At 43.8% G+C, this 245,514-nt stretch overlaps 7 protein-coding genes across 15 annotated transcripts in view; 3 read left to right on the top strand and 4 right to left on the bottom strand.

Moving 5' to 3' along the window:
- Positions 1-51,396, top strand: part of sh3glb2b (SH3-domain GRB2-like endophilin B2b) — a 58,909-nt gene extending 7,513 nt beyond the window's left edge. The window contains exons 3-12 of one of the 6 annotated variants that reach the window (XM_064943291.1): positions 1,072-1,200; positions 8,701-8,834; positions 16,958-17,050; positions 19,121-19,183; positions 23,984-24,007; positions 30,794-30,883; positions 31,256-31,356; positions 31,467-31,481; positions 39,694-39,949; positions 49,806-51,396. In XM_064943291.1, the coding sequence (XP_064799363.1) occupies positions 1,072-1,200; positions 8,701-8,834; positions 16,958-17,050; positions 19,121-19,183; positions 23,984-24,007; positions 30,794-30,883; positions 31,256-31,356; positions 31,467-31,481; positions 39,694-39,949; positions 49,806-49,913 (1,013 nt within the window). In that variant the 3' untranslated portion in view covers positions 49,914-51,396. The remainder of the gene's footprint in view (positions 1-1,071; positions 1,201-8,700; positions 8,835-16,957; positions 17,051-19,120; positions 19,184-23,983; positions 24,008-30,793; positions 30,884-31,255; positions 31,357-31,466; positions 31,482-39,693; positions 39,950-49,805) is intronic. The other 5 variants (XM_064943294.1, XM_064943293.1, XM_064943292.1 and 2 more) reach the window with 5 other exon arrangements.
- A 13,133-nt stretch (positions 51,397-64,529) lies between these two features.
- On the bottom strand, positions 64,530-67,181 carry LOC135516919 (tumor necrosis factor ligand superfamily member 15). Its single transcript, XM_064940987.1, has 4 exons — positions 66,666-67,181; positions 66,494-66,536; positions 66,302-66,361; positions 64,530-65,859 (listed from the first exon to the last, which is right to left on the bottom strand). Exons 1-4 carry the CDS (start codon positions 66,870-66,872, stop codon positions 65,429-65,431), a joined length of 741 nt encoding a protein of 246 aa, XP_064797059.1. The 5' UTR covers positions 66,873-67,181; the 3' UTR covers positions 64,530-65,428.
- Positions 67,182-111,686: 44,505 nt separating this feature from the next.
- On the top strand, positions 111,687-182,765 carry cdk5rap2 (CDK5 regulatory subunit associated protein 2). Of its 2 annotated transcripts, XM_064943285.1 has the most exons (50): positions 111,687-111,862; positions 118,089-118,153; positions 119,367-119,431; positions 120,581-120,691; positions 124,211-124,287; positions 125,217-125,340; positions 125,646-125,818; positions 126,208-126,415; positions 131,413-131,547; positions 137,299-137,418; positions 137,617-137,709; positions 138,037-138,255; positions 139,151-139,321; positions 140,257-140,367; positions 140,624-140,761; positions 141,045-141,224; positions 141,511-141,705; positions 141,853-142,044; positions 142,349-142,481; positions 142,633-142,775; positions 143,279-143,395; positions 143,758-143,901; positions 144,353-144,465; positions 144,882-145,024; positions 148,948-149,097; positions 149,334-149,440; positions 149,694-149,813; positions 151,456-151,560; positions 151,778-152,001; positions 152,117-152,558; positions 152,657-154,298; positions 154,866-154,979; positions 155,707-155,855; positions 156,046-156,440; positions 156,774-157,006; positions 158,754-158,805; positions 160,801-160,997; positions 162,380-162,775; positions 162,912-163,037; positions 163,172-163,285; positions 163,498-163,687; positions 172,415-172,536; positions 172,615-172,827; positions 174,058-174,120; positions 177,219-177,493; positions 177,699-177,842; positions 178,340-178,478; positions 180,037-180,083; positions 180,220-180,274; positions 180,737-182,765. In XM_064943285.1, exons 1-50 carry the CDS (start codon positions 111,810-111,812, stop codon positions 180,871-180,873), a joined length of 9,174 nt encoding a protein of 3,057 aa, XP_064799357.1. In that variant the 5' UTR covers positions 111,687-111,809; the 3' UTR covers positions 180,874-182,765. The 2 variants fall into 2 exon arrangements, with proteins under 2 accessions (XP_064799357.1, XP_064799356.1); XM_064943284.1 differs by having other exon boundaries at positions 172,415-172,827.
- nup188 (nucleoporin 188) lies at positions 181,298-204,980 on the bottom strand. Of its 2 annotated transcripts, none has more exons than XM_064943286.1 (42): positions 204,886-204,980; positions 203,970-204,024; positions 203,785-203,858; positions 203,606-203,690; positions 201,761-201,841; positions 201,390-201,434; positions 201,172-201,264; positions 196,946-197,065; positions 194,617-194,828; positions 194,118-194,232; positions 193,728-193,928; positions 193,267-193,356; positions 193,018-193,083; positions 192,786-192,905; positions 192,569-192,695; positions 192,276-192,431; positions 191,949-192,075; positions 191,683-191,770; positions 190,875-190,951; positions 190,660-190,774; positions 190,223-190,343; positions 189,950-190,016; positions 189,569-189,694; positions 188,964-189,204; positions 188,436-188,642; positions 188,088-188,257; positions 187,576-187,713; positions 186,306-186,504; positions 186,023-186,100; positions 185,847-185,932; positions 185,502-185,647; positions 185,202-185,380; positions 184,575-184,775; positions 184,336-184,428; positions 183,928-184,080; positions 183,698-183,835; positions 183,470-183,544; positions 183,125-183,340; positions 182,801-182,932; positions 182,612-182,682; positions 182,402-182,531; positions 181,298-182,224 (listed from the first exon to the last, which is right to left on the bottom strand). In XM_064943286.1, exons 1-42 carry the CDS (start codon positions 204,909-204,911, stop codon positions 182,057-182,059), a joined length of 5,208 nt encoding a protein of 1,735 aa, XP_064799358.1. In that variant the 5' UTR covers positions 204,912-204,980; the 3' UTR covers positions 181,298-182,056. The 2 variants fall into 2 exon arrangements, with proteins under 2 accessions (XP_064799358.1, XP_064799359.1); XM_064943287.1 differs by having other exon boundaries at positions 204,895-204,935.
- Positions 204,981-205,124: 144 nt separating this feature from the next.
- On the top strand, positions 205,125-210,338 carry dolk (dolichol kinase). Its single transcript, XM_064943288.1, has 2 exons — positions 205,125-205,227; positions 206,061-210,338. The coding sequence occupies exon 2, from the start codon at positions 206,222-206,224 to the stop codon at positions 207,791-207,793; it is 1,572 nt and encodes a 523-aa protein (XP_064799360.1). The 5' UTR covers positions 205,125-205,227; positions 206,061-206,221; the 3' UTR covers positions 207,794-210,338.
- phyhd1 (phytanoyl-CoA dioxygenase domain containing 1) lies at positions 208,740-218,483 on the bottom strand. 2 transcript variants are annotated; one of them, XM_064943289.1, is made up of 11 exons: positions 218,290-218,483; positions 217,653-217,865; positions 215,823-215,898; positions 215,659-215,706; positions 215,473-215,528; positions 215,193-215,255; positions 215,076-215,097; positions 214,845-214,973; positions 214,497-214,613; positions 213,941-214,067; positions 208,740-210,793 (listed from the first exon to the last, which is right to left on the bottom strand). In XM_064943289.1, the coding sequence occupies exons 1-11, from the start codon at positions 218,320-218,322 to the stop codon at positions 210,745-210,747; spliced, it is 933 nt and encodes a 310-aa protein (XP_064799361.1). In that variant the 5' UTR covers positions 218,323-218,483; the 3' UTR covers positions 208,740-210,744. The 2 variants fall into 2 exon arrangements, with proteins under 2 accessions (XP_064799361.1, XP_064799362.1); XM_064943290.1 differs by having other exon boundaries at positions 217,653-217,811; positions 218,290-218,481.
- Positions 218,484-218,903: 420 nt separating this feature from the next.
- On the bottom strand, positions 218,904-245,170 carry LOC135518256 (volume-regulated anion channel subunit LRRC8A-like). Its single transcript, XM_064943283.1, has 3 exons — positions 245,030-245,170; positions 228,699-230,820; positions 218,904-224,631 (listed from the first exon to the last, which is right to left on the bottom strand). The coding sequence occupies exons 2-3, from the start codon at positions 230,808-230,810 to the stop codon at positions 224,356-224,358; spliced, it is 2,388 nt and encodes a 795-aa protein (XP_064799355.1). The 5' UTR covers positions 230,811-230,820; positions 245,030-245,170; the 3' UTR covers positions 218,904-224,355.
- Between the last annotated feature and the right edge of the window lie 344 nt (positions 245,171-245,514).

Below are 245,514 nucleotides of genomic sequence, written 5' to 3'. Positions count from 1 at the left end.
GCAGCGTTGCAGCTCTTGACACACTCAAACCGGTGCGCCTGGCACCTACTACCATTACCCCATTCAAAGGTACTTAGATATTTTGTCTTGCCCATTAACCCTCTGAATGGCAGACATACAAAATACATGTCTCAATTGTCTCAAGGCTTAAAAATGGATTTAACAAGTGACATCAATAAGGGATCATAGCTTTCACCTGGATTGATCTGGTCAGTCCATGTCGGGGAAGAGCAGGTGTTCCTAATGTTTTGTACAGTCAGTGTATAGGGAATATGGTGCCATTTGGGACAAATCTGTGAAGGAACCACCAACCTCTCCCCTACCCTTATTCTCATCAAGAAGCACATACACAAAGGAGTGTGTGTCATCGTGTGTCTGTACTTGTTGATGTGCTTTTCCCGTTGTGTGTGTGTGTGTATATCTTGTAAAAGTGTTTGGAGGGGGTAAAAATAAGCCTTTGTTTAATTGCTAAATGTTGTGTGCAGAAAGCTGGATAGGTTCCAGAGAGAACTGCCACCCCCTCCATTTCACTCCCATGCTGTGTCTTCTGTAGTGCATTGATCAATGTTGCCTTTCACTTTCCAACGTCAAGCAGTATAACATTGTAGATAGGAATTGTCAACTGTTAAGTCTTGTTATTCATTGTCTGTCCATATGTACGTTATTACGTTCATAATCAATAACTCGTACATTATTGCTCAGTAGAGTTGTTTTGGTGTATGGTTTTAAAACTCATCGCTTTGAAAATGGAAGAGACATTTAGGTCATTTCATTGTACCTGAAGGACTTTTCTCTTGTGATAAATTATGTAGGCTAATTAATGAATGCCTCTGAAAGGGAATAGATAAAGACTGAGAAGACAGGTGATTCATGTTTTTCCAGGGGGTTGGGTTGAGGTGTTACATCATTATATTACTTGTGCTTATTTGTACCTTGAAATTGGTAGTTTTTTTTTCTAGCATCTTTTTTTATTTATTGGGTTTTTGGCACAAAGGAAAAGCACTACATTTACTGATTGAGGTACCTAATTGCTATCTGGTGTGAACTATCTTATTCTTTACTTTTACACAGGTGCGCGTATAGAGGAGTTTTTCTATGAGAAGTTAGATAAGAAGATTCCATCCAGGACAACCAATGGAGAGCTGCTGGGACAGTATATGCTGGATGCTGCTAAAGACTTTGGCCCAGGGACCCCATATGGTAGGTGGAACTAGTGGAGGTCTGGGTCTTCTGCCGTTTTGTCACCAACATGCGTTTGACAGTCGCAGGAGGTGCCGTAACACTCTATTCTGCTATTTGTTCTGCAACACCCTCTTGTTCCTGAAAGTCATTGTTCCTGAACCTTAGTATTCATTGAAATCTACATAATGTATTGATGCCAATGTGTCTGGGTGGGCTGGCAATGCTGCCCACACTGTACCAGGTGCTCAGCTGTCTGTGTGTGGTTGGCACAAAAACAAACAACATGGCAGTACCCAGTGTTCTAAATGCCATCAGCCTCCATCAGCTGCCCAGGCCTCCATTTTATTCAGAACATAATGGCCGCGTTCCAGGCCGACTATATTGCAGTCGCTTACCAGATCTCATAACGCCCGAATAGGTGTTTAGTATATCAGATATCCTCATCTGTGACATAGTAATCTGATGCCCAACTGCAATGTATGATGTGGACCATGGCCAAAGTGACTCAAGTTGTCCAGATGGGGATGCCCAAGTCTATTAGAAAATGTGTTCAACCTGAACACGACATGCGCATTCTTGCACTGAAGTGGAATCTCTTAATGGTTCTCTTTCTAGGCACATTTTTAATGGATTTTCTCTCAACTATCTAAGTAATGGTTGGAGACATTGTACTGTATGTTAGAGTAGGGTTTCTTAAACTCTGCTCTAGGCATGTGAAATGTGGGTTGCGAGTTATGAGAATACAATATAATCACACACTATTTCTTCTTCATTTGGGTCTTTGGAGTAGAGGTTGACCAATCATTATTTTTCAACGCCGATACCGATGATTGGAGGACCAAAAAAAGGCGATACTGATAAATCAGCCGAATTAAAAAAATATATATATATGTGTTTGTAATAATGACAATTACAACAAACTTAATATAATACATCAAAATCAATTTAGCCTCAAATAAAATGAAACATGTTCAATTTGGTTTAAATAATGCAAAAACAAAGTGTTGGAGATGAAAGTAAACATGTGCCATGTAAAAAGGCTAACGTTTCAGTTCCTTGCTCAAAACATGAGAACATATGAAAGCTGGTGGTTCCTTTTAACATGAGTCTTCAATATTCCCAGGTAAGAAGTGTTCGGTTGTAGTTATTATAGGAATTATAGGACAACTTCTCTCTGTACAATGTGTATTTCATATACCTTTGACTATTGGATGTTCTTATAGGCACTTTAGTATTGCCAGTGTAACAGTATAGCTTCCGTCCCTCCTCGCCCCTACCTGGGCTCGAACCAGGAACACATCGACAACAGCCACCCTTCGAAGCAGCGTTACCCATGCAGAGCAAGGGGAACAACTACTCCAAGTCTGAGAGAGTGGTGTTTGAAACGCTATTAGCGCGCACCCCGCTAACTAGCTAGCCATTTCACATCGGTTACACCAGCCTAATCTCGGGAGTTGATAGGCTTGAAGTCATAAACGGCTCAATGCTTGAAGCACAGTGACGAGCTGCTGGCAAAACGCACTAAAGTGCTGTTTGAATGAATGCTTACGAGCCTGCTGGTGCCTACCATTGCTCAGTCAGACTGCTCTATCAAATCATAGACTTAGTTATAACATAATAACACACAGAAATACGAGCCTTAGGTCACTAATATGGTCGAATCCGGAAACTATAATCTCGAAAACAAGACGTTTATTCTTTCAGTGAAATACGGAACCGTTCCGTATTTTATCTAAAGGGTGGCATCCAGTCTAAATATTCCTGTTACATTGCACAACCTTCAATGTTATGTCATAATTATGTACAATTCTGGCAAATTAGGCAGCCCAAACTGTTGCATATACACTGACTCTGCGTGCAATGAATGCAAGAGAAGTGACACAATTTCACCTGGTTAATATTGCCTGCTAACCTGGATTTCTTTCAGCAAAATATGCAGGTTTAAAAATATATACTTCTGTGTATTGATTTTAAGAAAGGCATTGGTGTTTATGGTTAGGTACAGTCGTGCAACAATTGTGCTTTTTTCGCAAATGCGCTTTTCTTAAATCATCCCCCATTTGGCGAAGTTGGCTGTCTTTGTTTGCAACGAGCCAGGTTTGCAGGCAATGTTAACTAAATATGCAGGTTTAAACAATATATACTTATGTATTGATATTAAGAAAGGCATTGATGTTTATGGTTAGGTACACATTGGAGTAAGACTGTCTTTTTTCACGAATACGCACTGCATCGATTATATGCAACGCAGGACACGCCAGATAAACTAGTAATATCATCAACCATGTGTAGTTAACTAGTGATTATGATTGATTGTTTTTTATAAGATAAGTTTAATGCTAGCTAGCAACTACCCTTGGCTTCTTACTGCATTCACGTAGCAGATAGTCTCCTCGTGGAGTGCAATGTAATCAGGTGGTTAGAGCGTTGGACTAGTTAACTGTAAGGTTGCAAGATTGAATCCCCGAGCTGACAAGGTAAAAATCTGTCATTCTGCCCCTGAACAAGGCAGTTCACTGTTCCTAGGCCGTCATTGAAAATAAGAATGTGTTCTTAACTGACTTGCGTAGTTAAAGAAAGGTGAATTTTAAAATAAAATAAATACAGATTTCCGATTGTTATGAAAACTTGAAATCGGCCCTAATTAATCGGCCGTTCCGATTAATCGGTCGACCTCTACTTTGGAGGAGGAATTTGGTCACAGAAGGACGCTCATTTTGTAATTTGTCTCTTGAGCTGAAAAGGTTTAAAAACCCCTGACAGAGCATTGTGGGCCAGGATATCAATTATTATCTTTGGGTGCTGCAGCCCAGGAGTAATCCAACTTGAATGAAAAGGATGGCCAACACTCGCCAGTTATGATATAAATTCCCAAGAAATGCAGCTTGCGACTGTTTTGTCTCCCATAGACTGTGAGCCAGTGTGATAATGGATAGTTGTGTCTAGGAGTTATAGCTCTGATGCTGACTTTGATTACCTTGGAAGCTGGCGGGATACCCACTCCTCTCACAACCAATCTGACCCTTTCCACAGCGGTTTGATGATACCATGCCTCAAAACTTAGCAGCTTGGCTTCGCACGCTGTGTGTGCGCGTCGTCTCAAGAAACTCCCTCCAGCAGCAGTTTCTTACTGAACATCATTGTCTCTCAAACGATTATATGTCTATCTATCCATCCATCCATCCTTTATAACAGCAGTAAAGAGTGGTTAATGCAGTGAAGCACAGAGATGCTGAGTTGAGGGTGATGAGTTTGGACTTATATACTTAATCAAGTCACTAAGGGAGAGAGGGTAATGCAGAACGTTTACATTCTGTCAGAACATGTTATTGTTAGACATCAGGTATCCTTAGGAAAGGAGAAGGGCCACAGTCTTGCTTCAGTTGTTGGGTTGTAATTTGAAATAATTGCTATGCCAGAAGTTAATGGCTTTTTGTAGGTATAATGTATACAGTGGGGCAAAAAAGTATTTAGTCAACCACCAATTGTGCAAGTTCTCCCACTTAAAAAGACGAGAGGCCTGTAATTTTCATCATAGGTACACTTCAACTATGACAGACAAAATGAGAAAAAAAATCCAGAAAATCACAATGTAGGATTTTTTATGAATTTATTTGCAAATTATGGTGGAAAATAAGTATTTGGTCAATAACAAAAGTTTATCTCAATACAATGTTATATACCCTTTGTTGGCAATGAGAGGTCAAACGTTTTCTGTAAGTCTTTTCACACATTGTTGCTGGTATTTTGGCCCATTCCTCCATGCAAATCTCCTCTAGAGCAGTGATGTTTTGGGGCTGTTGCTGGGCAACACATACTTTCAACTCCCCCCAAAGATTTTCTATGGGGTTGAGATCTGGAGACTGGCTAGGCCACTCCAGGACCTTGAAATGCTTCTTACGAAGCCACTCCTTCGTTGCCCGGCCAGTGTGTTTGGGATCATTGTCATGCTGATAGACCCAGCCACGTTTCCTCTTCAATGCCCTTGCTGATGGAAGGAGGTTTTCACTCAACATCTCACGATACATGACCCCATTCATACTTTCCTTTATACGGATCAGTCGTCCTGGTCCCTTTGCAGAAAAACACCCCCAAAGCATGATGTTTCCACCCCCATGCTTCACAGTAGGTATGGTGTTCTTTGGATGCAACTCAGCATTCTTTGTCCTCCAAACACGACGAGTTGAGTTTTTATCAAAAAGTTCTATTTTGGTTTCATCTGACCATATGACATTCTCCCAATCTTCTTCTGGATCATCCAAATGCTCTCAAGCAAACTTCAGATGGGCCTGGACATGTACTGGCTTAAGCAGGGGGACACGTCTGGCACTGCAGGATTTGAGTCCCTGGCCATGTAGTGTGTTACTGATGGTAGGTTTTGTTACATTGGTCCCAGCTCTCTGCAGGTCATTCACTAGGTCCCCCCGTGTGGTTCTGGGATTTTTGCTCACCGTTCTTGTGATCATTTTGACCCCACGGGGTGAGATCTTGCGTGGAGCCCCAGATCGAGGGAGATTATCAGTGGTCTTGTATGTCTTCCATTTCCTAATAATTGTAGCCATAGTTGATTTCTTCAAACCAAGCTGCTTACCTATTGCAGATTCAGTCTTCCCAGCCTGGTGCAGGTCTACAATTTTGTTTCTGTTGTCCTTTGACAGCTCTTTGGTCTTGGCCATAGTGGAGTTTGGAGTGTGACTGTTTGAGGTTGTGGACAGGTGTCTTTTATAGTGATAACAAGTTCAAACAGGTGCCATTAATACAGGTAACGAGTGGAGGACAGAGGAGCCTCTTAAAGAAGTTACAGGTCTGTGAGAGCCAGAAATCTTGCTTGTTTGTAGGTGACGAAATACTTATTTTCCACCATAATTTGCAAATAAATTCATAAAAAATCCTACATTGTGATTTTCTGGATTTTTTTTCTAATTTTGTCTGTCATAGTTGAAGTGTACCTATGATGAAAATTACAGGCCTCTCATCTTTTTAAGTGTGAGAACTTGCACAATTGATGGTCAGTTAAGGTTGCATATGAGCCAGGGGCTTGGAATATTACTGAGTAAGGCAGAGGCAATCAGATGGTTGCGTTCACTGATAAGGGTGGATAGCTGTGGATTAGTGAGGAATTGGGGCCGAGGTCAGGTCACATTAAGGGAGAAGGAACAATTTATTACTACTTCCTGCCTAGCACTAAAAATGTCATGTTTAGAGAAAAGGAGGAGACTTGTTCTTAAGTGGGGTGTATATATACACTGCTCAAAAAAATAAAGCGAACACTTAAACAACACAATGTAACTCCAAGTCAATCACACTTCTGTGAAATCAAACTGTCCACTTAGGAAGCAACACTGATTGACAATAAATTTCACATGCTGTTGTGCAAATGGAGTAGACAACAGGTGGAAATTATAGGCAATTAGCAAGACACCCCCAATAAAGGAGTGGTTCTGCAGGTGGGGACCACAGACCACTTCTCAGTTCCTATGCTTCCTGGCTAATGTTTTGGTCACTTTTGAATGCTGGCGGTGCTTTCACTCTAGTGGGAGCATGAGACGGAGTCTACAACCCACACAAGTGGCTCAGGTAGTGCAGCTCATCCAGGATGACAGACACATCAATGCGAGCTGTGGCAAGAAGGTTTGCTGTGTCTGTCAGCGTAGTGTCCAGAGCATGGAGGCGCTACCAGGAGACAGGCCAGTACATCAAGAGACGTGGAGGAGGCCGTAGGAGGGCAACAACCCACCAGCAGGGCCGCTACCTCCGCCTTTGTGCAAGGAGGAGCAGGAGGAGCACTGCCAGAGCCCTGCAAAATCACCTCCAGCAGGCCACAAATGTGCATGTGTCTGCTAAAATGGTCAGAAACAGACTCCACGAGGGTGGTATGAGGGCCCGACGTCCACAGGTGGGGGTTGTGCTTACAGCCCAACACCGTGCAGGACGTTTGGCATTTGTCAGAGAACACCAAGATTGGCAAATTCGCCACTGGCGCCCTGTGCTCTTCACAGATGACAGCAGGTTCACACTGAGCACATGTGACAGAGTCTGGAGATGCCGTGGAGAACGTTCTGCTGCCTGCAACATCCTCCAGCATGACCGGTTTGGCGGTGGGTCAGTTATGGTGTGGGGTGGGGTGGCATTTCTTTGGGGGACTGCACAGCCCTCCATGTGCTCGCCAGAGGTAGCCTGACTGCCATTAGGTACCGAGATGAGATCCTCAGACCCCTTGTGAGACCATATGCCGGTGCGGTTGGCCCTGGGTTCCTCCTAATGCAAGACAATGTTAGACTTCATGTGGCTAGAGTGTGTCAGTAGTTCCTGCAAGAGGAAGACATTGATGCTATGGACTGGCCCGCCCGTTCCCCAGACCTGAATCCAATTGAGCACATCTGGGACATCATGTCTCGCTCCATCCACCAACGCCACGTTGCACCACAGACTGTCCAGGAGTTGGCGGATGCTTTAGTCCAGGTATAGGAGGAGATCCCTCAGGAGACCATCCGCAACCTCATCAGGAGCATGCCCAGGCGTTGTAGAGAGGTCATACAGGCACGTGGAGGCCACACACACTACTGAGCCTCATTTTGACTTGTTTTAAGGACGTTAGATCAAAGTTGGATCAGCCTGTAGTGTGGTTTTCCACTTTAATTTTGAGTGTCACTCCAAATCCAGACCTCCATAGGTTGATAAATTTGATTTCCATTGATAATTTTTGTGTGATTTTGTTGTCAGCACATTCAACTATGTAAAGAAAAAAGTATTCAATAAGAATATTTCATTCATTCAGATCTAGGATGTGTTATTTTAGTGTTCCCTTTATTTTTTGAGCAGTGTACTTGTGATGGTGAGATCATGTCTTTGTCTGTTCAGCTGTCTGACCCATTGGGTGAATAAACTTGATTTGAGCTTGTCCTAGTTGTCCGGTAGTTTATACTCTGTTTATTTAGAACTTAACAAGGGGGAGGGTTGATATAATGCATGGCTATAATGATTTATGTTTATCATTGTTGAATAATGTTTCCGATTGGCTTCAAGGGCATTCTAGAGTGAACATTTCATCCCTATAATGTACAGTATATCAGCAGGGTAGAATTCAATGGCTATTGTTCATTCTTACATGTTCTATGTTTGTGCTGCTTTTGAAAGCAAAAGTTGAATTGAAAACGTTGTTATTGACATTGTTGAATTCGACTATTGTACTGGAAGGTTTTTTTCACTGGGAGTGGAGTGGACGGAGTCTCTGACCTGGCTCGCTCCTCCTTCCACTGGGTCAATGGCTGGGCAGTTCTGATCTGATGAATTGGGCTCAGTTTCATTCTAACTCCCTGGTAATTTAGGAAACTGAACGAATGTCATGGAATTAAATGTCCTGGTCCGGTATGTCCCTTTGTCTCCTGAATGGACTGGAACTAAAAAGGAATTGGCCATATTATTAATGCCCAGTCATGTATATACACTGTCATCAACGTACTCATCCACTTCTGTCATCAACCTGTGTGTGTGTGTGTGTGTGTGTGTGTGTGACAGGCAGTACCCTGATCACAGTGGGGGAGTACCAGAGTAGACTGGGCGGGGCGGAGCGGGAGTTCCTCCAGACCTCGGCTATCAACTTCCTCACTCCTCTCCGCAACTTCCTGGAAGGAGACTGGAGAACCATATCTGTGAGTATACTGTGAAACTCCTAGCCCCTCATCCCTAGACTCTACCCCTTAGGCACTTCAAGCTGAAGATAAGTGTAAGTGTTCACGTAGTTAAGAACGTACCTTAGCCTACAGTGGTTGTCCCCCGCGGAAAACTAATTAACATAATAATAAAAAATCTCACTCACGAACACGATTGTGTTTTACGTTTTGCTTTAGGACGCTCACAAGACTCATCTGAGGGTTCCTGGTAGCAGTTTTAAAAATGAATGGAAGTATGTAAGGAGATAGTTTAATGCCTAAAATAAGGGGATAAATACATGTGAAAAAATACATATTTTACTGATCTTTCGTATATCTCTCAGATATAGGACAGACACTTCAGACAAACTTTCTTTAGATTTTTTGGGGGACAAAATCTGTTATTCAATGCATTTCTGTTGGCTAATAGCAGTAAGGGGTCTTAAAATTCAAAGTCAAATAGCTAAATAATCCTTGGTATGTGATCATCTTAAACAATTCCATATGTTAGCAACCCCCCCATTCCATATGTTAGCCCACCCCCCTGGCTTAGACAGGGCTTAGAGATGGTTAAGCTCACGCCACAGCTAGCTTGAAACATTGAGGATGGACAGTGGCGTGTATTCAAGGAAGCCAGGCTTCCCCAAATATTTGACCAATAAAAAAATTATAATATATAAAATCATTTAGCTTTCGTCTCTCTGTGTTTTCGTACTTTTCTGTCAATTCGCAATGGGCTGAATCTCACCAGAGAAGAAATCCGAGCGAGAGAAACAGCGCCCCTCTGTCTCAGTATATGGAGCCCATGTATCTGATGCTGTCTGGAACAAAAGAGTATTGCATGTTGCGGCCGTAGCATTTGATTGATTGATGCCAGCAAGCATTTCAAATCAGATTTTATTTGTCACATGTGCCTAATTCAACAGGTATTACACCTTACAGTGAAATGCTTACTTACAAGCCCTTAACCAACAATGCAGTTTAAAAAAATACCCCCCAAAAAGTAAACAATAAGGATAACAAATAATTAGTGAGCAGCAGTAAATAACAATAGCGGGGCTATATACAAGGGTTACCTGTACAGAGTCAATGTGTGGGGGCACCGGTGTCGAGGTAATTGAGGTAATATGTACATGTAGACAGAGTTATTAAGGTGACGACACAGACAATAACAGAGTAGTAGCAGCGTTGAAGAGGGGGGTGGGGGTAGCAATGCAAATAGTCTGGGTAGCCATTTGATTAGAGAGAACAGTCTATGACTGGGGTGGCTGGAGTCTCTGACAATTTTTAGGGCCTTCCCCTGACACCGCCTGGTATCGAGGTCCTGGATGGCAGGAGGCTTGGCTCCGGTGATGTACTGGGCCGTACGCACTACCCTCTGTAGTGCCTTGCGGTCGGAGGCCGAGCAGTTGCCATACCGGGCAGTGATGCAACCCGTCAGGATGCTCTCGATGGTGCAGTTGTAAAACCTTTTGAGGACCCATGCCAAATCTTTTCAGTCTCCTGAGGGGGAATAGGTTTTGTCGTGCCCTCTTCACGACTGTCTTGGTGTGCTTGGACCATGTTAGTTTGATGGTGATGTGGACGCCAAGGAACTTGAAGCTCTCAACCTGCTCCATTACAGCCCATCGATGAGAATGGGCCCGTGCTCAGTTCTACTTTTCCTGTAGTCCACAATCTTTGTCTTTATCACGTTGAGGGAGATGTTGTCCTTGCACCACACTGCCAGGTGTCTGACCTCCTCCCTATAGGCTGTCTCATTGTTGTCGGTGATCAAACATACCACTGTTGTGTTATCGGTAAACTTTGTGACGGTGTTGGAGTCGTGCCTGGCCGTGCAGTCATGAGTGAACAGGGAGTACAGGAGGGGACCGAGAACGCACCCCCAAGGGGCCCCCGTGTTGTTACCTACCCTTACCACCTGGGGTTGGCCCATCAGGAAGTTGAGGAGCCAGTTGCAGAGGGTCCTTAGCTTAGTGATGACCTTTGAGGGCACTAAGGTGTTGAATGCTGAGCTGTAGTCAATGAATACCACTCTCACGTAGGTGTTCCTTTTGTCCAGGTGGGAAAGGGCAGTGTGGAGTGGAATAGAGATGGCATCATCTGTAGATCTGTTTGGGCGGTATGCAAATTGGAGTGGGTCTAGGGTTTCTGGGATAATTGTGTTGATCTGAGCCATGACCAGCCTTTCAAAGCAATTCATGGCTACAGACTTGAGTGCTATGGATCGGTAGTCATTTAGGCAGGTGTGGCTGTGAATGCGCAAGGAATGAGTCTACACTTTCTGTCATTTCCCCAAGGTGTTTGCCGCATTGTGACGTATTTGTAGGCATATCATTGGAAAATTGACCATAAGAGACTACATTTACCAGGTGTCCGCTGGGTGTCCTCCGTTGAAACTATTGCGTCATCTCCAGGTGCATGCACGTTTCCATTTGGTTCAGAAGAGAAAGTCAACTGCCCCGAATGATTTATCATCGAAAGATATGTGAAAGACACCCTGAGGATTGATTCTAAACAACGTTTGCCATGTTTCTGTCAATATTATGGAGTTAATTTGGGAAACATTTCGTGTTTTCATGACTGAATTTTCTGGGGTTTTTCTTAGCCAAACGTGATGAACAAAACGGAGCGATTTCTCCTACACAAATAATGTTTTTGGAAAAACTGAACATTTGCTATCTGAGAGTCTCCTCATTGAAAACATCCAAAGTTCTTCAAAGGTAAATTATTTTATTTGAATGCTTTTCTTGTTTTTGTGAAAATGTTGCCTGCTGAATGCTAGGCTTAATGCTATGCTAGCTATCAATACTCTTACACAAATGCTTGTGTAGCTATGGTTGAAAAGCATTTTTTGAAAATCTGAGATGACAGTGTTGTTAACCTCTCTGGGCAACCCGACGTGCTAGCGTCCCACCTTGCCAACAATAAATGCAAATGCGCTATGCCAAATGCTAATAGCACTCGTTAAAACTCAAACGTTCATTAAAACACACATGCATGGTTCTCAATTCAAGCTACACTCGTTATGAATCTAGCCAACAAGTCAGATTTTTAAAATGTTTTTCGGCGAAAGCATGAGAAGCTATTATCTGATAGCATGCAACACCCCGAAATACCTGAAGGGGACGTAAACAAAAGAATTAGCGTAGCCGGCGCTACACAAAACGCAGAAATAAAATATAAAACATTTATTACCTTTGACGAGCTTCTTTGTTGGCACTCCTATATGTCCCATAAACATCACAATTGGGTCTTTTTTTCGATTAAATCGGTCCTTGTATACCCAAAATGTCCATTTATGAAGACTGTGTGATCCAGGAAAAACACCATTTCTAAACGCAACGTTATTTTTTAAAATTAAAAAAGTTGCCAAAAACTTTGACAAAACACTTCAAACTACTTCTGTAATCCAACTTTAGGTATTAGTAAACGTTAATAAACGATCAAATTGATCACGGAGCGATCTGTATTCAATAGGAGCAAGTTTGGAAAACACAGTCCACTTTCCCCCTTTCATTTCTTCCTGCTGTGTACCCGACGAGAGGATGTGCCTATTACTCATATGACCAAGGATTTAGCTGCATAGATTGGCGGACCTTATAGTTGACGTCACATACCCGCTCAACGATGTCGTAGGGCCCATGCCACGTAGCCAGGAATTTACTCTACGTGGTAGGGATCAGCACCAAGACCTTCTCACCGGGTTGGAACTCTCGTGGTTGGGCCCCCCGGTTGTAGACACGCTCCTGGGCACGTTGCGCCTGGGCCATGCGCTCTCTCTCACCACTGGCCAAATCGCCGCCATCCTCTCCCTCATCTCCTCCACATGTTCTACTACCCTGCAAAGGGGGGTCAGCTGCTCTTCCCAGACCTCCTTGGCTAGGTCCAGCAGCCTGCGGGGCTGACGGCCATACAGGAGCTCAAAGGGGGAGAACCCTGTGGATGCTTGGGGTACCTCGCGCACTGAAAACATTTGGTGGGGCAGCAGCTGGTCCCAGTTCCTCCCAGCTCTCTCGATGACCTTCTTCAGCATCTGTTTCAAGGTCTTATTGAAGCGTTCCGACAGCCCGTCGGTTTGTGGATGGTACACACTGGTCTTCACCTGTTTGATTCATAACAGATTGCAGACATCCTTCATCACCCGAGACATGAACGTGGTGCCCTGGTCCATCAGGATTTCCCATGGAATACCCAGCCGGCTAAATAAATGGAAGAGCTCCCGTGCTATACCTTTTTGCTTCCGCCGTGCGTAGCTGGATTGTCTCAGGATACAGGGTAGTGTAATCCATGATTACCAGGATGTATTGGTGTCCCCTTGCGGTCTTCATCAACGGACCCACCAGATCCATTGCCACCCGCTTGAATGGCACTCCTATAATGGGCAAGGGAACCAAAGGGTTTCGATACTGCACCCTCGGAGCTGTGATCTGGCACTCCGGGCAACTACGACAGTAGTCCTCCACGGCACGCTTGACTCCAGCCCAATGGAATCGGTTCTGGGCCTTCCTAGAGAGGTAGGGTGCCAACAGGCTGGCCCACTGGGGTTGGGCCATCCTTCCCGCTGTGCCGTCCTCTCGAAGGTGCACAGATACTACTCCACGTCATCTTCCTCCCTTAACTGAACCAACAACTGATTCGGGCCAGACTCCTGAGCCCTCCCAACCTTCAACTGGGCTACCTCCGCTACCAGTCTACGGTTTTGTTGCGGCTGCTCCTCCAGCGCTTGCTCCTGGAGAGCCTGTTGCTTCTACTGGCTAAGGATGAACTGAGCCACTAGCTCCTCCATGGTAATCTCCGCACACTCGACCCCATGGCACCCAAATCTATTGAGTTGCCTGCATTCTCCCACATATGTGGTAAACTGTGGGGTGTTGGGTTGAGCGTGCAGAGATTAACACAGAGACAGGGAGGCTTTAGTACGAAAACAACTTTACTTATTAAGACAGAAAATAAATATATCAAAGAAATAACTTTTGCTCTGTCTTCCTTCTCTCTCTTAACTGGTATCCATCTCTCTCCCTTCTCTCCCGCGGTGTGCCATCGAGCTCCTTTTATTTAGCCTCCACCGCTGGTTGGCACTTTCCTCTAATTTACCTCCACTTAGCTGTCCGTGTCGGGGTGCCCAGCTCCCGTATTCCCAACAGAGGGAGCCAACGTCGCCTCACGTACCTCCCCTCTATTACCATCCCCCAGGGTAGACCTCCTGGGATACCACACAGGTTACATGGTGTTCTTGGGCACAGGGACGGTGGTCTGCTTGAATCATGTTGGTATTACAGACTCAATCAGGGACATGATGAAAATATCAGTGAAGACACTTGCCAGTTGGACAGCGCATGCTCGGAGTACACTTCCTGGTAATCCGGCTGGCCCTGCGGCCTTGTGAATGTTGACAGGTTTCAAGGTCTTACTCACATCGGCGGAGTGGAGCGTGATCACACAGTCGTCCTGAACAGCTGATGCATGTTTCAGTGTTACTTGCCCTGAAGCGAGCATAGAAGGGATTTAGCTTGACTGGTAGGCTCGTGTCACTGGGCAGCTCTCGGCTGTGCTTCCCGTTGTAGTCTGTAATTGTTTGTATGCCCTGCCACATCCGACGAGCGTCAGAGCCGGTGTAGTATGATTCGATCTTAGTCCTGTATTGACGCTTTGCCTGTTTGATGGTTCGTCGGAGGGCATAGCGGGATTTCTTATTAGCTTCCGGGTTAGAGTCCCGCTCCTTGAAAGTGGCAGCTCTACCCTTTAGCTCAGTGCGAATGTTGCCTGTAATCCATGGCTGCTGGTTGGGGAATGTACGTACAGTCACTGTGGGGACAATGTCATCGATGCACTTATTGATGAAGCCAGTGACTGATGTGGTGTACTCCTCAATGCCATCGGAAGAATCCCGGAACATATTCCAGTCTGTGTTAGCAAAACAGTGTTATGCTGTGCCACTGGCCTCAGATGATTTGAAGTTCAGTATGTAGCCTAGTAAGCTCACATTAACTAACGTTAGCTAGCTAGCGAACTCAGCTGGTTCATTGTTGCCCATATGAGGAAGTTAGGCTAGCAAGCATTTTAGCTAGGGAGCCTATGAAAACAAAAACTAAAAGCGTACTGTATGACAGGGCCATATACTGTTTTGCCAACATGAAAGAGTGGAGGATGGCATTGACGTTCAACAAGTCTACAGTTATTCTCTAAAATAACGTTGGGAGGTGGCTTATGGTAGAGAAATGAAGATGTCTCAACTTGAGACATCTGTGTCATTGTGTTGTGACAAAACTGTACATTTTAGGGTGGCCTTTTATTGTCCCCAGCACAAAGTGTGCCTGTGTAATGATCATGCTGTTTAATCAGCTTCTTGATATGCCACACCTGCCAGGTGGATGGATTATCTTGGCAAAGGAGAAATGCTCACTAACAGCGATGTAACATTTGAGAGAAATAAGCTTTTTGTGCGTATGAAACATTTCTGACATCTTTTATTTCAGATCATAAAACATGGGACCAACACTTTACATATTGCATTTATATTATTGTTCAGAATCAATAGTTGTTAAGTAAACTGTCAAATATTAACTTGCTTGATCATGCTGCATGTCATATAACTATTTGCTTTGAGGTTTTCACGGGACAGATGTTGCTCTCGGGTTTGTGATGATACAAACGTATGTGTAGTTAAATTTATTCCACCGCTGTTACTGTCTTTTTGTTGTGACGGCCTTAATGTACAGTACCAGTCAAAGGTTTGGATACACCTACTCTCATTCAAGGGATTTTCTTAATGTTTTACTTTTTTCTACATTGTAGAATAATAGTGAAGACATCAAAACTATGAAATAACACATGGAATCATGTAGTAACCAACAAAGTGTCAAACAAATCAAAATATATTTGAGATTCTTCAAAGTAGCCACCCTTTGCCTTGATAACAGCTTTGCACACTCTTGGCATTCTCTCAACCAGATTTATGAGGTAGTCACCTGGAATGCATTTCAATTAACAGGTGTGCCTTGTTAAAAGTTAATTTGTTGAATTGCAGCACAAATTGCAGCACAAATAAATGTCAGACTTCAAGTAACAGACACATCTTGACATCAACTGTTCGGAGGAGACAACATAAATCAGGCCTTCATGGTCGAACTGCTGCAAAGAAACCACTACTTAAGGACTCCAATAAGAAGAAGAGACTTGCTTGGGCAAAGAAACACGAGCAATGGACATTAGACTGGTGGAAATCTGTTCTTTGGTCTGATGAGTCCAAATTTGAGGTTGTTGGTTCCAACCGCCGTGTCTATATGAGATGCAGAGTAAGTGAACGGATGATCTCTGCATGTGTGGAGGAGGGGGTGTGATATGGGGCTGCTTTGCTGGTGACACTGATTTATTTAGAATTCAAGACACACTTAACCAGCATAGCTACCACAGAATTCTGCAGCGATACGCCATCCCATCTGGTTTGCGCTTGTGGGACTATCGTTTGTTTTTCAACAGCACCCAAAACACACCTCCAGGCTGTGTAAGGGCTATTTGACCAAGAAGGAGAGTTAAGGAGTGCTGTATCAGATAGCCTGGCCTCCACAATCACCCGACCTCAACCCAATTGAGATGGTTTGGGATGAGTTGGACCGCAGAGTGAAGGAAAAGCAGCCAACAAGTGCTCAGCATATGTGGGAACTCCTTCAAGACTCTTGGAAAAGCATTCCAGGTGAAGCTGGTTAAGAGAATGCCAAGAGCATGCAAAGGTGTCATCAAGGTAAAGAAGGGTGGCAACTTTGAAGAATCTAAAATGTATTTTGATTTAACACTTTTTTGGTTAATGTATGATTCCATTTGTGTTATTTTATAGGCTCAACCAGTTGGAACGTTGTCAAGGAGGGCGGTCACGTGCTGAGTTCAAGCCAGGCATGAGCCCAATTGGGGGGGGGGGGTACTCGCTAAGCAAGCAACATGACGTCCGTAATATAAGCAACATGGCAAAAAATGCCACCCAGCAATATCAGAGGGCAATGTGGAGCTGTTATGGAAGTGGATACAAGTGGCTCTGGGGTAGCACAGAGGAGAAGTAGTGGGAGGAGTGGTGGTGGTCTGGTTTTGTGTCACTCACTTCCTCCTTGTCTTCCTCCCCTGTGCAGAAAGAGAGACGTCTCCTAGAGAACCGGCGGTTGGACCTGGACATCTGTAAAGCACGTGTCAAGAAAGCCAAGCAAGCCGAGGCTAAAGCGGCAGTGAGTCTTCCTCATCCTCAGACACCCCTTCCCTTATGACTGGCGGTCCCAGTTTGATTGATTTCAGGCCTGACATGGAACATACAATTCCTGACATACAGTTCTAGAGTTGATGAGAATGATTTGAGTTCTCTTGGCTCTGGTTACTTCCCTGTCTATCTATTGACTCTATTACTGGGGGGGGGGGGGTACTTTGACTCAAAGGTGATTGTAAAGCAGTTTAGTTATTCAACAGCTGCTACCTCCAATCACTGTATGCTTTTGATTAGATGCTCTGGTCTATAAGTGGAGAATGAACACAACACAGTTTAACTCACATAATACGAGCGCACTGCTTGTCCTTCCCCCAAGCTTTCTTAAATGTGTTGTCAACTTAGATCAACACCAACTGGGACATCAACAGAAATCCATAGACCATTAAGCCAGCTACACCAATAGAAATGGCCATAGGGGTGGGCAGGGGTGGAGGATTTTCATCAATGTCTAGGGGTCTACCTTTGACTCACCTTCTCTGCAAACCTTACATGGGGCATGACAATTGTCTCTCCCAAACTAGAATCCCCCTTCACCCTCTCTCATTCTCTTCAGTTTTGCACGTGGAGACCAACGGTGCCCTCTGTTGACTAACTTTGGACTAACATGTTTCTCTGTTATCATTTGCGCAGTGTGAGGGAGATGTAAGTATTGACGAGTGTTGTATTTTCAGCGATCTCGCTTGCCTCTTTTCCTCCCATTTTATTTTTTTCATTGAGTGCTGTTTGGGGCATCCTCCCTCTCTTCTTTCAGACCATCCATGCACCACAACTATACAGTAGTATAGTCCCAAAGAGAAGTTGAATGGGATTGTTTCAGTAATGACACCTAGACATGGTCATATGAGAGGTGGAAAAAAAAAAAATCTTTTTTTTTCTAGTTGACTTCACCGAACAAAATGTTTTGGATGGTACACTGGCGCAACAAATTTGATGATGTGGAACTGAGACTGTACATTTTTAGACTTTTGTTTTATGTGGCCTCAGTGTTTCCACTACCATCTCCAAGGTCTACCCGCCTCATTGTCTGGGGCCCTGAAAGCTGATTCAGGGGCCTCTGGACCCTTTGAACAATACTCCATTGTCCCCTCAGTTGGAAAGCCCTGCTCATTCCCACACTCACACATCCTGAAGACTGATGGGAGTGATGGGGGGGGTATCCAGCCAGTCTGCTGTCCATTCCACAGGTACAATGGTCAGGTTTGAACAGAAGACAATGCAAAACCAAGATGTCTGCCACCATTATAATGATACCTGAAAATTGGACCTTGACTTTGAAAATGTGCATGGCGCTTGATACAAATAAATATTTGTGTAAGCTCTTCTAATCCATTCATGCCTCATGGTGTGGAGGTAGTATTTAATTCTCATCACTGGCTCTGCGTGAAAAAAGACAAGTTACTCATGCCATCCAAGTTCTTCTTAACATCACAAAACACAAATAGGCTGCGCACCGCACTGCTACTTGCACTGCACAGTCCTGGGCCAATATCCACAAAGCATCTCAGAGTAGAAGTGATGATCTAGGATCTGTCCATATAATCATATTCATTATGATCTAAAGGGATAAACTGATCCTAGATCAGCACTCCTACTCTGAGACACTTTATGAATATAGGCCCTGAGCTGAGGCCTTCTGTATGGGAGAATGCTCATGCCCTTGAGTCGCTGCTACTGTCAGAGCCAGGTCTGTAGAACTCTGGGAGCAGCTGTATATTGCCATAATTAGCTTAGCATTATAAGGCTGCTACTGTCAACCAGGTCTGTAGAACTCTGAGCCTCTATATGTATCCATAATTAGCTTAGCATGCTAAGGCAGCTTCTGTCTGTATAGAGGACACATTGGAGCCCCCCATATTCCATGAACTGCAGCTTTGCTATTCCATCCCAGACTCCTGTGGGAACTGACCGTTTGCTTCTTCTTCTCATTTCTTCTCCCTTTCATTCTTCTTCTTCCTCAGTGTGCTGTTTGTTGGAGCTGCTTGTTTTGATGCGATGCATGACTGTATGACTTTGTTACCCCCTCCTCTGCCTGTAGGCCGAGCCCGATTTTCAGGAGACTAGGCCTCGAAATTATGTTCTGTCTGCGAGCGCATCTGCGGTAAGACGCCCACAGACGGAGACTCATGTTGAGAGATGCATACACACAAAAACACACAGGCTATACTCCATAGAATATGTACAATGGCGCACGCACACAAACACACGGCATTAGATGTACCAATTCTGGTTTATTTGAGTCTTTCAACACAAGTTTAGTGCACTTCATGGCCTATGTCACAGGTTAGCTTTTCTGAATATAACTAGTCTTTGTGGATAATAACTTGGGTGAGACTGTTAGGGAAGAGACAGACATGTAGAAGGAGACAGAGACTAAGCTATCCTCAACCTAATTCTCTATCAGATACAGAGGTACCATACTCTGGAATTCTTATCTTCACATTGCCCAAACCCCATCGTCCCTCAATAACTTCAAGCCTGGGGATTAGCCTGATGAACCAAACTATTCAGTAATCTCCTCCATATAGTTAAATAAAGGTTATATATATATATATATATATATATACACTGCTGTAAAAAAATAAAGGGAACACTTAAATAACACATCCTAGATCTGAATGAATGAAATATTCTTATTAAATACTTTTTTCTTTATATAGTTGAATGTGCTGACAACAAAATCACACAAAAATGATCAATGGAAATCAAATTTATCAACCCATGGAGGTATGGATTTGGAGTGACACTCAAAAGTAGTGGAAAACCACACTACAGGCTGATCCAACTTTTTTATTTTTATTTTATTTTATTTTTTTAACCCCTTTTTCTCCCCAATTTCATGGTATCCAATTGTTGTAGTAGCTACTATCTTGTCTCATCACTACAACTCCCGTACGGGCTCGGGGGAGACGAAGGTTGAAAGTCATGCGTCCTCCGATACACAACCCAGCCAGCCGTACTGCTTCTTAACACAGCGCGCATCCAACCCGGAAGCCAGCCGCACCAATGTGTCGGAGGGTACACCGTGCACCTGGCAACCGTGGTTAGCGCTCACTGCGCCTGGCCCGCCACAGGAGTCGCTGGTGCGCGATGAGGCAAGGACATCCCTACCGACCAAGCCCTCCCTAACCCGGACGACGCTAGGCCAATTGTGCGTCGCCCCACGGACCTCCCGGTCGCGGCCAGTTACGACAGGGCCTGGGCGCGAACCCAGGGACTCTGATGGCACAGCTGGCGCTGCAGTACAGCGCCCTTAACCACTGCGCCACCCGGGAGGCCTGGGCTGATCCAACGTTGATGTAATGTCCTTAAAACAAGTCAAAATGAGGCTGAGTAGTGTGTGTGGCCTCCACGTGCCTGTATGACCTCCCTACAACGCCTGGGCATGCTCCTGATGAGGTTGCGGATGGTCTCCTGAGGGATCTCCTTCCATACCTGGACTAAAGCATCCGCCAACTCCTGGACAGTTTGTGGATGGAGCGAGACCTGATGTCCCAGATGTACTCAATTGGATTCAGGTCTGGGGAACTGGTGGGCCAGTCCATAGCATCAATGCCTTCCTCTTGCAGGAACTGCTGACACACTCCAGGTCAAGCATTGTCTTGCATTAGGAGGAACCCAGGGCCAACCGCACCAGCATATGGTCTCACAAGGGAGTCTGAGGATCTCATCTCGGGAACCTAATGGCAGTCAGGCTACCTCTGGCGAGCACATGGAGGGCTGTGCGGCCCTCCAAAGAAATGCCACCCCACACCATGACTGACCCACCACCAAACCTGTCATGCTGGAGGATGTTGCAGGCAGCAGAACGTTCTCCACGGCGTCTCCAGACTCTGTCACGTCTGTCACATGTGCTCAGTGTGAACCTGCTTTCATCTGTGAAGAGCACAGGGCGCCAGTGGCGAATTTGCCAATCTTGGTGTTCTCTGACAAATGCCAAACGTCCTGCACGGTGTTGGGCTGTAAGCACAACCCCCACCTGTGGACGTCGGGCCCTCATACCACCCTCGTGGAGTCTGTTTCTGACCATTTTAGCAGACACATGCACATTTGTGGCCTGCTGGAGGTAATTTTGCAGGGCTCTGGCAGTGCTCCTCCTGCTCCTCCTTGCACAAAGGCGGAGGTAGCGGTCCTGCTACTGGGTTGTTGACCTCCTACGGCCTCCTCCACGTCTCCTGATGTACTGGCCTGTTTCCTGGTAGCACCTCCATGCTCTGGACACTACGCTGACAGACACAGCAAACCTTCTTGCCACAGCTCGCAATGTGCCATCCTGGATGAGCTGCACTACCTGAGCCACTTGTGTGGGTTGTAGACTCCGTCTCATGCTCCCACTAGAGTGAAAGCACCGCCAGCATTCAAAAGTGACCAAAACATCAGCCAGGAAGCATAGGAACTGAGAAGTGGTCTGTGGTCCCCACCTGCAGAACCACTCCTTTTATTGGGGGTGTCTTGCTAATTGCCTATAATTTCCACCTGTTGTCTATTCCATTTGCACAGCAGCATGTAAAATGTATTGCCAATCAGTGTTGCTTCCTAAGTGGACAGTTTGATTTCACAGAAGTGTGATTGACTTGGAGTTACATTGTGTTGTTTGTGTTCCCTTTATTCTTTTGAGCGGTGTGTATATATATATATTTTTTTAAATATAGCCCATCTCTCTCACTCACATCCACACAAAACATATACTGTTTATTACTTTTTTGTCATTTCTGACCAGTTAATTTGTAAATTTTTGGTTAGAAGGTTTTGTCTGTTTTAACAAACTTAAAACATTTTTTTTATACTTGTATATATTTTTTTTGTGATATTGTTTTTATCTGTATTGTTGTCTATCACTTATTTTCTTTGGTGCAAATAAATTAAACCTTAAATTTAAACTTAAAAGCAGCAAAGCAGTGGTGGCTGGGATAGTTGGGATCTGGAAGATTCCAAAGAGTCGGCCAATGTGATGGATCAGAGGAAGGTATATATAAATAGGTTTACACTGTTCATAGCATTTTATCAACAATACTAGATGGGATGCAACCCCCGCCCTACACTGCTAGAAGAAATGGTGCTATACAGAACCAACAAGCGTTCCATGGCTTGCATCATACAGATCAATGTGGTTCAGTTGGCATAGCTTGGCACTTGCAACACCAAGGATATTGGGTTTAATCCCTGCTGGAGCCACCCATACATAAAATGTATGTACGCATGACTGTAAGTCACTTTAGATAAAAGCGTCTGCTAAATGGCTTATTATATATGGCTATATAAAATTGCAATGAAGCACCTTTTTATTTTCAGCAGTGTAGGTACTAGCTCAATGGTACTGTGGTATAGTAGGGTATTACTTTCCCCATCGCCTGTTCTCGAGGCCCTTAGAGGGTGTGTATGTATTGGAGCCCCCCCCCTTCCACAATGTGACCCCCATCCCACCCCCCCATCGCCTCAATGCTCTGATGGAATCCAGCCAAAGTTCAGCACCTGATTTGACTGACCACAGACTTGATGAATTAGTTCAATCATGGGGAGAGCTACCTGAATGGACAATAGACTGAATGCAAATACGAAGGTTTATTAAATTATAATTGGGGGATGACCCCCGGAGACAGATATCGGGATAGCAGATAGCCCTTTGGTGGACAACTGGCCAGAAGATTGCAGGTGTTAGGATCTCTTATCGAGCTCATTTTTGCCACCATGCAGTTAGCCAGACAAACATGGTCCTACGTTCCACTTTCATATATCTGTTTTGCTCCTGATGTTGTCACCGTCTTTGCTATCGCTACTGGTTAGGTAACTCTGTCACATTCGTCAGTCTGTATTGGAGGAGAAGGGTTTGTTCGTGGTCGTCGTGTTTATGATGAATGCCAGTGACGAAGACGTGCCTGGCCATTTTCTTTTCAGTCCAACGCGTTGGACTATATTATTTGTTTTGTCAGTTGTTGTGTCACGGTGTTGTGTGTCTTTGTCTATAATGAGAGATTCTGTCGTTGTAATTGTCAAACAGATGGCTGTGTATAGCAGGCCGTTGTTGAAAAAGCAAAAAATTTGAATCCCCTTCGTGACCAAAACACTGTGTGTGTTCACATCCTCCCACGTTTGCCCTTATTTTAAAATGTTACCTTTTTATTTAACTAGGCAAGTCAGTTAAGAACAAATTCTTATTTTCAATGAGGTTGTATTTCTCCTTCGAGAATCAATTCCTTAGCTGCTTAGAATTCCAGGGGCATGTTTCTTATAGAAATATAATGTAATAAATGATATTCCTATGATGGTTCAGCCACACTGATGGGAAACCTCAATAGAGCACTTCCCTGGGCTCCCTGGGCTTTGTCGTGCCGTCTGTGTACTGTCCACACAAACTACGTGTCCTCCTGTCATTTTAATTCTGCTAGTCCCACAGAAATGTCATTTGGCTATACGTATCGTATAGTAGAGTAAGGAGCGGTCTAATAACATGTGTAATAAATACCTTGTAACAGGGTTATTACAGTTGATAAGTACATGCAGTTATGGAATAGCTAATTACTAACGCCTGTGTCCAGTGTGAACTGCTGCCCTACATTTAAAAGTGACTCTTTACTTGCATCACATACCTAACAATGGTAATAATAATGGTAACAAAATAATCTGATTACTTACTCATGTTTTCAAATCATTGGCCTCTTCCAGACATGACTTGACTTTTATTGTTATAGGGGGATTCCTCCCATCTTACTACACAGCTAGTCTTTCAACATATTAATGAGTCAGAAAGGGAATGGGGCCATTGCTACTGAGACAAACTCATGAGACTGCTCTGGGGAGAAATTATTATGTGGATGTAGAACCCCACAAGGTCTGTTGTGTGCTATCATTGTTGGTCTGAGAATTGCTCTTATCTCCCTTGTTGTCATGCTGCTTATTCTAGCTGTGGAGTGAGGAAGTGGACAAAGTAAGTATCACTTAGTAAGATTGGTGTTCAACAACACAGACTAAAAAGGTCATAGACTGCTTTAGAGGTGTGTGTGTGTGTCCGTGTCCCCAGTGACCTCAAAGTATTTGGACAGTGGTTTGTTTTGGCTCTGTCAACTAAAACACTTTGGATTTGAAATGATACAATGACTGAGTTTAAAGTACAGACTGTCAGCTTAAATTTGAGGGTATTATCATCCATATAGGTTTAAATGAATGGTAAATAATGTATTTGGTCATTTTGGAGTCACTTTTATTGTAAATCAGAATAGAGTGTTTAGAAACATTTATATTTTTATTTACAATAAAAGTGACTCCAATGCATTATCTACCATTTAATTAATATTGGGCACAAAATCTGAAACACAACCAAAACAAACAGCAAATGCATCCAACAAATTTGTGGAGTCACAAGCTTGATGTAGTCATTGCGTGCTATGAATATGGGACCAAATGCATAACTTTTTACTACTTTAATACACATTAGTGAACTTGTCCCAATGCTTTTCGTGTAACGCCCGTCGGAAGAAGTGGACCAAGTTGCAGCGTGGTACGTGTTCATGATTCTTTATTTAATCTGAACACCAAACAAAACAACAAAAGGACAATGAACGTCACGTTCTGAAGGCTACACAGAGCTAACAAAAACAACATCCCACAACCTAAGGTGGCAAAACAGCCTGCCTAAGTATGATTCCCAATGAGAGACAGTGATAGACAGCTGTCCCTGATTGAGAAACATACCCGGCCAAAACATAGAAACACAAAACCTAGAAATAAAGAACATAGAATGCCCACCCAAATCACACCCAGACCAAACCAAATAGAGACATAAAAAGGCTCTCTAAGGTCAGGGTGTGACATTTGGTCCCCTAAAATGGGGGGACTATGTACAAAAAGTGCTGTAATTTCTAAACGGTTCACCTGATATGGATGAAAATGCCCTCAAATTAAAGCTGGAGTACAACCCCAAAAACTAAATACATGTAATTGTTCCAATACTTTTGGAGCTCACTGTACATGCATGTGTGCATATACACTGAGTGTACAAAACATTAAGAACATCTGCTCTTTTCATGTCATAGACTGAATCCAGGTAAAAAACTATGGTCCCTTATTGAAATATCTTGTTAAATCCACTTCAATCAGTAGATGAAGGGTAGGAGACATGTTAAAGAAGGATTTTAAGCCTTGAGACAATTGATATATGGATTGTGTATGTGTGCCATTCAGAGGGTGAATGGGTAAGACAAAAGATGTTAAGTGCCTTTGAACGGGTAATGATATTAGGTCAAATTTATTTCAATCAATCAAATGTATTTATGAAGCCCTTCTTACATCGGCTGATGTCACAAAGTGCTGTACAGAAACCCAGCCTAAAACCCCAAACAGCAAGTAATGCAGGTGTAGAAGCATGGTGGCTAGGGAAAACTCCCTTGAATGGCCAGAACCTAGGAAGAAACCTAGAGAGGAACCAGGTTATGAGGGGTGGCCAGTCCTCTTCTGGCTGTGCCGGGTGGAGATTATAACAGAACATGGCCAAGATGTTCAAATGTTCATAGATGACCAGCAGGGTCAAATAATAATAATTACAGTGGTTGTCGAGGGTTCAACAGGTCAGCGCCTCAGGAGTAAATGTCAGTTCATAGCTGATCATTCAGAGTATCTCTACCGCTCCTGCTGTCTCTAGAGAGTTGAAAACAGCAGGTCCGGGACAGGTAGCGCATCCGGTGAACAGGTCAGAGTTCCATAGCCGCAGGCAGAACAGTTGAAACTGGAGCAGCAGCACGGCCAGGTGGACTGGGAACAGCAAGGAGTCATCAGGCCATGTAGTCCTGAGGTATTTTCCTAGGGCTCAGGTCCTCCGAGAGAGAGAGAAAGAAAGAGAATTAGAGAGAGCGTACTTAAATTCACACAGGACACCCGATAAGACAGGAGAAATACTCCAGATATAACAGACTGACCCTAGTCCTCCGACACAACCTACTGCAGCATAAATACTGGAGGTTGAGACAGGAGGGGTCGGGAGACACTGTGGCTCCATCTGACGATACCCCCGGACAGGGCCAAACAGGCAGGATATAACCCCACCCACTTTGCCAAAGCACAGCCCCACACCACTAGAGGGATATCTTCAACCACCAACTTACCATCCTGAGACAAGGCCGAGTATAGCCCACACAGATCTCCGCCATGGCACAACCCAAGGGGGGGCACCAACCCGGACAGGAATATCACGTCAATGACTCAACCCACTCAAGTGATGCACCCCTCCTAGGGACGGCATGGAAGAGCACCAGTAAGCCAGTGACTCATCCCCTGTAATAGGGTCCGAGGCAGAGAATCCCAGTGGAGAGAGGGGAACCGGCCAGGCAGAGACAGCAAGGGCGGTTCGTTGCTCCAGAGCCTTTCCGTTCACCGTCACACTCCTGGGCTAGACTATACTCAATCATAGGACCTATTGAAGAGATGAGTCTTCAATAAAGACTTAAAGGTTGAGACCGAGTCTGCGTCTCTCACATGGGTAGGCAGACCATTCCATAAAAATGGAGCTCTATAGGAGAAAGCCCTGCCTCCAGCTGTTTGCTTAGAAATTCTAGGGACAGTAAGGAGGCCTGCGTCTTGTGACCGTAGCGTACATGTAGGTATGTACGGCAGGACCAAATTGGAAAGATGGGTAAGAGCAAGCCCATTTAATGCTTTGTAGGTTAGCAGTAAAAACTTGAAATCAGCCCTTTCCTTAACAGGAAGCCAGTGTAGAGAGGCTAGCAACTGGAGTAATATGATCACATTTTTTTGGTTCTAGTCAAGATTCTAGCAGCCGTGTTTATTTAGTGCTTTATCCGGGTAGACAGAAAGTAGAGCATTACAGTAGTCTAACCTAGAAGTGACAAAAGCATGGATTCATTTTTCTGCATCATTTTTGCACAGAAAGTTTCTGATTTTTGCAATGTTACGTAGATGGAAAAAAGCTGTCCTTGAAACAGTCTTGATATGTTTGTCAAAAGAGAGATCAGGGTCCAGAGTAATGCAGAGGTCCTTCAGTTTCATTTGAGACGACTGTACAACCACCAAGATTAATTGTCAGATTCAACAGAAGATCTTTTTGTTTCTTGGGACCTAGAACAAGCATCTCTGTTTTGACGAGTTTAAAAGTAGAGAATTTGCAGCCATCTACTTCCTTATGTCTGAAACACTTACAGGGAAGGCAATTTTGGGGCTTCACCATGTTTCATCGAAATGTACAGCTGTGTGTCATCCACATAGCAGTGAAAGTTAACATTATGTTCCCAAATGACATCACCAAGAGGTAAAATATATAGTGAAAACAATAGTGGTCCTAAAATGGAACCTTGAGGAACACCGAAATGTACAGTTGATTTGTCAGAGGGCAAACCATCCACAGAGACAAACGGATATCTTTCCGACAGATAAGATCTAAACCAGGCCAGAACTTGTCCGTTTCGACCAATTTGGGTTTCCAATCTCTCCAAAAGAATGTGGTCATCGATGGTATCAAAAGCAGCACTAAGGTCTAGGAGCATGAGGACAGATGCAGACCCTCAGACTGACGTTATTAAAAGGTAATTTAACCTCTTGATACTCCCCATCCGGGATCGTGAATAATGCCTCAGGCTCATTAGCATAACGCAACGTTAACGATTTCTGAAAATCGCAAATAAAATGAAAATAATGTGCCTGCTCTCAAGCTTAGCCTTTTCTTAACAACACTGTCATCTTAGATTTTCAAAATATGCTTTTGAACCATAGCAAATCACTAATTTGTGTAAGAGTATGCTAAGCTAGCTTAGCATTTTGAGTAGCATTTAGCACACAACATTTTCACAAAAACTAGATAACCAAATAAATAAAATCATTTACCTTTGAAGAGCTTCGGATGTTTTCAATGAGGAGACTCTCAGTTACAAAGCAAATGTTCAGTTTTTCCTGAAAGAATCTTTGTGTAGGAGAAATCGCTCCGTTTTGTACATCACATTTGGCTACCGAAACGAACCGAAAATTCAGTCACCAAAACGTCAAACTTTTTCCGAATTAACTCCATAATATCGACCGAAACATGGCAAACGTTGTTTGGAATCAATCCTCAAGGTGTTTTTTCACATATCTCTTCATTGATATGCAGATCGTGGAAGCCTGCTTTCCCCTCAGAATCGCATGGAAAAATACCAGCAGCTGAAAAAGACGCACCAATTTCGACGGAGGACACCGGGCGGACACCTGGAAAATGTAGTCTCTTATGGTCAATCTTCCAATGATATGCCTACAAATACGTCACAATGCTGCAGACACCTTGGGGAAACGACAGAAAGGGCAGGCTCATTCCTCTCGCATTCACAGCCATATAAGGAGACAATGGAAAACGGAGCCTCAAAAATCCTGCTGGTTTCCTGGTTGCCGTTTCATCTTGGTTTTGCCTGTAGCTCCCGTTCTAGGGCACCCACAGACAATATCTTTGCAGTTCTGGAAAATTCAGAGTGTTTTCTTTCCAAAGCTATCAATTATATGCATAGTCGAGCATCTTTTTGTGACAAAATATCTTGTTTAAAACGGGAACGTTTTTCATCCAAAAATGAAATTGCGCCCCTAGAGTTTCAAGAGGTTTTAAGTCTCAGTGCTATGATGGGGTCTAAAACCAGACTGAAGCATTTCGTATACGTTTTTTGTCTTCAGGAAGGCAGTGAGTTGCTGCGCAACAGCCTTTTCTAACCTATTTGTAGAAGAATGGGAGATTCGATATAGGCTGATAGTTTTTTTAAATATTTTCTGCGTCAAGGTTTGGCTTTTTCAAGAGAGGCTTTATTACATCCACTTTTGGTGAGTTTGGTACACATCCGGTGGATAGAGAGACGTTTATTATGTTCAACATAGGAGGGCCAAGCACAGGAAGCAGCTCTTAAAGTAGTTTAGTTGGAATAGGGTCCAGTATGCAGCTTGAAGGTTTAGAAGCCATAATTATTTTCATCGATGTGTCAAGAGATATAGTACTAAAACACTTGAGTGTCTCTCTTGATCCTAGGTCCTGGCAGAGTTGTACAGACTCAGGACAACTGAGCTTTGGAAGAATACGCAGATTTAAAGAGTTGTCCGTAATTTGCTTTCTAATGATCATGATCTTTTCCTCAAAGAAGTTCATGAATTTATTTATTAATGCATTTTGGATTGTTCTTATTTTCCTCAATTAAGTTGGAAAAATAGGATGATTGAGCAGCAGTGAGGGCTCTTCGATACTGCACGGTATTGTCTTTCCAAGCTAGTCGGAAGACTTCCAGTTTGGTGTGGCGCCATTGCCGTTCCAATTTTCTGGAAGCTTGCTTCAGAGCTTGGGTATTTTCTGTATACCAGGGAGCTAGGTTCTTATGACAAATGTTTTTTTTGTTTTTAGCAGTGCGACTACATCTAGGGTATTGCGCAAGGTTAAATTGAGTTGCTCAGTTAGGTGGTTAACTGATTTTTGTCCTGACATCCTTGGGTAGACAGAGGGTGTCTGGAAGGGCATCTTGGAATCTTTGGGTTGTCCGAGAATTTATATCACGACTTTTGATGATCCTTGGTGGGGGTATGAGCAGATTATTTGTTGTGATTGCAAACGTAATAAAATGGTGGTCCGATAGTCCAGGATTATGAGGAAAAACATTAAGATCCACAACATTTACTCCATGGGACAAAACTAGGTTCAGAGTATGACTGTGGCAGTGAGTAGGTCCGGAGACATGTTGGACAAAACCCACTGAGTCGATGATGGCTCCGAAAGTCTTTTGGAGTGGGACTGTGGACTTTTCCATGTGTATATTAAAGTCACCAAAAATTTGAATGTCTGTCATGACTACAAGGTCCAATAAGAATTCAGGGAACTCAGTGAGGAACACGGCAGCATAGCCTAGTGGTTAGAGCGTTGGACTAGTAACCAAAAGGTTGCAAGTTCAAATCCCCGAGCTGACAGATCTGTCGTTCTGCCCCTGAACAAGGCAGTTACCCCACTGTTTCTAGGCTGTCATTGAAAATAAGAATTTGTTCTTAACTGACTTGCCTAGTTAAATAAAGCTAAAATAAACACTGTATATGGCCCAGGAGGCCTGTAAACAGTAGCTATAAAAAGGTGATTGAGTAGGCTGCATACATTTCATGACTCGAAGCTCAAAAGACACAAATGGCTTTTTGGGGGGGGGGGAATTGAAATTTGCTAGCAACACCTCTGTGTTAGCAACACCTTTGCGTGAGGCGCGGGGATATGGTCACTAGTGTAACTAGGAGGTGAGGCCTCATTTAACACAGTAAATTCATCAGGCTTAAGCCATGTTTTAGTCAGGCCAATCACATCAAGATTATGATCAGTGATTAGTTCATTGACTATAACTGCCTTGGAAGTGAGGGATCTAACATTAAGTAGCCTTATCTTGAGATCACAATACCTCCTTTGCACAGATGGGCACTCAACACAATTAGCCCTCCTACCCCAGTTTACCTTGCCTAAATCAGTCCGTCCCATATCTGATTTGAGATGTGCAAGAGATTAGTCTCTTCAACTAATCTTGGTTACCCAGAAGTAAAATTATTGTAAAAAAGTTGTCACTTCCAGTTTAATCTGTCCACGAGAGATTACTCAATTAACTTTTGTGCAACACCTCAATTGAATTTGACATCAATGACACTATTTATGCTGATAGGGGGGGGGGATGTGTCTTTAATGTTTTGTACCGTCAGTGTATGTGGGTGTTCATGTGGTCTCTCCCGTCTTCTCCTATAGGCGGAGCAGGAGCTGCGTGTGGCTCAGACAGAGTTTGACAGACAGGCCGAGGTCACCCGGCTGCTACTGGAGGGCATCAGCAGTACACACGTGAGTCCAGAGACACCACACACACACTAGTCACGGAAAGCCCAGACCTAGGGAAACAGCACTAGGTCTGGGGAGGATGTTGGATCAGGGCTAGAGATCAGGGGTAGCTCTACTCCATTAAAGCAGTCAAACAAACAAAAAAGCAGGTTCTAACCAGTTCTCACAACCTATGTCTAAGATGGGTGAGTGATTAGATCTTTAGAGCCTAAACAGATGGGAAAAGTATTCAGCCAATTTTGCTCCAGCAAATATAAACTGTAACGTTGCGGTTTAGTAACAATCATTGTGAAAACCATTGAATGTGTGAAACCAGGCTTTTGGAAGTACAACTTGTTTCTTGTTTTTCACCATGTCCCCCCCTTTCCCTGATAGGTCAACCACCTGCGCTGCCTGCATGAGTTTGTGGAGGCCCAGGCTACATACTATGCCCAGTGCCACCAGTACATGCAGGAGCTGCAGAAAGAACTGAGCAGGTGAGGACTTTACTTCGTACGGAGGTATAGTTGGATGAGTGGGTTGAAGTGGCTTTGTTTACATACACGGGAAATTCTTCAACATTTCCCTTTTTTCTCTCTGCTGGCAGTGCTAACAGCGATACGTAAGTAACTAGTGTTGTTGTTGATGATAGTGTTGTTTGTAGTGTTGCATTTGTGTTTTAAGAGTGATTTGTGCGTATTTGTAAATACATTGTCTTCAGAAAGTATTCACACCCCTTGATTTTTTTTCTACAAATTTGTTGTTACAGCCTGAATTTAAAATAGATTTTTTTTTTTTTTTTTTTTTTTTTTTTATGTGTCACTGGCCTACATACAATACCCCCATAATGTCAAAGTGGAATTATATTTTTTCAACATTTTTCCAAATTAATTAAAAATGAAAAGTTGAAATGTCTTTAGTCTAAGTATTCAACCCCTTTGTTATAGCAAGCGTAAATAAGTTCAGCAGTAAAAATGTCACATAATAAATTGCATGGACACACTCTGTGTGCAATAATAGTGTTTAATATGATTTTGACTTCCTCATCTCTGTACACCACACATACAATTGTCTGGAAGGTCCCCAAGGTCCAGCAGTGAATTTCAAACACAGATTTAGCCACAAAGATCAGGGAGGTTTTCCAAAGCCTCTCAATGAAGGGCACCTTTTGGTAGATTGGGGGGGGGAATAATACAAAAATAAACAGACATTGAATATCCCTCTGAGCATGGTGTTATTAATTACACTTTGGCTGGTGTATCAACACATCCAGTCACTACCAAGATTTGTATTTATTTATTTCACCTTTATTTAACCAGGTAGGCAAGTTGAGAACAAGTTCTCATTTACAATTGCGACCTGGCCAAGATAAAGCAAAGCAGTTCGACACATACAACAACACAGAGTTACACATGGAGTAAAACAAACATACAGTCAATAATACAGTATAAACAAGTCTATATACGATGTGAGCAAATGAGGTGAGATAAGGGAGGTAAAGGCAAAAAAAGACCATGGTGGCGAAGTAAATACAATATAGCAAGTAAAACACTTGAATGGTAGATTTGCAGTGGAAGAATGTGCAAAGTAGAGAGAAATAATGGGGTGCAAAGGAGAAAAATAAATAAATACAGTAGGGGGAGAGGTAGTTTGGGCTAAATTATAGATGGGTTATGTACAGGTGCAGTAATCTGTGAGCTGCTCTGACAGCAGGTGCTTAAAGCTAGTGAGGGAGATAAGTGTTTCCAGTTTCAGAGATTTTTGTCCGATAGACCAATTCAGATATTAGCCGATAAGACAGCTAACGATTAGCGGCCGCAGATGGGCGTTCAGGAAACGTCGCAACGGAGGGGCCAGTTGGATAACACCCTCGGGCAGTTAACCTGTTGATACTCCCATCCCGTATCCGGGATCGTGAATAAAGCCTCAGGCTCATTAGCATAACGCAACGTTAACGATTTCTGAAAATCGCAAATAAAATGAGAATAATGCGCCTGCTCTCAAGCTTAGCCTTTTCTTAACAACACTGTCATCTCAGATTTTCAAAATATGCTTTTGAACCATAGCAATTCACTAATTTGTGTAAGAGTATGCTAAGCTAGCTTAGCATTTTGAGTAGCATTTAGCACGCAACATTTACACAAAAAACAGATAACCAAATAAATAAAATAATTTACCTTTGAAGAGCTTCGGATGTTTTCAATGAGGAGACTCAGTTACATAGCAAATGTTCAGTTTTTCCTGAAAGAATCTTTGTGTAGGAGAAATCGCTACGTTTTGTACATCACATTTGGCTACCGAAACGAACCGAAAATTCAGTCACCAACAACGTCAATCTTTTTCCGAATTAACTCCATAATATCGACCGAAACATGGCAAACGTTGTTTGGAATCAATCCTCAAGGTGTTTTTTCACATATCTCTTCATTGATATATCGTTCGTGGAAGCCTGCTTTCTTCTCTGAATTCCATGGAAAAATACTTGCAGCTGAGGTTTGCGCACCAATTTCGGCGCAGGACACCGGGCGGACACCTGGTAAATGTGGTCTCTTATGGTCAATCTTCCAATGATATGCCTACAAATACGTCACAATGCTGCAGACACCTTGGGGAAACGACAGAAAGGGCAGGCTCATTCCTCTCGCATTCACAGCCATATAAGGAGACAATGGAATACGGAGCCTCAAAAATCCTGCTGATTTCCTGGATGCCGTTTCATCTTGGTTTTGCCTGTAGCTCACGTTCTAGGGCACGCACAGAAAATATCTTTGCAGTTCTGGAAACGTCAGTGTTTTCTTTCCAAAGCTATCAATTATATGCATAGTCGAGCATCTTTTTGTGACAAAATATTGCGCTTAAAACGGGCACGTCTTTTTATCCAAAAATGAAATAGCGCCCCCAGAGTTTCAACAGGTTAACGTCGGTAGTCCAGTCGTGAAGGCCCAGTGGGGCTCTTCATCGGCAGTAAAACGGGTTTGGATAGGTGATTGTAGCCCAGGAGTGGCTGATGGAACTCTTCAGCTGGCGAGTTCCGGAATAATTTATGTTTGCTCCGGGATCGACGTAAGCCAATAGTCACACGGATAGCAGCTAGCTAGCTGCGAGATCCAGGTGTAAATGTCCAGAGCTTGGGGTTGAAATCCGGGGATATGGAGAGAAAAATAGGTCCGGTATGTTCTGGTCTGAGTTGCGTTGTACAAAACTGCCAATTAGCTTTTCGAGCTAAAGGATAGCTGATGACCACAAACCGTGGTTAGCTTAATACTAACGTTAGCCAGTAAACTGGCTAGCTTCTGGCTAGAAAAAGATACAGCCGTCTTTCCTATCTCCGTTGCCGGAGAGGAAGGAAACTGCTCAGGAATTTACCCATGAGGACAATGGTGACTTTAAAACAGTTAGTGTTCAATAGCTGTGATAGGAGAAAACTGAGGATGGCTCAACACCATTGTAGTTACTCCACAATACTAACCTAATTAACAGAGGTAAAAGAAAGAAGCCTATTCAGAATAAAAATATTCCAAAACATGCATCCTGTTTGCAACAAGGCACTAAAGTAATAATGCAAAAATGTGGCAAATCAATTAACTTTTTGTCCTGAATACAAGGTGTTATGTTTCGGGCAAATCCAATACAACACTCTACTAAGTACCAGTGGCGGTCAGTGCCGTTTAAGATGAGGGAGAACAATATTTTTTTTTAATGAGCATGGCCTTATTTCTATTACAGCATATTGAATCATGGTCATTCATATTCCATTCACCCAGATCAATGTAACATCTATAGGTTTAGGATACTACCTGTAAAAATTGGTGCCGGGAAGAAATGGCCACAGTTTTATGGGCGCCTAACCAATTGTGATATTTGGTGTATTTTTTTTTGCGTTATTTGTAACTTATTTTGTACAAAATGTTTCTGCCACCGTATCTTATGGCAAAAAAGAGCTTCTGGATATCAGGACAGCTATCACTCACCTCGGATTAGACACAGAGCTTCTGGATATCAGGACAGCGATCACTCACCTCGGATTAGACACAGAGCTTCTGGATATCAGGACAGCGATCACTCACCTCGGATTAGACACAGAGCTTCTGGATATCAGGACAGTGATCACTCACCTAGGATTAGACAGATTTTTTTTCTTCAACAAGCAGGACACACAGGATGTACTTCAAACACCCGACAAGGCCAACATCCCTGTCATTGGCAAGAGTTAGAGACGCAAATACAGAGGACACAGAGCGGGTGCCTCGTAAGGATCCGCAGACGGCTAGTGGGAAAGCTGCCATTACCGTCATTATTACTTGGACAATAAATGAGACGAGGTACAATCACGAATATCCTACCAACGCGACATCAGAAACTGTAACATCTTATGTTTCATGGAATCGTGACTGAATGATGACATGAATATTCAGCTAGTGGGATATACGCTGCACCGGCAAGATGGAACAGCACACTCCAGTAAGACGAGGGGGGCGGTCTGTGCATATTTGTGAATAACAGTTGGTGCACGAAATCTAAGGAAGTCTCTAGATTTTGCTCGCCTGAAGTAGAGTATATATGATAAGTTGTAGACCACACTATTTGCCAAGAGTTTTCATCTGTACTTTTCATGGCTGTTTATTTACCACCACTGACGGATGCTGGCACTAAGACCGCACTCAGCTGTATATGGAAATAAGCAAACAGGAACCCACTTACCCAGAGGCGGCGCTCGTAGTGGCCGGGTATTTTTAATTCAGTTTTACCTAACCTTCTATCAACATGTTAAATGTGCAACCAGAGGGAAAAATATTCTTGATCACCAGTAATCCACACACAGAGACGCATACAAAGCTCTCCCTCGCCCTCCATTTGGTACATCTGACCACAATTATATCCTCCTGATTCCTGCTTACAAGCAAAAGTTAAAGCAGTAAGCACCAGTGACTCGGTCTATAAAAAAGTGGTCTGATGAAGCAGAAGCTAAACTACAGGACTGTTTTGCTAGCACAGACTGGAACATGTTCTGGGATTCTTCCCATGGCATTGAGGAGTACACCACATCAGTCACTGGCTTTATCAATAAGTGCATCGAGGACGTCGTCCCCACAGTGACTGTACATACATACCCCAACCAGAAACCATGGATTACAGGCAACATTCGCACTGAGCTAAAGGGTAGAGCTGCTGCTTTCAAAGTGCGGGACTCTAACCCGGAAGCTAATAAGAAATCCTGCTTATGCCCTCTGACAAACCATCAAACAGGCAAAGCGGCAATACCGGGCTATGATTGAATCGTACTACATCGGCTCTGACGCTCGTCGGATGTGGCTGTGCTTGCAAACTATTACAGAATACAAAGGGAAGCACAGCGTGAGTTGCCCAGTGACACGAGCCAACCAGAGGAGCTAAATCACTTTTATGCTTGCTTCGAGGCAAGTAACACTGAAACATGCATGAGAGCATCAGCTGCGCTGGATGACTGTGGGATCACACTCTCCGTAGCTGACGTGAGTAAGACCTTTTAAACTGGTCAACAGGCACAAGGCCGCGGAGCCAGACAGATTACCAGGACATGTGCTCCTGGCATGTGCTGACCAACTGGCAGGTGTCTTCACTGACATTTTCAACATGTCCCTGATTGAGTCTGTAATACCAACATGTTTCAAGCAGACCACCATAGTCCCTATGCCCAAGAACACTAAGGTAACCTGCCTAAATCACTACCAACCCATAGCACTCATGTTTGTAGGCATGAAGTGCCACTCCAATTTGCATACCGCCCAAACAGATCCACAGATGATGCAATCTCTATTGCACTCCACACTGCCCTTACCCACCTGGACAAAAATAACACCTACGTGAGAATGCTTTTCATTGACTACAGCTCTGCGTTCAACACCATAGTGCCCTCAAAGATAATCACTAAGCTAAGGATCCTGGGACTCAACACCTCCCTTTGCAACTGGATCCTGAACTTCTTGAAAGACCGCCCCCAGGTGGTAAGGGTAGGTTGCAACACATCCTCCACGCAGATCGACAACACTGGAGCCACTCGGGTGCGTGCTCAGTCCCCTCCTGTACTCCTTCTTCACCCACGACTGCGTGGCCAGGCACGACTCCAACACCATCGTTAAGTTTGCAGACGAGACAGCATGTAGGGAGGTCCGAGACCTGGCCGGGTGGTTCCAGAATAACAACCTATCCCTCAACGTAATCAAGACAAAGGAGATGATTGTGGAATACAGGAAAAGGAGGACCTTGCATGCCCCCATTCTCATCTACGGGGCTGCAGTGGAGCAGGTTGATGTCCACATCACCAACAAACTAGAATGGTCCAAACACACCAAGACAGTCGTGAATAGTGCACGACAAAGCCTATTTCCCCCTCAGGAAACTAAAATGGGTCCTCAGATCCTCAAATGGTTCGACAGCTGCAACATCGAGAGCATCTGGTTGCATCACTGCCTGGAATGGCAACTGCTCGGCCTCCGACTGCAAGGCACTACAGAGGGTAGTGAGTACGGCTCAGTACATCACTGGGGCTAAGCTGCCTGCCATCCAGGACCTCTACACCAGGTGGTGTCAGAGGAAGGCCCTAAAAATTGTCAGACCCCAGCCATCCCAGTCATAGACTGTTCTCTCTACTACCGCATGGCAAGCGGTACCGGAGCTCCAAGTCTAAGACCAAAAGGCTTCTCAACAGCTTTTACCCCCAAGCCATAAGACTCCTGAACAGGTAATCAAGTGTTTACCCGGACTATTTGCATTGTCCTGCCCCCCCATCCCCTCTCTTACGCTGCTGCTACTCTGTTTATCATATATGCATAGTCACTTTAACCATACCTACATGTACATACTACGTCAATTAGCCTGACTAACCGGTGCCCCCACACTTTGGCTACCCGGATTATCTACATTGTGTCCCGCCACCTGCCAACCCCTCTTTTACGCTACTGCTACTCTGTTTATCATATATGCATAGTCACTTTAACCATACCTACATGTACATACTACCTCAAATAGGCCGACTAACCAGTGCCTGTATATAGCCTTGCTACTGTTATAGCCTCGCTACTGTATATAGCCTCGCTACTGTTATTTTTCACTGTCTTTTTACTATTGTTTTTATTTCTTTACTTATCTATTGTTCACCTAATATACCTTTTTTTTACTTAAAAATTGAACTGTTGGTTAGGGCCTGTAAGTAAGCATTTCACTGTATGGTCTACGTCGTATTCGGCGCACGGGAAAAAAAACTTTTGATTTGATATACATGATACAAAAAATGTTCCCTAAACCCATCATGAGGTTGCTGAAACCTAGCCTATAAATGAAAGTTTACAACGTAGATGCACAAGTCGAGAGACATTTTTGTAATCAAGGTGACAGACATTGACACATTCAATACCGCCTTGCACAATATTGCCTGCATCTAGCTGATCTAGTGTGTAATCATTAGTCCAACAGTTGCAAATGAGAGTTTCTATTGGACACATTCAGTTATGTTTGCTTCCATTTTAGAAAGGTTTTTCAACAGAATCGGGGGAGTGAATACACCCCTGATCACACGCAAACACTGTTCACTTTCATAGCAGCCACATACAAACAGCATGATCCCTTTGATCATTGGATAATTCCTACTCGCATCGACATGCTCTCCTCTCACCTTTTCCCCTCACTTGTGAACTTCAGTGCACAACACATAAACTGTCTGTGGCCAAACTTTCATATTATAATGGCTAACTGCTACACACAGCCTACATCGTTGCAATATTAGCTAAGGTTAAGTCAACATAGCTACTAGAACTAACATGTTAGTAAACCTGTTACAATCATGCAGTACAGTGTATAGTTAGTAAGCAGTTTAGCAGTTACACTGGCGGGCCCCGGTGGCAATAAATTAATCAAACCAAAAGGTTACCTTGACTTGGAAGAGTTCCAGTGTTGAATAATCATAGCCAGCTAGGCAACATAACATGACCTTCCTTCGTGTTTTAATCAATTATTTGGTGATGTGAAAATATTTAGCATAGTTTTATCTAAAATGCATAATTTCTTTTAATGTTTTTATGAAATTCACTGAGGAGGAGCCTCCACTCCTGAGTACCACTCTCCTTATTTTCAAGCATAGTGGTGGCTGCATCATGTAATGGGTATGCTTGTAATCGTTTCAGGTTAAAAAATAAATTGAATGGAGCTAAGCACAGGCAAAATCCTAGAGGAAAACCTGGATCAGTCTGCTTACCACCAGACACTGGGAGATGAATTGACCTTTCAGCAGGCCAATAATCTAAAACACAAGGACAAATCTACACTGGAGTTTCTTACTAAGAAGATAGTGAATGTTCCCGAGTAGCTGAGTTACAATTTTGACTTAAATCTACTTGAAAATCTATAGCAATACCTGAAAATGGTTGACTGGCAACCATCTACAACCAATTTGACAAAGCTTGAATAATTTGTTTAAGAATAATGGCAAATGTTGCACAATCCAGGTTTGGAAAGCTCTTAGAGATTTACCCAGAAAGACTCACAGCTGTAATCGCTGAAAAAGGTGCTTCTACAAAGTATTTACACAGGGGGGTGAATACTTACGTAAATTAGATATTTCTGTATTTCAACAACAATTTTTTTGTACTTTGCAATTATGGGGTATTGTGTATAGATGGGTAAAACAAAAAATCCTTAATCCAATTTCAATTCAGGCTCTAAAACAACAAATTGTGGAATAAGTGAAGGGGTATTGTACATTCTAAATATGTACTTGCTTGGGAAATATTATTCCTTTAGCAACCTAATTTATCACTTATGACCCCCTCTTCTTCCCCTCTCCCGTAACCTGACCCCAGGTACCCAAACTCTTTTGCCTCGAACGCCAACCCCTCCACCTCTGCCACATGCCCCTCCCCCGTCTCCTCTGCCACCCTGCCAGGGGTCTCACCCCCATGCCTGGCCTCCACCTCCACCCCTGGCATCGCTCGGGAGCCTTCTGGCCCGTTGAAAATCCAGGATGTGCAGCAGCCTTCCACAGGCCACCGCAAGGCCAAGGTCCTGTATGACTACGATGCCCACGACACTAGTGAGCTCTCCTTACTGGCCGACGAGGTAGGAGCAGCCATGGTTCACCACATCTGCTATGGGGAACCATTTGGAACATGCTGTATTATGTAAAAAATATCAATTCCGTGCCACAAAATACAAACATTGCAATCTTTTGTCTACAAAATGACAATTGGTAATGGCATGTTACAAACTGCATCCCATAATCTGGGACATTTAAACAAGTTAGCCTCTGTCTCTCTTTTAGGGCTGACCCATTTAGTTGGCTGGGCGATTGTTTGTTCGATAGGCTGTTGGTCGAACGACATTTCTTTAGTCGAGCAGTAGCAAAAAAACTAAAGTTTCTGATTCGCGCCTGTCTGAGTGGACTAATCCATTGTGGAGGTCTTGGGGATGGCACAGTCCATCACTCTAAGATGTGCAACTGAAATTGTATATGGTTATAAACTCTTCATGGACTGCACCATATTGGCCAGTTCTTGCTGTGAGATGTTACCCCACTTTTCTACCAAGGCACCTTCAAGTTCCCGGACATTTCTGGGGGGAATGGCCCTAGCCCTCACCCTCCGGTCCAGCAGGTCCCAGACGTGCTCAATAGGATTGCGATCCGGGCTCTTCGCTGGCCACGGCAGAACACTGACATTCCTGTCTTGCAGGAAATCACACACAGAACAAGGAGTATGGCTGGTGGCATTGTCATGCTGGAGGGTCATGTCAGGATGAGCCTGCAGGAAGGGTACCACATGAGGGAGGAGGATGTCTTCCCTGTAACGTACAGCGTTGAGATTGCCTGCAATGACAACAAGTTCAGTCCGATGATGCTGTGACACACCGCCCCAGACCATGGCGGACCCTCCACCTCCAAATCGATCCCGCTCCAGAGTACAGGCCTCGGTGTAATGCTCATTCCTTCGACAATAAACGCGAATCCGACCATCACGGCTGGTGAGACAAAGCCGCAACTCGTCAGTGAAGAGCACTTTTTACCAGTCCTGTCTGGTCCAGTGACAGTGGGTTTGAGCCCATAGGCAACGTTGTTCAAATCAAATCAAATTTATTTATATAGCCTTTCGTACATCAGCTGATATCTCAAAGTGCTGTACAGAAACCCAGCCTAAAACCCCAAACAGCAAGCAATGCAGGTGTAGAAGCACGATGGCTAGGAAAAACTCCCTAGAAAGGCCAAAACCTAGAAAGAAACCTAGAGGAACCAGGCTATGTGGGGTGGCCAGTCCTCTTCTGGCTGTGCCGGGTGGAGATTATTACAGAACATGGCCAAGATGTTCAAATGTTCATAAATGACTAGCATGGCCAAATAATAATAATCACAGGCAGAACAGTTGAAACTGGAGCAGCAGCACGGCCAGGTGGACTGGGGACAGCAAGGGGACAGCAAAGAGAGAGAGAGAGAGAAAAAACAGGACACTGGATAGGACAGGAGAAGTACTCCAGATATAACAAACTGACCCTAGCCCCCCGACACATAAACTGCTGCAGCATAAATACTGGAGGCTGAGACCGGAGTGGTCAGGAGACACTGTGGCCCCATCCATTGACACCCCCGGACAGGGCCAAACAGGAAGGATATAACCCCACCCACTTTGCCAAAGCACAGCCCCCACACCCAAGGGGGGGTGCCAACCCAGACAGGAAGATCACATCAGTGACTCAACCCACTCAAGTGATGCACCCCTCCCAGGGACGGTATGAGAGAGCCCCAGTAAGCCAGTTACTCAGCCCCTGTAATAGGGTTAGAGGCAGAGAATCCCAGTGGAAAGAGGGGAACCAGCCAGGCAGAGGCAGCAAGGGCGGTTCGTTGCTCCAGAGCCTTTCCTTTCACCTTCACACTCCTGGGCCAGATTCCACTCAATCCTATGACCCACTGAAGAGATGAGTCTTCAGTAAAGACTTAAAAGTTGAGACCGAGTCTGCGTCTCTCACATGGATAGGCAGACCATTCCATAAAAATGGAGCTCTATAGGAGAAAGCCCTGCCTCCAGCTGTTTGCTTAGAAATTTTTGGGACAATTAGGAGGCCTGTGTCTTGTGACCGTAGCGTACGTGTAGGTATGTACGGCAGGACCAAATCAGAGAGATAGGTAGGAGCAAGCCCATGTAATGCTTTGTAGGTTAGCAGTAAAACCTTGAAATCAGCCCTTGCCTTGACAGGAAGCCAGGGTCGGGAGGCTAGCACTGGAGTAATATGATCATTTTTTTTGGTTCTCGTCAGGATTCTAGCAGTTGTTGCCAGTGATGTCTGGTGAGGACCTGCCTTACAACAAGGCCTACAAGCCCTCAGTCCAGCCTCTCTCAGCCTATTGCGAACAGTCTGAGCACTGATGGAGTGATTGTGCATTCCTGGTGTAACTCAGGCAGTTGTTGTTGCCATCCTGTACCTGTCCTGCAGGTGTGATGTTCGGATTTACCGATCCTGTGCAGGTGTTGTTACACGTAGTTTGCCACTGCGAGGACGATCAGCTGTCCGTCCTGTCTCCCTGTAGCTCTGTCTTAGGCGTCTCACTGTACAGACATTGCAATTTATTGCCTTGGGCACATCTGCAGTCCTCATGTCTCCTTGCAGCATGCCTAAGGCATGTTCACGCAGATGAGCAGGGACCCTGGGCATCTTTCTTTTGGTGTTTTTCAGAGTCATTAGAAAGGCCTCTTTAGTGTCCTAAGTTTTCATAACTGTGACCTTAATTGCCTACCATCTGTAAGCTGTTAGTGTCTTAACGACCATTCCACAGCTGCATGTTCATTAATTGTTTATGGTTCTTTGAACAAGCATGGGAAACAGTGTTTAAACCCTTTACAATTAAATTATTTGGATTTTTACGAATTATCTTTGAAAGACAGTGTCCTGAAAAAGGAACGTTTCTTTTTTTTGCTGAGTTTATTACATTGTGCAATACTAATAAAAATGTTTTGATTTTACAACAAATGTGCTTTCTCGCGTGTTGGATAGTGGTTGCTGTCCGCGGATCTGAAATACATAAGTGCTTTTTGGCACCTTTTTCTAGACTACGTTGCTATGTGTATAATAGTAAAGTTAACCAGCATATTGGTGTTAAGAACAATGCAGTGGAGGCAGCAGCAGAATGAGGAGATGAGAAAACTGCCCTTGCTTTATTGTCTAAGAAAGGTGAGGAGAAAGGAAACTCCAATTTTAATTAGGTCTATAATCAATAGCTTAACTGTTAAATGTTCTTGGCTTTATAAATCATTCATATACAGTACTGTGCAAAAGTTTTAGGCAGGTGTGAAAAAATGCTGTAAAGTAGGAATGCTTTCAAAAATAGACATGATAATTGATAATATTTAAAAATTAACTAAATGCAAAGTGAGTTCTTAATGACTTTCGCTGTATGTTTGGGGTCGTTGTCATGCTGCAGAATAAATTTGAGGCCACTCAGATGCCTCCCTGATGGCATTGCATGATGAATAAGTATCTGCCTGTACTTCTCAGCATTGAGGAGACCATTAATTCTGACTAAATCCCCAACTCCATTTGCAGAAATGCAGCCCCAAACTTTCAAGGAACCTCCACCATGCTTCACTGTTGAACCTCCACCATGCTTCACTGTTGCCCGCAGACACTCATTTGTGTACCGCTCTCCAGACCTTCGGCGAACAAACTGCCTTCTGCTACAGCCAAATAATTCAATTTTGACTCATTAGTCCAGAGCACCTGCTTCCATTTTTCTGCACCCCAGTTCCTGTTTTTTTGTGCATAGTTGAGTCGCTTGGCCTCGTTGACATATAGGAGGTATGGCTTTTTGGCCGCGAGTCTTCCATTAAGGCCACTACTGACCAGACTTCTCCGGACAGTAGATGGGTGTACCAGGGTCCCACTGTTTTCTGCCAATTCTGAGCTGATGGCACTGCTGGACATCTTCCGATTGAAAAGGCCTTTGAGCATGATGTGTCTTTCATCTGCTGCAGTAAGTTTCCTTGGCCGACCACTGTGACTACGGTCACAAAGGTTAACTGTTTCTTTGGGATTCTTCAAAAGAGCTTGGAGTGCACATCAGGAAATCCCTGTCTGCCTTGAAATTTCTGCCTGGGAGAGACCTTGCTGATACAGTATAACGACCTTGTGTCTTGTTGCTGTGCTCAGTCTTGCCATGGTGTATGACTTTTGACAGTTTACTGTCTTCATCAACCTCACCTTGCATGCTGAGTCTGGCTGTTCCTCATCTAGTATTTCATCACATACATTCATATTTCATATATTTACACACACATACATGGAGCTCTGCATGTTCTGTCTTTTATACAAATGTCTAAATCGGCTCTAACATACCAGCCCCTAATTGTTAACTTCAGTGAAATGCATAACAATTACTTAATATTCAAAAATACAGCCAATACACAAGACATACTATACCAGAGCAGTATTACAGTTCATAGCTATAAACAAATATACATGGTCCCATATAGGACATGTGTTCTCAGTCCCAGATTTGAAGTGTTCAAGTGTTGTGTCAATGTCAAGAGTTTGACGTCTCAAAATGTTAGAGTACGACATCTGACAATCTGAGGTGCACGTGATTCAAAGGTGGAGCTCTGTGTGTGTGTTTCACTCAGCTTCCTCCTGGAGCAGATAGAGTTTATTGATAGGTCTCTGTAAGATGTTGGTCTTGGTCTTATCCATGACGCTTGGGACAAGACCTTTGGCCCCTGGCAAAACTTCCACCGCACGCACCATCAGCCAAGAGTTCCTTGGGACCATGTCATCCACAATGAGAACAAGTTTCTCTTAGTTTTGTTCCACTTGTTCCGCTCCTGCATAAGTGGAAGATTCTCCCTTATCCATCTCTTCCAGAAGAGGTCAGTGATATATTGTACTTGTTTCCATCTCCTCAGTAAGTATAAGTCTCCTTTCTGGAATAGTCCTTGTGGCAGGACTGGCTTTGCATTCAGATGAAGCAGATGGTTCGGAGTCAGGAGTTCTAGATCATTAGGGTCATTTGTTACAGTTGTGATTGGTCTGTCGTTCATGATTGCCTCAACGTCACACAAGGCTGTCTGCAAAGCCTCATCATCCAGTACTTGCTTTTTAAGGACTAGTGGATATTGTTTTTGAATAGAGGATATTTTTCACCAGTCGGAACAACCTCTCCCATACTCCCCCATGGTGGGCTACAGAGGGGAGGGTTGAATGAACATTTCATTCAGTAATGCATTTTGAATATTGTTGTGATCCAGCTCTTTCAACATTTCTCCTAGCTCTCTGTTGATGTTCTGCGGTGGTCGCTACAGCAGGGCATGACTGGCCCAGCATGCATTTCTAGTCTACTTCTGTGCTGTTCTAGCCCCTTATTCCCGCACACTGACTCGGTACTGGTGCCCCCTGTATATAGCCTAGTTATTCTTATTATGTTACTTTTATGATTACTTTTTATTTTAGCCTACTTGGTAAATATTTTCTTCTTCTTGAACTGCAATGTTGGTTAAGGGTTTGTGAGTAAGCATTTCACGGTAAAGTCTACACTTGTTGTATTCGGTGCATGTCACAAATAAAATTTGATTTGATTTGTCATGGAGTTTCGCTAAATATTTTCATATAGAAACTGATAAAACACAAAGGTGCAAAATCAAGGTAACTTACGAAGATGAGGACCAAGGGCAAGAGAGGGTTTGCGGTGTGGAATCATTGTAGAATCTGAAAAGACACATCCCAGAGCATGATGGTGTACTAGGTGCATATGCTAACAGAAAGGAACAAGGTACAGTGCCTTGCGAAAGTATTCGGCCCCCTTGAACTTTGCGACCTTTTGCCACATTTCAGGCTTCAAACATAAAGATATAAAACTGTATTTTTTTTGTGAAGAATCAACAACAAGTGGGACACAATCATGAAGTGGAACGACATTTATTGGATATTTCAAACTTTTTTAACAAATCAAAAACTGAAATATTGGGCGTGCAAAATTATTCAGCCCCTTTACTTTCAATGCAGCAAACTCTCTCCAGAAGTTCAGTGAGGATCTCTGAATGATCCAATGTTGACCTAAATGACTAATGATGATAAATACAATCCACCTGTGTGTAATCAAGTCTCCGTATAAATGCACCTGCACTGTGATAGTCTCAGAGGTCCGTTAAAAGCGCAGAGAGCATCATGAAGAACAAGGAACACACCAGGCAGGTCCGAGATACTGTTGTGAAGAAGTTTAAAGCCGGATTTGGATACAGAAAGATTTCCCAAGCTTTAAACATCCCAAGGAGCACTGTGCAAGCGATAATATTGAAATGGAAGGAGTATCAGACCACTGCAAATCTACCAAGACCTGGCCGTCCCTCTAAACTTTCAGCTCATACAAGGAGAAGACTGATCAGAGATGCAGCCAAGAGGCCCATGATCACTCTGGATGAACTGCAGAGAGATCTACAGCTGAGAGAATTGGGAGACTCTGTCCATAGGACAACAATCAGTCGTGATATTGCACAAATCTGGGAGACTCTGTCCATAGGACAACAATCAGTCGTATATTGCACAAATCTGGCCTTTATGGAAGAGTGGCAAGAAGAAAGCCATTTCTTAAAGATATCCATAAAAAGTGTCATTTAAAGTTTGCCACAAGCCAACTGGGAGATACACCAAACATGTGGAAGAAGGTGCTCTGGTCAGATGAAACCAAAATTGAACTCTCTGTAGTGCAGTGGTTTTCAACCGGTGTGACTTGAGGAATCTCTCAGCTGTGTCACTAAACTTTTCCTAATATTGATGAAAAAAAATACACTCACTAATAAACATGACCTGTGGAATGCTCATGGAGGTTTGATTTGAGAGCATACGTGCCGCTCAGATGATAGAGTTGAAGTCGGCTGTTTGCATACACCTTAGCCAAATACATTTAAACTCCATTTTTCACAATTCCTGACATTTAATCCCAGTAAAAATTCCCTATCTTAGGTCAGTTAGGATCACCACTTTATTTTAAGAATGTGAAATGTCAGAATAATAGCAGAGATCGAGTTATTTCAGCTTGCATTTCTTTCATCACATTCCCAGTGGGTCAGAAGTTTACATACACTCAATTAGTATTTGGTAGCATTGCCTTTAAATTGTTTAACTTGGGTCAAATGTGTTGGGTAGCCTTCCACAAGCTTCCCACAATAAGTTGGGTGAATTTTGGCCCATTCCTCCAGACAGAGCTGGTGTAACGGAGTCAGATTTGTAGGCCTCTTTGCTCACACATGCTTTTTCAGGTCTGCCCACACATTTTCTATATGATTGAGGTCAGGGCTTTGTCATGGCCAGTCCAGTAGCTTGACTTTGTTGTCCTTAAGCCATTTTGCCACAACTTTGGAAGTATGCTAGGGGTTATTGTCCATTTGGAAGACCCATTTGCGACCAAGCTTTAACTTCCTGACAGATGTCTTGAGATGTTGCTTCAATATATCCACGTAATTTTCCTCCCTCATGAAGTATCTATTTTGTGAAGTGCACCAGTCCCTCCTGCAGCAAAGCACCCCCACGACATGATGCTGCCACCCCTGTGCTTCACAGTTGGGATGGTGTTCTTCGGCTTGCAAGCCTCCCCTTTTTCCTCCAAACATAACAATGGTCATTATGTCCAAACAGTTCTATTTTTGTTTCATCAGACCAGAGGACATTTCTCCAAAAAGTACGATCTTTGTCCCCATGTGCAGTTGCAAACCATAGTCTGGATTTTTTTATGGCGGTTTTGGAGCAGTGGCTTCTTCCTTGCTGAGTGGCCTTTCAGGTTATGTCGATATAGGACTCGTTTTACTGTGGATATAGATACCTTTGTACCTGTTTCCTCCTGCATCTTCACAAGGTCCTTTGCTGTTTTTCTGGGATTGATTTGCACTTTTCGCACCAAAGTACGTTCATCTCTAGGAGACCGAATGAGTCTCTTTCTTGAGTGCTATGACGGCTGCGTGGTCCCATGGTGTTTATACTAGCGTACTATTGTTTGTACAGATGAACGTGGTACCTTCAGGCGTTTGGAAATTTCTCTCAAGGATGAACGAGAACTGTGGAGGTCTACAATTTTTTTATGAGGTCTTGGCTGATTTATTTTGATTTTCCCATGATGCCGAGCAAAGATGCACTGAGTTTGAAGGTAGGCCTTGAAATACATCCACAGGTACACCTCCAATTGACTCAAATTATGTCAATTAGCCTATCAAAAGCTTCTAATGCCATGATATTATTTTCTGGAATTTTCCAAGCTGTTTATTAAAGGCACAGTCAACTTAGTGTATGTAAACTTCTGACCCACTGGAATTGTGATACAGTGAATTGTAAGTGAAATAATTTGTCTGTAAACAATTGTTGGAAAAATTACTTGTCATGCACAAAGTAGATGTCCTAACCGACTTGCCAAAACTGTAGTTTAACAAGACATTTTTGGAATGGTTGAAAAATTAGTTTTAATGACTCCAACCTTAGTGTATGTAAACTTCCGACTTCAACTGTACATTGGCACATGGTTACAGTGCATCTGTATCGTTCAGTGCACTCAAACTGTTGTTAAAAATTGGCATCGGTTCAGCTAAACCCTGGGGTATGGCAAAGTGGGGTGTGTAGAAATGTTGCCACTAGTTATAGCTCACTGTTGAAGCTCACTGTTGAAGCTCACTGTAAACAAACACAATGCCAAGAGTGCAAAGCTGTCATCAAGGCAAAGGGTGGCTACTTTGAAGAATCTCAAATATAAAATATATTTTGATTTAACTATTTTTTTAGTTACTACATGATTCCATGTGTTATTTCATAGTTTTGATCAACTCACTATTATTCTACAATGTAGAAAATAGTACAAATAAAGAAAAACCCAGGAATGAGTGTGTCCACACTTTTGACTGGTACTCTATACCCATTGATTCTTGAAGAATATCACTTATCGATGCCTAATGAGCCTGCTCATCATAACCTAAAATATAAGCTTGTTTTACTATTTTGTAAACAAACACTATAGCCTTAAATCCTCGTTAAAACTATAATTGTTATATCATGGATGGTCTGTCCTTGTATCTATAGCTCTGTCCATGAGTTTGGGAGTGGTTACATTTCTCCAGCCCCATCCCTCAGCTGTTTACCAAATCAGTGGTGGGGTGTTCACTTTATTGTTCGAACTGCTGATTGCCTTTTTAATGGAAATTGAATTGTTTCAGAAAACAAATGAATGTGATTTAAATTCTATAAGAACATATGAAAACCCTGAACTCGTTACAGCCCTGTCGATCTCTGTAGCATATGATATCTAAGGAGTTGTGTGTTGGTGGGTGATTTGTTGTAAGTGTGTGCACATGAGGCCTTGCCCAGGCCTGAGGGTTATACTACAAAGCAGCTTCACACAGTGGCCTATGGCACTGCATCGCAGTGCTAGCTGTGCCACCAGAGATTCTGGGTTCGAGCCCAGGCTCTGTCGCAGCCGGCTGCGACCGGGAGGCCCATGGGGTGACGCACAATTGGCCCAGCATTGTTAGGGAGGGTTTGGCCGGTAGGGATATCCTTGTCCTGTGGTGGGCTGGGTGCAGTGCACGCTGACCAGGTCGCCAGGTGTACGGTGTTTCCTCCGACACATTGGTGTGGCTGGCTTCCGGGTTGTGTTTCAGAGGACGCATGGCTCTCGACCTTCGCCTCTCCCGAATCCATATGGGAGTTGCAGCGATGAGACAAGACTGTAACTACTACTAATTGGGGAGAAAAAAGGGGTAAAAATAAATAAATAATAATAATATAAATAAATAAAGGCCTAAACGGGTGTTTTTGGTTTGTGAGTCAATTAGACCATGCCATTTTCAAGCTTATCAAGCGAGGTAATAAAAAAGTTATTTCAGAATATTTAGGCAAGTTAGCTGGCTAACTACTTGATTCTACTTTGTAGTATTACCCCTCTGATGTGATGCCCGCTCTGTTTCAGCTCATCACTGTCTACACAGTGCCAGGCATGGATCCAGACTGGCTCGTGGGAGAGCGGGGCAACCAGAAGGGCAAGGTGCCCGTCACCTACCTGGAGTTGCTGAGCTAGATGGACCCACGTAGGGACACACACACGTACACACACGTCCTCAAACGCACACTCGCACACACACACGCACACACGCACACATGCCTCTACTCTATGGTCTCATGGCACAGGAGGTTGGTGGCACCTTAACTGAGGAGGACGGGCTTGTGGTAATGGCTGGAGTGGAATAAGTAGAATGGTATCAAACACGGAAAGATGCCATTCCATTGACTCCATTCCAACCATTTTTATGAGCCGTCTTCCCCTCAGCAGCCTCTGCTGTCTCATGGTGCGCAACACACTTACTTTGGTCTCTGGCCAATTCAAACGCATATGCAAAAGGATTCAAAAGCTAAATGAGTGGATATATAGCGTACCAGAAGGGGAACAGTCGTAAAAATAGTGAATAGTCTATATTCTAGCTCTATATTTGCTCTTTTCCCACTAGCTATTTGGAATCCATCCACCTTGCACGCTCTATCTTTCTTTCTCATTGAGAAATGACAGGAGCCGCTCGAATAAGGTGGCATATCTGGGTATATAGTGTATATAATAGACCGGGTTTGAACTTGTTTTATTTCGTTTTTCAACCAAGCTAATTTAGTCATAGTTTGTCACCATTACTTTGACATTTCAAAGCCATGGGGGAAAAGGTAAAACCGCCTGTAAAATCCCCCATCTGTCGGCCTGTAATGCAAACATCATCCAGAGTGACGCAAATATTTATCTCTCCAAGGTGTTATTAGCCATTGGCTATCACAACATAAAACATGAATCTTGAAAAAAAGAGACTGCTGTACAGTATGCTAACAGAAGGTGACTCATATTGGCTGCGTCATAAACAGGTGATGAAAGACTAGAGGAATAGTTGAATTTCAGTTCTTGTTTTCTGACTGGTTGCATTCTGTTTATGTACGTACTGTATTTACGTGGCTTTTATTTCTTAGGTGTCACTGTTTTACTTTTTTACGAGTGTTCCCCCATCTGGCCCTGTTTGTGAGGAAAAGGACAAAACCATGGTAACTTTATTAAACTAACATAGGTTTATGCAAATCAAAGTATTGAGTTGCTCTCTGTGGGTTGATCCGTTGTTGATGTTTGCGTGTCATTGTTGTTTTTGTTTATCCACTCTGGTTGCTGATGTTTGTCGAGTTTCGGGTGTGTTTTACTAGCTATCAGGTCTTAATGTTTGTCTTTTTGAATTTGTAGATGTTTTGAAATGGGTGTAGTTGTATGTAATAAGTTCAGACCTGTGGTTTCCTTTACCCCTGTGTGGGTCGCCATCTCTCTCTGAACCCCTCAACATTTCCTCCTGTCAGTGTTACCAATATGCTGTTGTATGATTATTGTATGAATGGAACTTGAAGAAAATTAACAACCGCTTGTTTAAACTGATAAAAAATAAGCACTGGATAATCTGACACATTAAAACAAAACAACTTTTCATTTATAACATTGTACAACTGAATAAAATGTTACATTTCAACATTGTTTTTTTGTGATGATGCAGTTCCACTCCTCTCATATTTTGTCTTTATTGGATAGATGTAGGAACGAGTGTACTGAAATAGCAGTGGACCAGAGTCCAACTCATGTTGCAGCGGAGTCAGGGGCTTAGACCGCTAGACCAACCTAGGTCACATGTAATGTTTTTGAAAGACAGAGTGGGATGATCTGTGACTCACTGGAACCTTTCCCGGTTTGAGGAATGAATGCAGCCACAGAGTTACACACAGACAGCGTAATACATAGGGATAGACTGATGTGGTTTTCTGAAGGCACTCTGTGTAGCTACCTCACCAAATATGGATTGTAGCTTTAAGACAACATAATTTAAAGCTTCCCTTATTTGGCCTTAAGATAATTCCAAATCAAATCAAATTTTATTTGTCACATACACATGGTTAGCAGATGTTAATACGAGTGTAGCGAAATGCTTGTGCTTCTAGTTCCGACAATGCAGTAATAACCAACAAGTAATCTAACTAACAATTCCAAAACTACTGTTTTATACACACAAGTGTAAGGGGATAAAGAATATGTACATAAAGATATATGAATGAGTGATGGTACAGAGCAGCATAGGCAAGATACAGTAGATGGTATCGAGTACAGTATATACATATGAGATGAGTTTGTAAACAAAGTGGCATAGTTAGTGGCTAGTGATACATGTATTACATAAAGATGCAGTAGATGATATAGAGTACAGTATATACGTATACATATGAGATGAATAATGTAGGGTATGTAAACATATTAGGTAGCATTGTTTAAAGTGGCTAGTGATATATTTTACATTTCCCATCAATTCCCATTATTAAAGTGGCTGGAGTTGAGTCAGGGTCAGTGTGTTGGCAGCAGCCACTCAATGTTAGTGGTGGCTGTTTAACAGCCTGATGGCCTTGAGATAGAAGCTGTTTTTCAGTCTCTCGGTCCCAGCTTTGATGCACCTGTACTGACCTCGCCTTCTGGATGATAGCGGGGTGAACAGGCAGTGGCTCGGGTGGTTGTTGTCCTTGATGATCTTTATGGCCTTCATGTAACATCGGGTGGTGTAGGTGTCCTGGAGGGCAGGTAGTTTGCCCCCGGTGATGCGTTGTGCAGACCTCACTACCCTCTGGAGAGCCTTACGGTTGTGGGCGGAGCAGTTGATGTACCAGGCGGTGATACAGCCCACCAGGATGCTCTCGATTGTGCATCTGTAGAAGTTTGTGAGTGCTTTTGGTGACAAGCCAAATTTCTTCAGCCTCCTGAGGTTGAAGAGGCGCTGCTGCGCCTTCTTCACGATGCTGTCTGTGTGGGTGGACCAATTCAGTTTGTCTGTGATGTGTACGCCGAGGAACTTAAATCTTACTACCCTCTCCACTACTGTTCCATCGATGTGGATAGGGGGGTGTTCCCTCTGCTGTTTCCTGAAGACCACAATCATCTCCTTAGTTTTGTTGACGTTGAGTGTGAGGTTATTTTCCTGACACCACACTCCGAGGGCCCTCATCTCCTCCCTGTAGGCCGTCTCGTCGTTGTTGGTAATCAAGCCTACCACTGTTGTGTCGTCCGCAAACGTGATAATTGAGTTGGAGGCGTGCGTGGCCACGCAGTCGTGGGTGAACAGGGAGTACAGGAGAGGGCTCAGAACGCACCCTTGTGGGGCCCCGGTGTTGAGGATCAGCGGGGTGGAGATGTTGTTGCCTACCCTCACCACCTGGGGGCGGCCCGTCAGGAAGTCCAGTACCCAGTTGCACAGGGCGGGGTCGAGACCCAGGGTCTCGAGCTTGATGACGAGCTTGGAGGGTACTATGGTGTTAAATGCCGAGCTGTAGTCGATGAACAGCATTCTCACATAGGTATTCCTCTTGTCCAGATGGGTTAGGGCAGTGTGCAGTGTGGTTGAGATTGCATCGTCTGTGGACCTATTTGGGCGGTAAGCAAATTTGAGTGGGTCTAGGGTGTCAGGTAGGGTGGAGGTGATATGGTCCTTGACTAGTCTCTCAAAGCACTTCATGATGACTGAGGTGAGTGCCATCAGCCAGTGCATCACTGGCTGATGGTGTTAAAACTTGTTTGTTTTTCTGCCAGGTTTCCTCTCTTTACGTCACTCAAAACCAATGGATTTCTATTTCAGAGCCACGTGTCATACCCTAGAGAGAATCCCTCTCACTCAAACTCTTTCAACATAAACATCCCACAGTCTTTCCTCAAGATTCCAAAAAGGTCAGAGCAATTTCACTTCGCCCCCACATTACTCATGTCTGGGCTAGTCCTGCCAACTGTTGTGCAAACAAGCTAATGTACAAGCAAGAACTTCCCTGCATTCCCTTGTGGAATACTGGGGATTGAGAGAAAAAAATGTTGGCTGTAGTTCATGTGCTACAGACATGTTTTAGATTGTGTTTGGTATTTTTATTTTTATTTTATTTGGATCCCCATAAGCTGTTGCAAAAGCAGCAGCTACTCTTCCTGGGGTCCACACAAAACATGAAACATGACATAATACAGAACATTAATATACAAGAACAGCTCAAGGACAGAACTACATATAATAAAAAACAACCACTGACCCCATAACTACTGACCACAACCACACAACTTCTGACCACAACCACACAACTATTGACCACACAACTAGTGACCACACACAACTACTGACCACAATTACTGACCACAACCACACAACTACACTACCGTTCAAAAGTTTGGGGTCACTTAGAAATGTCCTTGTTTTTGAAAGAAAAGCAATTTTTTTTGTCCATTCAAATAACATCAAATTGATCGGAAATACAGTGTAGACATTGTTGATGTTGTAAATGACTGTTGTAGCTGGAAACGGCTGATGTTTAATGGAATATCTACATATGCGTACGGAGGCCCATTATCAGCAACCATCACTCCTGTGTTCCAATGGCACGTTGTGTTAGCTAATTCAAGTTTATCCATTTAAAAGGCTAATTGATCATTAGAAAACCCTTTTGCAATTATGTTAGTACAGCTAAAAACTGTTGTCCTGATTAAAGAAGCAATAAAACTGTCCTTCTTTAGACTAGTTGAGTATCTGGAGCATCAGCATTTGTGGGTTCGATTACAAGTTCAAAATGGCCAGAAACAAAGAAATTTCTTCTGAAACTCATCAGTCTATTCTTGTTCTGAGAAATGAAGGGGGGGACACCTCACACCCATTGTAAATCTTAAGGCAGCAGACGAATCCTTTGTCCTCTCAGTGTGGAGGATTGGAATGTTTGTGTGGGCCTATGGAGAATCTACCTCAGAACAGTAACATGCACTAAATGGACTTTGAGACAATAGATTTCATTAGCTAAAATGGTGGTAATAACGATAGATGTAATAAGAACATTTTTGTTATGTTATTAAATGTTAAATGACAATGTTAAAATGAAAACATTGTAACTTGAAGAGTTTTCATAAAATGTACATGATGTTTGCATACCGAGCATTGTGTGGAAAATGTCCATATCAAAGAGAATGTTTTTGTATAAGTGAACTGTGAAATTGAGTTGTCTAATGAGATCAAAGTACATTGTGATACCTTGCCTCGTAACTAGATACACCCCAGAGAACTTGCCATGAAGACAGAAACATCCCTTTCTGACCCGACGGTATAAAACTTGTGAGTTAAGAATTTACAATTCAGACTAGATGACCACGCGCTGCAGGCAAGGTCTACGATTAGTCGCAACCCCAAAACGCAACACGAGGTTGAAGAAGACAAAGGAACCTCTTAACAATCAATGCTACGGTTGAGTAGCTGTATCTGTATCTAAGAAGGTGAATTCAAGCAGGACCACCCCGTTATTCTCTCCAAGGAATCTTGTGTCTACACTGCTTTCATTCCCACACTGGAACAATTTACATGGCTGATTAGCCTTCCTCAGAAGACCCCTCTTACAGAACGAGGGCGAGGAAACAGACCACGAAGAGAAAGGACACTGACATTGTGTGAACAATCAAAGACTTACACCCGGTGACAAAAGAGGTGCCGCCATTAGAGGAGAAGGCGGGACCTCAGTCCACGAAGAGAGACCCCAACGGAGACCTTCGATAAGTAATTATTTCATTATATTCTGACCCATAAGAGCGACAGTTCGGGGCAAGGTGTTAGGGCTAAACTAAGCAAAGTTAATAAATGTATCCAAGTGTGCTTTTCTCTCGTACACTCTCTCTTTCTAAATTCCCATTTTGTTTAACAGGTATCATATTGTGTTGGCCCACTAGGGACCTGTTTCATTGTACTAAGTTCTAATCAATAGCCTAGACTGTGTGTTTGTGTATCTTATATTATCATTTAGCTTGTTAGTAAATAAGTAACCAACTCAGTTGGTGTGGTATGGAATGATTTAGTGAGACCCGAGTTTGTGCAGATTTACGAATTATGCAACGTTCAGGATGAGACTGTAGAGGAAATAACTTAATTAGTGACTGCTGTAAAATCGATATTCTGATATTCTTTGAGTTAATTTGGGAAATGGTAACTTATTAAAACAAACTTTACCCATGGTGCCCCAGGCTACTGAGTTAATTTAATCACGTAATTATAAACATGGTTCATTATTTGATTAACAGCAGTCGTCACATTAATGATACCAACATTAGGTAAATAGGAAGCTTGTGTAGTAGAGCTTTGTACCAACATTACGACAGTGGTCAAGACTAAATATATGTTGTTTTCTAATTCTGGCAAAATTGTTGATGGACTACCTATTTATTCATTGAATGGTTCTCCAATCGATTGGGTTCCAGTCTATGAATATCTGGGCTTTTGCATTGACAAGGATTTAACTTTAAAAAAACATACTGATGAGCTACTTAATAAAAAGCTATGATTTAAAGTGGGTTTCTTTGAACAGCAGGAAGCAGATTGTACAGTCAACTTTCCTGCCAGTTCTTGACTATGGTGACACAATTTACCAGAATGCAGCAGCCACTACTCTTAAACCTTTGGATGCCGTCTACCATAGCGCCCTTCGCTTTATCACAGGTGACAGTTTTAATACTCATTACTGCATCCTGTATCAAAAGTTTGGTTAGTCCTCATTAAAGTCCTGTAGATCACGTCACTATTCCCTTTTTGTTTACAAAGCTCTACTACACAAGCTTCCTATTTACCTATCTTCATTGTTGAAGTATAAAAATAGTGTTGGTTAACTCTTGAGGTTCCTCAGGTCCCCAACGAATTAGGTAAATCCGTATGTAGTTTTAATGCCCCTCACTGCTGGAACAATTTGCAGCACTCATTACAATTAAATGTTCTGGTGCCACTCTGGCAGTTAAGGGTGTTAATTGAGGACCTAGTAGCTGTGGACTGTAAATGTTTTTCATAAATAATGTTATTTTGTTTTACATTGTATTGTTGTTATCAGGACACCCTTTGGAATAAGATCATGCTCTCAATGTTGTTGTCCCCTGAATACATAAAGAATAATAAAAAAGAGCAACAATAAGACACTGCCCGGCCACTGAGGTTCAGAGGAATAGGAGGACGCCAAAGGGCGGTTAATGTAGTGGAGGTGAAACAATAGAGTGTTGACTAGAGTACATCAGTGATATCACCTTCCCTGAGATCTTAAGCCAACTGTCGTTCACCGCATTGAGTTGCAGTGTTATTGCAGAAAGTTGTTGGTCTAGCTTTCTCTATAGACTAATAGTCACAAGGTGCTGCTGACATTCTTAACTATCCATATATCAAACCGTTACGTCAGCAATGATTGATGAGAATTAAGAGATGACGTTGTCTGTAGCGACCTAGTGTGCTGTACACCAGAGGGGAACACCCTTTTCCATGCTGGAGTAGAGACACAGGCAGACATTATAGATACAGGCAGACATACATACCCACCAGCGTGTCTTCACCCACGCAACACTATTATAGCCATACTGGGTTATTTTTAATAACAAGGCTCTGCATTTGCCTTTCACGTTAATTGTTTAACACTGGGAAAGGTATGATGGTCAGATGTGAGCCAACTGTCACTTCCTTTGGACAACTGTGGCTAAGTTAATTAAACAGTATTTTTCCATCACTCTACGACCATTAATAACAATCACCTCTGACGTTGTCCACTTCAACTGTTCCTTAGGGTGTAGTTAAGATTCACGTTTGGAACGGCAAGTGCTGTTTGTATTTCCATTGTACAAGGGATGTCATTAGTTCAAATTCCCTTTGGACATACAGAGTTATTATTAAAGTGAAATATACAGATAGATAGAGTGGGGAGAAATACTATTTGATACACTGCCGATTTTGCAGGTTTTCCCACTTACAATGCATGTAGAGGTCTGTAATTTTTATCATAGGTACACTTCAACTGTGAGAGACGGAATCTAAAACAAAAATCCAGAAAATCACATTGTATGATTTTTAAGTAATTAATTTGCATTTTATTGCATGACATAAGTATTTGATCAACTACCAACCAGTAAGAATTCCGGCTCTCACAGACTTGTTCGTTTTTCTTTAAGAAGCCCTCCTATTCTCCACTCGTTACCTGTATAAAATACACCTGTCCACACACTCAATCAAACAGACTCCAACCTCTCCACAATGGCCAAGACCAGAGAGCTGTGTAAGGACATCAGGGATAACATTGTAGACCTGCACAAGGCTGGGATGGGCTACAGGACAATAGGCAAGCAGCTTGGTGAGAAGGCAACAACTGTTGGCGCAATTATTAGAAAATGGAAGAAGGTCAAGATGATGGTCAATCACCCTCGGTCTGGGGCTCCATGCAAGATCTCACCTTGTGGGGCATCAATGATCATGAAGAAGGTGAGGGTTCAGCCCAGAACTACACGACAGGACCTGGTCAATGACCTGAAGAGAGCTGGGACCACAGTCTCAAAGAAAACCATTAGTAACACACTACGCCGTCATGGATTAAAATCCTGCAGCGCATGCAAGGTCCCCCTGCTCAAGCCAGCGCATGTCCAGGCCCGTCTGAAGTTTGCCAATGACCATTGGATGATCCAGAGGAGGAATGGGAGAAGGTCATGTGGTCTGATGAGACAAAAATAGAGCTTTTTGGTCTAAACTCCACTCACCGTGTTTGGAGGAAGAAGAAGGATGAGTACAGCCCCAAGAACACCATCCCAACCGTGAAGCATGGAGGTGGAAACATCATTCTTTGGGGATGCTTTTCTGCAAAGGGGACAGGACGACTGCACCGTATTGAGGGGAGGATGGATGGGGCCATGTATCGCGAGATCTTGGCCAACAACGTCCTTCCCTCAGTAAGAGCATTGAAGATGGGTCGTGGCTGGGTCTTCCAGCATGACAACGACTCGAAACACACAGCCAGGGCAACTAAGGAGTGGCTCCGTTAGAAGCATCTCAAGGTCCTGGAGTGGCCTAGCCAGTCTCCAGACCTGAACCCAATACAAAATCTTTGGAAGGAGCTGAAAGTCCGTATTGCCCAGCGACAGCCCGAAACCTGAAGGATCTGGAGAAGGTCTATATGGAGGAGTGGGCCAAAATCCCTGTGGCAGTGTTTAAAAAAAACACCTTTATTTAACTAGGTAGGCTAGTTGAGAACAAGTTTGAGAACAAATTTGCAACTGCGACCTGGTCAAAATAAAGCATAGCAATTCGACACATACAACAACACAGAGTTACACATGGAACAAACAAAACATAGTCAATAAAACAGTAGAACAAAAGAAAACAAAAAGTCTATATACAGTGAGTGCAAATGAGGTAAGATAAGGGAGTTAAGGCAATAAATAGGCCATGGTGGCAAAGTAATTACAATATAGCAATTAAACATTTACATTACATTTAAGTCATTTAGCAGACGCTCTTATCCAGAGCGACTTACAAATTGGTGAATTCACCTTCTGACATCCAGTGGAACAGCCACTTTACAATAGTGCATCTAAATCATTAAGGGGGGTGAGAAGGATTACTTATCCTATCCTAGGTATTCCTTGAAGAGGTGGGGTTTCAGGTGTCTCCGGAAGGTGGTGATTGAGCAGGCCAGAGGTGGATGAACGCAGTGCCCTTGTTTGGGTGTAGGGCCTGATCAGAGCCTGGAGGTACTGCGGTGCCGTTCCCCTCACAGCTCCGTAGGCAAGCACCATGGTCTTGTAGCGGATGCGAGCTTCAACTGGAAGCCAGTGGAGAGAGCGGAGGAGCGGGGTGACGTGAGAGAACTTGGGAAGGTTGAACACCAGACGGGCTGCGGCGTTCTGGATGAGTTGTAGGGGTTTAATGGCACAGGCAGGGAGCCCAGCCAACAGCGAGTTGCAGTAATCCAGACGGAGATGACAAGTGCCTGGATTAGGACCTGCGCCGCTTCCTGTGTGAGGCAGGGTCGTACTCTGCGGATGTTGTAGAGCATGAACCTACAGGAACGGGCCACCGCCATGATGTTGGTTGAGAACGACAGGGTGTTGTCCAGGATCACGCCAAGGTTCTTAGCGCTCTGGGAGGAGGACACAATGGAGTTGTCAACCGTGATGGCGAGATCATGGAACGGGCAGTCCTTCCCCGGGAGGAAGAGCAGCTCCGTCTTGCCGAGGTTCAGCTTGAGGTGGTGATCCGTCATCCACACTGATATGTCTGCCAGACATGCAGAGATGCGATTCGCCACCTGGTCATCAGAAGGGGGAAAGGAGAAGATTAATTGTGTGTCGTCTGCATAGCAATGATAGGAGAGACCATGTGAGGTTATGACAGAGCCAAGTGACTTGGTGTATAGCGAGAATAGGAGAGGGCCTAGAACAGAGCCCTGGGGGACACCAGTGGTGAGAGCGCGTGGCGAGGAGACAGATTCTCGCCACGCCACCTGGTAGGAGCGACCTGTCAGGTAGGACGCAATCCAAGCGTGGGCCGCGCCGGAGATGCCCAACTCGGAGAGGGTGGAGAGGAGGATCTGATGGTTCACAGTATCGAAGGCAGCCGATAGGTCTAGAAGGATGAGAGCAGAGGAGAGAGAGTTAGCTTTAGCAGTGCGGAGCGCCTCCGTGATGCAGAGAAGAGCAGTCTCAGTTGAATGACTAGTCTTGAAACCTGACTGATTTGGATCAAGAAGGTCATTCTGAGAGAGATAGCGGGAGAGCTGGCCAAGGACGGCACGTTCAAGAGTTTTGGAGAGAAAAGAAAGAAGGGATACTGGTCTGTAGTTGTTGACATCGGAGGGATCGAGTGTAGGTTTTTTCAGAAGGGGTGCAACTCTCGCTCTCTTGAAGACGGAAGGGACGTAGCCAGCGGTCAGGGATGAGTTGATGAGCGAGGTGAGGTAAGGGAGAAGGTCCCCGGAAATGGTCTGGAGAAGAGAGGAGGGGATAGGGTCAGCGGGCAGGTTGTTGGGCGGCCGGCCGTCACAAGAAGCGAGATTTCATCTGGAGAGAGAGGGGAGAAAGAGGTCAGAGCACAGGGTAGGGCAGTGTGAGCAGAACCAGCGGTGTCGTTTGACTTAGCAAACGAGGATCGGATGTCGTCGACCTTCTTTTCAAAATGGTTGACGAAGTCATCTGCAGAGAGGGAGGAGGGGGGAGGGGGAGGAGGATTCAGGAGGGAGGAGAAGGTGGCAAAGAGCTTCCTAGGGTTAGAGGCAGATGCTTGGAATTTAGAGTGGTAGAAAGTGGCTTTAGCAGCAGAGACAGAGGAGGAAAATGTAGAGAGGAGGGAGTGAAAGGATGCCAGGTCCGCAGGGAGGCGAGTTTTCCTCCATTTCCGCTCGGCTGCCCGGAGCTCTGTTCTGTGAGCTCGCAATGAGTCATCGAGCCACGGAGCGGGAGGGGAGGACCGAGCCGGCCTGGAGGATAGGGGACATAGAGAGTCAAAGGATGCAGAAAGGGAAGAGAGGAGGGTTGAGGAGGCAGAATCAGGAGAAAGGTTGGAGAAGGTATGAGCAGAGGGAAGAGATGATAGGATGGAAGAGGAAAGAGTAGCGGGGGAGAGAGAGCGAAGGTTGGGACGGCGCGATACCATCCGAGTAGGGGCAGTGTGGGAAGTGTTGGATGAGAGCGAGAGGGAAAAGGATACAAGGTAGTGGTCGGAGACTTGGAGGGGAGTTGCAATGAGGTTAGTGGAAGAACAGCATCTAGTAAAGATGAGGTCGAGCGTATTGCCTGCCTTGTGAGTAGGGGGAAGGTGAGAGGGTGAGGTCAAAAGAGGAGAGGAGTGGAAAGAAGGAGGCAGAGAGGAATGAGTCAAAGGTAGACGTGGGGAGGTTAAAGTCGCCCAGGACTGTGAGAGGTGAGCCGTCCTCAGGAAAGGAGCTTATCAAGGCATCAAGCTCATTGATGAACTCTCCGAGGGAACCTGGAGGGCGATAAATGATAAGGATGTTAAGCTTGAAAGGGCTGGTAACTGTGACAGCATGGAATTCAAAGGAGGCGATAGATAGATGGGTAAGGGGAGAGAGAGAGAATGACCACTTGGGAGAGATGAGGATCCCGGTGCCACCACCCCGCTGACCAGAAGCTCTCGGGGTGTGCGAGAACACGTGGGCGGACGAAGAGAGAGCAGTAGGAGTAGCAGTGTTATCTGTGGTGATCCATGTTTCCGTCAGTGCCAGGAAGTCGAGGGACTGGAGGGAGGCATAGGCTGAGATGAACTCTGCCTTGTTGGCCGCAGATCGGCAGTTCCAGAGGCTACCGGAGACCAGGAACTCCACGTGGGTCGTGCGCGCTGGGACCACCAGATTAGGTGGCCGCGGCCACGCGGTGTGGAGCGTTTGTATGGTCTGTGCAGAGAGGAGAGAACAGGGATAGATAGACACATAGTTAACAGGGTACAGAAGAGGCTACGCTAATGCAAAGGAGATTGAATGACAAGTGGACTACACGTCTCGAATGTTCAGAAAGTTAAGCTTACGTAGCAAGAATCTTATTGACTAAAATGATTGAAATGATACAGTACTGCTGGAGTAGGCTAGCTGGTAGGCTGCGATGTTGACACTACACTAATCAAGTCGTTCCGTCGAGTGTAATAGTTTCTACAGTGCTGCTATTCGGGGCTAGCTGGCTAGCTAGCAGGTTGATTGCATTACGTTACTTTAAAAGAACAACAATAGCTGGCTAGCTAACCTAGAAAATCGCTCTAGGCTACACAATTGTCTTAGATACAAAGACGGCTATGTAGCTAGCTAGCTACGATCAAACAAAACAAACCGTTGTACTGTAATAGTTACTACAGTGCTGCTATTCGGGGGCTAGCTGGCTAGCTACGTTAAAAGAACGACAATAGCTGGCCAGCTAACCTAGAAAATCGCTCTAGGCTACACAATTGTCTTAGATACAAAGACGGCTATGTAGCTAGCTAGCTACGATCAAACAAAACAAACCGTTGTACTGTAATAGTTACTACAGTGCTGCTATTCGGGGGCTAGCTGGCTAGCTACGTTAGAAGAACGACAATAGCTGGCCAGCTAACCTAGAAGACTACACAATTGTCTTAGATACAAAGACGGCTATGTAGCTGGCTAGCTACGATCAAACAAATCAAACCATTGTACTGTAATGAAGTGAAATGAAAATGTGATACTACCTGTGGAGCGACGAATGTTGACCGGGTAGTTGGAGTTCAATTCGGTAGAGGTTGGCTAGCTGTTGGCTAGCTAGCTAGCAGCATTTCCTACGTAAGGACGACAAATAGCTGGCTAGCTAACCTCGGTAAATTAAGATAATCACTCTAAGTCTACACACTCTAAACTGCACAATTATCTTGGATACGAAGACAGCGAAGACAACTATGTAGCTAGCTGACACTACGCTAATCGAGTCGTTCAGTTGAGTGTAATAGTTTCTACAGTGCTAGTGGACAGTGGATGTTAGCTAGCTGCTTAGCTAGCTGCTGGGCAGATACGTTAGGACGACGAAATACGATGATTATGCAATTGTCGTTGATACAAAGACGGCTATGTAGCTGGCTAAGAAGAAATTGCTAAGATTAGACAAATCAAACCGTTGTACTATAACGAAATGTAATGAAAAGTTATACTACCTGCGGACCGAAGTGTAGATGCGACCGCTCGCTCCAACCGGAACCGGAAATAATGGAATAGTAAATGTGCCGAAGATGAATGTGTAAATAGAGATACTGGAGTGCAAAGGAGCAAGATAAATAAATACTGTATGGGGATGAGGTAGGTAGATAGATGGGCTATGTATAGGTGCAGTGATCTGTGAGCTGCTCTGATAGCTGGTGCTTAAAGCTAGTGAGGGAGATATGAGTCTCCAGCTTCAGGGATTTTTGCAGTTCGTTCCAGTCATTGGCATAACATAGTAAACATAAATCCGGGACACTCCAATTAGTATGTGTTATGTTTGGTAAGCTATGCATTCATTTGTGGATGTCCATCATCCATTTCATATGATATGTTATGAATTACATTTCATACATTACGTTATGAACTTGCAAAGCATATGATATGTTATGAATTCCAATCTAACGTTAGTTAGATTAAGGTTAGGCTTAGGAGATAGGTTAAGGGTTAAGGTTAGAGTTGGGGAAAGGTTTAGCTAACATGTTAAGTAGTTGCAAAGTAACTAAAAAGTAGTAAGTAGTTGTTAATTAGCTAAAATGATAAGGTTGTCCGTGATGAGATTCGAACACTCAACCGTTATATTCAATGGGTATATATCACTAATTTAAAAGTCCAAAAATGGATGTAGCAATAGCTTATCATGAAGGGGAGACCAGAGGTGTATTCTACAAAGCAGGATAAAGGAGTTTGCCAGCTAACTTGCCTAAATATTCTGATATAACTTTAAAGATAAGCTTGAAATGGGCATAGTCAAATTGTTTCAACAAACAAAAACACATACCGAAGTTTAGCTGTTTCAATTAACTGGTTGCTTATCAAAGTTAGCTGGCTAACTTGTTGATCATGCTTTGTAATATACCCCTCAGTAGTTAGGTAAACCATGTGGAGTGATTCATTATGTTTAAGATCAGAGGGGAAAGAGTCATCAATTTAACTGCAGTGTAGAAACATCTTTCCATTACACGCATCCACTGACTAAGAAATGGAAAACTTTCAGGGATGATGACACAACCTTTTCAGGCCAGGTTCACACTTAGGAACCCACGCACAGGAAGAGTTTAATTGTCATCTATCCAACTTTCACTGCTATGCCTCAGGTTTCTCTTTCATTCAAGGAAGAATCCCAAAGTAGAAATTTGTTATTTACAGAAATTAAATACTTTATTCACAGAAAGGTCAATATAAAGTGTTTACTTGGTAACATATTTAAAAGGATAATTCACCCAAATTACAAAATTACATTCTGCTTCCAGTCAGAATAACATACAGTAAAGGGAGTTTAATACCTTTCCCTAGGGCTACGGCCACACAAAGATTTTGTGTTAGAAAATTGCTAATTGAGCCAATGGGTTTGTATGGGAGTAATCCATTTACAGGTGATGGACAACAGAGATTTGTATGCAACTCGTCTGAAAATTTTTAACTTGAGTTTTTGAGGGACACAAAAATGAAAACGTCATATGTCTGTAGCGGCTGTAGTCCAAGGGTCAAATCCTACATTGACTCTTGCACAAAACAACGCAACATTTTGAGTTAGGAATTGACCCCACTTTATAAAATCATAATAAGTTATTTCATTTAACAACACTTATTGATTAATCAAGAAAGGAAATGTGTAGCAAACAGTACATACTATGAAATGAATGTATGAATACATTTATACCTTTATTTAACACAGCAAGTCAGCTTAGCAAATTCTTATTTACAATGATGGCCTAGGAACAGTGGGTTTAACTGCCTTGTTCAGGGGCAGAACAACAGATTTTTACCTTGACAGCTTGGGGATTTGATCTAGCAACCTTCCAGTTACTAGTCCAATGCCCTACCACTAGGCTACCTGCCACCCTGAAATAAGGTCAGCTTTATCAGAAGGAAAGCTTTAACGAATACCTGCATGTTACAGGACCATTGTATCCACAAGGATTTTAAAATGTGCCTTGAAACATGCACTGGTCCTACTAAAAGTAAGCATGGAAATAAATAATATAAATCCACACAGACTGCATATTTTTGGAATAGACATGTTCTCCTTGTCTAGATGAGAAAAGCACCAATATACATGGCAGTCTCTGCTGAACAGTCAATCAATTCATAATTGTCTTCATTAATGGACACCCTCAGGAGGTCCCCTTCCTCCAGAGCAACCACCTGTCCCGTGTACACAGTCCTCGCTCCTCTCCTATTATCTGGTATGCTATCCTTGACTTCCATGATAGGGAAATTATCTGGGTATCTATTGGAGAATTTCAGGACTTTCAGGCTAAGAAAATGGATCTTGCCAGATACCTTGTCTTTATCCGGCATTCGAAAGTTGACCCCTACGTAGACAAAGTATCGGCCTCCCTGAGGGACAACCAGAGCATGCTTCTTCTCATCATAGGTGAAATTTTGCATGTGCACCAAGCCAGTTTCCCGGTGTTCCCATTGGATGTAATCGTCAGGCACGGAGTTGCACCTTGATGATGCTGGAGGTAGGAGAAGATGGAGAGGATCAGAGGAAATATATAAACGATTGTGATTCTGGAAATATATCCACTTGATATTCAACACACAAAAAGCCAACATTCCTGACTGCTGCCCTTGCACAATATTACCACAGCTCAATGTGCACACTATAGCCTAATTGCAAACTAAACAGTAAATTTGATTAGGCATGTGAATAACACCATACCCATACACTAGGGATTTCTCAGTGATATCCAAAAAGCATGTGGTTCCTAAAAGAGAATCATAAAGGCATATCTAGGCTACATGAGATAATACAATTGTATAACAAGAAGAATTGGTATAAATCAGCAAACTTTTTTTTACAAAGTTGCAAACCCACACATCCGGTCCATTCACATGCATGCATATATGTATATATATATATATATATATATATAAACACGCTTTACTAAGACATACTTGTCAGGTGAGCGTTTGGCTTCAGGTGAGCGTTTGGCTTCAGGTTCTGTCCTTGACGATCTGGTAGGAAAAAGAAAACAATGATCAGCGCATGCTTGCTTTACGCTGCTGATAGACGCGCCTCTCGAGGCTTAAATCATCAAATCAAAGTAATGTACTATGGAAGACATATCATACGAAATAGTTACATACCTATAGCTTGCTGTGGTGAGTATTCTGCATGTTTGAATGAATCCTACAAACACAAGTTAATTATTAATGGTCACCCACAGTAATGAAAGTTAAAGCTCCATTAAAATCCAACGCTAAAGCTCTCCGGCATCTCTGTGCCCCGTTAAAAACATATGGATGTCGCATTGCTTACCTTCTCATTACAGTCTCTATTCACACGCTGCGTAAAGACAAATACAGCTGCACAACCCAGAACCAAGAATAACGTGACAAGACGCAAGCGACTCTCCTGTCGCTTCATTTCTTGACAGTGTTTGAGCAAAAGAACAACAGACTCTTGCTGCGCCATTGAAATCAACGTATCGTGAGGAATCTCGCTGTTCCTTGCGCACTTATCCATATCAAACCACCACTACGAAGTCTAAAGTAACGTTTTATCTTCTTATTGAAATACATCCGATTTTATAGTTCTGCTACCGCCTACGCGACTCGGCTGTCAGTGCCTTTCCCTGCACATGTGCCCCGGGAAAATCCCCAAAGTCATGCATTATTGACAGATTATCCCTCATGCTGCTATAAATGACCACTCTCAAATTCATCGACAGAGCTGTGGGTGTAAAGGTAGTTTATCATGCACAAATTAAGGCAGTTCGATGTAGACCAAATATTAATTACGCTCTTTTATATTCTATTAATGTAGTTTCCTGATAAAAAATATCTGTATGCCTATGGATGCGTAGCTGCTATGTAGCCGATCTGTCTATGGATCCTAAGCGTTTGATATATATACATATTAGTTCAGAGCCCAGCTATGAACCTCAGCTATCATAACCAGTTGTATCAACTTCAAAACAGTCTGAATGACATTAATGAAGCCTATGGATTGAGTCTAATGTAATATAACTTTGTGCCAAGTATGCAAGTCCTTTATACACAAGAGGTGTGGACTCGAGTCACAAATATGATGACTTGCAACTCAACTTTGACTTTAGCATCAGTAACTTGTGACTTAACTTGGACTTGAGCCTTTTGCCTCGAACTGACTTGCCGATATAAAAAATGATGCTATTAAAAAAGGGTGAATTCAGATGGAGTCCTTGGAAAGATGATACCCAAAATTATTATTTTCGGATATAAAGACGACTCTGTATCAACAAAAAAACGGATTGCAACTTGCAAAACATGCGCAAAGAAAATTACAGACGGAGGCGCAACAACTTCCAACTTTGGTCGACATTTGAAGCTGCACAAAGAACGGTAAGTCATGACTAATACAGCCGACAGCTATATAATTGATATTGTAGCGACCCGCACAGACAGCGGTGTGTTATGTGTTAGGCTAGGAGGTTGTTGTGTTGTACTGACCAGTACCCGGTGTTCGCGGGGTCCGACATGTCAATCAACCTGCTATCTGCCAATCACGGGAATGCCTGGAATGTTCTGATGCCGGGCATCCTGGTGGTTGGCGGAGTGGCGTGGAGGGGGGGTGGAGCATTGGAAGTTAAGACCAGGTTCAGCTTTTTGTTCTCTCTCTCTTACGTCTGGGCTTCCCAAGAGAAGGTCACGATTGGCTTGTGGGTTATCTGTTATCTTTTTGGCGTGTGCTACGGCCCAAACAGTAGCCTGTGTAAAGTTGGTTTAATAAACCGTCAATTCGCAAACTCAAGCCTCTGTCTGGACAATTGTTCATTTATGATCTAGTCAGGTCATTACAATATCTTTGCTAGTGTAGCATGTAGGCTAACGTAACGTTCCACACCGTCAGTCAGTGCGAGAACGTGAACATTGCACCCAAGATTGAGCCACAACTGGCTAGGCAGTTGATAGCCTAAATCCTGGCTGATGTTATTGCTGTTCCTATAATTACGTACGTTGGCCTCCTGTAACAACACACATAGGGTGTGTGTGTGTTAAGGTTTGGCGATTGTTTCTGGGTTGGCGCCCCCCCTAGGTTTCTTCCTAGGTTTTGGCCTTTCTAGGTTTCCCCCTAGGTTTCTTCCTAGGTTGTGTACAAGCCCACATCGTCCGATTGCGCCTCTTAGCGATCCTCAATAGTCAATCGCTATGGGGGTCTTTCTCATGGCTACACATGTATTTCCATGGAAATATAAAGTTTATTTGGAAAGTAATAAATATATTTTTAAAAGCATTCATGATTTGCGTAAATGTAATATACAATTACTCTTTTGTTAAAAATGTGAAATGGTATTACATTTGGTGAAGAGCACATTATGACTTGTTTCGGACTCAAAACTCCCAAGTTTAGGACTTGAGACTTGTCGGTCTTGACTTGACTCGGACTTGCCTGTCTTGATTTGGGGCTTCACTTGATTTGGGACTTGTGTGCTAACACTTGAGACTTACTTGTGACTTGTAAAACGATGACTTGGTCCCACCTCTGTATATACATGTATGGGATCCCCACATTGTAGCCTGTACATTTAGTATATTTACTGATCATGTATTCTACCTTCACAAATAAAGGTGCAGTTCAGTTATGAATGTCTTTGAGATAATTTTTCAGTCATATCCAATACCAGGAGTATCAAATTCCAGTCTTTGAATGATGCTGTGTCTGCATGTACAGTGCCTTGCGAAAGTATTCGGCCCCCTTGAACTTTGCGACCATTTGCCACATTTCAGGCTTCAAACGTAAAGATATAACTGTATTTTTTGTGAAGAATCAACAACAAGTGAGACACAATCATGAAGTGGAAAGACATTTATTGGATATTTCAAACTTTTTTAACAAATCAAAAACTGAAAAATTGGGCGTGCTAAATTATTCAGCCCCCTTAAGTTAATACTTTGTAGCGCCACCTTTTGCTGCGATTACAGCTGTAAGTTGCTTGGGGTATGTCTCTATCAGTGTTGCACATCGAGAGACTAAATTTTTTTTCCCATTCCTCCTTGCAAAACAGCTCAGGCTCAGTGAGGTTAGATGGAGAGCATTTGTGAACAGCAGTTTTCAGTTCTTTCCACAGATTCTCGATTGGATTCAGGTCTGGACTTTGACTTGGCCATTCTAACACCTGGATATGTTTATTTTTAAACCATTCCATTGTAGATTTTGCTTTATGTTTTGGATCATTGTCTTGTTGGAAGACAAATCTCCGTCCCAGTCTCAGGTCTTTTGCAGACTCCATCAGGTTTTCTTCCAGAATGGTCCTGTATTTGGCTCCATCCATCTTCCCATCAATTTTAACCATCTTCCCTGTCCCTGCTGAAGAAAACCAGGCCCAAACCATGATGCTGCCACCACCATGTTTGACAGTGGGGATAGTGTGTTCAGGGTGATGGGCTGTGTTGCTTTTACGCCAAACATAACGTTTTGCATTGTTGCCAAAAAGTTCAACTTTGGTTTCATCTGACCAGAGCACCTTCTTCCACATGTTTGGTGTGTCTCCCAGGTGGCTTGTGGCAAACTTTAAACGACACTTTTTATGGATATCTTTAAGAAATGGCTTTCTTCTTGCCACTCTTCCATAAAGGCCAGACTTGTGCAATATACGACTGATTGTTGTCCTTTGGACAGTCTCCCACCTCAGCTGTAGATCTCTGCAGTTCATCCAGAGTGATCATGGGCCTCTTGGCTGCATCTCTGATCAGTTTTCTCCTTGTATGAGCTGAAAGTTTAGAGGGACGGCCAGGTCTTGGTAGATTTGCAGTGGTCTGATACTCCTTCCATTTCAATATTATCGCTTGCACAGTGCTCCTTGGGATGTTTAAAGCTTGGGAAATCTTTCTGTATCCAAATCCGGCTTTAAACTTCTTCACAACAGTATCTTGGACCTGCCTGATGTGTTCCTTGTTCTTCATGATGCTCTCTGCGCTTTTAACGGACCTCTGAGACTATCACAGTGCAGGTGCATTTATACGGAGACTTGATTACACACAGGTGGATTGTATTTATCATCATTAGTCATTTAGGTCAACATTGGATCATTCAGAGATCCTCACTGAACTTCTGGAGAGAGTTTGCTGCACTGAAAGTAAAGGGGCTGAATAATTTTGCACACCCAATTTTTCAGTTTTTGATTTGTTAAAAAAGTTTGAAATATCCAATAAATGTCGTTCCACTTCATGATTGTGTCCCACTTGTTGTTGATTCTTCACAAAAAAATACAGTTTTATATCTTTATGTTTGAGGCCTGAAATGTGGCAAAAGGTCGCAAAGTTCAAGGGGGCCGAATACTTTCGCAAGGCACTGTATGTATTGGAATTATGCACTTCAATAGTGTTTACCAATCTTGTTCCTGGGACATCAATGGTTACACACTGTAACTATGAAATAGACTAGAAACATGATATAACTAGTTAATGGCTTATTTGTCATTCATATATACAGAAATATAATTTTAATAAAACAGTACACTACACTTCCTATGCATCATGTAAATACTCTAAAACCAGTTCATCTCAATATCTAATTATTTTATTCTGCAATGATCTGATAAACACAGAATTAGTGTAGTACTTAATTTCAACCAGTAGAGAATGTGAAACGCTTTATTTAAAGAAGTTAATTATTCAAGTGTATAAATACATAATACATGCATTATAAATATAATACAATATTATAAATACAAGTTCAATCTGTACATCAATGCACATCTGGTGTGCATTATAAACAAAAACAGAGGAAGAAATAGGTGGTGGTGAGGGAGGTGTAAAAGACAAAGGGAAAAAGGTAAGAACAGGGGAGCAGGGAAGACAGAATATAATTAATGAATCACAGTGCTACACTAATATTCTCTGTTCATCACAAGTATATAATACTGTCTCTAGTGGTGTCTCCTAACCAGCCTTGGGCTCCCAGTCGGCCCGAAGATTATCTTAACCTCTCTTAGGTAGGGTGCAGTATTTTCAAGTCCAGATGAAAAGCGTGCCCAATGTAAACTGCCTGTTACTCAGGACCAGAAGCTAGAATATGCATATAATTGCTAGTATTGGATAGAAAACACTCTAAAGTTTCCAAAACTGTTAAAATAATGTCTGTGAGTTTAACAGAAAACCAGAGGAGAATCCATCCGGAATGCATTTTTTGTTTTTAGCTCAGCACTCATTGAAATGGCTGTCTATGGGAAAATCAATGGAATACCTCCCAGATTGCAGTTCCTTCCACTAGATGTCAACAGTCTTTAGAAAGAGTTTCACGCTGGTTTTGGAAAAATGAGCCAGAAATTGTAGTTTTTCTAGGTGGCTGTAACGGGTTTCTTCTACCTCCTTCTCTAACGAAGAGGTGGAATAAGGATAGGACCAAAATGCAACGTGGTTCGTTCGATACATCTTTAATGATGAAAAAACACGAACAATACAAAACAACAAACGTCGAAAACCGAAATAGCCCTGACTGGTGCAACAAACACAGAGACAGGAACAATCACCCACAAACACACAGTGAAACCCAGGCTACCTAAATATGGTTCCCAATCAGAGACAACGATAATCACCTGACTCTGATTGAGAACGCCTCAGGCAGCCATAGACTAATCTGTACACCCCACACAACCCCAAGACGAAACACACTACAAACAAACCCATGTCACACCCTGGCCTGACCCAATAAATGAAGATAACATAATAAATATAGACCAGGGCGTGACAGTGGCTCTCATTTTGGCTGTAGTGTTTACAAGTGCGTGGAAGAGAGCGCGTTCTTCGGTATTTTTTCTACAGGTAAGGACAATAACGATTCTCTGTCTTAAATTTTTTAATTTATGTACGTATTAGGGTACCTAAGGTTTGATTATAAACATTGTTTGACTTGTTTGGAAAAGTGTATGGGTGGATTATTGACTGAAGCACGCCAGCTAAACTGAGTTTTTATGGATATAAAGAAGGAAATTATCGAACAAAATGACCATTTGTGATTTATCTGGGACCTTTTGGAGTGCCAACAGAAGAAGATCATCAAAGGTGAGGCATTTATAATAAGGCTATTTCTGACTTTCGTGGCGCACCTGCCTGGTTGAAATGTTTTTCATGCTTTTGTATGCGGGGCGCTGTCCTCAGATAATCGCATGGTGTGCTTTCACTGTAAAGCCTTATTTTGATATATTACACTTGTGATATTATGAAAGTTAAATATTTATAATTCTGTAGTTTGAATTTCACGCTCTGCAATTTCACTGGATGTTGGCCAGGTGGGACGTGCCCATAAGAAGTTTTAAGAGCGGGTGAGGTGGCGATGATGGAACTGGGGGTTGGCATCCTCTCTCACATCAAAACATACCTGCAGACAAGAGACAGATGGAGAGAGAGAGAGAGATCATGTTTAAGCCTTGTGCTTTTTTTTTTTATTCTAACACTGTCAGTCATAATCATCAGGAAGTGAAATGCAAATCTGACCTTGGATCATTAACTCTGGGACAACTACATCAATCTGTATTTCAATATAAAGCATATCTTTAATAATACATGACCCAACCAAGTGACCTTTCACCTCTGATTATGCTGTTCCCTCTATGTAGCCAGTTCAGATGTGGGAGGGGTTTACCAACACAGCTGATATCACCTAGCAGATTTAGGGAAAATGAAAGAGAGGGATGAATTGGAGGAAGACTTTTTGAGAAAATAATGTAGTTAAAGATACCATGTTCAACAGGAATCTGTGTGTGGCCTCACCTGGTGTCCACACTAAGTGGCTGTAGTTGATATTGAAAAACATGCAGACACATGAGGACAAAAAATATATCATGGTTATAGAAATAATGAAGTGTCTTACTACTCTCCATGATTGGCTGTCTTGCCTATTCTTTGAAGGTGGAAGGAGCCACAGTTATAAACTCAGCAAAAAAAGAAACGTCCTCTCACTGTCAACTGCATTTATTTTCAGCAAACTTAACATGTGTAAATATTTGTATGAAGATGACAAGAATCAACAACTGAGACATAAACTGAACAAGTTCCACAGACATGTGACTAACAAAAATTGAATAATGTGTCCCTGAACAAAGGCGGGGGGGTAACAGTCAGTATCTGGTGTGGCCACCAGCTGCATTAAGTACTGCAGTGCATCTCCTCATAGACTGCACCAGATTTGCCAGTTCTTGCTGTGAGATGTTACCCCCCTCTTCCACCAAGGCATCTGCAAGTTCCCGGACATTTCTGGGGGAATGACCCTAGCCCTCACCCTCCAATCCAACAGGTCCCAGACGTGCTCAATGGGTTTGAGATCCGGGCTCTTCGCTGGCCATGGCAGAACACTGACATTCTGTCACGTTCGTCGTATGAAGGAGACCAAGGCGCAGCATGGTATGCGTACATTCTCTTTATTAAAAGAATGAACACCGAACAAACTAACAAAATAACAAACGAAACGTGAAGCTATACAATATTGTGCTGACAGGCAACTACACATAGAAAGGATCCCACACCAGAAAGTGGGAAAAAGGCCTGCCTAAATTTGATCCCCAATCAGAGACAACAATAAACAGCTGTCTCTGATTGGGAACCATATCAGGCCAACATAGATAAAAAAACAACAACCTAGACCTACAAAACCCCTAGACATACAAAACCCTAGACATACAAAAAACCTAGACATACAAAAAACCCTAGAGTACCTACCTTAGTCACACCCTGACCTAACTAAAATATATAGAATACAGAGATATCTAAAGTCAGGGCGTGAGACATTCTTGTCTTGCAGGAAATCAGAACGAGCAGTATTGCAGTATACAGAACGAGCAGTATTGCTTTTGGCATTGTTATGTTGGAGGGTCATGTCAGGATGAGCCTGCAGGAAGGGTACCACATGAGGGAGGAGAATGTCTTCCTTCTAACGCACAGCGTTGATTGCCTGCAATGACTCCGATTATGTTGTGACTGATCCTCCACCTCCAAATTGATCCCGCTCCAGAGTACAGGCCTCGGTGTAACGTTCATTCCTTCGACGATAAACGTTAATCCGACCTTCACCCCCAGGAAGAGAAAACCGCACTCTGCAGTGAAGAGCACTTTTTACCAATCCTGTCTGGTCCAGCAATGGTGGGTTTGTGCCCATAGGCGACGTTGTTGCCGGTGATGTCTGGTGAGGACCTGCCTTACAACAGGCCTACAACCCCTCAGTCCAGCCTCTCACAGCCTATTGCGGACAGTCTGAGCACTGATGGAGGGATTGTGCATTCCTGGTGTAACTCGGGCAGCTGTTGTTGCCATCCTGTACCTGTCCCGCAGGCATTATGTTCGGTGTACCGATCCTGTGCAGGTGTTGTTACACGTGGTCTGCCATTGCGAGGATGATCAGCTGTCCGTCCTGTCTCCTTGTAGCGCTGTCCTAGGCGTCTCACAGTACGGACATTGCAATTATTGCCCTGGCCACATCTGCAGTCCTCATGCCTCCTTGCAGCATGCCTAAGGCATATTTACGCAGAAGAGCAAGGACCCTGGGCATCTTTCTTTTGGTGTTTTTCAGAGTCAGTAGAAAGGCCTCTTTAGTATCCTAAGTTTTCATAACTGTGACCTATCGTCTGTAAGCTGTTAGTGTCTTAATGACCATTCCACAAGTGCCTGTTCATTATTTGTTTATGGTTCATTGACAAGCATGGGAATCAGTGTTTAAACCCTTTACAATGAAGATGTGTGAAGTTATTTGGATTTCTACAAATTATCTTTGAAAGAGAGGGTCCTGAAAAGGGGATGTTTCTTTTTTTGCTGAGTTTACACCTGAGCCTGCTTACTGCACAACACAATCCACCAATCAGATTGACACATGAGTGTGTAGGTGTGGGTTATAGGGTCTCTAATTGTTCTACATTTTTTCAATACGGGTGACTTAAAATACCCTGTTTTGTTTTTGTACAGACATCACACCCTTACCTAAACAGCACCCTCACCTGAGAAGTAGAAATCAAAGGGAGAGAAACTAGGAATTGAATAACTGCAGTTAACATAGCTAAGTAAATGTAAGAATATTATTATTGCAATGTGGATGGCTCTTAAAAGAGCCTTTGGCTGTGCATAGTGTAGTCTATGGTGTTGACAGGGAACAGCACCCTCTTCGAAGACGTAGGAGGTGAAGATCTCCTGCACACCGATTGCCTCTCTTGATGCGCCGCTGGACCCCATCCTTGAAACGTCCTGCGGAGCAGCAAACTTCTCTGGCACATGGGGCGAGCTGCAGATCCCCTCCTGGTCCTCCTGTCCATCCTCATGAAGTTATGCAGAAATACCACTTGAAGCTTGATGATGAGTTGACCATTTGTATCGGCTGTGGAGTGCTGAGGCAAAAACAAAAAATGTGCTCCCCTTTGAGTCCCCAGGACCAGGACTGAGAACCACTGCTCTTCATCTGTAGACAGGCTTTCATAGCTCTCTTTATCTGAGGACAGAAAACCTCACAAGAAACAGACATCATTATACTCAAATTACACTGCAGTGAATATTATGTTACTACTACCCCCGTCCTCCCTTCTAGGGAATGGAACCACACAAGTACCTGCCCTATCCAGAATGGCCTACTCTCCCACTTTGACAGTTGGAGGAGGGTGAAAGGATAGCAGCGGATGAATGAGAATTAGTTGGGTAACATAGATAATTAAGATGTCTTATCTGCATAATATGCTTATGTGATGTACTTGTTATTAGAATGTATCCCTTTGGACTCTGGTGTTGGCAGTTGCACTTCTTCCCTCAGCTGGGGCTCAGGTACATGGGGCCAAGAGAGGGGAGAGGTCAGGCTTGTATTTCACATGCCCCTGGTGATATGCAGAATATCAGAAAGGGAAGTATTCTGCCCTTGAGTTGCGTTCCCATGCAAAACTAGACAGATAGCTAACAACTAAGTCTTCAATAAAACTCCCAAGGCGTGACTGTTCTTGAATTAATATATTGAAAACGTTTATGTTGTGAAACTGCAAAATACAGAAAAGAATATACTTTAGTATTCAATTCACACTGACATACTGTGGCTGTACATTAAACATCTGAAGTTGCATAAAAATAAAGCACGCGCTAAGGTACCATGCATCTGGCATGATGCCAAACCATATCGCTAATTGTTACTCATATGGTAATTGGCTCCTTTCATTACTCTAATGTACAACCATCTATGTAGAATAACAAAGCATATTACACTAGAAACAGTAACAAAACTACAGTATTGTATATTTTACAATTTGTTTGCATGACGCATGAGCAAAGTAATACAGCTAACGACATACATTAAAGGCATTGCAATTTGTGAGTAAATGCAACCAACATTGATATGTAAGCAACTCTATCAATAACAAGATGATCATCATTAGCTTGAAATGCTTGAATCGAACTTACAAGCAAATATTTTTCCAAGGCTGAAGCGTGACAAGAAATAACTACATTGAAAGACCTGCACCGTAGCGTTGTTTGTAGCTGCTTCTATGTGTGCAGAACAAATTCTGTACTTCCTGTTTGCGTAGTCTTTCTAAGTACCAGAAAGCGCCACTAGGGGGCAAATAACACCATTGAACACAATGAAAATCCAATTTAACCATTGTAATAAAATAATCTGTTACCTTCTAACAGGATGGCAGCACACTCCCCGCCTGGTATAATGAAATTGTGCCACTATGAAATAAAACATATCAAGAAACAAATAATGTCCGTTCTATTTTTATCTTTTGTCTCTAGGATGCTTCAGAAAGAAGAACAACAATCTCTGAGATTAGTCTCAGAAACACCTTAGCAGCTCCTTGCTTGACAATTTTTAGGTCTACTTTCCTAACCTTTTTGTCAGTACTGGGAAAGGTTTTTACCACAAGCCCGACTGGCCAGTAATTTCTGTGTGCCTGACTGTCTTTCAATAAGACAACATCTCCCACTTTTACATTTGGCTTTTCTGCTTTCCATTTTCTGCGTCTGCAGCATCGTCAGGTACTCCTGTCTCCACCTTTTCCAAAAGGTGTCAGAGAGACACTGGACTTGCTTCCACTGTTTTCCATGAAGTTCGTTCATGCTGAAGTATCCAGAAGGGGCTGAGGTAGCGCTGGTCTTTTGTGTAAGTAACATTGAGGGTGTGAGAATGGTAGGCATGTCAGGGTCGGTTGATACTGACACTAAGGGTCTCACATTGATTATTGCCATAACTTCAGACATAAGAGTGCTCAAGACCTCATGTGTGAGACGAGTGGAGCACGTCTGAAACAGCATAGCATCAAGAATACGTCTGGCAACCCCAATGAGTCTCTCCCAAGAACCACCCATATGAGACGAGTGTGGAGGATTAAATATCCAAGTACATCCCTTATCTGAGAGGTATTTAGTCAGTTCTGAGTCATTTGTGTCGATACCCAGTTCCCTGCAGGCACCTATAAAGTTTGTACCTCGATCAGACCGTAGCACTTTTGCTGGACCACGGATAGAGAAAAAACGCCTCAGCGCGTTGATGAAGCTGGATGTGGACATGGATTCGATAAGCTTGATATGGACTGCTCTAGTAGACATACATGTAAAGAGCACCGCCCAGCGCTTGGAGTCTGCACTACCACCTCTAGTGTGACGAGTTATGACATTCCATGGTCCAAACACATCAATTCCAACGCTGGTGAATGGTGGTTCAGATGTGAGTCTGTCTGCAGGCAAGTCAGCCATTTTTTGGTCAACTAACCTCCCTCTAGCCTTGCGGCAGGTGACACACTTGTGAATGATACCAGAGACCAGACGTTTGCTCCCAATAATCCAGAAGCCTGCTGCTCGAATAGCTCCATCTGAAAAATGACGGCCTTGGTGAGCCACTTGCTCGTGATAATGTCTTACCAGCAGAGTGGTGACATGATGTGTCCGTGGGAGGATGAGAGGATGTTTTTTGTCTTGTAACATGTCGGCGGAGGATAAGCGGCCTCCCACCCTCAGCAACCCTTCCTCATCAATCACTGGGTTCAGCTTTTTCAGTGTACTTTGCTTTGGGAACTCTTTTCCTTTTTCAAGGCATTTGAATTCCTCTCTGAAGGCTTCATGTTGCACACAGTGAATGATTGCTGTTTTGGCTTGTGACAACTCACTTGTACCGCATGGTTTATTACAGTCATGCCAGCCTCTGCAGCTGGTGTTGTCTGCACCTTCATGGAAGGATCTTGCAACATGAATGAGTCGTGCTGTGGCTCGATTGAGAGCTTTCCAGCTTGAGAACCTCTCAAAGCGATGAGAGCCGAGTTGAGCTCCAGAAACTTTAGAGGCAAAGACAGTGACGTCTGGTCGAATCTCTGCATCTGTGTGAGGCTCTACAAGGTCAAAATTGATATTCTCAGGCTTACTCGAGTTTGTTTGGGTCAGGAACGGTGGACCTGAGAACCAACTAGTGTGTTTTAAGAGCGCAGCAAGTATGGGCCTGGTTGCATGGTCTGCTGGATTGCTGTCAGTGTTCACAGTTGTGATTGGATCTCTCGAGTGCACTGTAGACGGAGAGATGTGTTTCTGAGCTACGCTGTTGTAGTTCTCTTTTACCTGGATGATGTCAGGGCAAGGGCTCAGATAGGATGTGCGACCATTTTGAAGTATGTTTGTCCTGAACACGTTAACATTGGCTGGTCGGTGAGCCGTTCCCAGACAGACCTCACACACAATGACCCACCTGAGGTCGAGTCGCTGTGCATAAGGAGTGTCGTGGGGCCCATTGATTTGCTCTCGTACCTTGTGTACCCTTAAGATGTCTCGTCCTAAGAGCAGGAGGATGGGAGCGTCTGGGTCCACAGCTGGAATTCTGTCCATAACTGGTTGCAGATGGGGATGATGATACGCAATGTCGGGGGAGGGAATCTCCATCCTATCGTCTGGCATCATATCACACTCTATCAGAGTAGGGAGAGTGAGCTGCATGTGTCCATCTATAGACTCCACCATAAAGTTGACGGCTCTCCTGCCTGAAGTCTGTTACCCCAGAACACGTCTTCATGGTGTATGGAGCAGAGTTGTCATTGATGTTGAAGAGACTGAAAAACTCTGTCTTGGCCAGAGATTTGTTACTCTGTTCATCAAGCACTACATACATTTTGACAGCTTTCTCTCTTTTCCCAGCCGGATAAGCTTTGACTAGGCATATTTTTGAACATGATCTTGGATTGACTGCCTCACCACAGATCTCTGTACACTTTCAGGTGACAGATAGAAGAGCATCGTCACCTTGCTCCCCGCCATGCTCTGTCTCTGCTGTAGCGGTGTCTGTATTTGTAGGGGCTGGGCCTGGATGCAGAGCAGCAAGATGCCTGTCGCTGTCGCACTCAGAGCACTTGATTGAAACCTTAGTCTTTAGCTCTGTGCTGAGTTGACCCACAACATCGGAAACAAATGCCATTGTCTTTGAGATATGATTTGCGCTCATCTAGAGTTTTGTATCTAAACCCATGACACTTTTTAAGAGGATGAGGCTTGTTATGTATTGGGCAGTGACGGTCAGGGTTTTCAACCTTTGTCTTACTGGGTTTGGTTTGGTGGTCTGAGGCCTCAGATAACACATCTGTCTTGGATACAGTCACAGGTGTCTTGCTGCTGTACCTGGCAGGTTTCTCACTTTTCATGGACACCTGGTTAGTTGAGGTGTAGAGGGTGAAGCTGGGGTCATTTCTAATTTTCGCCTGGTTCCTGATGAATCTCGAGAAGAACGAGAATGGTGGGAATGCTACGCGATAGTCCTCCTTATATTTGGATCCCTGTGCTATCCATCTTTCTTGTAAACTGAATGGAAGTTTCTCTACAATAGGGTTTACCCCCCGAGATGTGTCCAGATAAGCGAGGCCTGGAAGGTACCGTTCTACTTTAGCACACTCCAGTTCGAGAATAATGTCACCTAGTTCTCTTAGTTTGTGATTGTCTTTGTTAGCCAGTTTTGGAAAATCATCAATTTTCTTCAACAGTGCATTCTCGATCACTTCGGGTGTACCATAGCACTCTTCTAGTCGTTGCCAGACCATGTTAAGCCCTGCTGTTGCGTTGAAAATATGGACAGATCTAATTCTGTTTGCTTGCTCAGACGACTCTGCCCCTAGCCACTTGGTAATTAGATCTAACTCTTCCCTGGCTGATAAACTCAAGTCTCTGGTCGCATTGAGAAAGGATGCTTTCCATGCCCAATCATTTTCAGGGCGATCATCAAACTTCAGGAGTCCGGAACTCACCATCTCACGTCGTAGGAGGTACTTGATGAGGTCTGGTGCCACTTGTGACTCAGGGAAGTTTTGTGTGTGTGACTGGAAGTGGGCTTGCTTTCCATTTCCACCATGCTGCTGTTCATTTCTTTTGAACGGAGAGTCTCTGCTCATGTTCTGTTTGCTACTTTCTGGATTATGGCATGTAGCTGGGTCAACACTAAGCTCTTGTTTCTCCACTTCAAATGGAAGTTCAGCAAAGTAGGGCCTAGCATGTTGTTGCACATACTCACATGTACGTTGGACTGGACTTAAGGGCTGTGTCCCTGTGTCTAGTTCTTTGCGAAGCTCTCTGCGTTCTGATCCTACAACTTCTTCAAAGGCTGCAGCTTCAGCCAACGCAGCAGCAGCTGCTCTCTCAACTTGGAGAACATATTAACTTGCCTCAAGGTCAGCTTTTTGCTTCAACAAGCTGGCCTCTATTTCTGCCTTTTGTTTCATCACAGAAGCTTCCTTCTCAGCATAAGAGACTTGTGCGCGTGCTGCGTCCGCCTTGGCGCGTGCTTTGATGGCTGCAGAACTTGCCGTTGAGGATCTACTTGACTGTTTTGATGACCTTGATCTTGTAGATTGAGACTTGGTCCCAATGTGCTGAAGAGGCTCTTCCATCTCTCTCTGTTGAACACCTGGCTCTGGTTGTTGAATCATAGACTACTGGTCTTCCCTAGGAAGAGAGGCTTTGTTGGCTGATGAACGTAGAAACAAAACCACCGTGTGTGGTTATTCTTGAGCTTGAGCCCGATGTGATGATGTTTTTTCACTATTCTGCCCTTGAGTTGCGTTCCCATGCAAAACTAGACAGATAGCTAACAACTAAGTCTTCAATAAAACTCCCAAGGCGTGACTTTTCTTGAATGAATATACTGAAAACGTTTATGTTGTGAAACTTAAAATACAGAAAAGAATATACTTTAGTATTCAATTCACACCGACATACTGTAGCTGTACATTAAACATCTGAAGTTGCATAAATACAAAGCACGTGCTAAGGTACCATGCATCTGGCATGATGCCAAACCATATAGCTAATTGTTACTCATATGGTAATTGGCTCCTTTCATTACTCTAATGTACAACCATCTATGTAGAATAACAAAGCATATTACACTAGAAACAGTAACAAAACTACAGTATTGTATATTTTACAATTCGTTTGCATGACGCATGAGCAACGTAATACAGCTAACGACATACTGTCATGTCTTGTTATGTCTGTTCCTGTCCTTTCTCTTCATTCTCTCTCTCTGCTGGTCTTTTTAGGTTACCTTCTCTGTCTCTCATTCCTCAGCTGTTCTACATCTTCCCTAACTAGCTCTTTCACTTTTCCCCACCTGTTCTCTCTTCCCCCTCTGATTAGGTCTCTATTTCTCTCTCTGTTCCTGCTACTTTCAGTGTCTGATTCTTGTTTGTGTTTTTTGATGCCAGAAGCAAGCTGTCGTCTCGTTTGCTTCCACCTTGTCCTGTCCTGTCGGAGTCTGCCTGGCAGGAGCATCCTGCACTATACTAACGTTCTTTTTGTTCCGCTGACAACGTTGGAAGAGGATTTATGCCATTCCTGTATTTTCATTAAAGAACTCTGTTTTCTGTTAAAACCGCTTTTGGGTCTTCACTCAAGCTCATAACACATACATTAAAGGCATTGCAATTTGTGAGTAAATGCAACCAACATTGATATGTAAGCAACTCTATCAATAACAAGATTATCATCATTAGCTTGAAATGCTTGAATCGAATTTACAAAACAAATATTTTTCCAAGGCTGAAGCGTGACAAGAAATAACTACATTGAAAGACCTGCACCGTAGCGTTGTTTGTAGCTGCTTCTATGCGTGCAGAACAAATTCTGTACTTCCTGTTTGCATAGTCTTTCTAAGTACCAGAAAGCACCACTAGGGGGCAAATAACACCATTGAACACAATGAAAATCCAATTTAACCATTGTAATAAAATAATCTGTTACCTTCTAACAGGATGGCAGCACAGGAAGAGAACAGGATGGAACATTGTTTTCAAATGTGAATGTGTCTTTACCTATTCTAACACCATGTGAAGGGATGCTGTGATTAATGGGGAACCAATTACTTATCTCCACAATGTCTGTGCGCTAGTCACTCCCTCCTTTGGCATTGGGGGGAGGTGTATGGCAGTGTCTGGAACCATTGTATGTCCTCTCTGATGTTGCACTTATCCTGGGATGGTGTATGACCTAAAGGCTCACTCCCCTCAGTGAGCTTGTCCAGGAGTAGGGTCAAGAAGGGGTTTACTTGAGATGGGAGTATCTAGAGTTGACAATTTAGTTATGCCATTGGATGAGTTGGTGTTTTTGTGCTATGAAGTACCAGGAACGGGATTAGAACCTCGTTTTAGGGGCCAAACTGAACGATACTTTATAGCGAATTCTATCTGGCTACGGGATACTCCTCTCTCATTTATAAAGTCTTCCTTTGTGAACTGTCCCTAATATCTGTGGTTTGTTATGTTGACTAGGGGGTGGATCTTTGCTATAAAAGATCTCAGTAGCCATTGTGTTGTCACTCTCAACGGTTCATTAGAAATGGCGACTCGTTGAAAGTCATTGCTATTGCAAAGCTCTTATTAAAGATTTAGTTTAAGTATAACTCTGACTTGTGTGATAAGTTTGTCTCTCTCTATTTGATAGTAAAGAAATTAACCACCACACCTACAAATGCCTTTGAAGTTGTTTTTTTTTACAGTGATAAATACATCAATATAGCTAGCTAATATGAAGTTAGGTAGCTGATGATATTTAATTAACTTAGCTAGCTATCTATACAGTATGTAAAGTTGGCTCGATAGCTAGCTAGCCAACTTGTTAGCTAATTTAGCAGCTAATTTGTTAGCCTGCAGTGTAGCTAGTTAGCTAATAATACATATTTTTTTACCTTATCGAAATGTATTAACTTACTTGAATAGGTTCTCCTAGCCATGTGGACAATTGGAAACAGAGCAGTAAAGTTTGTTTGTCACCAGGGCGTTTTAGAGCATATTACTATTTACCCATTAAATTACCAAACACTCATACAAACTTGCGATGCTGAATTCTTGATGCACAATCGAACGTGCTGCTATATGCTGCTATGCGCTGCTAGCACGTCCACAAGCAAGCCACTCTGGGCGGCCTAAGCGGCACGTGGCAATTTACCACGTGCTAGTGCACATGAGGCGCAACATGCTGACCACACCGCCCACATCACATGTGCGAGCATTGCAAAATAACTGTAAACGTACATGTTATTCAATCATTGCACCCACACTGCCCGTCCGCATCAGGCGCTAAAAATAGAACTTGGTTCTATTTGTGACGTGCTGCAAGTCCCTCCTCCCCCGTCGGTTTTTAGCAGCATATACCCACGCGCCATCTCCTTATTGGTTTTTAGAGGCATATACCCACGTGCCATCTCCTCATTGGTTTTTAGAGGCATATACCCACGTGCCATCTCCTCATTGGTTTTTAGAGGCATATACCCATGTGGGTGATTGAAAGATTAACTTAGTTCTACACTCCAGTCCAATTGATGGTGGTAATGCACCTTAAAGTTGGTTGCCAACCGCCATATAAAGTCCAAAGAAGAAGGAGAAGAAGCCTGAAGGGGGAGAGATTACTAGAAAAACTTGGGTAACCCTTTTATCCGTGGATTAATTGTCAGAGTAGATGACCTTGTGCATTTCAGGTAAAACATCAAACCAAAGTTTATATCCCAGGACAAATTAGCTTGCAACAGCAAGCAAGGTAGCTAAATTGCCATGAATGTTTAATTCTTTTCCACCTGTCCCCAAATTAATATAGTTGGTTCAGAGTTTGTTTTGATATTTCAACCTGCGTGTTCTGATCACATCTGGTGTGGATGGACAAAATCAACATGCGGACGTATGCATGTTACATGCTGACCACACCGCTGGCAAGCGTTGCAAAATCAATGTAGACATGCATGTTATTCAATAATTTCTTCCAAACATTTTTTTTATTTTTATAAACAAAAACTTTATTGGGAAAGTATAAACAAAAACAATGGAGTAGGATAGGTTTGGTAGAAGAGTAGAGAGTCTCTTGACCAAGACAACAGTATCACTGTCTCTTTGCAGCCGCTCGTTGACATGGATGGCACAGCCCGGATCAGACTTTGAACATGAGATCTTTGGTCCCGTGTTGTGTCCAGAAGGGTCACAGCCATGGTGTTGTAGGGGGAGGCAGTCTACTTGGATCTCTGCGTCATCTTTCGCCTCTTGCGCTTCAGCCTTCAATTTCTGCCAAACTGCTCGCGCGCGTCAACAAGCTGCGTAGCCAGGTTTTGAGCGCCATTCTCGTCTTTGTGTGTCAAATAAGCTTGCAGACTAATCAGGACATAAATATGACTGCACATCACATAATTTAACACGTTCATTAGTAGTTATTTCACATCGATTACACTATCACTCGTATTTTATATGCCACAGCGATTCACCGATACCTATGCCATGATGCTGGTAAAGTTGTCTCGCACACCTGCCTGCTGTCACACTTGAGCGCAGACACACATCCCCAAGCTTTGGGACAGTGCTGGTGTTAGTGTTTCATACTCCAGTATGAAACACTAACACTGGTCATACAAAAAAGCAAGCTAGCTGATGGATGCAAACAATGTTCTTCCCCAAAAACATAGCAAACGATATAATCTAAAATCCCCTAATTTATAAAAAAGTTATTTTATAAATGATGGTCTGACCCACCTAAGTGAAGCTAGACACAATAAGGATTAGCCACAATAGTGGAATTTGCATTTCGACTTCAAAATAAAAGCATCTCTTTGAAAGTGATGCAAATTAATACAAAAAGTGTCATAATAGAATAGATCATGCTAAACGGAATGTTATATAGATGTAACAAAGTATAATAATTTGTTCATTTGACAAAAATCTGTTGAAATCACACTGTGGATGTATTAGACTTTAGAATTGCATTGGAGACCTACGGTACATATTTCACTGTGCAGTCTTACCTATGGATTGTGGATCAATGACACGGGGCATCAGTCTACAGTGACACCCACAGAACATTAGCTTTTTAGCTCTTATTGCGGGACTCTGAAACCACTGTGAAATGAGCCACATTTATTGTACCAGTCAACCTACAATGTGTATTGAACACTATTCCAGAGGAAAAACAATACAATGTGTATGTTTTGGAGTCTGATAACTCTGAGGGGGACTTTGGGGAAAAAGCACTTGGGTACTGAGTAGACTGATACCCCATTTCATTGATCTCCAACCCTTAGGTAAGGCGGTACAGTGCAATATGAATGTCAATATGCACAATAGGTTGACTGGGATAGTGATTTCCCACAAAGTTCTGAAATAAGAGCTAAAACGGTAATATTTGCGTAAACTCTTCACAATTGTGTTCTGTGGGTGTCACCGAATAGACTGATACCCCATTTAATTTCTCCACAATAAATATGGCATGATTCCACCACTTGTAACCATTTGTGTCACTTTCAAAGAGGGACTTTTATTTTCAGGGAAAATTCCACTACTAGAATATTCTTTCTCATGGTCTGAGTCCATTAGGTGCCTTTTAGCACTCCAAACAAGCTGACATGTGCCTTTTACTGAGGTGTGGCTTCCGTCTGGCCACTGTCCCATAAAGGTCTGATTGGTGGAGTGCTGCAGAGATGGTTGTCCTCCTGGAAGGTCCTCCCATCTCCACAGAGGAACTCTGGAGGTCTGTCAGTGTGACCATTGGGTTCTTGGTCACCTCCCTGACCAAGGCCCTTCTCCCCTAATTGCTCAGTTTGGCTGGACAGCCAGCTCTAGGAAGGAAGTGTCTTGGTGGTTCCAAACTTCTTCTATGTAAGAATGATGGAGACCACCATGTTCTTGGGGACCTTCAATGCTACGTACATTTTTTGGTACCCTTCCCCAGATCTGTGCCTCACAATCCTGTCTCGGACCTCTACAAGCAATTCCTTCGATCTCATGGCTTGTTACATTTTATTTTTTTATTGAATATATAAAACATACAATCTACTTGCAGTGAAGCCGCTTAACATCTACATCACATTAGTCATCTAACAGACTCCCATCCAGAGCGACCCACAGAAGCAACCAGGTTCAACACCCTGCTCAAGGGCATGTCGACAGATCTCCCACAAAGTCAAAAACAGGGACCCGAACCAGCGACCCATCAGTCACCGACCGGCCCAAGCTCCCAACCGCCGGGCCACCAGCCCTCCAAGTCCAACCCCCCACACACTCACATTTAAAAAAAACAGTTTTTGCTTTGTCATTATGGGGTAGTGTGTGTAGATTGATGAGAAAAAAATACAAGGCTGTAATGTAACAATGTGGATAAAGGGAAGGGGTCTGAATACTTTCTGAATGCACCGTATAATGTGGGTTCGTTTGAGTGGTAAGGCTGAAGCAACCAATTTAGACAATAGTTGAGGAGTGAAGTCGGGGTCAGATGCATCTGCAACAACCGAAAGTCGGACACTAATGTGGTTTTCCAACAGCAAGGCTCAGATCAACGTGGCAGTGTTGCCATTGTTTATAAAGGTTGTTCTGTAGAACTTCTCTAACGCATCCCATATCACACACTCAAACTGAAATCAAACGTGTGTACATTGTACATTCACTTAGTGAGTCTCAAATATCAAATTAATTTGTATATATCCACTGTAGAGTATAGGCTACATTCAGAATAGTGAACAAATTCACGCTGAGGGAAAATAGAGCCACCCAAACACAGTGGGGAACAATGGGCCTTCTACGCTTTCAGAGAATGGCTAAGGACTTATAAAATAATAATAATAATAATATTTAAAAATTAATCTAGATAAAGGCATGTGCCATTCAACTGTATTAGGGCAACATTTTGGAGTGACAATGGAATCAACCAATCACATTTTGACTTAATGGGTGGAACCCTTTTTACAAAAAAGGGACAGAGGAGCCTCTTAAAGAAGAAGTTACTGTGAGAGCCAGAAATCTTGCTTGTTTGTAGGTGACCAAATACTTATTTTCCACCGTCATTTGCAAATAAATTCATTAAAAATCCTACAATGTGATTTTCTGGATTTTTTTTTCTCATTTTGTCTGTCATAGTTGAAGTGTACCTATGATGAAAATTACAGGCCTCTCTCATCCTTTTAAGTGGGAGAACTTGCACAATTGGTGGCTGACTAAATAATTTTTTGCCCCACTGTACATGACGTAATGACGCCACATAAAACTTTGTGCTATATGTGCAACACAGCATTCCTAAACTAGCCCACAATGTCTGCTGTGTGGATCAAGCAGTCAACAAGTCAAGCAGTCATTTAAAAGAGTAACAACATTTCAGCGAGTCAACTCAGGCGAAATCCATTAAAGCCAAGGTAATGGAATTCATTGCAAGCAAACACCGGCCACGAACAATGTGTTTACAATACCGAAGTTGGTAATAAAGAATAATTTGTTCGACTGCAACTTCTGTGGTAGTTAGCTTTAGCTTGGTACCTAGCTAACACCAATACAACCAGCCTGAAAACAATGACCATTAGAAACTGCAGTCATTTTCATTATTCTTAGCAATGATTTAGGAATCTTTGTGAGTAAGTATTAGCTCGGTTGCCATTTGTTATTCGCCTATTGAAATTGCCCTTCAGTTCATGACAATAAATAGCTAACCAGCTACTTAAAACTGTTGCCCAAAGCTAACGTTATAAGCAACCAGCTAGCTTCATCTGGCTAGTGAGGCTCGACCGGACCGGGTTATGTGTTGTGAAGCTAGCCACAATAAGAATTAGGCACAATAGTAGAATTTGTGGTTTGCCTTCAAAATAAAAGTATGTCACTGTCAGCTTAATGTCTCTAATGTCAATATACCTTGTATACTATTGTTTAGGGTAGTTATCATTGTTTTATTTTACTGCGGAGCCTCTAGTCCCACTCAACTTGCCTCAGATAGCTCTTTTGTTCCACCTCCCACACATACGGTGACCTCACCAAGCATAACTAGTGCCTCCAGAGATGCAAGCTCTCTTATCATCACTCAATGCCTATGTTTACCTCCACTGTACCCACACCCTACCATACCCATCTGTACATTATGCCCTGAATCTATCCTACCACGCCCAGAAATCTGATCCTTTTATTCTCTTTCCTCAATGCACTAGATGACCAGTTTTGATAGCCTTTAGCCGTACCCTCATCCTACTCCTCCTCTGTTCCTCAGTTGATGGAGAGGTTAACCCAGGCCCTGTGTGTCCCCAGGCGCTCTCATTTGTTGACTTCTGTAACCGTAAAAGCCTTGGTTTCATGCATGTTAACATCAGAAGCCTCCACCCTAAGTTTGTTTTACTCACTGCTTTAGCACACTCCGCCAACCCCGATGTCCTTGCCATGTCTGAATCCTGGCTTAGGAAGGCAACCAAAAATTTGGAGATTTCCATCCCCAAATACATTTTCCGTCAAGATAGAACTGCCAAAGGGGGAGGAGTTGCAATCTACTGCAGTTCTCTCATACTTTCCAGGTCTATGCCCAAACAGTTCGAGCTTCTAATTTAAAAAATTCATCTCTCCAGAATTAAGTCTCTCACTGTTGCCGCCTTTTATAGACTCCACTCAGCTCCCAGTTGTGCCCTGGACACCATATGTGAATTAATTGCCCCCCATCTATCTTCAGAGTTCGTTTGGTGACCTAAACTGGGGTATGCTTAACACCCTGGCCATCCTACAATCTAAACTAGATGCCCTCAATCTCACACAAATTATCAAGGAACCCACCAGGTACAACCCTAAATCTGCAAACATGGGCACCCTCCTAGATATTATCCTGACCAACTTGCCCTCCAAATACATCTCTGCTGTTTTCAATCAGGATCTCAGCGGTCACTGCCTCATTCCCTGCATCCGTTATGGGTCCGCGGTCAAATGACCAGCCCTCATCACTGTCAAACGCTCCCCGAAACACTTCTGCGAGCAGGCCTTTCTAATCGACCTGGCCCGGGTATCCTGGAAGGATATTGACCTCATCCCGTCAGTAGAGGATGCCTGGTTGTTCTTCAAAAATAATTTCCTCACCATCTTCAATAAGCATGCCCCTTTCAAAAAATGTAGAACTAAGAACAGATATAGCCCTTGGTTCACTCCAGACCTGTCTGACCTCAACCAGCACAAAAACATCCTGTGGCGTACTGCACTAGCATGGAATAGTCCCCACGATATGCAACTTTTCAGGGAAGTCAGGAACCAATACACACAGTCTGTTAGGAAAGCAAAGGCTAGCTTTTCCAAACAGAAATTTGCATCCTGAAGCTCTCACTCCAAAAAGTTTTGAGACACTGTAAAGTCCATGGAGAATAAGAGCACCCCCTCCCAGCTGCCCACTGCACTGAGGCTAGGAAACATTGTCACTACCGATAAATCCATGATAATTGAGAATTTCAATAAGCATTTCTACGACTGGCCATGCTTTCCTCCTGGCTACCCCAACCCCGGCCAACAGCTCCGTAACCCCTGCAGCTATTTTCCCAAGCCTCCCCAGCTTCTCCTTCACCCAAATCAGGATAGCAGATGTTCTGAAAGAGCTGCAAAACCTGGACATGTACAAATCAGCTGGGCAAGACAATCTGGACCCTCTCTTTCTAAAATTATCCGCTGCCATTTTTGCAACCCCTATTACTAGTCTGTTCAACCTTTCTTTCATATCGTCCGAGATTCCTAAAGAGTGGAAAGCTGCCGCGGTCATCCCCCTCTTCAAGGGGGGTGACACTCTAAACCCAAACTGTTACAAACCTATATCCTTCCTGCCCTGCCTTTCTAAAGTCTTCGAAAGCCATGTTAATAAACAGATCACTGACCATTTCGAATCCCACCATACCTTCTCTGCTGTTTAATTCGGTTTCCGAGCTGGTCATGGGTGCACCTCAGCCACGCTCAAGGTGCTAAACGAAATCATAACCACCATCGATAAAAGACAGTACTGTGCAGCCGTCTTCATTGACCTGGCCAAGGCTTTCGACTCTGTCAATCACCGTATTCTTATCGGCAGACTCAACAGCCTTGGTTTCTCAAATGACTGCCTCGCCTGGTTCACCAACTACTTCTCAGATAGAGTTCAGTGTGTCAAATCGGAGGGCCTGCTGTCCAGACCTATGGCAGTCTCTATGGGGGTACCACAAGGTTCAATTCTCGGGATGACTCTTTTCTCTGTATATATCAATGATGTTGCTCTTGCTGCGGGTGATTCATTGATCCACCTCTACTCAGACGACACCATTCTGTATACATCTGGCCCTTATTTGGACACTGTGTTAATAACAAACCTCCAAACGAGCTTCAATGCCATACAATATTCCTTCAGTGGCCTCCAACTGCTCTTAAACGCTAGTAAAACTAAATGCATGCTTTTCAACCAATCAATGCCCGCACCCACCCACACCCGCCCACCCGACTAGCATCACTACTCTGGATGGTTCTGACTTAGAATATGTGGACAACTACAAATACCTAGGTGTCTGGCGAGACTGTAAACTCTCCTTCCAGACTCATATTAAGCATCTCCAATCCAAAACTAAATCTAGAATCGCTTCCTATTTCGCAACAAAGACTCTTTCACTCACGCTGCCAAACATACCCTCGAAGAAACTGACAATCCTACCGATCCTCGACTTCGGCGATGTCATTTACAAGATAGCCTCCAACACTCGACTCAGCAAAAATCGCTGAAGTTGGAGACCTAGCTCACTCACTAACTTTAAGCATCAGCTATCTGAGCAGCTTACCGATCGCTGCAGCTGTACACAGCCAAACTGTAAATAGCCCATCCAACTACCTACCTCATCCCCATATTGTTTTTATTTACTTTTTTTGCTCTTTTGCACACCAGTATTTCTTCTTGCACATCATCATCTGCACATCTATCACTCCCGTGTTTATTTGCTAAATTGAAATTACTTCGCTACGATGGCCTATTTATTGCTTTACGCCATTTGTACACACTGTATATAGATTTTTTTTATTGTGTTATTGACTGTACTTTTGTTTGTCCCACGTGTAACTCTGTGTTGTTGTTTTTTGTCGCACTGCTTTGCTTTATCTTGGCCAGGTCGCAGTTGTAAATGAGAAATTGTTCTCAACTGACCTACCTGATTAAATAAAGGTGAAATAAAAATAAAAATAAAAGTGATGCAAATGAATACAAAGAGTTGAATCGTGCCATACTTTTATTTTGAAGGCTAACCGCAAAGTCCACTATTGTGGCTAATTCTTATTGTGGCTAGCTTCACATAGATGGGTCAGACCATTAATCAAATAAGAACTGTCTTATAAATTATTTTAGATGATGACACCTAGCTATATAGTTAGCTAGCTAACTATATAGCTACTGAAACAGATTGTCGTTTTGCTGTGTTTAGCTTTCTTTAATGATCAGCACTGTAAATGCACGCAACAACTTTACCAGCATCATAGTATACATATTGATGAATCGTTGTGACATATGAAATACAAGTGCTAGTGTAATCAATGTGTAGTAACTACGTAAAAAATGAATGAACGCATTAAATTATTATGTGACGTGTAGTCATATTCAGGTCCTGATTGGTTAACAAGCTTATTTGACACGTCAAATAGTGTTAAATAGCATATTTTTTGACACGCAAAGACCCAAACAGCGTTCCATAGCAAAGACCCAAACGGCGTTCCATAGCAAAGACCCAAACGGTGTTCCATAGCAAAGACCCAAACGGCGTTCCATAGCAAAGACCCAAACGGCGTTCCATAGCAAAGACCCAAACGGCGTTCCATAGCAAAGACCCAAACGGCGTTCCATAGCAAAGACCCAAACGGCGTTCCATAGCAAAGACACAAACGGCGTTCCATAGCAAAGACACAAACGGCGTTCCATAGCAAAGACACAAACGGAGTTCCATAGAAATCCTGGTTGAGAATTAAACGAATGAACAAATGATCAACAAAACAGCACATCATGTAAGTGACAGAAATAGGTTTTGATTAAGTTTTACTGGTAATGGGGACATGCGCAAATGCCAACTGAATAACTTTTTGGTCAGTGTGGGGTTTGTGTGTGTGTAACCTTTATTTAATTTAAGAACAAATTCTTATTCACAATGACGGCCTACCCCCCCAAACCCGGACGACGCTGGGCCAATTGTGCACCGCCCTAGGGACTATAGTAAATCCTCTTGCACCGAGATGCAGTGCCTTACAGCGCTGCGCCACTCACTCGGGAGCCATCACACACACACACACACACACACACACACACACACACACACACACACACACACACACACACACACACACACACACACACACACACACACACACACACACACACACACACATTCTTCGACTTCCGACTTCAACTGTATATTGTGTGGAGTACAGCAGGTCAGCCAACAGGGGGATACTCGTGGAGGCCTGGTGACAGACGGAGTATACATCACCAGGTGATGGCTCATGCCAGGTCAGGTCAGGTCAGGTCTCGGCGGGCTCTCCACCCATGCCAGGTCTCGGCGGGCTCTCCACCCAGCACTAATTGGGGCTGATTGGGGAGCCCCATAAAGCTGCCAGAAGGGCAGCACACAGGAGAGGACTGGGGGAAGTGAGGTGACTTCCATGTAGTTGGAGACGGTTACCCGAGCTAAGACGAGGGAGTTTAGTTTGTGTGCCTGACAGGATACAGCAAGACCCGGAGCCCAGAAGACGGTATACCGGAGAGGGTCTCATGGGGGAGACCTTTTCTTTTTAATTTATTAAACACCCTTGAAACCGAGCTAATCATACTCTGTCCATGTCTGATCTGTGTAAACGTCTTGACCAAACCCCCTGGCCTGCCACAATATATACACAGTTGAAGTCGGAAGTTTACATACACCTTAACCAAAGACTTTTAAACTCAGTTTTTCACAATTCCTGACATTTAATCCTAGTATAAATTCCATGTCTTAGGTCAGTTAGGATCACCACTGTATATTAAGAATGTGAAATGTGAGAATAATAGTAGAGAGAATGATTTCTTTCATTACATTCCCAGTGGGTCAGAAGTTTACATACGCTCAATTACTATTTGGTAGCATTGCCTTTAAATTGTTTAACTTGGGTCAAATGTTTCAGGTAGCCTTCCACAAGCTTCCCACAATAAGTTGGGTGAATTTTGGCCCATTCCTCCAGGCAGAGCTGGTGTAACTGAGTCAGATGTGTAGGCCTTCTTGCTCAAACACACTTTTTCAGTTCTGCCCACAAATTTGATATAGGATTGAGGTTAGGGCTTAGTTATGGCCACTCCCATACCTTGACTTTGTTGTCCTTAAGCCATTTTGTATTCCAAAATTCCAATGATTTAAATTAGCCTATCAGAAGTTTCTAAAGTCATGACATCAATTTCTGGAATTTCTTTGTGTCTAGAGGAGCAATGGAACGCAGGTCGATATCATGTGGAATGCGCGTGACCAGGAAATAGCTCTCTGCCAGTAACCTGACTCATTCAGCTCTTATTCAGTCCCACAACACAGTAGAAGCCTCATTCAAGTTTCTAAAGACTGTTGACATCTAGTGGAAGCCCTAGGAAGTGCAACTTCATTCATATACACACACTTTTTTTCCAGAATATTAACCGTGTAGTTAGATACGTGTGTAAGTACAGTATAGGTTCGCACTCCGCAAACATGTAATAGATAAGGCGGTTAAGATATTAATGTTTTAAGAAAGGAGTCAATATATTTGGCCTGGTGAGGCGGTTTTTATGCGCTGACTCAATCGAAGGAAGCTGATAATTATGGGTTTTATACTCCACTGGTCTAGGGGAAGAAATTACGAGTCCTCACTGTCCTAGACCGAGTCAAGACCAAGTATAACTGTATCTGACACCGAGACATGACTGAGACACTCAATATGTGGTCTTGAGCACTAAAACACTGATATAGATATAATCTATACACATGTTCCATAGCATCTGTGAGCGCACCGGCAGCACCATTGAGGCAATCTCCATTTTGAAGTAGTCGATTTTCTTCTAATAATTCTGTTTACTCACAAGTATAATTCATTGGCTGATCCCTCTTGATGACCCAGACATAATCATTTGATCCTTCCTTAACCCATAGAAAGTCCCACACAGTTTACTACTTTAAAAACTGGTTAGGGATAGGGCCTAATTTCCTGAATTTCCACCTGACTGACGTGCCCAAAGTAAACTGCCTGTTACTCAGGCCCAGAAACCAGGATATGCATATAATTGGTAGCATTGGATAGAAAACACTTATTTGATTTTTCTAAAACTGTTAAAATAATGTCTGAGACTATAACAGAATTGATATGGTAAGGAAAATCCGAAAAAAAAACATCAGAATTTTTTTTTTGTGGTCCCAGGCTCTTACAATGGAAAGCTATGGGTCCTATGTAATTCCGGCTCCCAGATTGCAATTCTATATGGCTTCCACTAGATGTCATCAGTCTTTATTCAAGGTTTCAGGGTTGTTTTTTGAAAAATGAGCAAGAATTTGGAGTTTGGTCAAGAGAGCACCGGAACAATATCAGTCTTTCGGCACGCATGGAAGAAGGCCCGCACTTACTAATTTTACTTTCCTGTATAACATACTACTTTCCGTATGAAATATGATAGGTTATTTACCTTTTAGGATACCTGAGGATTTAATAGAAACATTGTTTTACTTGTTTGGATGAAGTTTAGCGTTAGCTTTTTGGACTCCTTTTGTCTGCATGTTGAAAGAGTGGATTACTGAAATCAATGGTGCCAACTAAACATACGTTTTGGGATATAAAGGATTTTATCTTACAAAACAACAATTCTTGTTGTAGCTGGGACCCTTGGGATTGCAAACAGAGGAAGATTATCAAAGTAAGTGATTTATTTAATCGCTATTTGTGATTTTGTGAAGCCTGTGCTGGTTGAAAAATATGTTGATGTGGGGCGCTGTCCTCAGACAAACACATGGTATGCTTTCGCTGTAAAGCCTATTGTAAATCAGACAGCACAGTGAGATTAACAAGAATATAACCTTTTAAATTATATAAGATACTTGTATCTTCATGAATGTTTAATATTACGATTATTTATTTGAATTGCACGCCCTCCAATTTCACTGGATATTTATTGACAGGTGTTCCGCTAGCGGGCTTTTGAGTTCTTTTGAGCCTGCTAAAATAGGCTTTTGAGTTCTCCTTCTCTCTAGCTGTCCAAATCTTCCAAAGTGGCTCACATCAACACCACTATCCCAGAAACCCTTGACCCACTCCAATTTGCATACTGCCCCAACAGATCCACAGATGATGCAATCTCTATTGCACTCCACACCGCCCTTTCCCACCTGTACAATAGGAACACCTATGTGAGAATGCTATTCATTGACTACAGCTCAGCGCTTAACCCCAAAGTGCCCTCCAAGCTCATCAATAAGCTAAAGACCCTGGGACTAAACACCTCCCTCTGCAACTGGATCCTGGACTTCCTGACGGGCCAGCCCCCCAGGTGGTAAGGGTAGGTAACAATACATCCGCCATACTGATCCTCAACACGGGTTCCCTCAGGCTCAGTCCCTTCCTGTACTTCCTGTTCACTCATGACTGCACGGCCAGGCATCACTCCAACATCAACTGCATCAACTAACTGACGTCATCAGAGCGCTGTTGAACGCTGTCAAACACCGAAACCTGAACTAAAGACCTTGATTTAAAAGCTGACAGTGTTTTTATTAACTTGTATTTTATTTTGAATCCTTTGAATCCTGCAGAAAGCATCCGTAAGGTGCTTCCTGCACTCCCCACCCCGGTTGCCCCAGCTGTACCACTCAATCACTTGAGTAGACCGCCCTGTCCGGCAGTCATGGCCAGCTTGGTCTTGTAGCCCTGGATTCTTAGCTGGCACGTCTCTCTCAGCTTCACCACAGCGCATTGTCCACCATGTCTCCGGGCTGCTTGAGCCTCTCCCGTAAGGCACCTCAAAATGCTCCAGGCCGGTTCGGTCACGCTGGGTCTCCCTCAAGACGAGCAAGGGAAGCTCAGTCTTCTGCCCCAGCCACTCCTAGGACCACCAATGGAGACATTAGGACCTGATTTGCAGTGGTGGAAAAAGTACTCAATTGTCATACTTGAGTAAAAGTAAAGATACCTTAATAGAAAATTACTCAAGTAAAAGTGAAAGTGACCTTCCTACTCAAGTACTACTTGAGTAAAAGTCTAAAAGTATTTGGTTTTAAATATACTTAAAAACTGAAAGTAAATGGAATTGCTAAAAATTGTACTTAAGTATCAAAAGTAAAAGTATAAACCATTTCAAATTCCTTATATTAAGCAAAAACAGATGGCATCATTTAAAAAAACAAACATTTTTATTGGCAGATAGCCAGGGGCCAACACTCAGACATTATTTACAAACAAACCATTTGTGTTTAGTGAGTCCGCCAGATCAGAAGCAGTAGGGATGTGTGTGAATTGGATAATTTTCCTTTCAAAATGTAATGAGTACTTTTGGGTGTCAGAAAAAATGTATGGAGTAAAAATTACATTATTTTCTTTAGAGTGTAGTGGAGAAAAAGTAAAAGTTTGCAAAAATATAATTAGTAAAGTACAGAAACCCCCAAAAATGACTTAAGCAGTACTTTCAAGTATTTTTACACCACTGCTTATTTGGGTACACACAAGAGAGCAAGCACAACAGCAACACATAACAAAACAAAACTGTCTCCATACTTCAAAACTGATCCTGCTGAAGCTATGTCAAATGTCATAGGAATGAAAAGGTGTCAGGGTTGTTTGGAGCTAGGTTGAGCAGGCAGAGTGAAGTAGAGAACAAACACAAAGGCAATATTCAAAGATGTAATATATATAAGACAGGGTTTCTATTAGTTTCAGAATGTACTTGTCCTTATTTCAGTTACAGTGTCCATTCTGGCTCAGGAACACATTTGAAAGCCATGCAAGTTAAAAATGAATAATCTCTCTCTCTCTCTCTCTCTCTCTCTGATTTGGTCCTGCCGTACATACCTACACGTACGCTACGGTCACAAGACGCAGGCTTCCTAATTGTCCCTAGAATTTCTGTAGGCAAGTCTTTCTCCCATAGAGCTCCATTTTTATGGAATGGTCTGCCTACCCATGTGAGAGATGCAAACTCGGTCTCAACCTTTAAGTCTTTACTGAAGGCTCATCTCTTCAGTGGGTCATATGATTGAGTGTAGTCTGGCCCAGGAGTGTGAAGGTGAACGGAAAGGCTCTGGAGCAACGAACCGCCCTTGCTGCCTCTGCCTGGCCGGTTCCCCTCTTTCCACTGGGATTCTCTGCCTCTAACCCTATTACAGGGGCTGAGTCACTGGCTTACTGGTGCTCTTTCATGCCGTCCCTAGGAGGGGTGCGTCACTTGAGTGGGTTGAGTCACTGATGTGATCTTCCTGTCTGGGTTTTGCCCCCCCCCCCTTGGGTTGTGCTGTGGCGGAGATCTTTGTGGGCTATACTCGGCCTTGTCTCAGGATGGTAAGTTGGTGGTTAAAGATATCCCTCTAGTGGTGTGGGGGCTGTGCTTTGGCAAAGTGGGTGGGGTTATATCCTTCCTGTTTGGCCCTGTCCGGGGGTATCATTGGATGGGGCCACAGTGTCTCCTGACCCCTCCTGTCTCAGCCTCCAGTATTTATGCTGCAGTAGTTTATGTGTCGGGGGGCTAGGGTCAGTTTGTTATATCTGGAGTACTTCTCTTGTCTTATCCGGTGTCCTGTGTGAATTTAAGTATGCTCTCTCTAATTCTCTCTTTCTCTCTTTCTTTCTCTCTCTCAGAGGACCTGAGCCCTAGGACCATGCCTCAGGACTACATGGCATGATGACTCCTTGCTGTCTCCAGTCCACCTGGCCGTGCTGCTGCTCCAGTTTCAACTGTTCTGCCTGCGGCTATGGAATCCTGACCTGTTCACCGGACATGCTACCTGTCCCAGACCTATTATTTGACCCTGCTGGTCATTTATGAACATTTGAACATCTTGGCCATGTTCTGTTATAATCTCCACCCGGCACAGCCAGAAGAGGACTGGTCACCCCTCATAGCCTGGTTCCTCTCTAGGTTTCTTCCTAGGTTTTGGCCTTTCTAGGGAGTTTTTCCTAGGCAACGTGTTTCAAAACCTGCATTGCTTGCTGTTTGGGGTTTTAGGCTGGGTTTCTGTACAGCACTTTGAGATATCAGCTGATGTACGAAGGGCTATATAAATAAATTTGATTTGAATCAACAAACAAATAAAAAATACACAATGGCTGCGTATCAAACACATAAAAGACACACTCTCCTACACTTACCCTTGCCTTATGCCCTTGGGGAATCCCCGCAGCAATCTTTGACGTCGGTCCAAACAATTAGCCAAGCAAGGGAAGTTGGCAACGATAGCCACTCAGGCCTTGTTTGTGATCAAGTGTGTTAGTGTGCAATTCTGTTCATTCCGGAGCCTTAAAAAAACCAACATCAACATACAAGTGTAAGTAAAAACAAATGTAAATAAGTTTGAAATTGTTCTACTAATGCACATGACGACAAAAACACGTATCTTAAAAGTAATTATGTTTTTGTTTAGCTAGCACATACAACTTTCCCTGCTATCACACTTGTACATTGTGATTTTCGATTTACCTGATATAGTCGGATGGTTAACATTTGATGTCTGCGGACGCATTGTCTTCTAGCCAAGATATGAAATGCATTAATGCAATCATAATTGACTGTAGAGCATATAATGCACACAAAACAGCTACCGGTGGTTCCATGATGACTGAAAACACAACCGTGGGACGAACGAGTGCCAAATTTCCAGGCAAGAGTGATCCATTTCAAATGAATTCATTCTTCCCTCGCCCTGTAAGTGTCAACTCATCAAATGTCATGATATGTCATTAGAAGTACTTAACTTGAGGGCTGAGGATGTGTCTTTTACATGTTTGGAATGCAGCCATTGAGGAACAGTATGTGGTGTGGCCCAGCTAGCAGACAACCATTTTCTTTTAACTGTTTCACAATCCTCAGTAGCCACAGAGACTCCACCATGTCTCTGGACTGCATATTTTCCTGTGGGCTGCTGCCTAGAACCCATAAAGAGGGGGATTTAAATACGCACATCAAAGTCACATGATCAGTTCAATTACCCAAGAGGATACTGTCTTGACAATGAGGGCAATTAGTCACACCCATGACACAGTTCCTTTTTTGTATGTATGGATCACCACCACCATCATAAGTATGCTGATAACTCTGTTGGATTCTGAGTTAAACTTGAAACATTGCTATCCTAGAGACTGGTATTTACATCGGAAGTTAATGGTTATCTGTAGGAGCCAGATGGCTGTGGAATGTGCTGGGTGGATGGGAGGAAGTCACAGGATTGCTGTAGGGGATACGGGTGAACATCTGTGGATTAGGAAAATGAGGGTTTGTTGTCAGATCCCCTTAAGGGAGAAATTATGGTTTATTACCCAATTACTTCGTCTTCCTGTTGAACCATAATAGATGTAAGGATTGGAGAGAAGGAGGAGTTCCTAAATTGAAGTATATATACTTGTGGTGGAAACATGTTTTGTCTAATGCAGCTGTATTGATCCTCTGGGAAGAATACACTTGGTTAAGCTTTCATAATGTCCATTGAGTGTTTTACTCTGAACCATATTGAACCATATTTAGGTAGCCTGTTTTCCGTTGTGTTTTGTGGGTGGTTATTTTCTGTTTAGTGTTGTGTTGCACCTTACAGGACTGTTCGTTGGTTGTTTATTGTTTTGTTTTCAGTGTTCATTAAAATATTCAAAATATGAACACTTACCACCCTGCGCATTGGTCCTCCTCTCCTTCCCCAGACAACAAGCGTTACAGAACCACCCACCATAAAAGGACCAAGCAGCGTGGTAACGGGCAGCAGCAGCGATCGCAGGACTCCTGGACATGGGAGCGAGATCTGGACTATGTCACTACTTGGGAGGAGATAGACAGGTGGTCGGTCGACCCAGGGAGAGTGCCGGAGCTGGGATTCTCTGGAGCAGTGTGAGGAGGGATACCGGCGAATGGAGTCAGCACGGCGGCGCGGAAGGAAGCCCGAGAGGCAGCCCCAAAAATGTATTGGGGGGGGCACACGGGGAGTGTGGCGAAGTCAGGTAGGAGACCTGCGCCAACTTCCGGTGCTTACCGGAGAGAGAGAGGGACTGGGCAGGCACCGTGTTATGCGGTGGAGCGCACGGTGTCTCCGGTGCGTGTGCATAGCCCGGTGCTGTACATTCCACCTCGCCGCACTGGCCTGGCTACGGGGAGCATTCAACCAGGTAAGGTTGGGCAGGCTCGGTGCTCAAGAGCTCCAGTGCGCCTTCACGGTCCGGTCTGTCCGGTGCCACCTCCATGTACCAGCCCTCCGGTGGCAGCCCCCTGCCCCAGGCTGTCTCTCCGTCTTCTCCTTACAGGTGCCCCCGCCTGTCCAGTGCTGTCAGAGCCTTCCTCCTCTCCAGCGCTGCCAGAGTCTCCCGTCTGTCCTGAGCTGCCAGAGTCTCCCCGTCTGTCCTGAGCTGCCAGAGTCTCCCCGTCTGTCCTGAGCTGCCAGAGTCTCCCCGTCTGTCCTGAGCTGCCAGAGCCGCCAGTCTGTCCTGAGCTGCCAGAGCCGCCAGTCTGTCCTGAGCTGCCAGAGCCGCCAGTCTGTCCGGAGCTGCCAGAGCCGTCAGTCAGCCAGGAGCTGCCAGAGCCGCCAGTCAGCCAGGAGCTGCCAGAGCCGCCAGTCAGCCAGGAGCTGCCAGAGCCGCCAGTCAGCCAGGAGCTGCCAGGGCCGCCAGTCAGCCAGGATCTGCCAGCCGTCAGTCAGCCAGGAGCTGCCAGAGCCGTCAGTCAGCCAGGAGCTGCCAGAGCAGTCAGTCAGCCAGGAGCTGCCAGAGCAGTCAGTCAGCCAGGAGCTGCCAGAGCAGTCAGTCAGCCAGGAGCTGCCAAAGCCGTCAGTCAGCCAGGAGCTGCCAGAGCCATCAGTCAACCAGGAGCTGCCAGAGCAGTCAGTCAGCCAGGAGCTCCAGAGCCGTCAGTCAAACAGGAGCTGCCAGAGCAGTCAGTCAGCCAGGAGCTGCCAGAACCGTCAGTCAGCCAGGAGCTGCCAGAGCTGCCTGTCACGGCGGCGATGCCAGAATCGCCCTTCACTCCGGAGCTGCCAGAGTCTCCCACCTGTCCGGCGCTCTCAGCTTTCGCTGCCTCCAGCTCAGCCTTGGGGCGGCAATATTCTACATCCTGTGCCTATGGTCCCTTGCCTTCCAGAATCTCCTCCCAAGTCCATGAGTCCTACGATCGCTGCTGCTGCCCGTTACCACGTTGCTTGGTCCTTTTGTGGTGGGTGTTTCTGTAACGAACCTCGACCTCCTCTTCTGAGGAGGAGAAGCGAGAAGGATCGGAGGACCAAAACACAGAGTGGTAAGTGTCCATATTGATTTATTCAAAAAACACAACGGAACACTGGAACAAAATAATAAACGTGAAGAAACGAAACAGTCCTGTGTGGCGACAAACACTGACACGGGAAGACAAACACCCACAACCCAGAACTGAAACCCAGGCTACCTAAATATGATTCTCAATCAGGGACAACAATTGACAGCTGCCTCTGCTTGAGAACCATACTAGGCCGAACTCAAAAACCAACATAGAAAAACAAACATAGACTGCCCACCCAACTCACGCCCTGACCATATAAACAAAGACAAAACAAAGGAACTAAGGTCAGAACGTGACAGGGCGGTATTCGTGGACTTTTCTACCTACTTATTGATTTGTTTCTGACCATATGGGCAGGCAGCCGCAGCCCCACAGCAGGCCAGGCAGTTCACCCAGAGAGCGCAAACAAACGCAGCAATCGGGCCCCACACGTGGTTCCGTTCAAACGGTTCGACCAGAGCAAATGCAAGCCCCCTCCGCTAAATGCCCGACTCCAGCAAGGTCTACCTGCCTCTTCACACTTAGTCCTTACAAATGCACTTATACATTTACATTTAACAACCCCCAAAAGTCAAGCATGAATGCAATTTACTGAATTCAAAAGCTTACTGGATTTTTAGGAATTTAAAGAGAGACCTATGTGACGCCTTTCCCCCCCTGAGAAAGAATCCCTGAAGCAATTTACACAAACATTTTCAACTATGCAACATTTCAACTATTACCTGCTATAGTTGGGTGGCCACCTGTTTGCGAGATTGTCCGGAGAAACTGTCATCAGCCAGGACCGGCACTGTCCAAGGTCCCTGCAGCTCCTGGTTAAGCTCGCCAAATTTTATTTTTTAATTTTACCTTTATTTAACTAGGCAAGTCAGTTAAGAACAAATTCTTATTTTCAATGACGGCCTAGGAACAGTGGGTTAACTGCCTGTTCAGGGGCAGAACGACAGATTTGTACCTTGTCAGCTCGGGGAGTTGAACTTGCAACCTTTTGGTTATTAGTCCAACGCTCCAACGTTATTAGTCCAACGCTGGTTATTAGTCCAAAGAGTACATTAACCAAGACCATACGTACATTTATGACAGCTGGACGTACTATTGTCAGCAGGATACAGGAAGAAAGATGGAAGCAAGATAACTGATGACTAACACGTAAAACATAAGCATGCAGTGCATACATTATTTTTAGAACATGGAAAGAGTTCTACCATCATTATAACCTAACCAAAAGCAGATATGGGCGTTAGTGGGAGTGAACGAGCAAGCTCTGAGATGAGAAGAAAATAATGGAGAAAGGTCAAGGGAAGCTATTTTCATATATAGAGGGAGGGGACTCTATATGTAATGCAAAGACAGAATCCCATAAAGGCAGGACTCTGTAATATGAGAATTGAGTCTCTTTCCATGGAGGGGTTCGGCCCTGTTATGTTTGTGATAAGGTCCTTCCATGGAAGGGCTCAGTCTTGCTACTTTGTATTAAAATGCATATTGAATTCACAAGTTATTGTAAGAGTGTTATATTTCTGAGACGATTCTCCACGACAGTACTTTGAAGAATCTAAAATATATTTGGATTTGTTTAACACTTTTTTGGTTAATAGAAGTGCCTGTTCCCAGTACCTGATTCCATGTGTTATTTCATAGTTTTGATGTCTTCCCTATTATTCTACAATGTAGAAAATAGTAAAAAATAAAGAAAAATCCTTAAGATGAGTAGGTGTGTCCAAACTTTTGACTGGTACTGTATATATTTACCAAAATATATATGGGGGATTGGAAATTATGCAGATAATTACATTGTTAGAAGCCACAATCTACAGTATCTGCAATATTAAAGGTGATCGACAACCGAAGGATAAAAAATGTCATACATGCCCCACTTCTCTTCCTTCTGTGGAATCTTGCTTTTCCCCCTGACTCACTTCCTCTGAATGTCTTAGTCACTGGCTGTTGTAGATGGAATGATAACACTTACACTAAAACATAATTAACAGAGCAGATAGTCGGCTACGGTTGAGTTTCCAAAGCTGGACCTTCGTCAAGATCCCCTACACCCAGAGAGTAGGGAGGAACCTACCAGCATGTGTGACTCATCCGGGGAATAATCCATTCCATTACACGATAAGGCCTTTTGGTCTCAGTTCGGTTCCCAGATATTTCCAGAAAATAATATCCATCATCCTTGGAGGGGTCCCTGGACTGGCCTTCGATTTGGACAACATTACCATCCATAATGAACGTCTGTAAGCATTCTTCGCTCAGCGCGCACGCAAAACACTGAGAAGTGCCTGATGGAGTTTGTCATGTTCCATCTGTCAGCCTACAAGCAATGGCGGCCCACTAATTTTAATTAGATGGAAAAGTGGCTTGTGCTGAACTGAGCAAGGCGAGAGGAGCATGGTGAACACCGTGTGCATTAAGTTGGTTACAGAGGGTGAGGGGTAGCCTGGGTACCCGTCTGTTTTGAATTATCAATCCACTCCTTAATAGCAGAAAAAGACTGGTACTGTTAATGAATATTATATGAGAAATGAGATCAAGTTGAGACAAGGCGGATAAGGTATAATAAAAGACCGTTTATTCAACGCGTAATGATGTCTGGCGAAGCGTGCGCACGGCTCCTTCGTCCAGCTCTTATGGAACTTTCGGAAAAAGAGAGGCCGAAACATGATATTGAAATGAGGTAGGTAGATTCTGGTAGTCCTGGTTTCTGGTAGGTTGCTTGTAGGTGATAGACAGTCCCCTCCAGCCTGGTGTCCGTATCCCGTTGGTTCTTGACAGAGTTCTTTGTCTTTGGAGCCCATCCCGAAGGAGGTCGGGTGTTTTAGGGATTCCAATATATATGTTCAGTATATGTGTTATCTCAATCAGCCACCCAAACAGGGTTGTACCAGTGCGATTAGTATCTACACAAGGAACAGGGGGAGGGTAGGGTTATGACACAGTGTGCAAGCTACAATTGCATGGTTAGGCCACAAGCAGACAGTCAGTAAATGCGTTATTACATGCGTTTAATATGTTTATTACAGTACCCAGGCTAGGAAGAGGGAGGGAAAATCATATACTTACAGTTGAAGTCAGAAGTTTACATACATCTTAGCCAAATACATTTAAACTCAGTTTTTCACAATTCCTGACATTTAATCCTAGTAAAAATTCCCTGTTCTAGGTCACTTAGGATCACCACTTTATTTTAAGAATGTGAAATGTCAGAATAATAGAGAATGATTTATTTCAGCTTTTATTTCTTTCATCACATTCCCAGTGGGTCAGAAATTTACATACACTCAATTAGTATTTGGTAGCGTTGCCTTTAAATTGTTTAACTTGGGTCAAATGTTTTGGGTAGCCTTCCACAAGCTTCCCACAATAAGTTGGGTGAATTTTGGCCCATTCCTCCTGACAGAGCTGGTGTAACTGAGTCAGGTTTGTAGGCCTCCTTGCTCTGCACACTATTTTTCAGTTCTGCCCACAAATGTTCTATAGGATTGAGGTTAAGGCTTTGTGATGGCCACTCCAATACCTTGACTTTTTTGTCCTGAAGCCATTTTGCCACAACTTCGGAAGTATGCTTGGGGTCATTGTCCATTTGGAAGACCCATTTGCGACCAAGCTTTAACTTCCTGACTGATGTCTTGAGATGTTGCTTCAATATATCCACATAATTTTCCTTCCTCTTGATGCCATCCATTTTATGAAGTTCACCAGTCCCTCCTGCAGCAAAGCACCCCCACAACATGATGCTGCCACACTCGTGCTTCACGGTTGGGATGGTGTTCTTCGGCTTGCAAGCCTCCCCCTTTTTCCTCCAAACATAATGATGGTCATTATGGCCAAACAGTTCTATTTTTGTTTCAACAGACCAGAGGACATTTCTCCAAAAAGTATGATCTTTGTCCCCATGTGCAGTTGCAAACCGTAGTCTGTTTTTTTATGGCGGTTTTGGAGCAGTGGCTTCTTCCTTGCTGAGTGGCCTTTCAGGTTATGTCAATATAAGACTTGTTTTACTGTAGATATAGATACTTTTGTACCTGTTTCCTCCAGCATCTTCACAAAGTCCTTTGCGGTCGTTCTGGGATTGATTTGCTCTTTTCGCACCAAAGTACGCTAATCTCTAGGAGACAGAACACGACTCCTTCCTGAGCGGTATGACTGCTGTGTGGTCCTATGGTGTTTATACCTGCGTACTATTGTTTGTACAGATGAACGTGGTACCTTCAGGTGTTTGGAAATTGCTCCCAAGGATGATCCAGACTTGTGGAGGTCTACAGTTTTTTATGAGGTCTTGGCTGATTTCTTTTTATTTTCCCATGATGTCAAGCAAAGGGGTACTGAGTTTGAAGGTAGGCTTTGAAATACATCCACAGGTACACCTCCAATTGACTCAAATTATGTCAATTAGCCTATCAGAAGCTTCTAAAGCCATGACATCATTTTCTGGAATTTTCCAAGCTGTATAAAGGCAGTCAACTTAGTGTATGTAAACTTCTGACCCACTGGAATTGTGATACAGTGAATTTTTTTGTGAAACAATCTGTCTGTAAACAATAGTTGGAAAAACTACTTGTGTCATGCACAAAGTGGATGTCCTAACCGACTTGCCAAAACTGTAGTTTGTTAACAAGAAATTTGTGGAGTGGTTGAAAAATTAGTTTTAATGACTCCAACCTAAGTGTATGTAAACTTCTGTCTTCAACTGTAAATAGGAGATATATTTTTTATTTAACTAGGCAAGTCAGTTAATAACAAATACTTATTTACAATGACGGGCCTACCCCGGCCAAACCCTAACCTGGATGACACTGGGACAATTGTGCTCCGCCCTATGGGACTCTCAATCACAGCCGGTTGTGATACAGCCTGGAATCTAACCAGGGTCTGTAGTGACGCCTCTACCACTGAGATACAGTGCCTTAGACTGCTGGGCCACTTGGGAGCCCATGTAGAAGTGTCTTGGTCGTTCCAAACTTCTTCCATTAAAGAATGATGGATGACACTGTGTACTTGGGGACCTTCAATGCTGCAGAAATGTTCTGGTACCCTTCCCCCAATCTGTGCCTCGACACAATCCTATCTCGGAGCTCTGCGGAATTTGACAATTCCTTCGACCTCATGGCTTGGTTTTTGCTCTGACATGCACTGTCAACTATGGGACCTTATATAGACAGGTGTGTGCCTTTCCAAATCATGTCCAATCAATTGAATTTACCACAAGGAGGATCAATGGTGCTCAATATCGAGTCTCATAACAAAGGGCCTGAATACTTATTTAAATAAGGTACAGTGCCTTGCGAAAGTATTCGGCCCCCTTGAACTTTGCGACCTTTTGCCACATTTCAGGCTTCAAACATAAAGATATAAAACTGTATTTTTTTGTGAAGAATCAACAACAAGTGGGACACAATCATGAAGTGGAACGACATTTATTGGATATTTCAAACTTTTTTAACAAATCAAAAACTGAAAAATTGGGCGTGCAAAATTATTCAGCCCCCTTAAGTTAATACTTTGTAGCGCCACCTTTTGCTGCGATTACAGCTGTAAGTCGCTTGGGGTATGTCTATCAGTTTTGTTCATCGAGAGACTGAAATTTTTTCCCATTCCTCCTTGCAAAACAGCTCGAGCTCAGTGAGGTTGGATGGAGAGCATTTGTGAACAGCAGTTCTCAGTTCTTTCCACAGATTCTCGATTGGATTCAGGTCTGGACTTTGACTTGGCCATTCTAACACCTGGATATGTTTATTCTTGAACCATTCCATTGTAGATTTTGCTTTATGTTTTGGATCATTGTCTTGTTGGAAGACAAATCTCTGTCCCAGTCTCAGGTCTTTTGCAGACTCCATCAGGTTTTCTTCCAGAATGGTCCCGTATTTGGCTCCATCCATCTTCCAATAAATTTTAACCATCTTCCCTGTCCCTGCTGAAGAAAAGCAGGCTCAAACCATGATGCTGCCACCACCATGTTTGACAGTGGGGATGGTGTGGTCAGGGTGATGAGCTGTGTTGCTTTTACGCCAAACATAACGTTGCCAAAAAGTTGAATTTTGGTTTCATCTGACCAGAGTACCTTCTTCCACATGTTTGGTGTGTCTCACAGGTGGCTTGTGGCAAACTTTAAACAACACTTTTTATGGATATCTTTAAGAAATGGCTTTCTTCTTGCCACTCTTCCATAAAGGCCAGATTTGTGCAATATACAACTGATTGTTGTCCTATGGACAGAGTCTCCCACCTCAGCTGTAGATCTCTGCAGTTCATCCAGAGTGATCATGGGCCTCTTGGCTGCATCTCTGATCAGTCTTCTCCTTGTATGAGCTGAAAGTTTAGAGGGACGGCCAGGTCTTGGTAGATTTGCAGTGGTCTGATACTCCTTCCATTTCAATATTATCGCTTGCACAGTGCTCCTTGGGATGTTTAAAGCTTGGGAAATCTTTTTGTATCCAAATCCGGCTTTAAACTTCTTCACAACAGTATCTCGGACCTGCCTGGTGTGTTCCTTGTTCTTCATGATGCTCTCTGCATTTTTAACGGACCTCTGAGACTATCACAGTGCAGGTGCATTTATACGGAGACTTGATTACACACAGGTGGATTGTATTTATCACCATTAGTCATTTAGGTCAACATTGGATCATTCAGAGATCCTCACTGAACTTCTGGAGAGAGTTTGCTGCACTGAAAGTAAAGGGGCTGAATAATTTTGCATGCCCAATTTTTCAGTTTTTGATTTGTTAAAAAAGTTTGAAATATCCAATAAATGTCGTTCCACTTCATGATTGTGTCCCACTTGTTGTTGATTCTTCACAAAAAAATACAGTTTTATATCTTTATGTTTGAAGCCTGAAATGTGGCAAAAGGTCGCAAAGTTCAAGGGGGCCGAATACTTTCGCAAGGCACTGTATTTCTGTGTTTTATTTTTAATAAATTAGCAACATTTTCTAAAAACCGGTTTTCGCTTTGTCATTATCAGTACTGTGTGCAGATTGAGGAAAAACCTATTTTTTTTGTCAATTTCAGAATAAGGCTGTAATGTAACAAAGTGGAAAAAGTCAAGGGGTTTGAATACTTTCCGAATGCACTGTATAACACACAGTGCGACCGAATGCGGACCCGGGACAAAATGAGTTAAGACACCCCTGCTTTAGGGTTTAATTCATTAATGATCGACTGTTGTATTTGAATCACCTGAGTAATATAATGATCAAGAAATGTGGAACGGCTTGGTCCCTTGAACCTGTTGCTTCTTTAGGGCGGCAGGTAGCCTAGTGGTTAGAGTGTTGGGCCAGTAACTGAAAGGTTGCAAGATCGAATCTCCGAGCTGACAAGGTAAAAATCTGTCGTTCTGCCACTGAACAATGCAGTTAACCCACTGTTCCTAGGCCATCATTGAAAATAAGAATTTGTTCTTAACTGACTTGCCTAGTTAAATAAAGGTACATTAAGAATGTATTCAGTTCCTAGAACTGGCCACCCGGCCAAACTGAGCAATCAGGGAAGAAGGGCCTTAGTCAGGGAGGTGACCAAGAACCTGATGGTCACTCTGACAGAGCTCTAGAGTTCCTCTGAGAAGGGAGAACCTTCCAGAAGGACAACCATCTCTGCAGCACTCCACCAATCAGTAAAAGGCACATGACAGCCCACTTGGAGTTTGCCAAAAGGCACCTAAAGACTCTCAGACCATGAGAAACAAGATCCTCTGGTCTGATGAAACCAATATTGAACTATTTGGCCTGAATGCCAAGCATCACGTCTAGAGGAAACCTGGCACCATCCCTACGGTGAAGCATGGTGGTGGTATTATCATACCGTGTGGATGTTCTTCAGCGGCTGGAACTGGGAGACTAGTCATGATTGAGGGAAAGGTGAACAGAGCAAAGTACAAAGATCCTTGATGAAAACCTCCTCCAGAGCACTCAGGACCTCAGCCTGGGGTGAAACTCCAACAGGACAATGACCCAAAGCACACAGCCAAGACAACGCAGGAGTGGCTTCGGGACAAGTCTCTGAATGTCCTTAAGGGACCCAGCCAGAGCCCGGAACATCTCTGGGGAGACCTCAAATTGCTGTGTAGGGACACTCCCCCTCCAACCTGACAGAGCTTGAGAAGATCTGCACAGAAGAATGGGAGAAACTCCCCAAATAATATAGGTGTGCCAAGGTTGTAGCGTCATACCCAATAAGACTTGAGGCTATAATCACTTTCAAAGGTGCTTCAACAAAATCCTGACTATCGGGTCTGAATACTTATGTAAATGTGCAAAGTTTTTTTTTAAATTTTCAATACATTTGCAAAAATGTCTAAACCTGTTTTTGCTTTGTCATTATGGGGTAGTGTGTGTAGATTGAGTTGGAAAAAACAATTTCATAAATTTTTGAATAAGGCTGTAACGTAACAAAATGTGGAAAAAGTAAAGTTGTCTTTCCGAATGCACTTTATATCCACTTCATCAAAAATAGTTCTCTATCCATAGTTTTTTTTTTTTTAAAAAGCTCCCTGAATGTCTAGTATAATTTCTACAGTTTCGATATGGTTTTAGTCATTTTACACAGGCAGGATGTTGGACACCCCTGCCCTAAAGTGTCCTGATTGACCAAGTCCACTAAGATCACTGCTGAAGTACCAGTAACCTAGCAGTCCACATTTTGTTTCATGTATTCCAGAACTAATGGACTTGACGATTTGGTGATCATTAGAATCAGGTTTGCTTTGTATCTGTAATTAAAGAAGCAAGCATTCCCATCAGTGGTTCTCAATCCGGGTCCTGGGGATCCAAAGGGGTGCACATTTTTGTGTTTGCCCTAGCACTACACACCTGATTCAAATCCTGATGAGGTGTGTAGTGGGAGGGCAAAAACAAAAATGTGTACCCCTTTGGGTCCCGAGGACCAGGTTTGAAAACCACTGCCATAGATGGTCAGCAGAGGGTGCAATGAACCCAGGTAAAACCATCATGACCAAACTCCCCCACTCATGCCAGGCAACCACCATAGTCAGCTATAATCTGTGGAGGCATCAAATGTCACAACATTAGAATGAGATTAGTAAAAACCTAAAATGTGAACATTTTGAGTAAATTTAGCTACCACAAGGGAAATAGAACAATATTTTAAAACTGTTTGTGATAACACTACCACATGACATGTTTTGTAAGGGAGCAGACGACAAAGCCATAAGTGTTATTTCACTGGTGGTGTCATTATGAAAAAGTGTCCATCCATGGTCAAATATAATGTAAGCAATAATTGTTAACTCATTATTTTTCTTAGTTTTAAAATAAAAACAACTGGTTTCATTTTCCGAGTAATTTGCGTACCTAACAACGAGGCCAGCTTCATACACACACACACACACACACTACATTTTTCCATGAGCCTCCCCACCAATCATTAGGAAAAGTGTATTCATTTTGACCAATCGGACACTGCGCGCCTGCTTTTGGGCTCCACCCTAGAATTTCCAAGGTTGCACACGAGGTGGCATTGGGGTGTATTCATTACACCTATTCTGTTGCAAAAGTTCTGCAACAGAAAACGTTTACTCCAAACGAAAACGTTTTCCAACGAAAACCAGAGTTTCTATTGGACAAATTCAAGTACGTCCCTCATCGGTTCGTTAGGTTATTTAAAATGTTTAACGGCTTCCGTTGCAAGACATAATTAATACACCCATAATGACGTTAAATCAAAATGGCGGTAGTAACGGCTGCTTTGAATTTTATACCCGCTTCATGTTGAGGTTTACTCGTAAATATTGATATAAATTAAAAGGGAATACCATTTCAGGATGGATTCCGTCGTTGGAGATGATCAGACGCTTCCCTTTGACATCAATGGAAGGTACGCGATTTGCCTGCCAATAACGTTAAATCTACCTCGCTAGCATTTCTAGCTAACGTCATTCAACTAAAGTTAGTTAAAAATTGGTGTTGTTAAAACGTTATTAGCTTACTATGGTTAAAGCTACCTAGCTCAAGTGGTCTGTGGAATTTGACTGGTGAGACAATAGGGCTGCAACTAATAGCTAGCGTTAGTTTCCCATGTATTTTAACTCCTCACTTGACTTTGCACAAGCTAGCTAAGGTGTTTCCGTTAACTTAGTTACAAATCTTATGGTAGCTGGTTGCCAACTGGTTATCTGGCTAGTTAGCCTCGGTTGTTGCCACTGTCATTAACATCCATTCAAACCAAATATTCTAAACAATACTACTAAATAGCTAGTCAAATGACCACCCGGACTGCCTGCTGACTATGCACACAGGAATCTGACACCCCAACATGTGCATACTGACGACTCACAACATACGATGCTGCTACGGTCTTATCTTTCCTGTTACCTAGTCACTTTACATAGCTAGCTACCTCAATTTTTACTTCGTTATTCCTCGTGTCATTTATTTTTAACTGCATTGTTGGAAATGGATCCGCAAGTAAGCATTTCACTAATGGTCTACACCTGTTGTCTGCTATTAATAGCCAACAAGGCAGTTGATTATTGTGAATTCGCATAACTAACTAACCCCGACGTTCCTATGCTGTCCCTTGACAAGTCACGTTCATTTGTAGTGATGAGATCCAATACGTCTCCTCTGACGCGAATGTAGAATTAAATTCAATTAGAACTTACTCTACCTGTTGTCCGCTAATTTTGACTTTTTGTGGGTTTAAATTAGACAACATATCATCAGGAAAGTATTTTTAAAACGAGTTAAACACTGGTCTCTGTGTGTGGCTATCACGATTTGTTTGCTAATCACCCGAAGCACGTGCACAAGACGGAAGAACATGCACGCGCACTAACCAGTGTTTTCCGGTTACATGTACTGTGGTGCACCGCCAAGGCAAAATAATTGCCGCCACGCAACAATAATGCCACTCTACCTCAAAATAACTTGTATGAAACAATATTTTTAGTTGATCATGAGTAGTGGCAACCAGGGAAAGTGTTGAGGGGGGGGGGGTCATGAAGTGGTTTCTGTGAGAAGTAAAGGCGTATTACCCTGGTTGGCAAGTTACAGGTAGGCATTATACATGCATTATATTCACTGTGTTTATGCATGGTTTTTGGGACATAAAGTTTATCTCTAGGATAACTATAATTAAATGTATTAGGCTCTAGTCTATGGATTTCACAGGACTGGGCAGGGTCGCAGCCATGGGTGGGCCTGGGAGGGCATAAGCCTACACTTGGGAGCCAGGCCGATCCAATCAGAATTCGTTTTTCCCCACAAAAGGGCTTTATTGCAGACAGAAATATTAGATTATCAGATTATCCAGCAGGTGAAGAAGCCAGATGTGGAGGTCCTGGGCTGGTGTGGGTACATGTGGTCTGGTTGTGAGGCCGGTTGGACATATTGACAAATTCTCTAAAATGACTTTGAAGGCAGCTTATGGTAGAAAAACACTGTATTCTCTGGCAACAGCTTTGGTGGACATTCCTGCAGTCAGCATGTCAATTGTGTTTACATCCCTGTTAGTGTGCATTTCTCCTTTGCCAAGATAGTGCATCCACCTGACAAGAAGCTGATTAAACAGCATGATCATCACACAAGTGCACCTTGTGCTGAGGACAATAAAAGGCCACAAAAATGTGTAGTTGTGTCACACAACACAATGCCGCAGATGTCTCAAGTAGAGGTTGACCGATTTATGATTTTTCAACGCCGATACCGAGTTTTGGAGGACCAAAAAAGCAGATACCGATAAATCAGCCAATTTCTTTTTTAAATGTATTTTTTTGTAATAATGACAGTTCCAACAATACTGACTGAACACTTATTTTGTAATTTAAAAATAATAATTTGTTGTTGAATTTTAACCCTCCGATACACAACCTAACCAAGCCGCACTGCTACTTAACACAGTGCGCATCCAACCCAGGAGCCAGCCACACCAATGTGTCGGAGGAAACACCGTGCACCTGGCAACCTTGGTTAGCGTGCACTGCACCCGGCCTGCCACAGGAGTCGCTGGTGCGCGTTGAGACAAGGATATCCCTACTGGCCAAGCCCTCCCTAACCCGGACGACGCTCGGCCAATTGTGCATCGCCCCCACGGACCACGAACACTTATTTTAACTTAATATAATACATCAATAAAATCAATTTAGCCTCAAATCAATAATGAAACATGTTCAATTTGGTTTAAATAATGCAAAAACTAAGTGTTGGAGAAGAAAGTAAAAGTGCAATATGTGCCATGAAAGAAAGCTAACGTTTAAGTTCCTTGCTCAGAACATGAGAACATATGAAAGCTGGTGGTTCCTTTTAGCATGAGTCTTCAATATTCCCAGGTAAGAAGTTTTACATTGTTATAGGACTATTTCTCTCTATACCATTTGTATTTCATATACCTTTGACTATTGGGTGTTCTTATAGGCACTTTAGTATTGCCAGTGTAACAGTGTAGCTTCCGTCCCTCTCCTCGCTCCTACCTGGGCTCGAACCAGGAACACATCAACAGCCACCCTCGAAGCATCGTTACCTATCGCTCCACAAAAGCCGCGGCCCTTGCAGAGCAAGGGGAACAACTACTTCAAGGTCTCAGAGGGAGTGATGTCACCGATTGAACCGCTATTAGCGTGCACCCCGCTACTTAGCTAGCCATTTCACATCGGTTACACCAGCCTAATCTCGGGAGTTGATAGGCTTGAAGTCATAAACACTGCAATGCTTGAAGCACAGCGAAGAGCTGCTGGCAAACGCACAAAAGTGCTGTTTGAATGAATGCTTACGAGCCTGCTGCTGCCTACCACCGCTCAGACTGCTCTATCAGATATCAAATCATAGACTTAGTTATAACATAATAACACACAGAAATACAAGACATAGGTCATTAATATGGTCAAATCTGGAAACTATCATTTCGAAAACAAAACGTTTATTCTTTCAGTGAAATACGGAACCGTTCCGTATTTTATGTAACTGGTGGCATCCCTAAGTCTAAATTTTTCTGTTACATTGTACAACCTTCAATGTTATGTCATAATTATGTGCAATTCTGGCAAATTAATTACGGTCTTTGTTAGGAATAAATGGTCTTCACACAGTTCGCAACGAGCCAGGCGGCCCAAACTGCTGCATATACCCTGACTACTTGCACGAAACGCAAGAGAAGTGACACAATTTCCCTAGTTATAAGAAATTCATGTTAGCAGGCAATATTTACTAAATATGCAGGTTTAAAAATATACACTTGTGTATTGATTTTAAAGAAAGGCATTGATGTTTATGGTTAGGGACACATTGGTGCAACGACAGTGCCTTTTTTTGCGAATGCGCTTGTTAAATCATCACTAGTTTGGCGAAGTAGGCTGTGATTCGATGCGAAATTAAATGGCACCTCATCGATTATATGCAACGCAACGCAGGACAAGCTAGATGAACTAGTAATATTATCAACCATGTGTATTAAACTAGTGATTATGTTAAGATTGATTGTTTTTTATAAGATAAGTTTAATGCTAGCTAGTAACTAGTAACCTTGGCTTCTTGCTGCACTTGGTAACAGGCAGTCAGCCTGCCATACAGTCTCCTCGTGGAGTGCAATGTAATCGCCCGCAATCGGTGTCCAAAAATGCCGATTACCGATTTGTTATGAAAACTTGAAATCGGCCCTAAATAATCGGCCGTTCCGATTTATCGGTCGACCTCTAGTTTCAAGTTGAGGGAGTGTGCAATTGGCATGCTGACTGCAGAATTCTACACCAGAGCTATTATATTATAGTCAACATTCTGGCTTGGGTAGAGAACATTTCCAAACATATGTATGACGTTAACCTCTGACTGTTACAAGAGGTATCAGTCTGTCAGGCAAACTAGCCCACTTGTTCTTTCATATTTAGCTACACTAGCTAGCTCTATTGAGTACAGTTGGTCATGGATTTACTGGCAAGGTCATGTGGTTTATTGCTGTCTGCGCTTGTGATACTAGACTATTTTTAAACGCTACGGATGATGACTTCACATGTGGCTGAGTCGTTCCCTGTCACAACAAATCAGCAAAGTCCTCCCCTCTAATAATTTTCGGAGAGTCCACGTGAAAAGCGGAAACCACGCATGTGTTTGTGAAATTGCTTCTTCCTTGCAACTATGTAATGTTTAGGCTAGCCAATACGGATATTTTTTTCTTCCTGTATGCTTGCCATGAAGTGAGTCACCATCTAATATTGGTAGGTGAGCCTCTCATTTTACCCCATTGTAAGCTAGAGAGAATCTAGTTGTAGATTAACCTACTTGTTTTGTTTTAGTTGTAATTTGTTGGACATATTGCTATCCTTAGACTCCTGGCCAAGGTTAAAATAGTAGCTGCGTGAGAATGAATGTGTTCCAGAGAATTGTTTAACTATGTATCCCACCAATAAATAAGGTGGGTGCGTGTGTTGAATGGGATCATCCAGGTGGTAAGTCTCCACAGTAGTTCAAGACAAAAGCAACAGGAGTGGTGTAAATGACTTCATTCTGAAACCTGACTCACTTAAATCAGCCATTAAAAAGTGCAATTTGGTTACTCCAGAGCAAAGATCTCTACAACTATTCTTACTCGTTATGTAATATTAGGCTTTGTAACTGGTATTGGAATGCTAAACAGGAAAATGAAAATGTACAAAGAGGAAGTCGATGTTTACTGGCCACCTCATTCCGGCTTATAGTACGCTGAGTAAAAGATTTGGCATGTGTCAAGTCATTGGTACTGTTACTCTACAAGGCTTTGTTTTCATAGACACTGAGCTATAACTGTGTACATGTCACGCACACCTATCACACAGTGAACAAGACTACATCATAGCTATATCCTATGCCAGCCCGTTAGTCCTCCTACTTTTGGTAAGCACTGACTTTGTGGTTAAATAGTGCTCAGTGACAGGCAAAGGCTGGGTCTGTCTGTGTGGTGATTCCTGCCAGTGTTGTCAAATCAAACTGAACCATCCTGTTAATATCTGGGTCTGTTCTCTGCTGTGGTGTTGTCCCTGAGTTGTTTGCGTCATTGCTGCTGTGACTGAGTTTGTGAGTGCCCTGTGGTTAATACTTGTAATTTGTCTGTCTTATTCAAACCTGTTGACAAGCATTATACAATCTTGCTCCTGGGCAGTAGGCACCCAGGATGAGTAGACCATACCACTGCTGTGGACTTGAGTTTTTGCTGGGCTCTGGGATCAGCGTCACTGCCAGGGGAAGAGAGGGAAGGAAGTCATACAGAGATGGTCATATTGTTAGAGCCAAAAGTCGGGGCAGCTTAAATGGTTGAGAGAGTGTAGACACGTTAACAGTGGATTAGACATGGTTTCTCTCTCCAAATTGTTGGGTAATATTCACTTGGGTTAGGAAGGCCTGAGAGATGTTGGTGCCGATTGTAGGGGCAGCTATCTAATATTGGTTAGTTGTGAGCTTAGCTTAGTGGTGGTAGCAAAGCTTCCCCATCACTAGCTTTGACAGCACTGTTTTCATCGCAATCTTATTATTTCCCCAATGTCATCAGCCTTGTCCAGATGTGTGCATTGTGTCTGACTGTGTGACTCCACTGTGTTCCCTTGTCTGAGTGATGTTTGGCTGAGCAGGTCCACAGTAGCTGCTTGTTTAGCAATGAAAGCCCTCTTAAGTCTGTACCCTGTGCTCTGGACCTGAGAGCCCGCCTGCCATTGGCACATGGTCTTCTCCAGTCCAGTCTACTCTGCATGGCACACTGAGGAATAACCTAAACAGTGACCTGGGAGAGAAAAGCATTGCACTGTCATAATGAATCACAAGAACCAGAGACTAATTCTCCTGCTATTTATGGAGCTTCCTTAGGGGCTAGGGAGCAGGCGAGCCAAGCATGAGTAATGCCTAAACTACATCAGGACATTTTTTTGTATTTGTATTTTTTTATATTTTTGCAGTGCATTTGATTGCACAATTTTGCATTGGCTGTGCTAGAGAGGAGGTTTTCTGTAGTTTTGATTGTAGTATTGACTGATACTTTGGCTGTGTGTTACAGCCTATTACCTACAATGTTGAGTTCACATGTTGGAACCAGACTCAGATTGGCTGTTTGTTTCTTTCCCTAATGGATTCATTTTTGTCTCCAGCTGTAGCATGTCCAAACTCCCAGACTCCATAGACGTTGGGGATTTCTCCATGGACAACATGACAGGTACAGTACGTGCTTCCATGTGCTCCTCTAGGGTACCACTACCTAGGTTACCTACCCTTGAGTGTTGTGACTTTGAGAGTGAGAGAATACTACCCCTAAATGGTTTCACCATCTGCTTGATTTTGTATGGAGTTATTTTCTGTTGAACAAACAATCACAGAGTATGTGCAGAGCAACTGCTTTGTACAATCAATTGATTTACTGACTCCAGGTACGAATCTGCATTTTCTTTTTTGACCGCTGATCCAGACACCTTTTTAGCAGGGCTTTCCGTCAGGCTCAGCTGTGCTAAACTTCTAGGAAACCAGACACCTGAGACAATTATAGCGTCTCTTTGCAGCCTGTAGCTGACACGCCACCGTGACTCTAAGCTGCAGACTGGACTCTCCTCTGGGACTGGGGACGGGGACGCTTAACTACCCAACTGAATATGAGTTTGAACATGTCCGCTGGTCATTTTTGAGAAGCAAAATAAACTGTAAAACTGAAGAGTGATAGTTCCCATGTTAAGCAGTGGGGCTGTGATCAGGTTATTAGTGTAGTATAAAAATGCGCTGTTGATTTATTTAGTGTTATATGAGCAGTGGTGGAATCAGTCAGTCTGTGGTTGGCTTGGCTCACTGGAGTGCTAAACGGTGCAGCTTTCCAAGATAACACTCAGTCTATTTCACCTCTGATCTGTGTACATGTGTGAGTGTGCTTATCATCACTATGATTTACCCAGGTGTTTTTCAGAATAAAAGCTTGGTACTGTACCAAAGGTTTTAAGAAGAACTATGTCATTATCATATAAATAAGAATGAATAGAACGGGCTTGAAAGCTCGAACCCTGGCAATTGACTGGCAAATTCATGGGTACACTTGCAATGGCTGCCTGGTATTGTGACTCAATAATTTCCAGGGTATTTTGGAATGTTCTGTCAACTGATTGTTAATGTAGAATATTAATTCAAATGATGCTAACTGATATCGCTCATGCAGTGGAATGTATTTTTTGTAATGTAAGTTAAGCTGACTCAACTAATTACAGCACAGGGTGCACTTCCTTCCTCCTTTTACTTCATGGCATGAGTACACTCAAAATGGCTGCCAGTTCACCCATTATGCCATCATTGACTTGAATGTAGACAACCTTTCTATTCATTCTTATTTCTATGGTCATTACTGTATGTGAACTGAACTAATGTCAATTCTCCCTCTTGTTATTTTACAGCCCCTACGTTTCCAGATAAGATGTCCCCCGTCAAGACCGCTCTCACCCTAAAAGACTATGAGAATGTGAGGAATTTTCATCACTTCAATCCCTATTATGGAGATGTTTTCTGCCTTACCTGACAAGGTCTCCAACCATTGTAGATACAATTTCAAGAGGGCTGTTCATGTGTCAGGATCCCAAATGGCTCAGCGGTCTAAGGCACTGCATCTAAGTGCTCGTGGCGTCACTACAGACCCTGGTTCAATTCCAGGATCTATCACAACTGGCCGTAATTGGGAGTCCCAAAGGGTGGCGCACAATTGGCCCAGCATCTTTAAGGTTTGGCCGGTGTAGGCCGTCATTGTAAATGAGAATTTGCTCTTAACTGACTTGCCAAGTTAAAGGTTAAATAAAAAAGGATCCTCTGAGACTCTAACCAGCATTGTCTGTCTCAAACTAGTTATTTATCCTAATATGTTCCATTTAAAATTGTAATCATTTCATGGTAAACCATTGAATGGAAATACAGACCACTGCAGCATGCATGTCTGTCGCTGATGCTGGGATAAGGCCTACATGTCTGATATTATGGTTTTTAATAAGCCTGATCCGGTGTCGAGCCAAACCAAGGAGAAGATGACAACCACTTAGCCTTGTTCCAAGCATGGGGGGGAGAGCCTATAGTAGGGGAAGCCTGCTGAAATTCAGTGGTTTACTCAGATTTCTCTTTTCTCCCTATGCTTGATGATTAGATGTTGTTAGAGTGGTCATCTGGACTCCATCTCCTGCTCCAGATGTGTGTAGTTAAATGCCCTGTAGCACAGTGATGCACAGTCTGCCGAAGCTGAATACCTCTCCCCTTTCCCAGACCACAAAAACTGTCTCAAACATGGCTTATTACACTACCCCCAACCCCGTCCTCTTTCTCTCTGTCTCTATGTGTGTGTGCTTCTCTACTGGACCATGTGAAATGACTGCTTTTTCTCCGGGGATAAATTGCTCAGCTGCTATGTTATTTTGACCTCATTTACTGTATTTGCAGTAGCCTTGTTATAGACTGTACAGGCAGTTAAACATCGGATGGTTATACAATGGTCTGATTTTCAAGAAGGTAGTAGCTTTAATAGCTTTAATGGTCATAACTTTTAGTTTTCATTGTCCGTCAGTGTCTCCTTTTCTAATCAAATGAAGTCCGAGGTTACACAAGTCTTTTCTTCTCCTTCTATTCTCAGCAAATCATGACTCTGAAGAAGGAGAACTTCAACCTGAAGCTGCGTATTTACTTCATGGAGGAGCGCATGCAGCAGAAATGTGACGACTCCACAGAGGACATATACAAAACGGTGTGTGTGTAGAGGGGTGTGGTCATGCGTTACATGTGTCATTCACACCCGCCAGTGCCATGATAATGTAATATGTGACTCAGTCATTCATTTATTTTTTATTTTTTTATTTCACCTTTATTTAACCGGGTAGGTTAGTTGAGAACAAGTTCTCATTTACAACTGCGACCTGGCCAAGATACAGCATAGCAGTGTGAGCAGACAACAAAGAGTTACACATGGAGTAAACAATTAACAAGTCAATAACACGGTAGAAAAAGAGTCTATATACATTGTGTGCAAAAGGCATGAGGAGGTAGGTGAATAATTACAATTTTGCAGATTAACACTGGAGTGATAAATGATTAGATGGTCATGTACAGGTAGAGATATTGGTGTGCAAAAGAGCAGAAAAGTAAAGAAATAGGTAAAAATGGGTGGGCTATTTACCGATAGACTATGTACAGCTGCAGCGATCGGTTAGCTGCTCAGATAGCAGATGTTTGAAGTTGGTGAGGGAGATAAAAGTATCCAACTTCAGCGATTTTTGCAATTTGTTCCAGTCACAGGCAGCAGAGAACTGGAACGAAAGGTGGCCAAATGAGGTTTTGGCTTTAGGGGTGATCAGTGAGATACACCTGCTGGAGCGCGCGCTACGGGTGGGTGTTGCCATCATGACCAGTGAACTGAGATAAGGCGGAGCTTTACCTAGCATGGACTTGTAGATGACCTGGAGCCAGTGGATCTGGCAACAAATATGTAGCGAGGGCCATAATTAGGAATGATGACCACATGGCCCCAGCAGCCATGAATACAACAGGCCATTGTTCCACCTAGGGCTGGGCGGTATACTGTATTTTATTATATACCGGTATTGATGTATGGACTGGTTTGAGTTTTTACTTTACCTTCTATAATGGTATTTCAATGTTTGGTTTGTTAAATGTGATCCGGAACTTAACAAATCCGCTTATTTGGTCCATTTTTTTAGTTTACTCTGTTTGATACTTTAGTCATCTCTCTCTCTCTCTCCCTCTCCTCCTGCATGCCACTAAACACACCAAGCCATGCCCCCTGTCACTCAAGGAGAGATTAGTTGCTCGACCACGGAGTTACAAGCACTTTCTTCCTGTTCACTCTGCATGGTCAGGTGGATGCAACAAGATGTTGGTGACATGCTGCTTTCCACAAGCATTCTAGAATTACACTATTAGTTTATTTTACTGTCTGCAAACTACTGTCTGGTAGTTAGTCTTAGCAAGTTGTTGCTAAAATAATTTGTTAGCCGCTAATGCTAATCACTAGTTAGCTGGCTATTTAGCTTGATAAATGTAATACGAGTCAGCAAACCTAGCTAGCTAATACTGCCTGGTACCAATGCTGGTGTAGGCCTAGATAAGCATGTTTATGCAACGGTATCTTATCAGAGAGGAATAGGTGAAGCATGAATATTTTGGCTAGCTAGCTACATGAAGTAAGAAAACAACATGTAATGTAACATCTAATTAGGGCCCCATGGAAACACTGACTCAAATCGAGCTTTATTTCTACAGCACATTTCAAACATGGAATGTGCTTTACAGGAAAAACTAATAAACAATAAAAACAAAAGCTGAAATATTTACTACACAGCAAACATGAGATAAAACAACTAAAGAACAACACAAACTAAGCAACTAAAAAGTTCCCTAAGGAAAAGCAAAGATAAAAAAATGTGTTTTAACATCTCTCTTTAATATATCCACTGTGTCTGCCCCCCCTCAGGTTCTCTGACAGGCTATTCCAGAGGCTGGGGCATGCCTCTTGGTCCTAGACTTTGTGCCAGAGGGACCTACTGGGTACATCACTTAAAAGCATGTCTGACATGTATTGGTGTGCACAATTGTGGATTGTTTTAAAAAACGATAGAATAATCTCCAAATTAATTCTTAAACTCATAGGCAGCCCGTGCAGAGACCTTAAAATCGGTGTAATGTGTGCTCTTTGTCTGGTCCTGGTCAGTACCTGTGCTTAAGCATTCTGAATGTTTTGTAGTTGACCAATGGCTTTCTTGGGCAGACCAGACAGGAGAGCATTACAGTAGTCAAGCCTGCTTGTAATCAAAGCATGGCAGTGTTTCAGGTGGTAAAAAGCTATTTTGGTCACATTTCTAATGTGTAATTCAAAATTTAGTTCAGGATCTAAAATATGTTTTTAACATGGTGTTTTATCTTTATTGCCCGTGAATTCAAATGTGCAGCTAGATTCACGCTCTCTGATCAACACTGGTTCCTACCCTGTCCATAATTCCTCCGTGATATATTCATTTGTTGTCGTGTCAAACAACAATGTATTCAAGGTGCTGCCCACCAGTGGAGGCTGCTGAGGGAAGGATGGCTGCTTTTTCTCCGGGGATATGAATAGAGTCATGAATAATTGCTGGAATGGAGCAAATGGAATGGCATCAAACACAAGGAAACCATGTGTCTTGACATATTTGATACCATTCCACTTACTCCGCTCATTCCACTTACCAAAAGGCTGTCCTCTCCAATTAAAGTGCCACCAACCTCCTGTGCTGCCCACTATATTTCATCTGTAGAATTAGAATAGTCATTATATATCATAACTCCAACAGTTCACAAATGAAACAGGCCTAAAAAACTTTTTGCCTCATACTGCGTGGCACAGTGTCGAAATTATAATAAAAGTGCAGGAAAATGCTGGCCATTACTTTTGTTTGGAGTTGGATTGATCAGTATAAGTGGAGAAAGCCTATAATGTGTGTGTTGCCACCCTGGGGTCATGAACTACTTGGAAAGCATATTTTAGAACTTTTCTATTATTCCAAAACATAAAATGTCGTCAAATACTGTCAAAAATGTGAAAAATATTGACATGATATTTTGTCCATGTCTTCCAGCACTAGTTCCACCCAAAAACACAGCTAACCCCCACCAGAGTTTAGCCCACTGATCTCAGACCAGTCTCACTACTTTACTAAATACTCATCTACCATGACTTAGGGTTCTCTCCAAAGAATGTAAGAGTGGCGCTGCTCCACCGTGTGGGTCTCCCACTGCCGTACGCAGCAGCAGCACCACCTTGTTTAAAAACCTTTTGGAGAACCTGGTGTCTTACATTTAGCCCACTGATCTCAGACCAGTTTCACTACTTTACTAAATGCACAACTGACATATCTCACATTTAGTCTACTGCTCTCAGAGACAAGTCTGTCTTTGTCATAGAAAAATATTGTCCTATTTTATTTCTGTATTCTATTTTACGGTGATCCGCCTGCAATTGAGTACACACCTACTCATTGTTACGATATGAACACATAGCTTCCAGTGCCAAAGTGAATTACATTGTTGAAGTATGCAGTTGAGGACCATCCTCAACATATTCTCAGACCATACTTGGAGTGCTTTAGGAACCACTCCAAACAAAATACAATGCTGGAATGAACTATTGGAGCTAAGCTACGGTGTGCCAGGTTTTTCCATGTAAAATATCTGTGTTAAAGTGAATGGAATTTGACTGAATGATTGTCCTCCTCAGAACATTGAGCTGAAGGTGGAGGTGGAGTCTATGAAGAGAGATCTGGCAGAGAAGCATGAGCTACTGGTGTCTGCATCGTGAGTACAGCCTACTGATACTGTTTGAGAACTGACTATTGATGCTATCTCTGAGTGCAGACTACTGACGCCATCGGTCTGTGAGTGCAGACTACTGACGCCATCGGTCTGTGAGTGCAGACTACTGACGCCATCGGTCTGTGAGTGCAGACTACTGACGCCATCGGTCTGTGAGTGCAGACTACTGACGCCATCGGTCTGTGAGTGCAGACTACTGACGCCATCGGTCTGTGAGTGCAGACTACTGACGCCATCGGTCTGTGAGTGCAGACTACTGACGCCATCGGTCTGTGAGTGCAGACTACTGACGCCATCGGTCTGTGAGTGCAGACTACTGACGCCATCGGTCTGTGAGTGCAGACTACTGACGCCATCGGTCTGTGAGTGCAGACTACTGACGCCATCGGTCTGTGAGTGCAGACTACTGACGCCATCGGTCTGTGAGTGCAGACTACTGACGCCATCGGTCTGTGAGTGCAGACTACTGACGCCATCGGTCTGTGAGTGCAGACTACTGACGCCATCGGTCTGTGAGTGCAGACTACTGACGCCATCGGTCTGTGAGTGCAGACTACTGACGCCATCGGTCTGTGAGTGCAGACTACTGACGCCATCGGTCTGTGAGTGCAGACTACTGACGCCATCGGTCTGTGAGTGCAGACTGTGGCTGACGCCATCGGTCTGTGAGTGCAGACTGCGGCTCACTGTCATTTCAGTCATCAATAGTCCTGACTCACTTTTCACTCTTTGATTAATCACTAGTTCATTAGTTGGTAAACATTGACTGTCATTGATCCAAGTGTGTGTTAGGGGGCCAGTTGTGTATTTTTGCCCTTTACTTGTCAAATAACTTTAGTTTATTCTCAAATATTGAAAATCCAAATAATAAATAAATAAATAAACTTTGATCACTCCTGTCTTGTTATCAGGAAAGCGTTGGAGAGCCTGGCAGGTAGAGAGTCTGGTGACTCCCTGCGTGTGAGAGAGCGAGCCCACAGAGAGATGGATGCACTCCGAGACACTCTCAACAAGCGCATCGCTGAGCTGGAGCAGGTGAGCACTGGGCTACGGCATAACTGCACTAATATGAACACTGAATACAGAGCACCTTAATTGGGGAGGACAGGCTTGTGGTAATGGCGGAACCAGCGGAATGGTATCAAATATATCAAACACATGGTTTCCATTTGCTCCGTTCCAGCCATTATTATGAGCCGTCCTCCCCTCAGCAGCCTCCACTGGTCTTACCATGTGTCTAAGACTTTAGTCAAAGTTAGATGATAATGAAAAGGCACATTATTGGAAAAGGTCAGTGACTAGTCTTGGAACATTCCCATCAATTTTCTCTTCCATGTCAGGGTCTGAGAGCGGCCGAGAAGGAAGTCGACAAGATGGCCGCCATTGCTGAGCAGGAGAAGGTGAGAAGCATTGGTATGGAGAAGCAGCTCTTGGCCCTGGGCCCGTCGGGAACCTTCACCCCCACCCATGTTCCCAGCAACGACCTGCAGCAGGCTCTACAGGAGAAAAACGGGTAAGGACAGATACAAAGGGGTTTTTCAGCAAAGTGTAAAACCTAGGCTGTGTCCGAAATGGCTCCCTATTCCCTATACGGTGCCGTTCAAAAGTAGTTCACTATATAGGGAATAGGGTTCCATTTCAATTGCAGCCCATGTACTTTTAATTTAATATTTGCTGTGATATTCTTCACTGACACCAACATGTTGATCATGGAGAAATTAGATGATTTATGTAGCTCTGATGTACTCTGTCTCTTCCATTTCACCTGCCTTGAGTATGAAACCTAATACTTTTGTGTTATACAATGGCACCTAAATGTAAGGACAATATGTCTTTTGTTTATAATGGGGATAAATGTTTTGATAATGTAAACATAACGTAGCCTACTTTTTGTCCCTCCAGTGTCATAGATCAACTGAGGATATCTGTGATGAACCAGGAAGCTGTGATCCAACAGCTACAAAGTACTGGCAGAGACCACGGGACGGACACACCAACCACAGAGCACACCCTACAACTCTCTGCTCTCATTGGCCAGAAAGACCAGGAACTGCAGACTCTGAGGGCTGAGCTGGGCCGCGAGAAGGGCAGGACGGAGAAGGACCATCAGGTGTTTTTTTTTTTTCTTGATTTCTGTCGCCATATTGCCTAACGCATATCAGCTTAATATCTCAATCTACCAACTTTACCCTCTTACATCATGTGATGACAGACCACCCCGGAATCTATGATTCCTTCCCATCCAGTATTGCCTAGGCTCCTTCTCGACCGTATTGGAGGAAAAAGCCCAAGGTCCATTCCCTCCTGCTCCAGTGCATTTTGAGAACAAAGTGAGGAGAGAGAGAGAGTGCCAGGAATCAAGAAAGTATGTATTGAGAAGGAGCCAGACTCTCAGAACGAGTGCCTAAGGGGGTATGAGCCGGTTGAGGTTGTTTCTGGATGGGGCCATGGGGAAGATCTAAATAATGCATACCCCTCGCATCTTCTTCCTCATCTCCTTCTCAAAACCCATTGGATGAGAAAGCCAGTGGTCCCTCCTCTCTGACTTTTTCCTCCAATGGGTTTTGAGGAGGGGGAGAGAGGAGACAGGACGTGGGGACATCTTCCCATAGTGTCTGACAGTGCATACACTAATGCGTATTAGACTTCTCTGACCTGAGTGTCCAACTAGAGTGTACTTGCTTGTGATTGTCTGTTTTGTTGGGTTGTATGACACTCCTTTTGTTGTCTAATTCTGTGGCGGCTCTTTTATTTAGTGACAGGTCACGGTGTTGCTACCAGGCATTAGCTACCCTCTCTTAGCTGTCTCCTGCATTCATGTAATTCAAGTGTACGCACACTCACACGTCCTCTGGCCATATATCTCTCTGTGTGTGACATGGAACAGACACAATCTGTCAGGCGGTTTGACTCTGAATCTGCTCCATGAGAGGAAATGCATTCTGAAATTATTGTCTATTGTGTTGCCCTTTTTACGTCCATATACCACCTCTTATGTTCTTTACAGTGCTGTTGGTTTCTGTTGGTTTCTCTGTGTCTGTTCTGCGTTGTTGTGGCAGGCAAGAGCTTTGTAGTTTATAGAAGTTGCCATCAACAGAGGAAGCTGACATCATTGGTTCCCTAGGGAGAGAAGTAGAGTTGTCAGATGTCTGTTCTATTCTTCTCAACCATCTGCAAGCTAACACTATAATCTACTGCTAGAATCTGTCTACTTTATTAACCTAAATGATGTAAAATGATTGGGATGTATGGTTGTCTTAACTAGCTACAATAAGTTGATTGCACTGACTGTCAGTCGCGCTGGATAAGAGCGTCTGCTAAATTACCTAAATCAAATGTTTTTTGTTGCATACGCATGTTTAGCAGATGTTGTTGTGAGTGTAATTAGATGCTTGTGTTCCTAGCTCCAACAGTGCAGTAATATCTAACAATACATAATACGCACAAATCCAAAGTAAAATAATGGAATTAAGAAATATATTAGGATGCGCAATGTTGGAATCCGGAGATTAAGTGTGATGTATTGTCAGTATGGGGATAGAATATATACTATATCTGAAGAATACGTGGATGGTGTATGTACAGCAATAGTTGAATAGTATGGACTTGACTACTGCTGGGTAAAACAGTATGTGAACGTTGTTAAAGTGACCAGTGTTCCACATCTATGTACATGGGGCCTCTAAGGTGCAGGGATGAGTATCCGGGTGGCATCTGAATGAATTTTTCCCCCATCATTAGCCTAGGTGTGTGGAAAGACCGATATTGTACATTTATGAGGAGGAAATTAGTCCTGATAAAGCTTTCCTGTTTCACTGATTCACCCAATGATGCACAGCTCACTCAACAGTGATGGCTGATGCGCTCGTGCCAGGAGCCTCTCATTATTTTTTACTTTGTAAACAATACTGTTCGATCAATAGACCTATATGCAAGTTGATAACATATTTGGTAGCCTACAGACAGATTAGTCTTCTTCTTTCCATTTGCTTTCCAACCGGTGTTTTCCCACGATTGCATATGAAATATTGCGAAAGGCCTGTTTTGGCTGCATGCCGTTCACTGACAGATTTGCCTTGCGTTCCCAGCTGTAGGCATGTCTTGTGATTGGACTACACACCATCCACAGCTAGGCTATGAAGAAAACTCTATTGATCCTCTGTGGCTAAATTATAGGCCTACCCCTGATGTAGTATTCCAAATTATTACATTTCTTTTCCCGAACGGAAAGCAGGAATTAAATAACTTTTGACAATCGTATTTCAATTTATCAGAGGAGTTGCGGCACCTGCAGCACCCTTCCCGCGGCTATGATTCTATAAGGAAATAGATGAAGTGCAACGCTAGAGAGATCAGTTGCGGGCTCATGTCTATTAGAGCGGAGAGAGATCCTAGAAAGTTAATATCATTCTAGACTACAATGTTGTGCAAACCATAAACCCGGGTCAGCCCAACACTAATCAGGTGTTAGAATATCAATTATTTTCACATTCCATTTTTTTTTAGGGAGCAGGAGAATTACAGAGGAGGCTAAATTGAATGACCTGTGATTAGAGTTTTTGCATTGCATATGGTGAATACTTTTTCGTGCCACGAGAGGTACCGCCTCCTGTCAAATGGGTTGCGGAACGAAGTCCAAAATTGAGAGGTGCCAGATCCTGTTCCGTCAGGATCCGGCTCAAATTAAGCACTGTTGATAGCAGATCAAAAGATGGATTTCATCTGCAAGATGGACAAATATAGTATTATTATTTTGTCCTGTCAGACAGTAGCGGAAGCTGTCAGTGCCCATTTTTCCTCCGCTCTCTTGGCCCAGGTTTCTGTGTTAATACAGGATTAGCATCCCTGCAGGAGAGAGTTGCCCGTAGGGTTATTTATGGACTAACTTTATATTAAAAACCACAACCCCTACAGCTTTCTATTGGATTCTGTCTGGGCTGTCTGTCAGATTACATGGTGTAAAGCTGGGTAAAAAGAGTCCAGTCTCTGGGTTGTTAGGTCAGTAGTGTGTATCAGAGAGCCACAAACACGTAGAGGTCTAAGGGGCCAGGCAGTTCATCACTGTAGCTCTATCATGTTTTCTGAGGTGAGGCAGGTGGTGGCATTGAGGACCATGTGAGGCCATCTCTTAATCTTAAATCAGATTTACCTTAGCCTTGCCAAGGAGACCAACACACCTTAACCAGCCCCTGGTCAATGTCACCTCATCTGTGTAGACTTAGGGCCTGCCCAGGCCCTGCTGTCCTTGTTGGGGCAGCCAGGATGAGTAGATAGTCCTGGGTTCAGATGGGGCTGGATTACGAGGCCAGCAGTCAGCTGAAACACAGGAGATCACCGCGTGTCCAGTCCAGGGGATTTGGTCTGATTGAATGTGTGGTACAGCGGAGGAGGGATTAGAAGATGGGGCTTAACGCTTACGCTGCTCTCACCAGGAAGAGCTTTGTCAGTCTCTCCTCTTCAATCAGAGTGGGGAGAGTATGCTATATGCCATGGCTGGCAGACTGACGACCATGGGAAAGCGGAGAGTTTTTTGTGTTTAGGGTCTATAAGGAGCATTTTTGAGTGTTGGACTGAACTGTGAGCTTACTGCACTGTTCCTGTCACAGAAATGGAGAGAGCATTTTCTCTGTGCCATGGCTGGCAAGCTGACGACTGCAGGAGATTGGAGCGTTTATACACAGAGCCTATCTGAGTGTGTTTCTCTGTTGGACCGAACCGTCATCACCATGAAGGACCCATGCCGCGTATGCAGATTACGCCTCATTGGCAGCCAGTGCCGCTGGATCTTCAACCCGTCAGGCAAACGGCAACTTCACGTCATCCTGTCCCACGTGCTGGGGCGCCAGGTCGACCGCGACCCCGACGGCCAAGCATCAGAGTTCCTGTGCGGCAAGTGCGTGTTCACGCTGGAGCGCATAGTGCAGTGCGACGTACAGATCGGCAGGTTGCAGGAGGAGCATGCTGCCCATGTGCAGCGGTTGCAGCAGGAAAGAGAGAATCTGAAGCAGTGTGTAGCCCACGTCTATGGACGCCACAACCCTCTGCCGGAGAGGCCCGATGTGGGGGAGGTGAGCACCATTATGACCCCCCTCTTGAGGTCCTCTGAAGGTGGAAGTCCCGATGAGTGCAGGGGAGATCAGTTTACGTCAGAAGGGCAGAGGAAGGAAGATGGAGGGGATGGGCGGGTGAGGCGCTCTGTGAGTATGGACCTCCTGGGTGGTCTAGTGGGAGCCGCAGGTCGGTCAAACTCAGCCCACAGGAGGGTGCAGTCTGGTGGGGATCCCTGCCCGGAGAAGAACTCTGGGCTCCGCTCCCGGAGCATGATGTACCAGGACCTGGTCTACCGCAAAGGCACCCTCTCATCCCCCAGTTCCAGGTTCCGCTCAGCCTCGCTTCAGTCCCTGAACCCTGACCACCCTCATCAGACAGAACCCCTGGGCCCCCTGTCACAGAGACCTTGCAGAGAGTCAAAGATATCAGTGAGGGAATGCTCTCCTTCAGTGGGCCATACTACCACCAGAAACCAGAGAGGGCAATCCCCAGCCCAGCCTCCCATCTCCGACCTGCTGCAGCTGCTGCGCTCCATCCCCAGACGACCAATTCCAGGGACCCCCGGGAGCCGCATCCCTGTCCGTAGGAAGCCCAGGGTGGGACAGCCACTCCCCCCAGGATGCAGCATCACCCCTGGCGCCCGACGCAGACGGAGAGAGGCTGAGTGGAAGTCGCTCCAGGACCTCACAGAGGAGTTTAATGATGGTTACATTCCTCTCAGTGCTGAGGTAGTCCAGTCCTCTCACCACAGACCGATCCTCTGTAGAGAACTTGGAAGGCCATGGAAATGTAGCTTTAGACTGAATTTGGATAATTATTTGACTAAAAATGATCTACCAGTTGTGAGGTTGTATAAATGACGTAAATGTAAAAGGATCCATTTTTGTTGATAATGGGAAATAAAGTATACGTGACTAAATGTATCAATAAAAGGGATTCACAGGTGTTCTCTGCCCCTGTGGCAGTTTTTCCTTCCCCTTTTGATGTCCAATTTTCCTTTCTTAGCCAACTCATTCTCTTTGACTAATTTCCCAGAATTCTGTTTCCCTTCCCCAGGGTTTCACTGAGCAGCTGAATGATGTGAGCAGGCTGGAGACAGCCCAGATGCAGCTGAATGAGGAGATGAACCAGTTCAGAGCAATGAACCAGAACCTCTCCAAGACCCTGGAGGACATCCAGAATAACAACAAGGTGATTTTGGGGGGAGGGAAGAAAATGGGTAGCAAATAGTTTTTGTTATTTGATATATATATATATAACAGTATATTCAGTTAAACGTTAGCCATCGATGAGTTATTGTTCTCAGAAGAGGACGTGCCCTCTGGGGAAGACTAGACCCACAAGTCCCACCTCTCTTTCTCTCTCTCTTCCCCATTCCCTCTCTTTACCTTCTCAAGTTTTTTAAAAGTTTTTGTTATTTTATATAGATAGATAGATAGATGTCGACCAATTAATCGGAATGGCAGATTTTAATTAGGGCCGATTTCAAGTTTTCATAACAAACCGATTTTACCTTTTTTTTACACCTTTATTTAACTAGGTAAGTCAGTTAAGAACACATTCTTATTTTCAATGATGGCCTAGGAGAACAGTGGTTTAACAATTTACTATTACTTCCGGAGCCGACAGAGATGGCCGCCTCGCTACGCGTTCCTAGGAAACTATGCAGTTTTTTGTTTTTTTACGTGTTATTTCTTACATTAGTACCCCAGGTCATCTTAGGTTTCATTACATACAGCCGAGAAGAACTACTGTATATAAGATCAGCGTCAACTCACCATCAGTACGACCAAGAATATGTTTTTCGCGACGCGGATCCTGTGTTCTGCCTTACAAACAGGACAACGGAATGGATCGCATGCAGCGACCCAAAAAACAACTCCGAAAAAGAGGGAAACGTGGCGGTCTTCTGGTCAGAATACGGAGACGGGCACATCGTGCCCCACTTCCTAGCATTCTTCTTGCCAATGTCCAGTCTCTTGACAACAAGGTTGATGAAATCCGAGCAAGGGTAGCATTCCAGAGGGACATCAGAGACTGTAACGTTCTGTGCTTCACGGAAACATGGCTCACTGGAGAGACGCTATCCGAAGCGGTGTAGCCAACGGGTTTCTCCACGCATCGCGCCGACAGAAACAAACACCTTTCTGGTAAGAAGAGGGGTGGGGGTGTATGCCTTACGGCTAACGAGGCATGGTGCGATGAAAGAAACATACAGGAACTCAAATCCTTCTGTTCACCTGATTTAGAATTCCTCACAATCAAAAGTAGACCGCATTATCTACCAAGAGAATTCTCTTCGATTTATAATCACAGCCGTATATATCCCCCCCCAAGCAGACACATCGATGGCTCTGAACGAACTTTATTTAACTCTTTGCAAACTGGAAACCATTTATCCGGAGGCTGCATTCATCGTTGTTGGGGATTTTAACAAGGCTAATCTGAAAACAAGACTCCCTAAATTTTATCAGCATATCGATTGCGCAACCAGGGACGGAAAAACCTTGGATCACTGTTACTCTAACTTCCGCGACGCATATAAGGCCCTGCCCCGCCCCCCTTTCGGAAAAGCTGACCACGACTCCATTTTGCTGATACCTGCCTACAGACAAAAGCTAAAAAAAGAAGCTCCCACGCTGAGGTCTGTCCAACGCTGGTCCGACCAAGCTGACTCCACACTCCAAGACTGCTTCCATCACGTGGACTGGGACATGTTTCGTATTGCGTCATATAACAACATTGACGAATACGCTGATTCGGTGTGCGAGTTCATTAGAACGTGCGTTGAAGATGTCGTTCCCATAGCAACGATTAAAACATTCCCTAACCAGAAACCTTGGATTGATGGCAGCATTCGCGTGAAACTGAAAGCGCGAACCACTGCTTTCAATCAGGGCAAAGGTGTCTGGTAACATGACTGAATACAAACAATGCAGCTATTCCCTCCGTAAGGCTATCAAACAAGCTAAGCGTCAGTACAGAGACAAAGTAGAATCCCAATTCAACGGCTCAGATACAAGAGGCATGTGGCAGGGTCTACAGTCAATCACGGACGACAGGAAGAAATCCAGCCCAGTCACGGACCAGGATGTCTTGCTCCCAGGCAGACTAAATAACTTTTTTACCTGCTTTGAGGACAATACAGTGCCACTGACACTGCCTGCAACGGAAAAATGCGGTCTCTCCATCACTGCAGACGAGGTGAGTAAAACATTTAAACGTGTTAACCCTCGCAAGGCTGCAGGCCCAGACGGCATCCCCAGCCGCGCCCTCAGAGCATGCGCAGACCAGCTGGCTGGTGTGTTTACGGACATATTCAATCAATCCCTATACCAGTCTGCTGTTCCCACATGCTTCAAGAGGGCCACCATCGTTCCTGTTCCCAAGAAAGCTAAGGTAACTGAGCTAAATGACTACCGCCCCGTAGCACTCACTTCCGTCATCATGAAGTGCTTTGAGAGACTAGTCAAGGACCATATCACCTCCACCCTACCTGACCCCCTAGACCCACTCCAATTTGCTTACCGCTCAAATAGGTCCATAGACGATGCAATCTCAACCACACTGCACACTGCCCTAACCCATCTGGACAAGAGGAATACCTATGTGAGAATGCTGTTCATCGACTACAGCTCGGCATTCAACACCATAGTACCGTCCAAGCTCGTCATCAAGCTCGAGACCCTGGGTCTCGACCCCGCCCTGTGCAACTGGGTACTGGACTTCCTGACGGGCCGCCCCCAGGTGGTGAGGGTAGGTAACAACATCTCCTCCCCGCTGATCCTCAACACCGGGGCCCCACAAGGGTGCGTTCTGAGCCCTCTCCTGTACTCCCTGTTCACCCACGACTGCGTGGCCACGCACGCCTCCAACTCAATCATCAAGTTTGCGGACGACACAACAGTGGTAGGCTTGATTACCAACAACGGCGAGACGGCCTACAGGGAGGAGGTGAGGGCCCTCGGAGTGTGGTGTCAGGAAAATAACCTCACACTCAACGTCAACAAAACTAAGGAGATGATTGTGGACTTCAGGAAACAGCAGAGGGAACACCCCCCTATCCACATCGATGGAACAGTAGTGGAGAGAGTAGCAAGTTTTAAGTTCCTCGGCATACACATCACAGACAAACTGAATTGGTCCACTCACACAGACAGCATCGTGAAGAAGGCGCAGCAGCGCCTCTTCAACCTCAGGAGGCTGAAGAAATTCGGCTTGTCACCAAAAGCACTCACAAACTTCTACAGACGCACAATCAAGAGCATCCTGGCGGGCTGTATCACCGCCTGGTACGGCAACTGCTCCGCCCTCAACCGTAAGGCTCTCCAGAGGGTAGTGAGGTCTGCACAACGCATCACCGGGGGCAAACTACCTGCCCTCCAGGACACCTACACCACCCGATGTTACAGGAAGGCCATAAAGATCATCAAGGACATCAACCACCCGAGCCACTGCCTGTTCACCCCGCTATCATCCAGAAGGCAAGGTCAGTACAGGTGCATCAAAGCTGGGACCGAGAGACTGAAAAACAGCTTCTATCTCAAGGCCATCAGACTGTTAAACAGCCACCACTAACATTGAGTGGCTGCTGCCAACACACTGACACTGACTCAACTCCAGACACTTTAATAATGGGAATTGATGGGAAATGATGTAAATATATCACTAGCCACTTTAAACAATGCTACCTTATATAATGTTACTTACCCTACATTATTCATCTCATATGCATACGTATATACTGTACTCTATATCATCGACTGCATCCTTATGTAATACATGTATCACTAGCCACTTTAACTATGCCACTTTGTTTACATACACATCTCATATGTATATACAGTACTCGATACCATCTACTGTATCTTGCCTATGCTGCTCTGTACCATCACTCATTCATATATCCTTATGTACATATTCTTTATCCCCTTACACTGTGTATAAGACAGTAGTTTAGGAATTGTTAGTTAGATTACTTGTTGGTTATTACTGCATTGTCGGAACTAGAAGCACAAGCATTTCGCTACACTCGCATTAACATCTGCTAACCATGTGTATGTGACAAATAAGATTTGATACTCCAAGTCTCAGAGCGAATGACGTTTGAAACGCTATTAGCGCGCACACCGCTACCTAGCTAGCCATTTCACATCGGTTACACAAGCCTAATCTCGGGAGTTGATAGGCTTGAAGTCATAAACAGTGCAATCCTTGAAGCACAGCGAAGAGCTGCTGGAAAACGCACGAAAGTGCTGTTTGAATGAATGCTTATGAGCCTGCTGGTGCCTACCACCGCTCAGACTGCTCTATCAGATATCAAATCATAGACTTAATTATAATAACACACAGAAATACGAGCCTTTGGTCATTAATATGGTCGAATCCGGAAACTAACATTTTGTAAACAAAACGTTTATTCTTTCAGTGAAATACGGAACCGTTCGGTATTTTATCTAACTGGTGACATCCCTTAGTCTAAATTTTTCTGTTACATTGTACAACCTTCAATGTTATGTGATACTTACGTTAAATTCTGGCAAATTAGTTCGCAACGAGCCAGGCGGCCCAAACTGTTGCATATACCCTGACTGCGTGCAATGAACGCAAGAGAAGTGACACATTTTCACCAGGTTAATATTGCCTGCAAACCTGGATTTCATTTTGCTAAATATGCAGGTTTAAAAATATATACTTCTGTGTATTGATTTTAAGAAAGGCATTGATGTTTATGGTTAGGTACAGTCGTGCAACGATTGTGCTTTTTTTGCAAATGCGCTTTTGTTAAATTATTTCCCGTATGGCGAAGTTGGCTGTCTTTTTTAGGAAGAAATAGTTTTCACACAGTTCGCAATGAGCCAGGCGGCCCAAACTGCTGCATATACCCTGACTCTATTGCAAGAGAAGTGACACAATTTACCTAGTTAAAAGAAATTCAATATTAACTAAATATGCAGGTTCAAAAATATATACTTGTGTATCGATTTTAAGAAAGGCATTGATGTTTATGGTTAGGCACACGTTGGAGCAACGACAGTTATTTTTCGCAAATGCGCACCGCATCGATTATATGCAACGCAGGACACGCTAGATAAACTAGTAATATCATCAACCATGTGTAGTTAACTAGTGATTATGATTGGTTGATTTTTTTTTTATTTTTATAAGATAAGTTTAATGCTAGCTAGCAACTTACCTTGGCTTCTTACTGCATTTGCGTAACAGACAGGCTCCTCGTGGAGTGCAATGTAAGGCAGATGGTTAGAGCGTTGGACTAGTTAACCGTAAGTTTGCAAGATCGAATCCCCGAGCTGACAAGGTACAAATCTGTCGTTCTGCCCCTGAACAGGCAGTTAACCCACTGTTCCTAGGCCGTCATTGAAAATAAGAATTTGTTCTGAACTGACTTGCCTAGTTAAATAGAGGTAAATTGATTTTATTGATGTTAAGTTAAAATAAGTGTTAATTCAGTATTGTTGTAATTGTCATTATTACAAATAAATAAATAAAATTGTCCAGTTTTAATCGGTATCGGCTTTTTTTGGTCCTCCAATAATCAGTACCGATATCGGTGTTGAAAAATCATAATCGGTCGACCTCTAACATGCATACACACACACACACACACACGGTGGGGCAAAAAAGTATTTAGTTAGCCACCAATTGTGCAAGTTCTCCTGCTTAAAAAGATGAGGCCTGTAATTTTCATCATAGGTACACTTCAACTATGACAGATAATGAGGAAAAAAATCCAGAATCACATTGTAGGATTTTAATGAATTTATTTGCAAATTATGGTGGAAAATAAGTATACATTTTACATATGAGTGGCCCTGGGAATCAAACCCAGAATCTTGGCGAAGCAAGTGCCATTCTCTCACGACCTTAGGTATAGAGGACCACAAGTGACCACTGTTTTTAAAAAAAAAAATTTTTTAACAGGTACTGTCTGGTAAGTTGGAGGAGACTGAGAACGAGCTGGGCTCGGAGAAGAAGAACGCTCTGAAACGAGACAAAACCATCCAGGGACTCAGTCTGGTGCTCAAAGAAAAGGAAAAAGAGGTGCGGTTGATTAGATAATATTCACACTGTAATAAATGTTGATGATAACCTCATTTGATAAAATACTGATGTAACCAACTATTGTTGCCCACTAAAAAATATATTGCCTCATATGCTATGCCATCTCTGTGCTGCGCAGACTGAGGGCTTATGTAACATTGTCACACCAACACGTCTGTCTCTGTCTGTGTGTTCCAGATTGAAGAGCTGTGCCATGAGATTGAGGACAGGGACGAGGCATTAGCCAAAGCCAGGGAGGCAGCGCACAAAGCCCAGCTCCAGAAATACCAGGCAAGTCAGATCAGACACAGCATTGGCTGCGTTCCAGGCCCAATACATCAGTCGCGCTGCATGCATCAACCAATGGCTGTGTGCTACGTCATTCACTGCGCAGTCGGGCATGGAAGTGCTATGTCATGTGATGTTATGGTATTGTGAGATCTGGCAGGCAGCTGCAGTGTGTGTATCTACTCTGCTTTAGGGCTGTAATGTCTATCTGTGCGTGTTTGCCAGAGGTCACATCAATACAGACTTCTGGGTTGCACACACATGCACTCAAAATACAAAAATAAGTCTCCTGCTTCTCTAACTCTATCCATATTCATGCTTTCCCCCCAGGGTGCGGAAGAGCACCAGTCTTTGCTGATGGAGAAGCAGGCGGAGCTGTCCCAGCTCCAGGGCGAGCACCACACCAAGCGGCTGGAGGCGCAGAAGCTGCAGCGCTCCCTGGGCAGGAGGGAGCAGGAGCTGGCTGATCTGCAGCAGGCCAAGGAGCAGCTGGAGCAGGAGCTAGAGGAGCTGCAGCAGCAGAGGAAGAAGGGGGACAAAGCTCTCAATGTAAGGCCACAGGAGGAATATCTATTGTTTTCCTGGGAATTGCAAGGGACCTAACGATATGGTATTATCACGATACTTAGGTGCTGATAATATATCTATTGTGTTTCTCAAGATTCTATCCGTTTTGCGATTCGAAACTGAGATTTTATTGTGATTTGTAGCAGTGTGTAAATAATAACAAATGAATGAAGGAAATTAAGAAATGTATTAGAATGCTGGAAGTGAGTGTTGGAATTCAACAAATAACTTTGCAAATGGCAACCGTTGGTCGAGTACCAGAGTTAGAGGCTACAAAATAGGATTTTGATTCCTATGCAATGTTCTACAAATAAGACCACTGTCAGTTTTGTCCTATTATTTTTGGTTGAAGTTTGGTTGAACAGTATAAAGCAATGCAATCAGAATGGAGAAATCCCATTTAATAAAACCACTTAGGATTAATTTGTTGCCATCCCAGGGTCATGCACTACCCATGAAGCATATTAGGAACTTTTGTTATTCAGAAGTGTCAAAAATGAGAAAATACTGTGATATGATATTTTGGCCATATTGCCCAGTCCTACTTCGTTGTGTGGAAAAGCTTTGATATGGGCAATGGGCAAGCTGGGAGCAGGTATAAAGGCTGTCCTATTTAACCCATTCTGTAGGTTTACTACGGCTGCTTGTTTTACTACCATGTAACTACGTGGTTTTACCTGCACATAATAGAATGCAGAATATATTCCCCAAAGCCATCCATTTTCCCTAAAGTTGAGGGCAACTTATTTTCTGGGCTTTTGCTAAACCACATGACCCAACCAGGAATGAACTCTTGACCCTTTTTGGTTGAGAAGACGTTGAAAAGACGTATTTTCAATGTATTGTGCTTACTGGGTAAACTATCTACGCCATTCAGGAGATGCAGAACCAGCTAAAGAAGCTTAACGGGGAGCTGGGCGAGAGGGAAAGCAGTCTGGAGCAGCAGTACCAGGAGCAGCTGGAGCAGACAAAGAGGAGGCTGCAGAGTCACGAGGTCACCATCCAGCGCCTTACCACCTGCCTGGCCGACAAGGAGCAGCAGCTACAGGTAGATAGTCTGAGAGCTTGAGAAACTAAAAGTGAAACCATAGAAATATAATCTATAGAAGGTGGCTTAGAGTATCAAACACTAGCAATTTAGTGAGGCCTGTTCTATATATTCCTTTTCTATGGAACTAGGTAAATATGGTGTACTAGCAATTCTGTGAAGGGAGTAGGACACAGCGTTGTATGAGATCTTCAGTTTCTTGGCATTTTCTCGCATGGAATAGTCTTCATTTCTCAGAACAAGAATAGACTGACGAGTTTCAGAAGAAAGATTTTGTTTCTGGCCATTTTGAGCCTGTAATCGAACCCAAAAACGCTGATTCTCCAGATACTCAACTAGTCTAAAACAAAATGCCAGTTTTATTACTTTTTTAAAATCAGCACAGCAGTTTTCAGCTGTTCTAACACAATTCAGCTGTGCTAACATAATGCAAAAGGGTTTTCTAATGATCAATTATCCTTTTAAAATGCTAAACTTGGATTAGCTAACACAATGTACCATTGGAACACAGAAGTGATGGTTGCTGATAATGGGCCTCTGTACGCCTATGTACATATTCCATTAAATAATCTGCCGTTTTCAGCTACAAGAATCATTTACAACATTAACAATCTCTACACTGTATTTCTGATCAAGTTGATGATATTTTAATGGTAAAAAAATTAGCTTTTCTTTCAAAACAAGGACATTTTTAAGTGACCCCAAACTTCTGAACGGTAGTGTGTATATATGAAAATGTATGCGCTCTACTATAAGTCACTGGATAAGAGGTGTCTGCTAAAGGACTAAAAGGTAGCACGGGAACTGGGAAAAACTTTGTTCTTACCGTCTTTTTCTTTCTGTCCCTCTATTTGATCTTGTTCTTTCTCTTGCTGTTGCTTTTTCCCCTCTTTTCTCTGTCTGCCTCTTCTCTCTCTCTATTCTCCCTCTATCAGGAGTACATGAACATGATGAGAGACATGGAGCAGAGCAGAAGTCCTGAGGAAAGTGACACCATGCTGTCAAAGCTGCGAGAACGACTGAAAGAAAAAGAAAAGGCTCTGGAGGTGGGCTTTCTATCAATGTTTGAAATGTAAAATATTTCTCTCTCGCTCTCTCTTAGTTCAATTGCTTTATTGGCATGATGTAAAAATGTACATCTTGCCAAAGTGTACTTTGGAAATGGAATGATTTAATGAACAACGTCATTAAAAATTAAGATTGTCACGAACAGGATGTCGATCTTTCTCTCTTGCTCTGATCTGATGAACATTGTATGCCTTTGGTCTTTTAATTTCAATATTCCGTATGGCTCCTCCACAGCAAGCGCTGGATGAGAAGTTTTCAGCGCTAGAAGAGAAGGACAACGAGATCCACCAGCTGCGTCTGTCACTCAGGGAGAAGGAGAGGGACCTGGAGAGACTCAACAACCTGCTGTCTCACAATGAGGACACCATCAACGTAAGGGACCATGATCACCCCACCAGCATTGGAGTCAATTCCATTTCAATTCAGTCAGTTTAGTTACTCAACAAAAATGTCAACTCCTCCAATTTCCCTCATTGAGGAGAATTGAATTTTCAATTTACTTAATAGAAATGGAATTGACACCAACCCTGCATATCATATTGAATTAAGTCACACACTACCTCCTATGTGGAGTTGTTGCAAGGACTGCTAGGGTAAACATCATGTTGAATGGAGAGTCTACAACACTGGTCTCACTCTCCATTGCTCCCTGCAGAGTTTTGACGCGTTGATCAAGGAGAAGGACGTGGAGCTGCAGCACCTTGCCAACACTATGAAGAACTTGCAGCGTGCCAAGCAGGATGTGGAGGACAACCTGAACCGAGCCTGCAGGGAGAAGGACTCCATCATCAGTCAGCTGCAGCTGTCCCTGGAGGGCAAGACCAAGGACATGGAGGTAGGAAGACGCATAAGGAGAAAGTAAATCCCATGTATTACTAGCTGACACTCACAAAATATTACCTGAACTTAAAGACTCTTTTAACACAGGCATCAATACTCACAAAACAGTAACATCATTCACCAAACACGCTGTCGTTCAATGATATATTGATTTGATATAATATTGACCTAGTATATCTTGCAAAAGAGGTTAATCCCAGAAGGATAAAGTTGGATAAGTAAACATTGACAAATAACAAATCTCTTTTTCTTTTGTTCGGTCTGCCTCTGTCTGTGTGTAGGCGATGGCAAGTACCCTGCTGAGCCAGTCCCAGTCTCAGGCCCGTGACCTTGCAGAACAGATGGGTCGGAGGTTAAAGGTGGCAGAGGCCATGCTGGTGGACGCGGTCAAGGCCCGTGAGAGGCTGGTGGCGGACAACGAGAGCGCCGTGGAGGGCCTGCTGGCCACAATCGGCAGCAAGGACCAGCTTCTCAAGGTGCACACTGGAGGCACTTTTACTGGCTGATTTATTGTGAAGAGAAAGTCTCTAACAACATCCACACTCACATTCTATTTGTCTTAACCTTGTAATATTTTTACAGGAGGGATAGTGTTTATGATCTCATGTTTTTTCTCCCTCCAGGAGTCAGCGGAGCACTATAACAGGACACTGTCTGAGCGCATCCAGGAGATCGAGGAGCTGAGGCGACAGCTGTGTACCCGGCAGCAGCAGCTGGCCTCCGCTGAGAAACTTAGTTCCACTGCAACACAGGAGGGTTACCTGGAGATGGCCAAGCTCAGGGCCCTGCTGACCGAGAAGGAATCCATCATCATTGTGAGTTTGGACAGAGTTATTTGGATAGGTGCAGAGTACACTAATATTTTGTGTTTTTGATAGTTTAGGATTTAAATCATGGCTAGCTACAATATGTGCAGCATTTTGCTCCTGCCCAGCTCTAACGCACCTCACAAGTAAAAAAAAAAAGAGGAACAAAAAATATATAGTTTTGTTAATGTTGGGCTTGAACAAAACCTGCACATTGGCCATCCTTGATTTGTCTTGGTAGAACAACGTTGAATAAAGTCAAAGGCAAGGTTATGAGAGCCGGTGTGTTTAACTTTTGATTTCCTCTAACCAGAAACTGCTGGAGCGCGGCCGGGAGAGGGACCAGTTCCTGGCTGAGTTAAGGCAGAAGGAACCTGCACCGTCCCAGGTGCTGGAGCTCAGACAGACAATCCAGTTGCTGCAGGAGAGACTGGAGGAGAGGGAAGGTGAGAGGCTTTACCTCTTAAAGCTGCAAGCTGTGCTGAACAGTTTGACATACCAATGAACAAAACAGCAGTTGGCCGAAGTACAAACTGTCTTTGTCCACCAACACCCCGACCCCACTAATGTCCTCTACTGGTTTTGTTCCCTCTGTAGGTGACCTCTCCAAAAGGAACAACAACGAAGACAGCATGGAGAAGGTCCCTCTCATCAAGAAGACAGTGGTCATCCTGAAGAAGGAGTTGGCTCAGAAGACTGAGGCTCTCAACAAGTCTCTGAAGAGGGAGAATGAGCTCAAGGTGAGAACAGTCATACTGCAGCTGATTCAAATCCCTGAGCCGACAAGGTGGGGGAAAAAATCTGCCGTTCTGCCCTTGAGCAAGGCAGTTAACCCCCAACAACTGCTTCCTGGGCACCGATGACATGGGTGTTGATTTTAAAGCACCCCCGCCCGACCTCTGATTCAGAGGAGTCGGGTTAAATGCGCAAGACACGTTTCGGTTGATTGCATTCAGTTGTGCAACTGACTAGGTATCCCCCTTTCCCATTTACTCTGGTCAAAGAATACACTATTTTTGACTGATGAATAAGAAAGTGATTCACTTCCTTGATTCTTTGTTGGTTTGTCATTGCGTTAACATTTTTTATTTTTTTTTGCTCTTGGTAAAAAAAATAACCTCTGGGTACAGATCAGAATCATTAGATTACCCTCCAAGTCTAAATCCTGACTATTAGGTGGATAATATAAAATGGACCTTGGGTCAATGTCTTCATTCTATCCCATTGTTCTCTTGTGTTCCAGATGTCCCTGGCTGATCTCCAGTCAGTGTTGTCTGAGCTGGAGGGGCGTATCGAGGGCCAGGCGGCCAGTATAGACTCCCTCACCACCACCCTGGAGACCAAGGACGAGATTATAAACGTGAGTGGATGGCCAGTGGTCTCCCCACACACGGCTGCTAATCTACACAGACACTCATATACACACACTCAAGCAGGCTCAGGAGGTTACCTGGTGCCATCTGGTTTCATAGGTAGCTTGCACAGGGTTAACCTGGCTGTCCTTGAACTGATTTTGGCCATCACCACCTGTACTACCTCTTGAGCATGGCTCAGTTATAAATAATCTATTGCAGTCATTGTAAATTCCAAAAGGAAATGACCACATCTGAGCGATACTTTCACTTCAATACATTCATTTTTTAAAACCCCTTCGAGGGCACTTTTTTAATTTGCTATAACTAGTTTGACGTCAGAGTCTCTCTGCTGTGTATATGCTGACAGGACCTCCACCAGCGTCTGGGCCAGAGAGGGGAGAGTCAGACCAAGGAGCCCCAGGATCAGGCTGCTGAAGCCGGGGTGGCGCACTCGCTCCCTGGCCTCCCTCAGCGGGAGAGGACCATCATCGGTGGTGACAGCCAACAAGAGGTAGCACCACGCAAAAGCAAGCCCTGCCTGAAACGTATTTATGAGCTGTAGTGTGCCCTCTATCTTCGGAAGAATGGCCATGTCTGAATGTACCATAGTCGAGTGTTACATCAAAAATCAATAAAGTCACAACCTTTTGTGATGTCTGGTTTAATTGTGTGAAAATAAAGTGTTCAACACAGTCACAATATTAAAAGACTAACTCTTTGGTCTGCATGTCAAAAACAGTCCAGCATGAGAATAAACCCACGTGACCTGGGTCCTGTTCATTAGGCACCAAAACTGACTGACACATGGCGGGACTACCTGGACCTGTCCAATAACGATCACTCATTTTCCATTTCGAAATGTTTTAAAACAACTCCCATTGCATGTACAATGAATATGACCCTTGTATAGCAACTGATTGGGTGGCATCTGACCTTTGACCTGTGCCCCCCTCCCTCCCCAGGTCCTGCCCTTGTTGGCTGATCTGCAGGTGGAGCACCGCTCTTTGAACCGAGCCCTGAGGGCCGAGCAGCAGCTCTACTCCAGCTTGGTTCGCACAGTCAAAGAACAGGACAGGTATCTGGACGATTATCACAGATTGGATTAATTCCACATATTGCCGTGTAATTGAAATAACCTCTTTACCAAAGTCCTTTTTTTTTATATGCTTTGGTTGGTGTGGCATTCAAAAGGGTTTATTTTTTTGTTGCAATACCCAGTGTCTCCATAGACAGATATTGTGTACATAGCCACGTTATCGTTACTCATTGTGTCACTCATTTATTCCTCATGTTGTTATTTTTCAATTATTTAAAAATAATTTTCTGTATAGTTGAGAAGGGTCCACAAGTAAGAATTTCACTGTTAGTCTACACCTGTTTACGAAGCATGTGACACATACAATTAGATTTGTCTACGTGTGTGTGTGTGTGTGTGTGTATATATATATATATATATGTGGAATAGTAATTCATACATTGTGTGTTTTGCAGTGCCCAGCGTCTTCACGCCCTCCAGATGGAGCTGACAGCGGTGACGCTCCTTAGACAGCAGCTGGAAGAAGGGATCCGGACCAACGAGGAGCTCAGAGAAGACCTGGAAAGGGAGATCGCCAGAACCAAGCTCTCAAAAGAAGGTGCAGTAGTAGTACACAGAAGAGGAGGGGGAGACTAGAGAGATGGAACTAGGAAGGGCACAGAGGAGGGGGAGACAAGGGAGGAAAGAATGAGAGGGAGGAGGGGTTCTGATCCTTTGTTTCCTGAACTAGACAGCTGGATAAAGCTGAATGAACAATGTCTATATTGAGTTAAGGAAGTAGAGACCCACTATATTATTTAAAATGTCCAACACTAACATTTTATTAATAGTATAACTTCCTATTAAAGTACCATCTTAGAAAGAGAGGGAGGCACACACATGCATGCATGCTATCAACCATGGTCAGTTTGGTCGCTACATGTTCTAACACTGCCTGGTGTTGCCACGCCTGCTGTCCACCTGGTAATTTTTTCATCTGTTTGCTGTCTTCTGTTCACTGTCATCTTCATCATTAGCATCCTCCCCATCTGCATGTCTAAAACAAGACCGCAATAGCCCATGTTTTTTTTTCTCTGCTCTGTTAATGTCCCCACTGGCACCTCCTATAAACTCATCCTCTCACCTGGAAAGTCATTTCCTTTGTCCTGGTTGAGCTACTCTGCACAATAAAACATAATGCATGTGTTTCTGTCCGTCTGTCTTCCTCACTTACAGCTTACCTTTACTCATTTGCTTATCTTTTGTTTTTGTTTATCCATTAAAAATCTGTCTGTCTTGTTGCATTACTTCACTCGCATATCACATGAAATCATTGTCACTTATCCAATGTCTGTTCTATTAGAAACATAGCAGTTAGTACACACACACACTTATCAAGCCATCTGTACGCTGTTTCAATTACAGCCTACAGGGTTGTGGCAGTTACAGAGCAAACCTCTGTGGCTGCTTCCCTGTTCTCTACCCTTCTTCCAAAGTGTGCACTTGCTTGTGAAGCGTGCATTTGTTTCAAGCATATTACCCAAGTTGTTTACAAAACATAAACAGGTCGATTAAAATCATCCTACATGCTGAACTGAATTCAACGACCGAGTGATGGAATGTCACTGTTTAGTAGTGCAAGGCTTCAGTGGATGCAGTGTTAGGACACATACCAACATAGAACCTTGATTGATAAGGCCAGGTGCCAGTGAGAGAGCTCTGTATAGGTGTGACCGTCTGAACCTGATGATTTATTAATCTATGGTGCAGCCTGTGTGTGTGTGCGTGCGCCCATCTGCCTTCCAGTTCATACCATTCCTCCCCTATAAAGAGGAATGGTATGAGCCAGCTATATAAATATAGGTAAGATGCCTTGGGCTCATATTCAATGCTGCTCAGTAGAGGGAATTGCTCTTTATAGTGGCTTTATATTTATACGGGGCGGCAGGTAGCCTAGTGGTTAGAGCGTTGGCTCAGTAACCGAAAGGCTGCTAGATTGAAACCCCAAGCTGACAAGGTAAAAACTGTCGTTCTACCCATGAACAAGGCAGTTAACCCACTGTTCCTAGGCGTTATTGCAAATAAGAATTTGTTCTTAACTGACATGCCCAGTTAAATATAAAATACAGAAAAAAATACAAACAATTTCATTGATTTTTACGGGGTTACAGTTCATATGAGGAAATCAGTCAATTTAAATTAATTAATTAGGCCCTAATCTATGGATTTCACATGACTGGGATACAGATATGCAATCTGTTGGTCACAAAAAATGGGCCTCGGGATCTTGTTATGGTGCATTCGCATTGCCATCGATAAAATACAATTGTTTTCGTTGTCCGTAGCCCATACTGTAACCCCACCGCCACCATGGGGCACTCTGTACACACCGTTGAAATCATCAAACTGCCCACACGATGCTCTACACTTGGTCTGCAGTTGTGAGGCATGTTGGACGTACTGCCAAATTCTCTAAAAGAACGTGGCTTATGGTAGAGAAATGAACATTCACTTATCTGGCAACAGCTCTGGTGGACATTCCTGTAGTAAGCATGCCAATTGCACACTCCCTCAACTTGAGACATCTGTGACCTTGTGTTGTGACAAAACTGCATGTTTTAGTGGCCTTTTATTGTCCCCAGCACAAGGTGCACCTGTGCAATGGTCATGCTGTTTAATCAGCTTCTTGATATGCCACACCTGTCAGATGGATGGATTATCTTGGCAAAGGAGAAATGCTCACTAACAGCAATGTAAACAAATTTGTGCTCAATTTGAGATAAATAAGCTTTTTGTGTATATGGAACATTTCTGGGATCTTTTATTTCAGCTTATGAAACATGGGACCAACACTTTACTTATTGCGTTTATATTTTTGTTCAGTATTCAATACATTTTATTTGGTCCATTATTTATATTTTATACCACAGCATTGTTGAATAATTTCTTATTGGCTAGAAGGGCATTCTAGAATGGAAATGATATTGGGACACCTTGCAATCATGACATGATATGCACCTACACATGCAGACCGTACTTGCTATAAAGTTACAGAAAGCTAAAGCAACAACTACACAAACTGAAATTGGATACATTGTGACTTGTACGTACAAAACATTAAGAACACCTGCTCTGTCCGAGACTGAACAGGTAAATCCAGGGTTTTCACCTGGATGATCCTTTTATTGATGTCACTTGTTAAATCCACTAAGTCAGTGTAGATGAAGGGGAGGAGACGGGTTAAAGAAGGGTGTTCAAGCCTTTAGACATGGATTGTGTGTGTGCCATTCAGAGGGTGAGTGGGCAAGACCAAATATTTAAGTGCCTTTGAACAGGGTATGTTAGTAGGTGCCAGTTGACCGGTTTGTGTCAAGAACTGCAACGTTGCTGTGCTTTTCACACAACAGTTTTCCGTGTGTATCAAGAATGGTCCACCACCCAAAGGACATCCAGGCAACTTGACACAAATGTGGGAAGCGTTAGAGTCAACATGGGCCAGCATCCCTGTGGAACGCTCCGACATCTTGCAGAGTCTATGTTCTGAGGGCAAAAGGGAGGGGTGCAACTCAATATTAGGAAGGTGTTCCTAATGTTAGATATTCACTGAGTATTCCAATCTAGGTGGTTGAATTCAGTACCGCATATAGAATGATTTGAATGAACCTGTGTGTATAATAGAATGTAAACAACATGGGTGCACTTGACGAGTTGTTCCATGGACCTTTTCCTTCTGTAACTCTACATGCAGTGACCCAAACCCCAGGCTGTTGAGTGTTGATATTTCTGCTCTATGCATAGTTCACCTGTGTATAAGGTTTCTATTCATGCTCGATTATGTGATCTTGATAAACACAAACTAAATATACACTTCCAAACGTAACATAGGAACTGGAAAGGGCAGAAGCTAATGTGTGTTGCTCCCAGAGGTGATCTTAAATGAAGTGTGGTGACCCAACATACAAGAAGAACAGAAGCTTTACTAAAGATCACATTTTGGAGTAGCAAACAGTGAGCATATTTTTTACTTTTTCAAGTGTTTCACCCCACCTTTCTGAGAGTAGATTCAGTAGATAGTGTTTTATTCATCTTGTCTTGGTCTCTCGAACTAGGAATCATGGGTTGGTGGATTGCAGCCAGTCACTCTTTGCAGTTAAATAAAGACTCGGTTATGGTTAGAAATAGGACTTTTAGTGGACCAAGAACATTCACATTGCTTTAAGATGGGACACATTGTAAAAACATCTGCGGTGTATTCATTAGCACACATCGTAGAAAAACGTTTTAAGATGTTGTAAAGTCCAGGCAGTCCCTGCCTGTTTTAGTCCTTATTCTTCCGTTTGGTGCCTAAACACCCTTAGCAGAGTTGCCAACTACTGGATGTATCCGGTTTACATGAATACAGCTAATTCAACCTAGCTTCCGTTTCCACTTAAAACTGGGTGTGGGAACTCTGCTCAGTCGTTTTCTTTTACGCCTGCTACGTTAGTGCCAAAAGAACACCCTGGTCCTCCGTCTCTCTCTAACCCAATCATGTCTCTGCAGGGCGCGAGGGCCAGGGCCACGTTGACCCCAGGGAGCTGCAGAGTGTCAGGCATCAGCTGGAGGACACCCAGCGCTGGAACGCCTCCCTGCAGGCCCGCCTCGGAGTCATCAAGAACCGCGGGGGAGGGGTGGGTGCCACCAATGACACCGGTGAGAACCAGAATACTGTGCTATCACATCATCACAAACCCTGACAATGTCTCAGCACATTGACAAGGACAGTAGAGCCGGGATGGGAAACTCGAGGAGACGCTTGAACTGCAGGGTCTCTTTAGATGTTAGTCAGTCAGAGACTTAAAGGAGTGTTCCTTTTAAATATAAAGTGGCGCATACCTGAAGTTAAAGTGCAGTCTGTATATTGGCAGTAAGTAACTCCTCTGTTCCAGCTGACACCCTGGGTAGTTTCATGGCCGACCAGACGTCCTACATGAGTATCTGTGTAGGAGAGGGGGAGGGCCTGGACCATCTGTCTGTAGAGGAGCTCCGGCAGAAGGTCAGCTTTTACTTCACTGCATTATACTTCATATGTCATATTTGACATGCATGATCATACATGATCATACTTAATGTTCTTTTATTTATACATTATCATACCTCTTTCCTTTAAACAATGTAGTTTTATTCTGGCATCGAGCTAAACTGGAGGGAAACACAGTTTTTATTGTTTCTAAATATCCAATGCTAGTGGTTAATGGAAGGTGTACATCACTACTGATGAGTTGCTAACGTCATTGTATCTCCTGTAGGTGATGGAGCTGCAGGACTATGTCAGTAGACTGCTGGCTGTGAATGAGGACCTGCAGAGGACGCTCTCATTGACTGAGGGCTCAGACCACAACTTATCACAAAGCAGCTCTGGGAAAGAGGTATGTCCAATTTCAAATCGACCCATTTGACAGTCACCTTGGTACTTCTGTCGATCATAAATGATTGGAAAGGTGCATTTAATATGGTGGAAATTCTAAGTTATTACTGTATTGTTTCTAGCTGACAGATCCATGTAGATCTATATGTAGGCTCTTGTGCTTAGTGCTAGTGGTCGATTTGGAATTCGGAGGTGTGTTCAGTTTGCTTGAATGTTTGCTATGTTGCGGAACGGTTTGTACTGAACAACATATTTCACAAATGTTCTTGAACAGACCCCTATGTTTGCTCCTATTTGCTGGGTGTGGCGAGGTGAGGCTTGAAGAAATGAGTGACCTATTTAAAGGGCATTAGCCATACTGACAGCGTTCCCCAAACCCTACCCATCTTTTTTACTGGTTGTTCAGTACAGCACCATTTCCATTCAATTGAACGTTCCAGAATGTAAAAACCTACTGAATGCAGACCAGAAGTAGTGCTTCCTGATGATCTGGACATAGCTTTAAAGTGCGAGAAACAAATATTTTGCTGTGAGACCATGAGCTTCATTTTGGGAGCACTGTGCGACTATGAAAAAAATCTAAGAGATACACACGAGTGCAGATTCATTAGCGTCATGGTTGTACCATTACTACAGCGAAAACGTCTGGCTTCTAGCCCAACCAGGTCAAAATTACTCACCCACATTTCAGTGGGACGCTGGGATCACATTTTACATTCAAAAACCATGTCGTAGGCCGTTCAAAAAGTACTTGCGTGTCGAGCCTCTCTACCATTTGTTTAAACTTTGTTCAAGCATGTTAGCCCTTTGACTAACTAGCTAACAACCAGGTAACTTCAGCAGTATATCCAAACATCTGGTGGCACAGAAGGAAAAGAACAGGGATATCTTCTTCAGGAGATCAATGATCACAGCAATGAATGAACTACAGATCTCTTGCATGTCTTCATCACAAACCTGACGTTTTTAAAAATACTTTTTTTAAATGTTCAAAGTAATGCATCTCAATGGGAAAATAGTGCTTTGTAGAAATCTAATATTCCACAAATGACTAAATTCAATGACCGGTATTCGGATCAACATTTTAGCTTTTATAATAAACATATTTGTTTCTAGGGCAATATGTGCTTTAAAAGTAGCTAGAATGCATCCGGGCCCAATACAGGCTGTATCTCAATCAATAAAACTATTATGGTGCTCCTACATTTCATGTGGCACATTTTAATTTAGAGCCCTGGGCACAGCTTCATTCTAATCCCCCCCCCCCCTAACCTCTTACTGATCTAATCTTTGACCCTGAACCCTCACTGATGTATGTTAGTTTGTTCTGTCTCCTTTCCAAACACTTTTACATCTTCAGTACTGTGTCCTATATCTGTTTTACCTCTTAACTAATGCATTATGTCTCTGTAGTATACAGCATTTACCATCTCTTTCCACCCCTCCTAACTCCGTCCCTGTTCTTTCTTATGTGTCCCATGAAACAGTCTTTTCTTACCCCATGCCACATTAAGACACGTCGCTGTCACGCCATTCTGCCTTTGCTGTGGTGCCGTGTTGTCTTATGAATTCTGTTCCCTCATTGCATTTTTTTTCCGTTACAAAGCCATGTGTCACATACGCCTCCCATCCCATTACTATAGCAGCATCTAGAGCGGAGACAGGAGAAAAAGTCACCGCACAGTGACAGAGTCCACAGTGACTCTGGCCAGGACAGAGGGAGCCAGACGGACAGCGGCCTTGGACAGGTAGGCAGGGCTGATGGGTGATAAGGAAAATACATGTTTAGTTCTTTTATGCATCGTAAAGAACCATAGCAATTAGAGCACATTAAATATGTGTTGTTGGTATGTTTTTCCTAACATGAGGAGTTCCTTGGAATTTTGATGTGAGAAAGTATATATTGAGCATTATTCACCATACCACATACAGTACTTCTCATACACTGAAAAATTCCCCTTTCAGGTGGTAGATGGAAGGCTGAATGACGGCCACCAATCTGCTAATGTGACTGTGAGCAGTACCCTGGCCCAGATCCAGAGAGGGATATGGCCTCCCTGGTCTTCCAAAGCCACCAGTGAGAGCCAGTCACAGAGCAGCCAGCAGGGAGAGGTGGAGAGGGACAGAAACTGGGAGCAGCTTTGTTCTCTTCTGTCCGACTGTGGGGCCTTATCAGTCAACCACCTCAGGTGAGTGACCTTCATCTTCTATATAACTCCTGTGCTTTAAGGGGGGTGGGTACATTTTCATAAGGAGGAGGAGGAAAGCGATTGTGCTTTTCCACTAATAATTATGTGTGTTTAGGGAGGAGCTACAGAGGTTGCGGTCAGAGAATGTGGACCTGAGGGGTCAATTAAAGGAGGAGAAATCCAAGGAGTCCAAGGAGAGCGCCGACACCTTGGGAGACATCGGCGACGCACAGGGCGACCTCCGCAAGACATTGGAGAGGCTGAGGTCAGAGGCAAAAGGTCACCACAAGATTATCCAGTTGCTGAAGGAGCAGCTGGAGAGGACTGAAGCGGTGGTGGACGTAGAGACCCTGTCGGATAGTCAGCCGGACATGATGGTGACGATGACCCAGGAGATGGAGAGGCTGCGTTTGGAGCAGGGGGGAGGAGCTCATGGTAGAGAGAAACTGCTTGAAGGAGAAGAGCGAGGGAAAGCACAGGGAGATGGTCATGCCACACAGGGGAACAGCCACACACAGCCTGCCAAGGGACATTCATATCGCATCGCAAGACATGGGGTAAGTACTGTCATTGAAATGAGAAAGAAACATGAAGTAAAGAGGAGACTTGCACACATTTTAATATTCCTGCTCTGCTGTTTGTTTCTGTATTGCAGGCTGGTGTGAAATCTCGCCTGCCCGTCCCCGTGAGACACAACAAAACAGACACTGCTGGCAGCAGGGAGTCGGTAAACCAGGCGTCAGACGAGTTCTCTGAACATCTGAGAGGAGACGTACTACATCAACTAGGCCTGGAGCACCACCATGACCAGCAAACGTCAGACTCACACAGCTCTCCTAGAGCCGCCCAGCACTGCAGCCCAGGCTCTAACCATAGCAGCACCACTAGGGGGACTACCAGACAGGGCCTGGAGACGGAGTTCCTCCGAGCTCAGGCCCCCACCGACGCCGAACTCCTATCCCAGTTGGAGCTCCTCCACCAGGAGTGCCAGGACAAGGAGCAGCTGATAGACCGTCTGGAGGAGCAGATGGCTGAGTGGGACGAACTTCACGCCCAGCTCCGGGAGAAAGACCGGCTCAACTGTCATTATATGGAAGCCCTGCAGGCCGCCGAGTCCACCATCACTTATCTTACAGCCTCCAACCTGGACAGAAACAGCCAGGGTGGAGTACTAGGCTCTGGTTCAGAGTACAAACTCCAGAGACAGTGCATTGAGCTCCAGAAAGCCCTTGAGGAGAAAGAGAGACTCAACACCCAGCTGGTGGAGTGCCTCAACATGGTCGAGGTGGCCATTGCCTCGCTCCCCGGCACCTCGTCATCCGCCAACGCCCTGGACGGTCATTTGGATCCCCAGGAGCTGTGTGCGAGGCTGGAGGCGGCCTTACGGCAGGTCAGTGCTTCTCTTGACCCTCTGGTCCTGAAAACCTCAGTTCAAGGGCCTTCAGGGTACCCCCTGAGCCTCAACGCGGAGCTGCAGCAGCAAGCGGACTCCCTGCAGGAGGCGCTGTGGGAGCAGAGCCGGCTGAACGTCGAGCTGCAGGAGAGGCTGAGGTCAGCTGAGGAGGCTGTCGCAGCACAGCAGGGCACTGCCAACACTGCTCCCGCAGGCCTGGAGGGCAATTACGGCAGGCAGCCAGAAGAAGACCTGAATGAGATTCCGAGAGGGAATGAAACAAAGGAACAGAGAGGTTGGGGAAAACATCATGGAAGAAGCAAGTTTGCGTCCGATGTGAAGAGCAGCCTAGGATCTGAGCAGGTTGCCAAGCATCTCTCCGAGTGTCTCAGAGCAGCCGAGTCGGCCATAGGCTCACTCACAGCTCACTGTACCAATACGAGCACTTGCACCTCTACCACGACCAGAGCAGCTCAAACCAGCTCTGACTTACAACAGCAGCTAGACAGACTACAGAGAACTCTACAGGAGAGAGAAGCATTGGACGACCTGGGCTCCACTGAACCCACCCACCAACAGACCAGTGAGAACCCCACACGACACACCACCCCTGGGGCTGAAACCCCCTCTCCCCTAGAGCTCCACCATAACATCTGCCTCCTCCAGAAGGCCTTCTACGACCTGCAGGAGGAGAGGGGACGCAGGGAGAGGGAAGCCAAGACGATGGAGCCTGGAGCTTGGGTACCACCACAAGATGTCCAGGCCCAGCTGGAAAGCCTTCAGAAGGCTTTGAAGGAGAGGAAGAGGGCCTGTAAGAGCCTGGAGGAGAAGCTGGCCACAGCTCAGTCCATCATAGCTCTGCAGAACTCCTCCAAGAAGACCAGTCATGTAGCAACACAGAGAGGTAAGGGAACAATAATTGAGGTGAAATTGTTGATAAGATTCATACATACATTTAAAAATGACATACCTTCTTACTACTTCTTATATGGCCCTTTCGAGCCGGATCTGTTGGCTACTTTGTTTTTCAAGATTCATTTAAAGCACAGATCTAGACAGAACAACACAACGTCAGGAATTTGGAATCAGCTTTTTGTTTGAAAATGTTTGTCTTGACATACGTTCTTAGAGGAATGTGTGCAACATGCACTTTGCTGAGCTGTGCTTTTATAAATGCTCATAGACCTCTATTGCAAGAAGTGCATGTACTGGTGTGTCGAGCATGACAGCCAAGCCTTTCGGTTACGGTTTTTGATGCACTATAGGGAGCTTCGCATAGCATGACAGTGACTGGCTCTGTGTATAATTAAACTACTGCCTGTGTGATTCAATTGTTACATCAAATGTTAACGTTTGACAACACAATCCAAATGCAATGATGACATCACGCCCTCGGCATCTGATCAAGCCGAAAGAGAGAGAATCTGAACCTTCTCTTGTTAATCCCTGGCTGCCTGGGTGTTGCCTCTAGCGCCCCCTCTGGAGCAGGAAGACAAGGGCGTGCAGGTGGACCTGCAAGACCTGGGTTACGAAACCAGTGGCAAGAGTGAGGCCGAGGTGGATAGGGAGGAGAGCAGTAGCACAGGTAGACGACCATGTCTGTCTGTCGAGTGGACACTAATAATCACAGTGGTGGAGTGGCGTCTGCTGCATGAGGAATGAAAACACTGGGCTGTAAGACTGTTTGATAATAACACCACTGTGCTTTTCTGGTCTGATAGTCACACATCGTCCGGGTGCGTTCTCGATAGTCTAAAGTGGCTTCCTTTCCTCTCCTTCATCTGCTCTGACATAAAAAGGACTGGACAGGTGAAAGCAGCTCCCGGGCATCCGCCATTTTTCTCTAGCCTGTGTTTTCAGGTCAGTGCAGATAGAGGTAAGGAGAAAAGGAGAGGAAGCGACTTTAGACTATTGAGACGCAGCCCTAAAGACTGCATGGGGAATGAACACTGGGCTGGAACATTGTGGTGATAACACCACTGTGTTGTATGGGTCTGATAGTCGCACCTTCTCCTATGTGGTTTAACCAGGGCACTGACTTGTACAGCACACCTGTGTCTCTGCCTGTCTGTCTCTCGCTGCCTGTCTCTCTCCTGCATGTGTGCACTCTGGTTGTTGTACTCTGGAATGGTTTGCTCTATGGGACACTAACTCCTCCTTATTTGACCACGGTCAACTGTAAAACATCAGCACAAAACCGATCCTCTCTCCTTTCACATTGTACCATCTTCGTCAGACTTGCTTATTTTAGGTATATACTGTAGACCCCTGTTTGATCCTTTTGTATGTGTGGTTGGCGATGATCCCTCCAGATATGCAGCTTGTCCCTGGCAGTGCTAACAGCAGCCTACCCTGCCTGCTGAAGCAGGACCAGGAGGAGCCCTCGTTCTCCTCCACAGAGAACCTTGACACGGCCTCCAGTGCCTCCTACCCCAGCTCCCCCACTCTCAGCTCGCCCAAGGTACTGCTGCCCTAGTTACTGCTTTTCACATTTTTATTGGACATTGTCCTCGTCCTGTGTTTTGGTTTGATTGTATTGTCTCTCTTAATCCCTCACCTTTATGTGCTTTCTCTTTCTTTCTCTTTATCCTCCCTCACTTTTGTGCTTTCTTGTTCTATCTCTATCCTCCCCATCCCCCATCTCTCACTAGGTGAGTCTGAAGAGCCTCCAGGCGTTTGACTCCTACGGTCTGTGTGAAGACCCAGCCCAGCTCCAGGCCCAGGTGAGAGAGCTGAAGACCCAGCTAGAGAGCCAACACCAGGTCATCCTCCACCTGCAGACCATGCTACGCCGCCGCGCCTCCCTGTCCAGCGAACTGTTGACCGCCACATCTGACTCCCACACTGCCACGGGAGGTCACACGGGCTCCGAGAGGGGGGAGGAGGGTGGGAAGGAGGAGAGGAGCCTGGAGGGAGAGGCGGAGGTGACGAAGGAGAAGATGAAGAGTATGAGCATGGAGCTGGAGAGGGAGAGGAGCGTGAACAGGAGTATGAGCGAGCAGCTGTTGCAGGCCCAGCAGCGGAGTCGATCTGCCTCACCTGCCAGGTTGCTAAGTAGTTGTTTCTTAACTTTCTTCATTATAAAGTACTATGGATGTTTTTTTTACAGGGTAAGAAGTTGAACTCTGAATGACTCTTCAGTTTCTATTTCATTGTATTATTATGGACCCAAATTAATGTTTGTTTACAGTTTTATTTTTTTATTTCACCTTCATTTAACCAGAGAGTCCTGGGGTCTAATTTGTGAGGTCAGCTCTCTGCAGTGTATTTGTTTAGAAATTTCCGATAAATCTGTCTAGTAATCTAGCTATTGTCATCACCACTAAACCTCTCTGTTTGGTTAAAAAGTATTTTTAATAATCTCATCTGTTCCCTATAGGATCGACTCCCTGGTGCAGTCGCAGGCGAGGGAACTGTCCCAGCTGCGTCGTCAGATCCAGGAGAGCCGGGGCCTGGGGGCACTGCATCGGATGCAGCTGGAGGAGCTGTCGCAGGCCTTCGAGGAGCTGCTACAGGCCAGCGACGTGGACTACTACGTGGGAGAGGTGTTCCGAGAGCAGCTGGACAAGAGCCTGGGCGTCCTGGAGAGGCTAGAGGGCCGGCTGGAGAAAGGTAAGCTCAACAAACATTGTATGTAGATATTGATGATAGTAATAGGATTTTAAAAGCAGCTATACAAACATGTACTAAGGACTCTTAAAGAGCATATGGCCTCTACAGAATGGAGTCTATTGAGACTGTTCTGAAATGCTCCATTCACCTACCCATTCTGAAGTTGTATATACTTTCATAACTTACTCACCAATGCAGAGATGCGATGTTGGGATTGCGAACATCTGTGAGGGTCTCATTTTCCTAAAATGAAAGATCAAAGTTGCACTACTTTTGTAGTGTAATACACGTTCTAGCCAAACCACACATCATCATCCAATACCAGAAACCCCACACACAGGCCTCTCACCACTTGGCAAGCACGATAATACAGGCCTCTCACCACTTGGCAAGCACGATAATACAGGCCTCTCACCACTTGGCAAGCACGATAATACAGGCCTCTCACCACTTGGCAAGCACGATAATACAGGCCTCTCACCACTTGGCAAGCACGAGAATACAGGCCTCTCACCACTTGGCAAGCACGAGAATACAGGCCTCTCACCACTTGGCAAGCACGATAATACAGGCCTCTCACCACTTGGCAAGCACGAGAATACAGGCCTCTCACCACTTGGCAAGCACGAGAATACAGGCGTCTCACCACTTGGCAAGCACGAGAATACAGGTTAGGGCTGGGCGATATATTATATCATGATATTTAAAAACAAACAACAACAAAAAAATGTTATGCCGATATTTTACGGTACTTGAGTCATTTTCTATTAACGTATCTTAACTTTTACTCAAGTAAAAGTGAAAGTCACCGAGTAAAATACTACTTGTGTAAAATACAAAGTATTTGGATTTAAATATGCTTAAGTATTAAAAGTAAAAGTATAAATAATTTCAAATTCCTTATGATCTACACCATCACTGGTATTATCAGGCTGTATTAGCTAGCTACGTTTGCTCTTACTCAGTACATTTATTAGCTAGCTTAGGGCAACTTGTTAAGAAAAGACAAACTAGCAGTTTGCTGATGTAAGAAACAAACTGATAGTGTCATTATGGAACGCTAGTGGATTTATATTAAGAAGCGAAGTGAAAACAGCATTGTTGCATGTGCTGCATTGACCATGCAGACTGAACGCAAGTGTGAAAGGGGGCATGGCTAGGTCTGTGTGGAAAGTGGCACGGAGAGAAGGAGCGGCGTAAGATGACTCTAGTAGCCAAGTAAACTATAAAAATGGACATTATACTTGGCATATCACGTTTAACAAACCAAACATTCAAATACCGGTATAGAAGGTAAAGTAAAAACCCAAACCGCCCAGCCCTAACGGACAGTCCAAAATGTTGTCAAGTGTAAGGTGGCTTCTGAATAGCAGCTGTGTTAGTTAAATAAACAAAGCTAGTTTAAAGAAGCAATCTGCATTTGCTAGTGCTACATACATTTTTAAAAATGTAATTATATGTACACATTGATTGTTGAAGAATATAACTTAGAACTGGCTCATGAGCTTAGTTTAACTGTCGTACCCCATCAGAACCAAAATATGAGCTTGTTTACTCCCATTGTTTGTAAATTAACACTATTTAGCTAAAACTATCATTTAGATATCATGGGGGGGTGTAATCACCATAAGAACACAGCCCATAGTCTACCTGAAGAGGTTAGGAGGGGACTGAAATAGACAGAAGAGAGTGAGGTGTAATAGACTGAAAGAGACAAGCCTTTCACCATCCCTCTCCCTGTCTCTAGGAGACGCTCAACTGGATAACGAGGACGGGGCAGCACTGGAGCTGGCACAAAGGTGTGTGTGTGTGTGTGTGTGTGTGTGTATCTCCCTTCCTCCTGTACCACACAAACACCCTCTATCACTAATGGAGCCTTTTTATGTGAGATGTATGTTTTTGACCTTTATTTATTTTGACCTTTTATTTAACTAGGCAAGTCAGTTAAGAACAAATTCTTATTTTCAATAACGGCCTAGGAACAGTGGGTTGTTCAGGGGCAGAACGACAGATTTTTACCTTCAGCTCTGGGATTCGATCTTGCAACCTTTCAGTTACTAGTCCAACGCTCTAACCACTAGGCTACCTGCCTCCCCAAGAGAGTCCAACGTTTCTTCTACCTCAGCTGCTTAAAACACTCACATTTCACAGACACCCATAGGCTTACAGCTGTCTTACTCAACACTCTGTGGTTGTGTCAACATGTAGAGGAATATTGTCTCTTAACTTTATTACTGGACAGCCACACCGTGCTCCATCAGGAGTTGCAGTACCTGCGCACCCAGGGAGAAAGTGACGGGGAGCTACAGCAGCCAGACCGCCCGGCCGCTACCAGGCTGCAGCAGGGGATAGAGTACTTGCGGCTGCAGCTAGAGGGCGAGAGGGAGCTGCTGCAGCAGGGGATAGAGTACTTGCGGCTGCAGCTAGAGGGCGAGAGGGAGCTGCTGCAGCAGGGGATAGAGTACTTGCGGCTGCAGCTAGAGGGCGAGAGGGAGCTGCTGCAGCAGGGGATAGAGTACTGCGGCTGCAGGGGATATAGCGGCTGCAGCTAGAGGGCGAGAGGGAGCTGCTGCAGCAGGGGATAGAGTACTTGCGGCTGCAGCTAGAGGGCGAGAGGAGCTGCTGCAGCAGGGGATAGAGTACTTGCGGCTGCAGCTAGAGGGCGAGAGGGAGCTGCTGCAGCAGGGATAGAGTACTTGCGGCTGCAGCTAGAGGGCGAGAGGGAGCTGCTGCAGCAGGGGATAGAGTACTTGCGGCTGCAGCTAGAGGGCGAGAGGGAGCTGCTGCAGCAGGGGATATAGTACTTGCGGCTGCAGCTAGAGTGCGAGAGGGACCTGCTGCAGCAGGGGATATAGTACTTGCGGCTGCAGCTAGAGTGCGAGAGGGAGCTGCTGCAGCAGGGGATAGAGTACTTGCGGCTGCAGCTAGAGGGCGAGAGGGAGCTGCTGCAGCAGGGGATAGAGTACTTGCGGCTGCAGCTAGAGGGCGAGAGGGAGCTGCTGCAGCAGGGGATAGAGTACTTGCGGCTGCAGCTAGAGGGCGAGAGGGAGCTGCTGCAGCAGGGGATAGACTACTTGCGGCTGCAGCTAGAGGGCGAGAGGGAGCTGCTGCAGCAGGGGATAGAGTACTTGCGGCTGCAGCTAGAGGGCGAGAGGGAGCTGCTGCAGCAGGGGATAGAGTACTTGCGGCTGCAGCTAGAGGGTGAGAGGGAGCTGCTGCAGCAGGGGATAGACTACTTGCGGCTGCAGCTAGAGGGCGAGAGGGAGCTGCTGCAGCAGCAGGTCTGCTTTCTGGGCCAACAGAACCAGAGTTTGGCCGAGTGTGCCAGGGAGCAGCTAGATTTGTGAGTGGCCGGTCACCAAGAGGGATTCTGCGAGGTTGGAAGCATGAGTTTGCTGTGAACACTTCTTGACTTATGACTCTTTCGAAATGTCTTCCTTCAGCTGGTTATTTCTTTTGGAATGTTTCGAAACCTGTCAAAATAGACCCTTTCTAGATGGTAGGTGTTTTGCTCTTGGTATGTTGTGTTTTGGGTCCTCTGTGTGTGTTTTTCTGAGTTTGCTGTTCTTGTAGCTGTTCTCTCGACAGACATATACAGTCATGTGAAAAACACTTTTTTCTGCGGCACTCACCCCCCTCTTTCCGACTCATTTTTAAGTGTTTTTTCACTATTTTGGACTTTGTTTTAGACTACTTCAGACTGTGTGGAAGCGGCCTCCCCCCGTGGCCTTATAACCTGCTGTAACTCTCCCTTTCTCTCTCTTGCCCGCTCTCTCTCTTATTTCCTCTGTCAGGCTGTCTAAAGAGTTACAGGAGAAGACCCGTCTGGTCCAGAGTCTACAGATTCAGCTGCGAGGCCAAACTCCTAGCAGCCACCACAGCTCAGACTCGGACCTGTCGGACAGGGTCTCTAACCAGGCCACAGCCTCCTACCACAACAGCCCCACCCTGCCAGCCTGTATCAAACTCCATGGCAACCAGGCCTATCATGGTAAGAGATCATCAAGCTACTAGTTCTGACATGCTGAACAGACAAAATAACTTACTGCTGTTGTATTATGCCACGTGTAGCTGAAAACCCAGACAGTTTTCAGTTTGTCATCAAGGTTGTATGAAATTGACAATTTCAAGAGTTGTCAGTTGTTCAGAGACTTGCTATCGGGTGCAGGGAAGCAGAGAAAAGTCCATGCTAAAGAGAAGCCACTCTTTGAATGTCACCCAGGTCCAGTCACTGTCCCCGAGTCTCTCCTTCTTCTTCTAAGTTTTTTGCCAGGGTCGCATTCAGTACACAATGGAAAACATTTAAAAACTTTGTTGCAATGGAAAATGAAATGAGCACTACTAGTCCCTCCAGTTTCAGATTGTTTTCTTCCATTCGGTGCCTAATGAATACGAACCAGGTGTGGTATGTGAGTAGTGCAGTGTTCAGCTATTCTGGGCTGGTGCCGGATGAACTTTTAGCTGTCAATTAAATATGGATATTGTTCCCCTCTGGCGGCCCAGCCGGGTCCGTGGCGTTGAGATTTGCCTTTGAATCCCAGTCAGTCTAATGGTACTTATTTTCCACTCAGGCCCATTGTGGACCAGTCAGGGATTTCAAAAGGACAAAGAGGGCCAGCCAAGGGCAGTACGGGTGTCTGGTTACACCCATTACTGTTTTCTCCCGCCTCCATCCCCTCCCCTCTCTCTCCACTTAAAACTGCATTATTTAGTAGTACCACCTATCTGGTTTAATCTTCAAATTGTGTTTCGCTTTGAGTGTGGACAACGAGGGATATTACAAAGATAGATGATGGGTTGTGGGAGGACAGAGGAGAGGAGTGCTACTGAAGAAGAACTCTATTTTAGCTTAGTCCTGCGGCACTGCAGATGCTAGCGTTTTGCAGTTTTTTACTCAGAGGGCTCCTGAGTGTTGGGCGAAGTGTTCATAGGCTAGACTAACTTAGCGGAGGCTCATTTGGTGACGAGCTTGCTGTGCATGGAGACTAAGCTAATGGGGAGCATTCTATAGTATTAGTTTGAAGAGGCTAGGCTAACCATCAGAGCTGTCATTTAGCCAGTCAGTGTAGGTAGCAAGGCTAACCATCAGAGCTGTCATTTAGCCAGTCAGTGTAGGTAGCAAGGCCATCTCTGATACCATGGATGTAAAGGAGAAGAAAGTGGAACCAAATGACATAATTCGAGGACGGTGGAAATTGGCACTTGATGCTACCAAAGATGAATGCATGGGTACATAGGGATATTGTGTGGACTGACATTATACTTTTTCTCTCTAGGATTTTGTTTGAGAAAAGTTTAGGCTACATCGCACAAAGAAAAATGTTGTAAACAACTTGTTCAAATTTCCTCTAATCCTATACTTCATCCATCAAGGAATGAAAGAGTCCAACGGGAGCTCAACGTCGGCTCCAGAGTCTGCAGCTCAGCAGGATGGGGGCGTGGCTAAGGATGGGGGTGTGTCTGGCCCTGGGGTAGTTTCTGGACATAAATGGAGAGCCAGGCAGCTCCAGGGCCTGCAGAGGGAGAATGGGCGCCTGGTGGAGCAGCTGAGGAGCAGCGAGGAGCTTAACGCCACGCTGCGCTGCGAGCTGGACCTCCACCGCTCTATCCTGGTCCAGGGGATCTCCACACCACTACACACCCAGGGAGAGGGGCTGGGGCAGAGCCAGGGACAGGCTGGGGGGTCACCACAAAACAGGGAGGACCAGAGGGGAGAGGGACACCCAGCTTCACAGCAGGACACTGCCCAGCTATGCAGCATGAACCCAGGTACAGAGCCGGGAGTGGGTGGTGATCGTCTGAATGGGGATTATAGGCCTGTAGTTGTTTCTAATGGTATGCTCATCTGGATCTTGTCCTCACAAGGTTAGAAAACTGTGTGTATTTTGACTGACATATTTGTCAGACCTGTTAGCAGAACACCTGTTGGAGATCAGAGCCCTGAGACAGCGTCTGGAGGAGACCATCTACAACAATGACCGGCTCAGAGAACAGCTGGAGAGAAGACTGGGTGAGGTGGAGAGAGACCCAGGTACACACACCTCTACCTCGCTCTCTCTATGTTCATATTTGCATAGAGTCACACTGACTGGCTGAGATGGATATACAATGGATACACACAGAGTATATTGTGTTTGACTTCCTCCTCAATAATGAACTTTGCAGCCACCAACATCTTCATCCACGGTACGGAGGAGCAGGGCCAGCTGACCAGTGAGCTGCGGTTCCTCTGGGGACAGAACCAGGCCCTGAAGGAGCAGCTCAACCTGGGCTCCAGAGGTAAAAAAAAAAAAAAAATGAGTAGCCTCTTTCCCCACATACTAGTGTGTTTGTGACTCCTGAATTGATTGATCCCACAACCTGGGCATTGCTAGCCTCATGATCTTACCAACTGAGCCACAAAATGTCCCCAATATAGCAGAGGGAGAACAATAGCCCATTTTGTTGTCTATCCTATTAATATTTTATTTAAATATTATTATGGTCTCCAGACAAGCAGAAGGAGAACGAGAAGCTGCGTGAGGCGCTGGCCAGACGGACGGCCAAGCTGGAGCAGAGCAGGAAGGAGTGTGAGGTCCTGAGACAGGAACACACACGTCTTCAGGACCGCCTGGACAGGAGCATCCTGGAACACACACACCTCCAGGACACACTGCACTACAGCCGCCAGGAGATCCACAGGTAATATACAGAAACACACACACAGGACACGCACGTTTGTAGTGATTCATATGTTGATGATGTAAAGAATATTTCCTGGTCTGTGGTGTGTCATTTTATTTAACCTTAATTTAACCAGGCAAGTCAGTTAAGAACAAATTCTTAATTACAATGACGGCCTACCAAAAATCTTTCTGCAGGGACGGGGCCTGGGATTAAAATAAATAAATACATGCAATATAAATGTAGGACAAAACACACATCACAACGAGAGACAACCCAACACTACATATAGAGAGACCTAAGACCACAACATAGCAAGGCAGCAGCACATGACAACACAGCATGGTAGCAACATAACAACAACTTTGTAGCAACACAACATGGTAGTAGCACAAAACATGGTACAGACAACAGCACAAAGGGCAAGAAGGAAGAGACAACAATACATGACACAATGAGGAGCAACCAGAAGCAGCACTTGATACATTTATGAAATTGCTTATTCCCGTTACTAATAAGCAAACACCCATTAAGAACATGACTGTTAAATCCCATTGATTGATGAGGAATTGAAAGATTGTAAGGTTGAGAGGGATGAGGTAAAGGGTATGGCAAATAAGTCTGGCAGCCCAACTGATTGGAAAACGTACTGCAAATTAAGAAATAGCGTGACTAAACTAAATAAATATAAACTATACTATAAAACAAAGATCAATTATATAAAGAAAGATAGAAAAAAGCTCTTGGCACCTTAAATGAAATCTTGGGGAGGAAATCCAACTCGGCTCCATCAATCATTGAATCAGCTCATTCATCAAAGCCCACTGATATTGCCAACTACTTTCATGATTTTTTTCATTGGCAAGATAAGCAAACTTAGGGGTGACATGCCAGCAACAAACACAGACACTACACATCCAAGTATATCATACCAAATTATGAAAGATAAGAATTGTACTTTTGAATTCTGTAAAGTCAGTGTGGAAGAGGTGAAAAAATTATTGTTGTCTATCAACAATCAACAACAAGCCACTGGGGTCTGACAATCTGGATGGCAAATTACTGAGGATAATAACAGATGATATTGCCACTCCTATTTGCCACATCTCCAATTTAAGCCTACTATAAAGTGTGTGCCCTCAGGCCTGGAGGGAAGTTAGTCATTCCGCTACCCATGAATGGTACGCCACATTTACTGGCTCAAATATCCAACCAATCAGCCTGTTACTAACCCTTAGTAAACTTCTGGATTATTTTTGGGACCAGATACAATGCTACTTCACAGTAAACAAATTGACAACAGACGTTCAACACGCTTATAGGGAAGGACACTCAACGAGCACAGCACTTACACAAATGACTAATGATTGGCTGAGAGAAATTGATTATAAAATTATTATGGGGGCTGTTAGATTTCAGTGCAGCTTTTGACATTATCGATCATAGTCTGCTGCTGGAAAAACGTATGTGTTATGGCTTTACCCCCCCCCCGCTATAATGTGGATAAAGAGTTACAGTATGTTGTGAAATATGTGAATGTATTGTAAGGTTTTTAAAATTGCATGAGCTGCCTTAATTTTGCTGGATCCCAGGAAGAGTAGCTGCTGCTTCGGCAGCATGGGTATCCATAATAAATACAAAAATACATACACACAGGGTGCATAAACACACACTCACACAGGGTACACCATACTAAACATACACACACAAACCCCAGGTGGAAAGGGAGAGGAGAGGTGATACTGCTGTGGAGAAGTAGACTCCTGGTATTGGGTGTCATCCTCACAAACTGTGTCACTGGGAGACCAAGGTCATGGGTCACCAAGGTCATGTAAGCCAGGTATTCCCAAACTGGGGTATGCATTTTTTCTTCACATTTTTCAAACAGTACATTTATATTTTCCAACAGGGCTATACATTTGGGTGAGTTTGTTTTTTCTTTGCCTGTGTACCCTCGTTTCACTGCCAATTTTTTTTTTTTACCATCTACTAGAGAGGTACCCTAGTCAAATAATTAACATCCAATCACATTAACTGTTACTCTCTCGTGGGAAACTTTCGATCTTGCGCAGACATTTATAAACTAAACATGACCATTTGAAAAAAATAAGCCACGGAAGTTTTTTGAGCGAGAATAAAGACTACTTTCAAGTAGTAAGACATGTACAGTGCCTTGCGAAAGTATTCGGCCCCCTTGAACTTTGCGACCTTTTGCCACATTTCAGGCTTCAAACATAATGATATAAAACTGTATTTTTTTTGTGAAGAATCAACAACAAGTGGGACACAATCATGAAGTGGAACGACATTGATTGGATATTTCAAACTTTTTTAACAAATCAAAAACTGAAAAATTGGGCATGCAAAATTATTCAGCCCCTTTACTTTCAGTGCAGCAAACTCTCTCCAGAAGTTCAGTGAGGATCTCTGAATGATCCAATGTTGACCTAAATGACTAATGATGATAAATACAACCCACCTGTGTGTAATCAAGTCTCCGTATAAATGCACCTGCACTGTGATAGTCTCAGAGGTCCGTTAAAAGCGCAGAGAGCATCATGAAGAACAAGGAACACACCAGGCAGGTCCGAGATACTGTTGTGAAGAAGTTTAAAGCCGGATTTGGATACAAAAAGATTTCCCAAGCTTTAAACATCCCAAGGAGCACTGTGCAAGCAATAATATTGAAATGGAAAGAGTATCAGACCACTGCAAATCTACCAAGACCTGGCCGTCCCTCTAAACTTTCAGCTCATACAAGGAGAAGACTGATCAGAGATGCAGCCAAGAGGCCCATGATCACTCTGGATGAACTGCAGAGATCTACAGCTGAGGTGGGAGACTCTGTCCATAGGACAACAATCAGTCGTATATTGCACAAATCTGGCCTTTATGGAAGAGTGGCAAGAAGAAAGCCATTTCTTAAAGATATCCATAAAAAGTGTCGTTTAAAGTTTGCCACAAGCCACCTGGGAGACACACCAAACATGTGGAAGAAGGTGCTCTGGTCAGATGAAACCAAAGTTGAACTTTTTGGCAACAATGCAAAACGTTATGTTTGGCGTAAAAGCAACACAGCCCATCACCCTGAACACACCATCCCCACTGTCAAACATGGTGGTGGCAGCATCATGGTTTGGGCCTGGTTTTCTTCAGCAGGGACAGGGAAGATGGCTAAAATTGATGGGAAGATGGATGGAGCCAGATACAGGACCATTCTGGAAGAAAACCTGATGGAGTCTGCAAAAGACCTGAGACTGGGATGGAGATTTGTCTTCCAACAAGACAATGATCCAAAACATAAAGCAAAATCTACAATGGAATGGTTCAAAAATAAACATATCCAGGTGTTAGAATGGCCAAGTCAAAGTCCAGACCTGAATCCAATCGAGAATCTGTGGAAAGAACTGAAAACTGCTGTTCACAAATGCTCTCCATCTAACCTCACTGAGCTCGAGCTGTTTTGCAAGGAGGAATGGGAAAAAATTTCAGTCTCTCGATGTGCAAAACTGATAGACATACCCCAAGCGACTTACAGCTGTAATCGCAGCAAAAGGTGGCGCTACAAAGTATTAACTTAAGGGGGCTGAATAATTTTGCATGCCCAATTTTTCAGTTTTTGATTTGTTAAAAAAGTTTGAAATATCCAATAAATGTCGTTCCACTTCATGATTGTGTCCCACTTGTTGTTGATTCTTCACAAAAAAATACAGTTTTATATCTTTATGTTTGAAGCCTGAAATGTTGCAAAAGGTCGCAAAGTTCAAGGGGGCCGAATACTTTCGCAAGGCACTGTATAAAAGCAACAGATACCATTAATAAGAAGGGCTAGAAGCGTCTTATGGTGAGATACCGAGTGGCTCGGACAGGCATGCCCCATACTATTGTGGAGGACCTAATTCTTATTGCTGCCGCGGATATTGCTGGGACAATGCTGGGGGGAAAGGCCAAAAAAACTATACAGACAATGCCTTCATCAAACACTTTCACGACGCATCGGTAACATATAAGGAGATGTTTTGAAACAATTACTGCTTCGCATACAAGCCAGTGAATTATATGCGTTACAGCTGGACGAGTCAACAGATGTGGCGGGCCTGGCACAGCTCCTGGTATATGTCTGTTATATTTATGGAGGGTCAATTAAGGAAGACATCCTCTTCTGGAAACCAGGACAGCATGAGAGGATATTTTTTACATTTACATTTAAGTCATTTGGCAGACGCTCTTAAAGCACTGGACAGCTTTGTGACATCAAATGGACTTTGGTGGTCAAGATGTGTTGGTGTCTGTACTGATGACGCAGAAGCCATGACAGGGAGACATCGTGGAGTGTTAACGTGCTTGCAAGCAGTTGCTCCCAACGCTACTTGGGTACACGGCAGCATCCACTGAGAGGCTCTTGCTGCCAAGGGAATGCCTGACATCTTGAAAAACGTTTTGGACACTACAGTGAAAATGGTTAACTTTTTTAAAGCAAGGCCCCTGAACTCTTGTGTATTTTCTGCATTATGCAATGATATGGGCAGCGACCATGTAACACTTTTACAACATACAGAAGTGCGCTGGTTGTCAAGGGGAAAATTGACACATTTGTTTTTTTTAATTGAGAGATGAGCTTAAAGTTCTTTACTGACCATAATTTTCACTTGTCTGACCACTTGCATGATGACTGGTTTTTCACACGACTGGCCTATTTTCTTGCCTGAATGTTCTGAATCTAGGATTACAGGGACTCTCCAACTATATTCAATGTGCAGGACAAAATTGAGGCTATGATTAAAGAAGTTGGAACTCTTCTCTGTCTGCATTAACAAGGACAACACACAGGTCTTTCCATCATTGTATGATTTTTTGTGTACAAATTAACTCAACCTTGTGATATAGCAAAGCACCTGAGTGAGCTGGGTGCGCAATTACGGAGGTAATTTCCGAAACAAACAACTGGATTCGTTATCCCTTTCATGCCCTGCCTCCAGTCCACTTACCGATATCTGAACAAGAGAGCCTCATCGAAATTGCAACACGCGGTACTGTGAAAATTGTATTTAATCAAAGCCACATCCAGATTTCTGGATAGGGCTGCGCTCATAGTTTCTTGCCTTGGCAAATCACACTGTTAAGACACTGATGCCCTTTGCAACCACGTACCTATGTCAGAGTGGATTCTCGGCGCTCACTAGCATGAACACTAAATACAGGCACCGACTGTGTGGAAAATTATTTGATTGCGACTCCAATACAACCCAACATTGCAGAGTTATGTGCATCCTTTCAAGCACAATTATTGATGAACAAATAAGGTTTTAAATGTAAGATGGCTAAATAAAGAGCAAGATTATTGATTATTATTTGTGCCCTGGTCCTATAAGAGCTCTTTGTCACTTCCCACGAGCCGGTTGGTAACAAAAACTCATTCTTATGTTTAATAAATGTATTGTATAGTGTGCGTGTGGCAGGCTTACAATGATGGCAAAAACAATATTTGAGTGTGCTGACCCTGGTGCATTTCTGTTCGTTTCTATTGGGCACAAAATTATCTAGAGGGGGTACGTAGCTGGAGGTAAAATTTTGAAGGGGTACGGGACTATAAAAAGTTTGGGAACCACAGATGTAAGGGATTCCAGTGTGTTTGTGTTCTCAGGTTGCAGAGTATAATGGTGTTGTCAGTAATGATGAACGTACAATGTCATGACATTGGTTAATTTGTGTACTTTCAAGTTGCATGGCAAGATTGAAGTGCTGATTTTTGTCAGTGTATACTGTGACTGGTCTCTGTGTCTGCTAATGCAGTGTAGATTAGAGGTCGACCGATTATGATTTTAACACCGATACCGATTTATTGGAGGACCATAAAAAGCCAATACCGATTAATCGGCCGATTGTTTTATTTATTTTTTATTAATTAATAAAAAATATTATTAATTTTTTGTTGTTGTAATAATGACAATTTACAACAATACTGAATGAACACTTATTTTAATATAATACATCAATAATATCAATTTAGCCTCAAATAAAATGAATGTTCAATTTGATTAAAATAATGCAAAACAAAGTGTTGAAGAAAGTAAAAGTGCAATATGTGCCATGTAAGAAAGCTAACGTTTTAGTTCCTTGCTCTGAACATGAGAACATATGAAAGCTGGTGGTTCCTTTTAACATGAGTCTTCAATATTCCCAGGGTAAGAAGTTTTAGGTTGTAGTTATAGGAATTATAGGACTATTTCTCTCTATACGATTTGTATTTCATATACCTTTGACTATTGGATGTTCTTATAGGCACTTTAGTATTGCCAGTGTAACAGTGTAGCTTCTGTCCCTCTCCTCGCTCCTACCTGGGCTCGAACCAGGAACACATCAACAACAGCCACCCTCGAAGCAGCGTTACCCATGTAGAGCAAGGGGAACAACTACTCCAAGTCTCAGAGCGAGTGACGTTTGAAACGCTATTAGCTCGCACCCGCTAACTAGCCAGCCATTTCACATCGGTTACACCAGCCTAATCTCGGGAGTTGATAGGCTTGAAGTCATAAACAGTGCAATGCTTGAAGCACAGCGAAGAGCTGCTGGAAAACGCACGAAAGTGCTGTTTGAATGAATGCTTACGAGCCTGCCGGTGCCATCACTCAGTCAGACTGCTATATCAAATCATAGACTTAATTATAATATAATAACACACAGAAATACGAGTCTTAGGTCATTAATATGGTAGAATCCGGAAACTATCATCTCGAAAAACAAGACGTTTATTCTTTCAGTGAAATACGGAAACGTTCCGTATTTTATCTAACGGTTGGCATCCATAAGTCTAAATATTCCAGTTACATTGCACAACCTTCAATGTTATGTCATAATTATGTGCAATTCTGGCAAATTAGTTCGCAACGAGCCAGGCGGCCCAAACTGTTGCATATACCCTGACTCTGCGTGCAATGAACGCAAGAGAAGTGACACAATTTCACCTGGTTAATATTGCCTGCTAACCTGGATTTCTTTTAGCTAAATATGCATGTTTAAAAATATATACTTCTGTGTATTGATTTTAAGAAAGGCATTGATGTTTATGGTTAGGTACACGTTGGAGCAACGACAGTCCTTTTTCGCGAATGCGCACCGCATCGATTATATGCAACGCAGGACATGCCAGATAACTACACATGGTTGATATTACTAGTTTTAGTGATTATGATTGATTTTCTTATAAGATAAGTTTAATGCTAGCTAGCAACTTACCTTGGCTTCTTACTGCATTCGCGTAACAGGCAGGCTCCCCGTGGAGTGCAATGTAAGGCAGGTGGTTAGAGCATTGGACTAGTTAACCGTAAGGTTGCAAAATTGAATCACCGAGCTGACAAGGTAAAAATCTGTCGTTCTGCCCCTGAACAAGGCAGTTAACCCACCGTTCCTAGGCCATCATTGAAAATAAGAATGTGTTCTTAACTGACTTGCCTAGTTAAATAAAGGTGTAAAAAACAAAACAATTTATAAACATGTTTTGTCCAAATCGGTGTCTAAAAATACTGATTTCCGATTTTTATGAAAAACTTGAAATCGGCCCTGTTACGAATCCCTTTTGGCCCGACAGTCTAGGGGGGATGGTAATGAGACTCGTAACATAACTCATGCAAATTATTATTGTGACAAAGGAAAAGTGTGAACGAAATAAGCACGACAACTGAAATCTACCGTCAAACTCTAGGTTTATTTATAAACACACGGTAATGGGGGGAGCAGGAAAAGGGGCTGAGCTGGACCCAAGGAAAGAAACAATAAGTATTCAAAAACACCCCTAAGCTAGACTAGCCTACTTTAACAACAGCTAACTAACTAACCAAAAATACAGTGGGTGGTCCGCCCAGTTCTAACTAGTGTATTTAACAAAGTTCACCTACGGGTAGTGTATGCCCATGGGCGACTTGTCTTGGTTTCCCCCTTTTCCACCAGCAATCAAACACAAACACCATAACCAAAAACAATACTCACAGGTGATGACAAAGTGCTATGAGGTGCTTAAACAAAAGAGAGGTTAAGACACAAAGCGAGAGTGAAACACAGAGACCTACAGACATGACATTTACAGAGAGATTGAGCTGAGCTGAGCTGGGCTCTAGAACAAACAAATGGGGTTTTTAAACCATGGGGAAGGAACTGTGATAGGTTAGGAAATTGGAGGAGGTGTGTCTTCTGATTGATGATTGGTTGTTGACTGATTGGGGAGTGATGATTTTCACCTGTGAGGGGAGAAGGAGAGAAAAGAAACACACACACAGGATACACACACACACACAGGATAACTGTATCCGTAACAGGCCCTAATTAATCGGCCATTCCGATTAATCGATCGACCTCTTGTGTAGATGTGACGTGTTACAGTCACTGGTGCAGAGTAGATGGGATGGTAAATGTGGTTGTTTCGTTGGGTTGCTACTGGCGTGGCAGATAGCCTACTGGTTAGAGCGTTGGGCCAGTAACCGAACCGTTGCTGGATCGAATCCCGAGCTGACAAGATAAAAATCTATCTTTCTGCCCCTGAGCAAGGTAGTTAACTCACTGTTCCCCAGGCGTTGAAGACGTGGATGTCGATTATGGCAGCTCTGATTCGGAGGGGTTGGGTTAAATACGGAAGACACATTTCAGTTGTACAACTGACTAGGTATCCCCAATTCACTATACTGTGTGTCAGGGTGTGTGCGTGTGTATGCAACTTGCTTGTATACCCGTCCTAAGCGTGTGTTCCTCTAGGTTGCAGTGTGAGGTGAAGCTGCAGAGACAGCAGCTGTCAGACAGTCAACACCTCCTCCAGTCTCTACGTGTGGAGCTGCAGGTCTACGAACAGATCAAAACTGGGACACACAAGCACACAGGTAGTGTCCTACAAGCACACAGGTTGTGTCCTACAAGCGCACGCACACACACACCTGTTTCTGACATTCCCTCTCTAGAGTCCAGTGGTACAGCCCAACAGTCTGGTTCAGGGTCTGGGTCGAACCAAGTGGACCTGGGGGAGCTGCTGTCAGAGATCCGCCACCTGAGGCTGCAGCTGGAGAGGAGCATCCAGACCAACACGTCCCTGAGGCAGAAACTGGAGGAACAGCTGCTCAGAGGTCCCAACCGCCCAGATACCATCAATATCAACTATCTACTGGCTACTTCAGGTATAGTGAGCTCCAGAAGTATTGGGACAGTGACATTATTTTTGTTGTTTTGGCTCTGTACTCAGCACTTTGGATTTGAAATGAAACAATGACTGAGGTTAAAGTGCAGACTGTCAGCTTTAATTTGAGGGTATTTTTTTAAATCTATATCAAGGGAACTCTTTAAGAAAGAACAGCACTTTTTGTAGATTTGCCCAATATATATGTTTTGTCAGAGAAATTAATGATAAATTATGTATTGTGTCATTTTAGATTCACTTGTATTGTAAATAAGAATAACACTTCTACATTAATATGAATGCTACCATGATTAAGGATAATTATATCCTTAATTATTATATTCTTGTGACTCCAAAATCATACAAGCCAAAGATCACCATGCTCGTGATCTTTGTGTCGGCTGGAGTGGTGTAAGTGTCGGCTGGAGTGGTGTAAAGCTCGCCGCCATTGGACTCTGGAGCAGTGGAAAAGCATTCTCTGGAGTGATGAATCACACTTTACTATCTGGCAGTCCGACGGACGAATCTGGGTTTCGCGTATGCCAGGAGAATGCTACCTGCACCAATGCATAGTGCCAACTGAAGATTGGTGGGAGGAATAATGGTCGGGCTGTTTTTAATGGTTCGGGCTAGGCCCTTTAGTTCCAGTGAAGGGAAATCTTAATGACATTCTAGATGATTCGGTGCTTCCAACTTTGTGGCAACAGTTTGGGGAAGGCCCTTTCTTGTTTCAACAGGACAATGGCCCCGTGCACAAAGCGAGGTCCATACAGAAATGTTTGTCGCAATCGGTGTGGAAGAACTTGACTGGCCTGCACACAGCCCTGACCTCAACTCCATCAAACACCTATGGGATGAATTGGAACAACAACTGCGAGCCAGGCCTAATCGGTCAACATCAGTGCCTGATCTACCTAATGTCCCAGTAGCATTGTTCCAACATCTAGTGGAAAGCCTTTCCAAAAGAGTGGAGGCTGTTATAGCAGCATAGGGGGGACCAGGTCCTCATTAATGCCAATGATTTTGGAAGGAGATGCTCAACGGGCAGATTCCCACATACTTTTGGTCATGTAGTGTATGTAATATAGAGGTAGAAATCCATACACACTATCCTGTACTACCACGTCAGGTAGGATAAATATGTACTCGCTCTCTCACTGAAAGCATGCACACCCATATTCAACCATAAAGTCCCGTGGCATAAACATTTGTCCTATGTTGTGTGTTCCAGAGGTTACAGACAGGTCTCCTGGTTGTGATGGCTGTGATCCTCCCCGCCACTCCTCCTCTCACGGTGAGAACCCACAGCACACCCAATCCACAATGTACTGTATGTTACTGGCCTGTAGGTTCACCACAACAAATGTCACATTTGTATGTCAATAAGTTAGAGGTGAGTAACTGTGTACAACATCAATGTACGTCTGTGTCGTGTGTGTGTATATATATAGATAGATAGATAGAGAGATATATATATATATATATCTCTCTATCTCTCTATCACACACACACACAGTGGGGAGAACAAGTATTTGATACACTGCCGATTTTGCAAGTTTTCCTACTTACAAAGCATGTAGAGGTCTGTAATTTTTATCATAGGTACACTTCAACTGTGAGAGACTGAATCTAAAACAAAAATCCAGAAAATCACGTTGTATGATTTTTTTTAAAGTAATTCATTTGCATTTTATTGCATGACATAAGTATTTGATACATCAGAAAAGCATAACTTTATATTTGGTATAGAAACCTTTGTTTGCAATTACAGAGATCATATGTTTCCTGTAGTTCTTGACCAGGTTTGCACACACTGCAGCAGGGATTTTGGCCCACTTCTCCATACAGACCTTCTCCAGATCCTTCAGGTTTCGGGGCTGTCGCTGGGCAATACGGACTTTCAGCTCCCTCCAAAGATTTTATATTGGGGTCAGGTCTGGAGACTGGCTAGGCCACTCCAGGACCTTGAGATGCTTCTTACGGAGCCACTCCTTAGTTGCCCTGGCTGTGTTTCGGGTCGTTGTCATGCTGGAAGACCCAGCCACGACCCATCTTTAATGCTCTTACTGAGAGGAGGAGGTTGCTGGCCAAGATCTCGCGATACATGGCCCCATCCATCCTCCCCTCAATACGGTGCAGTCGTCCTGTCCCCTTTGCAGAAAAGCATCCCCTAAGAAAGATGTTTCCACCTCTATGCTTCACGGTTAGGATGGTGTTCTTGGGGTTATACTCATCCTTCTTCTTCCTCCAAACACGGCGAGTGGAGTTTAGACCAAAAAGCTCTATTTTTGTCTCATCAGACAACATGACCTTCTCCCATTCCTCCTCTGGATCATCCAGATGGTCATTGGCAAACTTCAGACGGGCCTGGACATGCGCTGGCTTGAGCAGGGGGACCTTGCGTGCACTGCATGATTTTAATCCATGACGGCGTAGTGTGTTACTAACGGTTTTCCTTGAGACTGTGGTCCCAGCTCTCTTCAGGTCATTGACCAGGTCCTGCCGTGTAGTTCTGGGCTGATCCCTCACCTTCCTCATGATCATTGATGCCCCACGATGTGAGATCTTGCATGGAGCCCCAGACCGAGGGTCTTCCATTTTCTAATAATTGCGCCAACAGTTGTTGCCTTCTCACCAAGCTGCTTGCCTATTTTCCTGTAGCCCATCCCAGCCTTGTGCAGGTCTACAATTGTATCCCTGATGTCCTTACACCCTCTCTGGTCTTGGCCATTGTGGAGAGGTTGGAGTCTGTTTGATTGAGTGTGTGGACAGGTGTCTTTTATACAGGTAACGAGTTCAAACAGTTGCAGGTAATACAGGTAATGAGTAGAGAACAGGAGGGCTTCTTAAAGAAAAACTAACAGGTCAGTGAGAGACGGAATTCTTACTGGTTGGTAGGTGATCAAATACTTGTCATGCAATAAAATGCTAATTAATTACTTAAATCATACAATGTGATTTTCTGGATTTTTGTTTTAGATTCCGTCTCTCACAGCTGAAGTGTACCTATGATAAAAATTACAGACCTCTACATGCTTTGTAAGTAGGAAAACCTGCAAAATTGGCAGTGTATCAAATACTTGTTCTCCCCACTGTACAGTGGGGGAAGAAGTATTTAGTCAGCCACCAATTGTGCAAGTTCTGCCACGTAAAAAGATGAGGCCTGTCATTTTCATCATAGGTCCACTTGAACTATGACAGACAAAATGAGGAAAAAAAATCCAAGAAATCACATTGTAGGATTTTGAATGAATTTATTTGCAATTATGGTGGAAAATAAATATTTGGTCAATAACAAAAGTTTCTCAATACTTTGTTATATACCCTTTGTTGCCAATGACAGAGGTCAAATGTTTTCTGTAAGTCTTCACAAGGTTTTCACACAATGTTGCTGGTATTTTGGCCCATTCCTCCATGCAGATCTCCTCTAGAGCAGTGATGTTTTGGGGCTGTTGCTGGGCAACACGGACTTTCAACTCCCTCCAAAGGTTTTCTATGTGGTTGAGATCTGGAGACTGGCTAGGCCACTCCAGGACCTTGAAATGCTTCTTACGAAGCCACTCCTTCGTTGCCCGGGCTGTGTGTTTGGGATCATTGTCATGCTGAAAGACCCAGCCACGTTTCATCTTCAATGCCCTTGCTGATGGAAGGTTTTCACTCAAAATCTCACGATACATGGCCCCATTCATTCTTTCCTTTACACGGATCAGTCGTCCTGGCCCCTTTGCAGAAAAACAGCCCCAAAGCATGATGTTTTTGGGATTTTTGCTCGCCGTTCTTGTGATCATTTTGACCCCACGGGGTGAAATCTTGCGTGGAGCCCCAGATCGAGGGAGATTATCAGTGGTCTTGTATGTTTTCCATTTCCTAATAATTGCTCCCACAGTTGATTTCTTCAAACAAAGCTGCTTACCTATTGCAGATTCAGTCTTCCCAGCCTGGTGCAGGTCTACAATTTTGTTTCTGTTGTCCTTTGACAGCTCTTTGGTCTCGGCCATAGTGGAGTTTGGAGTGTGACTGTTTGAGGTTGTGGACAGGTGTCTTTTATACTGATAAGTTCAAACAGGTGCCATTAATACAGGTAACGAGTGGAGGACAGAGGAGCCTCTTAAAGAAGTTACAGGTCTGTGAGAGCCAGAAATCTTGCTTGTTTGTAGGTGACCAAATACTTATTTTCCACCATCATTTGCAAATTCATAAATTCCTACAATGTGATTTTTCTGGATTTTTTTCCCCCTAATTTTGTCTGTCATAGTTGAAATGTACCTATGATAAAGTACAGGCCTCATCTTTTTAAGTGTGAGAACTTCACAATTGGTGGCTGACTAAATACTTTTTTTGCCCCACTGAATATATATGTATGTATATTTATTTGTGTGTTCTCTCTGCCAGATCTGAAGCGTCAAGCCCAGTCGGAGATGGACGCTGTGTCACAGTGTAGTAACAGTTCTGGGGACAGTATCTCTGGCTCGGCTCCCCCTCCATCCCGCTTGGTGCCCGGCCACCGCCTATGGGCCAACCGCCAAGGGCGCCACATCCTGGGTCTTATCGAGGACCACAATGCCCTGCGGAAGCAGATCTCCGAGGGAAGGAGGCTCACCCGCACCATGGACACACACCTGCAGGAGTGTGTCTGCACACTCAGCCAGCAGGGGACTGACAACAGGGTAAATACAACAGTCTCTTATGAGCACATTCCCTTGTTTAATACATGTCAGACTTTCCTGTTTCCTGCTCAGGTGAAGTCCAGCCAACTACCTTTAGTATTTATAATGTGCATGTAGTATTTGATAATCATTCATACAATAAATTGCTGTAATAATTCATTATGAATGTTCGAATGTTGAGCCAGTGTTCTGTGTTATTGTCCAGGTGGTGGAGCAGGGTCACCTGAAGGCTCTGTCCAGCAGTGTGAACACTATGCAGCAGGTCCTGGAGGAGGCTGGCCAGCTGCTCAAACTGGTCTGGAGGGTATCACTGCCCTCTGGCACTGTGACCGCAACCAGCAACCAGCAGGTACACACACTTGCGCGCACACACACACACACAATTGCTCACTCTCTCTCACACACACACACCAGTTATACACACACCCTCGCAACTCAGTCATCTGTGCACACACAAACAAGACTCTACATAAGTACACACATTTTTCACACAAATGATAAATAGATATATTAATACTATCCACACAAAGTCTGTACACACAAACATGTAATTAGAATGATGCAATTGGAATAAATTGGACTGTGTGTGGAAAGGGGAGATGTCAAAGGTTAAAAAGTAAACATTAGTGGAGACACCTTATCAGTTAAGGAGACTGCATGCATAATGTTGGCTGGCACTACACTTTTGCTAACTGTGTCTCCAGGGTGTCTGTCGTGTTTACGTTTGACTGATTGTGACGTCATACTCCATACTAATTGGGGGTACTGATGAGACCAGTGTAAATGTTGTGGGTGACTCAGTCATGAAGTAACAATTATTCCTCCCTCCACCCTTCCCTCTCCCAGGATGAGCTGTTGAGGAATGAGATAGCTAGTCTGAAGAGCCGTCTGTCCCAGCAGGAGCGGATGCTGAGCGGTGCAGTCAAACGGCTGCGGACCACCAACCAGCTCAAAGAGGGCATGGAGAGGGTCATTATTGACCAGCGTAAGCACTCACTTCACCTCACATGCTTGAGAATCAATGCAACACTTTCATATTATACTTAAGCAAATATAAACAATTTCAAAGATTTTACAGTTAGTTCATATAAGGAAATCAGTCAATTGAAATAAATGTATTAAAGGCCCTCTATGGATTCACATGACTGGGAATACAGATGTGCATCTGTGGGTCAAATACCTTAAAGGGGGGGGTGGATCAGAAAACCAGTCAGTATCTGGTGTGACCACCATTTGCCTCATTCAGTGCGACACATCTCCTTCGCATAAAGTTAATCAGGCTGTTTATTGTGGCCTGTGGAATGTTGTCCCACTCCTCTTCAATGGCTGTGCGAAGTTGCTGGATATGGGCTCGAACTGGAAAACGCTGTCTTACACATCAATTGAGAGCATCCCAAACATGCTCAGTGGTGACATGTCTGATGAATATGCAGACCATGGAAGAACTGGGACATTTTCAGCTTCCAGGAATTGTTTACAGATCCTTGCGACATGGTGCCGTGCATTCATGCTGAAACATGAGGTACTGACGGCGGATGAATGGCACGACAATGGGCCTCAGGATCTCATCACGGTATCTCTGCATTGAAATGCAATTGTGTTTGTCTGTAGCTTATGCCTGCCCATACCATAACCCCACCGCCACCATGGGGCATTCTGTTCACAACGTTCACATCAGCAAACCGCTCGCCCACACATACCATCTGCCCAGTAGTTGAAACCAGGATTCATCAATGAAAAGCACACTTCTCCTGCGTGCCAGTGGCCATCAAAGGTGAGCATTTGCCCACTGAAGTTGGTTAGGACTCTGAGGACGACAAGCACGCAGATGAGCTTCCCTGAGAAGCTCTTCGATTGTGCAAATCCAGTTTTGTCAGCTATCCAGGTGACTGGTCTCAGACTATCCCGCAGGTGAAGAAGCTGGATGTGGAGGTCCTGGGCTGGTGTGGATACACGTGGTCTGCGGTAGTGAGGCCGGTTGGATGTACTGCCAAATGCTCTAAAATGACGCTGGAGGTGGCTTATGGTAGATAAATTAACATTCAGTCCTCTGGCAACAGCTCTGGTGGACATTCCTGTAGTCAGCATGCCAATTGTACACTCCTTCAACTTGAGACAATTGTGTGACACACATGCACATTTTAGTGGCTTTTATTGTCCCCAGCACAAGGTGCACCTGTGTAATTATCACTGTTTAATATGCCACTCCTGTCAGGTGGATGGAATATCTTAGCAAATGAGAAATGCTCACTAACAGTGATGTGAATAAGCTTTGTGCATATGGAAAATGTCTAGGATCTTTTATTTCAGCTCATGAAACATGGGACCAACACTTTACATGTGTTTATTTTAGTTCAGTAACTTATTCAGATCCTATTCTGAGAATAATTAATGCATTTGATTGAGATCAAATTAATTTATAAAGCCCTTCTTACCTAAGTTGATATCAGTGCTATGCCTAAAACCCCAAACAGCAAGCAATGCAGGTGTGGATGCAGATCCAAACATTTGAATTGACATGATTTGTTATTCTTTCAAACCAGTGTCGTTAACCCATGGAGTGCTGAAGAAGGCCAGAGGGAATCTAGAGGTGAGTCAAAGAATCAATTTAGACAGACACCAACCAGTATTGTCTGTCAGACCAACTCCTTAGCCTTTTCTCTCTAATGTGCCATCTCTTATCGGTCTTTCTTCTCACTCTGTCTAAAAATGTGGGCAAATCTCAGACAAATTATTATACCGTCTTTGGGCTGAAAGGCCTGTCTGGAGGACCAGAGGAAGGTAAGTGTGTAAGGGGACAGAGTTTGAGTGTTCTGATGCATGACTTGGTTTGTTCTGTGACTTGATTTGTTCCATAGCTTTTAAGACTTGGTTTGCTTGCACTGTACTTCACTTAAAATGAATAATGATGCTTGAGCCGACATTGCTGCAATCTCCGTGAACTGCCTTAATCAGGTGTGCAGCCTTAGTGTTGCATGAAAAGAAGCACCGGACCCACCTGGCCCAAATGCATGCTGGCTCGGTTGTTTCTCTGGTTGGTCTTTTGGATTCATATATTGCATGTTGTCTAAGATTTACCACAAAAATATTGATCAGTTGGAATTATAGGGGCATTCCACTGGATTTTCAGACCTCAATTTGAAAGCTCTCTGCATGGATCATAATGAAAAGAGACATTGATCAGCTATTGTTAGGATGTTGCATGTGTATGGTTGGTTAACTGACCTATCCTTGCCTCTACAGGAGGTCCCGGTCAATGGTCAGTGACCATCGGTCCTTCAGGATCCGCCAAGGGAGTGAGTGTCCTCAGCCCTGCCAGCAGATACACTGAATCCCCAGAGGAGAGGAACAGTGACTCCTCATCCCACTGCAGCTACTAGAGCTGCCGATCCAATAGTCTACGGTGCCTTCCTCTCGTCACCTTTCCTTTGTCTGCACTGATGTGTTATACAGTTTAGCAAAAGCATTACTGGTTTTCCCCTAATCTGTTCAAATTAAGGAAAAGGGACAAGGAGAGGTAGGCACTTTACATCTCACTATTGAGACGTGCCCCTGCTCTAATACTGTCTGCTTGTTGAGTAACCTTACCCTGAGCTATGCAAATAGGACTGTACTTGCACACTTGCCTATGTTCGGTACAAAAGTTGTAAAAGGAAATGTAACATTCTATCCCTCTTGTAAATGTAATTTCTTAAGATTGTAATATCCTTTTTATACAATGGATGTCTTTCCCTGTCAATTGTGGGTTCTTGTTTGTGTAATGTCCTCAAAACATTAACTATACATGAAGACACAATCAAAATGTCATGTTCTACTAGGTATTTTATTAGCAAATCTGTTTTAATGTAGCAGTACGTGATGCACAAATGAAAAGTAAGAAAATCCAATTAACATTTTTAAAAGGAGAAAACATCCCTCAGTCCAAGCGTTAGAAAAGTCAAAATGATATAGAAAACAGCAGAAAGTAACTAGGCAGCTCATTACAAATGTATAAATTGATTAAATGTGGCGTCACAATTTGATATACGGGTTTGATTTTTCGATACCAAAAGGTCTTGTCAGAAATGGCCTATAAAACTAGGCCGGGGGAAAGACTGGACACTGTCAACAAGACAGATGTTCAATAGCACCAAGATCTGTTACTACTGATTCCTTTAGAGGTAAATGTCTACAGTCTCTCAATGGACTTTTTTAACTAGCCCTTGTAAGCAGCTGTATCCTCTGTTTTGACATTCCCACTGAGGTATAGTAGGCTATAAGCATGACAAATTGGAGATATGACCCATGTGAATGCGAGCATTTTCTTAACACCCAAAGCCCGATTGTTAGAATCCTGCACGTCAGGAGTTTGTACAGCAGATTCGAAAGGTGACTGGCTTGACAAATATCACTTCAACTGAAAAGAATGAACCAACACTGTTGCACCGTGAAAAGTATAATTCAGAAGAGAATGGTTACAGTGCCGTGTGAGGAGAATACGATAGCCATGTGTGACAAGAGTTTCAGGCCCATAACTTAACAGGAAAACCTCCTGGCCCCAGTCGTACACTCCACGTGGTCGGTCTACCTCTGTATGTGGCGTACGAAGGCCTGCACCAGCTGGATGAAAGGCTCCTGACCCTCGTGGCTGGCCTTAGCGCCTGGGGGCTGGGGAGATGGCAGCAGGCTGCTGGCCGGGGACGAGGGGGCGCCACGGCGGAAGTGACGGGACAGGCTGGAGAGGAGGGTGCTCTGGAGGGGAGACAGGCATCACATAATATTAAAAAAGCTTTTTTTTAATGAATTGCAGGTTACTAGAAACAAGACACTGAGCTGATGGAGAACAGATGGGACTAGAGTGGAATGGCAAAGAACTAGTCTGGTGGTACTTTAATGATGCTTTGAGTTTGAATGAGGAGAATGACTTACCAGTTCAGAGCCAAGCTCTTGTTTGAGTCTCTGTTTGTCTCTGGGGGCGATACTGGGGTCCTTCAGACAGCGGACGGCCTGGGAGATGAGCACGTAGAAACAGTTCTCCATGGTGAACATCAGCAGAGACCTGGAAGGACAGTCACACATACCAGTTAGAAATAACCAATATTACCACCAGTGAGAACAACTTTCTCTCTGTCTCCTTACTTAAGGGCTTGGGTTTCCTCTGACGAGGCCAGGGAGGCCACACTCAGAGAGGCTGGCTCCTTCTTCTCTACCTAAATACGGACAGAACACAGAAAGTTAAATGTACAGTACAATTTATATTTCCTCATTTGCAAGAAATAAAATATCAACGTCATCATGATTTGAAATTATTTGGGGGGGGAAAACCACCTCTCCCAGCATGCTTAGGGCCACGTTGATGGTTGCCAGTAGGGTTCCAAAAGAGGGCGCCACGTCAGCGTCAAATGCCGAGGTGGTGAAGCTCAGCACAAACAAGGTCCTGTACTCTGCCAGGTCCATACACTGTCACACACAATCTCAGTCAGTGAATATATACTAACACATTTCAACTCTAAAAGACAGTTCAAAGACATTCTTTATGTAGAAGCTGATGGTGCAGGATGTGAGTGTTTAGTAAGTTGTTATGATGGGTATGATAGGAGTCACGGTTCAAACAGTGCAGATAAGAGTTTTTAGAGACAGTGTTATTCTCACCTGGTCCAGTATTATCTGACAGCAGTCAGGGGTGAAGTGCTGCAGCGTGGCCAGAGTCTTACTGAGGATCTTCAGCAGGCTGCATTGCACTGCCAGCAGGGCCTTCTGCTCCGCCTCCTCCCTCTCCCCACCCCCTCCTTCGGCTGCAGCTTTGGAGGGCGTCTGAGGATCTCTCTGGGCACGGGGGCCGGAGGGCAGCGCCTCCCCATTCTTAGCCTGGGGGACAATGACAAGACATCCGGTAAAATAAATGGAAATTATGAGAGTTCTCTAGACATTAATTCAACCTGGCATAACAAATTTTACTTTATAATCCAGGTAACAACATGGTAATGTCTGTTTGACCTGGAGGTAGTGATGAAGCATGTTCCTGCTGTGGAGGAGGTAGGTGCACGTCTGGCACAGGTAACACAGATTGATCTGCAGGTTGACAAAAAGTAAAAACCAGAGTTTTTATTGCTGCAAGCCAAAAATATATACTTTGGGGAAAAATAAAACCATCACAATAAACAGGGCATTTCATTCATTATTAGAGTTGAAGTGAACATTTGGTGATGCTCAGTGCTGACTGACCTGTACATCTCGGAGCAGATGGGGCAGATGGAACTGCCACTCCTTACAGAAGCTGGACAGCTGCAGCAGGAAGCCCACTGTGTGGTCAGCCTCATCCAGACACACCAGACTCTGGACCGTCCGCACCGCATTCAGGCACTGACAGAAACAGAGAAAGAGGCTTTAGGATCCATATACAGAAAAGAAGAGATGGTGTACACACATGACAATTCACAGACAGGAACACACACCTGCAGTATGCGTTCCTGGTGCACTCCGACAAAGTCGAGGGCCTCGTTGATGAAGTTGTAGCGCAGCGTCTTGAGCAAGATCTCCATGAGGGACATCGAGAGGCGGTACACCCCCGGCCAGCAGGGAGCATCCTGGGACTTACGGGAGAAACTCTGACCAGGGAGATCAGGAAGAGAAACTTAACGTTATAATACCACAGAGAGCACGAACGCCTAACGTTAAAATAACACTACAACAATTCAACGCAGTGTCAATTAATGATTGGTTTGGCATATGTTCCAAATGGCACCCTATTCCCTGCGTGGTGCACTACTTTCGACCAGACATATAAGCCCTGGTCAAACGTAGTGTACTTTTCAGGGAATAGGGTGCCCTTTGGGGCGTACAATGTTGTGCTTGTGTGTTACCTGTGAGGCTCCGTTAGAGGGCACTTCGTAGACACTGAGCAGAGGGAGACAGATACTCTGGATGACGCCGGCCCCGGCTACTGCTGCTGCACCCTGGAGGACAGGAGGGATGAAATATCCTTTATTACTAATGTGGTTGATAAAGCATTTAGTTATTTTGGTTTCTGCATTCAAAATCATGTCTAATATATCTGTCTTAGTAAATTATTTGGTAATGTAGTAGTAGTGTGTGTGTGGACCTGTGGTGTGCGGGCTAGCGTGAGCAGCAGGTGCAGGGCTGCCTCAGTAAAGTATAGGTTCTGTTTGGAGCGCAGGCTGAGTTCTAGAGCGCTGAGAATAGAGTGGAGAGCAGGAATCTTCCTCATCACTAGAACCCAGTGTTCCCCGTCCTCGTCGGCACGACACAGCTCCTTGGCCAGGTGTAAGGCCAGCACACACACCTGAGACAGAGAGATGAAGAGGGAGAGCGAAAGAGGGGTGTGAATATGAATCGCCTCATCACTCAATGAATTACCAAGAAATCATGCACATCTCTTTAAATAAAAACTTCTGATTCCACTCTTGCTTTAAACCAAAGCTAGAGATGATCCACAACAGACATGCTGACCTGCCCTGACCGTGATCAAAGATTAGACTTTATTCAGCACATGCAGAGGTAATTCATTGCAGCTTACTATTTGGTTGGATGTGCCCTTTTTCAAAACACTTGGAGCAACAGTTATGCAATGTGTGTGTGTTTAAAAGAGTACAATTATTCTAGTGTTGCTTAAGGTCTGTTTTTATGCGGTTAAGCTGAAGAGAAATGTCCACATTACATGAATAATAAAGTTAATCTCATTCTAAATTGCCGGCGCTGTTTGACTCACCCCGTCTCTCTGGTCCTTCTGGAAGCTGCGGACGGCGTCAGTCTCCATGCTGTCTTTGTCATCCGGGACGTCCCTCACCTGAGCCGCGTGACGAGTGCTGTCAATCAGTGCCAGCGCCTCGTCCTGCACCGTCTCACACACACAGAGCAGCAGCTGGGGCAGTTGGGAGATCTCCCCACCTGATCAATGTAATGAGCAATACTGTTAGAGTACTCGACAAGTCATGTACAATGAGTGTACAAAACATTAAGAACACCTTCCTAATATTGAGTTGCATACACAGCGATTAGTCCCCCTCACCATTGAGTCCCTGTATCTGAAGTGCAGAGATGAGGGCAGAGAACACCTTGGCCTTGGTACTCTCCATCAGCTGCTGGTCGGCCTGTAGGACACTCTCCAGGATCAGAGAAAGGGGGGCCAGTACGTCAGGGGCCGTGGCCACCACACTGCAGGGGTAAACAGGACAGGAGGACAGACAACAAAGGTGTTAGTGCTAAGATGTGCAGAAAGAGTTTGATTATTAACAACCAATATACTACCTCACTGAATTAGAACAGCTTTGAGATGATTTTCATTATCCTGATATTTCAACATGTGTGGACACAATGTACATCAATTCACGCATGTGGGCACACACACACAAACCTTCTCCACTGTTTAAGCAGGATCAGCAGAAGAGTAGCCATCATGGATCCCAGACGTAGACAGGGCACAGACATGGGCACCAGCAGCTAGAGAGAGAGGGGGGAAGTGATAGCTAATGAGTGAGAAGAGGACAGAGATGAAAGAGATAAGCGCAGTTGTCATGGTGACTAACTCACGGCAGCTTTGGTCCCATCCAGCACGTCCATGAAGAGCTTAAGTCTGGCAGAGTCCTCCTTTAACTGCATCACATCCGACTGTAACCATCAGAACACATCAATGAATCAACCAACCAACTACACTGATCGGCATGGTATCTTTCTTTTTACCTCCCATATATTTATGGGGTATTGTTTATCGCTTATGCATGTATTCATCATGGAATTCCTATGCCATGTTTGACAGAATTCTGGTGAATTTAAAAAAACGCCACAGTGGTGAATGGAGTGGTGTGTGACATACATGACTGGTGGAGAGGATGAGCAGCATCCGCCAGGCTGAGATGACCATCTGGGTCTCGGAGAATGAGTGCACGCCCTCTTCCTCCTCCGTCTCTGCCACGTGGACCACCAGGGACTTAACATACTGGGACCAGTACTCGTAGCGCCGCCCGCTGGAGAACTTCTGCAGTGCATCCTTCAGAGAGCGCTCCAGAGAGCCACTGGGGAAAAGAGAGGGCCATTCAGATAGAAGTATACTGTGTGGAACAGATATGAATGTCTGTCAGGTAGAATAGGGAATCGTGTCTGATCTATCCATTACATTTAAAACATTTCAACTCAATCTCATATCTCAATGTATATTTTATTCATTTGTCACAGGTATTTGTTTAGCATTTCACACCATCAATTCATACCAGCCTGGTCTCAGACTAGACATAACATAATAAATGGAAATCCAGGACACTCAAATTAGTATGATATGTTACGTTTGTCATGGTTACATAAGACAAAACCGAAAGGAGAGTGGTTCGTTGGGGTTGCAAATAACCCGAATGTCTAGCATCCCAAAAGGTTGTGTCAAAGAATTTCATCACGGACAACTTCAGCATTTTAGCTAATTTACAACTTTTCAAATACATTTTTAGCTACTTTGCAACTACTTAGCACGTTGGCTAACCCTTTAACCTAACGCCAAACATTAACCCAATATATTCTCCAGTTGGCTTCCGAGTGGCGCAGTGGTCGAAGGCACTGCATCTCAGTGCTAGAGGCGTCACTACAGACACCCTGGTTCGAATCCTGGCTGTATCACAACCGGCCGTTATTGGAAGTCCCATAGGGCGGCGCACAATTGGCCCAGGGTCGTCCGGGTTAGGGTTTGGCTGGTGTTGGCAGTCATTGTAAAGAAGAATTTGTTCTTAACTGACTTTCCTACTTAAATAAATGGTTAAATAAAAATAAAGCCCTCACCTAGCTAACTTTAGCCAGCTAGCTCATGTTAGCCACCTAGCCAACATTAGCAACAAATTGTAAGTTTAGCAAATTCGTAGCACAGTGTACGAATTGTAATTTGTAACATGTCATGCAAAATGGATGATGGACAAACTAATACATAACAATTAAATGGAGTGTCCCGGATTTACACACAGAATAATACGCAATGCAGACAGCTTGACACATATCATATGCAGTTCGGTAGATAAAGACATTGATACCAGTAACAACTCAATCCACCAAATATACTGGCTTGAATTGCTGTATGTAGCTATAGAAACATGTAGCCTAGTTACCTGACCACATAATAGATCTCAAGGCCGATGATTTTCATGACGAAGGCACATGTCTCCAGAACACAAGGCTCAGTGATGTCTGAGGGGGTGGGAAGGGTTCCAAACAAAGGCGTGGTCAGGTTTTCCCAAAACCTCTCTCTGTGGGAGGAAACGTCATGGATTTAATACATACATTTATTAGGATGCCCATCAGCCAACACTGATGGCGCCACTTAGTCTTACTGGGGTCTGACAGATAATGTAAAAGGACGAGACATAATTTACATACATATAAAAACAAAAACATGTAATGTGTGTGCATCTGTCAGTTACACATACATGTCAATACATGCACACCAAAAGTAGGTAACAAGGGGGAGAGACGTTGTGCCATGAGGTGTTACATGAAATCACTTGAAACACACAAAAACTATGTTAAGGCATTATCTCTCATGTTGGTGTGTGTGTACATGCATGTTCAACCGTGTATCTTTGGCTGTGTTAGTGTGCCCAGGCAGTGCCAGCTCACTCACTTGGTGCGTAGGACAGAGATTGCGCTATCCCGTCGGTCCTGCCACAGGGCGTGGAGGAAGGCCAGGGCAGCGCGGTGCAGCAGGGGGGGACACCAATACTTCCCCTGCTGCCTGGAGTCAATCAGGTCCAACACAACCTGCAGACAGCTCCACTCACCCAGCAGAAACTCCTGGGAGGGAGGGAGAGAGAGAGAAAGGAAGAAAGACTTGTCCATTAAATTACTGAACTGAGTCTGGTATAAAGAAAAAAAGAAAACTTAACTATACGTATTAAACATCAACACACAAGTTTAAGTCCTAACATGTTCCTGTCCTTCGCTTAGACTGCCTGCTTCGCCCAGCTCTTACCTTTGACCCCTCTGCGCCATCCTTGACCTCCAGGTTGAGAAAGAGCTCGATGAGGCCCGGCTGGGTCTCCACGGCCACGGTGAGGAACTCTAGGATCATCACCTTGATCCTCATGTCCTCCGTCCTGCTCTGTAGCCGAGTCAGAAAGGCATCCCTGATGGCAGCCGCGTCACCGCCCAGGCAGGCGTACACCGACATGGGAGCCACCTGGAAACCAGAAGGTTACGTAAATATTACACAAGATCTTGAGACTAGTACTGTAGTCTTGTCAACAGAAATGGGAACATCTACTTCAACAGTGTCTCACTGCGTTCTCTTGCTCTCTACTTTTAAGCCCTGTAACAACTGGTGATGTAAAAAAAGGCCCAATACATTTGATTGATTCATGTTTTTGCTCACTAACCTCCAAACACTACCCAACAGAGAATGTGGCAAGTCTAACTTATGATGCTGCTAGAACTACGTTGGGATTTTCACTACCTTAGTTGATTGCTCTGATCATCATATGTGCAATGTGTGTTGAGTTACCGTGGCGAGCCTCTTGAGCAGCTGGATGGCGAGGCGCGGTAGGGCCGGGTCGTGTTTGTGGTAGATGTACTTGGCAAGCACGGCAATTAGGTTGCTGCCGTGGCCACCGTGCTGCGTCAGCGCCTGCTCCAGGGGCGAAACGGCGCTCGACGTTGGCTTGAGGCGGATCACGTTGTTGGTGACGGAGAAGGCCAGCTTGACCGTCTGGATAAGGATCTGACCTGGGCCCTCCGAGCCACCACTCGAGGGAGACACAGAAAAGTTTAAATTGACATGGAAATCAGTTTCCAATTCACAAACAATAGAACATACAATGGGGCCAATGTACTTATTCAGTTATATAAACAGAATTCATTGCAAGTGGTCTAGGGTAGTCAAGCGGTCTAAGCTGCTGCCTCCGAAGCACATATTACCACTGCAGCATGGATTTCAATCCGTCCCACTGCATTTCAGAAAACGCTCTCTTTCTCCTCTGTACTTCTGTCCTCTCCAATAAAAAAAAATACTTGAGTGTGACTGCCCCACTGAGACACTATGATACAAAGACCACTGGTGTAGCAGAGTGGTCAGCTGTAGACACGCCGAGGTGTAGAGTGACACGTTACCTGCTGGGCTGAGCAGCCAGGACCACGTCTATGGTGTCCACTCCCACGCCCATGATATTAACCACCGCCTGGCCAGCCTCAGTGTTAGCCAGACTGTAGATACACAGAGACTGGAGGGTTGGCGTGCTGGGGGAGAGATAGAGAAAGGTTAAAATATGACACCAATCCTTTTCTGTTTGATAGTAAAACTATGGGGTTAGGCTCCATCTGGGTCTACAGAGTCCTGTCAGTCTGCAACGCACTATTCAGATGTGCGTTTTACTCAGTCCCAAATTCAATAACCAGCAATTCAGACGGACAAGAAGCATTAAGATTCTTAGTGATGTAATGTCTGTTTAGGTAGAATAAGGAATGTTGTTTTGATATGCACAGCAGCCCTACCTGCCACTAGCCTCTCCCTCTGGACTGAGGTTCAGGATGGCATGGACCAACTCCAGGATCAGACAACCTAGAGGATTCAGAATGGTTTTCAGTCTGACAGTTTTACAGCCAGCCCTTTCAATACGGCTAAGGCCACCCTCAACTGTGGGCCCTGGTCAAAAGTATTGCACTATAAAAACGGGAACAGAGTCCAATTTAAGACAGACACTGCACATATTCTAAAAGGGATATCACTGATGTAGTCGACCACCATAGACTTGTGAAGGTACTCACCAATCCTCTCTCTGACTCCGTGGGTGTTGTAGCGCCACTTGTGGTAGGTGGGCAGCATCTCCTTCAGCACCAGCAGCACACAGGGGATGAGGCCCTTGTCCTGGGTGCTGCCCAGCTGGCCCTGAGGGCAGGAGGGACACACAGTCATTACAACTACTGATAGTCAGCCAGCCGCTCAATGCCAAATAAACTCCTAGCCCCTAAACACGACCTTTATGGAGATTGAGGTGTGAAGAAGTGTTATGATAATGTATTGTCTGTTTTTGTCTTGTCTGTATGCTTATTTTATTTGCCCCCTTTAAAAACAGATTTACTTGAAACGGCTATTTAATGCCCCATGTAAAAGAAAGACATTGAGATGGGATAGATGTATGCTATTTTTGGGGGGGTTGATGAGCCATTACTAGACTGTTAATTGAATAGAGAGAGCGAGATACCTTGACCAGGGTGGTGACGAGGCGCAGGAAGGCAATGGTCACAGCGTACTCCCCTCTGGGCTGCTCAATCAGGACCAGCAGGTTGCCGTAGTTACCTGCCTTCATCCCCTCAGCACTGGATATATGCAAATACATAATATTAACTATGACGAAACAAGACCCCTCAAAGACTCCCCTCCCCCCCTGTGAATATGATATGGTGTGACACAACCTACCTGATGGACTGTGCCATATTGGTCAGAGGGGAGGAGGCGAAGGGCAGAAAACCAGTGTGGTGCAAGCTGGACCAAACCTACTCAGAAAGTAGAGGGGGCATAACAATACACACACATTAAGGAATGGTAAAGGTCCATTTTTATCTCAATATCAAATCATTTCTTGTTAACAATAAAGTACTTGTGATTGTTTTCAATGAAATTATCGAAAATAGCTTCTTATCAAAGAGCAATTTCTCATTCAATAATTGCATTTTATTATCTGGGAGTGGTTAGGAGGGGACAACTGAAAACAGCTTTTAGTGGCAGACAGGAAAGAGTTCCAAACCTATTGGTCTATTAACAAAATGTACCACCTAGTAATATCACCAGGCAGGCCAAAACTCCATCCCACCAAAACAGGATGACATTTCAGGTGGTCTTTTCAAACACCTCTTACAATAAAAAAAATTCAAAACTGAAACCATATCATGACCAAGACTTGGCATCTATAATGTCTTATTTATGCTTACATGTGAGCAATGACATGAGAAATATATATAAAACACACAGGAAATAATGTTTGACTGCACACGTCCTTTAAGTCTGTTGGAGGCTATGAGGCCCCTCAGAGCCGCGTAGAGCAGGGTTTCCCAAACTCTGTCCTGGGCCCCCCTACACAACGTACTCAAATAACCAACTCACCATCAAGCTTTGATTATTTAAAATCAGCTGTGTCGTTCTAGGGCAAAAACCAAAACGTGCACCCAGGGGAAGCCTCAGGACTGCGTTTGGGAAAACCTGCTCCACCAGACCATCTGTAACCCACCTTGCCAGGCATCCTAGCAGCCAGGACGATGAGGCAGTTTGCACAGGACGCTATCACATCCACTGGAGGGTTGATGACTGACGTCAACCTAACTCAAAGACACCGCAATATTCTCAAATAATCCATGAATACAAAGTACCAACAAATACAAAGTACTTACAAATCAACTTCGAAGGGAGCCCAAACAAGCTTGTCATTATTCCATGTGAAATATATGATTACTGTCCATGACAGAGTGATAAAGAGATGTGTGTGTTGCATCTCACCTCTGCAGTAACATGTAGATGCGTGAGGTGAGGGGCAGCAGACAGTCAGACACGGTCCAGTCTGTGCTGATCATCTTATGGACCAGGTCCAGGATGGGCTTCACACGCTCACAGTGCAAGATCACATCTGGACCAGGGAGACAATCACACACACATATTCACATACACTGAAATAAAAACTCTTGTATTGAAGGATCTCTGCTGATAGAGAAATTATTTGTGTGTGTGTGTACTGTATGTTTGAGGATGCATTTGGGTATATAGTATGACTTGACCTGTGTAAGTATATGTGTGGGTCTGTAAATGTGCCTGTATTTATCTAGTTACCTGCAGTAGAGACAACGTGGAGCAGCATCTCTATCTCACAGGTGAACAGGATCCAGGCACTGTAGGAGTAGTCCCAGCGCACCACGTAGCCCTGCTCCCCCACAGCCACCTGACCGAGCACACCTTGAGGCATCCGCAGGTTAGTCTGGCCCAGGCCTGATGGACAGAGGGAGAGATCTCAATCAGAAATATTTGAAGAAATGTAATGAAAGACAATTACTTAAAGACTATAACATCACAAAAATACTAATGTGCACACAGTCTGTTTATTCTAACAAGCAGCCTAAACACACCGAGAGGGTAGAGGAGTTTTGGTGCTTGTCTCCTCCACAGTGTCTCGTCGTCTCTAGAGATGACGTCATTGGGCTTTGTTTTGTAGACCTCTGTGTAGAACGACATCTTGTCCAGGAAAATGTACACCTAACACACAGACACATGAATCAAGTGGAACCACAGACACATTAATCAAGTGTAACCACAGACCAGCAGAACGGTGTGTGTAATCAATACCTTCTTTGCAGTGGACTTATCTGAAAGGAGCGCAGTAAGGAGCTGCAACAGCATACCAGTCTTGTGTGGGAACATTCCCATTGCGCTATCTAGGATCATTCCCAATCCCATAGTGGGCTTCTGGGAAAAGCATTCAAAAAGCCATATATTAGGAAATTTAGCTAGAGACATATTCTTGGAGTGATTTCACATCCTTGACGAATCAGAATCGGTTTAATTAATTTCTCCTCACCGTTTCCCAGAAGAGCTCAGCCAGACTGGGCGCAGAGAGGACTTCACACGCTGCATTTATTAGATGCTATGGGGGGGGGGGGACCATTCAATCATTAATCTGTGATATTATTTATCAGCATCATTAGGGATGTGAAACTATGCCAAATTCTTAAGTCATGAATCTGTGATATCACTGAACAGTCTGTGCTACAACTCAACATTATCGTTACTTGTCTGAGCCTCAGTGTGCGATAGCAAGGCCTGGTACCTGTTGGCTGCCCAGCGTCTCCTCTTCAAAGGAGGTAATGACAAAGGAGAGGAGGCCGTAGATACACATCCTGGCTGTACTGGCTGTGCACTGTGGGAGGAGGAAACATAACGGCAGGTGTGGTTAGAGCATTGGGCCAGTAACCGAAAGGTTGCTGGATTGAATCCCCGAGCTGACAAGGTAAAAATCGGTTATTTTGCCTCTGAACAAGGCAGTTAAACCAACTGTCCCTAGGCCATCATTGAAAATAAGAATTTGTTCTTAACCGATAACCTAGTTAAATAAATGTTCAATAAATACAAAAAAATGAAAGCAGAATATTTCTGAAACATTGTGTGAATAATTCTTGCAGGTTGTGCGTGTTGTGTTGTATGCGTATGTAAAATGTGTTTGTGTGTGCTGTCCTGTGCTAGGTGAGCGTTTTGTTGTGTGTTTTTTTATTATAATGTGTGTGTTCTTACATTATTCCCAGTGCCTCCCAGACCCTGCAGCATGGTGGTGAGGTACTGAAACACCCCCAGTTGTAGGGAGGTGTTCCCGATGCGTCTGATGACAGGGCTGGACTCATCTGGGCTCAGGGTGTGTCTCAGCAGGACCCAGGCCAGCAGCACTGGCCCGTGGTGAGGGATGTCACCAAACGTCAGCAGCATCTGGTCCATCTCCTGGTGGGTGACAAAGTTGACAATAATGAGAGTCACTTACTGATCAATTGCAAAGTATTCCCCCATCGAACTGATCATCAAAACTACTACTTCCAGAACATTTCAATCTGAACTAGCTCATTCTGATAACAAAACTGGAGTGTATACATGTCAATTCCAACAGTCCATGTAAAGGTGCTCAGTATTTACCTTGCTGATGGCAGGGGTGTTGGAGAACTGGTGCTGCTCCGTGCGGTCCTCTAGGGCACACTTGTGGAGGAAGTCTATGTCCATGCCTTCCACCAGGATCAGACAGCTGAAGTACCTGCAAGACAGAAGGAGAGATACATTAACAAGAGGGAATATCTTTAGAAAAGATTGTTCTTTAATTAAGCTGAATCCCTTGCCCAAGCCAAAGCAACAAATGCAGCAATTATCCTGAAAATGTAACCTACTTAAATCTGTCTGACCAATAAAGATGCCATTAGGAAGTAGCTAGCTGGCTATGTAGATTTACATCCAGTACAGTGTATTCGCTAATGCTCTGCCATTCTGTTTACAAATGAATTGCTAAAGGAAACAAATGTAGCTTGCAATCTTCTAAAATGTAGGCCATGTCCATAACCCCAGATCAATATAGAGGCCAACAAGAAGTAGCTAGCTATATGAATATTTCCATCCACTCCAGTGTATTAGTGCTGTGACTGACCCGATGCGGTCAACCAGGGTATCCATGCTCTTGTCTACCAGGTGTCTGTTGGTCTGGCGAAGGCCGAAGCCCTGCTCCTTGAACATCTTAGTGAAGCTGAGCAGGTCTCCGGGACCCATCTCAAAGTAGGCATAGTACAAGAACAGGATCTCCAGCAGCAGGGACTGCTCCCTCAGACACTGCAGGAACCAGCGGGACACCTGCCTCTCCGTCTGACCAGAGAGAAACATGATTGATTAAGAAAGAAGCACATAATAGAAATAAGATACAATATATAACTGATAAAAACCTTTGATTTCCTGGAGAAAAGTCACAGCATCTGGTTTAAATACAACACCAGTCAAAAGTTTGGACACACCTACTGATTCCAGGGTTTTTCTTTAGTTTTACTATTTTCTACATTGTAGAATAATAGTGAAAACATCAAAACTATGAAATAACACATATGGAATCATATAGTAACCAAACAAGTGTTAAACAAATGGCAGAGAGGTTTGGCATTCTCTCAACCAGCTTCATGAGGTAGTCACCTGGAATGCATTTCAATTAACAGGTGTGCCTTGTTAACTTCTTGGATATAGGGGGCGCTATTTTAATTTTTGGATGAAAAACTTTCCTGTTTTAAACAAGATATTTTGTCACGAAAAGATGCTTGACTATGCATATAATTGACAGCTTTGGAAAGAAAACACTGACGTTTCCAAAACTGCAAAGATATTGTCTGTGAGTGCCACAGAACTGATGTTACAGGCGAAACCCAGATAAAAATCCAATCAGGAAGTGCCGCATTTTTTGAAACCGCCTCATGCCAATGACTCCTAACCTTGTGTTTGAATATATTTATTTCATTTCATTTGCGATTTTCATGAATAGGAAACGTTGAGTTATGGTAATGCGCTTGAGGCTATGATTACGCTCCCGGATACGGGATTGCTCGTCGCTAGAGGTTAAAGGTTAATTTGTGGAATTTCTTTCCTTCTTAATGAGTTGTGTTGTGACAAGGTAGGTGTAAAATATTAAGTCCATATTATGGCAAGAACAGCTCAAATAAGCAAAGAGAAATGACAGTCCGACATGACTGAACTTCATGTCTTAAAGTATACCCGGAAAACAATAACTTGAAAATTTCTTCAAGTAGAGTCGCAAAAACCATCAAGGGCTATGATGAAACTCGCACTCATGAGGACCGCCACAGGAAAGGAAGACCCAGAGTTACCTCTGCTGCAGGAGATAAGTTCATTAGAGTTAACTGCACCTCAGATTGCAGCCCAAATAAATGCTTCAGAGTTCAAGTAACAGACCCATCAACATCAACTGTTCAGGAGACCGCGTAAATCAGGCCTTCATGGTTGAATTGCTGCAAAGAAACCACTACTAAAGGACACCAATAAGAAGAACAGACTTGCTTGGGCCAAGAAACATGAGCAATTGACATTAAACCGGTGGAAATCTGTCCTTTGGTCTGATGACTCCAAATTTGAGATTTTTGGTTCAAACCGCCATGCCTTTGTGAGACGCAGAGCAGGTGAACGGATGATCTCCATGAAGCATGGAGGAGGTGTGATGGTGCGTTGGAGGTGACACTGTCGGTTATTTAATTAGAATTCAAAAAGGTACACTTAACCAGCATGGCTACCTCAGCATTCTGCAGCGATACACCATCCCATCTGGTTTGTGCTTAGTAGGACAATCATTTGTTTTTCAACAAGACAATGAACCAACACACCTCCAGGCAGTGTAAGGGCTATTTGACCAAGAAGCTGAGTGATACAGTGCTGCATCAGATGACCTGGCTTCCACAATCACCCGACCTCAAACCAATTGAGATGGTTTGAGATGAGTTAAACCGCAGAGCGAAGGAAAAGCAGCCAACAAGTGCTCAGCATATGTAGAAAAACCTTCAAGACAGTTGGAAAAGCATTCCAGGTGCTGCTGGTTGAGAGAATGCCAAGAGTGTGCAAAGCTGTAATCAAGGCAAAGGGTGGCTACTTTGAAGAATCTCAAATATAAAATATATTTGGATTTGTTTAACACTTTTTTGGTTACTACATGATTCCACATGTTATTTAATTGTTTTGATTGTCTTCACTATTATTCTACAATGTAGAAAATAGTAAAAACAAAGAAAAACCCTTGAATGAGTTGGTGTCCAAACTTTTGACTGGTACTGAAAGTGGAAAATATTTCCACAAGATAATGTTGAAAACATTACGATAAGAACTTATGGAGAGTTTGAGATACCCAAATTTACTTCAAGCACTGAGGAGTCAATCAAATCCTAAACTCAATGTCTAACTTGGAATAGGGTAGTAAAGAATGTAGTTCTAACCATGAGGTTGCCATGCGTCTCCCATGTCGGGGATTCAGCTTTGAACAGGGTCTCAAACTGCTTCTGGTAGTTGTTGACCAGGTCCTTCTCCAGCTTGTTCACACAGTTAGAGTACTCCACCTGCACCCAAAGCAAAAAAACAACAATTGATTCAAAGTTGTCATACCTTTTTTTTTTTATGTTTACACACTTCCATGTCTAAACTGTACTATTTGTAACCTGTACCATTGTAGTACATTACAGTACAACGGTTTGATTTGTTTGATCGTAGCTAGCCAGCTACATAGCCGTCTTTGTATCTAAGACAATTGTGTAGTCTAGAGCGATTTTCTAGGTTAGCTGGCCAGCTATTGTCGGTCTTTCAACGTAGCTAGCCAGCTAGCCCCCGAATAGCAGCACTGTAGTAACTATTACAGTACAACGGTTTGTTTTGTTTGATCGTAGCTACATAGCCGTCTTTGTATCTAAGACAATTGTGTAGCCTAGAGCGATTTTCTAGGTTAGCTGGCCAGCTATTGTCGTTCTCTTAACGTAGCTAGCCAGCTAGCCCCCGAATAGCAGCACTGTAGTAACTATTACAGTACAACGGTTTGTTTTGTTTGATCGTAGCTAGCTAGCTACACAGCCGTCTTTGTATCTAAGTCAATTGTTTAGCCTAGAGCGATTTTCTAGGTTAGCTACATCGCAGCCACTACCAGCTAGCCTACTCCAGCAGTACTGTATCATTTCAATCATTTTAGTCTATAAGATTCTTGCTACGTAAGCTTAACTTTCTGAACATTCGAGACGTGTAGTCCACTTGTCATTCCAATCTCCTTTGCATTAGCGTAGCCTCTTCTGTACCCTGTCAACTATGTGTCTATCTATCCCTGTTCTCTCCTCTCTGCACAGACCATACAAACGCTCCACACCGCGTGGCCGCGGCCACCCTAATCTGGTGGTCCCAGCGCGCACGACCCACGTGGAGTTCCTGGTCTCCGGTAGCCTCTGGAACTGCCGATCTGCGGCCAACAAGGCAGAGTTCATCTCAGCCTATGCCTCCCTCCAGTCCCTCGACTTCCTGGCACTGACGGAAACATGGATCACCACAGATAACACTGCTACTCCTACTGCTCTCTCTTCGTCCGCCCACGTGTTCTCGCACACCCCGAGAGCTTCTGGTCAGCGGGGTGGTGGCACCGGGATCCTCATCTCTCCCAAGTGGTCATTCTCTCTCTCCCCCTTACCCATCTATCTATCGCCTCCTTTGAATTCCATGCTGTCACAGTTACCAGCCCTTTCAAGCTTAACATCCTTATCATTTATCGCCCTCCAGGTTCCCTCGGAGAGTTCATCAATGAGCTTGATGCCTTGATAAGCTCCTTTCCTGAGGACGGCTCACCTCTCACAGTCCTGGGCGACTTTAACCTCCCCACGTCTACCTTTGACTCATTCCTCTCTGCCTCCTTCTTTCCACTCCTCTCCTCTTTTGACCTCACCCTCTCACCTTCCCCCCCTACTCACAAGGCAGGCAATACACTCGACCTCATCTTTACTAGATGCTGTTCTTCCACTAACCTCATTGCAACTCCCCTCCAAGTCTCCGACCACTACCTTGTATCCTTTTCCCTCTCGCTCTCATCCAACACTTCCCACACTGCCCCTACTCGGATGGTATCGCGCCGTCCCAACCTTCGCTCTCTCTCCCCCGCTACTCTCTCCTCTTCCATCCTATCATCTCTTCCCTCTGCTCATACCTTCTCCAACCTTTCTCCTGAGTCTGCCTCCTCAACCCTCCTCTCTTCCCTTTCTGCATCCTTTGACTCTCTATGTCCCCTATCCTCCAGGCCGGCTCGGTCCTCCCCTCCCGCTCCGTGGCTCGATGACTCATTGCGAGCTCACAGAACAGAGCTCCGGGCAGCCGAGCGGAAATGGAGGAAAACTCGCCTCCCTGCGGACCTGGCATCCTTTCACTCCCTCCTCTCTACATTTTCCTCCTCTGTCTCTGCTGCTAAAGCCACTTTCTACCACTCTAAATTCCAAGCATCTGCCTCTAACCCTAGGAAGCTCTTTGCCACCTTCTCCTCCCTCCTGAATCCTCCTCCCCCTCCCCCCTCCTCCCTCTCTGCAGATGACTTCGTCAACCATTTTGAAAAGAAGGTCGACGACATCCGATCCTCGTTTGCTAAGTCAAACGACACCGCTGGTTCTGCTCACACTGCCCTACCCTGTGCTCTGACCTCTTTCTCCCCTCTCTCTCCAGATGAAATCTCGCTTCTTGTGACGGCCGGCCGCCCAACAACCTGCCCGCTTGACCCTATCCCCTCCTCTCTTCTCCAGACCATTTCCGGGGACCTTCTCCCTTACCTCACCCCGCTCATCAACTCATCCCTGACCGCTGGCTACGTCCCTTCCGTCTTCAAGAGAGCGAGAGTTGCACCCCTTCTGAAAAAACCTACACTCGATCCCTCCGATGTCAACAACTACAGACCAGTATCCCTTCTTTCTTTTCTCTCCAAAACTCTTGAACGTGCCGTCCTTGGCCAGCTCTCCCGCTATCTCTCTCAGAATGACCTTCTTGATCCAAATCAGTCAGGTTTCAAGACTAGTCATTCAACTGAGACTGCTCTTCTCTGTATCACGGAGGCGCTCCGCACTGCTAAAGCTAACTCTCTCTCCTCTGCTCTCATCCTTCTAGACCTATCGGCTGCCTTCGATACTGTGAACCATCAGATCCTCCTCTCCACCCTCTCCGAGTTGGGCATCTCCGGCGCGGCCCACGCTTGGATTGCGTCCTACCTGACAGGTCGCTCCTACCAGGTGGCGTGGCGAGAATCTGTCTCCTCGCCACGCGCTCTCACCACTGGTGTCCCCCAGGGCTCTGTTCTAGGCCCTCTCCTATTCTCGCTATACACCAAGTCACTTGGCTCTGTCATAACCTCACATGGTCTCTCCTATCATTGCTATGCAGACGACACACAATTAATCTTCTCCTTTCCCCCTTCTGATGACCAGGTGGCGAATCGCATCTCTGCATGTCTGGCAGACATATCAGTGTGGATGACGGATCACCACCTCAAGCTGAACCTCGGCAAGACGGAGCTGCTCTTCCTCCCGGGGAAGGACTGCCCGTTCCATGATCTCGCCATCACGGTTGACAACTCCATTGTGTCCTCCTCCCAGAGCGCTAAGAACCTTGGCGTGATCCTGGACAACACCCTGTCGTTCTCAACCAACATCATGGCGGTGGCCCGTTCCTGTAGGTTCATGCTCTACAACATCCGCAGAGTACGACCCTGCCTCACACAGGAAGCGGCGCAGGTCCTAATCCAGGCACTTGTCATCTCCCGTCTGGATTACTGCAACTCGCTGTTGGCTGGGCTCCCTGCCTGTGCCATTAAACCCCTACAACTCATCCAGAACGCCGCAGCCCGTCTGGTGTTCAACCTTCCCAAGTTCTCTCACGTCACCCCGCTCCTCCGCTCTCTCCACTGGCTTCCAGTTGAAGCTCGCATCCGCTACAAGACCATGGTGCTTGCCTACGGAGCTGTGAGGGGAACGGCACCGCAGTACCTCCAGGCTCTGATCAGGCCCTACACCCAAGCAAGGGCACTGCGTTCATCCACCTCTGGCCTGCTCGCCTCCCTACCATTGAGGAAGTACAGTTCCCGCTCAGCCCAGTCAAAACTGTTCGCTGCTCTGGCCCCCCAATGGTGGAACAAACTCCCTCACGACGCCAGGACAGCGGAATCAATCACCACCTTCCGGAGACACCTGAAACCCCACCTCTTCAAGGAATACCTAGGATAAGATAAGTAATCCTTCTCACCCCCCCCCCTTAATGATTTAGATGCACTATTGTAAAGTGGCTGTTCCACTGGATGTCAGAAGGTGAATTCACCAATTTGTAAGTCGCTCTGGATAAGAGCGTCTGCTAAATGACTTAAATGTAATGTATGCTTCACTGTTATTTCCCATAATTGGTATCAATAAATGTAAACACAGGTTAATATGAATAGATATACTGTAAAATATATACTTGTTAAAGTTTTAGATATACAGTATATACTGTTAGATATACTGTAAAATATCATAGCTACTACAGGAACTTTGGCCTGTATTAGTGTATTTACTGTATTAGCATCAAATGAGCTTACCAGCAAATTAGCTTAACCATACATACAGATGGGTCTAGTGTAACATTGAACCACAGTGTACGTCCTAGCAGACAGAAGGGAGCTCCTTACCCTGTAAGGGTGTCTCTCATCCTGAAAGTACGTCAGCAGGAGGAGGACGCATCGCAGATGACACACGCGCTCCTCGTAGTAATAGTCAGCGATCTGAACACACAGACACACACTCAAATAATCAGTGTATAAGCCTATCAATTGACCTGATTATGCTTTATGAGCTGGTGAAATAGAATTCCAGCAAACTTAGGTAGCTTTTGAGGGTCTGTACTAACCTTCAGAAGTAGGGCTTGGCTCGGTCTCTCATCCTGCAGAACATCCTATGAGGGCAGATAAGATATCTCTAGTCAAGGTTCATGGGGCAGCATTGGACTAGTAACCGAAAGGTTGCAAGGTCAAATCCCATAGCTGACAAGGTAAAAATCTGTCGTTCTGCCCCTGAACAAGGCAGTGTTCAGTGTTCCTAGGCCATCAATGAAAATAAGAATTTGTTCTTAACTGACTTGCCTAGTTAAATAAAGGTAAAAATAAATAAACATGTCCAGACTGACAATATTTAGTAGTAAATATTGTCAGTTATCTGATATTTTTTCTGAATCTAGTATGACTACACAGAGAGCAAGAGAGAGCGAGGTAGCCAAACTACCTTCAGTGTGTTGCGGGTCCCTCTGTAATCTTCTTGAAGGTAACATTGTAAAATCTGTACACTCTGCTGTTGATCCAGACCCTGAAAAATAAAGAAGCGTGTTAATAAATTCCACAAAGAAAAGGAATTACAACTGTTAATCATACCCTGTTCATATACTGTATTCAAGTTAATTGGTGTTGTGTCTCCATGCATCATTACACTATATAGTGCGTTGCAAAAGTATTCACCCCCCGTGGAATTTTTCCTATTTTGTTGCATTAGAACCTGTAATTGAAATAGATTTTTATTTGGATTTCATGTAATGGACAGACAAAATAGTCCAAATTCGTGAAGTATAAAAATGTACTTGTTTCAATGTTATTTTTATTAAGTTAAAGTGGTGCATGCATATGTATTCGCCCCCTTTGCTATGAAACCCCTAAATAAGATCTGGTGCAACCAATTGCCTTCAGAAGACACATAATTAGTTAAATAAAGTCCTCCTGTGTGCAATCTAAGTGTCACGTCAGTATATACACACACCAGTTCTGAAAGGCCCCAGAGTCTGCAATACCACTATGAAGACCAAGGAGGTCTCCAAACAGGTCAGGGACAAAGTTGTGGAGAAGTACAGATCAAGGTTGGGTTTTAAAAAATATCAGAAACTTTGAAGATCCCACGGAGCACCATTAAATCCTTTATTAAAAAATTGAAAGAATATGGCACCACAAACCTGCCAAGAGAGGGCTGCCCACAAACTCAAAGACCAGGCAAGGACGACATTAATCAGAGGCAACAAAGAGACCAAAGATAACCCTGAAGGAGCTGCAAAGTTCCACAGCAGCTAATGGAGTATCTGTCCATAGGACCACTTTAAGCCGTACACTCCACAGAGCTGGGCTTCAAGGAAGAGTGGCCAGAAAAAATAAGAAAACACATTTGGTGTTTGCCAAAAGGCATGTGGGAGACTCCCCAAACATATGGAAGAAGGTACTCTGGTCAGATGAGACAAATTGAGCTTTTTGGCCATCAATGAAAACACTGTCTGGTGCAAACCCAACACCTCATCACCCCGAGAACACCATCCCCACAGTGAAGCATGGTGGTGGCAGCATCATGCTGTGGGTATGTTTTTCCATCAGGGACTGGGAAACTAGTCAGAATTTAAGGAATGATGGATGGCGCTAAATACAGTGAGATTCTTGAGGGAAACCCGCTTCAGTCTTCACGAGATTTGAGACTGGAAAGGAGGTTCACCTTACAGCACGACAATGACCCTGAGCATACTGCTAAAGCAACACTCGAGTGGTTTAAGGGGAGACATTTAAATGTCTTGGAATGGCCTAGTCAAAGCCCAGACCTCAATCCAATTGAGAATGTGGTATGACTTAAAAGATTGCTGTATACCTGCGGAACCCATCCAACTTGAAGGAGCTGGAGCAGTTTTGCATTGAAGACTGGGCAAAAATCCCAGTGGCTAGATGTGCCAAGCATATAGACATACCCCAGGAGATTTGCAGCTGTAAAAGGTGGCTCTACAAAGTATTGACTTTGGGGGGGGGGTGAATAGTTATGCATGCTCAAGTTCTGTTTTTGTCTTAATTATTGTTTTGTTGCACAAAAAATAAATTTGCATCTTCAAAGTGGTAAACATGTGTAAATCAAACGACACAAACCCCCCAAAATGAATTTTAATTCCAGGGTGTAAGGCAACATTGGAAAAATGCCAAAGGGGTGAATACTTTCGCAAGCCACTGTAGTATTCAAAATAATACCTGTTTTTGCCATGCATCATTACACTATACAGTATCAGTATATCTGACTTCATTCACTATCCCATCAGATCATTTCAGCATTCCTTACCAACAGTTTACTGATCCTCAGACCAAAATCCTTCAATGGTTGGGCCACACCTTTGTCCGCTTTCAGTTTTTCCGCCGCTGATGAACTAAAACAAGGAAAAAATGTCAAACATAATTGTCTATCGACAAGCTTAACTATTTCGTATTGGATCATTTAAATAGTTAGATTGCACAGCATACCTGGGTGTTTTGTAGTAACACAGCCCTTGAAGTAATCGTTCCCAATTTCGATCTAGTTCTTCCTCTATTTGAGCCTTCATCCATCAAGAATGGATGTAATATTGAGGGGAAAAAAGCACAGTGGCAGAGTCAGACTTTTTTGAAATATAAAATATTTGATAGGTGAGGAAATAAAGGCTACATACCGGTTCCCTCAATGCAGATCTCCCCAGTAAGATAGTCCATAACTCTCGGCTGCTCCTGCAAAAGCAAAACAATTCCATAGTTCCCTAGACAGTATTTTTCAGGTGAACTCATAGTTAACTGACTAAAAAAAATCTTAGAGCGTTGGACTGGTAACCGAAAGGTTGCAAGTTCAAATCCCCGAGCTGACAAGGTACAAATCTGTCGTTCTGCCCCTGAACAGGCAGTTAACCCACTGTTCCTAGGCCATCATTGAAAATAAGAATTTGTTCTTAACTGACTTGCCTAGTAAAATAAAGGTAAAATCGGAGCTATGGCTTTAGTGGCATAACGGCAAATATGGTTTAAGTTAGACATATAGCTATTAAAACGTAACTTCATAAAAGTGCAGTGAGTGGCCACAGTTAGAACAAAGCTAACAAATAACAAGTGTGCTATGATGTTTGTTATTGTGAACCAGCTGTCAACTCCCTCAAGCTGACTAGGTAGCTAATTAGCTGTACCAGTTTAATACGCAAAACCAGCATTAACGTTATGTTGAGTTCGTTAGCTAGCTAGCTAAATTATCAAGTAAATGTTTTTATGACGAATACATGTCTGAAAGTGTATTGCCAGACAAATGCCAGTTGTACGCTAACTAAGCTTGCTAGTTCACGTCTCGTTGATGCATGCTGCTGTCGTCATGCGTTTGGAACTGTATAACAGACCGCGCTATCATGCCATTCAAATGTATTTAGCAAGCATGTTAACGAGCTAGCAGCTTGCTACTACTAGCAACTAGTTCCCTCCAAGGGAAGCTTTCACATTGCTGTACAAATTTAAGTACAATTTCTAAATTAAAGCATATGTTAAACTTTACTCATGAATTTGAAAGCTATAATGGTCAAAGTATACATAAGTTGTATTTCATCTAGTTACCTCACATACATCTCCGAGTTCGCCATCTTCTCCCTGCAACGTGACGTAACTTGCCTGCGACATGGACCCCATCACGTGACCTGTAGATGTTATGGTTATAGTTATGATTTTAAATGTATATAAATACCAAACATTTACCATTCCCATGAAATTAAATATATAATAAGAAAATATCGCACATCGTGCACCATAAATAAAGGTTTCATGTACCACGTGACATGGCTGTCAATATGGCCACCTCCTACTGGGTATGAGGAACGCCAGCTGATTGGGCAGAATATAATAGTCGAAAGATCAGATATCGCTTTACTCATTTATCCTGATATGTGCAGTATTTCCCGGGTAAGTCTATTTGTGATGCTTTCAATTCATTTTAAATAACCGTTTAATGGTCGAATACCGACTATCTGAACGAGAACTCAACTCTGTACATTTGTCAGATTAATTTTTGCTAACGTTAACTAGGATGCGGGGTCGCTGCATCGGCTGAAATTGCATTCAAGCATTTCTCACTACAGTGAGAGGGATCTGTAGCAAGGCCACGTTATGTAGCAGTTCAAATGCATAAAGCCAAAAAGCTATTTGATATCTCGAATGATCATGAATTAACGCTTGTTACCATAAATCGTTCGTTTTAAAGATACCGTATAAATAATTTTAACCCTCACCACCTCTTGTATGAGAAAAAGGTTGGAGTTAAGGCATTTCTACTTGTCTAGACTTGCCCTTTTGTATTGTCATCTCTAGACTTTACTGTCTAGTACAATTTCTGGTAAATAATTCATCCATAGCAATTATTAGTCATGATCACTTTTAGCTACATGACAGTTAATGCTCAGTGTGGCAATCGGTCATGGGCATTATGCCGCGTTCACATACTAGTCGAATCTAGAACATTTCCAGTTGTAGTTATACACGTGTGATGTTTAACCAGTTAGCATGTCGGACATTTCCGAGTTTCCTAATTCGACTGGCGACTGAACGCGGCATTAGTCAGTGGGCCAAGGTTCAGTGCTATTTCAACAGTCGATGTGGGGTGTGGATCTTTTGAAATAAGTGTGAGTGTAATGGGAAAACAATGGTTTAATTTTTCTAATATATTCAACGTTTTGATTCTCATTAAATCGTTTTTTACTGTATTTTGCTTCAGCCATTTTGATACTTTGTCTTCACAGATACAGGACAGGCCTAAGATTGTGGACTAAAATAAGAACAAACCATGATGTGTGCCGCAGAAAGGAATTGACAGACCTTTTTAAATAAGAGATTTGTGTTCAAGCTGGAGTCCTCTGCCGTGAACCGCCCTCCCTCCCTGTCTTCTCCCCCGATTGCAACCATGCAGACCAACCCGGTACTGGTGGAGTCTGCAGTGGTCTTCTCTGTGGTGATGTGTGTCCACATGGCCGTGTGGAACCAGCACTCCTGGTGCTGCGTGGCCCTGGTCATCCAGGCCTTCTACGTGCAGCACAAGTGGGACCGCCTGCTCCGTAATGGCAACGCCGTCTTTCAGTGGCGCCTGTCAGCCAACAGCGGCATCGTCCCAGCCGTCATGGTGATGCCCCTGCTGGGTGTGGCGCTGCGGGAGAAGTGCGCCGCCTCGGGGAACGTCTACTTTGAGCGTTTCTCCATGGTGGTCACAGTGACAGGCATGATGCTGGCACTGTTCCTGTCGCTCCTCGCTCTGGGCATCACAAGGCCCGTGCCCACCAACACATGCGTGATTGCGGGTGTGGCGAGCAGTGCCATCCTGTACACAGTGAAGCAGACCCTAACGGTGTCGGAGGTGATTGAGGTTCTGGAGGTGCTGCTGATATTCGTCTACCTGAGTTTGATCGTGCTCTACCTGCTACCGCGCTGCTTCACGCCCGGCGAGGCCCTCCTCATCGTCGGGGGCATCAGCTTCATCGTCAACCAGCTCATAAAGCGCTCACTCAACATGGCTGAGGTCAAAGGGGAGCCTGTCCACTACTTCCTGCCCGTGGTGGTGGTAGGATCTCTTCTCCTAGGGGTGTTTTTCGCCCTGCTCTTCTGCTTCATGGAGTCTGAGACCTGGGTGTCGTCGCTCTTCTTCCACATGATGACGGCTGTGCTAGGCCTGGGGATCCTCATGCCCTGGCTCTCCCTCCTCATCCGCCGCCACCCCATCATGTGGCTGCTGGACTTTGTGACTCTGAACGACAAGCGTCTGTGCCTGCTGGGGTACTGGGTGCTGTTGGCCACACTGGCCACCCTGGTTGTGCTGCACCAGAACTACCAGCGCCAGTCAGGCTCCAAGAAGCACCAGGCCTCTACGGTAGTCAGAAAGTACTTCCACCTCATTGTTGTAGCCACCTTCGTCCCAGGCCTGGTGTATGACCGCCAGCTCCTACACGTGGCGTCCGTGGGCTGCCTGGGGGCATTCCTGCTCCTGGAGTATGTGCGCTACTTCCGCATCCGCCCGCTGGGTCAACTCCTCCGTCAGTTACTCACCCTGTTCCTGGACGAGCGTGACTCTGGACCTCTCATCCTCACCCACATCTACCTCCTCCTGGGCATGTCCCTGCCTATCTGGCTGTTCCCGGGGCCCTGCGCTCCCAAAGGCATCCTGCCTGGGGCGGGGGGGCTGGTGCCCTACGCCGGGGTGCTGGCGGTGGGTGTAGGGGACACCGTGGCATCGGTGTTCGGCAGCAGCATGGGCGAGATCCGCTGGCCGGGCACCAAGAAGACAGTGGAAGGCACAGCCACGTCGGTATTTGCCCAGATCATCGCTGTGGCTATCTTCCTCATATTCGACCCCACCATCAATCTGAACTCCACCTACTCATGGATCGTGGGCTCCATCACCATGGTAGCCATGCTGGAGGCCTACACCTCGCAGATAGACAACCTGCTGCTGCCGCTTTACCTCTTCATCCTGCTGCTGCTCTGATGACCCCCGTGGAGCACCGCAGACAGGTCATGTTTGAGATCGACTACCTTGCAGTCAGCGGCGGCAGACTGACAGATCTGCAAATCATAGTGAGTATCCGTTTAGGATGCAAGGCGATTTGTAGATCAGTTGGTCTCCTCAGTCTGTGATCAGCGGCTGAGCAGATGCACTTAAACACAGCCACACGGTGACCTCTTGACCAGAGGTCAGAATGGAAAGGCTAACCAATGTAATTTCTGAATTTTAAAGTCTAAGGGAATGTATGGAAATCGTCATTGGATGACTGAGGATTGTTTTGTTTTGTTGCTTTGTGAGAGTAAAAGTTATGATCTGTTCTATTGATGTTGCATTGATAATCTCTCCACTAACATGACCGTGTGTGGGAAAATCAATATGGCTGGCACAAAGAAGGATGAAGTACAATCTGATAGCACTGCTAGCTAGGGAATGAGCTTGCATACATTATGAGAAATACATGAAGACGGAACATACACTCTAGATTTTGCTCTTCATTTTGTGGGACAACAGCATGACAATAGAATCAGTGATGTTCAGCTAGAATACAACAAGTTGGTTCAAAATACACACTACTGTTTTTTGTGGGGGGTTTTTTCATATCAGTTGCTTGGTGAGGATAAGGGAGGTTAAATAATTTTGTTTGAGAGCAGGGTCGTATTCATTAGGGCACACCGTAGCAAAATGTTTGGCAACGGAAAATGAAAACAAGCATTCCTCATTGGACAAGTTTGGGGTAGTCCCGCCTTGTTTCAGTCTGTTTTCTTCTGTTTGGTGCCTAGCCACTGTTGATAATGGCTGATCCTGGCCATAACCCCACTCTGCAAAGGTGTCTCAGAGTTGGATATGCAAGAAAATAATACATTTCCAATTCACACATGCGTATTAACACATGTGTACATGTGTAAAATAGGACAAATAGAAGCACCCACATTATTATTATTTTTTATTATTAGTGAATATCACCCAGCTCTGTCTTGATGGAGGTGGGGGATTCCCGAGGGACATAGGATGAATGTCCCTGAGTCACTGTAACATGCTGAAATCCCGAACTACTGAATTATACAACAGGAGATGAAGTTCAGTACATTGGACAAAATGTATTTTAGCCGGATTTAAGTTTCCCTGCCCTGATCAGCAGTCATGGCAGACACTGGTTAATGGCACGTTTTAACAAATTGTGATGGGCTTCTTTTTTTTGCTAAAGGAAAGCTACCTTTGTACAGCCTTTTGAAGAACATAATTTGTTAATTTGTTTTTCAGAGCATTTTTTGTTGTTACAATTTCATCTGACTATAATTTATTTGCATTTCTTATTGTGGCAATATTACGGACTGATTGCGGGACATATTTGCCTTAAAGAAGTATATTTTGTATCACACATTAACTAGTACTGTAAATACTCTAGCTGACAGCATGGTTTGTGTTGAAGTAGACTGGTTGATTCTTCAATATGGCAGCAGTTTATACACTATAGCATGACATTAAACATTTTGAAATCCTTTACTGTAACTTGTATACAGAAATTACCCTACAGTGTCTTTTCAGTTTTGTATGAATCCTTTGTCTTTTATCCGGGTGTTTTGATAGGACCCTCTCCAAAATATACATGAATTTCCTTAACGTTCACCCCCCCCAAAATCTGATTTGTATATTGGAAATAAATTGTAGAGATGATATAACAGGGCCACATGTCATGAACATATTGAATACATGTTTTGTTAAATTTTGAAGTGATTAAATTCATTTCCTGATAGTGTTTATAAGCTGCAGGAAGGTATGTATTTATGGTGTAATGAAAGTAACTACATGTACCTTTTTAAAATTAAATCAGCTAACATTGAGATGCTATACTAGTTATCTGTCGACGTATCTTTCGCTATCTGTCTGTTTAGACAGGCAGCCCAATTCTTCTGATCTTTTTCCACTAATTAGTCTTGACCAATCAGATCAGCTTGTTTGTCAATAATTGGGCAAAATATCAGAATTGATCTGCCTGTGTAAACGTCTCTGAGTCAGACATGTCACGTTAAACTACAACTATCCATAGCAGGGGAGGATGACTCAATGTCTGGAATGGAGAGAATGTAATGGCATCAAACACATGGAGACCATGTATTTGATACCAATCCGCTCCAGCCATTACCAGAAGCCCATCCTCCCCAAATAAGGTACCGCCAACCTCCTGTGGTCTATAGGAGCCTCTGCTTTCCCATAGCCTAGTTAAACTAGACTGAATTTGGCACTCAAACCATAGAGTGCACATTGAGTCTGGTACAGCCAGGCTCCAATTCCCCTTCCTCCAGTTTACTGTGCAGTCTGGAGACCTTCTCTTTTTATAATGTTTGTTTACTTGTTTTCTCAGCATGGAACTGACAGTATTTGATGAATCTGTAATAAATAAGTAGTATTTTGTTTGTTGCCTTTTCCAATAATCCGTAATGATAATTTATGAGCTTGTTCTTGCCTTTGACAGGAAGCACTTGTATTGCATGGCAGATTGTTGCATCATTAAAGGCCTTTTATGCTAGATATTTGTCTGTTTTTCATCCAGAGATGGCAGGGAATATTTGTGGGCATAATGTCTCACATTGATCGATCAGGAAGACATACCTTGATGAAGCAAACCTGTTTCTGACCAGAGAGAAGATAAAATGGATACTTTCAGGGAATCTGAATGAGATTAACTGCTAAAACATGTGATTTGAATTAACTGTTCTACACACAAACACATTGGTTCATTGCTCACTTCAGTGTGCTACTACTAAATGTTCACTAATCTTATAAAGCCTAACTACATGTCTTCTGACTAATACCCTGAAGCACGTGCACACACACAGGCAGACCAATTCTGATAATTGTTTTCACTAGGGACAAGTGAAGGTGTCTGCCTCTGTCCATCCATTCAGTGTAGTGGCAGACAGAGTGAACCAGGATTACTTGGTGTACAGGGCAGGGAAAGGAAGGTCCTCTGTGGGCTGTAACCTGTCAAAAAAGAGTGAGGAACACCTTTACCTCAACACCTTCTTATATCCCCCCTAATCTCTTACTGTATTTATTTCAATGTATCAGAAGTGTACAGCGTGACGCCAATGCCTCATATGTGTGCTATTCTGTGAAAGACCTGACGAAGATCCATTTAGAACACTCACTAACCAATAAAAAGTTGTACATTTAAATAATAAGGTCCGAGGTGATGTGGTATTTGGCCAATATACACTGCTCAAAAAAATAAAGGGAACACTTAAACAACACAATGTAACTCCCAAGTCAATCACACTTCTGTGAAATCAAACTGTCCACTTAGGAAGCAACACTGATTGACAATACATTTCACATGCTGTTGTGCAAAAGGAATAGACAACAGGTGGAAATTATAGGCAATTAGCAAGACACCCCCAATAAAGGAGTGGAGACACCATGGAGAACGTTCTGCTGCCTGCAACATCCTCCAGCATGACCGGTTTGGCGGTGGTTCAGTCATAGTGTGGGGTGGCATTTCTTTGGGGAGCCGCACAGCCCTCCATGTGCTCGCCAGAGGTAGCCTGCCATTAGGTACCGAGATGAGATCCTCAGACCCTTTGTGAGACCATATGCTGGTGCGGTTGGCCCTGGGTTCCTCCTAATGCAAGACAATGCTAGACCTCATGTGGCTGGAGTGTGTCAGCAGTTCCTGCAAGAGGAAGGCATTGATGCTATGGACTGGCCCGCCCCTTCCCCAGACCTGAATCCAATTGAGCACATCTGGGACATTATGTCTCGCTCCATCCACCAACGCCACGTTGCACCACAGACTGTCCAGGAGTTGGCGGATGCTTTAGTCCAGGTCTGGGAGGAGATCCCTCAGGAGACCATCCGCCACCTCATCAGGAGCATGCCCAGGCATTGTAGGGAGGCCATACAGGCACGTGGAGGCCACACACACACACGACTGAGCCTCATTTTGACTTGTTTTAAGGACATTACATCAAATTTGGATCAGCCTGTAGTGTGGTTTTCCACTTTAATTTTGAGTGTGACTCCAAATCCAGACCTCCATGGGTTGATAAATTTGATTTCCATTGATAATTTTTGTCTGATTTTGTATTTAATAAGAATATTTCATTCATTCAGATCTAGGATGTGTTATTTTAGTGTTCCCTTTATTTTTTTGAGCAGTGTACCACGGCTAAGGGCTGTTCTTACACGCAACGCGGAGTGCCTGGACACAGCCCTTAGCCGTGGTATATTGGCCATATCATAAACCCCAGAGGAGCACTATTGCTATTATAAACTGGCTACCAATGTAATTAGAGCAGTAAAACTAAATATTTTGTCATATCTGTGGTATACGTTATGATGTGCCATAGCCTTCAGCCATTCAGAATTCAGGGCTCAAACCACCCAGTTTATAATTAAGCAATAAGGCCCGAGGGGGTGTGGTCTATGGCCAATATACCCTGGCTAAGGGCTGTTCTTATGTACGATGCAACGCGGAGTCCCTGGTCATATACCACAACCCCCCGAGGTGCCTTATTGCTATTATAAACTGGTTACCAATGTAATTACAGCAGTAAAAATAAATACTTTGTCCTACCCGTGGTATACAGTGCATTTGGAAAGTATTCAGACCCCTTCACTTTTTCCACATTACAGCCTTATTCTAAAATGGAATATATCATCCTTGAGATGTTTCTACAACTTGATTGGAGTCCACATGTGGTAAATTCAATTGATTGGACATGATTTGGAAAGGCACACACTTGTCTATACAAGGTCCCACAATTGACAGGGCGTGTCAGAGCAAAAACCAAGCGATGAGGTCGATGGAATTGTCAGTAGAGCTGCAAGACAGGATTATGTCGAGGCACAGATCTGGGGAAGGGGAGCAAAAAATGTCTGCAGCATTGAAGGTCCCCAAGAACAAAGTGGCCTCCATTATTCTTCAATTGAAGAAGTTTGGAACCACCAAGACTCTTCCTAGAGCTGGCCGCCTGGTCAAACTGAGCAATAGGGAGAAATGGCCTTGGTCAGGGAGGTGTCCAAGATCACGATGGTCACTCTGACAAGAGCTCCAGAGTTCCTCTGTGGAGATGGGAGACCCTTCCAGAAGGACAACATCTCTGCAGCACTCCACCAATCAGGCTTTTATGGTAGAGTGGTCAGAAGTAAGCCACTCCACAGTAAAAGGCACATGACAGCCTGCATGGAGATTGCCAAAAGGACTCTCAGACCATTAGAAACAAGATGATCTGGTCTGATGAAACCAAGATTGAACTATTTGGCCTGAATGCCAAGCATCACGTCTGGAAGAAACCTGGCACCATCACTAAGGTGAAGCATGGTGGTGGCAACATCATGCTGTGGGGATGTTTTTCAGCGGCAGGGACTGGGAGACTCAGGATCAAGGGAAAGATGACTGGAACAAAGTACAGAGAGATCCTTGATGAAGTCCTGAGTGCTCTGGAACAGGTTCTCAGACTGGGACGACAGTTCACCCTCCAACAGGACAACGGCCCAAAGCACACAGCCCAGACAACGCAAGAGTGGCTTCGGGACAAGTCTCTGAATGTCCTTGAGTGGCCCATCCAGAGCCCGGACTTGAACCTGATCGAACATCTCTGGAGAGACCTGAAAATAGCTGTGCAGTGACACTACCCATCCAACCTGACGGACCTTGAGAGGATCTGCAGAGAAGAATGGGAGAAACTCCCCAAATACTGGCGTACCAAGCTTGTAGCATCTTATCCAAGAAGACTCAAGGCTGTAATCGCTGTCAAAGGTGCTTCAACAAAGTACTGAGTAAAGGGTCTGAATACTTATGTAAATGTAATATTTAAGTTTATTTTTAATACACTTGCAAAAACCTGTTTTTGATGTATCATTATGTGGTAGTGTGTGTAAATTGATGAGGGGGAAAAAACGATTTAATCAATTTTAGAATAAGGCTGTAACGTAGAAAAATGTGGAAAAAGTCAAGGGGTCTGAATACTTTCCGAATGCATTGTATATGGGCTGATATACCACGGCTGTCAGCCAATAAGGAATTCAGGGTTCGAACCACCCAGTTCCTAATTGAGCATTGACTAATACCTATTTTCCTGGATTATGTGTATTTGACTTCATAGGAAGGGAACATTGTCATACACTCACCAGTTCTCAGGGTTCCATTTTGTCTCCTGAGACTCCATGATGTGGAAAGTGTAGACATGGCGTGATTTTTCTGACACGTTCTGCTCACTTTTATGGACAACCGTTCCCTCGATCAGAACCACCCCACCTGAGCAGAGACAAAATAGATAGACAGTTACTTACTAACCTGCTATCAATGTTTCTCTACGGAACAGTCATGAACCTGACAGACCAGTTTTCAAGTCAACTGTGCATGTTAATACTTTCTGATTGTAACTCAGCTTTAACGGTTACTAAAGACTCAAAAGTCAATGAAGTGTTAACTGGCTGTGTGCTTTGGTCTGTACCACTCAGTACCCTTTGACCCCCACTCCACCCTGCTCCCTCTCACACAGTGGAAAAGACAACAGTGCAGACACTACAAACTGAGGTCTGTTTTGCAGTTATTAACCAACCCTTTTGGGGTTAGTGTCCCTGATGTCAAGAGCGAGGCACACTTTGGTTTATTTTATGTAAATATTATGTGACCCACCATTACTGGCCAGTTGACAGTTAGCAGTAGAAATGGGCCACATACCTTTTTTGACAGGTGCAGGTATGAACAGCTTATCTCCATAGGTTGCCTCTCTCCCAACAAAGTCTGTCAGGGGATAGGTGCCTTCAGGGGTCCGAACCATACGTCGGGTGATACCATCTAGAGGGAAGGGGGAGATCATGGTTTGAATTACATGCTGACTCCTTAGGGGGGCACCCCTGTTATTCAAAACCTGGTTGAGACTGATGAAGGCAGTGGTTCTCAATTTACTTGAACTTGTTTTGAAATCTCAAAGGAGGAGCTGAGATAAATAACCAGTCCCGTGTCTCGGCACCAATGAATAATGAATGGACTTTTAATATGGGTCAAATGTCATCATTAGTGCCTTACTGTTGTGTGAGCCGGGGATGAACCACAAGCAGCCATTGTTCAGGGTGGCATCCTCCAGGGCGATCCACACGCCCATCACCCTGCCCAGGGGCTCCGTGTGGAGGAATGTAGCATCTTGGTGGGGCGTCACTGACAAACAAGCAGGCAAAGTGCCATATGGGGTTCAAAATACACACACACACACAGAAACTCTACAGTATTCGTAAACAGTTGTTTCAGTCATTTTCTTACCTTCTCCACCGATCCCTGGTTGCTGAAAAACACAACCGAGTAATGTCAAACCAGTTACCACACTTTCTAAAGAAACAGTCAGACTAGTGAAAGGTAAAAATCTGGTGTGCACTCTACCTTGAAAATGTACATGCTTTGCAAAATCACAGGACTCTTCAGACCAAGCTTCTTGGCTATACCCTGGGAGACAAACAGAGCAATCAAATCAAATTTTATAAGTCACATGTGCCGAATACAACAGGTATTACAGTGAAATGCTTACTTATGAGCCCCTTAACCGACAGTGCAGTTTAAAAAAAAATACAGATAAGAGTTAAGTCTGTATTATTCAGTGTTAGTCTAACTGTAACAGTTTCTGTTGTGTCCTTTACTGACTAGCTGCTGAAGGAATTCTCACCTGAATCTTGGGTGAATGAGTGACAGTTTTGTATAAAGGCTCATAGGCATGGAGTGCTATTGGAGATGAAAATGGATCATGAATACTGTAGATTACTGGATACTAAATCTGATAGTCTTGGCAAAAAATGATTTTAAAAACTTTTGAAAGATAAGCACCACATCTAATCAAAGATTTGAAACTCACCATGTCCAATTTTGTTGAGAGAGCGTTCTTTTGGCACGGTGAAATCTCCTATAAAGCAAGTGACACTTAGCTGTCAATCAATGTCAAATAAATCCAACACATTCTATATTGCTTCACATTTCAGTGAGATGAGAGATTAACCTTGATTCATAATAAGGCCTCACCTTTATCATCAAAAACTCCTTTCTCAAAGAAGAAGCGGATCTTATCTCCACTGGTGATGAAGTAGTCAGCGTTTCCCTGCAGATAGATAAGGATAAGGTATTCCAGCTATAAGATCAAATCACATTTTTTTGTGCCAAATACAACAGGTGAAGACCTTACTGTGAAATGCTTACTGACAAGCCTTTAACCAATGATGCAGTTCAAGATTTACTAAATAATATTTACTAAATAAACTAAAGTAAACAATCAAATAAAAAGTAACAAAATAACGAGGCTATATACAGGGGGTACCGAGTCAATGTGCGGGGGTATAGGTTAGTCGAGGTCATTTGTACATGTAGGTAGGGGTAAAGTGACTATGCATAGATAAAACAGCGAGTAGCAGCAGTGTAAAAACAAAGGGGGAGGGTGTCAATGTAAATAGTCCAGGTGGCCTTTTGATGAATTGTTCAGCAGTCTTGGGGTAGAAACTGTTAAGGAGCCTTCTGGAGCTAGACTTGGCACTCCGGTACCGCTTGCAGTGCGGTAGCAGAGAAAACAGTTTATGACTAGGGTGACTGGAGTCACTGACAATTTTTGGGCCCTTCCTCTGACACCCCCTAGTATATAGGTCCTGAATGGCAGGAAGCTTCGCCCCAATGATGTACTGGGCTGTACGTACTACCCTCTGTAGCGCCTTACGGTCTGCTGCCGAGCAGTTGCTATACCAGGCGGTGATGCAACCAATCAGGATGTTCGATGGTGCAGCTGTAGAACCTTTTGAGGATCTGGGGACCCATGCCAACTCTTTTCAGCCTCCTGAGTGGGAAAATGTGTTGTTGTGCCCTCTTCACGAATGTCTTGGTGTGTTTGGACCATGATAGTTTCTTGGTGATGTGGACACCAAGGAACTTGAAACTCTCAACCCACTCCACTACAGCACCGCCGATGTGAATGGGGGCGTATTCGGCCCTCCTTTCCCTGTAGTCCACGATCAGCTCCTTTGTCTTGCTCACGTTGAGGGAAAGGTTGTTGTCCTAGTACCACACTGCCAGGTCTCTGGCCTCTTTCCTATAGGCTGTCTCAGCGTTGTTGGTGATCAGGCCAACCACTGTTGTGTCGTCAGCAAACTTAACGATGTTGGAGTCGTGCTTGGCCATGCAGTCGTGGGTGAACATGGATTACAGGAGGGGACTAAGCACACACCACTGAGGGGGGCCCGTGTTGAGGATCAGCGTGGCAAATGTGTTGTTGAACGCTGAAGTCAATGAACAGCATTCTCACATAGGTGCTCATTTTGTCCAGGTGGGGAAGGGCAGTGTGGAGTGCGATAATGTTACACAGGTGACAGCCAGGGTCACACATGAGCATTGGCAAAGGAATTATTATAAAGATAATTCTAGAGGGAGGAAATGCATGGGAGGGAATAAAGAACCCTACCTGCATCTTTATCATTTTAATAGGTAGGCATGGAGAAGACACATGGTTGGGTCAAATGGTGCAGAAAGCAAACCAGCTCACTCAATGTAGGCTTCAGCAGACATAATCAATTCCTGTGCAATCCCACCAGGCACAGATGTTGGCTCAACATCTCGTTTTGATTTACATTTGGTTGTCAACTAATGTGAATTCAACACGACCCCCCCCCCCACACACACACATTTTTTTGTTTACCCTTTCACTGGATTTGGTTAAAAGTTGGGTGAGAAAAAATGTCCCATACATTGATTACTTTTTGCAAATCGAAATCAGTTTTCCAAGTTGATTCAATGTCAACACATTTAATGTTTTTCTTGAAATAACATGGACGTGACGTTGAATCAACCAGTTTTGCCCAGTGGGATGTTAACCTGTGTTTTCAACTGCTCGTCGTGATTAGTGGAGAACTGGATCCGACAATGTTCTGGAACGTCCATCCGGTCCACGATCTCTCCCATCCTCAGCCGGAGCTCATCACACTCCGCCGGGCTGAGGAGCCCGTCCAGGATCAGGTACCCGTCCTCCTGGTACTGTTGAAAAGGTCCAGAAAGTATTCGCCACCACAGTATATGCACACTAGAGTCCTATAGAAATATTTTTTTGGGCTGTTACTTGGATTTTCACAAAATGTGTTTACGTTAGTTTCGTTTTTTAATTAGAATTGTAGCCAAGGTCTTGGCAGCAGTTGAAGTTATGTAAGGGTCGCTGATGGTCTACATGAATTCAGTGAGTAGGCTGCATGTGCTACATTGTAAATCACTTGAATCACGGGCATGCAAGTTGCATTTTCACTGTATGGACAAAGATGTCACATTGTTGTACAAAATGTAGCCTAAAAATTAAATGCTTCTCATATCTGTGCAGCCTACAGGATAAGTAACGGATTTACTGAAATTATATAAGTGACGATAGCCATCGCGATGAGAGCCATGACTACGCAGGATTGACAGTAAATACAATACAAAATAATTCTAAATATATACGCTTAGGTCTACATTTTAGACTGACCTTTTTCGCATCTTGATCCGTTAGAAAGTCCATGCTGAAAACTCAAAATTAAGCTCCGTATCCAATTTAACCGGGTCTAAACTGCTTAGAAGTACCACGTGATGTAGACGTCTAACTCGATTAAAATGTAACAGTAGTGAAGTAATAGGATTTTCGATGTTAACCATTTTGATGCTGCTGCTCAGGACCTCGGCCTAACTGTATCTGCAATTCATCCCCAAACGCCATCGTTATGGTTGTAAAATGGCACAGTGATGCCATCTGTTGGTAAATGCTCATTACTGAAACTCTTGTGTTTTACCGGGGTGCTTGATATACCAATGTGTTATGCTGTACTGAACAAGACTGGTTACTCGCATCAATGCCTCTCTCTCTCGTTATTTAACATTCAAACAGCCATCGACTCCAAACGCTTGAACTAGATAGTGGGCATTCTTTAAAACTGTTGTACATCGGCTGTTGCTGAGATTTTAAAGGCTGGTTTCCTAGATTAGGCCTATAGTTCTGGACGAAAAAGGTACTTTGAATGGAGATTCTCCATTGACAATTGTTTTGAATTGGGGTTGATATCAGCAAGCAAGTCATTAATGAAAATAAATACATGGAGGCAGTGATAAGTGTCTTACTTTATCATTTATATCAGAATGGTAAAAAAAAAAAAAAAAAAAAGGCACAGTAAAGCAAGTGTTGTGTGTTGTCAAGGCTCAATTATGCCATTGTTACAAGAGTCTGGGGCATTCATCATTTCTCCACTAAGAAAGCCAGTGTTCACTCATTTTGGCAACAAAGTGAAAACCTATCATTACATGGGCAACACTGATGTAGAAGAGATACAGATTGACATTTGCCCATTAACTTTTGACAGGTCCATGTTTTTACACTTAAATGAAACAAGAGCAACATTATAGTGCCGCCCAATGTGGGTGGCGTACAGTATGTGAACCTGGCATGAAATGTGTGGGTTGAGATGTTGACCAGATTGTCCAAGCAGATGGAAAGGAACCAAAACCTGACAGGAACAAAAGCCAGCACACATCAGGGCCCTTACAATGCCAGCCAGTAAAACATCAAAGAAAGATAGATACAGGCTTGTACCAACTGATCTCATTCAGTTGGCTGACAGAAATATGTATTATTGTCCTGTTGACCACCCAAAGTATGGCTTATAAGAAATAAAAAGCATTGTTTGACAGACAATGTGCATTTCCATAGCCCTACACAATATTGAGAGAGCATGCCAGGGCCATGCCAATTGTTAATGCTACGGAGATATCACAAAACTAAATTGTATTTGTCACATGCTTCGTAAAACAGGTGTAGACTAACAGTGAAATGCTTACTTACGACCCTTCATAACAATGCAGAGGGAAAAATAACACGATGAATGAATACACAATGAATAAAGATAGCCAAGTTATCACCTAAATAATGCCATGTTATCAACTAAGCCAAGTACAATATGTAATAAGAAGCCTTTCTCGGACTCCCTGAACTGTTTCTATAGGCTGTGTTTTTTAGACCAACTTTTTAACTCTATCATAAACAATATAGTGTAGTATCATGAACCCCCTATTAGAAAGTAGGTATTTTGCCTATTTATGCATATACAATAAGAGTTAACCTAGAAACAATTCCCCAAAACAGGTAAAATAAATAATCATGAGAAGCGTCAATGCTGCTTCGACAATTTTGGTATGCTACCCAAATGATACACAATGTGGTTAAATGACTGGCCATTAAGAGAGTCAGAAAATTCGAATATTTTGATAATACACCATTTTACAGCATTTTTTATTTTACATTACAAAACAAATGGAGAAAATGACAGTGAACACTTTCCTCTGTTACTCAGACCTCCCGCAGGAGGGCGCTCCACCCACACTGGATGCACTGGAGGACTGTTGAAATAAGGCAAGCGTTGCATAGTCGAGCACTGAACACCATTTCTGACCAGTCTGAGAACTTGAATGTTGCTTATGAAAACAAACATTCAGTAACTCTGCAAAAAAAAACACATTAAATAAAAGGAATGTTGGGATGCATACATGTAAAATAACATTCACAACAGTCACATTGCTGATGGGATGATAAAATAAAGATAGGATGTGTGCAGTGAAAGGTGGTGTTTTACAGGGTCAGCCATACTAATATGGTGCCTCTGGAGCACTCTAGGGTTAAGTGCCTTGCTCAAGGGCACAGACAGATTTTTCACCTTGTTGGCTCAGGTCTTCAAACCAGTGACCTTCCAGTTACTGGCCCAATGCTCAACCGCTTGGCTACCTGCTACCCTTGCAGTCAACTGTTGTGACCATGGCATGACTACCTACAGTACCATAACATACTGGCACAGTCCTATACAGATGTTACATTATCCCCTGATGAAGACAGCTTGTCTGTCAAAACGCTGGACAAATATTTTTACATCTGAGCTCCTCGCCTTTAAGTGTTCCACTCCGCTGGCCAGCACCTCACCTAAAAAGGTGTGCGTTTCTTTCGCCTCCAGATCTAACCGCTTGGCTACCTGCTACCCTTGCGGTCAACTGTTGTGACCATGGCATGACTACCTACAGTACCGAACATACTGGCACAGTCCTATACAGATGGGGGGGGGGGGTGGTATGTACAGTAGAAGTTGTCTCCAACCACAGGATCAGATATTATTTAATTTCCTAATGACTAAGCTCATAATGAGGGTACTGCAATCTGACCCTAGACCATGCAACATGTACCTTGAGCCGAACAGAAACCGTTGATACAGTGACTTAATCGGGGGAAGCCTTTTCTGTGGGTCAAACACACTTCCAGTCACACTTTGTTGATAAGCAACTGCTTGCGAAGGTTACAGTTAGCGTTAGGTCTAAATTAAGTTTAGGGCGGCAGGTAGCCTAGCAGTTAAGAGCGTTGGACCAGTCGCTGGTTTGAATCCCCAAGCAGACTAGGTGAAAAATCTGTTGATGTGCCCTTGAGTAAGGCACTTAACCCTATTTGCTCCTGTATGTAGATCTGGATAAGAGCCTCTGCTAAATGACTAAAATATGTAATTGGTTAGGGCTAGCAGATAGTTAGCTGAAATGTAACTTAGTCTGTAGAACATATACAGATTGACTATCCAAATAAAATGTTACCACATTTCCTAGTTCCACTGCTCTGTAAACACTTTGCTGACCTCACCCTCCACCTGTTTCCTCCATGGCGACATACTGGAGGGGGGGGTTGTGAAATAGAAGTTTGAAATCTCTGTGCTTTTTAGGGGGGGAATGCCTAATCTTGTGATTAAGGGAAGTGACAGTGTTCCCACTGTGTTGAAGGTCAGTACAAGTACAGGTCAGGATAAAAACAGATTTTTAATTTGTTGGGGAGGACTATGGAAAAAGATAAAAATCTGGAGTATTAGATCTGGTTAGATACAAATAGTTCAGTGTAAAAACAATACATTTAGAGTTAGACGTGATGCAGAAGAATAGCATGTAACCACTACCTTAGCTGAACTGAAAGAGGCTTACATGATTCTTTATGACGCTATATGGCTTTTAAAGAGTAGAAATTATATACACAACAATATATTCTGAAATATATTATCCTGTTCTATTATCAGAATCTCAATTTTCTTCTCCGATTCAGTCAGCGCTAACTGTTTTCATATTTACCCCTTCAAATCTGTGCCACATTAAAGCTGTGAATCAATGAGCTCTCCAGTGAAGCCCTGAGATAGTCCTATGGTACTCTCAAAACAGTTTGTTAAGATAGCTCAACCACATCAATCACAACAGCCCGTTTAAGGAATGACCTGGGGTGTACCTGTTTGCCGTTTTCAAATGTTTCAAAAAGTTTGGAACATGTCAGAGAATAATACTTCAACATTAAAGTAGGTCTGTATTCAACCACCCAAGTCTCGACCAGCGAGCCTCTGCTCTGGGATTGCTTGTTTTTCTCTGATGCACTCTTACTCTGTGAGTGTTGCTCCAGCCTTTTAGAGCTGGGGTCTAGCCTTTACTAACAAATCCAAGACTGAGGCCTTTTCAGAACAGAGCTGGACTCAAAACACCCATTGGTAACCTTGCAAAAAGGGCTGTTATGTATGTAGTTATTACATTTTAAAGATGAATTCAGCTCACTTTCCTCCAAAGTGAGGCTTCCCTCTCCTTTGAAAATAACTTGGAACAGCTGGTAAGAATAATAATACCATGTAAATTCTTGAAAACATAAATGTACAACATTATAAGCTATACATTTGTCTGCATATTTAGCAAAATCATGAACATGATGGTTGTAATGACAGCATGGGACATTACAGCACCAGAAAGGGAAGGCCATATAAGTAACAAGAGTTGCCTGGCTGGTCTTAAAGGAATCACCTTTGGTGGCAATTGACCTCTAATGTTGTCTACTCCAAGTCCATTCAATAAAAAAGTATCTCTTCGATATTCATGCAGAATATACCTCACAAATGTGTTCTGTATAAGCCAATGTATCCACGGTCACTGTTTTGGAGTGCAAATATCTGGGTTGTTTTCATTAGGGCACACGGTAACAAACATTTTTAATCAAAAATTGTTGTTATTTTTGGACAAGTCCAGGTAGTTTCAGTCCATTTCCCACTATTTGGTGCCTAATAAAACAGGGCCCTGCTTTGGTTCCATCGGCCATAGCGTTTCATTAACCAGTCAGATCCTGCGTCCTCTCACTGGCGTTTGGATAAACAGACTAGTGGACTGTATACTTCCAAGTGAAGATGGAAAACAGAGTACACACACACATATTGCTTTGTAGGCTACATGAACCTTCCACACCAACTCTTTTATGTAGTCCTTCTGTGGCCACTGTCTATACCAGAAATGTCAAAACATACCTGTCAGTTGTTTGAGAAAAAAAAAATATTGTTTTCCTTTTGGTGGGGAAACATACTCAATATAGTTTAAAATTACTAAAACCAAATGGAAACGGTGTAGAAATGATAATGGAAGCTAGACAGTCCGGGAGGATTGACCTCAAAGACCAAATGCAGCCCCCAGAGCAAAATGAGTTTGACAACCTTGACCCATACTGAGATGACTCCGTACAAACAAACAAACAAAATCCTCAATCTCACAAGCATTTCATTTCTGTCTCTCATCCTCTCCTAATCAGCATTCGACAACGATCGACTTTGCACATCATTTCATAGAAGAAAAAGGGGGAAAAGAACCACAAAGTTGGAGAGGAGAGGTCTCCATCTGGTTAGTCTGTTAATAAACATCTTGTGACCTTGTGACTAGGGATGTGATGGTCATGGAATTTTGGATAATGGTAAATTGCCAACCAAATTACCACGGTCACCGAAATAAATGTTTGAATAGAAAAAAAATGTATATTTTTTTGGTAGATTTACATTTTCTCCTCTCCTCCAGACTGCATGTGCTGCCATAGAAATATAATGAATAGAACAGGCATCCCAATTCAAGTAAATTATGGCATAATGGGTGGAGTGGCAGCTATTGACAATGTACCCATAGTTTAAAAGCAGGAAGTAATTTGTGCTGCGATTTGATTCAATCAACTCACATTACAAAAAAATACATTGCATGAGCTACATTAGTTAACATAATTCGAGTGAACATTCTACATTACCATGGAAATTATTACGTCACAATATCAGGCAGCCATTGCAAGTGTATCTACAAATTTACCAGTCAAATTACCAAGATTAGATTTTCCTAGACTGTTCTATTTCTGTGTGCTGATGCTGCTGCATTGTGGTTATTCAGCCAAATGTTAATTTTTTTAAATGGTTATGACTGTCTTCATCGGTTACACGGTTATACTGTAATTGTGGCAGTCCTACCAGTTACCCTGAAAACGACTAATTTAGCCAGGAGAGCCAAGACAACAACCAACCAACCATCCTTCTCTGGATGCGTGTCCAGCAATACAGACACATCTCCCCCCTTTCTCCTACCCCATACTAGTGAAGGCTGGAAGGAGGGAGAAATTTGAGAATGGCCTCCAATTGAAAGTGACATCAGCCTCCACTGCCCAATCCTCTCTCTTTCCTCCTCTCCTTAGGCTCCCTCTCTCTGGACTCTCTCCTCAGACCAGCTCCTTGTCGGCCCTCCACAGCTGTTCTTTGACCTCTGTGGGCAGTGTCTTGAACAGGTCCTCCTCCACCACCAGGCCGCTCCTCTTCAACTGCCTGCACTCCCCCAGCTCCACGGGCAGGCACTCCAAACGGTTACCCCGCAGCTCCAGCTGGGTCAGGCCCGTCAGCTCTCCGAAGCGCGATGGTAGAGTCTGCAGGCAGTTGTTGCCCAGGTTCAGGGTGCGCAGCTTCTTGCACTGGAACAGCTCCGGCGGGAGCGACTCGATCTGACAGGGACAAGGAGGGAGATCAGAGTGAGGATGAATGTTGAAATAGGAGAAATTTTTATTTTTTCTGTTTTTGACTTCATAAAATATAATTTAATTGTATTTGTGCATAGGTTATGCATACTATAGTGTATGGTTTAAACAGGCATACTGTTTCTTGCTTTAGGCTGTGAAAGGTGCTTAAAGTTGAACTCCTCCCCAGTGAACAGCTATGTTCTCAAGAACAGACTTGGCAAAAGAGGAAAGAAAGGAGAGTTCAGTACATACTGTTCCGACCGTAGCTACCCAATCGAAACACAGTCACACCAGCCCATAGGACTTTAAGCCAATCAGAAACAAACCTAGGCACTCTGCCCTAAAGAAGGGAGCCAATCGAGCCATAGAGGTACAGACATACAGTCACAGTCTTAGTACCATACATATTTGTATAATTACTTATGCTCACACCAACACCTGTTATTAATAGTTCAGTCATCTGTTGAGGCAACAGCACAATGAGTGCATTTTACATAGATGCTGTTAATTTAAGCCAAAATATGATCAGAGTAAGCTGATTCACCGAGCTTAAAATAGCCTAATCAAATTACAAATGCTTTTCTTAGCTTCAAAACAGTGAAGACGGCAGCTGGAGCTATCCAGGCATTGTTCTTCAAGAGAAAAACAAAAACCTAGAACACTTGAGAACATTGGAGTACAGTGGTGAGCGTCGGGTCCTCGTTAGGGGCCCACCTGGGAATAACGTTTTACAAATTTCACAACTCATTTGGGTCGATAATGTACTAATGGCAAAGAGAAGACTCTGGAGAAGGGCGTAAAAACACAGAACACACCAGAGGGGTTCCTTGTAAACGGGGCTATTTTGAGCAGCATACCACCCTGTTTGTGGCCTATTCTCAGTATGAAACTACGTATATGGGTGAGTGAGTGCAGTAAAACAAAAAAACATAATAGTATCGTTTACTCAAACCATCTGATTCCTCACACAGCAGATGACCACCAGTACGCAATAGGGAAAATGTTGTATAACCTCCCAGAATTCCTTGTAAGTCCTTATTTTTCACACTAAACTTGATTCTTAAAAAATGTATTGGATGAACGGTGTGTTCAGTTAATGAACTGGCTCAGCATTAGACAATGTCCACCAAAATCAAGCAAATTCGTTGTAATGAGACTGAAGTCAGCCTGTCTGTCAGGAATGTACAGGAAGTCACAATGGTCAGAGTGTCGTTGATGCAAAATGCACAAATCGGCCAATGCAAAAACACAAAATGGCCATTGCTATAGCGGAGTCACTTCACATGTACATGATTAAAATATATGAAATCCTATAATGCATTTACATATGATATTACACAAACTATATTTTACGTGATACATTCCACTAAAGTGTTACACTTTCATTTACATGCTTTACACTTACAAGAGTTAGCCTACACTTACATTATTCTCAAAACTCTAGAAGTCAGCACTCAGACAAGAATTCACATAAGTCAAAGTTCATGTTAATGATCTCAGACTCAGTCGGGAGTTTTGTGAATTGTTTGTAAGATTGCATCTCCCAGAGGTATTCTGTACAGGACACACTAAACCTCTTCCAGCCATCTGCTTAACGAAGATGAATTGTATCTAACAGGGTGGGAAATAGTACATATAAAACCCAAAAAATACAGAATGAAAACAGTTTGCCATGAAAATCACCCCAGGGACAGGACCGCTTGATCTGCAGCCAGAAGTGTGACAAACTCATTAGCATAATATAACTGCTTGTCTGTACTTTTAGAACTCTGGCACATTGTCTCAGTTAACCAACAGTGTGTAGTAGGTCCAGCAGTTTCCCCTATTTTAACTAATTTGAAACATTATTAGCAGGACAGGTGGTTACTTTTCAGAATATTGAACTATTCAAGTGACCAGTTTATCTCAATGGCACCGACTATGTAGACATTCCAGTCTACTACACAACTCTACAATAGGTACACAAGGTCATTAGGTCTCTGTCTGACAAGTAGTATGGAGCTGCGGCTTGGAGTATGGTTTCTTCATCCTATGTAATATATGCCCTGTGAATCTGATGTTTTTCCGGCCTTTATGGAAAATTTGCCATTAAAAGTCACTTAGTCAATATTTACCATATATTACTCTGAAAGTACCATGTTTTGCCCAATAGATGCTGCTGTTTCTGCTACACCATTTTATCAATTTTTATGTCTGGAGTATTTCTCCCGTCTTATCCGGTGTCCTGTGTGAATTTAAGTATGCTCCCTCTAATTCTCCCTCTCTCCCCCAGAAGTCCTGAACCTTGGGACCATGCCTCAGGACTACCTGGCCTGATGACTCGTTGCTGTCCCCAGTCCAGCTGGTCGTGCTGTTGCTCCAGTTTCAACTGTTCTGCCTGCGGCTATGGAGCCCTGACCTGTTCACCGGACATGCCATTTTTGACTCAACCCCTCGACCCCTGAATGCTCGGCTATGAAAAGCGAACTGACTTTTACCCTTGAGGTGCTGACCTGTTGCACCCTCTACAACCACTGTGATGATGATGATAACAATAATAATTTGACCCTGCTGGTCATTATGAACGTTTGAACATCTTGGCCATGTACTGTCATAATTTCATCCCGGCACAGCCAGAAGAGGACTGGCCACCCCTCAGAGCCTGGTTCCTCTCTAGGATTCTTCCTAGGTTCCAGCCTTTCTAGGGAGTTTTTCCTAGCCACCGTGCTTGTAGATTTGGGGTTTTAGGCTGGGTTTCTGTATAGCACTGTGACATCGGCTGATGTAAAAATGGCTTTATAAATACATTTGATTGATTGAATGAACACCCATAGTAGCGTACTACATACTTAAACTGCGTATACTAATTTCAGGGTTTGATCTAGTGGAAATCACTCGTATTTTCCGACTCAAGTGTTTTACAACAGCTGATAAATTGATGCACTGTACCAAAATGAACAAATGGCAGGAGTCAACGCAATAGTGCATTAGATGACACATTCGGAGTACTATTTTAGAAATTGGACATACTATTTTTTTAAATGGCATAGTATTTAGTGGCTAGTATGGGTATTTGGACACTGCCACTGTGTGTTTGGGTCGTTTACCATTAAAGACCATTAGAGACCATAACATTGAAGTCATTAGAACTGCTGGATTTACCAGGAATGGTCTAACTAATACAGACCTTTTTTTTGAAGGGGATAAACCACACATAGAGGAGCTGTTTCCTGGACACAGATTAAGGATAAGAGAAGGACAAACTGAATTGCTTTCATGGATGACTGACTGGCTTGAATTGTGACCACATAAGCAAAAGCTATTGGGGTCCATGGGTGGCTTTTCACCATGTTATTGGTCTCACTCATTGTTAGAAAGAATTATGGTCCAAATCAGATGTTAGGTACTATATTTATTGACGATTATATAAATCCAATAAATTAAATTAGACAATTTGGGTGCAATCAATTACCTTAGATCAAATTATATTTCAACACAATGTTTCAGGAATGCTGATCTTATCTGTTTAATGACAGACAATTTCAGCTCAATCTCAGATGGTGGGTTTCAAAATCCTCTTTCTTGTGCTTTGAGGTGGAACAACCCTAGGGCCATTAACCCCAACATAACTGTCTTCATAATGCTAATCCCTACCTTCCTGTTACCCAGTGTGACCTTTGACCCCATTCACATGTGAAAGAGGAAGGAAGAAAGAATGGTGTTTCAAGAAAAATGTCTAAAATGTTCCTGTGACACACAAATAAAGGCCTTAACAAGTGTTTGGTCACCATTTGACCTGACCATGAAATAGCTAGATAAAGGAAAGATAAGTGTTAGTTCTAGGTGTATAGCACAGGAGGCAGGTGGCACCTTAATTGGGTAGAAAGTGCTCGTGGTAATGGCTGAAGCGGAATACGTGAAATGGTATCAATTACATCAAACGTGGTTCCAATGTGTTTAATGCCATTTGCTCCATTTCAGCCATTATTACGAGCCGTTCTCTCCTCTGCAGCCGCCACTGGTGTGTAGCTAACATTTTCTCAGGGACACTCAAATACTAGATCTCTACTCACCCTGTTGGCCGTCACAGCAAAGTACTGCAGGTTCTGGAGGAAGCCCACATCGGCATGTATACTGGTCAGGTTGTTGTGACTCAGGTCCAGGAAGCGCAGTTTGCGGCAGTAGAAGAGCTGGCCCGGGATCTTTTCAATCTTGTTGCGGTTTAGGTAGAGCCTCTCCATGTTCGTCAAGGTGCCGATCTGGATGGGGATGTAGGCGATCTGGTTGTACCACAGCTTCAGGCTTACTAGCCGGTGCAGGTGCTGGAAGCTGATGATCTCCTCTATGGTTTTGAGATTGTTGTCCTTCAGGTCGATCTCCTGCAGGTTGTGCAGGCTGAAAATTGAGTGCGGGATTCGTTCCAGGTCACAGCGTAACAGCTCCAGCTCTGTAAGGTTCATCATCTTCTTCAGGCTGTTGAGCACCATTAGCTTGGTGCCCTCATTGTTAATGGACAGCTTTTGGAGGTGGACCCCGACGTCCGTCACCACCTGAGGCAGCTTGGTCAGGTTGCTCTTCAGACGGAGCACTTTGAGCCTCTTGAGCTCCCGTAGCCCGTCGATTACGATGAAGCGGTTGTTCTCTGCGCTCAGGTTCCCTGTGAGGTGCAGCTCACTCAGGTTCTTCAGGCTGTAGATCCACAGAGGGATCTCCTTGATGTCTGTGAACTTGATGTGGAGGGACTTCAGGTTCTCCCTCAGGAAGGCCAAAGCTGGGGCCTCGATTTTGGCTGGTGTGTGGTAGAGCCACATCTCTCTCAGGCTGACCAGCTGGGCAATGATGGGGGGGATAGTGACATCGGGGATGAGCTCCAGCTTGAGCACCTCCAGTTCTAGGAGGTCAAACACTGTGTCAGGGATTCCGCTAAGCATGAACAGGTGCAGCTCCAGTTTCTCCTGGGAGTTCTTGGTGATGCGTTGCCTCAGCTTGTCCAGCGTCCACTCGTTGTTGAGGTTCAGCTGACGCAGTTTGTTCTCACTCACTTCCGATAGGAAAACGGCAAACCGTTTGGAGTAGAGTGGGTCATACTGGTCAATCATGTGCAGCATGAAGGCAAAGTCATTCTTCACATCGGGTATGTCGCTGTAGTGGCTCTCCTCACGGATCGACTCAAAAGAGTAGCGCTTGAGGGAACGGCTGAGCATCCAGCAGAGGGTGTACATGCAGATGAGACCGTAAATCCCCACCAGGCTGATATAGAAACAGGCCAGGATCTTGAAGAGGGTGGCCAGGGGGTGAGCACAGTGGTACATCCTATAGCCTGTCAGCTTCTCAATGTCCACCTTGCAGATCACACTGAACTTGATGTAGTGCACATAGTAGGCCGTGTAGCAGATGATCAGGATGAACTTGACGACTTTGATGATTGTCTGGCGGATGTAGAGCCGGTAAACGATGTCCCCTTCTTCAACGTGCATCCGGAACTTCTTCACCTTCTCAAACAGAGCTTTGGCCTGCTCGCCTTCCTTCTTGTCCAGGACACCGGTGTCGGAGCGGTCCACTATGCCCTGTTCGATGCGGGATCTAGTCCTTTGGAGCATAGGAATGCTGGCCTCCACGTCCTCGCTGACACAAGATGCCTTCTTGTCCACCAAACCGTTCATCTTCCCCAGGGGCTTGGGGTCGCTTTCCTCCACTACCGTCTCGGACAGAGCCCTGGTGGTCCAGGGCGAGTCAAAACACTTGAGCAGGATGGACACAAAGTGCTCTAATTTGGAGCTAGTCCGGGGGAACTTGAACCAGAAATTACTGCAGGCCAGGAAGATGAGGGTGTGGAGTAGCACCAGGTAGGGGAAGTACTTGGCGAACCAGTGCAGCTTGTTCTCGTAGCAGACCGCGTCAATGTAGTTGTACTGGTGCCGATCGAGTTCATACTTGATGCCTTTGGGCTCAGAGGCAAATGGGTCTGGGAAGCTCACATTGAGGTACTCACAGGACTTGTTGACCACCCACTTGCAGGGCAGGCAAATCATCTTGTCCTGGGTGACCTGCAGCGTGCCCCCGAACACGGCGATCATGAGCATGACGATGGAGATGTAGTCTGTGAAGACGTCCCACCATGGCTTCAGGATGCGGTACGCCGGCTGGGTGTCAACAAAGTACCGGAGCTCTGTGATGGGGATCATGATGGTTTACCTATGGAGAGGGAAAGAAAGAGAGCGACTAAATGTAATACAAGACATTCACCTTGCCACAAGTAAAGCTCATTAGAGCAAAATATTTACAGGTTTTCTCCAACATGCTTTATCTTGAACTACAAACACAAACATAGCTCATCGAACCACAGACACTGCTCATCAGATACTCGCGGGGAGACGCTTCATGTCAGCGTGCGTTCAATGAACTTATAAGCTTTCTTCAACCACTGATTTTTCAGCACAAGTGCAGACAGCTAAACAAACCCGACTGCCTGTGTGTGGTTACTTTATTCCAGTTTCAGTGAACTAAACCACAGACCTATGTATATTAAATGTGACTTCCTTTGCAATGTTGTGAGTCAGCTAATCTCAGCACCCAGAACCAAATCAGTTACCTGTGCCTCAAACACAAGACCATTCTTTACATTAAACTATATCTAATACAACAACTCCACAATTGCTTCAATTATTATATATTCTCATCTGTAACCCAACATCTTATTTATATCAGAATGCAAAACCCTAGGAAGCTTATTATGGGAAATATGATCAGAACTCTGTACCCATTCCCAGATGACTAGGGGCATTATGTCTGTGGGTTGCCAGGTTGGTGCAGGGAAAGCAGTTATTATGTTTCCCAGCTATGGAGAGTCTGTTACTCGTCAGGGACAACCCAGACATCCTGTGAGCAGACAGAACACCATGTGGCTAAGAGAATGCAGAGCAAGCTGGATACAGAGGGGCACAGAACCTGACACAGCACGCATCAACACACTAAAGTTAGTAACATCTCTAAATCAATGTTCTGTGAAGACACCTCACAATGTGAAATCAAAGTAATAAAAAAGGACAACCCATCATGTAGGAGGACTTGACATTGTAAGGAAGGAGAGATTTCCTGAACTTTGACATTTAAAAGTCCATTATGAAAACTGACTCGCTGCAAGAGTGAACATGTTTCTTCTTGTTTACGTTCTGAAGAAACATTACTAAATGCACAAGGTTTAATTATGGTATTCAGATGGGGCAACAGCAAAATGTCACAGATAATAAAACCAAAGAAGAATTCATGATAATGGCTGCAAAGTTGTTTTGCCAGAAAAGGCATGGTGTTTAACCTGTTATGTCTAGCTCAGCATTAGTCTATCACCACCAGTGATCCCTGAGAAACATTTATTAGGACATTGTTGGGGCCAGGAGTTTTCTGATCAAGTGATTTGACCAGGAAAAACTCTTGGTTGTAGTTATAGCCTATTACTAAGGACTTGCATTTTTTTCTGGTCAGGAAAACTTTCAGGCCTGAGAATTTACTACTACTTGCCAATTCCACTGTAACAGATTTACGTTGAGACCATTGATTTAAAAAAGTTTAACAAATTCTGTGACTGTGGAATTGCCCTACTACTACGGTGTATGGGGAAACCCACCCATTTAATAGGACATTCCTTGGGAGATGAACGAGTCAAGTACACAAAGTCCTCTGCATTTGTACCGTTTCAGTGTTTCCCCCAGTATTTTTTTAAGCAGCGTTAGGGGCGTGGCCAATGGCAAAGTTTTAAGGACCCGCCTCTCGGCCGCAGAGATGACATTTTGGTGTTTTAAAGCAAATTTCCTGCAATTACACACATTTTGCCAAGGCTTATGCCCAGTGTTCAATGCTCCCTCTAAGCTGTGCGTGGGCGTGCATCTCCCCTGGGACTGCCGCACAGAAGAAATATCAGCCCGTGCAGAAAAGCACAAGATTCAACTTCACTCAACTTTAGAGTTTTCCCCGTTAGTTTTAACTATCAACATTTCTTTACTGAGGGAATTGTGATAGAATCAACGCAATACTTAACCCCTTCCAAGGCAACATACCAAAACAAAAAAGAACTATACAAGAGATTTTGTGGTAGGCAGAACACATCGGGGTAGGATTCGATTGCATTGACAGGCACGACTCGGGCCTGTACTCTACACAGACCGGTGCACCATAACCAAATCAGAGCTGCATTAGGCCTACAGTGCATTAGGAAAGTGTTCAGACCCCTTGACTTTTTCCATATTTTGATACGTTACAGCCTTATTCTAAAATGTATTAAATAGTCCCCCCCCCCAAAAAAAATAATAATAATAAATCTATACCCAATAATGACAAAGGAAAAACAAGTTGAGAAATGTTTGCAAATGTAAAAAATTGAAATATTACATTCACGTAAGTATTCAGACCCTTTACTTAGTACTTTGTTGAAGAACCTTTGGCAGCGATTACAGCTTCAAGTTTTCTTGGGTATGACGCTACAAGCTTGGCACACCTGTATTTGGGGAGTTTCCCCCATTCTTCTCTGCAGATCCTCTCAAGCTCTGTCAGGTTGGATGGGGAGCGTTACTGCACAGCAATTTTCAGGTCTTTCCAGAGATGTTCGAACGGGTTTAAGTCCAGGCTCTAGCTGGGCTACTCAAGGACATTGAGACATGTCCCAAAGCCACTCCTGCATTGTCTTGGCTCTGTGCTTAGGGTCATTGTCCTGTTGGAAGGTGAACCTTAGCCCCAGTCTGAGGTCCTCAAGGATCTCTGTACTTTGCTTCATTCATCTTTCCCTCGATCCTGAGTCTCCCAGTCCCTATCGCTGAAAAACATCCCCACAGCATGATGCTGTCAACACTATGCTTCACTGTAAGGATTGTGTCAGGTTGTTTCTCATGGTTGGAGTGCGCTTTAGGTGCACTCCAACCATGCGGGTTTTCATGTGCCTTTTACTGAGAAGTGGCTTACGTCTGGCCACTCTGCCATAAAAAGGCCTGATTGGTGGTGTGCTGCAGAGATTGGAGAACCAGAAGGACAACCATCTCCACAGAGGAAGTCTGGAGCTCTGTCAGAGTGACCATCGGTTTCTTGGTCACCTCCCTAAACAAGGCCCTTCTCCCCTGATTGCTCAATTTGGCCGGGCCGCCAGCTCTAGGAAGAGTCTTGGTGGTTCCAAACTAATTAAATTGAAAAATAATGGAGGCCACTGTGTTCTTGGGGACCTTCAATGCTGCAGAAATGTTTTGGTACCCTTCCCCAGATCTGTGCCTTGACACAATCCTGTCTCGGAGCTCTACAGACAATTCCTTCATCCTCATAGGTCGGTTTTTGCTCTGACATGCGCTGTCAACTGTGGGACCTTATATAGACAGGTGTGTGCCTTTCCAAATCATGTCCAAGCAATTGAATTTACCACAGGTGGACTCCAAACATGTTGTAGAAACATCAAGGATGATCAATGGAAACAGGATGAACCTGAGCTCAATTTCAAGTCTCATAGCAAAGGGTCTGAATACTTATGAAAATGTCTTATTTGTTATTACATTTGCAAAAAAAAATCTAAAAATACTGTTTTCACTTTGTCATTATGGGGTATTGTGTGTAGATTGAGAAAAAATAAAACAATTGAATCAATTTTAGAATAAGGTTGTAACGTTAAAAAAAAATGTGGAAAAATTCAAGGGGTCTGAATACTTTCTGAATGCACTGTATATGCAAATTGACTATTGCCATATGGATGTGCCATTCACTTTGAACTAGACTGCTTTTACAGCATGACTGGTCGTGAGTCAATGTGCTTGTTTTGAGATCAAAGTGAGAGCTACATGTAGCGACGTGTGCACATGTGTAATTCTGGTCATATCCTTTGCAAGTTAGTGAGTTATTAGCCCAACTTTAGATTATTTGTAGTCAGCAACGGGGGAGTAATTGCTTCCTACAAGAGCACAAAACATGTATATTTCTAGACATCTTTAAAAAGCAAGTCAGGTAAAATAGCTTTTTTTGTCTTAAAGGGGCAGTATTTTGAGCCAGGCTTGAATAGGCCAAGTAACCAGTTGGCAGAGGGTAGAATAATTGGTTTGATTCTCTGGAACAAAGGTATGGTAATAATGACTCATTTTATTTTGTATAGTGGTTTCTTGCATCAAACAACAATTTCAGTCACTTCCTTGTCTGAAGGGCAAGTGGATAAACAGGTTAATGTCAAGCCCTGCATGTTTTTTTTAGTTAAGACTCATGGACTGTAGGCCTACATTGAACACCACACATTGGCCGCTACTGTAGGCTGACCCATACAACACCTATTTCAATGTTAAAATGGGAGGCATTTTCTCCATAGTTTTTATTTTATTTTTCTCCTCAATTTCGTGGTATCCAATTGGTAGTCACAGTCTTGTCCCATCGCTGCAACTCCCGTAAGGACTCAGGAGAGGCAAAGATCGAGAGCTGTGCGTCCTCCGAAACACAACCCAAACAAGCCGCACTGCTTCTTGATACAATGCCCGCTTAACCCGGAAGCCAGCCGCACCAATGTGTCGGAGGAAACACTGTGCACCTGCCCACCACAGGAGTCGGAGTCGCTAGTGCGTGATGGGACAAGAACATCCCTGCCGACCAAACCCTCCCCGAACGACGCTGGGCCAATCTCCCGGTCACGGCCAGCTGCAACAGAGCCTGAACTCGAACCAGGATCTCTAGAGGCACAGCGCCGCAGTGCCTTAGACCACTGCGCCACTCAGGAGTTCTCCATCGTTTTTGATGGTAGGCCACGCTGGCAGGCCTACATAATGATCAAATAGCCACTGTAGCTTACTTGACCACTTAAAAACGGATACAGCCTCAGTGTTCACAGTAAACATGCGCCGGAAGTTGAACAGAAATTTCACAATGTTCAAGTTTGCACTCAGCAGACCTGAAATTTGCACAGTGACTGAAAGAAATTGAGGGAATAAATCTTGTTAAGCCTTGTTCTTATGCCATCTAATGGCGCCAGAGGAGATGGATGCTGTTTTACGAGCTCATAACCAATTGTGCTAGTGTTTTTTCATGTTATTTGTAACTTGTTTTGTACATGTTTCTGGATATCAGAACAACGACTTGTCTCCTCATACTGGACAAAGATTTTTTCCTTTAACGAGTCGGACATGAAGTATTTACACACTTGACAAGGTCAAGTGAAGACATTTAAGAGAAGGATATATAGGGGACCTAAGTCAGGGTGCCTTGTAAGAATCCGACTGCGAGTGGGTAACCCGTCTCTACCTTCCGTACTATTAGCCAACGTGCAATCATTGGCTAATAAACTAGATGAGCGCCGATCAAGACTATCCTACCAAAGGGACATAAAAACGGTAATATCTTATGTTTCACAGAATCGTTGCTGAACGACGACATGGATAACATACAGCTGGCTAGGTTTTCTGTGCATTGGCAAGATAAAACAGCTGCTTCCGATAAGACAAGTGGCAGCGGTCTGTGTCTTCGTTAATAACAGCTGGTGCACAAAATCTAATATTAAGGAAGTCTCAAGGTTTTGCACGCCTGAGGTAGAGTATCTCATGATAAGCTGTACACCACACTATTCACCAAGAGAGTTTATCTATATTTTTAGAAGCTGTCTAGGAGGTCGACCGATTATGATTTTCAACACCGATACTGATTACTGGAGGACCAAAAAAAAGCCGATACTGATTAATCGATCGGCCGATTAAAAATCGGTATTGTTTTTTTTTGGTCCTCAAATAAAATCGGTAATGGCATTGAAAAATCATATTTGGTTATTACAAATATAATAATAATGTAATAATGACAATTACAACAATACTGAATGAAAAATGAACACTTATGTTAACTTAATATAATACATAAATAAAAATCAATTTAGCCTAAAATAAATAAATAATGAAACGTTCAATTTGGTTTAAATAATGCAAAAACAGTGTTGGAGAAGAAACTAAAAATGCAATATGTGCCATGTTAAAAAGCCAACATTTAAGTTCCTTGCTCAGAACATATGAAATCTGGTGGTTCAATATTCCCAGTTAAGAAGTTTTATGTTGTAGTTGTACAGGAATTATGACACTTTGACCATTTCTCACAATACCATTTGTATTTCATATACCTTTGCCCATTGGATGTTCTAATAGGCACTTTAGTATTGCCAGCCTAATCTCAGGCGTTGATAGGCTTGAAGTCATAAACAGCGCTGCGATTCAAGCATTGCTCAGAGCTGCTGGCAAATGCAGTAAAGTCTGAAGGAATACTTACGAGCCTGCTGCTGCCTACCACCGCTCAGTCAGACTGCTCTATCAGATAATATACTTAAATATAATAAACACAGAAACACTGAGCCTTTGGTAATTAATATGGTCGAATCCCGGAAACTATAATTTCGAAAACAAAACGTTTATTCTTTCAGTGAAATACATAACCATTCCGTATTTTATCAAACGGGTGGCAACCCTAAGTCTAAATATTGCTGTTACATGGCACCACCTTCAATGTTGTCATAATTACGTAAAATTCTGGCAAATTAGTTCGCAATGAACCAAGCGGCCCAAACTCTTGCATATACCCTGACTCTGCGTGCAATGAACGCAAGACAAGTGACACAATCCTGTGTGGCTCAGACGGTAGAGCATGGCACTTGCAACGCCAAGCATCGTGGGTTCGATTCCCGCTGGGGCCACCCATATGTAAAAAGTAGTGGCCCCAGCCGACTTGTAAGTCGCTTTGGACAAAAGCGTCTGCTAAGTGGGATATACAATTTCCCTAGTTAATATTGCCTGCTAACATTAATTTATTTTAACTAAATATGCAGTTTTTTTTAAAGATACTTCTGTGTATTGATTTTAAGAAGGGCATTGATGTTTAAGGTTAGGTACGTTTGTGCTTTTTCCGCAAATATGCTTTTGTTAAATCATCCCCCGTTTGGCGAAGTAGGCTGCGATTCGATGATAAATTAACAGGCACCGACCACATTGATTATTTGCAACGCAGGACACGCTACTTAACCTGGTAATATCATCAACCATGTGTAGTTAACGAGTGATTATGTGAAGATGTATCTTATAAAAAACAGTTTATAGCTAGCTAGCAACTTACCCTGGCTTCTTGCTGCACTCGCGTAACAGTGTTAAATCAAAATACACTGCTCGAAAAAATAAAGGGAACAATAAAATAACACATCCTAGATCTGAATGAATAAAATATTCTTATTAAATACTTTTTTCTTTACATAGTTGAATGTGCTGACAAAATCACACAAAAATGATCAATGGAAATCAAATTTATCAAAACATGGAGGTCTAGATTTGGAGTCACACCCAAAATTAAAGTGGAAAACCACACTACAGGCTGATCCAACTTTGATGTAATGTCCTTAAAACAAGTCAAAATGAGGCTCAGTCGTGTGTGTGTGGCCTCCACGTGCCTGTATGGCCTCCCTACAATGCCTGGGCATGCTCCTGATGAGGTGGCGGATGGTCTCCTGAGGGATCTCCTCCCAGACCTGGACTAAAGCATCCGCCAACTCCTGGACAGTCTGTGGTGCAACGTGGCGTTGGTGGATGGAGCGAGACATAATGTCCCAGATGTGCTCAATTGGAGTCAGGTCTGGGGAACGGGCAGGCCAGTCCATAGCACCAATGCCTTCCTCTTGCAGGAACTGCTGACACACTCCAGCCACGAGGTCTAGCATTGTCTTGCATTAGGAGGAACCCAGGGCCAACCGCACCAGCATATGGTCTCACAAGGGGTCTGAGGATCTCATCTCGGTACCTAATGGCAGTCAGGCTACCTCTGGCGAGCACATGGAGGGCTGTGCGGCCCCCCAAAGAAATGCCACCCCACACCATGACTGACCCACCGCCAAACCAGTCATGCTGAAGGATGTTGCAGGCAGCAGAAAGTTCTCCACGGCGTCTCCACTCTATCACGTGTTCAGTGTGAACCTGCTTTCATCTGTGAAGAGCACAGGGCGCCAGTGGCGAATTTGCCAATCTTGGTGTTCTCTGGCAAATGCCAGATGTCCTGCACGGTGTTGCGCTGTAAGCACAACCCCCACCTGTGGACGTCGGGCCCTCATACCACCCTCATGGAGTCTGTTTCTGACCAATTGAGCAGACACATGCACATTTGTGGCCTGCTGGAGGTAATTTTGCAGGGCACTGGCAGTGCTCCTCCTGCTCCTCTTTGCACAAAGGCGGAGGTAGCGGTCCTGCTACTGGGTTGTTGCCCTCCTACGGCCTCCTCCACGTCTCCTGATGTACTGGCCTGTCTCATGGTAGCGCCTTCATGCTCTGGACACTACGCTGACAGACACAGCAAACCTTCTTGCCACAGCTCGCATTGATGTGCCATCCTGGATGAGCTGCACTACCTGAGCCACTTGTGTGGGTTGTAGACTCCGTCTCATGCTACCGCTAGAGTGAAAGCACCGCCAGCATTCAAAAGTGACTGAAACATCAGCCAGGAAGCATAGGAACTGAGAAGTGGTCTGTGGTCCCCACCTGCAGAACCACTCCTTTATTGGGGGTGTCTTGCTAATTGCCTATAATTTCCACCTGTTGTCTATTCCATTTGCACAACAGCATGTGAAATTTATTGTCAATCAGTGTTGCTTCCTAAGTGGACAGTTTGATTTCACAGAAGTGTGATTGACTTGGAATTACATTGTGTTGTTTTAGGTGTTCCCTTTATTTTTTTGAGCAGTGTATATTTTATATTTGAGATTCTTCAAAGTAGCCACCCTTTGCACACTTGGCATTCTCTCAACCAGCTTCATGAGCTTCATGCTCAAGTGCTGAGCACTTGTTGGAATGCTGTGGTAGCCACGCTGGTTTAGCATGCCTTGAATACTAAATAATAATCAGACATTGTCACCAGCAAAGCAACCCCACACCTCCTCCATGCTTCATGGTGGGAACCACACATGTGGAGATCATCCGTTTACCTACTCTGCGTCTCACAAAGACACAAAATCTCACATTTGGACTCAGAGCAAAGGACAGATTTCCACCGGTTTAATGTCTGTTGCTCGTGTTTCTTGGCCCAAGCAAGTCTTCTTATTATTGGTGTCCTTTAGTACTGGTTTCTTTGCAGCAATTCAACCATGAAGGACTGATTCACGCAGTCTCTTCTGAACAATGGATGTTGAGATATGTCTGTTACTTGAACTCTGTGAAGCATTTATTTGGACTGCTGCAATTTCTGACGCTGGTAGCTCTAATGAACGTATAATCTTCAGCAGAGGTAACTCTAGGTCTTCCTTTCCTGTGGCAGTTCTCATGAGAGCCAGTTTCATCATAGCGATTGAAGGTTTTTGCAACTACACTTAAAAGAAGCTTTCGAAAATACTTAATTTTCCAGATTTACTTTAATACATGAAGGTCAGTCATGATGGACTGTTGCTTCTCTGTTTATTTGAGCTGTTCTTGCCATAATATGGACTTGGTCTTTTACCAAATTGGGCTATCTTCTGTATACCCCCCTACCTTGTCACAACACAACTGATTGGCTCAAATACATTAATGAAATAAATTCTACAAATTAACTTTGAACAAGGCACACCTGTTAATTGAACTGCATTCCAGGTGACTACCTCATGAAGCTGGCTGAGAGAATGCAGAGTGTGCAAAGCTGTCATCAAGGCAAAGGGTGGCTACTTTGAAGAATTCAACATATATTTTATATTAGACATTGTTAAACACTTTTTTGGTTACTATGTGATTCCATGTGTTATTTCATAGTTTTGATGTCTTCTCTATTATTCTACATTTTAGAAAATAGTAAAAATAAAATAAAAACCCTTGAATGAGTAGGTGTCCAAACTTTTGACTGGTACTGTATAAAAACTGCATACACAACAAAAATCTGTGGCTGCCACGATTTAACAGCAGCATAAATGCATATAGGGGAAACTGCTGTTTAACCTAGACACGCTACTTCATGAAAATATCCCAAAACTGAATATACTGAAGCTTAGAGTGCCCACCCTCAGCAGAGCCTGTGATACTGCTGATTAGATAACCCTCGCAATAAGACATTTCCTGTTTCCTCTTTGTATGCTTGAGGTCAGATGTGGTGGAGTAGGTGGTGTAGATATTAGTTTATAACTTCTTCAGTTCTGTCTCTCCCACTCTCCATCTGCCCCTCCCCATGCAATGTGGTTGATGGACGCTAACAGAGGCTCATCCAGTCCAAATCAGTATGCCAGGCAGGAGCCTGAGCCATGTAGCCATCTTAAGTCTGCCTCTCTCCCTCTTTGGATCACTGCCCGCTCATGCAGCAACTGCCAGTTTGTCAGAAGTGCATCTAGTTAAAACACAGACCGAACAAAAACTAGTCTGTTTCACTCTACTCTTATTTTTTTAAATCTCAGAATCAAGTTGCCTAGAAAGTGATGTTTTAGTTCTCATATTTCCAGTCATAGACTTCTACGTTTGCGTCAGAGCGCATAAATTACTGATACTGTGTGCGAGCCCGCGTGACTCAAACACCCCGTCACACAGCCTTTCAGTTCACGTACAGTAGCTTCACAGTGAGCACTATCAGACAGATCTGACGCTTTAAAGGTACGTCACTCAGATCATTATATAGCAGCTTGATAAATCGTTTCTGTTTGCCCATGTGGGTCAGAGTAAACTAGATGTGTCCTGTCTGTTCAGTTTCAGACAGTATAAAATATATGGAAATCTGCCCAACAACAGTACACCCAATATCCCTCTCTGTCCATCTGTCTGGTCCCCTGGCACACCTACTTAATTAAACTCCAAGAATGTCTAATAGAACTGCAACTGCATTTCAAAGTTTCCCTGACAGTTGCCTGACATGGAATTGGGTTAGTATTCAAGCTTAGGAAGGTACTGTAGAATCTTAAATCATAATCGGTCGACCTCTAGTTTTCAACACTGATACCGATAATTAGAGGATCAAAAAAAGCTGATACCGATTAAATCGGCCAATTTTTAAAATGTGTATTTGTAATAATGACAAGTACAACAATACTGAATTAACACTTATTTTAACTTAATATAATATATCAATCAAATCAATTTAGTCTCAAATAAATAATGAAACGTACAATTTGGTTTAAATAATGCAATAACAAAGTGTTGACGAAAGTAAAAGTGCAATATGTGCTATGTAAGAAAGCTAACGTTTCAGTTCCTTACTCAGAACATGAGAACATATGAAAGCTGGTGGTTCCTTTTAACATGAGTCTTCAATATTCCCAGGTAAGAAGTTTTAGGTTGTAGTTATTATAGGAATTATAGGACTATTTCCCTCTATACCATTTGTATTTCATTAACCTTTGACTATTGGATGTTCTTATAGGCACTTTAGTATTGCCAGTGTAACAGTATAGCTTCCGTCCCTCTCCTCGCTCCTACCTGGGCTCGAACCAGGAACACAACGACAACAGCCACCCTCGAAGCAGCGTTACCCATGCAGAGCAAGGGGAACAACTACTAGAAGGCTCAGAGCGAGTGACGTTTGAAACGCTATTGGCGCGCACCCCGCTAACTAGCTTGCCATTTCACATCTGTTACACCAGCCTAATCTCGGGAGTTGATAGGCTTGAAGTCATAAACAGCTGCTAGCACTAGGGTAGCCTAATGGTTACAGTGTTGGACTAGCAGCCAAAAGGTTGCAAGTTCGAATCCCCGTGCTGACAAGTTACAAATCTATCGTTCTGCCCCTGAACAAGGCAGTTAACCCACTGTTCCTAGGCCGTCATTGAAAATAAGAATTTGTTCTTAAAGGTAAAATAAAATTCTACCGGATTATAATTTAAAAAGTGACCGGCGGTCGGAAAAGCAAGTAATAAAGTGGCTGTAGATGATTTTTTTTAAATATTAAATTAATAAAACAGGTATGGTACAAGTTTGTTGAGTAGTTCGCTGAAATTCACTATGATTGTGTTTATTTTCCACTTTGATGGTGAACTTTCTGTACTGCTAACATTCACTTCGTTTTTAAGTCCGGCACTGGTCCAATGAATTTGTTTATTTTCGAACACTTCTGCATGTAATTATTTTGTTATCTTCAACCTAGGGCAACATCAGGAAGTACCATTAGCCACCCTAGCATGGTGGTGGAACATTTTGTTTTAATAAAGACAGTACACAGAATTTTCAGATTTTTTTCCCAACTGAATGGCCATTAAATCGAGGTAAGGAAAGAAACCGACGCCTTTGCAGCCTGAATGGAGGATCTTTTATGTATGAACCGGTCACCAGGGTACAAGTGTATTACCGGCTGTGCAGCAAATGACAACCGAAGTAAGGAATAACAGCAGCAGGGCTAAACTCTGGTAGGAAAATGCTCATTTGTTTAATGCATATTTTAGAATATTCACATGAATACTAGCAAGTTTCTCACCCAGTGGCATATAGGCTATTTAGGTGAACGCTGATGCTACCCCATGATAAGCAGTACCAACTTTGTCAAATATTGTTCATTCCTGCATGCCTCTCCAGGATGCTGTTGGAGAGAAGCACCACTGTGCTGTGCTCCACCAATGTTTAAAAAAAATGATCAAACATAAATAATGTAGCCAATAGCCCAGGGGTTCTCAAAGTGGGGTCCGAGGACAAGGTACTGCAGGGGGTCTGCGGACAGATCCCAAAATATATATATAAAAAAAATTAATTGCAAATGAAGGTTACTAACAGATTAAACAAATTCAGGCCAAGGGATCCATGGAATAAGTTTAGTAATACAATATTATTAATCTACAATTTATGTTCTTAACCATGGGAAACATGAGCCTGTGAGGCTCACAGGGATATTGGAATCCACAGTACTCCCCCAGTTATACATTTGAACACAATACTTTCTCTATTCCCAAAAGTATTTTTATTTATTTTATATATACACATAATGCACTGTAATTTAAGGTAACTGTCCAGTGAAAATCTCACTTAAAAGTTCATGTTCTATTAACTCAAATAATGTTGTTGGCTCATCCTATACTTAGTGGTCAAATCATACATTGGATAATTATTTTTTACATCTCTAACTTATCTCAAACAGACTTTTTCAAAAATGTTTCCATTTCCTAATTGAAGAGGATGCTGGCCAATCAGCAGTCTACCTGAATGAATATTTTGAATGACTGATATATGCTCACACCATTATGTTGTTGGGGTACACCCACACCATTCCAAAACAGAAAATCTCTTTTTTTTTTTTCATAATTATTTGCATTTTTTTTGTGCGGAAAACTATTTCACTCATATTATAACTAATAGTTACTATTGTAAAGTGGCTGTTCCACTGGATGTCAGAAGGTGAATTCACCAATTTGTAAGTCGCTCTGGATAAGAGCGTCTGCTAAATGACTTAAATGTAAATGTAAATATTTCATGGAACACTGGACAGTTACTTTAGGCTTTGAAACGGCAAAATTCTCTCTGCTTCGTGGCAAAATGTATAGAATTGCAGGAAATTTGCTTGAAAATCAACATTTTCTCTCCAATGCCTCGAAGCTGGCCTTTAAAAATGTTTTTCCCAGGGCCCGAGAGACTTGGTTCTTCCGGGAATGCACCCCCTTCCCTGTATGCTATTTCTTTCTCACTCGAGTTGTGCTGATTATGAGGTTTATGAATTCGCCAACACAAAAGGGGTCCCCGGCCCCAAAAAGTTTGAAAACCCCTACTAGCCTACGGTAGAAGAGTATCGTTTTCTGTAGCCTACTGGCTGGAGAATTACATTTAATCACAATATCATGAGATAAACATTTTACATCATGCACGTTAATCCGATCAAATAGCTTAACCTAAACCTCGCCTAATCAATAAAAATGCGCTTAGTTGTGAATATGACATGTTAACAAACAATATTGGCCTATCCTAAAAAAAAACAGGACAAATCAAAGTAAAATTGACAATATCTGGAATTAAAAATAATAATAAATAAATCAGGACTCACAACGGCTAAACTGTCCAGGAAATTCGCACCGTGTGCTAAATTGTCATGTTAATCAGTGATTTCAGGTTTTTAGACATATTTATCAATTTGAGGAACTGCATCATAGCGATAAAAAAAATACTTATGCATGTCTCGCTGTGTAAATTGATGTGTACATTGATTTCATGGTTTCTCAGGATAAATCCTGATAAAGTTGGGTAGTTGATATTCAAAGCCAAAATTATTAGTCACGGAAATCAGGACTAATAAAGCCAATGAAGCTGCCGATTTAAACGATAGGCCTACTACATTGATGTGTATTCATAAAATTCCATTGCGGGCCACACCGTAGGCTACACTATTCTAGTTTTGCGGGGGAGGGTGGCAAATTTTTTGTCTCTCCTAGGGCGGCAGAAACGATGTATATACACAAGGGTCGACATTTCGCTATGAACATGCTGCGATATGGACTGTCGTAATGTAGCATTTTAAAGTTTGTACTCACCTAATTTGTTACAATAACGGTCTTTCGCCTCTTCCGCACATAAGTGATACATTTCTTAATGTTTCACAGAATGGACATATTTACGTTCACACACCATTCGCAGGAACAGAAAATACTCGGGAGAGGCAGCTGTCTCCACCCAGGAAGTTGGATCATAATAACATGGTACTAGAGGGTTTCCACTGGGCTCGTTTGAGTGATAAGTCTTACATGCTGACCAGACCCGACACGACGCATGCGCCGCGAAATAAATGTAGAAATCCATTGTAATTCAATTATTGCACCCACACTGCTCGGTGCGCCAACGAGCGTCTGCGACGCCAAGGGCTAAAATATAAGTCGTTCCTATTTCTGTTGCAGATCTGCTGAAAGTCATCTCCTCATTGATTTATAGAAGCAGGTACCCACTTGCATCTCCTCATTGGTTATATCCACTTGGGTGATTGAAAGACGAAGGTTGTTGCCGGTTGTCATGGTAATACAAT

This window comes from Oncorhynchus masou, chromosome 28 (assembly GCF_036934945.1).
Source record: "Oncorhynchus masou masou isolate Uvic2021 chromosome 28, UVic_Omas_1.1, whole genome shotgun sequence".
Taxonomy (NCBI): domain Eukaryota; kingdom Metazoa; phylum Chordata; class Actinopteri; order Salmoniformes; family Salmonidae; genus Oncorhynchus; species Oncorhynchus masou.
Note: the sequence above shows the minus strand (reverse complement) of the source record. Positions and strands in the feature narration are given on the sequence as shown.

Excerpts from the sequence above, each read along its gene's own strand:
- LOC135516919 (XM_064940987.1), bottom strand. The coding sequence starts at position 66,872 with ATGGATAAGTGCGCAAGGAACAGCGAGATTCCTCACGATACGTTGATT. Across the intron at positions 66,362-66,493 it reads CTCACCACAGCAAGCTATAG|ATCGTCAAGGACAGAACCTG; the intron begins GTATGTAACTAT and ends TTTTCCTACCAG. Across the intron at positions 65,860-66,301 it reads GCCAAACGCTCACCTGACAA|CATCATCAAGGTGCAACTCC; the intron begins GTATGTCTTAGT and ends TCCTACCTCCAG.
- cdk5rap2 (XM_064943284.1), top strand. The coding sequence starts at position 111,810 with ATGGATTCCGTCGTTGGAGATGATCAGACGCTTCCCTTTGACATCAAT. Across the intron at positions 120,692-124,210 it reads CAGAGGACATATACAAAACG|AACATTGAGCTGAAGGTGGA; the intron begins GTGTGTGTGTAG and ends TGTCCTCCTCAG. Across the intron at positions 141,225-141,510 it reads GCAAGACCAAGGACATGGAG|GCGATGGCAAGTACCCTGCT; the intron begins GTAGGAAGACGC and ends GTCTGTGTGTAG.
- nup188 (XM_064943286.1), bottom strand. The coding sequence starts at position 204,911 with ATGGCGAACTCGGAGATGTATGTGAG. Across the intron at positions 193,929-194,117 it reads ACACCCCTGCCATCAGCAAG|GAGATGGACCAGATGCTGCT; the intron begins GTAAATACTGAG and ends GTCACCCACCAG. Across the intron at positions 190,952-191,682 it reads CTGCTAGGATGCCTGGCAAG|GTTTGGTCCAGCTTGCACCA; the intron begins GTGGGTTACAGA and ends CTTTCTGAGTAG.
- dolk (XM_064943288.1), top strand. The coding sequence starts at position 206,222 with ATGCAGACCAACCCGGTACTGGTGGAGTCTGCAGTGGTCTTCTCTGTG.
- phyhd1 (XM_064943289.1), bottom strand. The coding sequence starts at position 218,322 with ATGGACTTTCTAACGGATCAAGATGCGAAAAAG. Across the intron at positions 217,866-218,289 it reads CGGATCAAGATGCGAAAAAG|GACTCTAGTGTGCATATACT; the intron begins GTCAGTCTAAAA and ends ATATTTCTATAG. Across the intron at positions 215,256-215,472 it reads CTCATTCACCCAAGATTCAG|GGTATAGCCAAGAAGCTTGG; the intron begins GTGAGAATTCCT and ends TTTGTCTCCCAG.
- LOC135518256 (XM_064943283.1), bottom strand. The coding sequence starts at position 230,810 with ATGATCCCCATCACAGAGCTCCGGTACTTTGTTGACACCCAGCCGGCG. Across the intron at positions 224,632-228,698 it reads TTGCTGTGACGGCCAACAGG|ATCGAGTCGCTCCCGCCGGA; the intron begins GTGAGTAGAGAT and ends TGTCCCTGTCAG.